This window comes from Diabrotica undecimpunctata, chromosome 7 (genome assembly GCF_040954645.1).
Source record: "Diabrotica undecimpunctata isolate CICGRU chromosome 7, icDiaUnde3, whole genome shotgun sequence".
NCBI classification, from domain to species: domain Eukaryota; kingdom Metazoa; phylum Arthropoda; class Insecta; order Coleoptera; family Chrysomelidae; genus Diabrotica; species Diabrotica undecimpunctata.
In genome coordinates, this window is record NC_092809.1 from 99,431,862 (window position 1) to 99,634,500 (window position 202,639).

Consider the following 202,639-nt stretch of genomic DNA (forward strand, 5'->3'; position numbering starts at 1 on the left):
CTTTTCTCTGTTATCTTTCAATTTATGAAAGTAGTCATCGACAATTGTTTTATTCATTTGTTAAGATTTTCGTTTGGTTACGTCTGGATGCCTGCACAAGAAAAACTTAAGCCATTTTCTATCAGATTTATTCGACTCTTTAGAAAACGGATTTGGTATGTGGCTTATTGTATCGTAAGAAAACATTTTTCATTAGAATCTTGCTTGTAATAGGCATTCCTACTTAGGCCAATCTGTGAATTATTTCGACAAGATCATTTTCTCAGGCTGCAGATAACACCGGTGATCTTCCAAGCTTTTTTACGGGATTTTGTGGTCTGTGATAAAGACGTAACGTTGAGCGAGAAATGTTGCAATGCTTGGCAGCACATGTGACGGACATTTCGTTCGCTATGGCTTGCAACACCGAGCGTAGACTCAACTCGTTTTCGTGGCATTCTGCAAAAGTGTTTAATATTTTAGTCCCTAATATTGCCACTGGCACTATTAGAAATTATTAGCGATGACAATATTAGGAACAATTGACGTACAGAAAAAAAAAATCCATTGTTTCCAACTTAAAATTTCATTTGAAATATTTCATGCAATTCATAAAATAAAAACCATTGGAGTGTACTTACCTTTTACTACTTGAAAAACAAATAGTGAGCTCCTACATCTGCCTTACTAAAACCGCCGAATAGAAAACAAGTTGCTGATAGACAGACACTTGCCACTGTTGCCAACTTAGTTGCAGCGTCGATACTATCTGTGATATAGGAAGGCAGTATTAGGAACATAGGAACAGTGGCAACATTTAGCGCACCTACCTTATATTTTGAAAGTCCCCTGTATAAAATTCTTTAACAACACAAGACATTTTAAACAGCGGCGACAATTTTTTATCTTTATCAGAAAATATTTTTATTTCATTAAAGGTAAATCATTTGAAACCCGTCTTCACACGCCTATGTTCACGTTAGGAAGCTTATTTCAAACACTTACAATATACAAAGGAAATAGCAAATTCTTTATTTAATTTTTTTTGTTTTCCTTTAAGATATTTTTAAATAATAAAGTAAATAACAATAATAAATTTAATTCATGAAATACACCTTTTTCCACTAAAATTTATTAAGTACAGACACAGAAAATACTTTAACCCTTTCACGACGGCAGTTTTTCAACGTGCCGTGCCTCAGATATGGGAGTTTTTGTGCTTTGCGCTTCCCGTTTAACACTTGCGCGCATATATGCGTTTTCCGACTTTTGTGGTAAACAAGTTCATAAGTGTAAAATTGAAAAAACAAGTACAGAAGATAAGTGTTTTATTAATTATTTATAAAAATGTATATAAATAAAAAGGAAATATTCAAAACACTAAAATATATAATTCTATATTAGAATAACAGAAGTTTAGACCCAGTATATTTTTTTATTATGGTAGTTTTCAAAACAAGGTAGCACACAAAGAGGAACTTCATACTGTTGGCAACAATAGATTGTTTATTTGCGTACTTTTTTTTTACTGCAAACGAGACGTCTTTTTCTGGTTTGCTTATTTAGATTAGTCGTTTCCAAACGTGATGGGAAGTGCCTCTCAATGAGTCGCAAGGTGAATTTTGTAAACAGCGTGCGCATTTAGAATAGACATATCAAGAAGTCGAAAATATACTTTTTTGTACCACTTGATGGTTTTTCGTGCAGACTCGATCGAACTTAGTAACATGTCTGTACGATCTACAGCACCCATGTTACTATTATAGTCAACTACTACCTGAGGTTTTGATATAATATTGTCAGCATGGTCCTTTTTTTCCGTAGCAACAATATTTGGTTTATGAAATGTACTCAACATACGAACTTCGCGTTTGTCTTGCCATTTGAGCGCAAGTAAATTTTTTTATGTAAAGGCTTCTATCTCGCCCCGAATTAGTTTTTGTGTCATAGAAGGCATATTTTTTCTATTACTCTTTACAGTGCCACATGCATTTGTCTTTTTGACCATAGTAAGTTATACAAATTTGGACTGGTATACCAGTTATCAGTATATAGAGTATGGCCAGCATTTAGGTAATCTTTCATGAGAGCAAGAACAACATTTCCGGATTTACCGACATTATTAGCCTCTTCTGGTATATTACTTCCAGCCCCACAATATATATAAAAATTTAATATGTATTCAGTCTCACAGTCACATAAAACAAAAAAATTTACTCCAAATCTGTCTTTTCGAAGGTATGTATTGTTTGAAGCTTAGTTTTCCTTTGAACATCAAACTTTCATCAATGCATAAATTTTCGAATGGGTAAAACACGTTTTTGTATGCTTTCAGAAGATGCGATACAACTAATCTTATTTTATGTAGTTTATCGTTTTTCTTAGTATCGTCGCTATTGTCGACAAAATGCAAATTTCGTTGAATCATAACGGTCTCGCGTAAAAATTTGTGAAAATATCGGTGTCGACAACAAAGAATCTTTAGACCAATAGTCTACCAGCCGTAGTTTTTTACTTGCGCCATCAAAATTGACAAAGCTATAGTACATTTCACTTACTGTTATTTCACTCCATTGTTTTGTATGGCTTCTCTGAATATTTTCGTTTTGGGAGCAGAACAGATTTGTTTGTTTCGTAATTAGTGTTACGATATTTACAGAGAAAAACAGTTGAAAACATTCCAAAATACTCAGGCTATCATTTTGAATTGAGCACCCTGAACGTTCAGTACCAAAGGGATGTGTTTTTGGTTAATATACATCACCGTCTTTCCGCCACTGGATCTCATCATCATCATCGACTAACCTCATTTTTTTCCGTTTTGATTCAGCTGAAAGTAAAAAAAAATAATATAAAAATAAGTCAAATTGTTCTACAGATAAAATTATAACTAAAACTAATTTTTACTATATATTTATTAGAACTTACCAAGTTCATCAGTATCAGTGGAACAAGCCGGTACTGGATTTTCTACTTCCAAGTCTAGTTCTGTATCTGATACATCAGTTATTATTTGTTCATCTACTTCATTCTCGTTTTCAGAGAAATCTCCCTCTGAGTCGCTTTCTGCTTCAAAACTAAACTCCTCATCATTATCTGACTCTTCCAAAAGCTTCTCTAACTCTTCTTCAGTCAGATATCTTTTTTTCGAACCCATTTGATAAAAAAAATTATTAATATAATTCAAAATACTTAAATGAAGGTAATGTGGTTGAAAAGCAAATTATGCACGTACCACCGTCGTCAACAAATAACTTAACATTTTTTCCAAATGTACTGACTTCACTCCAACTCCCACGTATTTCATCGCAGCTGTGTGAAATTTGTAACGGCTAGCTCATCCATTGCACATTAAAACCCCTCAGGGGTGTTGTTCGGCATAAACTAATTAATTTTGGAGAAATGGAGAAAAATAACAAATTGGAATTTAACAATAATTTAAAAATTGAGGTTTTGATAACAGAGAATTAAGCATCTATACACAAATTCAAAGAAAGAAAGAAACTTAGCTTAACTTCCATAGGAGATCCTGCTGTTGCTCTCTTCTCAACTCGATCCATAAATTGTTTGCATCAAAACCATGCCTCTATTTTCTTAAACCAAAACCACGTGTATTTTCTCAAATCTAAACCATGTGCTTTTCCTTAAATCGAAACCATGTGCTTTTTCTTAAATCTAAACCATGTGCATTTTTCTTAAATCTAAACCATGTGCTTTTTCTTACATCTAAACCATGTGCATTTTCTTACATCTAAACCAGGTGGCTGGAAAAACAAAAGCCGATATAAAATTTGTCGTGACACGAGTTTTGTCCAACAACAGAAGAATTCTGGCAAGCGGAAAGCTCTTCTCTCTAAGACTTGCATACCGATTCAGAATTCTCTGATATTGCCAAAACTACTCACGAATTAGCAATTGCAATTAATAGTTTAATTAATTATTAAATGGAAAACGAAAAAGCAATGTTCTTGATTAATGTATGAAAATATGTTGTCGTTGTAAAAAGAACAAAGTATTAAACTTACCCAGATTGTTGGAAGTTTCTGACCACGAAGATTTATTTTTATTGAGTACCTTATTGGTTGCTAGTTTATTTTAAAAAGGAAATAAATCGAATCGGATTCATACAAGTAAATTATTTAGTAGTGGGGTTTCTGTTTCTTGTATGACAAAGTAGGCGCAGTTACAACTACTAGGGGACTTAAGAAATTAATCGGTGAATTTATTTGTAGTAGGAAAATATTGAAATGAAATATAGGAATACAAACAAAGGAAAAGGAAGTTATTATCAACGAGAATCAAATAGTATGAGCAGAAAATAATGGAAAGTACTTTGAAATTAATAAGAACAAAAATGTAACGTTTTAATCGTTACAAATTCAATAAGCGATGACATGTTAGAAATAGTATACAATACGCAAATGCGATTACGAACGTTTCCCGATCTAAAGTACATTTTGATGTAAGTGAATATATGCATCTCCCGTATCTGTGACAAGAAAACTTTTGCGCGTATATGCGGTTCCCGACGTTAAAGGGTTAAACAACAACAAAATTGGACAAATTAAACTAAACTGACTTTAGTTTATGATGGTGGTATAAAATAAAAGTATAGGGTGATACATTTAAAAATATTGAGAAAATAGTGAATTTGTATTTTACTTGTCCTGTATTATATTTGAAGAGTATGTATTAGCAGAATCAATCATTTTTATAAATTTTAACAATTTATAGCAAATAGCAAATAAATTTGAAGAGTATGTATTAACAAAATCAATCATTTTTATAAATTTTGACAATCATTTAAAAACTATGGCTACAACAGGTCGTTGCTTTTGTGCCCCTTTTTAATTATACAGGGTGTTAAACTTATTAAAATTTTCATTGAAGCTCGGTTATAACTTTTTAAATATGCTCTATAATACAATTTTATATTCTTGTAACAAGGAAGTAAAACGGATTTTAAATAGAAAATAAAATAATGGGTGTTTGATTAAAAAAAAACATCTTTAATGCGGTACAGTGTTATGGAAGACCCCACATATTTATAACTAATTTTAAAATGTAATTCTTGCAGCTACCTCCTGTTTTTGTAAATATATATTTTTCGTATCTTTTATAATAACAGATGTAATGGACTTTGTCACAAAAGTTGATCAACCTGTACATAATTCTAAAAGTGTTAAATAGGAACTTACGAGATTTACAGAAAAAACGATATAAAAAGAAAGACAAAGATTGCTGTGTAAATAAATATTTACAGTTTGTTTATTCTCATCTGAAATTCAAGTATTTCTCTTTCGAATATATGTAAGATGCAAATTTAAAACCTCATATAAGGTGGAAAATGAAATGCTACAACTGTGTAATGGATTAAACACACCACTTAAATTCGTAATCATTTATTCTTCTATTTATAGTTTTACTATCTTATAAAAAAGATCATGAAAAAAAAACGACTTGCCATCTTTGGCTGAGTAATTTGACTAAAAAAGTAGATTTGTATAAAAATTTGAGTTTTTAACAATAAAATAAATTTATATAATACATAGTTGGAATGTTAACACATTATATAAGATTTTATCAAATTTGTTCATAATTAACATTAATATAACACATTATCTGTCATAAAAATCAACAGTATCTCCACTCTTATAATCTCCTTTTTCCAATACATCTAGCATCCTATTAACAGTTTTGTCTGTAGTTAAAACAGTTGAGCTCTTAATTTCCTTAAAAGACTGGCGAACTTCTTCGGATTGAGCAGTTTCAGCAATAGAATTAAACATATCTGTATCTACAGGACCTGGACTATAACTGAGAACAATTATATTGGGCTCCTCTAGAGCCAATACTTTAAAGAATATTTCTCGTGCAGCTTTTCCTGATCCATACATACCTAAAAAATATTTTATATCAACTGAAATATATAATGCTTGAAACCACAATATATTATCTTTATTTTTCAACGTTACTATCTCTATACTCGTTTTAAAAGATATGTTTTTTATTTGGATGATCCAAACCAAAATCCGAAAAAATTATATAAAAAATTAGAGAAGTGCAATGCCCTTTGGAATCTGTAGTAAAATGGGCAATAACTAGGACAACAAATATTAAGGTACAAAAAAATATCCACACATTTTGCTCTTATATGTACATCAATGTTCATAACCACAGAGTTTACAATCACTATACCATTTTATATTTAGCTCTCATAAGTATACTAGTTTTTGCAAATGTGGTGTAATGAAAATACAATAAATTTTTATAGTCCTAGTTCACAAGAATTTGACATTTCAATATTTATTGATTACATCATCTATAGTCCTCTCAGTAGAATCAAACTTATAAGGGTAAAATTGGTTTAAGTATTAGGAATAAAAATTAAATTTACAAAAACTAAATTCAATGTTACAAAACAAGTAAAATAATAAATGCAAAAATTAACCTGTTGTCAGCTCATGTATCAAGGTTATTTGATCTATAAATTAAGATACATATCTTAATTAAAAAACTTACTTAGATTCTTGAATGGGACACGCCCAACAAGAGAGGTAATATTGATAACAACTAATTGTGGTGCAACTGGTCTAAGATGTTTAATGAATACATTGTTTAATAAAACAGTTGAAAACAAATTCAGATCATAATACTCTCTCCAAACAGCCAATTCTGTTAAATCTGTTGTTTGTTTAACAGTTCCAACATGCCCAGCATTGTGAAAAACTATTCCAGTTTTTATATCCTTGGTATCTGTGTTGCTTAATACCTAAAAGCACAGTAAAAGTATAATCATACAATAATTTACAGATTCTTATTAGGAAATGTTATTAATATTAATTAAATATTACCTTTTTGAAAATATCGTTGTATTCATTAATGTCTGGTTTAGAGAGATCTAATGTAACTGTTTCCACATGAATTGATTTATCTATTTCAGCAATTTGAGCTTTAGTTTCATCCAGGCCTGTTTGACATCGAGCTATTAATACTAATATAGAACTTTGTTCCAATTTTCTGGATATTTCAATTGCTATTGTTCTACCGATACCTTTAGAGGCACCTGTGATGAAGACTATAGATTTTTTAGAAAAATCTATGATAGTATTAGAAGTCATGACTGAAACAAATACGTTACAGAAAGCTACTAAAATTATTTGTTAAAGTATGTAAATGTTACTTAAAAACCTTATAACCGCATATGTTACCTTTTAATCAATAATTAAATACAAAAGCCAATACCAGGATGTTACCAAACTTATCAAATGTTATTTTCCACTTTTCCACAGAAACAAAATATAAATTGACATTTGTGACCTTAGCAGATGAAAAAATGTCCACACTCTTCCGTTTTAATACGAACTTAGTTTATATGGGTATTTCAGCCACGTTTATAAATAAAGGTTTCCAAAAAAATTATGTTTTTCTCATTAAATATCTCAAGTACTGCAGCTTACGGCCCTTCACGATGTTGACCAAATAGCGGTTGTGTTCATCCTCCGCAGTACTTCTTCATTGGGGACTTTGTCTGTCTATGGTATCTTCAGGATCCTTCTGTATAACCATAGCTCAAAAGCTTGAAGTTTTGATAGAGTTTCCGCCTTCAATGTCCACATTTCTACTCCGTACAGAAGCACTGAGTACACGTAACCTTATTTTTGTTTCTAGGGTGAGGTCATATTGCTCTTGAACACAGAGCTCATAGTCAAGAATGCAATTTTTGCCTTTCCGATATGCGACATTTAATCTCTTGGGTATTGTCCCACGACCCATACTGATCCTAATTATTTAAAACCATTACTTTTCATGATAAAGTAGCATGTTATTTGTAGTAGTACTTTTATCTTACATGATTCTAAATATTATGATTTTGTCATAATATTTAGTATAATGTCAATATATTTAATATGTATATAATAATATGTGTATACGATAGCTTTAAATAATTTTCTTTAATAGCCTGCCTTCACTGTTTCTTGTCTCTTTTGTCAACTTTGAATTTTTGTGAGATAAAAGACTAATAAAAATAAAAAAACTAATTACTAAGTCCTAATGCAATCTTACTTTTATAGAAGTTTATCAATCTCTACACCTATTCCAGTTGTATATTTAGATAAAGGGTTGTTTATACCATTCGCAAATATCTTTTGCATACATCTATGTTTGTGGCATTTGGATAAGTTTTATTGCCTGCTGTCAAGTTTATTTTGGGTCGAAGTCTTACTTCAATACGTATTTAAACCTTTTCCAACTGGCGTCGAAGACTTTTTTGGCCCTTGATGAGCTTCATATCGGTTTGCCTGACTACTTGTCAGTAGTTCCTCTTCATTTTCGGAAGTAGCAGTTGTAACGTGATCTAGTTCCATAGTTTTCAAATAACTAAGTTAGCTTTAAACGTGTGATCCTGGTCAATTCTTGTAAATATATGGCCACATGGTAAGCTAGTGAATAGATGGTCACTCTGGGCAGAGCCCCGCATGCCATAAAAAGAGTAATGAAACCTGGATGCTGCCCATATCTCTCAAAATTTTTACATACATACTTCTAAACACTACTACCACTACATAATCACGAGATCATAATTCTCATAAAATATTAATGCATAAGACTTTTTAAAGATGTTTGCAGAACTCAGTCATCTGTAATTAAAAAAAAATCATATTCCTGAAGTGTAAAATTTAATAACAATGTAAGTTGCATATCTCTAGGATTAATTAAGAAATCAAAACAAAATTTTAACCTTAGAGGTTTAGAACTAAATCGTTTAAAAATATATAAAATGTATATTTATTTTTATTAATGATAATTAATTCTAAATATCTGAAATTAGATCATTAACGTTATGGTGTATTACAAAACAACAAAGTCGGAAAACTCCGAGACGAATCGACAAAAACACATGTAATAACTTTCATCCACACTTACAAAGCCTTCATTCGACCAGTTATAGAGTACAAATCGAACATATATTCCCTCTTAAATGCTTCTCAGAAAAGAAAACTTTTGAACAACACACTCCAGGTCCAGAACCCAAAAAGCTCTAAACACTTCCTGTTCATATTTTGGAAACGTACGAGACCACACTCTCAAAAACTTCATCCCCAGTCAATCCTAATGTAAACCTGTATAGACGAACTTCCGGACAAGTACGCAAATCGCCTTGAAACTACCCCCTAGCATACCGTTCCTTTATCATCGAATCTCCACATTATAACCCCGGACAGGACTATATTGGTTTTTGCAGTTTCCCAATCTCATTCGAAGTGTTACCTACTACCTACTGTTCGCCCCGAGGAAATAGTACGCAACTATTTCCTCAGCAACCCCTTCTAATAACAAAATCCACCTCTATTAACAAAAGTTTGTATTTGTAATGTATTTTTTCTTTTTTAATCTTAACTGGAAAGACAACGCACTCGCATCTACTGAACAATCAGCATATCTCTCCTCCGATTCTGAAAATTTTCGAAACACCTCGACTGACCCTCTACGTATGCTACACTCTCAACCCCCCAGGATGGACTATCTGGCCTCCCTTCATACGTAACAAAAATACACAATAACAAGCCACGAAGAGGATTACAAAATGCTAAACAGGGACAATAAGTAACTCATGTTCTAACCTTAAATTTTTAATAAAAATCCTACCCAAATTTCAACTAACAACTAAAATTACAGTTCAACAATGAAAAGCAGTAAGTATTATCTTACGCAATAATTTAATTTAGAATAGTTTCTCATAATTCAATATGGGCGCGCATATTTTGATAATGCTCTCATAGTAATTACGTGACCAATTTATTGTTAACATGTTTTAACTTGAAAATATACAAAACTATGATAAACTGGAAGGTTTCTTATATATATTTTATGCTTTAACAATATCGTCGACAAAGATTATAATGTCCAACTGCTTCTTGGGTAACATAACCTTCAATAATTAAATCACTTCTTACAATCTTTGTTATATTAACCGGATTTTCTCTATAATTTTACAATATATTTCATGTGTTTATATACTAAAACTAATTATAGTTGCTATAATATGGATGTTTATCTTTGAGAATATTATTTTTTAGTTGATTTCATACGTTTTATTTGTATTATGTTCACTTATACAATGACAATATGTTAGCGATGTTCTGTTAAATATTAAAATTTACAATTCTCTCAAAAAAATCATGAATTTATTCTTACATGTTTTATAAAATAGCATTAGATAAATATGTATTTCTTAATTCTTAAGTATGTAGAATAATATCCTCCTTATTATTCAATTTTTGCTTTATTGCTATTGAACATTTATTTATTGTAATATCCAAAATAGATTAATTAAAATAATTAAAATAGTAAGAATATTTTTTAAAATGTAGACTTTCATAAAACATTATTTTGATTTAAAAAATTTTAAATTATAAGTACTTCGTTGCTATTGGTTGCAGACAAGTTGATTAGTTCAACAGTTGTCTGGCAGGTGGAGTAGGACCCAATGAATTATTTCTCATTCTCATGGCGACCTTAGTTTAGTACGGGATTGGGTTACTGTTTTACGTTTTTGTTTATTGTTAAAAATATAGTGAAAATATATATTTATATGAGTGCTGTTATTAAATTAATCCTCGTTTCTTTTTTATCCTGTTACATATGCAAAATGATTTTGTGTTAAAATGTGTTGTGTTTATGTTTTGAGTACCAAAATAACATTCGGATTTTTAACAGAAAGGAGGAATAGGTGCTATAAAAAGGTGAGTTATTCATATTGTTTATGTTCTACTGTGCTTGAGGTTATATTCACTTCGATTGTTTCTTATTAAAACGATTGAGTTAATAAATTCATATAATAAAGTAGATAGAGAAAGTAAAAGGACCTATTTTAGGTTAAAGATCTGTTAAAAGATGCATCGTGGCCCATCAAAAAGAGTAGGAATAAGATTTTAAGACAGTACATAAATAGTATCTTATTATTTTTATCGTTTTGTATAACTGGCGAGAATTTTGTTATTGGTTATGCAGATACGTGCAGGTTTGATACCAACACGCGAGTATTATGTAAATTTTAGTGTTTAATGCTCTAGATAGTAAGTAATTTGTCTTATACTGCACTGGTTTAGAAAATTATGGGTATTGTAGTGCATCTGATTAAACTGCTAAAATTATATTGAGAAGAATAATGGGGGAGGAATAGAAGAAAGATAGGAACTATTTTTAACTTTCATAGATTCATTACACAGAACAAAAATATAAAATGACTGGAAGAACTTCGAGTTTCCTTCGCCATTTAAGAAAATATTTAGGCTCATAAAAGAAAAGTATCATACAAATAACACGAAAAACAAAATAATACAGAATAGACAAAGGAATAAAACAGGGTGGTTAGTTTGTACTTAGTACTACATGAGATAGTAATAGAATTTCTATAAAAGTATTGAAGCAAAAGTGGTAATAAAGGTAAGTGGTTGTAAAAATAGGAGGCTAATAATGTTACAAATTATATACATCAAGAATATTTAAAAAACAAACAAAATAAATGCAAATCACTAAATGCCTGGAATTAAAATACCAAAGAAGTGGTAAAATGCTGATAGGGAATGAAAAGCACAATTAAAATGATAAGGAAACTAAACGTACCTACATGAACAAATAATATAAGCAACATGCCACCACTATTAGAAGGTGGTGACACAGCAGGTGCTAATATAACTAAATAAACACAAAAGTTAAAATTAAAATGCATAATAACATATGTAAATATAAAACAAAGAGCCAAAGATATAAGGGAATATTAGAACTGACATCTAGATATACTTTCATTACTTCTATTTTTATTTTCTATTTTTTTTTGACAAGCATTAAAAACTTTAGGTGGATTAGGTATTTAAAATTAAATTCCAAATATCTGCTTAATATTTTGGTCAAGATTCATAGCAAATGAACAAACTAAATACTTGTAATATTGGTAAAGGTTTAACAAAACATTATTTGATTTAAGAGTACCAATGTGGTAAGGGGGTATGACCTCTATGAACCTGAAATTTATATCAATGGATTTTGCTTCAGTTAGAGATTAATCTACAGTGCATTTGATTGGGGATCAACTTTAATTTTTATGTATTTTCTATTTAAAATAGTGTTGTTTCAAAAGCTATAGCCACTTAATAGAAAACCTAATAGACTCACTTTTTACAAACTTGAAATCCATCACATTTTGTGAATTTGGAATAATAAGGAATATTATAGAATCATTTATATCTCATGCAGATAGTGAGGGATAAAAATTGAATGAATTAATAAATATTTGAGAAATTTAAGGAAATATATTTGTTGTTTGCAACTGTAAAAGAAATTTCAAAATTAGCGTTTTTTATTATATAAACTTAAAACCAAATGAATGCTCCTCTTCTATGATTATCTTTCTTGTAATAATTCATGATTCCAATACAATAAAGACATTTATCTGAATGACTGATATCTCCCATTTCTCAATCATCATGCCCTATTAAATTGTATATTGTTTTTTCAACAAATAAATTCTGAAACTGTTAAATATATTTTAATTTAATTTCTACAATTTAGATAAAGAACTGAGTAGAATATTGATTTAAATTTGAAGGATTTGTAAATATTTTTCTGGTTTCATGGTACATCATTTTATTTAATTAACATATTGTGAATAAATGATATGAAATTATTTTTGTTGAATTAAAATTTAATAAGGAAAATAGAAAACAACAAAGAGGATTTAAATTATAGTAAGTAATATATTTTATACATTTTTAAAATGGATCTAAAGACTAAGTAAAAAAAATATAAAGAATTCTTGTAGAATACATATAGATAAAAAACAGATAAACAAATTCTGAAGAATCGATATATTACATATAAATTTATTATATAAATTTACAAGGAGAAGGTAATATAAACAACGATAACCAAATAAACATTGAATATTTAGGGGAGGGAATGCTGGATCAATATTACAAGTTAGTAAAAGTAGTATAACTAAATATAAAGGAATCATTTACAGGATCATATTAAAATTATGAAAAAGGAAAATATTAATAGCTACAGGAGGAGAAATAAACTCAAACCAAGAATATGAAAATAAATATAAAATTACACACTGAACAAAAAAGATGCATGTATTAGGGAATGACAAATCCATTTAGTCCACATTGGTTCATCATCAATGAAATCCACCTTTTTTCCCTCCTTCAGTTTAAAGTTGACTTCCAAGTAGATATTACAAAGGGGCAAGTAGTTCTCTAGATTGTTGTATTGCTAAATACTTGATTTCCTAGATTGTCATAGACTTTACTATAACGGTTGTGTTTTATCAAATTTATTGCATCGCCAAACATAAACCATAGCTTCTTGGTTTACTTAAAGTTGCAAAAGAATTAATGCAAACATTTTATTGGTATTAAAAGAATTTTTGTTGAATTTGACTAAACCATCTATTTTATCAATGAGTGTCTATTACTTTGAGATATTTATTTTGCTGTACAGAAGTTATGATTGATGTTATCTTTAAGAGAATCTTCATGTTCTATTATCTTTTAAAGTAATGGATAATTTGAATCCTTAAGTAGGATCACCGAACTTGACTTAGTTCAAAATAATGTAACAACGTTATTGATATCTAGTGTAGATATATGATCTAACAAAAAAGGATGAAATATAGTTAATTTCAATGTTGTAGTTAATTTACTTATATCATCTCAGGATCTGGAGATAAGGAGTGTAAGAGAATATGTTGTTAGAAGTGAAAAATACAAGAAATTAAAGGAACTATCAAACTTAAATTATTTTTGAATTATAGTGAAGTTTCCCCAATACGTCATATAGGCTGGCACTTTGTAGAATCTCGCAAACCTTTAACATACTAATAGTTAAGATTTGAAGGTAGTGATAGGTTGTATTTGGGAAATTCGAAACTACATCCAGGTTCATAAAAAAGAACTACTTTAAAATGTTAATAAAGACTAACTTTCTTAATAACTTTTTTATTTATGATCCAATTTGGAAAAATTTTCAGACCAGTAAGGAAATTCATTATAGATTAATTATTCACATCACTCAGATTTTTGAAGAAAGCCAGATTTATTATCATATGACAAACATTTTTTTTTTATCTAGGCTTAAGACAGTGTGCAAAATTTTGAAGTAGAAAACAATGTGCTTTATTATGCATGTGTTTTAGTTTTCAACAAATAAAAATTTTGAATATGAAATAAAAATATAAACTCTGTTCGTGGAGAGAGTTCCTGACTAGTTTCAGACCAGTTAGGGATTATTCTGGTGCACTGACACAGTTAGTGATAGTGATTAGTTTCCAACTTTAAATGTCCTTTGAACAATTTTCGGATATTTCTTACTGTTTCTAACCTCAAAACAGACCAAAGTTTAAAACTTTAACCATTAACCATCTCAGATGATTGTATAAATATAATTCCTATCTATTTTTGTCATTTTAATGTAAGATATTAATATTTAACAAAAAATAACACTTATTCAGTGTTCTAAATGTGGTAAATAATTGTATTGGGGAAAAAAATTTGAAACATTTTAAAAGATTGTCAAAAATTGTATAAAAAAACTAAAAATAAACTAAGTTTTTGAGTGGTAGATAACTATTGAATTAAAAAGGGCAACTATATATAAAATATTAACAAAATTCAAAATTATGACCTGTAGTAATCACTGACTTTCCTCATGTTCATGTTTCCTAGTTTACTTAAGTACAGGAATTTTCATTATTGTTATGTTTTCTTGTACAAGACAAGTCAAACAAAAAACCTGAAAATTTACAGCTTCTATAGTGCACAAACCCAATGGACCTGTTTCTAACTGATTATAAACCAGTTAGAAAAACTCTGAACATCAAACTTTTTGTCAAAGTCCCAAATTTTTGACACTGTGAACACTCAAAATCTAACTGTGCATGTGAATCAGTCATAGATTGTCTCTGCCAACAAAGCTATTATAAACCAATTTGTTAATATTGAATGTTATCCCTCTAGCCATTGATTATAAACCACACATGGTGTGGTTTTTAATCAACGCTCTATTTTTAGAGCATGGCTTCCTCCTGGCTATACTCCTGGGGCATATTATTCCACTCTTCTTCAATCTCAACAACACAATGTTATTTTTAGGTCTTCTATGTCAATTTAATTATTCTATTCCAACTTGAATTAGAAACACACATTACTATATTTGACAAACATTAGCTCAGTACATCCTTCCATTGATATTCTGATCTATTGTATTAAGGATCCTCCTCTGTGATTAAGAGAACTAAAAGTACATTTCATAAATATTTCACCTGTTTCAGAAATACAACTTTTCACTACTGGGCATCATTCCAATTAAGATATTGTTTAGCTTAATCCACTTATTAATTCTGCCCTGCATTTCACAAAGTTGATTTTTGGTTTGAATTGATGTTAAGTGTCGATTTTTTTCTTGTCATAGCTATTTTGACAATGAGTAAAATGTTCTCAAACTGAAGTTATGATGATGAGACAACTGTCAAGCAATAAAGTGAAGAAATCTTTGTTATTTCAGTTGTGATTGTTGCTGCATAGGAGAAAATTAAAGAATATAAAAGAAAATACAATGCTCTATTTAATAAATCATAACTTTGAAATAAGCTGAGATAACAAATGAATGGACATACTTTATATAAAGGACATGAACCAAGCTTGCATACAAGATAGTTTTGAGTGGCATCCAAAAGCTGTATTTCATCAAATGGTGTATTAAATCTAGACAATAGAAATTAATTTTTTGCCCTCATAAAATTTATGTGTATAAATGTGGTCTTATTTGGAAATCTTAATGATGTGAATTAATTTGAGATGATTTTACTTCTACTTATAGAAATTTTTAACATCAGGCTGTAAATAAAAAAAAATAAGATCAGTGTTACCATTTTAAAGCAATGATTTTTAAAGCTTCTGAGTAGTAGCATTAGTTCAAATAAAACAATTGTGGGAAAACAAATTTTTCATTGAAGAACTTCATTCGCATCCATGTGGGCTTTATAAACTAAAAAAATAGGTATTTATATTAATGTATAAGTATGTGTTAATGTAAAATAATCTAAAAATATTTCTAGGGCAATAATCTTTGTTAGATTACAGGATCTGTCTGATAAAATTTTATTATCCCCTCATTTTTTTTGTCCTTTTATTAATTTTAGCAATTAATTTTTTATTCAAAGTTCAAAAATATGATATCAATGGAAAAAGATTATAAAATTAACAAGGGAAATTAATTTGCTATTCTATTCTATAAATATTGTATCTTCAAAGTGATTTATTTATTAGTTTTACTGAAGTAAACACTAGATTTTAATATGATTTCTTCAGAAGTACAAAGGGAAAAGTTCAAAACAGCCATAGTGGTAACATATGGCCCAGTGTTCAATATAGTCACAAATAAGACCTTTAAATTAATATTTTGGTGAATATGAGCAACATACTTGTAAGCAGGGCAGTGGACAGATGAATTTAGGGGGATATTTTCAAGTTATTATTTAAATTTGATTAAATGTAAATTTAAATAGAAGTTTTCCATTTGCCTATTGTACAGTCTACTCATTTTGTGAATTTAAACATAAATTTATGTTGTTTTTTTATAATTATTTAATAGAAAAAAATATATTCTAATGTTCCTAACCTAATATCTGCAAAATATGAGTTTTTTTTTAATTTTCTATCAATTATATTTTTGATAATACACTAAAATTGCATAAAAAAATGTTTATTGGATGTTTCAGTTTTGTTTTTTTGTTTCCAACATCATAGAGCATGATAGCTTGTTTTGATGAAAAAATATATTGATTAAATAGTTGTTATAATTGTTATATAAAAGAATTAAATTATAAGAATGCATAAAGGCTCAGTTAAAGTGTCTTATAGGTAATTTCACCAATTATGTAAGTATGTTATTTTCTTTCAAATTCTTAGAGGTTTTCTATATTTGTGAAGATCTTCATAAAATTCCTTTCATTATTTGTTGTGTTGGACAGCCTTATATTCTTTATATTGGTGATTCAATTTGAACCTTACAATATGGAGATCTTATATAAACCATATAAGAACTACTTTAATAAGGGGTGGGTGACTTCTCCCCTATTAGCAATTACATATTATACAAACACATGCAACAGCTGTAAAATTTTATGGTTAATAAGTTTGGGGTAATTAAAAGTTTTGGTCTTGTGAGCTCTCAGCATTAGGCTGTATAATTTTATTTCATCAGCCTGTTAAAGGATTACCTAATGGGCCCTTGTACCTATTGTAATTTGTATTGAAATATCAAATATCGCTTTCTCTGTTTGCTGGGCTTCTGAACCACAATAAATATAGCCCAAGAAGTATTAAATCGTAATATCAAAGGTGGCAGAAGACCCAGAAGGCATAAAGCTATAAAAACAAAAAAAAAACAGAAAAAAGATGAACATCGAAACGGGTACAAATGTCGTGCTGGCCTCATCAAAGCCAGTTTATAATTTTTAAGTCCACAGCTAGCACGGCCCAAGTTGATCTAAAAGACGCCGCGATTATCCGTCGGCGGCGGCAAGAATGTTTGATGACGGGTTGCTTTGATGTTCGCCGCCGCGCGCCATGGACACACATCTCATCGCTTTGTCTCACTTCATCCCGATATCTCTCTCGGTTCGGAGCACCCGAGGTAGTATAGACCAGTCAATGTTTTTCAATTTTGGTGTAAGTTTACATTTAAATTTATTTATTTTATTTTTTTAGACAAATGTGAAATGGTTTATGAAATCAATCGAAAAATGTGTTAATATTTTATATACTTTTAATTTTCAATAATAATAATGCCGTATAAGTACTTATTTATCAAAATGACTAGACAATTATACAATGGTTTTTAGCGGAATACCACAAAATAGACAATGCTGTGGAGAGGTACTTCTTATAAATAACAAATGAATGCTATTCTGGAACAACGTTGTAAACGCCAAATCACATTTTGTCGACAAATTGAAAAAAAAACCTTATAATTGATTATTTTGAAAATAATATGGTAGACTATAGGATGCATAACATTAATATAAACAAAAATAACCTTAGATTATACAAAACAAGCATTTATGTTAAATCCCCGTCGGTTAAAACTTTGTCTGGAAGTAAGGTGGTTAAAAATAAAAAATTAAGTACACGTGAAATTAAGAAACGTACATATTATTAACAAATTACTTATAAACATGTTTTATATGACGTACATATCAAAATAATATCATTAACTCTTAAGATTTTGATAGTAGCTTACATAGTGTAGTGGAATATATTCGCCAATATTTAATAAATTGGCATGTTTTTCTTTTTTTATTGGTAGTGACCCTTCATAGGCTTCTGTAAGTTCAGCAAGAGTGACTTCAGTTATAGGCGTTTTAGTTGACTTTAAAGAATAAGATAAGCATGGTTGAATAGTTTTGTGGGATTTTCTTAACTGTATAGTCTGTGGATCATATGAGCTAATTTGTATCCACACTGACTGAGATATTTTACATTTTGCATCTTTCCATACTACATTTTCTGCGTTGATGAAATTTAAAAAAAATGTTTGATGCATGTAGATAACTTTAAATGGGTTTCTAACTCTAGCTTTTGCAATTACATCTGTATACAGAAAGGGAATATAAACCGATGAAAGTTTCTTGTTGTGTTCTATAAGGGCAAAGTCTCTATCACAGGACAGAAAGCTGTGCCCACTATACTAAAACAATTTTTAATTGAAGGTGATTACTTGGCAACATCGCACTTAACGAAACCCTTTACGATTACTTTTCCACTTATCAGTTTTGCAGAGGCGTACAAAAAAAATTTTTAATTATTTATTTAAACACATAAGTAATTTCGTAAAAATTAAATCTAAGACCGACATAATTATTAAATTATCATGTGTCTTTTAACAGGTATGTTATAGTTGTTTAACAAAATAAAGTAAAATTTTATTGTTATTATAGAGTACCTACAGTACTTCAAAAAACATAAATCTTTGCAAAATACTTATTTTTTCATTAGACGAAACAATCTGAAAACACTTTGGAAAATACTTAATTTTTTCATTAGACTAAACAATCTAAAATTTTAACATACGATCTCGTCATTACACATCATGCTCTATTTATAGAATTGCTGTGTGCTGTAATCTTTATATTTGTTTCTCTTAATTTAAAAGTTTCCTTGTGTTTATTTGTTTATATAAATATAAAAATATAGTATGAAGAAAAATATAGTATCATTTAAATTAAAATGAAGTAAACTAAACTATTATCATGCGAATACGTGTATATAGGTAGTAGTGCATTTGTTTATTTCAGTAAATTCTCGAAATATGAAATAAAGATGGCACTAACTACTAAAGAGTTAATAGCTTTGTTAGAAGAAGACTCAGATTGTGAAAATGCTCTCACTTAATGTGGTTTATTTGCCGCCGAGATTAGATTAGAAAGTTTCTGATGTAGAAGACATTGATGATAATATTATTTGTGAAGAATCAAAAAAATCGGATATTGCAGGTACATATGAAATACTAGTGAATGGGAATTCTGACGATTCTGATTATGATATTCCTCTGAACCACAGATAAAACGTCCAAAGAAAAAACCAAGCAAAAATAGTAAATCCAAATTTGTCTCAAGTTGTAACAACAGATACTCCTTCGTGCTCAGTAGTAATTCAACATCAGTCTGATTGATATTTAGACAATATAAAAGCCAACCATGGAGGCAAGTCATATATTGAAGTTTTTTCACTCTTTTTTGATAAAAAAGTAATTGAGAGCATTCTATATTTTACAAATATTTATTTATCGCAGAATAACCGTCACGATTTTGAAATGAATAACATAGATTTAAAAAAAAAAATTAGAATATATATTATCTCGTTCACACTCTGCTTCAAGTTGATATGCATTGGTCAAAGGATGAGGATAAAGAAGTGCACATTATAAGAGAAAGCATGAGCCGACATAGATTTATATTTATAATTTATAATAGTGAAGAAACCGCTACATCAGTGTCAAACTTAGTACATGGACGTCAATCTAAATTTGCTTTGCCAGATGAAACCAGATTCGACAATATTGGCCACATTATAAAAAGAGACAATAGTGCAAGAATGTAGGATATGGAAAAGTAATACTATTTATTTATGTAAAAGGTGTAGAATGCAACTATACCACGAATGTTTCGAAAATTTTCACCTTAAAATTTAATTTACATTTAAGATACAATATGTTTCTTAATTAAAAATTGCACTGTTTTTCTTGAAAATGAGAAAAAAATATTTTTGGTTGTAAATTAGTCTTAATTTATGCGTTTTTATTCCAATCTAATAAATTAATTGTCAAATTTCTCTTTGTATATTGGCCGTTAATGGGTTAATACTGTATAAAGAATAAACTTGCCTCAAATTTACTTTACTTACCTCAAAACTATTTTAAAGTTAATAAAAAAGTATATTTAATAAATATATTTCCAAGAAATAGAGCACACTACGCCTATGCACATATTTAATATTAAACGAATAAACTAAAATATCAAATTTCTCTCATTCCCATTCTTTCTAAGAACGTAAATATATATAGACCAGCAAAATATTGATAAGTTTACCGATGTTTCAAACTATTCAATGAACTTGTCTCACTATACACTCGTGAATCGCACCAATTTATATTGTTACGGGGGCAAATGTTATGAGACTATCTTACTTTTTTACTTATTTACATGGGCGATAAAAATGACCCCGGTAAGAATTTACTGCTGACATTTTACATGGTTGCCGCTACCGTTTAGTTCAATTTGTAGATTAGTCACTTTTAATTGAAAATTCGACTATAGTTAGAAACTTTTGCTCAATTTGGGTGAAGTATTTTTCTAACAGTAGTAGTCGAAGTAATGTTACTGACTTTCCAATTGTTATTTTGGCCGACACATCTATCTGACCAAATAACAAGTTTTCTTTCTTGGCCTGGATCAAGACGATTGAAGTTTTCAGTTATATAAAGTAGCAATGCTGATGCTATCTCAGTGGAGCCTCGATGCGTCATTACTTCGTTCCACAGCATCATTGTAGCAGTATTACTCTCCATATTATGAGCAGCGTAGTTATACGAAGAAAGTTGTCGCTGGTAGAAGATTGATGAGTGAGTTAGATTAGGGCAAAAAACAACTTGTTGCAAATCAGTACATAAAACGACATAATTTGTATTTACTTTTGCAATTTCAGTATCTTGTCTTAATGTTTTGTAACCTGCTTTCGCTCGCATATGATGAATTTTACTCTCAATTTATATTTTCTTTCTTTTACATTCATTGCTAACAGAAGAAAGTTTGATAAAGAGCTTTTCGCAATATGAACAAGTATCTGATCTGGGAAGTCCAAAACGCAAGTTGAATTTACTTTTAAAAATGACGTGATAGGTTCGTAGAGAGATTTTTCTATCAGGGTACATTTTTAAAAATAATCTGTACATTTTTGAGATGCTTTAAATCAGCTGGAAGGCAACTTTTAGAAGAAGCATTTCTGCTATAATGATTTTATTGCTGCGGAAATGACCTAATATGTTCGCATATTTTCTCTGCATCTGTTAACATGAGTTTTTTGAGACGATGAGTATGTTTGTCACGTTGATCATTTAGATTTACTCCTGCTTACTCATTTTTTTATTCATCCTTCTCAAAATTTTCCACTTTTATTAAAGTTGTATACTCGAGTATGACTATTTTCTATTTTAAAATATATAAATCGTAATTTTAAAAATCAATTTAATATTTACATAAATTTTTTTTTATATTTAATGTAATAATATATATCAATACCATTATTACATTTATATTATTTATACCTATATAACACTAATCCCAAACAGTGAACACCCTAACACACGCTACCACTGAACTTTTTAATGCTCATTAGATTAAATTTCACTGAACAACACTGGTTCCGTTTGAAACATGGCTGATTCCGTCTGCGCGAACGAGATGCGCGTACTTATCTTGACAAGCGGAGTGGGCATTTTGATTGTTTTATTATTTTGTGCTCTAACCAAGAAGATTGCCTGTAGGTTGCATTATGTTGATTTTCCTATTTTTGGAGACTTTTCACAATGTTACCTTGTGGTACAACGCAAAATAGTTCTGGTCTGATAAAAGGAGTACTAACTTTAGCAATACTCTCAGAAATATTGTAACAGCAATTTCTTTGTAGCCTGGCACTCATCACATGGTTACTACTGTGTGTGCTTCACATTTCCAAGCTATTATGGAAACGTAGTTTTTAGTAAGTCATTATATATATAAAAATATATTGTAAGTCGTTGTGATTGAAATATTGTAGAATTATTTTATATTTCAGACCAATATTTTGCCAGAAAACCTACGAGATGTCCATAAATCAACGTGGAAATAACAATAATTATTTTCTTAAAATTGAATTAGATAAGGAAATTATTTTCTTAAAATTTAATTAGATGAGGAAACTAACGGGAGAAGCAAAACTCATTTTTAAGATTAGTATTTTTCAATATATTTAAAAATGTATAAAAAGTCTTATACCTATTTATTCTCATATGAAAATTCCACCTTTCGTATGAAAAATAATATTTTCTTTATAATGAGGATCATTCGTTGACTGTACTATAAGTATGTACCGCTTATCCACAAACAACCGGCCTGCCCCGACCGGCTATCTGAACTTCGATTGTTTGATAGAGATGGGCGAAACGAATTGCTCCTTCACATAAACATGCTAGGGTTTCTTTTTTAAAAGTAATACATAATAATAAGTGAGACGTTCACTGTGAAATTTGACATCTTCGGAAGTATATTTCTGCTTCATGCTAAATAATATAATTATATACGGTCTGTAGGAATTTTGCTACGTGCACATTTAGAAAGTTAAGTGTGTAATCAATTTTTTTCTAAGTTTGCACGTTCGGATGTTTTTAAAAGCTTTGTAAATGTTTCGTCAGCAACAGTTTGGTTTCGTGTAAGATTCATCAGTTCACTGTTTAAAAAATTAGAGAACTTCCAGTAAACACATACTTGTCAATTGCAGCGATGCAGATTTTAACATGAAATAAAAAGACATTTGATGTGTGGTACAAACTGCAATGCTACAGGCACATCTTGAGTTTCTTGTCTATCTAATAATCACTATCCAGATTGTACAGGAATGTAAAGACCTCTGGAATTTCTTAACACTGTAAACCAACGCAAATCTATTATGAATATAGAAAATAAGAGAGATCTGAAAGGAGTAGAATATTCGGCATTCAATTTTTAAAAAAATTTCTGAGCTATTGCAAGAGGCAGTTATAAATTCAGAATTATACTAACATCCGATAGCAATAGACACAACTCCATTCATTTTAAAAGAAATTTCGATCCTTTCAAGAAAGAGGGCTTAAAAATTGACCCACTTCTTTTTGGAAATTGTAAATACTTTATGCCTGTAGAGATTTCGTACTCATTTGTTGATTAAAATGACTACAAAAATTTCAGACAAAAATTGAAATAAATTGGTACTTATGAGCGTAGGCGCAAAATTTCGGGCCAATGCTTTTTAAATGCATTAATTTTTTTCGAATCCTGAGAAAACTCAAGTATTTTTGAAAAATTTAAACGCAGAATGAAAGATTACACTATTACTAAGGGCCGAAAGTCCCTGAAAACTTCTATAATGTTTATTTTAGTAAGTTACAGGGGAGAAAACGAAGAGAAAATTAAGTGTGATTTTAATTTCAAATATCTCAATCAAAAGAAATTTTTGTTTTTCATTGAAGATAGATTTATAAAATAAAATGTACCCGTCTTTTCACGTCAAAAATTTATTTCGCAACACACCAATATTTAATTAATTTTCAGAGAAATCATTATAATGTTTTAATATCTCTTTTGATTATATGTAGGTACAATTTGTGGTGGCAGGAATAAATTAAATTATGTAAAGAAAAATTTAATAACGAATTAAAAATAATACATGTTTAATGATTCTTCTGAGGTTTTTCCATGATACACTAAAATATTATATAAGGTTAGCTCAAACATCTTCAACTTCAAAAAGTTCAATAATGTCTTCATTTAGCAATTCATCTTCAAAATTGTCCTAATTTTGATTTCTCGGTAGGTTATACTCGTAGAATGTTGCTGTATATTAGAACGGTTGAATCTTTTCAAACTCACAGCTATTTCCACAGGATGAAATAGTACCTAAACCTTCTCTTCCGTACATAAAAAGTTATGTTGCATATCTGGCTCTAATATGAAATTCATTATAGAAATTGGATTGTTTTGCGGACTTCTTAAAAATGGCTTTACTTTATAATTAGAATCTCCTTGTAAGAACCCATTTCTATTATCTCCATTTAAACTTCTTATCAAGGATACAGAATTATTTATTCCTACCTGGTAGGTACCTATACTAAAATCATAATCAAGATGCACTAGAAATAAGCAAACCAATACACGTTAAATTGAATCCCTAAACTAAGTAAATGAAAATATGTATACACCTACTTTTATAATCATTTATTAACAACTATTTACAATATTTTCTCAGAATATAGTTCACTGTTGGTTTACTTAATCTTAACCTTTTAAAAAAGTCTTTATCATTACAAAAATTAAAATGTTCAATTCTGCATCAAATATTATATTCTCGCACAAGATTATAAACATTAACCATCATACTCTCAGATTTCATTAAATCTTTTAATATCCATGTCTCTAACTTACACTAAAGAACAATATTTAAGTTATATTTTTGATTTCGCGATAACCTACAACATAATAATGAACTACAATAATAAACACAATTTCTTTTCCAGAGAACTTTTTATTCAGTATTTTATTTGGCAAATAAATATTTCATATGTTAGATAATTTTAATTTACTTTATCTGTCAGTTTCTTTGTTCAGATTTCTTTCGTAGGTAAGGCTAGAATTTTAAATCTAAACTAACATAAAACTTTAAATTATTTTGTATTACGTCGCAATGTAATTAATATTTTTTGTATTATTAATTAAACGTATTGTTTAAAAACCAAAATATGATTGAATCATAGGTTGAAATGTCAGTAGTACAGATTTCTTTGTTCATATGTTAAATCTAAATAAATTAACATAAAGCTTTAAATTATTTTGTATTAAATTCTACCTTAAAAATATTATTAAAATTAATTATTAATTATATTATTATGTAATTAATACGGTATTATTAATGAAACGTATCGTTTTAAGAAAAAAATATGATTTAAATGTCAAATTGTGGTAGTTCTTCTTCTTTCCTACATGACGTCGTTAGTTTACTTTTCAAATTTGTAACCTTGACATAATAGCCTTTTATATGGATACGATATAGACCCTTGGGAGCTGTTTAAATTTAGTAAATTACTAAAGAGCGTTCCAAGTTAAGAAAATAACATTGCGGAGATAGGGCCATGTATTTCTTATGGACGATAGAAGCGCAGCGATGCCACGATGAACACAAGCATGATTCAGGGTTGTATAATTATTTGTATTTTCGTTTTCACAGACATGAATTAAATTAATGTTTTTTAACGTAATTGACCAAAAGTGCCCATTCGAAACAGGAGATGAAAAGTAGGGAAAATGATTTTAATTAAATAAATAGTATTTACAAAAGATAATTTTATTTTATCTTATTTTAATTATAGTAACGACAGTTTATTTGTTTTTCGGTAAGAATATCATATACCATGAATCATAGAAATCAGTAGAAAATATTGCTTAGTTAAATCATACACTTTGCCGGCTATTAAAAATTTAAAAGCAAATAAACGGACCGCTTGGAATGCATATATCTAATTACTAATTTCAACTTAAAATAATACGGTGTACGTATGTCAGCGATTTTATGTCGTTCTCTGAGACTACATAATGATAATAAGGCTTTGTGGTTCTTCAGTTGTTATTCTGACTTTACAGTTAAATGTTAATTGAAAATGGAAATTCGAAAAATATATCGACAATCTAGTAAACCGCATGCCTGAGAGTTTTGGCAACACTGATCTCCATAAGCTTAATGTTATTTTCTTAACGTGGAACGCTGTATAGCAACAGTAAAAGAGAAGAATCAGGTGTTGACACAACAATGAAATCTGATGGAGTTACCAGGTTTGCCAATTCAAATTAATACATAGGAGGTTTTCTATAATATTAGTTATAAAGTTAACATAATCGGCTGACACATGAGGGTTTCTTAGGCAGAAGGAGAATAATTTTTGTACAATTTGGTATAATAAAATCAAATTTGAAAAAAAAATGAGTTACGGGTATTATTGCTAATTCATTATTATTGCTAATTACGAGCTAATATTGCTAATACAATAATAATATTGCTAATGAAGATATTTAAAATAATCACCAACGGGCATAAAACATTTTTACATTTTTCGACAGACAAAAAACCTTATTCAATAGGAGGTGATCAACGGAAAGATTTACATGTATATTTATACATGATGTTCAAATTCCTTTTGTTATTCTTCGCTGTAAAAATGATATCTACGGCTAAATTATAAAACAATGAATCAATTTTTATTAATAAGATATATTAAAAATTTAATGAATGTTGGATGCTGCTGAGATAAATATATTCGAAGAATATTAGGTAAATGTCCAGTGTATAGGATGATAATCGGTAACAGCGATTCGTATTTTATATAAATAAAATAGCACTTTTGCTAATAACAGATTTCGACAATAGGCCCTTGGCTTATTGTTAAGTCTATTCAAGCCAATTAATTTTATTTTATTCATAAAAATACTGTTCCAAAATAACTTTTTCCTAATAACAAACCGATCTTCATAATTTTTCACAACTATAGCGGTCGCAGACAAGACAAGACACCGATTATTTATATTTGTACTCAAAGAAGTGTATTTGCTTTATAGTTATTGGTTTAATTACGTTTTGCTGTAAAGAATTCTTGAAAAGAAAGATGTTTGGATAATATGATTACTTTGTGCTAACGTCTTTTGTTATGTCGAAGCCGATTCTTCAAGGTTTAATCGGTTCTTTATCATTAATTTGTGAATTCCTAGGAGTAAGGTATTAACTACTTCGAAAATAGCAATAAAAAATCTCAGAATAATAGAATAATTGTCTTAATTATGGCAGTGATCTTTAGGTTCTCGAAGAGAAACTACTAATTTAAACGTTCACTATTTTTTTATGTATGGTTCAATTAAATTTTGAGGCATACCTTCATAAAATCCTTCATTTCTAAGGGTTGAATTTTCCTAACACCGATACCTAATAAACGCTTTAACTATTCTCATATCTCTTTTAGCCAACACTTTCGCTATCAAAGCATCTGATCTATTACATTTACCGATCTATTCCGTTATAGTTTATACCAAAAGAAGTAAAAATCTTGGGAACACCTTTGTCAAAATAGTAACATTAACAGTAAGTGGCGATATCTGTCAAACATAAAAGTATCCGATAACTTTCAAAAACACTATTTTCAGAAATTATATTAATTACGAAATATTCTTTTACAATTCACCTTATCGGTTACTATTTAATTATTTATGAATGAATGAAAGGATAAAAAAATACAATATAGATGGAAGATTGTTAGTCAAAAAATAAAAAACAGGTGTTGTATTATGAGATCTTAGAAACAGTCGGTGGTTTTGTAAAAGTTCGTTGTGTATAAGTAATACCTAGTTGTTTTTTTACTAGAGGTTGATGCCAAATTATCATTTTTCTTTTGTAAAAACCTTGAAATAAATAGTCCGATGGAAAGAAAATTGTGAATCTCGAATTAGAAAAAATTCAAAAATAAATTTTATACTCGATCCAAATCTTTGTGTGTACTTCAAAAATGGTATATACAACAATATCTAAAAATCATCCGCGGTATTTTTATATCAGATATCGCAGCTGATGTAGATAAAGACAGGTATAGATAGATAGAGAAGGTACGAGATATGCCTATTTTTGTTTATTATCCGTTCCGCGAAACGCTTTGAAAGTTCCTTTGAAATCGCCGCTGATTGACAGCTAATTCGCACCGATATTTACTCAATCAATCAGATAAAACGGAGTTATGTGACAGCTTACTACGCGAAATGTAAATAGGATTTTTTTGTTTCGTGTATTTTAATATATCGGGTAGATACCAAAACCGTGCATTTTTTTAAGTATACCGAAAATCATAGACCGTGGATTGAAACAAATATTTGTTTGGACGATCAAAGTTAAGTTATAGTTAGAAAAAATCCTAGGATCTGTAAAGGTAACACCATTAAAGAACAAGAGTCGATAAAAATAGTTCTACAAATTAGAAAAAATCCTAGGATCTGTAAAGGTAACACCATTAAAGAACAAGAGTCGATAAAAATAGTTCTACAAATGCCATAATAAGTTCATTATTTCTCATAAAGTAAATAGTCAAATTCAAATGGAATTTAGAAAAGGAGTGTTGATTTTTGCTTCAACTGCTCGTAAAGAAAGGCGCTTTGTAGAACACTCTATTATTCATGGATGTTCAGAAGAGCTTTCGAAATGCAAAGCCACCCAGTTAATTTATATCGTAAAAAAGAGAATTCTAAATACCAATTCTGGCCAACTGACAGATCCTGAATATCACAAAGCACAAAGAAGCTATCAATAGCACAGATATTCGAGGAGCATCATCAGTTGAGTAATTTATTATTTACACATCCATATAGGAAGCTACCATAATCAATAGAAAAAGTCAAGTCTGTTTGTCCTCATAATACATTTTAAGAAGTTTAATCCATACTACATTTTTATAAAATATCTTCGATGTGTGCTGTAAAGGTTAATTTTTCTAGAGTCGTAAGTCTCGTAGAAAGATTCCGTGATATTTTTTTGGTTGGTTAAAGAAAAATTAATCTCATTCAGTTTTATGGTGGTACAATTTGGAATATTGTGTTGGAATAAAATCACCGCTTTCGATTTATACGGATAAATCAAAATCAAGATTACTCATACTTTGGATGAAAGGTGAAACTGTTGTGTTCAAACTTTTTAAACTTTTAACTTCTTACATGTGTGTAAAAGACGAAACCATTAGCGTACTGAATAACATTTACATTAGGTGAAATATCATGTAAATCATAAGTATAGATATATTAAAAAGTAATGGCGATAGAACCGATCCTTGTGGTAAACCCTTTTTTACTACACGCTATTCTCGATATTCATTCTAGGTAAAGTATGAGAATTATTACACAAGCATACAACAAATTCTCTCTAGGATACCTTATACTGCTGACCTACCGTCAGATACAAATATCACCAGAGCCACATTTGCGGATGATACGGCAATACTATCACCTATATAGCTTTAAAAGCTATATAGGTTTTAAAGCTTTTTTTTATTAATAGCTTTAAAGATCCTGCAATTAACTTAAAAAAAATACAACAATGGATGACAAAATGGAGAGTCAAAATAAATGAAAACATCACTACACTTAACATTTACCATGCGTAGGGAAACATGTCCAACTGTATACTTAAACAGTAAAGGAATCTCACAAGGGGATGAAGTCTAATATCTAGGTATGTACTTGGACAGATTATTAAACTGGAGGAAGCATATACTTACTAAGCGAAAACAACTGGGTCATAAGTTGGGGAACATGTATTGGTTGTTAGGCAAAAAATCAAAACTATTAACTGCAAATAACCAGTTTTAACTGATGGATTAGAATTATGGGGAACCGCCGCCCATTCCAATGTTGAAATAATACCAAGATTTCAATCCAAAATATTAATAACAATACTTGGAGTTCCATGGTTCATAACCAATCCATCAAGAGGCCGGACTAACATACGTCAAAAATGATATTTATCAAAAAGTTCGTGAAAAAACATACAGAAAAAAATTCGCAAAAAATGTAGTGAACAAACCGCATACAGTTCGAAGGTTAAAACGAAAAGTTCCGTTAGAGTTAATTGATTAATACTAAATATGTAAACATATGTGTCAAATACGTTAAGATTGAAGACTAAGTTTAAAAAAGGGTTCAAAATGCAGGTATAATGCTTGAATTGTCAGTTCTATTGCTTATTCTCTATTATTTACCATAACATTTAGGTTAATATTGTATAACTAGATTGTAAAAAAAGTGGGGTTAATAAAAAAAAAAGAATGCGTCACTCATAATATTTTCGCATTTTTCTGTGTTCAAGTATCCTCGTAGCTACTGTATGTTTTGTTTATGTGGTTTTCAATAACTTTTCTATTTCTAGTTCGCCGTTTATTTTTATCTTAGATCGAACAAGCCGGTGGTCGCTCATGTACTTGATCGAGTACAGTGACGTTTCGTATACTATCCGTTTATTGATAATATCTTATTTGATACTGTTACTATATCGCCAAAGTACCACCAGCAATTTTGACAGTTGTCGTTTATGTTGATAGTTAGTCTAATGTGGTGTTTCAAAGAAATTGTTGAATTATTGGTTGAATGCCATTACTAATGCGGCAATTCCGTCGGGAATTGCCGCATCCTTTACTAAAGCTAAACGATATCCTGTATTTTTCTACGATTTTTGGCGTTGTTACTTCAAGGCTTGTACGACCACGTTTAAATTCAGCAACCTGTCCTTCTTTAGAGTCCTTATACACTTTCAACATTCGTTCATAAATTTCCTATGCTTTTAAATCTTCTAACAAATATTCAATCACTGTAAGATAGGGTGATGGGGGGCAACTGGACCCAGGGGGTGTGTGGGCCCCCTGGGTCCGAACGTAAATAACAAAAACTCAGAAAGGTGCTGGCTCCTCATATAACACGGAAGACCTTGATAAGGCAATTGAGGATATTAGAAATGGTATCAAGACGATACGGGGTGCATAATTATTTTACATGATTCCACGATTACACTGAAGCATCGAGTCAAAAAACGCGTCCGACTGGACTGACTTCAAAAGAAGGTAACGGTCGTGGAGGAGTTCCGTCATATTTGTCGTCTCTTGAGGAAATAGAAATTGCAGATTGCATAAAAATTATGGACAAAAATGGGTTAGGCCTATTTAGGAAGGAAGTATTAGACTTAGTACAATTGTATATAAGACAGAAGAATATCAAGAGTAGATTTAAAGACTAAAGACTAGGCCCTGACTGGTTTAGATCATTTAAAACTAGACACCATCTGTCAATAAAGAAACCTAGGAGTGTTGAACATGTTAGATGCGATCAGGTGAACCCTTGGGTCATCTATAATTTTTTTGAAGTAATTACAAAATCTGTGGAAGAACTAAACCTTAAGGGAAACCGGAACAGATATTTAATTGCGACGAGACGTAATTTTGCCATGCCCATGACCCTAGTAAAACAAAGGTCGTTGGTGCAATTGGTACAAAAAGCATACGGAAGACCAGTTCGTCTGGACAAGAAAACACATCTGTTTTGTTGTGTTGTTCTGCTGATGGTCAAATGATACCTCTCCTTTGTGTATGTAAACGTAAATACGTAATGGATGAGAATACAACATCCCAAACTACAGTTTCTACATCTCGAGGTTGGATGGAAACTACTTTGTTTTTTAATTGATTTAGAGATGTTTTTTACCTAATATTACAAAGGAGAGACTAGTTTTATTAATTTATGATGGCCATGCTACCCATGTGTCCACCGATAAGTTAGCACACAAACATGAAATTACCAATATGAAGTTACCTCCACACATGACACATTTATTACAACCATTAGATGTGTCAGTCTTTAAAGGTCTGAAAAATAGTTGGGACAAGACACTCAGTAAGTGACAGAGAGAAAATCCCCGCAAAAAAATTCCTAAAGAAATATTTGTACAAATGATAACCAAGCTAGCACATGAAATACCTAGTATTAATATTATTAACGGATTTAAAGCCACATGAATTTATGATGCCGATAAACAAGGTCCTAACAGAGATGCAATTCCTACATCAATATTCAAAAAAGATGATTTGCTTAGGTATAAAAATAATCTTCCCAATCCCACTACCGTACACTTGGAAGCCACTGCTTCTTTGAATGTCCAACACTCAGTAACTATCCCTTCCTCAGCAACAGGACAATCCGAAGACAGTAGGTCTACATCTTCAGCAGTACTATAACCAGATGCGAGTCCTGTTATAGCCACTGGAAATCAAGAAGACTACAATTATTCAAATTTAGGGCAACAAGCATCCCATACTTCTACAATCAGATGTCTCGAACGCTTTAATCCTAACAGAACAGCCAAAAACCTCTGTCTCTTCCTTTGCAATGGTTGAAAGAACAGAAGTTAGTTCTGCAAACGAAGTTCAAGTAGGAAAAGAAAGCCCTGTCTCGCCAATTGAACCTTCTTTACAAACACGTAAATCATTTGAAGAATGATGAAAAAAGATAAAGGACCACAGAATTCTGGGAAGAAACGAAAAAGACTGGTCACTAACTGTGAAATTATCACCTGCAAAGAAAACCTAATAAAAAAAGAACAAGAGGAGAAAGAAAAAATGAAAGAAATTGAAAAAAAAAACATGAAAAAAAAGGTCTTAAAAGGTTGAAAATAAACGAAGTAGGTCTACACTAAGTTTTTTAAAACACAAGAAAAAGAACAGTTTTGATTGTATATCAGAAAGTAGTGATGATGTTGATTTGCAAGATATTGTAGAAGAAAATGAAAGATATTTAGATAGCGAGAAGAAATTTGAAATGTTTTGTAATAATGTTGATGAGCAGACCTGTGGACATTTTCAGCAACTAGGCCTAACTAAATTGTCAAAAAAGTTGGGGAATATGTAATCTTTAAGTATGAAGAAGAGTATTTTCCAGGAAAAATTGTAAGCTTTACAGATGACCAGGTTGAAATTTCATCGATGCAGAAATCTTTGAAGTCTTGAAAGTGGCCAGATAAAGCAGATTTTGGAAAATACGATTGTGCTGACGTTATTGGTGCAATTGAAGAACCAAAAATTATTTCTAAAAGAGATTTTTTCATGTGAAAGAATTGCAGCATTTGTGGGACATTATATGGATTATAAACGCCTTATTAATCTCATTTTTCAATTTGAAGTTTCTGTTTCATGAAGAATTTTGTTTAGTTTTGATTTGTTCAGTTTTAATAAATTTTAAATGTAAGCTTATAAACTCTTAAATGTATTGGCATTAAATACAAGTTGTTAGCTGCAAACTGTGCATAATTTTGAGATTTCTTTGAAAAGTGTAAAGATATGCAATCAGGCTCAGATAACCCACAATGATTTCTACCAGCTCTTATGAAATTTAGACTGACTGCTCCAGTTACCCCTGTTAATTGAGGTAACTGGACCCACCGTACGTACAATTTTATTATTTATTTTATTATTACTGTAATACTTTCCATCAAATTAAAGTTCCATACATTTAAGTAGTATTAAATAAAGGTCATGTTTATATACAAATAGTTTAATAAAATTTACTTATACTTTGATCATTAAGTAACTAAAAATCTCAGCCGAACGCAGATTTTTTGTAAAATCATGGTCCAATTAGCCCACCTTACCCTACTTGATTTTTCCATTATAAAAAAATACTGTGACACGTCGATACTCAATGATTGAAAATTGAAATGAAACTTCACATACGTTCATATGAAGGGTGTACCAACATAACAAAAAAAATTAAGCTTATATATATATAAACTTGTTGAACAGGTATATTTGTGCTATTATCTTAATTTTAGGTGTAATTGTACTTGTTCAAATTATTTTTATTCTTTCCGTATTTCCTTATATTACTATTTTTATTGCCTGTGAAAAATAAATAGATCTGTCCAAAATGACTGCTTCAGTATTTAACACTTTGCTGCGAAAAATACCTATTAAATAAAACCCGACAACGTCGTGCCGTTTCAAATAATGCAAGAGACACGACTCGGTGTCTTTTCTTGTTTTCTCATAAAAATAAAAGTTTATTGTCTGCCGAACCGACGAGGCATCCATCGAGTACCAACCACATCGAATTAAAGAAGCAAGCCCTGTCTCTGGCACTTGATGGACTTCTTTCTACTTCATGTCACAGGAAACGACGAAACGACAGCCGAGAAACTAAAACTAAAAACTAAGCAAAGAATTAAAAGGAGAACAGAATTTAAAAATTCTTTGGTTCAGTGTTGTATTAAGGGGCTCAATGAAAAATTATAACAAATTCGTACTATTCTGAATGTTTGTATAACATTATTATACTCCAGCAAAGAAATGAAATAAGTCACACGCGTGATTGGAAAGTTATCGTATATTGACAAACATTAATAAAATTATTAATATTTTAAATTAATTTATTAATGTTTGTCATTATTAATAACGTCAATAAACTTATATTTTAACCTTCTTCTTCATCTTCAGGTGCCATCTCCGCTACGGAGGTTGGCAATCATCATAGCTATTTTAATTTTTGAGGCAGTAGCTCTAAATAGTTGTTTTGAGCTGCATCCAAACCATTCTCTCAGGTTCTTAAGCCATGAAATTCGTCTTCTTCCAATGCTTCTTCTGCCATCTATCTTTCCTTGCATTATGAGTCGCAGGATGCTATACTTCTCGCCCCGCATCACAACCTTCAGTTGTGGCTTATTCCCATTAAAATAAAATCTACTTTAAAATGCCACAAGAAAGTAGCTTCAAAAAAATATTTATTTTTTATTTAGTGTATGGCATATAAACACATAATATTATAAAAAAAACGTTAAATGGAGTACCTATTACAAATGAACATGTAATATATCAATATAATCTAAAACATTTTTGGTCTCATTCAGGAATTCCATCTTTTAAGTTTTTCTTGCTGTTCTGTCAATATATTACCCTCCTTATCTCTTTACTTCTTTTGTTTGAATTCCTTTTTGCTTTTGTTCAGTTTCGGTAAACATTTTTCGTCTCTATTGGCTACTTCGATGGCGATCTTGTAGTTTTTTGTTCATAGTTTCTAGCATTTCTATTTTCACTTTAAGCTATAACACTGATTTTTTTCGCATCGAAACTAGTTTTTAATTTTTTTAGTTGACATTATAAATTAGGAAGATAGCACAAGAGACGTGTTACTCAATCACAATTTTTGTAACGAATGGGAAAGTAAAACAATAAAACACGATATGCGGCTCTTACCAAATGGCGGAACGTCCAATTGTGGCAGAATTTAATACTTTAGTTTTGAGTAATAAGTTTATTCTACTTAAGCATTGTGTTTGTTTACATTTTTAAAATCACCGACCGCGGCGAAAGCAGCTTACCTCAAAGGAACCACCGAACCAAACAAACAACGCCGATAGCTTTTGGAAATTGGAAACACAACCCAGGGGTAGTTGTAATACGGCCAATTTTATTTCTTCATTAGTCCACCTGCTGATTCGTTGACAAAGGATAGTGAATGCTTTTTGTTTAGGTAGATGTATGTACCGATTTGATCCGCGAATATCGATCTTAGGCCGCGCATATAGGAATAGTGAAAACGCGAATGAAGGAAGTACGAATAAGGAGCTTTTACTGTATTTCCATAAAATGTTAAAAATCTGCTCATTGATAATATTATACATCAACAATATTGAATTAGTTTAATAAATAAATTGCTTTTATACAAGACTACGTTGATAAGACAAGTTAATCGTATTTAGTTGAAACATCTGTTGAATATATATAAAAAGTAACTTGATAGTAATACTCCAAGTTCGCAATTCCAAGTTAATGAATGACAAAACAAAACAGTAATCAATCAAATTCCCCAAAGTCGGTCCATAAAATGGATTCATTTGTTGTCTGCTTTAGAACACGTGCAAGTAGCTGAAATGAAATTAAATTTTTAGGGTTTTAAAAGTAACATTATTCGATAACAATTATTGTCATAAGTAACACCGGAAATGAAATATATACAACTTGATAAAATGTGATTCGTAAGTCGCAATTATTCGAATGTGATCAGTTATGTTTACGTATAAAATGGATTAGTTTACAAAAATGTAGTCCATTTTTCGGCAAATCTGTATTGCAGACTCAAAAAGTATCCAATGGTCAAACTGTTTGTTTACAACTCAGTAGCGCACCTAGAATTTGCCTCTGGGGGGGGTTTGGTTGGTCACCGAATTTTTTTTTATGATGTTACCTCCATTTTGAGTCCTTAAAATGTGTTAGTAACAGTGTCGGAATAGGGTCCTGGGAGGGGCTTAACCCCCAACCCCCCCCTGGGTGCGCCACTGGCACAACTGTGTATGTCCATATCTTAAGCCCGCCACTCTCGTTCCAACGGCACGGTACGATTTTGTCATTGCAGTACAATAATGTTGAAAATCGGATGGGAACACATACGTACCGATTTTGCACTTTGCTTGCAGTATGAGCTTTACTTTCAAATCAGAAACATGTCAGATAACGATATACTTTTAGCGGCTCTTGCTCTTTGTATAAACGAAAAAAAATACAAGAAACGTAGGTGGTGGTGCAAAGATTGGTTGCTGAAAAGACATACATACTGTCACGTACATTTATTAAAAGAATTGCGATTATATCCAAATAATTTTAATTCCCTTTTGTTCATGTTCGAAAAATTATTAATTTTCTTTTTTACCAACTTTTCGTTAGTATCCGCTTTCACTTCTTGAAATTTATCAACCAAAATATTCACAGCTTTTTTTCTAGCGGTTCTATCATGATACGATGTCGATTTTATTTTTCAAAGACAATCTGTTCTTTATTAATTTCAAAGAAATCTCTTAAAAACCTCTAGCTATAAGCCGTTATCGAAATTTACCAGCAAATGTTTTTTTTTTGCAGTCGTACGGTTTTGTCGTTATCACAATATACACGATCAAATTTGCGACCCAACCTACTCTGTCGTACTGCTGCAGACTGACTTGTTTGTCTACCGTCAAATCGCGCCGATTTGGTCGAATGGTGCAAATACACGATCAAATTACGTTCAATTTCGTAGCATTCGACAAAATCGTACTGCGGCGTTGGAACGTGAGTGGCGGCTTAATTCATTATTACATAAATAATAAAAGAGGTGTGCATATAGGTAATATACCCGAACATACTACAGTATATTTTTATAAAATATACCAAACTAAACGAAAAATAACAAACCAAACTCTAAGAGACAGAGTAAGAAGTGAGGAAATACGAGCGAGATGTGGTATAGAGGAAATAAACGCGTGGACCAAAAGAAGGAAAGTGGAATGGAATCAACACATCGAAAGAATGACAGAAAATAGAATAGTACGAATAGCAGAGACAAATCGCCAAATGGAAGATCATTGGTACGACCGAGGAAAAGATGGTCAGACAACGTCAATTGAGGCTAAAAACCGAAGTAAAACAGGCATTAAGCCAATTAATAAAGTAGGAAGAAAATACTACAATATAGCTTACTATTTTATAAGCGACAAATATGTAAATATTAAAGTAGTATCTTCGCCCAAAAAAGTACATAATGTCATAGATTGCTCAAATATGCAGCAATAATACCTAGATCAACATAATCATAGTAAGATCAACAAAAAACAGCTGAATAAATTTATTCAGCTTTTTTAAGGTTCTAAAAGGTATATGGGAATAGCTGATGACAAATCCTTGAAGACGTTTTGCATTGTTTTTTTAAACAATTTTAAAAAGTGAAAAAATTATTTTTTGACTATAAAACATTGTACATTTAAAAAGTTGTTTAATTCGCGAGTTTCTAGATTAGAGAATATAATAGAAATATGCTTGAGTGTCACTGAAAATTGTACAATTTTGTGGACAAAGCTTACAAAAAGACAGAAAAATAACAATTTAAAATTTACTGAAATTACATAAATCGTCAATACCACAAAATAAAAGATAATAAAATACACAATCCATTGCAAAATTTAAATAAATTGCAAATTGCATAAAAAACCTTACGAACTAATAAGTTTGCTGCATGTGATACCCAAATATATTATATAAAAATACTTTAGTTACTTGTACATAAAGGTACTGTAAGTTCTTAGTTATTCGTTAAGAAACTCTTCTACTGAATAATATGGTTTTTCAGATAGATATTCTTTTGTCATTTTACGGAACTTACGGAAAAAAGTTGCAGATTTTAGTTGCAAAGGGAGATGGTTGTATAATTTTTTTGACGAATATAAAATAGATTTCTTTACTAACTCAGTGGACGGGGTCGGTAAATATACATTAAAAGTTGAACTTCTGGTGGAGTAGTCATGATTAGGTCTTGCTGGAAAAACATGTAGGTGTTTACGAATTAAGCAAACAGTTTCTAAAATATATAAAGAGGGGAGTTAAAATCTCGTGATTTTTGAAGTAACTCCTGCAATGTAGGTCAAAAACATACCGTATTGTTCTTTTTGCAATTTAAAAATAACATCAGATTGGGCAGCTATACTAGAACCCCAAAAAAGAAGACTATATCGAAGATGAGACTTGAACAAAGAAAAATATGTTATTTTGGGAGATGCTAAGTTGATTTCCTTCGAAACAGATCTTATGGCATAACAAGCTGAGGCTAGTTTCTTACTTATATATATATAATAGTCTCCCGTTTTATACCGCTGTCGCGGCTTTGGGAGTATAGCAGGGTAGTCTGCTATATCTAGGGCCTACGGTATACAAGGAAGGTAACATGGCCAGTGCTACGCTTCAACCGTCTATTATTACCCCTGGTTTTACCCAAGGTACTCATTTTTATTCAGGCTGAGTCGACCTGGGGCCTATAGACATTTTTAAAATGTCTAGATGTTCTTGCCGGCGGTGGGATTCGAACCCCGGACCACCGGCTTGCGAGTCAAGCATCCTACCGCTTGCGCTACGCAGACCCTAACGTTTCTTACTTAACAATTCAATATGAATGGACCATTTAAGATTGCTGTCTATAAAAATACCAAGAAATTTTACAGAATTAACGATACTAATCTGACGTTAAAAGAGAGTAAGTTAGAGTCGGACCAGGTTTTTATTTTAAGTAGATCAGAAGTTATAGTTGCATGAAGAGTTGCAATATTAGAGTTCCTCCAGGCGGTACTGGTATCATCAGCAAAAAGAAAAAATTTTTTTTTCTTTTTTTGACTAACCTGTCAAAATCTATTTTGACAGGTTAGTAATGCCATTTATAAAGATAAGGAAAAGTAGAGAACCCAATACTGAACCTTGTGGTACTCCACATACAATGCTTTTGTGACTAGAGTCAGTATTATTTCCTCTAACTAGTTGTTTCCTATTCCTCAAGTAAGATTGAAACCAATTCAAAGAAATACCTCGAATTCCGTAGAAATTTAGTTTTTTTATTAAATTGTCGTGATTTACACAATCAAAAACTTTGGCAGTCACAAAAAACAGTAGCAGTGTAAAGATTGTTGTATAGTGCTTGATAGACTTCATGTAGTACAGGAAACATAGCATTACTGGTACATTTATCAGATAAAATGCCGGATTTTGTGATAAAGTGTTGTTTTCAACGAGAAAGGACATAAGTCGGGCTTTTATAAGTCTCAATAATTTTGGATAGGACCGGTAGTAACGCAATAGGTCTGTAGTTGCAGACATTCGATTTTTCACCACCCGTATGAAGAGGAATAATAATAGCTGTCTTCAGACACTCTGGAAATATATGTCTTTTAAAGGAATCATCAGCCTTTGACACAGTTGAGCTAAGCAAAATATTACAGGCGCTTAAAGAATGCACGCTAGACTATAGATATACTAAATTATTATACAAAATATACCTGCAGGCAACAACCACTGTCAGATTACATACTAACAGTAATCGCATAAAAATAGAACGGGGGGTTAGACAAGGAGACCCAATGTCACCTAAACTTTTTAATACGGTGCTAGAACATGCTTTTAAGAATTTGGATTGGATGACAAAGGGAATAAAAATAGATGGAGAATATCTAAACAACTTACGTTTCGCCGATGATATACTTATAATAGCTGAAGATCTAGGTATGGCAAGAGAGATGGTACAGGAACTCGTTGTGGCTACAGAAAGTGTAGGTTTAAATATAAATATCTCGAAAACAAAAATCATGACCAATTTGGTACCCAACCAGAACATCAGTATTGGTGGAAAAGAAATAGAACTCGTAGATAGATATAAATACCTGGGACATGAAATTATGATTGGCAGGGATAACCAGACTCATGAACTGAAGAGAAGAATCGGCCTTGGGTGGGCAGCATTTGGAAAACTGAGAGAAACTTTTAAAAGTGAGCTGCCCACATGCCTAAAGAGAAAGGTATTTGATCAGTGCGTCCTCCCAGTCTTGACGTACGGAGCAGAAACACTTACCTTAACAAAAGCAGCAGCTACCAAACTGAGAGTCACGCAGAGAAGAATGGAGCGGTCCATGTTAGGAATAACTCTGCGAGACAGAATAACCAACGAAGACATCAGGAGAAGAACCGGAGTGACTGACATCATCGAGAAGATAACCAGACTAAAATGGAGATGGGCAGGACACATAGCCAGAATGACAGATGGGCGATGGACAAAGAGGTTATTGGAATGGAGGCCAAGGGAAGACAAGAGAAGCGTCGGTCGACCACCTACAAGATGGACTGACGATTTAAGAAGACTCAATAAAAACTGGATGAGAGCGGCGCAAGATAGACGGGGTTGGAAACATGAGGAAGAGGCCTATGTTCAGCAGTGGACTCTTGAGGCTGGATGATGAAAGGAATCATTAATTAGTGAGACTAGGACTTCCTTGGGAGATTTAAGAAAATTTTTATGGATAGTCTATCAGTACTGCAGGAAGATTTGCTTTTGATACTACTGATTGTTTGGATCAGTTCAGATTTATTAACTAGTCTTATGAAGAATGAATTCGAGACCTTTTTTGAATTGGGGAGATAAAAAATAGGATCTTGTTGCGGTAAAAATAGTTGATGTTATATTTGTACTCACATTAACGAAGTATTCATTTAGATTTTTAAGGTTTGGAACAGAAAATGTTTGAGCTGTGTTAGTTTTATTTCGAAGATCGTTAACTATGGACCAAGTTTCTTTTTTTATATTAGAATATATTAACAATTGACCGAGATACTTGCAAAACACTTGTATTTTTCCAGTAATTTATAAATGTTAATAACTTTATTTTTTGCATAATGACATGTAATATAACCACTTGAAACTATGGCATTTAATGAGTTATTGAAGTATTCAATTTGTTTATCCCGTAAAGCGATTATTTAAACGACTGTATTTGGCCAAACAGTTAGAGGTATTTAGCAGATCGCAATCGTTTCTTTGAGGCTTCAATTTTAAGAAAAAATTTTAACATTTTATCAAAATTGTTCTTAAAAAAACCGTTTAACCGTAGGATTGACTTTTTAGCTTATAAACATTTATAATAACTTTGATATTTTTTATGTCACGCTTGTAAGTAGGCTCACTAGTGCTATGACCAATAGGAACGAAAATGGCAATTTTTCTTTAAATCATATTTCCATTAATAATTAACATTTAGAGCTGAAAATTGAACAGATTATAAACGAAGATCTAAATTTTATGATCCATTTTATAGATGGCATATACCGAAAAGCAGAAAGGTATAACCCGTTAAAGTGATAGTACTCGTAAAATACCGCCACGGTAAAGTGAAGGAAAGAACTTTCCGACCTCCAATTTTCTTTAATGGAACTTCAAATTGAAGCGAAGAGTTCCTTGGTCACTTCTAGAGGCACAAGTTATTGAGTTCCTACAACGTACAATGCAAGGGAAGATGAAGGAAGAAGCGTGGCACGTAGATAAATTTCTTGGCTACGAAACCTTCGCGAATGGTTCAGAATAACATCGGTCGAATTATTCCTTGCAGGAATTTGGAAAGTGCCAACAACCATGTTGATAAGCAACTTCCACAGGAGACGCTGAATTAAAGAATATCGTCTTAGTGAAAAATGTCAAGAAAGGAAAATTATTCATGCAAAGAAAGGCAGATAATATGTAGTGTTTAATAATTAATAGCTATAATCCTGCATTTATTGTCCTAAAAGAGTCCTATGCACTAAACAGTACTGCGCTGAACAATTTGTATATAAATGCAATCGATAAAAGTCCATTAGAAGTGGACTACATCTTATAAGAACTATATATAGCTAATGTATAACTATGCTTAAAGCATAATAATAAATAGTATATTCACTTTATTCGCGTAACAGTTCAACTGAAAATAGTACGTAAACAGATCATAAATAAGTCATTCATAAATAATTAATAGATGTAATAAAAAATTAGTTCTAAAAGAGATTAGTAATTTGTAATGTTTTATTCTGTTCTTAATGAATTATTCATGTAATGAAATGTGCCAAAGTTTCAAATTGGATTTGACTATTATTTTTTCACAAAATATACAGGGCAACCTAAAAATATTTATTGTACATTGTAGACAAAGAGTTGGTATATTTTTCCACACTGAAATATGTTTTGCTTATACTGTTTTGTTTTCTGCCCATAGTGAGTTTTATTGGTGTCCTCTTGACTATTTTTCATTAGTGTATTTTCATCTTTGAAAGTATGATCTATAACTAGATCCAGTTCCTATTTTCCGGATAGCTGAAGCCTATATTTCTCCACACTGTGAGCTGAACTATTATGTTTATACCGTTAGAGATATTTAAACCAATCAATTTAACAGATACTTAAACCTTTTTCATATTGCTCGCTGGTCTTTTTTCTGCCGTTAGTGATTTTCGTTGGGGTTTTTTTGACTATTTTTTTATTCTGTTCAGACCCCCTCTCCTGTATACTGTTCAATCTAGCTCTGGAAAAAGTAATACGTATGTTACAAAACACAACCACCGTTTCAATATGTAACAAATCATTGCAAATCCTTCCCCATACTGGTGATCAATATTGTTGGGAGTAATGCGGATGGAACAAACTGGATGATATTCATACTAGTTGTCAACAAGAAACCGTGATCGTTAAAAAATTGCAGAAGCTGTCTAATTAGACAAATATTATTTAAGGGACTTTTAAGATTCTTTTAAATTGGCCGTAATATTAAAGAATATAGACGCATTTGCGTCTATATTCTTTGGTAATAAGTAGGAAATTAAAAAAAAAGATGGTAAAGATTTTTTAAAATTTATCTATAATTTTTCAAAGTGAATAAAGTAGTTTTATTATTTATTTATTATTTATATTTTTAACAGATTATATTATGCATTCTGGTCGAGATTATCCCATTCTTGCAATAACAACTCTCGTAGCTCCTGGGAAGTTCTTGGAGCGGGTGTATGCCTTCCGATACTGCGGCTCAACTCATCCCAGACATGTTCGATATGATTCATGTCTGGTCTGAGTAAATCAAACCGCCTAATGTCCACTTCATCAAAATATTCTCTGACAACTTTGTATGTATGAAAATTCTGGGCAAAATTTAATCTTGCTATCCAATGCTGGCGCTGTAATGGTGGACCTGTAGTCTTCTTTCTGCTAATCCAGCTGCTCGAAACCTTCTAACCGTCCATTCACTATAAATAACTTTTCTCACCTCTTAAAGTTGATTTCGTAAGAAAACCGTACAGGCTCTTATATTCCGTAAACTTGCGGACACAATAATCCGATCGTCATTTTTGGGTGGTGATTCGATTCCGCCCAGATCCTGGCCTTCTGATTATTATATCAGTTTCCTCATAACGCTGGTACACATTTTAAACTGCACAGACTACTTCCAACAATTCATGCAGTTTCACGTTGTCCGCAGCCATTTTGTATCAATTCTACAATTCTTGCCACAGTAACAGGATCTAAAGGCATTATGATTCATTAGATATACACCATCAACAATACACTTTACCAACGAAATAACACTTAATTGAAAAATTGGCAATTAACTGTAAAGGTTAAGATATTTCATAAACATTGAGCGTGATGTGGAGTCCCACGGACACCTTTTTAAAAAATAAAAAAAAAAGATTTGATTATTTAAAAAAATTTTACTGAAATAAGTTACAACTGGATGAACTTTATTCGCTCATAGGTATACAGGGTTAGTCACCACTAACGAGACGGAAGATTACAGCGAAACGGTAAAAGATTTTGAAAAAATTTGAAATTTATAGTTTGAAGGTTGATAAGGGCTACATTTTAAAATTATTTTGAAATATACAGGGCGTCCCAATAAAGTGCTGCGTATCAAAGTTATATTTTTTCTTATAGGACACCCTATATTTTATTGAATTTTCTAATTGTCGGCAAAAAATAAGGTATAGTTTTGTAAGACTTCCCAATACCTATGTACAGAGTGTTCTGAGTTATGTGGAATATTCTTAAAATGTAAAGCTTTAAACGAAGACTCATTCCTAACTTATTTAAGAAATTCTAATAAAATTGGTTATACCTCTAAATAGTTGGATATACAACGAATTAGAAAGAATTTAATAAAACAAATAATACAAAATGAACATAAATAATACAAAATAAACCACAACTTACTACATTATAAGCGGAAAAAAATTGTTTTAAAGAATATTCATTCTTAACTTAGTTTCAATTTTGGATTATTAAATATCTAATATGAGGCTTATTTTAAATGAAACACCAAGGATATTAATTAATCGTAATACTTTCATATTTTGAATGGTATAAATATGATATCCTATATAATATGATATCCTATACTTAAGTCCCATAGTTTTTGCGTAATTTACAATTACATATTTAAACTCTTCATCGGTATATTGATTTTAAAACAAAAGGTATAGTTAGTTAACGTCATTGTACGACATTGTCATTTTCTGACATTACGGTCTGGCAATTGTCAAAATATTAACATTCGTGTGTAATATTTAACTTTCATTGTTCCTAAAAATGAAGAATTACGCTATCCATGAAAGAGTCGACATGGTACTTTGCATTGGAGAATGTTTGGAAAATTGTCTCTTAGCTTCTAATGCTCAAAAGTATCCTGATAGAAGACACCCACAAAAGGAAGTTTTTGAGAGATTGCTTAATAGATTCCGTGCTACTGGTAATGTTGCATACGAAAAGGTAAATAAAAATAAACCAGTTATTGGTGACAACGTTAACGAGCTTAATGTCCTGCTTTCTGTTACGGAAAACCCAAATATTAGTACAAGAAAAATTTCGGGTGAATTAGAGTATGTAGCTTTCCTCCGTATCACATTCAACTTCACCAGCATTTGACAGAATAAGATTATGGTAACCGTTTAAATTTTTGTTTATGGACTTTAGATAAAGTTGGAGAAGATCCTGATTTTTTTAAAAATGTATTATTTACAGACGAATCGACTTTTCATAATAATGGTCTAGTAAATAGACATACTTTTCATTATTATGACACAGAAAATAAACATTTATTTCGTACTGTTGATCGCCAACACCGATGGAATGTTAATGTTTGGGGCGGCATTATGGGCGAGTACGTTATCGGCCCGTATTTTATTGACTGACATCTCAATGGGACAAATTTCTTAAATTTTTAAAACACGATTTTTGGACACTTTGGATTTTTAGCCTACGAACAAAAATGTGGCTCCAGTTGGACGGAGCTCCGGCTTATTTCTCACGTGATGTTAGGAACTACCTTAACAGAAAATTTACAAACAGATGGATAGGTAGAGGTGGTTCATATAATTGGCCCCCTAGGTCACCAGGACTGACCAAGATGTTTTTTTTTAAATGGGGATATAATAAAAATATTGTATATGCTACGCCTCCTACTACTAGAGACGACTTGAAATTAAGAATTACAATTCAGTAGTATCCGTATCTTCCAAATCTGTTCGTGTCTCTACAGCAAACCTTGTTCGAATTTCTGCAATCATCTCTTTTATTAAAGATCGATATTCATGTTCTTCGATATCATATCCATCTTCTGTATCAGACAAGTCAGGTTCTTCCTCATTATACCATATTAAAACAGTACTTTCAAAATTATTGTCTAATGGATTAACTTATTTTGATGTACTGGGAACCAAATCCATCTAAAAATAACAGGTTTTACACAAAAATCTTTAATTTTATAACAATTACAAAACTTACCTAACAGTAAGGTGGAGTCACTATGACTGTTGATTTCTAATTTAAACGTGTTCACAGTACCTTAACTGAATACCCACTGAATACCAATAACTACCCATAGCGACTTGGAAGCACACAACAATAAGATTAATCAACAGTTGTTATTTTTAGACTTTATGGATTCTTCTTAATATATAGATAAGCTACATGGTATACCGCATATAAGTAACATAATCGACTAAAATTTTAATATTGCCTTTCGGGGCCAGTACTACACTGCGTATAAGCAAGAAAAAATCGTTCCTCTCTGTCTTGCACATTACGTTTTACCCACATCCATCTTTCCAACTATGGAAGGCATGGCCTCGAGGTATCTTTTGATGTTAATCTCTGAGTCCTGAGAGCGGTAAAAGGAGACATTCTCTGTTCGATCATCACTTCCTTCTTCTACTTCTTCGTTTTTCGTTTCATGGAGCCGTGCATTCCGATTTCAATTCTCTTTTTCTATCAACAATCGGTTATTACGAAGGTTGTGTATGTTTTGCAGAGAGAAAGGAAAAGCAGGTGACATTAGCAGTCAGGTATAAAAACGGTAATTGGGCGGTTGCAATCAATGCGTGTTTGAGAAATTGAAGCTGAGGTTGATGGCAACGCAAATTGAAAGTCACAATTAAACCTATATCAGGTTTAGATGGAAAAAAACGTCTCTTTCATTCGAAAAACATTATTTTTTTGTTTATATGTTCAATTTGTCAATTTTATTTCATTATCAATCTTATTTTATTAAGTTAATAAATATTCTGGTAAATTTAAATAAGATATAGTAATTATTGAACTTAATCTTTGATTACTGTAGTACATTTGAAAATGATTGATAGCACAAATTTTATAGCAAAGGTCTAAATACAGGGTTGGTCAATGCAGAAAAAACGTAATAATTGATACCTTATTATCTGAATTTTCATTCAACTTTAATATGAACACTCCGATAAATCTCAAAAACAATACATCATAAAATGAAATGAGCAAACCTTAGGGATTAAGCAATATCTGAACACCTCAGTGACGGAGAACATAAAATTATTTTAATATAAAAAAACTAAAATGTCAATATTGCGTACCCACATTAATTTTTATAAAAATACTAAATGTTGGTTTAGGACACTTCGTTACAATTTAATAATAGATATATCTCGGGTACTAGCATCATACTCGTATAAACTTACATATTACATATAAACTTACAATATAAATAAATAATTACATAAAAAACTTACAGAAGTAAAAAACTTCAAAATTTGTATATTGGTATAAAAACATTTAATTAAAACGTGTTAAAAGTGTCGTTAAAAATTTTATAGATGCATAACGTTTTCGATCTAGCTCAGATCATCATCTGTGCCTTCTTTTGGTACTTCTTTTGAACACGTGGTTCAAGTCAAGCAAGGAAGCATGTTGCTCTTTAAGTATTAACATTTACGACCATTGTTATCGACCTAGGGTCGCATAATAATTTAAATTTAAATATGTAAACCATATATTGATGTCTCCACTGCAATTTTAGTGTTAGCTACAAGTACCAAACGAAGGCACTGAGGATGATCTGAGCTAGATCGAAAACTTTATGCATCTATAAAAATTTTAACGACACTTTTAACAAGTTTTAATCAAATGTTTTTATACCAATATAATGAATCAACAAAGGAGAACGTCAAAAGAAAAATAAAAAAACGTGGGATCAGAATTACTACCAAATATAAAGGGATTCGAAATAGAAAGAGCTTTAAAAGAGCTGAAAAATAATAAAGCTCCAGGACACGACCGTATAATTGCCGAGCTCTTGAAAACAAGCAAGACATTAACAATCCCTGTACTAACAGAGCTATTTAATAGATGTCTTCATAATACCGAGATCCCTAAAGACTGGAACGAGAGTCTAGTAATACTCTTACACAAAAAAGGGGACAAATGTGATCTACAGAATTATAGACCTATATCGTTGCTCAGTCAAGTGTACAAACTATTTATGAGAATTATTAACAACCGGTTAACCTACAAAATGGACAATTACCAACCCGTTGAACAGGCTGGCTTCCGCAAAGGATATAGTACATCAGACCATCTGCTTACAATGAGAACATTGATAGAAATGGCAAATGCGTATTTCTTGCCTTCATCGACTATGAAAAGGCGTTTGATAGTATCGAGATGTGGGCCATAGAACAAGCTATTAATAATTGTAGAATAGATTCGAGATATAGGCAACTAATACATAATATATATGAAAATGCAACTATGATAGTACAACTAGACGAAAATACAAATCCCATCCCCATTAAGAGACGAGTGAGGCAAGGAGACGTCATATCGCCAAAACTTTTCAACCTAGCCCTAGAAGACGTCTTCAAAACTACAAATTGGTCAACCTATGGCATTAACGTTAATGGCAACAAGTTAAACCACCTCAGATTCGATTATAGCGAGCACATTCGAGGAACTGCAAATTATGATGGGAGAACTAGCACCCAGCTTCCAATACGCCGGCCTAAAAATGAATATAAAAAAAAAACAAAAATAATGACAAACACAGATGACCCCAGACGTATAACTATAAATGGCAGTGAGATAGAACAAATCCAGGAATATATCTACCTAGGCCAAATCCTGAGACTTGACAAAGAGAACCAAAGTGCGGAAATTACTAGAAGAGCAAGACTAGCATGGGCAGGATATGCAAAACTTAGTTGGATACTTAAGAACCCCAAAATACCCCAATACTTGAGGAGCAAAGTGTTCAACCAATGCATCCTTCCTATCATGACATATGGATGTCAAACCTGGACCCTAACCAAGGCAAACATGAATAAACTAGCCACAACAGAAAGAACAAAGGAAAGAGCAATGTTAGGTATACGACTGTCAGATAAAAAGAGGAACGACTGGGTAAGATCCAAAACAAAACTCGAAGACATAGCAACAAAAATTGCCAAACTTAAATGGAGCTTCGCGGGACACACTGCTAGACAAAAAGACCAACGTTGGAATAAAACAATACAACATTGGAGACCTTACGAAAGTAAACGACCAAGAGGAAGACCACAGATGAGATGGGTTGATGATATTAAAAGAATAGCCGGAACAAATTGGAAATATGTTGCTCAGGATAGATACCGATGGAAGGAGTTGGGAGAGGCCTATGGCCAAACATGGACTACAGAAGGCTAAGAAGAAGAAGAAGAAGATACCAATATAGAAATTTTGAAGTTTTTTACTTCTGTATAAGTTTTTTTCGTAAATTTTCTGTAAATTTCGAAATACGCTACAGAATGGTCAAGTGCTACATATGGTCCATCTTGCTTTATGGCATGGAAACGTGGACTTTGAAAAAAACATCTATCAAAAAACTTGAAGCATTTGAAATGTGGTCATTAAGAAGAATGATGCGCATACCTTGGGTGGATAGAGTTCGAAACGATGACGTCCTTAAGAGAGTCGGCGTGGAAAGAGAACTCTTTAAATTAATTAAAAAACGCAATATTGGTTACCTTGGGCACATATTGAGAAGAGCAAAATATGAAATACCACAGTTAATCCTACAAGGGAAGATCGACGGTAGGAGAGGAGCCGGCCGCAAACAATTATCCTGGTTAAGAAATATTAAAGAATGGACAGGAATACACAATACAGGCGAGCTGTGTCACGCCGCCAAGAACAGAATTCTAGTAATGAGATAGTCGCCTACACACTTTGGTGTATGGCATGTTAAGAAGAAGATAAGTTTTTTTAACTATGGTATACAGCCAACTACTGGAATTTTCCCATTAATAGGAGGCATTATCATCATCATCAGTTTATGCATTTTCCACAGAAATAATTGGTTCTATTGTTTTCTCTATTAACCTATCGAGTTTTCAGAATGTTTCTTCCTCTGCTATGACACACATTATAGCTTTTTGCCAATTGACAGATGAAATTTTTGATATGGAGTCGGATAATAGTTGACGAACATCTTGAAGTTTAAATGTTGTATTATTTCTCGCGACATATCCGTTCCTTTGAGCCCAGATTAGTTCTATGGGGTTAAGTTCACAGTGATGAGGTGGTAATCGCAACACTTTAACTCCATGTCCTTTTTCTATTTTATCTACACTATACTTCTTAAATTTTGGTGAATATTACAAGAGTTCTTGCTTTCTCTATTTCAGTGTTAGGTAACGGTTCCTTTAATCTTGAATGGTAACTGGCATTGTCCATGACTATTAAAGAATTGGTCGGTAATAAATCATTTGGCCGAAAAATTCCTCAAAAACATCAGCAGTCATTTCTTCATAGTAGCCGTTCGTAGAATTTGAAATAAAATCTAGCAAGCCTCTATCGACAAATCCTTTATCTCCTCCAATATGAATGATAATTAATAGGTTTAAAAATTTTAGGTAAAACCCAAACATTTTCAGAACAATGCTGAATATTTTATTTTATTTTATTTTAGAAAATCTTCGTCACTGTTGTATGATGTTATATTGGGTTTTATCTCTCGTGCAATAAATTTAAGCTATCAATCATTTTGAAATGTACTTTAGTGGGTGTAAGAAAAGTTAACTCGTTTTTTCTGGTTTTTACAATATTTAGGAGTTCTCTCTCAGTCCCCATTCTTCTCAGCACCTCGTTTTTGGTCACGTGCTCTCTCCAAGAAACCTTCAGCATCCTTCGAAAAACCCACATCTTAAAGGCTTCTACACGTCTCATACTTGTGATTCTGAGAGTCCATCTTTCCACTCCGTATAGCAATATGGAATAAATGAATGTTTTTACAAATTGGTATCGGATATTCAACGATAAGGTAGAGTTTATTAGGAATTTTTTCATTCTTTGAAAAGCGGACCTAGCATACTCTATACGAGCACGTACTTCAACTTCGTAGTCAATCATTTGTTATCCAGCAACCAAGATACTGGAATTTTTGTACGGGTTCTATCTGTTTGTTGTAGATACGAATATTAATGTCGGCTGTTGATTTTTATTCCTTCTTCAATATTTTCGAGGGCATTTTGGAAGATCTTTTTGGAATATATATTAAACAATAGTAGAGAAAGTACAGAGCCCTGTCGAACTCCTCTTTTTATTGACATACGATTGTGCTGTCATACGATTGTCTATTTTAATCAGACACCATTTGATCCCAATATAGGTTTTTAATAAGGGCCACCGTCTTATGGTCTATACCATGTTGTGTTAGGGTTTCTATTTTGTGTGTTTTACTCGATCAAATGCTTTTTCGTAGTCGATAAAACAGAGAAACACGTCTTTTCGTTGATCTTGGCATTTTTGTACTAATATTTAGAGGCCTAATAATGCCTCCCTCGTACCAAGAGTCGTATTGATTACGACATACGAAATCCAAATTGATTGTCGCTCAGATTTCTTTCGCATTCTCTGTATATACGTTGATGTACAATTTATTAAGCTAAATAATCTGAATTGTGAGCATCTATTTGCTTTATTTTTCTTGGGTATAGGTATTAATGTCGATCTAAGCCAGTCTTCTGGGAAGATTCTAGTGGTATATATTTTGTTAAATAGTAGTGTTAAGGACTGAAGATTTTCTTCATTGATAAGTTTTATCCACCAATACCAACTAAATGTCATTGAAACAAAAAAGATTCCATTCATGAAACTTTGCATGCAAGTACAATGACATAAAATGCATCTGACGCCATATTTTTTGTTACTACTCTACTTCCGCTTTATCCGGAAATCATCATCATGAACAGCTATTCCATCCATCGTCGGATGTAACCCTCCCGTAGATGTATCCATTCATTTCTTTTGTTGTTTTTTGCATCCATTCGTGACCAGCCATTCGCTTGATGTCATCAGTTCACAGGTTTGAGATCTGCCACCGGAAATACCCTCAACTTATTTAAATTAAACTCTATATATTTTTGTAGATTTTAAAATAACCTGTTATTCCTAATTCATACACACTAAGTTTGTATTAAGAGAAATCATTAGAATAATCAAAACGATCGAAAATATTTACCAAAACAATAAAAGTAAAAGTGGAAGAACTAATCGACCCTATTGAAGCTGGCAATGGGATAAGACAGGGAGAGTCCCCGAGTCCTCTATTGTTCAACCTGATTATGGATGAAATAATAAAAAAAAGTAAGAACTAAAAAAGGATACTAAATGGAAGAAAACCAACTTAAAATAATCTGTTATGCAGACGACGCAATACTACTCTCTCAAAGTGAAGATCTCCAGAAAATGTAACATGTTAATTTCCCCAAAGAAGACAAAATGCATGATTACAACAGCAAATTTACTAAGATGTAAATTGGAGCTGAAAGGTCAGATAATAGAACAAGTGATGGAGTTTAAATATCTAGGCATCACATTATCTAGCTACGGAAAGCTCGAAACTGAACTGGAAGATCAAGTGAATAGAGCAAATAGACCCGCAGGCTGCCTGAGTGAAACAATATGGAGAAATAAAAATATCGGGAAAGAAATGAAAGGCAGAATTTACAAAACAGTCATCAGACCAATAATGACATACGCGGCAGAAACACGACCTGACACAGAGAGGACAAAAAGGATGTTAGAAACAGCAGAGATGAAAACAAAAATTGATGATAAGACCCTATGAGACAGAGCTAGAAGTACAGATATACGACGTAGATGCAAGGTGGAGAACATCAAGAACTGGGTAAGAAATAGAAGAATGGAACGATGATATAAGCCGAATGACAACAAATAGAGTAGTAAAGACGGCAAGAGACGGTTTCCCAATAGGAAGACGATCAGTAGGAAGACCACGAAAACGATGGAACGACAACTTACTGGAGGCACATTGAAAAATAGTCATGATAACATAAAAAGAAGAAGTTTGTATCATTGTACTTGTATGCAAAGTTTCATGAATGGCGTGTTTTTGTTTTAAAGATATTTAGTTGGTTCCATACTTTATCCAACTCTGCATAGAAAGTTAACGTAAAAGCGAAAATATTCTATTGTACTGTTGTACTATTTCACTGTCGTACGCGGCCTTGAAGTCGACGAATTAGTGATGGATTTCAATGTTAAATTCTGATGTTTTTTCGAGGATCTGTCTTATTGAATGAATCTGGTGCTGGTACTAATTTCTTGAGTAGTGGAATTATATGCTGATGAAATTCTTTTTTAGATAGAACTTGCCTTATTTTCCAATTCTATAAATCACATTCTTTACTGTAATCAAACTGATGTAAATAATTAATTTATGTCCAAAAAGTTCAAATTGAATTCGATTTCTGCTTATATTATTTATATCCATAGCGTGTTTTACGGTCTAATTGATTAACTTGATTTGAGCGGAAAATAATTAAATTTTGTCAATTATTTTTCTTATACAACTTTTGAGAATTTCTTACAGTATTATCGAGAAATCGTACAAGTTAAAAGCATAATATACCGAAAACATAGTATCAATTATTTATTATCCTAATAAGGATGCCGAACAATTTCTGTCATCCGTACAGATACAATTTATCAATTTTCATTCAAGGATCAATTCGATGCACGTCCTTCTAGACCAGTGGTTCTTAACTTTTGTAGTGGTGCAAGAGATCTTTATAAATTAAAGCTGGTCAAACTCATAACTAGAGACCGGAATATATGCAAAATGCCGTTTTTACATATCTGGCATATTTTGCATACATTTCATACCTTTATAAGAAATTGCTTAAATCTGTATATTTTTATAAAAAAAAAATGTATAATGCCAATGTTTTCTGAATGTGTCGACCGTTCCTCGAAATTGTTTATTCAAATTCTCCGAGTAATATAACTTCTATTCCCTTGAGTCATTTTGGGTGTACCTGCTATTGTAATACAATTTTTTAGGTAAACTGCTAAACAATAACCACCCTAATATACAAACAAAACATAAAATTAACACTTTTAGTGGGACGGGTTTTTCCGAAACCCAAAAGGGGCTGAAGTATCTGTGAAGCTTTTATGAATAAGTAGCTGTACGAGTCTCCGAAATTTACGTTAGTTTCATTTAAGGGATTCGCGTCAAACAGTGTAAACGTGTGTATTGAAGCAAATTTTAAAAGTGCATTTTACAGTAATTTTATTACGTAACCCATTAAGCAAAATTATTTTGCCGAGCTTGCTCTAAGACTGTAAGTAACTATTTTCATTTTAAGACAAGTGCAAGCGATTGTCAATACATGTTTCAGTAAAAAAAAACGGTCGAATGGGCTTTAGCCTTTTGTTGCAGATTCTTCTGATAGAAAATTTTTAATCGATCACCATGCAAAGATACCTTTTCAGCTTAAAAAAAGTGAAAAAACTCTTCAAACCCTAATTCAAAAGACAATTGACAACGGCACAGTGCTTAGGGACTCAAAAAAAAATCGAGCAGCATCTTTTTAATCAGGACCAGGATCTTTGCGATGCCTTGTTATCTCCACGCTGGAGTTCCAATAACTTCTAGCGTTTGGTAATTGCACTATTGACATATAAATACAGGTTACTAAGAACTGTTCTAGCTCATTTTCAGAATGTTTCAGATTTTTGAGGTCTTTATATATATATATATATATATATATATATATATATATATATATATATATATATATATATATATATATATATATATATATTCAGGGATTCTACACTTCCCTCGCTCAACCGTTTCCATCTCTCTCTGTTGTCCAATTCTCCATCATTTAGGCCTCTCTTACTCATGGCGTCGTCTACATCGTTCCTCCAAAATTTTCGGGGTCGTCCTTTTTTCCTCCTTCCTATGGGGCTCCATTCGGTTATTCTCTTTATCCATCTGCTGTCGCTAGTTCTTCTTTTTTTCACAGAATATAATATAGTTTGATAGACTATATCTTTGATCATCTCATTTGTTAAAAAAAATTTTTAAAATGCGTAAGGGGAATCAGCTTCTTGCAATTCAGGTGGCAGTTCAGTAGAACCGAGAAATCTTATATCATCATCTGATGTTAACAAATTTCCTTCTTTCCAAGTTGGATAGTTTTTATTTCTATTCTTTATTAGATTACGTCGTAATTTGTCAAAAGAAATATCATCTTCGTTATCCGAACTGCTTTCTAAATCCGTTTCTGGGATAATAATATCTGATTCATTATTATCTATTATATCATCTTCATTGTCTGACTCTGGGGCTAATATAATAGGGGAAATATCATCATCTGATAGCCCTTCCTCTTCACTACCATCTGGTATGTCCACTACCACAAGAGTTTCACCATAAAACTTTACCGATTATACGAAATATCTGATCTATATGGATATGTCAGGCATAAATACCTTAAAATAAGATTCGATCTATAACGGTTAGGTATAACTAAGTATTGTGCCATATATGACCCACTATTCGGTAAGGGGTTAAGAAAAATATATAGAGATTTGCTACTATGAGACCATAAGAAAAATTCGAAAAATTGTTGCCGATAACTCGATTTAATGATAGGAGATATAAATGAATATTGTTACGATAAAGTATGAGTCATATTAAAAACCTGTAAACATTTTGTTTATTCTCACTTCTGTTCTAGTATTTTCTCCGACCCGCTAGAAATCTGTCTGGGAAAGGTCAACACAGCTGCGAGCCGCTATAAAACCAGTCTGGGTATTAGAGACAATTCGAGGGTCAACACAGGTCAACATCCATGGGCTTCGAGAGATTCCAGGCTAACGGCTGTTTGATATAAATAGCGGGATTCTCATGGTGTTGGGCAGTCTGAAAAATAATATCGCGGCGAGTTTTAAAATGTAACGCGCGTATTGTAATAAATGTAAATAAATTATATAATTATTAGTGTGAAATAAATTAGTTATATTGTACAAATAAAGACTTTAAATAAACTAAGAGTTAGAACATTTTTATAATAAATAAAGTTAATAAATTGTACTAATAAACTCAGTACAATATCTAAAAATAAATGTTACCTTATTGCGTCAAAGCAATTGAAGAAAACCAACAATTTGTCCACAAATATAAAACATAAACTTTTCATACAAATTGCAATAAACAAAATGTAATATTAAAAAAATACTTGCGCACAGATTCACATTCAACTGAATAATAAAATGCATATTTATAGATAAGTAAAATATTAAAAACTTATATTGATGATTCAAAAATTTATATTTTTGAGATTTATTCATGAATATAGTTTATAATAATCTACAAAAATAATCAAGTAAAAGATAAAAAGGGCCGATATCAAAATTTTATTATTAAATGTCTAAATCTAAACAAACTAAGCTTTGTCCGATGTTTATATTGTTTTTTATCGAAAGGTTATTGGAAATATAATACAACAAAAATTATTTTATTATTTAGTTTATTACTGCCTAAAATATCTATGGATATGGATGGATGGATGGAGAAATAGGACGCTGGCGTATAATGGGGTACGATAGAAATTATTTTGGTTTCTTAGGATGTAGTTACAATGTAGTTGTACATCTTGGTCGATTATTTATGACTTTCCCTGTACGTGTGCATATCTATTTCCCAATTGTTCGATAAATAAAGTTTTATTGATTTAATTTGAAAACCATTTTCCAAGGGGGGCGCTATTTATATTCCGATGTGAGGGGTTGTGGGCACTAAAAGTGTTCGGAACCGCTGATTTGAGAGCACAAAAAACCATTCATTCGAGAAAATATCTCTTGAATGGTTGGCTTCAGTAAGTAAGTACATGGTACATGGATCTCGCTTATTCGAGAAATGAATGAAACAGTTATATATGTCGTCAAGCATTTTTCGCGGCATATTAAATTCCAATCCGTTTGACCGTACTGGTGTACTTGAGGAGATAAAACAAAAAGTTGAAAAAATCTAGGACGTGCGTGGAATGTTTCTTTAAATGTTTAAGTTCACAGATATTTGATAACTGTTTGATACGAGAATATTCAGTTTTAAACCAATACCGTTCTTTGTATAGGTTTGAACACTTTTAAACTTCGTAGATACCTTATTCAGGCAATAATTTAAATGGTTAAAGCTTTAACTATTCAAAACAACGACAAATTTCGTTCGTTAATAAATATATCTTTCTCCTATAATAGTATTAATATTTTATGTAATATATATTTTCTCATTTTCAGTGCGGGTTTTACACAGCAAAACCTAGTGGACAATCAACTTTGGTAAGTATCCATTTTGTTTTACTATCAAAAGTCTTTACTAAAGTTGTAAGTAAATCCTTTTATCTCTACTACTTAGAATCCCTTTGATCAATTCAAACAAGTTAACAAGAATGTCACGTTTAAAAATAAATAAACGTCGATAAATAAATTCCGGAGTACGAACCGACCATTTACGAAATAATAAAAGCAAAAATTTCAATAAAGAAATAACAAGATGTGACACTTCAAAGAGACAACACAAGAAAAATTAAATATGAAATTAAAAGCAAAAACTAAGCCGTCATAAATTGTGACATGAAACGGGCCGCATCGGTGTGTATTTACCACCCGTATTTGAATCGATGTTAGGCCAGAATAAGTTTCCCGATACATCGAAAAATTTGTCTCGTTTATTTTTGTTGATTTTAAAAGATTCGCATATTTTAATTCTTTGTCGTATTATCTTTTTCTTTTTAGTGTATGTCTGTATGTTTTTGTACAAGCCCGAAATATTATTCAGCGTGACGCGTAAGATCGCGTAAGACGCGAGACACGTGCAACAACCTTGCGGTATACAGTAATATACATAATATAGATACAATTACGTTTTACAAACGTCATTTTATTTTTTTATATAACTTTTTTATGGCAATCCACCATATCATGTTACATAGATTAATAGAAATTCCCATGTCAAAAAACAACTTTGAGATAGAATTGAATATCATTAAGTAAATAGCAGTAAACAATGGGTACAACGAACAATCAATAAATAAAATTTTAAATCAAAAACTACATAAAAAAGCCCTGAACTTAGTATTTCCACCACCAAAGAAAAACCCCAGTACCTTCTGCTCGATTAGATACATTTACAGGAAAGATATCAACAAAAATAGCCAAACACATATAAAAAAAGAAAGGAATAACGCCAACTTTTAGATCAAACAACAACTTAGGCAAATATATTAAGAACAGCAAGAGCCAAAAGAAAAAGGACTTACACAGTGGTGTATACAAACTTAAATGTGGCGACTGTCCAAAAACTTATATCGGTCAAACTGGTAGAACTTTTAACAAACGAGTAGCAGAATATAATGTAGAAAAACAGATTCTACGTACTCACTTCACCTTCTAGACCATAATCATTCTTTTAATAACGAATTACAAATTCTTCAAATTTAAAATAAAGGCTTTAAGCTATCTTTATTAGAATGTATGGAAATGAAAAAATTAAAAAAATAAACATAATTGTGAATGATCAACTTAAGACAAACAGTTCTCCTCTCCTCAGCTTATTCAGTTACAGACTATATACGTACCAAAATAGCGTATGTATGCGTAAATGCGTACCAAAAATAGATCACATGGGAAATGCACTCTATCAACAGCTCTAGTGATATCTAATAAATTATAATAAATTTTGTGGAAGTGTTCAACAAAAGATTTCAGTGTCTTATTGTTAGATAATCTATTATAAGAATTCAAGGGAATCACAAGACAGTGCAGAAGTCAGAATGGCGACCTATTAACAAGGAAAGATGTACTGAATAGATGGGTGGAATACTTTAACCAGGTACTTATATAGAAGAAGAAGAAGAAAACCTGGAAGACGAAAGAGATGAGGTAAGGTGAACAGACGAGAGGGAAGGGAAACCACCAACGATTCTTGAAGTTAAAGATGCAGTTAAAAAACTTGCCAGAAACAAATCACCCGGAATAGATAATCTCCCAGCTGAACTATATAAAGAAGGTGGCCACGAAACACAATGGCATTACAGCAACTTAAAAAAAATATGGACACAGAAATCCCTCCCCAATGATTGGAATATTGGAATACTTTGCACCATACACAAAAAAGGAGATATCTTTGAATGCTCTAACCACAGAGGAATTACACTTATAAATGCAGTGGATAAAATATTTTCCACAGTACTATGTCACCGTATGGCACCATACGCAGAACGGATAGTAGGAAAATACCAGGGTGGTTTCAGAGGTGGTAAATCGACAATTCATTAGATTGCAACCCTGAAACAAATTTTGGAAAAACACTGGAATACGGCATTGATACTCATTAAATATTTATGAACTACAAAGCTGCCTACGACTCGGTGAATAGGTGATAAAATCAGTTGATAAATTTAACAAAACTAACTTTTGAAAAAGTTGTATGTGGAGTACGAATTCAGGGGGAACTGTCTGAACCTTGTAAAACAAATAACGGACTGAGCCAGAGAGACCCTCTCTCTTGTATACTGTTCAATCTGTCACTGGAAAAAGTAATACGTATGTCACAAATCACAACCACTGGTTCAATATATAATAAATCAGTGCAAATCCTGACCTTTGCTGATGATATCAATATTGTTGGGAGAACGGCAAACTCTGTACGAGAGGCTTATGTAGCATTAAAAGAATCAGCTGCAAAAATGGGTTTAATAATAAACTCCAACAAAACAAAGTATATGAAAATAAGCACGCAACCACAAATCCTACGACCACTTGTTATAGAAAACGACGTCATCGAAGCAGTGAACGAATTTATATACCTGGCAGCGCTCCTGAACTGAAAATAATACTACCGCAAAGGTAAACCGCATAATTTGCACGGCCAACCGATGCTATTTTGGGCTCAATCTCCTCCTTATATTCACAATTATATCGAGAAATATAAAAATAAAACTCTACAAAACAATAATACTCCTAGTCCTAACATATGGTTCAGAGACCTGGACTCGTAACAAAAAATAATGAAAACATGTTGCGATGTTTCGAAAGAAAGACGAATCGATAGAGCAGTGAATGACAGTGGAGTATGGAGAAGACGATTTAACTCCGAACTTTATCGAATATACCAGGAACCTTATATCGTAAAACATATTTAGATAGTACGTCTGAGGTGGACAGATCATGTAATGCGGATGGAACAAAATGACCCAGCTAGAAAAACGCTATAGACCCATTGGCCACAGAAGAAGAGGAAGACCCAGAACAAGGTTTTTTGATAAAATCGATGAAGACATGAGAAATATGGGAATAGCGGAAGGCGATGGATAGGGACGATTGGAGAGAAATTATTGAGGAGGCTAGGACCACGCAGGGTTGTAAAACCAGAATGATGATGAATCTATTACAATTATATAGGTAAAATTAGAAAGTTAAGATTAATGTGACATTACAAAATTTAGTTTGGCGAGGAAAACAAAAAATTTTTCCATATGATAGTTGGGGACATTCCTCTTTTATGTATTTAATAGTGTAGGTCATTCTACTGCTGCATGATGAGAGATGCTAATGTTCCACATTTTCTTAGTTGATCTCATCGACCGTGTTGAAATTATACTGTACTTCAGATTATCCGCGAATCCAAGTATCAGTGATTTTGATTTCAATTTTTGTATAAATAAATAATTGAACCTCGGTCTGTCGCTTTGCATTGGAAACCATTGAGATGGAGTGCAGCAAGAGCACTAACCTTTTCGACATGAGCAATATTATACTATGCTGGTGCACAAAACTTAGCTGCTGAAAAAACGAGAACTATAGCTGAATAACTAAAGTTACGATACGGATGCTCCCCATATAGGATTAAAGTCTTCAAAGTAATCTTTTGGGCTCTATAAGTTTTTTGTTTGGAGAGAGCGGGGTCTTCATTTTCGAAAAAAGCTTCACATAATTTTTACATATTCAGTTACAATTTCTGCGGTTTCTTCTACGGGTTTAATTGTTACTATTATTACTTCAGTCGTCGGTTTAGCCAGTGTTGAGTTGATTTTGGTATATCTGTGATTTATGGGTTGAACAACAATGTTTCAAGTATGAATCTCTGCGGCAGCTGATTCTCGATCTTTCTGGGACTGTTAAATGATGTTTTGGATATGTTACGAGAAATAAAAAGTATACATTATCGCAACAGCGTCCGTACTGATCTGAGACGTCATTTTACAAATGTGCATAAAGTACAACCAAATAAAGACCCGCGGGTCAATTGAGAACATGACATAGTGACTGTCGTTGACTGTAGATTTTTTGGTTAAATATGTGACACGCTTACACATACTTAATAGAATAGACAAATAACTAGACATGGCCCAAGATATATAAATAACGCCCAAGAGATGTATGGCACATGGAGAAGTCCCGAGGACATGTACAATAGTTAATGAAACATATATAGGTAGTAAGCCAATTGGCTGCCAATTCTGTTTTTTGACATGTCTAATTTAAATCAGATGGGAAAATCTCGAGGTATTTTTCAAAACCACAACAAATCGTTGTAAATACTCTACGTTGTAAAAATAACTAAAAATAAATTGAAGAGAACGTCTCACGTTCAGATCCATTAAATAATTTCAAACAGACGAAATGAAATGTTGTTGTGTTCGGATTTGGTACAGGCAATTCGTATTATTTTTAAATATTGTAAGATTATTGTTGTTATTTTTAATTAACTAAATGTTCTTTGTTTTAATTTGGTTTTGATATCTGCTGTTTATTCTTTGTGCAATATTATTCTGATGTATACTAAATATTAATACTATAAATTTTGATTGCTGGATTATAATTAAATTTTCATACGAAGTGGTGTACGTGCTGCAACAAATGGTTGATTTTATATGACAACGCGAGCTGTTTAACGTTGTGTTTGGTCTTCTACTAAAGAACAAAATCTAAAGAACAATTGCCTTTTTACTACATACCTACTTAGTCCATTCAGGTGCAAATACGTTTCTTTTGAAATAAAATTTTTGGCTATTCTACAAAATAGTGAAACGTGAACATAGCCTCGAATGAACCTCCGCGGAGCAAAATATTGGTTTTTGGCAGTGTTGCCATTTCCTTCTAATGTATATGTTGTATGCTTCAAATATAAAGAAAGGAAGCTTTTAAAAAGTACATTTTTATTATATTATTATTACGAAGGAAATCATGTGGACAAGCACATTGCAAAACTGCATGTAATTAACAGTCCAATTACAGGTACATTCCAAAATGATGAAGGTATTGTCATAAAATTTTCATCTGGTGAACATCTGCTGCCATCTGCAGCGCTAATCTATCAAAGGACAATTACCAAAAAAAATTTCTATTAATTAATTGCAATTAATACCGAAAGAAAGAAATAATTAGATCGTGTTTTATATGCATTAAAAAATTGCAGAATCAATATAAAAATGTACTTTTTAAAAGGTTTCTCGCTTTATATTTGAAGCATACAACACATACATTATCCGGACATGGCAACATTGTCAAACACCAATATTTGGAAATAAATTCGTTCATATTGCATTTTATAGGATTGTCAAATATATATATGTGAGGAAATAAAATGCAAACAAGCTTAAGTCACAAATAATTAATTTTTCAGGAAGGGCGATTAAAATACTCATTTCAGTTAGGGTAGCTAAAAAATAGTTTAAAAAATTGATTTTGTTTTGGCAATAAGACCTTTTGCACGAATTCAGTGGAAATAAGTCGTTTTGCATGTAATATGTGCACATAAGCTGATGTACATGGAAATAAAATAATAAAGCAATAAAGTAAAGGAACAATAGTTTCATGACTAAACTTTTATTTTTATATCAAATAATAATATAGGCCTTACTTTAGTAACAAACATTGTCCTCATAGGTAGTTAATGCGAATGCCACAAACAATTTCTTAAATATGCAAGTCACAGCGTTCATGGTCGAGGCAGCATTTCTTTCTGCTCCTCACCAGCAGCTGCTGTAGTGGGTTCATCAAAAGACTCTTCTCCTTTATACCTGTAGTTTTTCAAGCCTCTTACCAATACAATATTTTTGTAAGACTTTCTTTTCCCCTTTTTTCGGAGGTGTTTAATTTCTTCTTGTGTCCGGTAGCGTATTTCAATTATCTTCAGTTCACTTATTGATTGGATGTCCTTATAGTATTCACTTACTTTCTTGGTATCAAGTAGTGGCCAATCTTCTCCTATACCCTGGCCGCTGAAAACATGGAATCCAAGGTCGCATGATCACCTAATGCAGGCATCGACAGGCGCTCGAAACTAGACCTTATGGGAAACTGTTTACACCGTCATTATTTGTGTTATGATACTATAACTCAAATGTTTTATGTATCATGATTTGTGTTTCAGTTTCGCCGGCTGGTGAATTTTGTGAAAATGTTTAAAATTAATGTACATCAATAACCTCTAAAAAACGGTATAAATATATTATAGCAACATTGTTAGTTCGTTTTTATTGAGCGGTGTAAACGTGGGAAAAGTGATAACATAGGAAGAGGAATATTTAAGAGTGCGTGCCATTCACATGATCATTCCATCTTTTCAGCGGCTCAACTATAGTACTTTTACCTTGCCTATACCACTGTAAATATCATGGTATTCCTGTTTAATTAAAATTATGGGTGTTTTCGCTTAAAAACCATTACATAACCTCAAATTTGCAAGTCTCACCGGGTCAGCTGAGTGGCAGTTGCTGCGCTTCTATTGGTTGGTTGGAAATAAGCTGGTTTGCATGGACCAGTACAATGGAAATAAGTCATTTTGCGTGTAAAGGTCATTTTTAATATGCTGTTACCATAGGTAATAATATTTTTTGCATAAATCATATAGATTAAACCACTTTGGCTACAACAGAACAATGCATTGGCACATCTAACTCAACTTTTTGTTTTGTGTGCATGTTACCTCCTCATATACAAAATAAAATTGTATATCGAAAAGTCAAAATAAACGCATTTTCAACTAAATTGTGGTTGATTTTCCTTAACCATAGTAAATAATACTATGATTAAGGATAATAAATGAGTTAAAAAGATTTTAAATCAGTAACTGGACTATTTCAATTGAATAAACTTGTCATTCAATCAGAAATGGTGCAATTCAAAATGATTGATATTATTTATCAAGATTGGCATATCGCAATCTAAGTAAGAAATTGTTACCTACCTTAGTAAATCTAGTTTAGCTAAATCGTCCCTATCCCTAAATAAAAAAAAAGAAGCGTGAGGTATTATGGAACAGAAGATATAAAATCCAATTACCGTACAACTTATTTTAGATATTAGTATACTGGTCAAAAAAAAACCGGACACTTACATTTTGTATGTTTTTTTTTTTAATTCTGTTAAAAACACTAAAAAGTAGTAAGAGCAAAACTAAGTAACCCAAAAGAAAGTAGTAAGTAACGCAAAAAAATTAAAATTGTTCGATAATTCCGACAAAAAAAGAAATTAAAAATAAAATTTTAATGGCCTACAGTTCGCTGTTCTTTAGGATTAATATTGGGTATTGCCTCCCCTACACCTGCGGAGAATTTCAATACGCCTAGACATACTTGCAATAAGTTGCTGAATCTGTTCTTATCTGTTCGTATATGTTCTCATTCTTCATTCAACTCTATTTTCAGCTCTTGAATCGTTTCTGGTAATGGTTGCCTCTTTTTAATCGTTTTTTAGAATTTTCTAGATTTTTTAATCGAAAGATCGATTATCGGCGTAACAAAAAAAGACAAAATAAGGAACCAAGACCTAAGGAAAAGAACAGGTATCACTGATGTCGTCGACCGTGTATAGCCGAGCTGAAATGGAATTGGGCAGGTCACATAACGAGACTAAAAGACTCAAGACGGACCAGAAAACTAATTTACTGGTGCCCAAGAGAAGACAAATGCAACAGAGGACGACCACCAACACGCTGGATGGACGACATTAAACGAATATCCAAGAAATAGCAATAAGACGCACAGAACCGTGAAGAGTGGCGAAAAATAGGAGAGACCTATGTCCAGCAGTGGACAGAAGAGGTTGCATGATGATGAATCTGTCTTTTATCTTTGTTAATACACTTAGTTTTATGTTTAATATTTATATTTCTCTATATATATTGAATTGTTGACTTCTTTATTTATATTTGCTTATGTTTATATTTATATTTGACTTGTAAAGCACCCGTTCTTTTTGAAGATTTGTTCTTACGACTTTCTTCTTTTTAGCAAAGTCATTATTTCACCAGGGCACGTTCCTGGTGGTATTATTTACCGCCGCTAGACAGTTGTCTTTGTATGCTTTCATGTCTGACTCCTGAAATTGTTCAGCAGCCATGTTTAGCTCCCTTGTATCTTCTCTCTTGTTCTACGAAGACTGTACGTCAGGTCTTCCTGATAAGCTTTCCAGTCAGTTTTCCGTGGGTTCCGGGTTGGTCGGTAATTCTGTAAATTTGATTTATCTCCTGCTTTGTGTAGTAGAATCATTGAATATTGGCGTTGTGAACACAGATATTGAAAAGTAGTTTAATTTTTAATTACCACCACTCAAAAACTTACTAAACCAAATAATATCTTCATAGTATGGTTTGCTTATCTTGTAACTTTTTTTAAGGAATTTGTGGAAAAATATTTACCTACAATACATTGTAGAAGTCGCGACTAGGACTAGAATAGCTAAAATCTCGAAAGACGAGCTTTAAACATTTTATGATTACTATCAGTAATTTCTATATGTTTTTGTAAATGAAAAATCCCACATTATATATACAGATGCGGGAATGCACTTACGAAAAGTACAATTAAATTGAGCCAACCCATAAAAGCTCGATAACACATTAAAACTGAAAACCGGTAAAGATTAAAAATGTTAATTCCGAATCCGAAGCATTATTAGCAGCTGTTTTTCAGTCGGCATGTTCTTTTCTTCTCTTCTTCAGTCCGACTGTCCTAGAGATGGTATCGGCCCGTTCTTTGAGTGATACTTACGGGAACGGTTGTTATATTACCTGCAACAAGAATATTGCATTCAATAAGATTGCTTGAATAATATTTATAAGCTTATATTGTTTCTGATAGTCAGTATGAGTAAAAAATAGTTTATGTTATCACGACTATTATCAATTATATCAGATAGTTGGGTTATCACCTAAAAATACTTTCAGATGTATATGACACATTCTGAAATCACTAGATTCCAATTAAATGTTTTTTTTTTTTGTGATTTTCACATTAGTATTAATATAATTAATACTAATCTTTATTTATTGATTTCGGAAACTCCTATTTAATTATTTTCTAAAAAAATCTTTCGTTAAAAAATAAAATTATGATAATTCCGTTCAGCTGTCAAATATACAAAACCCTTATAAGACTAATCCTTGTATATGGATCGGAGATATAGACAGTAAAAAATCGATGAAAACCACCATCTTTGAAAGAAAAATCTTCGAGTACATATTATATAAAGGACACGATATATGACACAGACAATTTAATTTTGAATTATACAAAGCCTAAAAAGAACCTGACATAATAACATTTATAAAGATTGGAAGTTTACGCTTGATTGGTCAACTTGAACGTGGGTAGAAGAGTGAAATACCAAAGACCATAATTAGGCATACAGCAGTAGGAAGAACGTCAAAAGAAAGAACCAAATGTACATACATGGAACTAGTGGAGCAATATCTGAAAACTCTTAATATTACAAACTGGAAAAACCAAGCAAGGACCAGATCATAATCGCGAAAAGTCATAATACACAAAGATTTTTAGATTTTTCGAGCTAATGATGATAATTATGATTCCCGTTCGGCAGATATAGAATCTTTTTTTTTTTTTCATCATCTATGACTGTTCTACATAAAATTTGGAACGATTTCCATAATTAAGTATATTAACTGAAATTTTGTTCTAAAAATTAATGAAGATAAACAGATAAACAACATGTAAATCAGTAACTATAATTCTCGTTTTCCCTTGCCTTATTATATTTTGCACCTCAGGTTGCGCTCTGATGTCTTCGTTTTTTACATGATCACTTGTAGTTTGGTTATTTATGTATGTCATTACTTATGTTTTTCCTAGTGCCATACAACCCTCTTAAATCGAACGCCCAAGGCGCAACTGTTTTAAAACTACGCTCTGAAACCGATTACACGGTAATTCGCCCACGAGTCGACCCGTCTGAGACTGGTTTTTAACTAGTTTTCAACGTTATTTTAAAACAGTTGCGTTGTGGGCGCTCGACTTAAGAGTTTTAGCCTCCCCTGTATTTGCATCGCCACATTTTGCGGTCCATTATAACTCTTTCCAATGGAGCTCTTGGAGGTCCATTTTGATGTTGTCAACCAGTCCTTGTCGTTTTCCAACTGGCGTCGATACAGCTATATTTCTGGTAGCTATCTTAATACCAATTCTCAGGACATTCCCCATCCATGCAAGTCTCCGGGATCTGGCTATGCTTGTTATTAGGGGTTGTTTAGAAAGGTTTCCAATTTCTACGTTCGAACGAATCCTCTAATTACCTTTAGGATCTTATTTGGGTCCTAGAATTTTTCTTAATATTTTGTTTTCAAAGGTAAAGAGGCATTGTTGTTCTTTTAGTGTTAGGCACCATGCCTCGCAACTGTATAAATCTACTGGTCTTATAATAGTATTATAGATTCTTAATTTTAGATTTTTTGACAGTAATTTTGATTTCAGCATGTTATTAAAAGCTTCCGCGCAGTTTTCGCTATCATTCTCGCTGATATTTCCTCTTCAACTTCATTGCTGTTATTCAGTTTGTGTCCAAGTACTTGAAGTTTTTTACCCTCTCCAGATTATCCCCATCTATCGATATTGAATTGGTATCAGAGTTATCCCGGTTTCTGCATGACACCTTTATGAATTTGGTTTTGTCAACCGCTAAAGTTTTTGACGAGGTTATTTTAAAGATATGAGGGAGGATTTTTACTCTATTGAACTTCAAATTCTGATTATTCTAAGTGTTTTGCATTGTTAATATGTGCTATAAACGTTTGTGTGTGAGAAAGTGTTCTAGTATTGTGTTGTGTGTTGCATATGTATGTGTATGACTGAAGACGATGTGTCTAGAGTTTCTTAATCCACTCTCCGCAAAGCCTGCTACATTATGCTGATGGGTTTGCTACACATTTTTCTTCATTGAGTAGGATGGTTGCTGCGTCTTTGATTATTCTCTTTTTCATGTCTGTTTCTTTCATGATTATTGATGCATCTTTCCATCGTACTCTGTGGTCATTGTCCCAGGCATGTGTGCATATAAGCGTTGTGTCGAAGTCCTTGTTTTTTATGTATGTTTCATGTTCGTTTATTCTGACACTTAGTGGTCTTGCGGTTCTTCCACATAAAAATTGTTGCATTCACAGGGTATTTTATAGGAGATTTGTATATGTATTATTCAAATAATTATGTTTATGTATCTTTTAAATCTATTTTACTGTCAATAGTAACCGGTATTACCAGAAAAATATACAGTAGTCATATCATAACATACTGTTTTAACTAAATTAATAAATTCTTTAAATCGAAACATTTTAAATTTATTGTTGTGCCATCTCTATTCCTCACCCATGTCCATCACCGCAGGCAGTCCCTTGAGCCGGTGGACGGGGAAGGAGGGACAGTGAATGGTGGGCGGCGAGTTCTTTGAAGCCCAGAAAGTTCTTCTTCTTGGTCGGCGGCGTCCGTTGTACAAGTCGTACCGCTCTGGCTGGTTGGTACCGCGGTTGCTGACCTCCGTTAAAACTGCAGCTACGATGGATGGTGATGGTTGTTGGTTGCGAGGTTGCCAAATTTACTCTTTTTTTGTATATAAGCCTACAGTTTTTGTAATGTCCACATGGATAGATCTATTTTAAATAATTTATATGAAATAAATGTCAGTAATCAAGGATAGTTCTAAACTTAAATATTACTCTTGAAATGGCGTCGTCAAAAAGTAAATTTTTTGTTACTTTTAATATGAGTAATTATATTTAATATGATTTTACAAAATTAAATATGAGAATATTCACTCGAATAGTGAAACCGAAAGTGTCTTTTGTTTTAGGTCTGGTCTGCATTTATTCAGTGCCACTTCGATAAAGTATCACTTTAAATTTTGTGACCAGTTAGCGTAAAATCTTTGAATGTTCAATTTTTAAAACAATTATGGGTTATGGATCACTTTCGTTATTTCGAACATCTTCTAGTTCCAACATGTTTCCATTAACAAAGAACATGTTCCCAATACAACGAATTTTTTGTAATTAGAATACGTTTTTGTAATAAATTTCTTCTTCACCTTCACCGAATTTTTTAAATTTAGTAGCATAGTTTCTCGTAATTTAGATGAGGGGGTAATTCATTATCTTGTGCCAGACCTCAATGAAGACTGTTTAATTTCTAATATTTTTTTATTATTCAGATTTGTTTATTACACAGAGAATGCATTAATGGTTATGTGTGTATTTTTATATTCTTTAGCGTGGATATTTGACAGATTTAAAAAGTTTCATCATCATAAGTGGCTCGACAATCCGTTGTGGATCTTGGCCTGCTCATAAAGAAGACGCCACTCCTGTCAATTCCTGGCAACTTCCCTTCATCTTCTGACCCTTAGAATCTGTCGGTTTTCTTCCACATCATCAATCCATCTCCTTCGTGTTCGTCCACTAATTCTTGTGCCCTCTGGTTTTGAAAATGTTAATCTCTTCGTGTGTTTGCGATCTGATATCCTACAAATGTGTCCAGCCCATCTAAGTTTCTGCACTTTAACGAATTTCACAATATCTGGATCGGTGTATAACTGATATAGTTCAAAGTTGTATCTTCGACGCCATATCCCATTTTCATTTACGGCCCCAAAAATCTTTCTAAGAATTTTTAGTGGTAGTTTTTTTTTATGATTTTTCTAAGTAAGTAAAAAAGGAATTACTTTTAATGACAGTTGTCTTTGACTTTTGTGGTCACTGTCGTATGTACTATCATTCACTAAAGTATCTCAAAAATTGTTATTAGATTAAATTACTATTAAATTATTAAAAAGTATTAAACTTTAAAATAGTAAATTTGACAACAATGTGAATAGTTTTCTTGGATCTCCTTTCTTTTATCGCATTTCATGGTTGTTGGTTTGTAGAACCTTAGATTCTTCATTCTAATAATTTAGTTTGTACTTATTTCTTATCCCAAACACTAAATATAACTAATATAATGTAGTTTATTTAAGATTTATAATGCTAGTTATTTTAATTTCTCTAGAAAAGAGAATATTTTAAATTTTTTTTTTAGAAAATAAGTATATTCAAGTAAATTGCAAAATCCGATCTTGCTACAAAAAGCTACAAAGCTACTTACATCGGTTTCGATGAGAAGTCATTTGCCTTCATGTTTCTTTATATAGAGGTCGCTAGAAGCGTATACTGGTATTGTAATAATTGCCAAAGTAGGCAGTTGGTTTCTTTTCATTTCCAGTCTCACAAAGTCTTCCTGATGATTGGAAAACAATGAAATGTGAATAATCGTTGTGCCTTAAAAAAAGTAGCCTACTTATATCTATTTTTTAGTCCAGGCGGGGCTGAGATATGCCCCTCGAAAGAGTCAAAAGTAGTCCTTTTTACCCTATATTTGAAATGCTATATTTCTGAGCCCAGAGGACCGATTTTAACTCACAATCTCTGACTTTTTTTTGTTCTATTTTATAGGTCAAGAAGAACGAAAAAAAAACTTTATATGATTTTCCATTAATTGTTAAAATTTAACCAAACCAAACTAGTAAAAATTCTAGAAACAGTTAAATTAAAGGATTTTTAAAAACCTTTCAAACAAGCATTGGTAAATTACAATTCCTTTCCCTTCCAATCTTCCCTTCCATCTTCTGACCCTTAGAATCTGTAGGTCTTCTTCCACATCATCAATTTATCTCCTTCGTGGTCGTTCTCTGCTTCTTGTGCCCTCTGGTTTTGAAATTCTTAATTTCTTCGTGTATTCGTGATCTGACATCCTAACAATGTGTCCAGTCCATCTAAGTCTCTGCAGTTTAACGAATTTCACATTATCTGGATCTGGTGTATAACTGATATAGTTCAAAGTTGTATCTTCGACGGCATAGCCCATTTTCATTTACAGCCCCAAAAATCTTTCTAAGAATTTTTTTCTCAAAAATACCAAGAAGTCTTTCATTATTTTATGATAAGGTTCACGTTTCAGGCCCATATATTAAAACCGGTCTTATTAAGGTCTTATATATATTGAGCTTTACTGCACTTTTTTTTAATGTTTCTGGAAACCGTGAATAGTTCTGTTTGCTATTGCTATGCGTCTTTTTATTTCATCGCTTGTCGTGTTTGTTGCGTTTACTAGCGATCCAAGTTATGTGAATTCTTTGACTTGCTCAAGGGTATGGTTGTTAATTTGAATTCTCTGTTGGATATTTCCGGGGTTTTTAGAAACCAACATATATTTGGTTTTTTCCTCGTTTCCTCGTTTAAAATAGTTCCATTCATTCTAATATTTAGTTGTCTAAAAGAACGTAGAATTTTCTCCTTCAATTCTTACGTATGAGCTTACGTTTTGCATTGTTAGTTGGATCAACTTAACTAACTTAGGTGGGATCCCAAAGTGTATCATTGCATTATATAATGCATTTCTTTTCACACTGTAATAGGCTACTTGGAAGTAGACGAAGAGATGATGTGTATTTATTTTATATTTAAGTGACTTTTCTAGAATCTGCGTATGTGCTTACATTTGATGTGTAGTTGACTTTCCAGCAGTAAATCCACATTGATATTGACCAACAATATCCTTTGTAAAATGTTTAAGTCTTTCAAACAATACATTGCCGAAGATTTTATACGCAGATGCTAACAGAGTAATGCCTCTATAGTTCTTACACTCCAGTTGATCGCCATTTTTATGCAACGGACTTATTATTCTCTTTAGCCACTCTTCTGGTACCAATTCATTCTGCCATATCAGGACTATTAGTCTATGGATTACTGCAAAAAGTTGATCACCACCTTTTTTATACATTTCCGAACAGATTTCATCGACTCCTGGGGCTTTATTGTCTTTGAGTTTTAGGATGGCATTTGACACTTCTTCTCTTGTTAGGTTGGGTGTTCACTGTGTAGTTGACGCTGTGTAGATTTTGTTGATTTTCTATGTTGTAACCTCCTTCAATATCGTTTATATTTAGATGTTCGCTGAAATGTTGTGCCCATCTGTTAAGAACTAAGTTTTTATCATGTAGAATTTCACCGTTAGTGTCTTTACAAATTTTTAATTGTGGTTTAAATTCTCGACGGCTATTATTTAAGGATTTGTAGTATTTCCTCGTTTCATTTTTATTGAATAAACTTTGCATCTCATTGAGAGTGTTCTCTTCGTATTCCCTCTTCTTACGTCGATTGATACGTTTTCCCTCGCTTCTGAGACGTCTATATTCTTTTTTTTTTCTCCGTGTACATACTTTATAGCAATACACAAATCCAGCATCACTTCGAAACGATCGTAGAAACAAACTTTCTCTTGGTCGAAAATAAGTTACCTTAGCTTCCTTTTAAGCAAGTTTTCCACGAAAATATTAGAGTTTAGTAATTTCAGTACGAATAATCCACGAATCAATTGGCAACCTGGCCAATTTTTATATTGTGCAATCCCAATGAATACGGTCTCGCATGCATTTATTATAAATTTTCCAAGCGTTTATGATTAGTCGAGTCTTATAATATTTAATTTGCTATTGTTACCATATTAAACTTTAGAGAAATAATCATATATGCGGCTTTATAAATATAAGCCGATAAATTATAGTAATTTCATCGAGACTTTTTAAATAAATGCATTTATTTTTATTTGTATATATACAAGTTACAGGTATTATGAGGATAATAGAATCTTCTGTTTTATATAATTTTAAACGTTTTAGAGCTCATGTTAGATGATATAAGCGAGCCGCGAAACCCCAAACAGTGTCTTAGTTTCGATAAACCTATCTTTTCCACCAAACTGTGTAAATATTCTGTAGTTGAAAGTTATATCGACGCCTCAATCTTTCGTTTTCACAGAACGCTCCGAATATTTTGCTTAGTACCTTTCTTTCTTGTTGATAGGACACTGATCACAAGATATCGAATTTTTACAGTCGAGTTGATATAAATTTTATTTAAAATTGATTTCGCGCGCGTACCTGACATTGAAAATCACTGGTCGCTTCAAGCGTTGTTTTTAAGAGAACGGTTTATTCTACAGAAAAAATGCTAATATACATTTTTGTTCAAAATTATCTCAGCTACATTTTTTATTTGAAAAAATTTTTTCTACAGCGTATAGATTCTTGGTAAATCGCTTTTTTCCGTTTTTTTTCCTCCTACGGAGGGGGTTTTTAGGAGGAAGCCGGGGGGTAAAAGTAGTAAACTTTTTTGCATCTTTTTAGGGCCTCAAAATTGATATTCTCAGCAAAATTTAGCTTGTTCGTATGATTTTTAGAGCTTTAGTGGCATTTTTACCTCCGACGACTGGACTATATCAGAAGAAATAGAACTAAATTTTCAAGTGCTTTATTTTTTTCATAATTGTTTCTAACTTCTAGCACCAATTCAATATAATACAAAAATCGCTAGTAAATAAATAAGTTCCCATAAATAGAAAGTTTGATTCATAATGAAAGTGTCAATTTTACCTGCTTCAGGTGTTACATAATCATTATTAAGCGGTAATTCTCTTAACAAGACAGGTGATCTTATCACCTTAGCCATCTAATCAAAAAGGCCTTCGGCTTGTAAACTGATAATCAAAAATTTTTATTAGAAAAACGGCCATTCCACACCCACTACCACGATTCGAAAAATATCTATGTCCTGCTTAGCAGCTGTTCCGCCAGAAATGCTATTTTACCACAAAATTGCTGTACCTTCCGAGATTTTTCAGGTAAAAACAGTATCAGCCTTCACTATTCTTTTTTGTGTGCGTAAAATGAATAGAGGTGGACTAGGGACTGTAAGGAAACAATGTTTTTATGGTGATTTGCTATTTTAAAGCTTGATTTTATGTCTTTACTCTAGTTATATAACTCTATTCTTTGTAAGTGTCATAATAATAATTCAAAAAAGAAAACACAAAGCAGTCGTCGACCTAAAACTTCTTGGATGATCTAGGTTTAATTTGGTTAGGCCATATAGTTAAAAGGTAGAGTCAAATAAAATCAAGTACCGTACTTAAAATACTGATAAAAGTAACTAAGGGAAGGTGGGAGAATTCTGCAAAATACAAAACCGTCTTTATTGTTGTTTATTAAGTTATTAAAACTATTCAAGTTAATATAGTTAACTCACAAAAGTTAATCGTAGACTATAACACACATAGAGCCAAACTGCAAATACACATTCTGAAATTATCATTTAATTTTTTTGGTTGGTGCGCAAAATTATCCATCTATGTGAGAATTTTACGCAGTGTTTTGGAAAATTTTACGCAAATTATAAAAATTAGACAGTTTGATTGTTTTATTACAAAATATTTTATAATTTAAACTGAGTATTTATTCAACACGTATGTCACATATATAGTCCTTCGAACTCTCTTCGCAGTGCAAGAGGCCGCACCTAAACAAGATGCACATTGATACCACAAATCTCTGTCCTTCACGAATTCTCCACAAATCAGTCAGATATTTTCTGGGTTAGTTGGATCCACATCGTCTAGTTCATCATCGTAACAGATGTCTTTCTCTTCATATTCCGATTCCTTCTTTCTTGAAATTTAATCTTCTTAACATGGGTTGATTTTTAGCATCTACCTTCTTCTCGTTTCTCTCTTTCCTCTTTAAGTCAGCTTCTTCGAGGATATTCTTCATCGTTGTTTTTTTTAGATTGTGTGGACTTTTGATAGTGGTAATAAATCCGAAAAAGAAACATTGGTTTTTGATGCTCCAGGAATTGGATCTATTTCAGAATTTACTTGTGGGACTGTCTCTGGAATAATGTTGCCATTTTCATTAATAACCTGATCTTCCAGTTGCTCGGTATCAGATGCTTTATGTACTTCTACAGCAGATCTAAAGCCAACATTTCTTCAGTGTAGCAACTTTTAGATAGGCTTTGTTAAACTGAACGTTAGTTATTCTCTGATGTGGATGGGCTCTAAAATATAATTCAGGCTCCCTTAAGAGAGCTAAAAAATGAAAGGTCGAGGGGCTGTAGCATATGGCAAGTGTGCGGAGGTATGGATATGAGATGAATTGAATTAGCTTTACAAAATTAATACATCTCCAGTGAAATTTGACTGGTGTGATTGTCAAGTATTAATAAAACAGGGACTGTGGATTAGAATGGAATATTTAAAGTGCTTTAATCAGCCTCGTCAACAGCTCGTTATTTATCAAGCCATTGTCGGAGCAGTGATACTTCACCTATCGGGCCATTATTTTGAAGTTGAACTTTGATCCTCTTCCTGGGGAAGGTGAACATAGGTTGAATGTATCGTCCAGACGCACTCATCGCATAAACGATTGTACCATTCTTTCCTCTTTATAACGAGATTGCAGAAACTAGTTGTTTCTGCCCCTTTGGGTCCAAAATTTTTGAAGTTCTTTGTTGTCTTGTTACACAAACACGGTTATTTCTTATAGGAATCTATGTATTATCATTGAAGTCTCAATAACAACTGAAATTCGTAAGCACGTGTAGCAATATCTCTGTCTGCTAACTGATATGCTTTGTTAGACATTTGGACGTGCGCACATGAGACCAGCTAAGACCGGTATATTTGAATCGACTCTGCGTATAATATAAATATAATAAAATATTTAATATAATAAATAATAATATAATATAATTAATATAATATGTTGCCAAATATAATAAAATATACTACGGATATATAGCTACGAATGAAGTGTCATATTTTTTTAATTTAACAGTATTAAGCGATGCTTAGTGGTGTATATTATGTTTAATATACAGGGTTAACCACTCAGAAGAGTCCATTCTGATATTTGGCAATATTCAATGGAGTGTGCAACAATAATTATTAGATTCTAAGGTGGAAATAGATTACCTTACATTCTAAGGTGGTAATAGGGGAAAGTGTTATACCTTGGATCATTTTTTTAAAGTCGATATTTGGGTAAAGATAACGTTAAATAAAGAAATTATAGATAAACACGATTCCTTTATTTAATCAGTTTTGTAATAAAACAAAATTATTAAGTACTGTTAATTTGATAATTTTCTTCATTTTCTTTGTCTCCCGCTTCTGCTAGAATTTTCTCAAAAAACTCTTCATCATCTGATGACGAATCTTGCAGTGTAAGAGTTACTTCACTTTCATCTTCGCTACTTTCATTTTTCTTTTTGTTTGTTATTTTTCCTTTTAGGGATTTCTTCTTCATTAAATACTTTCCGCCCGCTTTATCTTTCTTTCACACTTTTTGAACTGCTCTTGGATTTTTGCCGATTTATATTGTTCTATTTCTTCTTTAACAGGTGTATCTGTTAAAATTGCATCTTTTTTCTCTTCTTTTTAGTTTCTTTGCTTGGTGCTGCCTTCGAAAAAGGCCTAATTTCGTGTGGAAAAACTATAGTTTGGTTGTCTCGACTTTTAGATGGTGTAGATATTATTTGCTGGCGGTTATTGTCACCGTTATTAGCATCTTTATTACTTGCAATACTATTAGAAAGTTCTGGTTCGAACTGTTAAAGTCGGTCGGTGACAGGCCGATAAAAATTCATCTTCACTAAAAAGAGTGTCATTAAATAAAAAATTCCTGTCACAAGAAAGCCTTTCACAATATTGTTAATCGAAAAAGTCTTCGAATTTACCGTTCCAATCATTTCGGAAATGTCGTAGATGCTTATAGGTTTTCCTAGAATATTTGTTAACCACTGATTTGAAGCTTGGTTAAAAAACGTTATATATGGATCAAAAATAGTTCTGTCAAGTGGCTGTAGCTTGTGAGATGTATTGGGAGGTATAATTAATAATACCACTCCATTATCTTTTGGCAAATTTATTGCAGGAACCGAGATATGTGATTCATGGTTGTCACATATAAAAAGCACTTTGTCATTTATGGTTGGCTTAACGTGAGCTATAAAGTGTTTCAAATATGTTACAAATAAATTTTCGTTTATCCATTCTGAAGGATTTGCAACCCCTATTGCTCCAGAAGGAGCACCCTTTAGCATGTGCTCCTTAAAGTGTACTCGATTGAATATAAGCATAGGGGACACCTGATTACCAACTGCATTTATGCTGATATCATAGTTATATTGACTCCCCGTTCTCCAGAAGTTACGCTTGCTATTTGTTTTTGACCTTTTTGTGCTAATATTTTTGGAGGAACATGAACGGTAGTATTATCAGTTTCATCAATATTATATATTTTGTTTGCCTCAAAATGATACCGATCGTAATAACTTCTTAAAGTTCACAAAGAAGTTTGAAACAGTATTTTTGTTGAAAGCAGTAGCTCTTGCAATACTTGTAGCTTCTGGTTGTAATTTTTTTATTATTTTCGTTAGCAAATTTGTATGCTAATTTTTGAAGTTCTTTCTTTGGTAGGCCATAATGTAATTTGGCCGCCATGTTTAGATAATCTACCAAAAGATGTTCTTCATCGTCTGTGAAAATTCCCTTATGTGCAATTTTACTTTTATAATTAAAAGTTTTCTTTTATGAAGTTTGATGAATATTTCCTAAGTAAAGTGGTTTTTGAAATATTATTTTCTTTCGCTGCTTCACATATGGAAAGATGCCGTATAAGAACATCTTCTACAGCGGCTTTAAGGTTTTCTAGATTAACTGCAGGCTTGCTTCGAGGCATTTTCTAAAAACAAAAAAATATTTTCTTTTTAGAGCAGTATTTTGTCTAAGAATGAAAGCATGTACTTCGGAACAATCCAAGGTACATTTATTTTATTGGACGAAGGTACATTAAAAGCATATACCATTTTCTAAGTTCATATTGTGTTTTAGGTTATGTTTAAAAATTGGGTCAGTACTGCATTTAAAAGAAGAATATACAACAAACTTACCTACACAGGAACTCTTACCCAATATTAACAGAAATTCCAATAACACTTAAAATTTAAAATCAAAATTTTTTACTTTCACACCGAATGAAAAAATATCAAGACCTACAGTGAAACAGAATGATATTATTGCAACAACAACAGGATGTGGCGACATTTCTTGGAACCACTACGAAACTGAAATAATGCGAGATCACACAGATTTCTACAAATACGCCAAATGTCAATTGGTTCAAAGTACAACACTTTTCCCTACTTAGGACATTATACTGGTTAATTATAGGTCGAAGAGCATTGTTCCTTTAATAAAAATTAAAAAAAAAAGTAAAAGAAACTAAACGTTAGTGATATTTTCTGTAACAAGAATAACAATAGAAGAAAATTAAAGGTTAACCGCACAGTCCGTACCTGTATGTTTTCATATTTTTAAATAGAACATCACAGCTTGTCCAGTAATTGAGATACAAAGATATTTCTGAATCTAATTTTTCATTCATGATTGGCGGTAAGTATGTGGGTTTGTGGTAATAAAAATTACGGTTATTTCGGCATTGACCCAGCACTTTTTAAATTATTAGAGAATAAATCATTAGAAACGAGATATGTAGTAAAGTGCACTTCCTATAATTACCAATTTTGTAATAAAGTAACCGCAGAGTGTGTTTATCGTTTTTTACAGGACACTGCAATATTGTAATAGCGCTTTCAGGTGCTTTAATGAGTCTATTCAAAAATAATAGCTTTGTTCAGCTAAAAGTTTTAAGAGTGACTTGAAATATAGTGTAATTAATCATACTTCTCCTTTATCTTCTTATGGTAATTTTTTCCCAGTTTATCTGTAAAAAAATCATCGATTTCACGTAGAACTGTTATGCAGGTTTTTTAAACTTCTAAAAGGTATTGTATGAGGGATAACTGATGACAAATCATTGAAGACGTACAACTGATTTTGCTTTGTTTTTTTTTTAAACAATCATAACAAGTGAAAAAAACATTTTTTATCTATAAAACGTTTCTTATACATTTTAGAGAAAAATGATTCAACTAAAAGTTGTAGATCTTAAAAATTCTTTAATTAGAGATTTTCTAAATTAAAATGCATAAATCATTGACCGAGATAATTACAAAAGACTCTTATTTTTGCAGTAATTAATGTTAATAACTTTAATGAATAATATTATATGAACAAGTAATACTTTTTTTGAATAATGACATGTAATAGAACTACTTGAAATTATGGCAATTAATGAGTTATCTAAGTGTGCTAAATCTCAGCTAGATAGACCAAATAGTTTGTAAGTTATTCAATTTCTTTATACCGGAGAGCAATCGATTCTTTGAGGTTTCAATTTTTAAATATATTAAAACAATGACATTTTATCCAAATTGTTATTAAAAAACCGTTTAAAAGGACTGACTTTTTAGGTTATAAATAGACTTAGGCAAATATGCAAAAAAAAATGCTCATAAATATACTAATTTACCCAAAAATATGCATTAAAATGCATTTCTTTTAGAAAATATGTATTAAATATACAATTTTTTAGGAAATATGCGTAATGTAAATGGAATCACATATTTAATAATGGTTAATATAATTAATGTTTATTTTAATAATTAGAAAACAATATAAATAATTGTAATGTATTAATTAATTGTAATGAAAGTAGTAAAAAAGTAAAATATCATTCTTTAGAATTATGGAAAGAATAAATGACCAAATGTTTTTCAAAATTTTCCAATAACAACTTATGGCTTCTATCTGTGTACATATATTTGTAAATTGAGAAACTTCTTTTCACATCAACGGATGTAATGGGAGCATATTTTAAATTCACAAAAATATTTGATTCTAAATATATTCCATCGCAAAAAGTACCAAGAAGAACATCAGCTACCTCAGTAAGTTTCTGAAAACCATTGTTTTTTTGGAATTTTTGTTTCAAATTTTTGAAAAATATCTTTTCCACCTTTAACATTTTGAAAATCTGATGTAATTTCTTTTATTAATGTTATGTTTTCTACCAAGGAAAACTTTGATGATTCTAATTGAGTAATAGTTTTTTGAAGCAAACTAAAATTTGATTTAGTGAATGAAAGTTGCTGCTGAAAAACGTTGTTTTTAACAATTTGTTTAGCATCTAGCATAGATTGGGAACTTTCATCCGTCAAAGCATCAATTATATTTTTTAAATCTACGAAATAGTCTGAATAGAAAAAAGCGGCTTCCAAACATGTTTCCCTTCGTGTTAGAACGGGTTCTAGCAAGCAAGCAAGCAAGTTAATTAAACCCAGCCTGTGAGACATCACCCCTAAGAATTACGTTCGGGTGTAACAATTCATTGGAGAGAGGTGTGTTAACTCGAGTAAAAACAGGAGTCACTTCACCGCCCTCTGCACCGCTATCGCTATAGCACTCTGATGCGCGATAGGGGCACAACTATCAGCCAAATACTCTTCATGTGGGAGTCCTGGGCAACAGAACTCCAACATGGTTCCCTAACCGAATCAAATTCAGGACAGCTATTGTCGCTATAATCCTATTATCCTGATGTGGCTTAGGCTTATCCGCGAACTAAAATTGCTTAGTTGGGCCTCAAGCCTCCGCTCTGAGCTAGGCTCAGTTTGGAGGCTTGGTGCTCAAGGGGTTGGGTCCTACGTGCCCGGGTTTCTGTGGTTTTTTGTTATTTTTTTTGCTTGCTCCGGTTTTTTGTTAGTATTTTTTTGAATTTTTCTGTTGGTCGAAGCCGTTTTTTGTGTATTTTGTGGATTTTTTTTGTAGGGTGCCTGTAACAAAAGTCATAATTAGTATATATGTACTTATAATATATATTATGTCTAATAATGATAAACAACTTAAAATTAACTGGGCCCAGGCTGTACGTTGCGATTGTCCACGAGTTTTTCGAGCTACGAACTATCTTCTTTGTGTGCTGTTATGTTATTTTTTGTAATATTTTCTCTCTGGTGTTTTGTTTTCTCTCTGGTGTTTTTTATTAATTTTCTCTCTAGTATACATTTGGTTTTATTCTACTATTTGTTGCTTGGGTCTTTTGTGCTTGCATCTGTGAAAAGCGTCGTACCTCATTATTTCTCGCATTATGTGACTTGGATGGTTCTCTATCTCTGCGAACTTTGTCCTTGCTTTATCTTTCATTATTTCAGTCACTCTAATTTGCTGCAATTCTCTAAAGAGGAATCTTTCTGCAACGTATCTTGGTACGTTGGCTGCTTCTCTTAGGTTGCTGTTGTGTGCCGCTTGTATTTTCTTTTTTGATGAATTGCATATGTGTCCCCATGCGAGAGATGCATATATTAGTATAAACCGTATTCATTTTACAAATTCCCAATTGTCAATAGAGGCACGTGAAAGCCAAACAGGGTCGTACTGATGTGTATCATATGATTTTTAAAAATATTTACTTTTGAAACTGTTAGTGTAAGAATTTCTTGAAATTTAATCATTATATCATAATTAAACTAAACTCTAAAAAATAACACGACCAGTAAATAACTTAACAATAACTATAAAATAAATATAACACAATATATTAACTTAAAAATCAACACAATACAATTTGAATTTAAAATGCTGGCAAGTTTGGATCTGTAACATGAGAATCTGTCTGGCTTAAGGTAATAAATTATATTTAATAGCCTCTTGGCGTTGAAATAATAATATAAATAAATAAACGTCAAATAAATTGACGTTTATGCATTTTATGCAATTTTTTTGTATAAATATGTAAAATCACCAGATATTTGCATAAAATATGCAATATGTGCATTTTGCATTAGTCTAGTAATCACTAATCACATATAAATAGAAAGCAGAAGAAGTGTGGTAAGAAGACGCATATATTGACTGAAAAACCTAAGAGAATGGTGTGATTGTAGCTCAGAACATCTTTTTAGAGCAGTTGCTTTAACGATTAGAGTGATTATGACGCTTGTCAACCCCCGGAACAGATAAGACAGTTGAAGAAGAAGAATCACTTAAAGTGAAAAATGAAGATCTAAGAGTATTAGAACGAAAAATAACGAGACCAATCTCTGGACCAAAAATAACTATCGACTGCGAAACAAGAGTGAGAATAAATACAGAATATAACAAAAAATTGGAGAAGCAACTATTGTAAAACATATAAAAGTAAGACATCTATTTAAAAATTTAATCTAAAATCTAAAAATTTATTCCAAATTGGATTCTGCGTCTAGTATTTCTGCAGTTCATTGGTTGAATGTTTTGTGGTATATTGGTCTCGTCACTGGGGATTCGATTTCACGGATTTTAAATGCATTTTCCTTGTTTTCCACGTTTCCTCAGGAGATTTCGTCCCTCGAATTTTCAGACGTCGCGTGTTACCAAAACTGACACGTTTTGCCAGTTAGTTCAGTGTTGTGCTGTTGGAGTGGGTCTGGACGGAAACTTCGGGAAGTAGTGATACTCTGTAACGTTTTGGTGACTAATGCATCATGTAAGATCTAAAAGTGTCTAAAATGTTTTTAATTAATAATTAATTGTTTAACTTATATTTAATCGATAAATCGACAAGGTTTCTCCTATTTTTTTGTTTTAAATTTAACTGATGTAAACTATTATTGCAATACTAATTTTAAAATAGGTCTTATTTGTTGACCTATTGGTTTTTATACGTTTTAATTTATTGAAAACCAAAATCAAAATATTTTTGAAATTGTCATTAATTTTTTGATACATTAACTGTTTTGTTTGATCAAGCGTTTTTTGAGCTCTAGCACTAATCCAAATCCGATAGTTTTGCGTACGAAAAAAAAAAAAAAATTAAAGCACATGTTTCGATACCACCACTATTTTCCAAGTGAAATATTTTAACAGGTAAAACTATTTAAAGATGTGATGAAAATATATTTTTTTGTGAGACCATTATAGAATTTGAAAATCACCGCCCGCGCCCGCTTGATGTAAATAGACAAGTCCCTACAACTTATTTTGCCATCTTCTGCAAATACCTTAACATTTCAAGTATTCCCGAGTAAATTTCTTAGTTTTTCTTTTATTGTGTATTTGCCCAAACACTCTGAGTTATTTAACAGATCGCATTTCATTCTTTGAGGCTTCAATTTAAGGATATATTAAAAACATTTCAACATTTTATAAAAATTGTTAATAAAAAACACATTTCAAAAGGGGCTGGTTTTTAGGTTATAAACATTTATAATTGCTATGATATATATAATGACTATGATATTTTTTATGTCATATGCTTGTAAGTAGGTTCACTAAAAAGATGGTGAAAAAACTATGGTTAAAAAAAAGAACCTTCTATAATCAATAGCAACCAGGATGGCAATTTTTTCTTAAAATCAAATTTCCATTAATTATTAACATTAAGAGCTGAAAGTTAAATAGACTATAAACGAAGATCTAAATTTTATGATCCATTTTATAGATCGCATATACAGAGAAGGAGTAAAACGGTATAACCCGTTAAAGCGATAGTACTCGTAAAATACCACCTATCCGAGCTCCTGTTTTTTTTTTTCTAGAGTGGAACTTCAAATTGTACGCTGAAAAAATTGCAATATCGCGGTTTCTATGGCGCGCAGAAGCTTGATTTTTTTTAATTGCCGTAGCTCTATAAAATAATACGAGCTGTGATATTTTCACCTCCTGGAAAATTCGAAAAATCCAGGAAAAATCAATTAGCATTTATTTTTTCATAAATAAAGTTGAAATTTACTATTATTTCATAAGAGATATTTAAATTTTATTGACTAATGTATATTATTTATATTAATACATAATAATAATTAATGATTCTGCTTGTAAATAACCAAAATATTTGTTTCAAAATTTATTTTAAAACCATTTATTCATAGAGTGTAAAAAATTCTTAAAAAATAATTCGTTTCATTAAATAAACACATTTGTAGTATTACATTAAAATTAATATTATATATTTATATAAATAATATACATTAATTATTAAAATTTAAATATTTTACGAAATAATAGTAAAGTTCCATAACTTTTTTATGGAAAAATGTATTTATTTATTTTTCAGTGGGCCTACTTACAAGCGTGTGACATAAAAAATATGAAAGTTATTATAAATGTTTATAAAGTAAAAAGTCAGCCCTATTTTAAACGGTTTTTTTTATAAAATGTTGGATTTTTTTTAATATATCTTAAAATTGAAGCCTCAAAACATCTATTGCTATCTACTAAATAGAGTCACCATTCGGGTAAGTACAGTTTTTTTAAATAATCGCTCTCCGGGATAAAGAAATTGAATACTTATAAACTATTTAGTCGATCTAGCTGAAATATTTAACAGACTTCAATAACTCATTAATTACCATAATTTCAATTAATTATATTACATGTCATTCAAAAAATAAGTTATTAATTAACATTTATAAATGACTTCAAAAATAAGGGTTTTTTCAATTATCTCGGTCAATTGTTTATGTATTGTAATTTCGAAAAAAAAAATACAAAATGCATGTAAATTGAAGCTGGACGGTCAGATAATAGAACAAATGATGAAGTTTAAATAGCTAGGCATCACGTTTTCTAGCTGATTAGATAGAAACAGAAGTGGAAGATCAAGTGAATAGAGCAAACAGAGCCGCAGGTTGCCTGAATGAAACAATATGGAGAAATAAAGAAATGAAAGGCAGAATTTACAAAACAGTCATCAGACTAATAATGACCAATAAATACGCGGCAGAAACATGCCCTGACAAGAGACGACAAAAAGGATGTTAGAGACAGAAGTGATGAAAACACTCGATGGTAAAACACTATATATAACAAATCGAGTAGTAAAAACGGCAAGAGACGGTTCCCCAATAGGAAGACGATCAGTATTAAGACCACGAAAACGATGGAACGGCAATTTACTAGATGCACATAAAAAACAGATAGAGTCATAGCAAAATAAAAAGAAGGAGAAGAATTTCAAAACTTGCAAATTAAAGAACTTTTAAAAATCTACAACTTTTATTTGAATTATTTTTGTCTAAAATGTATAAGAAACATTTTATAACTAAAAATGATTTTTTCACTTTTTATGATTATTTAAAAAAAAAACAAACCAAAATCACCTTCAAGAATTTGTCATCAGATATTCCTCATGTACTTTTGAGAACCTTCATTGGTCCTCATTTTTTAATGGATTTTTATTTGTAAAAATTGGTAAATATATATTTTACGTTTAGATTAAATTATTTAAACATTAAAAATAGGGGTTATTAAAATCGATCAGCGAACTTTTCAGTAAACTGCAAATAAAATGACTTAAAATTGTTTATTTAATACAATAATTATTGTAATTTATATCAATATTTGACTTCGAAAAATTTTGAATAGAATTTTAATTGTCAAAATAACTAGGTATATTTTTTACGTTTATATTTCATCCTTTGAACATTAAAGATAGAGATTATTAAAAGGTAAACATTTCGGAAGAGCGATTCCTCGAATTTCATAGATCAGCGTTTTTTTGAAGAAGTTTTTTAGCTTATAATTTTTGCTTATACTTTGGAAACGAATAGACCTTAAATTGACTATTTATTGTTGTATTTTTACAATTAATACAACATTTGCAAAATCCCATTTTCTTCAGTGATAGTAGTTATGAAATTTGCTAATAAAAATGCAAGGTTTCGCCGCTTCACGCGCACGATCGTTTCTCGTATCCCCTCCAAGTACTTGTACACAGCGAATAAAATTTTTACGTGAAATCGATGATTGTTTCACAGATAGACTGGAGTATATTGGATCTAAATAATAATAGGAAGATAAAATTTCGATCCTATAGATTGTTAGATAGAGAAAAACTGACGGATCCCGATTCAGCACTTAACGTTATTACAGTAAAAATTATCAAAACGGAAATACTCATTTCCGGTTTTGCGAAAATTAATAAAGAAGGTATAACTCGCAAACGACGATAGATATACTTATTTTGACAACGGAGTCGTGATCAGTGATCAGCGTTTAAAATTACGTCTAAAACATCTTGGTTAGCTTCCGGCCATAAAAGTTTTCATTTCCGGTTTATTTTTGATCTTTTTAGATATAGAAGAAGTTGGTAAAAATTAGAAATTTTCATTATTTAAAAAGATATAAGGAAAAACCTATAGGTATGACGCTCAAAGCGGGAGACGGGATGTACCAAACACCCCTGCTTTTCCTTTAAAGGTGGAGACTCATATTTTTCTTTAAAATGAAATTTCATCTGGACCCACAAACTGTGTGTGAAAAATGATTTTCATTCCTTTTTATTTATAATTTTAATTTAATTAAAAAAAGTAATTAAACCTTTGTAAATTATCCTTAGACTTTGTGGACGGAGATATAAATCTATTTAGGTTAAATCAAAACTTACTTTTTTAAAAACCTCTTAAGTCAACAAATTAATGTTTGTGTGATAAGGAGTTATTTTAAAAGAAGGAAATAACAATTCTCTTTGATGAAAGGTCTTTATCGATATGAGATCATAGTACTAAAATATAGATCAAAACTGTGCAATATTAAAATGATTAAATGAGCTTTTAATAAAATATAATAATATAAATATTACCACTATTTGTTATGTTTACAGCTGCAGTTTTGATAAAAACTATAAAGAGACCGAGATAAAAATATTGACTATATATTTACGAAAATTATCACGGATTTATAGTTAAAACATTTATCAGAAGAAAAGTATAAAAAGGTTACGTGATCTAATTTTTAGGTTCATTATAGGTTTTTATTTCATTTCAGTTTTTGGAAATGTGTTACATACTTAAAAATCCTAATGCTCGTAACAAAGGAACTTGTTATTTGAGTCAAATTTATCACACCTTAATTTTGCAGAATTGAATTGTACTTTTGATTCATTTTACAGATTTGAGCAACTAGCCTATGTATAATTTTTTTAAATTACATACTTTATTGATTCCTAAAATATCTATGTGTTATAACCATACGATAATGAACACTACAACATATTCGGCACTCCCTTAATAGATGCTTGTTTTGCGTGTCGCAGAACGAAGGAAATTTTGAAAAAAGAAAATTCAGAAGAAGAAAAGTTAAAGGTTATAACAGAGCAGAGAGTTCATACGTTAGGATCTACAGCCTTTTATTCTTTGTTAAAAAACGAATCAAATCATACAGACGGCTTATTTTTCGCAGCAAATAAATTTTAATAATTTCACCATCGTTGCTGTAAATTCTAAATTCCATCTTTCTTCTGCAAATGTGACGTCATATGTGTGATTGGAATATGAACATCCAAAAGATTTAAATGCTGTTGCCTCTGCTGTACATGATACCCTCATAAAATTCAACTTTAAAAATCAAATCGAAAAAGTTCACTTATTTGCAGATGGATGTAGTGGACAGAACAAAAATAGCATGATGATGTCTATGATAATCTACTGGTTGGTTTATGAAGCACCTGATCACATCAAGGAAGTGGAGTTTACGTTTCCTGTTGTTGGTCATTCTTTTTTGCCACCAGATAGGATTTTCGGTATGATAGAAAGGAAGATAAAGAAGAAGAACGTTGTAATAAACTGAAAAGAATGTGAAGACATAATTGGAAAACACTGAAAGGTGCTGAGACTTGGTAAAGACCGGCAGATATCAGACTGGAGAAAGACGAGTGACGTTGTTGTTAAAAAACCTTCCCAGTGGCATTTTAAATGTAATGCATCGAAAAGATTTATATTTTCCAAGGACAAATATTGTTTGGCTACGATAAGGGGGGAAATATTTTATCGTTCTGACATAGGGTTTAGCAAGTCTATAATACGAAAAGTGAAAAAGATTTCTTTATTGAAACCTAAGTTACAACAGATTAGATGTTCATTAAAAGGAGATATATCGTCCATGGAGACTCTCCTTAGAAAACATTTTGGTGAAAATTTGAGAGACCAGCCGGATCTCACATTTTATAAAATAATAGATAATGACGTACAGACAAATAATAACCAGACTGATGATGAGGACCCAGAGGAACTTAGAGTTTAGGAATTAATATAAATATATACACCTAATTTGTAAGACCTTTTGTACTTTGAATAAAAATGAACTGTTGACTAAAAGTTTACTTGCACATGCTTTCTTCCTTATTCGTAACACACTAGGTTTGGAAAACAGACTAATCCAAGATCCACTAATATCGTTAATGGTTGACTATTATCGTGTATTTGCAAATGTTAGTTGCATAAATCTATATTTACATAGTTTACTTGCAAAACTCGGTATTTAATTTTTTTTTTCATTTCCTAACAAACACAATAACTTTCTAAGAAAAAAAAAATCATATTTTACCTAATAAAGTATTTATCTATCATAAAAAGTGCCATTTATTAAATCTAAGGTTTTTTGCAAAATTTACCAGTTTTTTGCAAATAACTCAGTTTTACTTATACAGTAAATACAAAGTTTTGAATCTGGTGGACTCATATACTCGTACTAATAATATACATAACTTTGAAAATAATTTCTATGAAAAAGGAAACCGATATAGCATCAGACAGTTGTAGAAACCTCTTAAATGGGCCAAGATATTTCATTCGCTTGAAATTGAAAAATGTTGGGCTTCATGGTAGTGAAAATATTCTGAGAACTCTAAAATTACACAGTTCTTCACAACAGATGGATGAGTCATTAAAATTACAGAAGTGTGGAAACGCTACATAATATATTTATCAAATTAAAGAAATATAACATAGTGTATATCTGTACACTTTATTTATTAAAAGTAATATGAACATATATATATATATATATATATATATATATATATATATATATATATATATATATATTGCAAATTATAACCCTTATGATGTTTTTTAAACTTTAATTTGCCTTAGGCTTAATTTTGCAAAACAAATAAATTTCTCGTAATTACACCTCCTGGATAAACACCGATCCCACAGGAACACACTTTCTTACTAATCGAAAGGATTTTCACTTCACCGATTAGCACTACATATATACTACACCTGTTTTCCTTACTACAGGAATGTAGGAATGCTTTTCGCTTTGAACTGCTACCACTCCTTTGGCTTGTTCCACAAACACATCAAACACTATACAAAATTTTTATTTACAAGCAACTCTGCTCACTTTTACCGCAGGCTATGGAGCAATAAAACAACCAGCTTCTTCAAAACATCAGAACACAGTAAAATCTCCTCCGGCATCGCAAAATCGGCTTGGCGTCGTTTTCCTCTACTTTACGCTTCTACCAATCAGATTCCAGCATCATACACTCCACACCTTAAATTCCAACCAATCCCATTCAATACTTTCTCAGTAAACAAACTCGCTGTTGTCATGACCTTATATCATTTGGTATTTCCAATTTCATGAATAATTCCTTTCTTTTTGTTTACAAGTCTCGATATAACAATATATCTAAACATCAAGATTATTATCTACCCTCATCTTTTACCAAAAGCTTTCTCCTTACTTTCAAAATTCTGTGTACAAAAGATTTCTATTTTGTATTCAAAGAATTCCTATACCTGTGCCTTTGACATAATTGTTTATTAAAAACCGACTATTGCTATCATATCGATATCTCTCTAATGTTCATATTCAGAAAAACCATTACTCATTCTTATCTATTTGGTTTTTACAGAAATAATTTTCCTATTTATTTATTAAATCTAGTTTATTGGTCGATGAAATTAAATTTATATTAAGTATGATATTTTTCTTTAAATATTTTAGAAAAATTCAGATTAGTTCTGCGTCTTCTTGATGTTTCAGGAGAACTCAGGAGTCAAACCCGGAAAACAACTGAAACCACATATAGCTCCCGCGGAAATTTCAAATCTAATATATATATATATATATATATATATATATATATATATATATATATATATATATATATTGTGACAATTAGGGTTTATAGAAAATAATTTATAAGTTATATACTACATAATATTAGATATTTGGTTGTTTTAAATAAGTTATATACTAGAGAATTTAATAAAAATATATTTATGTGAGGGCATTTTTAATAAATTAGCATATAATAATTGTAAAAAGTTGTATTTTAATATTGTAAATATATATAAGTGAGCCATGTGCTTAGGCAACCAAAAATACTCTCGGAGATTGACAGATATTTATACTCTGAAGTGACGTTTAAGAATATTTACGAATATAAAGTGGGTTATAATAATATATTGTTTGAAATGTGTATTTTATTAAATTAGAGTGTTAGTTACTAATTTAATTATATATTCTGATCTGAAAAGCCTAAATGTAAACAAAATTATTAATAGAAAAGAATGGAATTCTCTGGATCTCCGGAGATGGCCATGTTTGCGAAATGGTTTGTTCCAGAAAATTCAGACAAGTATTAAATAGAACTGAATAGAACATGATATCTTACGAGATGGTTCTAGAAATCCAAAAACATATAAATACCCGTGATTTGGATTCAAGATGGAGTTTTTTGAAAGTTTTTAGTCAGAAAAGTTTTAGATAGTGCAGTCAGAAGAGTTTTTGGCAGTTTTTAAGTTTTTTAGTCAGAAGTCAAGCAGTTTATTATGAAAGTTAGTTAGAGTCAGTGAATCAAGTACAAATAGTCCAATAGTTTAATATAGTGAGTTAAATGAAGATTAAAAATTATGCATATAATTTAATGCACATTTATAATTATACACAAATAATTATTGAAGATAAAAAAAGGTATATTGGAAGAAATTAAATTATATTATGGTTGGAGATTAGTATAAATCAACTTATAATAATTGGATATTGGTATATTGAAAAGAAGAATAAATATAAATGCTGTTTGCTGGTTTGGTTGGTGGTGTATAGATGCTGGTGAAGAAAAATATATCTTAAATTGGTAGAAGCTGATAATTGAAAAAAGTAATTTCACAAAAAACAAGGATAACTGAAGTACGAAGACATTCAGTGGTGATTAGAATCTATATACTTAGTGGAAAATAGTTCATTTAGGCATTCAGTGAAAGAAAGGTACAAAATTTTGTTAATATAATTTAGTTAGTGTCATAACAATTTCAATTTTGAAGATAGTTTGTTTAAATTTTAGATTGTCTATAGAATTTAATTAGTTTTATAAGAATATCAGTTTAAAGATAGTTTATTTTAAATTTACATTGACTAGGTTAGATATATATGTGTGTTTCATAATAGTTATAATAAAAATAATTTAAAAAAGTACTTACAAGCTAATTCTTTGAGAACCGCGATAAAAACCCTATATTATTAAAAATACTCATTGCTCATCATTCAAACAAAAAACACATCATAACAATATATATATATATATATATATATATATATATATATATATATATATATATATATATATATATATATATATATATATGTTATATGAGAAAATATTAACCTTGAACTAGCTTAAGTTCGCCGACTTCAGATTTCATCATCCCATTCCCATAGAAACCGCTGAGCACGCATTAGAACTTTGTACGAACCGTTGGCCAATATTCATGGGAACAGCAATTCAGCACTTCATACCAAACCTATAAATTACCATTCTCAGATGCCGGACTCACTTTTAGCTGCAACTTCGACCAGTCCAGTTTTTAGTCATTTTAAATTAATTTAATTTTGTACTATTATTTAATATTTAATTTGTAACAAATAAAGTTCTTTTTTAAAAAGTCAAATAAGTGATTAGTGATCTAACAATTGGCGCAGTCAGTAGGATCCGGTTAACGTTGCTAGAACACGTGTATACTCACTGGCAGCGGCGGATTCTCATCCCTTAACGGAACAAAGAATCTACGGAAGTCCTCACTCCTGTGACCTACGGAAGGAACACCTAGTGAAGCCCCTGGTAGCCGAGCAGAGAGAACAAGACAACCCTTAAAGAAGAAAGCATCTCCGAACAACCTCACTCCTGTAATCTACGGAAGGAACACCTAGTGAAGCCCCTGGTAGCTGAGCAGAGAGAACAAGGCGTCCCGATGTTCTTCTTTATGTAAGTGGATTTTGAATCATCTCGTTAATAATTTTGTTATAATAATTTACGAAATTGACTATACTGCAAGTCAATTAATCAAGATACATAAAAAATACAAGTTGATTATCTAATATTTGAAATTATTGATATTGACATATTTTTTTCATACTATTTTATACTGATATTTTATTGACATATTTTTTTTACTTGCTATATTTTGGTATATTTTCTCTTGATATATTTTTATTTGGTATATTTGATACATTTTTGTTGATATATTATTTGATATTTTTATATTGATACATTTTTGCCCTTTATATACCACCACATTTTTTTTTTCTCTCCCTTAATATACTGATACATTTTATATTTCTCCATACTTCTATTTTTCATTTTCGTTTAAAAATATCTCGAAAAATGCCTGAGACACGTTCCCAGACTCAACAAGAAATCGAACCATACAAGCTTTCGGAAATATTTTCTATTATCCCAGAATTTGAAGGCGATCCGATTTCTCTTTCTACATTTTTAGATGCGTGCGACTGTGCTTTTAAAATGGCCACAGGCGATCAGCGCGTTCTATTAACGATTCACGTAAAAAATAAACTCAAAGGTAAAGCTGCACAGCTTATTAATTCTAGAAAACCAATTTCTTATACAGAAATAAAACAATTACTAAATCTACATTTCGGAGACAGTAGAGACCTGACCTCCTTAATACAAGACTTACAAAGACTAAGACAACTATCTAACGAATCTCCTCTAACTTTCTTTAACCGTTTACAAGTTCTGAATGCAAAAATGCACGCCTCGATCCAAGTAGCAAATTTATCCCCAGATCAAAAAACTGCCCAATGTGACTTAATCGATACCATGGCCCTAAACACACTTTTAACCGGTTTAGAACCTCGTCTAGGACAAATTATTAGGGCTAGTAATCCAAAAGATCTCATTGAAGCAAGCAATCGTATTAGACGCGAACTTCAATTGTCATATTTTGAAGAACAAAAATCTAATTCTAGATCAACTATTCCTAAACCCTCTCAACCAATGAGAAGACCCTCATCTCAGTTTACAAAATGTACAAATTGTGGCCGCATTGGTCATCTAAATAGTGAATGCCGCTCTTCACGTTTCGTACAGCCAAACCAAACTTTTTCTAGGCCACACGGTTACCAAAACCAATATATTAATGGACCTAACAACTATCAAAACAATCAGAACCCTAATAGGAATCAATATTCGTCCAACAATCCAAATTTCAACCAACAGAGACCTTCCTTTTCATCTCAAAATCAAAATCGTCCATCTGTTATTCAAAGAAACCCAAACTTCCAAAGAGCACATGTTTTAAACGAATACCCTGATGAAATGACGACTGACTTTTATACAGACGATTACTATACAGATAATTATTATAATACCGATAACTATGAAAACTATGAAACGGATTATTATACAGAAAATAATCCGCAAACTGATAACTTTTACGAAACCAATAACACACAAAATTATCAGGATTTTCTTTCACTTCAGAATCAAAATCATCCTCCCACTCATACGAACCCCTCAACGGATATTACGAATATCCAAGAACAAATTCAAGCACTCAACTTAGACAACTTTCATCCGAATCTCAATTTTCCCGAACAGACATTCATGTAACCCCATTTCATACAATGAGTTCCAAAAATTTATATTACATTAACGATGCTACCAACACTTTTAAACTTTTAATCGACACAGGTGCTGGAATCACTGTTTTCAAAGAAAACACAGCACGCAATTATCATAATAGATTTCCTGAAAACGTTACTATTCAAGGTATAACCGATCAAAAATTGTTAATAACAGAATCTGTCCTGATTCCCTTCACTGACAATAATCCTCACAAAGTCTTTATTTTCAATTTAGACATTGATTTCGATGGCATAATAGGCCTAGACTTTCTAGATCATTATGAATGCATAATAGATCTTAAATCCCGACAGTTGCATACAAATTTTAAAACTGTCACCCTTCACAAAGTAGGACACGAGACAAACACACCTCCTAAAGACAAAACACCGACACACCCCACAGAAATAAGACAAAACGAACCTAAAATTAAATCAGATTCTAAACAGGAATCAAATTTAAAACATCAAAACCCTATAAATGAAAAATATACTATCGTAAAAAACCGAGATCAAGACAAAAATCTTGAAAGACCGGAGAGAAAACGAATAAAAGGAAAAAACAGAATTACCATTGACAGCCGGACCGAACAAATATGCAGACTAAAATGCAACTTATCAAATACAGATGCCATATTATCAGCTCAAGAAATAGAAAAAGTTAGATTACCTCATGCATTAGTCCATGTAGATGAAAATGGAGAATTCTTAACTTCCGTACTAAATGCTAATGCTATGCCGAAGACAATCGAATTTTCAGACATTTCAATCGAACCTTTCGAAAATTCGGAGACAATCCTATCCTACAACGGAAATGATTTTGAAGAACCCGTAGTAGATAGAACACGAATAATTAAAGAACAACTAAGAATTGATCATCTAAATTGCGAAGAACAAGAACTCATTCTAGATATATGTACTGAATACGCAGATATATTTTATGTCGAAGGCGACAAACTGACCTTCACAAACGAAATCAAGCACAAAATCGAAACAAACAACGCTAAACCTATCTTCACTAAATCCTATAGATATCCTCAAATACATAAGGAAGAGGTAAAGACGCAAATTAATAAAATGTTAGAAGAAGGAATAATCCAGAAAAGTGTCTCGCCCTGGTCGAGTCCAGTCTGGGTCGTACCGAAGAAATTAGATGCGTCAGGAAAACAAAAATGGCGAGTTGTTATTGATTATCGAAAACTCAACGAACTCACAGTACAAGACCGTTATCCTCTACCACAAATATCAGAACTATTGGACCAACTAGGAAGATGCCAATACTTCACAACACTAGATTTAGCGTCTGGATTTCACCAGATTGAAATCGAGCCACAAGACATCCAGAAAACGGCCTTTTCCGTCGAAAATGGACATTACGAATTTGTCCGCATGCCATTCGGACTAATGAATGCTCCATCTACTTTCCAAAGAGTAATGGACAACATCCTCTTAGGAATACAAAACGAAAGATGCTTAGTGTATATGGATGACATAATTATCTACTCACCCACTATTCATGATCACATGTCACGACTAACAGAAGTTTTTAAAAGGTTACGAAAAGCAAATTTAAAAATACAGCCAGACAAGTGCGAATTTTTAAGAAAAGAAGTAGCATATTTGGGCCACCTTGTAACAGAAAATGGTGTAAAAACAAATCCAGCTAAAATATCTTGCATCAAAAACTTCCCAGAACCAAAGAACACCAAAGAAATAAAGTCATTCTTAGGCTTAGCCGGTTACTATAGAAGATTTATTCCAAATTTTGCCAAAATTTCTAAACCACTTACGAAACTACTTCAGAAAGACGTACCTTTTATTTTTAATTCCGATTGCAAAGAAGCCTTTAACGAACTCAAAAATATTTTAACTTCAGATCCAATACTTATATATCCCAATTTTGAGGAACCATTTTTACTAACAACTGACGCTAGTGCATTCGCGATTGGAGCCGTTCTATCGCAAGGCCCTATTGGAAAAGATTTACCCATAGGTTATGCCTCCAGAACATTATGCGGTGCCGAAACAAAATATTCGACTATAGAGAGAGAACTATTAGCTATCGTATGGGCAGTCAAACATTTTAGACCATATCTTTTTGGCCGAAAATTCACCCTGATTACCGATCATCGACCCCTTACATGGCTTTTCTCGATAAAAGATCCCGGAAGCCGATTAGCGCGTTGGCGCCTAAAACTCGAAGAATACAATTATAAAATAGAACATCGCGCAGGAAAAATAAACAGAAATGCAGATGCCCTCTCAAGGATAAAGATTAACCATTTCAAGGATTGTGCAAACTTTCAATCAAAAATCTCATTACATGCATCGAATGAAGATGACACGGAAACTCAAGAAAACGAAGACGACGATGAAGAAAATATAGAAAAAATGTCCGAAGAACTTGACAAGTTTATCGAACTGTATAGAACTAAGTCAATAATCGATTATTCTAAAATTGAAACATCGAATACGGACTTATTAGACAAATCCAACAAAAATATTGTTACATTTTTTTGGCAAAATAAACTTGAAGAACTCCACGAGAAAATAATGAATGACATATTCGAAGAAAACATGGAATATAGTAACCGAAGAATTAATATTGTACACAGCAAAACTGTAAAAGATCGAAAATATTTTATTATACCATTACCGTTTGATCCCGAACGAGTAATATCACACTTGTTTCTTGTACTTTTTGCAAATAAAGATCAATTCGATGAATCAAAAATATATTGCGTCGAAAATAATCTCGAACTACCTATCCTAGAAATATTTTCTTATATTTTTGCTGACAAAGAATTAAAATTAAGAATCTGTCAAAATATAATTAAAACAGCCAGCGAAGACGAAATCCCTCAAATTTTAGATCATTACCATTGTGGTAAAAACAATTTACATCGAGGAATAAACGAAACTGTCAGAAGAATAAAGCAGAAATACAATTGGAAGAATTTAACAAAAGATGTAGAGAAATTTGTAAAAGCATGTGAAATTTGCCAAAAAGTTAAGATTTGCAGGAAAAACTTAAGTGGACCACTAGTCATAACAGAAACTCCAAAAACACCATTCGAAAGAATAAATATGGACATATTCGAATACCCTACTAGGAACTACGCTTTAACTATTCGTGACGAATTGACAAAATTTACGCAAGCCTATCCTTTGGAAGACAAAAAGGCAGTAACAGTAGTCAAGACACTCCTACTCTTTTTTCAACACTATGGAACACCACTAAGAATTCATTGTGACTGCGGTCGAGAATTCGAGAATGCTATAATCAAAGATCTATGCGAATTATACGACATTAAACTAACATTTTCTAGCGTTAACCATCCACAATCTAATGGATCTATAGAAAGGTTTCATGCCACACTCTCAGAAATGATTAGAGCAAATCAAGCCGAGAACCCAAACGATTATCCCTTCACTATACTTCCTTATGCAATAATATGCTATAACAACACAAAGAATAAGACCCACGGTTTTACACCATATGAACTTATATTTGGGCACACTGCAGGCCGACCACCAGAAATTCTATACAATCAAAAAACACTAATGAGTAAATATATTCGAGACCTGAATAACCGCATGGAATATTTTTACAAAGTAGCCAGAGCAAAAACAGAAAGACAGAAAGAAAAGGCGAAAGTAAGATTTGACGAGAATATTTCAGAACGAAGACCTGATTTTAAAATTGGTGACAAAGTTTACGTAAAAGAATCACAAATTAAATCAAAATCGGATAATCTTTTTAATGGACCTTTCGAAATTCAAGAAGTTTTTACAAATTCCGCAATTATCCTTAACCCCAAAACTAACCAAACCTCTAAAGTAAATTTTGACAGACTCAAACCTTATTTTGAATAATTTTCCTTTACAGATTCTATGGACTCCTTCCTATCGTCCAATCCCAAATTCTCCTCACTCCAATTAATAACACAATTGGAATATTTTTTCATGAAAAAGGAACTATACGAATATCTAATGACAAATGGACTTTACTTGTTTACAAAGAATTATTACCTATCAAAACTACAATATCCAATAATGACAGAATTTTGGAAAACCTGTTAGAAAAATTTATTAACGTGGATACACCGAGAAAACTTGCCTTTCAAGCCGAAGTACAGACACATGTTAGTCTGCTAAAACAAATCTCAAACTCCGTTAATTTAAAATATAAAGAAATAACCTCTGACACAGTACCTTATAATAAACGCCTAAAACGCGGTTTAGTAAATGGTATTGGAACAATCTGGAAATCTATTACTGGAAATTTAGACGCCTCTGATGGCGAATACTTTAATAAATGTATAAATAAGATAAATTCCGATGAAACTCAAATTGAAAATCTCCTAAAAAATCAAATATCTGTTACCACTTCAGTTATAAGAACTTTCAACACTACAATTCAAAAATTGCAAATAGACGAAGAAACTTTTAACAAAGACTTAAAAACTATCGAGACTACACTTCTGGACATTAATAATGACATATCCTTTTACCAAGCACAATTACAAATACTAGATTTATGTGAGTCCTTAATGGAAAGCTATGTATTTTTAGAAAATTATTTAAATGATATACTAAATTCTATAACATTCTCTCGCCTGCAAATTCTACATAGTTCTATTATTTCGCCCATAGACTTAATGGACGCATTAAAAGAAATCTCACAGTCATTACAAAATAACGTATTGCCTCTACCCACTTATATGTCAAATATAGCTCAGTATATTGACATAATAAAACTGCAAGCTTATCAGCTTGATTCAAAAATTGTTTTCGTTCTCGAAATTCCGTTAGTTGATCCCGAAATATTCACCTTGTATCAATTATATTCAATACCAATATTAGATAATCAAACTGGTTTTCATCATATACTTTCAACTGTTCATAAATACATAGCGCGAGATGATGATTCAATTTCATATGTCTTACCCATGGACACCGAAAAATGCAAACAAATCAGTCAAAACCAAAGAATGTGTACAGACATTCTTCCGTATCCCATAGACACAGATGCTATATGTGAAGCCCAGCTTTTGAAACCTCTCAGCAACTTACCAAAAACTTGCCAGATGTCCATGCTCTTGGCACAAGGTTACAATGTACAAGAAATTGACCGAAATTTATGGTTACTAACCATTTCCGATCCATTACCAGTAACAATCAAATGTGCAAGAAAAGACGTCACTACACAAATAATCAAAACAAATTCAATCTTAAGATTAATTCCCGAATGTATTGCATTCATCGGCAGTACCAGAATTCATGCTAGAGACCAAATTGAGAAATATACAAATATCACGTATAGAAGTCACCCAGTTAACGTACCCTACAGATGCTGTGACCATTTTGAGACAAAGAGTCACCTATCAAAATTGAAACCACTAAAACTCAGTAAGATCAACGTAGATGACTTAAATATTGCACAACACAAATTGGACCAATATTCAGAAGAACTGGACCATATTATGAGCCAATCATTCATTGAGGAACATCTACCCTTATTCACTATATCAACCTTATCCCTGATTATTATCCTAGTTATCTTATACCTTTTCTGCAAATACCGAACCAAAATATTCCCAAAAATTGCAATCTCCTTGTCCCAGGATCAGCGTCCAACTTCATTACCACGCAGAAATTCCATTAGACAGAAACTTCAGGGCTTAGCCTCCTTCAGAAGAAGACCCAATGTCCAACAAGAAAGCGAAGCAGAAACACCAATTACTCTGTAAAAGTCAAAGCAATGGCATTGACTTTTCACTAATAAGGGGAGCTGTTATATGAGAAAATATTAACCTTGAACTAGCTTAAGTTCGCCGACTTCAGATTTCATCATCCCATTCCCATAGAAACCGCTGAGCACGCATTAGAACTTTGTACGAACCGTTGGCCAATATTCATGGGAACAGCAATTCAGCACTTCATACCAAACCTATAAATTACCATTCTCAGATGCCGGACTCACTTTTAGCTGCAACTTCGACCAGTCCAGTTTTTAGTCATTTTAAATTAATTTAATTTTGTACTATTATTTAATATTTAATTTGTAACAAATAAAGTTCTTTTTTAAAAAGTCAAATAAGTGATTAGTGATCTAACATATATATATATATATATATATATATATATATATATATATATATATATATATATATATATATATATATTATATACAGATTGAACGAATTTAAAACGGAACATACGAAATCAATGTATTTCGGCTCAACTCCGCTCTAGGTGGTTGGCCAACAAAAGGTTGTCAAATAATTATATTATAAAAATCCAATACTTCAGCGGGCTGCTGGATTCGGAACTCATTCAAGAACAAGTCAAAACTCTACCCAAATAGGTTGCCTAGAATCACTGAAAAAACTAGACTAAACAAGCAGTTATTATGCTGTCAAACCACTTATGGCTTCCTTATAGTCCAAGAGATAGAGCCGAAATTTTGAACTGATCAGTAATATGACATTTCTCTATTGTAATATATTCATTGTAACTGGGTTAAGACTTTGCCTTACAGGCGGACGCCCTTCGTGGTACAGGGGGTGGCTATACAGGGATGAAGTTGTCATTTTTTTCGGAAAAATTAACGATCGATAATATGGCTGAAAATTTGCCCAGAGTAAGATCTTGGTATAACTAGACGAAATCCCAAAGGGCGGACGCGAGAGTGGATACATAAGGGGTGGCGGACAGGGGTGAAATTGCAATTTTTTGGGGAAAAATTAACGATAAGTAATATGTCCGCCATTTTCATGGCTCATTATTTAGCCCCTAAAAACTTTAAATCCAAAAGGGCGGACAGCTGGGTTGGTAAAGAGAGCCACAAAACGGGGTCAAATGTACCACTTGCCTGCGCATTTTAGGTCTCGGTAACAATTTTCAAACTGATTTTATTATGATATTTTTATACCGATTGATTTGAAAATTTGTATGCTCACTTCTGTTACTATTCTGAGAAGCGTCAAGTAGAGTTTTCCTCAAAATTTTCCAAAAAAATTTCCGTAAATGAAAATTTTCGTAATTTTTTGAGGTAAAATCTAATTTGTAGAATCCTTTCGATTTTCTGTAAGTTATACCATGATTTTTTTCCAAAAATTTTCAAACGGTTTTTCCGATAAGGAAATATCATAATAAAATCAGTTTGAAAATTGTTACCGAGACCTAAAATGCGCAGGCAAGTGGTACATTTGACCCCGTTTTATGGCTCTCTGTACCAACCCAGCTGTCCGCCCTTTTGGATTTAGAGTTTTTAGGGCCTAAATAATGAGCCATGAAAATGGCGGACATATTACTTATCGTTAATTTTTCCCCAAAAAATTGCAACTTCACCCATGTCCGCCACCCCTTATGTATCCACTCTCGCGTCCGCCCTTTGGGATTTCGTCTAGTTATACCAAGATCTTACTCTGGGCAAATGTTCAGCCATATTATCGATCGTTAATTTTTCCGAAAAAAATGACAACTTCATCCCTGTATAGCCACCCCCTGTACTACGAGGGGCGTCCGCCTGTAAGGCAAAGTCTTAACCCAGTTACAATGAATATATTCCAATAGAGAAATGTCATATTACTGATCAGTTCAAAATTTCGGCTCTATCTCTCCGACTATTAGGCAATCTCCTCTTTCCTTTAAAGGAGACAGATAGTTAACCGATATTTTATACAATGTCTATCACCGGGTATGGATTTATTTTTGTCCAAGTTTTATATTGGTCCACTATTTCAAATGGAGTTCAAACAGACATATATTAAATTGTATGTTCCGTTTTAAATTGGTTCAATCTGTATGTATATATGAAGGGTCAGGGGGAAAAACGATGAGAGTCAAAGTTATATTAATTTTCAATTGTGGATGGCAACCTGTAGCTTAGTTCCAATAGTAAACGACTGTGGCATTGGTTTTGGGAATATGCCGAGAGTCAAGAGATATTAACAGTTAAATAAAACAAGCAAGAGGGAAAAATGATGAGCGTCAGTTGTCGCAGAGGACAGAACGATGGTAGTCAGTTTACAGCTGTTATTCAACAGTATTGTTGGCTCTTGCCGTTAGTCACGTTTCGTTGCGTTGTGCGTTTACTTGTGTGTTTTGAGGTTAAATTTGCTTTATTCATCATAATCATCAGTGGCATTACAGCTCGTTATGAGCCAAAGCCTTCTTCAGAACAATCTTCCATTCGCCCTTGTCTCTGGCATGCTTTAACTACGATGGATTTTAGATCATCGTCTATGTTATCTTGATACTTACGTTTTAGTCTTCCTCTGGCTCGTCTTCCCACTGGTACTCTTCGGTCGAAAATTTTTCTGATCGTTGCATCTTCATCTCGCCTAATTACATGTCCTATCCATCGAAGGCGTGCTAATTTAATACATTTTACAATGTCAGGTTCCCCAAAACTTCTAAATATGTAACTCAAACTTGTAGCGCCTACGCCACAAACCCTGTTCTTGGATTCCTCCATATATTTTCCTTAGAATTTTTCTCTCGAAACGTTTAAGCAATTCTTGATCGTTCTGTGTAAGTGACCACGTTTCAGACCCGTATGTTAACACTGGCCTTATTAGTGTTTTATATAATATGATAACTTTAATTTTTCTGAGTAGTTTTGGGGCCATTTGTTTCCTCAAGCCATAATAGCACTTATTGGCAAGCACTATTCTTCTTTTAATTTCTTCGCTGACATTGTTGTCTTTGGTCAGCAGCTAGCCCAGGTAGACGAAGGTGTCCACAAAGTCCATTTGCTTTATTATTTGTTAATATTTGAGGATTGTTTACTTGATATTAGTTTGTTTACTCCAAATTATGGAGTTGGTAGGGGAAACGGACCAATTACCGAAAAAGAAGCCAAAGTTAGGTAGACTTTTGGAAGTGAAGAAGAAACTATTGAAATAAAGTCATGAGGTAGGCCCGAACTGTCGTTGTTCTAGGTTAAAGTGCTTCGATGCCATAAAACCGTGTTATAGGCAGCTAGTTGTCACTAAACTCAATGAGATGGAGGATTATAACGAACAGAACTTATATTTAGGTGGTTTAATAATAACATCATTGGTGAAACAGCGCAGACCTCGAAATGAGGATCCAGATTCCCATACATATTCTTATTCCTACAAAATAAGGTATTTAGTAGATGGAAATCTTATAGAATTCCCTGTTTGCTACAAGGCATTCATATCGATACATGGTATCACACCTCGAAGAGTGCAAACATTACAGTCAATGCTGACAAATAAAGGTTGCATTGTGAAAGATGGACGAGGTAAACATAGTAATAGGCCACATGAACTTTCAGAGGAAACTGTTTCTAAGGTTTATATACATATAAAATCTCTAAAAGGTCTTCGTTCTCATTACAGTTGGCATGACTCAAAAAAGATTTATTTGCCAGAAACTCTGGATATAAAAAAACTTCATAGGATATACAATGAACTTTATCCAAATAATAGTTTCCTATGATTCATACCGCAATATATTTAACACTAAATACAATATAGGTTTCGGCTATCCACGTACTGATACGTGCAGTACATGTGATCAGTTCAAGGCTCGAGAACAAGATCTGCAAAAACAAATTGGTGATAGACCTAATGAGGAGATATTGAAAAAATTACAGGATGATTTAAAAAATGTGAACACTTTACAAAATCTACATTTAAGTAAAGCAGAATCTTTTTACTCAACAAAACGTTCAGTTAGGAAAGCTTCTCAAAAATCTGTAGAAATGTAAGGCATTTGCATGGATTTTCAGAAAAACCTTTGTATACCCAACATATCAACAAATGATGTGTACTATAGGCGGCAGTTATCGTATTACATTTTCAACATTCATGTTCTGGCCACACAGGAAAGTTTTTTTTATACATACGATCAAACTATTGGACATAAAGGTTCTGACGAAGTTTCTTCAATACTTTATCACTTCATTTTCAACTTCCTTAAGCCAGAGGTGCGTCAGTTGACAGTGTTTTGTGACTCTTATGCTGGCCAAAACAAAAACTTTACATTGTTCAGACTGGCTTATTTTCTTGTACACGTATGTGGTCGACTGGACAGTTTAAATATGATATTTCCTATACGTGGCCACTCGTACATGGAATGTGACCGCAATATGGGATTGATTAATCAAAAGTCTTACTGCGAGGTGTCTGATGACTGGGTGGCGGTTATTGCCAATGAAACGATAAAGCCATCTCCATTCACCGTGTTCAAGTGTGACTAATCCATTTTTTTAAGTTGGACTTCATTTTTCCAAACTTTGAACTTTAAGCAGAAGTGTCCATTTCCTTCACTTGACCAGTCAGGGAGCTTAAAGTAAATGTTAAAAATCCAAAAATGGTAAGTTTTCGAGATACTTTCAATGGATCTTTTGTAAGTGTTCCTCTCGTTAATCAAAATAAAAGTAATACTTTATCGCGAAGATCTAAGAAGAAGGATTCCCTGACTGTTGAAATGGAAAAACACCTGGACATTCGACCAAAACCTTTGTACAGTGGAATAATACCTGTACCCAAACCTAAATACGAGGATTTGCAAGTTTTGAAACAGTTTCTACCTAGGGAATCTCAAGTATCCTACGAGAATTTACCAACAACTGACCTTAACATTGAAAGCAATGATGATCCTGATGAAGTTTTTGGGTAAATTGAGTGACTATTTTTTGTAGGCTAAATAACTACCATAATTGATTTAACACGATCAACCAACTTATATTGAATAATTTTTGCAGAGAATCCGCGTCTACAAGTTTCCAAACAAACAAAACAACAAAAGAATACAAGAAAACACCCATTAAAACCACGTTTGGAGCAAATTACCAAGACTTTTTACATTCATATTTATTAAGCTGTTTACATACTTAACATTCTGTTATCTATAAGAGGTTTAATATATACTGACTCCCATCATTCTTGTATCTTATTTTGTGACTCTCATCGTTTTTCCCAATTATGGTATGTATTAAAGTTTTATTGTACTAAAAATATTACGTGAATACATCTTCTTTGAACTAAGTTACACTATTAAATGGTCAGGTGGAATAGTAGTATTAGTATTATAGTATTTTGTCTTTTCTTTTGCCCATTTTATAAATGGTTACGTTTCAAACTTTCAATTTGAGTTTTCTCTATTTCTACTCAGATTGACTCTCATCGTTTTTCCCTCTGACCCTTCATATGTATGTTACACTTGAAATTTCCGCGGGAGCTATATGTGCTTTCTGTGGTTTTCCGGGTTTGACTCCGCGTTGAATAATTTTGATATATAAACCATTAAATAAAACCATTATTTTGACGACGTTACGGCAAGGTCGCACTTGCCATAGTCAAGTCAGGTTGTAACGTTTCTTTCTGGTGCTTGAAGTAAACAGTTTACTTGCAGAAATGCCAGTGCTAGAACATGCTCAGAATATCGATTAATTAGCCTAATGAGTCACAATCACAGGATATGTTTGCTTCAGGGCATACCTTTACAGATTTGGAAAGGCAGAACATGACAAATGCCTATAACGTGAAATATAAACCTCCTGATAAGTAACGTGGTCGGTATAAGATATCTTCAGGATTCGACGATAAAGCCTCAATATTAATTAAACGGAAGAATTAAAAATTTCAGTAGAAAATACAAAGAGTGGTAGACCAAAAATAAGGTGTGCGAAGCAGCTATGCAAGATTTCAAAATCAGAAAAATAAAGGAGGCATAAGGGATGATTAAATAATAATTATGGCTATAGGCCTAGATGGTCCAGAAAGGGCATTATATCCTATCTATATGTATATTAAACCCACAACAAAGCTACTTCTCCAATAATCAAGTTAATGATAAAATTTACAATGAATGCAGCTGTAGTGGCAAGATGATGATAATAATAATGATAATGATACTTAGACACATTTAAATTTGATAATAATATCCTAATGGTTCTTGTTTATTGATTCGGATTAAAAATTTATCACTTGTAGAAGTAAATAACCAGATTTCCCAAATTGTTTTATCTGAACCAATTCTATCAGTCCAGTTAATTATATGTTTTTTAAACACATTGCTCAACTCATTTAGATTAATTTAAGTTAAACTGTAAAGTTCAGACGCCCAATATTCATAAATAAAAAAGTATCTAAATTATATACTATACAGCAGCTTTTGGATATATCATTATCATATATTTATGACAACTGGCGAGTTTTATTATACAATAAATTATTCTAAACACTGCGTATTATATATAAATCACAATTAATGATATTTATATAACTAACATCATTTTAGTTATTGCCTTAATCTAACTTTATTATGAAAGTAAAATATTTACATTTTGTTGTTTATAAATTTTATCTCGAACATTAAAAATATAATTACACCAAAGAAAAAAAATCTTTCGAACTTGATCTATATGTTGGTTACAGTTGGAAGAGTATAGAGGACATGTAACATGATGATAAGTTACAAAGTTGGCTTCAAAACTTATTTATTAATACACATAAATAGTCTATTCTTGATATGAAGATTTCACAATTTAACTTTTCTTTAATCTTAACATACAGAAAATTGGACTGATTTAAATACCGACAACTCGTGCAAAGAAAAGAACAATGGATGGGAACAAGAAAAACATCACCAACGCAACAACTAGTCCAGTCATCAGAAATTTTACCTCTAAAAATCATACGAACAAGCTGAATTTTGCCGAGAAAATCAATTTTGGGACCCTAAACAAGATGCAAAAAAGTTTGCCACTCCTACCACCGGGCTTCCTTCTAAAACCCCCTCTCCAAGGGGGATGGACGGAAAACATCGATTTACCAAGAATCTGCACGTCGCAGAAAAAACGTTTCAAACAAGAAATGTTGCTGACATAATTTTATACAAAAATGTTGATTAACACTTTTTGTGTATAACGAACCGTTCTCTCAGAAACAACGCTTTAAGGGACCGGAGATTTTTAAATGTCAATTAAGCTTGCGAAATCAGTTTGTTAAATTAAATTTATCAACTAGACTGTAAAAATTCGATATCTTTTGATCAGAGTGACCTATCAACTAAAATCAAAATGCGTTTTAAATGTGAAGAGTGCAGCTTTCGTATGCAATTTTTACATTTTGCCGCAAATAAAGTAGTTTCTATAAAGCTGTTAAATAAAAACATGTTGCGCGATTTTTTCAATTTTTAACAATTCTTACGAAATCTAATCTTCAAAACCTAAACATGAAATTTCACTTTGAGTTTTGACAAGATTTATAGTTGATACCACGTTCTGGTCAGAAAACACAAATTTTAATGTTCAAAATTCAAAATGAACCTGTAACTTTTGAGTTAGAATACGCCAGCGGATTGGGTCCGCCGATAGATGAATATTACAATGAGAGATTGAACTTACTGTTCGGTGTCACTCATTGATCCTTACCAGAAGGTCTGAGGCACTAGAAAACCGGAATATACAGTTGAGTCCATGGTTCTTTACCCGTGCGTCATCATTTAAAGCATACGAAATAAGTTGGAAATTTACTCCACGCAACAGCAAGTGACAGAAAGCGGCTACTGCTCCGATCACGGATTATATTATAAAATTTGACGTTATCATATATTTGACTGAATAAAACCAAAAATAAAAAGTTCCTAATTATAAATATTTTGTTATGTAATAAAGTTGGCAAATAAATAATATTAATAATATATATATGCTTGTCATCATTAAAGCAATGCACATTTGAACATTGTACTTTTTGTACCTCTTGAACATATGACAACGGTTCCAGCGGTCCTCCATTCCTTTTTCTAATTCAAAGTACTCGATTAAATTTAAAACAAGTTCTTGTACTTGTGAAGTAAGAGTTTTCTAGGCATAATCTAAAAAATTCAATAAAATATTTTCGTTTTGTCATTTCTTTCACTTTTGCGGAAACTTAAACAAAACCCTTCCTTAACTTTGTGAATGGCAAAATAAAAGACACTTACCATAAAATTTCAAATAGTTGTGAAAATATAAATATCTTCTAAATGCAAAAACATGACAAAAAAAAGCAAAAAATCCCACAAACTGACAGCCACAAGTAAACAAACCAGAAACGTTACAAATTGTATTTAAAATCTGAAAATCTCCCTAAGCGTCTTTTTTGTACCTATCTCTTTTCAATTACTGAGTCTTAGAGCGTTCAAGAAGTAAAATGTAAGTAAAAGAAGTAAAAAAAGAAGAATTATTCTAAATAGTGGAAGTGTATACCAAACCCATCAAATTTTGGGTAGTATATATTTAAAAAATATACTTTAGTTGTTATAATTTAACATAACTATTTATTATATGGTGCAGATAAATAAATATTGATTGTCGGTAATTCGCAAAGTTCTATTTTATTTACTATTTAGTTTGTTTACTATTAATATTGGCTATGAGTACCTTTGCTTGGTTGTATAGTAATTTCCAGCCACTTTTAGTCTGTCAAAAAGTAACTAACTTCGCAAAAAAATAATTACTAAATTCACTAGACAGTTCGGACTGGGAATAGTGAACCGAGTTTAGCTGGTAAAAAGTATGTGTTTTATCTCACCAGCTTTAATGACGCACGGGTAAAGAACCATGGACTTAACTGTAGATATACTCGGTTCGCTATTCCCAGTCCTAACTGTCTAGTGAATTTAGTAATTATTTTTTTGCGAAGTTAGTTACTTTTTGACAGACGTAAAATTGGCTGGAAATTACTATACAACCAAGCACACGTACTCATAGTCAATATTAATAGTAAACAAACTAAATAGTAAATAAAATAGAACTTTGCGAAATACCGACAAGAAATATTTATTTATCTGCACCATATAATAAATATTTATGTTAAATTATAATAACTAAAATATATTTTTTAAATATATACTACCCAAAATTTGATGTGTTTAGTATACACTTCCACTATTTAGAATAATTCTTCTTTTTTTAAACAAAGTAGTATGCAATAGTAGGATATTTTACCTATTAATACTGAGAAGTAGGAATTGTTGTGTTGTAGGTTTCCGACAATGAATCTGTCAAAATATGCCCGAGCTAAGCGAATGGAGTTTAGATCAAAAATTGTGTAAAATAGTTTAGGTTAAAAATTAAAAATAGACTTTTACATTGGTAATCTTAATATTATGATACATTTTATGTCAGTTAAAATCTTATTTCGCGTCTTTTCTAAATTAGGCTAGGCCATCCCTGTAAGACCGATCAAAAAAACATCTATAAATATTTTATAATATGACTAAAATTCCAATATTATTTACGTATTTACTAGTATACATATTGATATTAAATAGAAACTTAATTTTCTCTGAATCTGAAATATTAAGTCTTCATTTAATATATAGCCATCAATTGGGATTGTCGCGAACTACCACCGGTGGTTGTCACCAAATAAATGTCACAGCCATCACCGCCATTGTTAATTTATAGTGACACTACTATCTCATAGATGGCGCCGACAGCGACAAAGTCTAAATAATTATTCACAATTAAATTTTTTTTGCCGTTTTCTTTATTTACATAATGCATTCTTTAATTTATATTATAATGGATATTTGTCGCAGTACACAGTACCTATTTTTTGAAGATTTAGTCAGAGTATATTCTATATTTACTTTAGTTTAGAGCCTTTCTTATAGCAGTTAATATAATTTGATTTATTTTAATTTCTTGATCCACTTTTGTCGTTACCACAAAAACATACACAACGTATTTAAAATGCTATCAGTTGGAAAATTAAACCCCGCTGAATTTTTTCTTAAGTTAAATTTAAATCATTAAACAACATAAATATTTTGATAATTTACATAATTTTAATTTTGTGTTTAATGGGTGCATACCAAATTAAAATTTCTCTTTAAGTAAAGAGATTGCATCAAAATACTTAGTACTGCCTGAATATCACTAATTATATCAAAATCATTAGTACCTTTATCTCCAAGGTAGAACATTTTAGCCAACCACCTGGTTATTATATTTTTCAATTGCCAATGGTACATCAAATTTTTTTGTATATATATATATATATATATATATATATATATATATATATATATATATATATATATATATATATATATATATATATATATATATATATTATATCTTTTTCTTAATCCTCAAGTAACATTACATATGCACAATGTAACTAATTATTTGTATAAAGGTCAAAAATAGATAGAATGGGTGAAGTATAACTCTATTTCAAGTGCTGAATACATTATATGACTAAATAATTATTTCACATTGTTATAATAGCCTACATCTTTAAACTGACTAAAAACCTCAACGCGTGCTATTTTTTTCAATAGAAGCCACCCCACCACATATATATGAGATAAACTTGCATTGATGAAGTGTATTCATATACAAAAAGTACTTGATCCCCTCTTCAATAAATCACATCGATCGAAGAAATTTTAACTTCTGCGTTCTGTACCCTTACTGCTCATTCTGCTGTCTATCATAACGGTTGCAGACATCATACCCTACAGTAATATCATAATTCATAAAACTATCATAACATCCAGTTGTTTGTTCTATTTGTAAACCCTATTGAGTGTATAGATATAGTTTTTCCAACATGGGGTAGGTTACATACACTTTACCGTTCGAAGCTTTTTGTGTGAATTTAATAATAAGTCTAATGCTTGCTCTAGATACTAAATCTCTTTTACTTGGTAGATGTGCATGATTGGCATTAAAAAGATAATTTGTTTTTTATTGTAATACTGTTTACCTATGTGTTTTTTTTAAATAGCTGTATTAATATTTTCTGCTGTGATGAACATGTAAGGCTAGTATTGTATATGAAATTTGATATGGAGCATTTTTACCTGAGCCCAAGTGGGCTTTGTTGTGTTTTCTAGATATGATTTCATAATTCCAATTATATTTCATTAATATTTTCAAGATGGGGTTTGTATAAACCGGCTTTTCATTGTTATGTAGCTTGGCTCGGATCGATCATGTATACCACACCCTAGTTCCCACTGTTAGACTTCCATATGCTTTTGTTCTAATCATAAATTTCTTTTGTATTAAAGAGAAAGAGAAGAAGTAATTTCCATTTAAATGTCTTTTTTAATATAGCGATATTTTAAAATTTTAAATTTTTTTCCCAAAATTCATATTATATTTAATAATTACTTAATAATTACTATGTAAATTTTAGTTTGCACAACATATACAAAATTATACTTAAAATAATAAGCATTGTGTAATTTTTAGTTGAAAATAAACATAATATTGATATATAGCAATTGAGTTATAGTTGCTTTACTGATTTTTTAAAAATCCGTTATATATAAAAGTACTTAGTGCAGATGATATTAACCTCTTCTGAATGTGAAGGACCTATCCGTTAAAATATAATTTGCTGTATGCATTGTAGATTATAATTCATTTGCCCTTTTTGGTAATATTTTCTACTTGATTGAATTTTGTAGACTAATGGTTATTGAAACCTGATATGAAGCTTTTTTACCTGAGTTATATTCTGGTATTGTGTATATTTTCTATATATAAATCCATAATGCAATTAAGCATTTTGTATTGGTTTCATATTTATGCCAGTTTAAATTACTTGACTCTATTGATTTTTGGCAACCCAAGCCAAAATATCCACCATTTTGTCGAACTATTTTTGTTCGAGAAGGAAGCAAGTTTCAACAGAAATAAGGATCTTATTATCTGAATGCATTTATTTATCATTAATATTATAATATACAAACACGGTAGAGAAAACTTAGGCCCTTAATGAATTTTTTAATATCAAAACATTTTTATTTACAAATATAATTACAAGATTGTGTACCCATATTGGTATAGAGACTCAAATAAATCTATTAAACAATCCTAAGAATGACAATAATTGGATAAAGTATGTCCCAATATTTTGTTTTTTTGCAAAATGCAAATAAATTAATTAGATACACTGTAACTTTAATTTTCAATAACATATTTGTTCTATATTTACTACTTCATATACATACACACAATAATATGTATTTTTCTAATTATTGCATATTTATTTGGTAGATTTTCAAACAGCTGGTTGAACTGGTCTGATATACAATTTATAGTAATACCATAATATCAACATTTATATGTTGGTTAGAAACCTGTAATGAGTGTTTTTGATTGAAATATCTGCGATCTTTGTGTTTGGATGTTTTGCACAATCCTATAGCTTCTCTGTCATGTAAATGTTAACATTTGATCAATATATAGCTATAGATAGATTCTGGTGTGTTTATAATAAGAATAATTCCATTATATGTAGTTTATATTGAAATTTTTTATGGAAATATAAATGAAGTTAATATTTTCATTAGCTTTATCTGGCATTGTTCATTCATAATATTGTAAAGCAGATCCCATGTTTATGAAGAACTATTACAACTTAAAACAAATGTGATATTGACTTTATTGAAGTATATTCAAGTGATATAGGAAGCTTGAAGAATATGCAATCCCTATGTAATAACCATTATAGGTGTGTTTCTCTAGCATTTTTGTATTAAAAAAACTTTTCAAGTTGACTCATATTCAATTACAAATTTATATCAAATTTACAATGCAGACTCTTTCTATTTGGTCAAAAATTTACGGTTAGTTATCAAATGGTAAATTATGTAAATAATATTAAAACAAATTTTATTTAGGTTTAATTAGTTACAATTTTATTACAATATTTTAATTTATCATTTTTTTTTCAGGGCTAACAATGAGGCAACTATTTTCTAATAGTTTCAAAACTTGGACCGCCGTAGCCTATATGAACTGGGGCCTTATCACTGGCCTCTTGTCAACATGAGTGAACGAAGTGAAAGAAGTAAGTTCCTTGGTAAACAGAAACAACGTTTCCATGAAGCCAGCTTTGACCATAAGTCGCCCAGGCCGCCAGTGCCTGGAGAAGAAAGAAGCCATTTTATGTCTGACTGGGACCCCTCCCCCTCACAGATTGACTGGATTAAACACAAGTCTTCCTCACCACCGCCTAGGAAATTCTATAATACTAATGGTAAGCAAGTTATTATTATTTTTGTTATAATGGGAGTTCTCTGTCATTTTTAATTTGTAAAATGATTTAAAATATTATCATTTTAAACTGTAAGTTCTTTTCAATAACATCCACACAGTTAATCATAGCAATACTTGAATTATCCCATAGGAGCTAACTAAAAACCTTGTCTAACTTTGTTTTTAGAGTAAAGTAATATCAGATATTGATTTACAGTTATCACATATTTAATAGCATAATATTGTTCATTTTCTTATTCTGTCAAAGTTTTGAATGACATAATGGCACGTGGGGTTTCTTTATTGGAGGAATGTTCATTCTAATAAATGCAGAAGTAAATATCATGTTAACTTTTAAGATATATATTTTTTTGTAGAATCACCCCCAGCCCCATGCGGATATGAACCTGAAGGCAGTTGCCGCTCCAATTCTCGTTCCTCTTCCAAAAACGGCACTTCCTGCGACAATTCTCCACCACCCGCATGCCTCAAATGGGCCAATTCCTTGCACTCGTTGCTGCAGGATCCCGACGGAGTTAAACTCTTCCATCTGTACCTCGAATCGGAAGGCCAGCACCATGCCGACGCCTTGGACTTCTGGTTCGCCTGCGAAGGGCTTCGGAAACAGACTGCTAGAGAAAAAATACATCAGTTGGTTAAAGTTATTTATAAGTAAGTTTGTTTTTATTCACTCTATATCATTTTTTCACCATTAACAATAATCATAGGTATATGTTAGGTTTGTTCCAACACAAAGAAAAACCGTCACGTAACGGTCACGCTTCTGCGCAACACAGTACGTTCCAACAAAAAGATGATTGGTTGGCTCTTTTTGGACATAGAGATCGCTTGATGTCTCTTAGAGCATAAACGTTCTGTCTAAACGAAGATTTTCCTAGATGTTCTCCTAGATTTCCAAGCGGTCTGCAATTTCAACGAAAGACATTCATTTTTCTATGGTTCATTGTCCACAACAATGCACCAATCAACAGTCTATTGTTTGCAACATCGTCGCAACAGCGGTTTATTGTTCGAGAGTGGTTAGGTTTTTGTGAGCGAAATCTTGGCTAACTATATGAGGGGAAATAAAATTAGCAAAGAGTCTGTTGATATTTCAACAATATTTGTATAAAATTGCGAAACTGCAATATTTATTACAAGCCCTCTGGAGTTCGGCAAATCTGTTATATAAGCTCTCCGTCAACACCTGATGGATCTTTTATTTCGGCCAGATATATCCATATTTGAGACAGCTAGAGAGTCTGCGACCGTGGTTGCTTCTCTCTTCGTTCCCTCTAGATTTCAATTACGACTGGTAAGTGAAATTTGTTTGTAAACACATACTACTGACCCACGGTAACGTTTTGTATATAATAAAATATAAATCTTTATTTTTAATATATTAAATTATTGAAGTTTTAATTTTAAAACTTAAAAAGGTTAGAAATTTACAATATTCAAAGTATTTTTTTTATTAGATGTAAATAAAATTTTATAACTTTAAATTAAAAATAGGTTTGTTCCAACACTACGAAAAACCGCCACGTAACTTTTTATTATACTGTTTTCCTGCCCAAAAACATTTTAAAACATTTTAAAAAATTTTCAAAATATATTCAACCAAAAATTTAATTTTCTTAGGATTTTTTAATAAACTTCTTAGACTATTTTCGAAATTATTTCTTTGAACGATTGTCCTGTTCAAAAAAGTATTCAATGAAAATTTTTACTAAATTTTAAAATTTTCCATTTAGCCGAAACTTTCAAACTTTCATTTCATCCATAATCTTTTAATAACAACAAAAAGCATTCCTGAATTATTTTTGAAATATTTAACAGTAACTTTTAATAAATAGTCTATGAGAAAGTTTTTACGCTGTATAATTAATCTTGTTTTAAAATAACAACTATGTACTAGTAAAAATATTGGTGAAATTATTACAATATATGTAGTCTTAAATTGATTTATACTTAATTGAAAATAAACTGATGACATTAATTAAATTTAAAATAAATTTTATGTATAAATTTACGACATTTACTAAAATATAATCCTCATAACTGATTTTTATATTCATATATGAAAATGAATAAATTATTGGTTTCAAAAATGAAGCCAAATGTTAACTTAGTGTTTGATTACTGCATAGTATATTCAACTAAATACTATTCTTTTCATTATATATATTGAACTCCCTTGATGGTTGTTCGGGATCATCATATGGGAAGTATGCTGATCTGAGAACTATCTCCTTCATAACTCCTTCCTCTATGACCTTTACCTTTACTGTCGGTCAGTCTGTGGAACAGAGATCACAACCAGTCTTGTGTTAAGGTCTTGATTTTGCCTCTTTAGACGGATCCTGGTAATTTCTTCATCAAGGTCTTTCTCGGGGACGCGAGTAAGGACCATGGGGCGTCTGGGCATATTATTTGGATCAATTATATTTATGTTTGCTCCCACCCGCAGGCCCTCAATAGTCTTTACCACTTCAGTCGTCCATTTTTTTGTACACTCGTTAACACAGTTTACCCGCCGGGTCCCTTCGCTAAACGATGTTTTATGGAACTGTTAGAATTAAGAAAAAATTCAAAAATAATTTTATAGACAATCCAAATCTTTGTACTTCAAAAAATGGTTTACAACAAAATCTAAAAACCATACGCGGTATTTTTTGTCTAATATCGCAGCTGATCTAGATAAAGACAGGTATAGATAGATATGCCTATTTTTGTTAGATGGAGAATGTAAGAGATATGCCTATTTTTGTTTACTGTTCGTCTCGCGAAGCGCTTTAAAAGTTTCTTTGAAATTGCCGCTGATTGACAGCTAATTCGCATCAATATTTACTCAATCAATCAGATAAAACGTAGTTATGTGACAGCTACGCGAAATGTACATAGGATTTTTTTATTTCATGAATTTTAATATATCGGGTAGATACCAAAACCCTATATATCCATAGGTCGTCCTCTATTAGCCATCGTAGGACATGACGTGTAGGGGATCTGAACTTTCTTACCCAGTATGTCCTGTGTAGAGTGGAAGCAAAGTCTCTAGGTTGACACGGTACGGGTGGTGACTAGTGTTTTTATTTAAATAAAGCTCAGTGTGTGCTACAAAACATTTAAAATGTAATCTATTTACTGTTCTTTATTTCCATGGTGAACGGGATTTTAGGGTTAATGGGAATTTATCAAATTAACAAATAAATTGTAAGTTCACTTTTCCCGTAGTACCAGATCACAAAATGTCATACACATAACAGAACCAATACAATGACTGTTTATCTGCTAGTTATAAGGCTTTGAATTTAGCATAAAAAAGTTTGTAATAACCAGCCCAACGGACTAAAATCTGCTGTCCTATTGGAAATATATTGTAGTAAGGTAGTGATGGAAATGGGTTGTGATGTTTTCTGGAGATTTCTGAATAATGTCAACATTTACGTATTTGATTGCTCTCTTTTTCAAAGACGTGGTATTGCTTTTAAGTTCTTTGGCTCGTATATTTGTGAAGTTTCCATCCAGATTTAATCAATAAAATACACACACCGACAACACGAAGAACTTAATAAAATTGTTTGTTTTTTGTTTTGTTTTATTTTATAATGATACATTGCTTCTTAACAACTTTTATTCTTCTAGATATGTACAAATTAATCAATAATATCAAAATATTATTTTTCAGAAAATTTTTCGTTAAATCCGCTCTTCCAATTGACGACGAGTTGAGGAAAGAAGTAGGAAAAAATATTAAATCTTCCCAGTGCCTTGAGCCTCCCGTAATGTTGTTCGATAAAGCACAGGCCATTGTTGAAAAGCTTATCGATGAAACGACTTACCCCAACTTCCTTAAAAGTGATATGTACCTGCAATATTTAGAGGTAAGATAATATTTTCTTATTGTTGTTAGAATATACAGTATATTTCACGAATTTTCGGCTATTTTTGATAGCAAATAGCAAAATATTTGAAGCAAAAATACGGTTTTAACTGATAATCTATTTTACACTCGTTTATAGAAATATTCAATTATTAGTGTAAAATAAAAGAAAATTACAAATTCTATTGCTTCTAAATTGTAGTGGTCACATGGTTAGTATTTACTGATAAAATAATAACAATAACACTCAAAATTTTTGTTAATGAGAAAATGAAAATATATTACAGTAGGCGCTAGTTACGAAGATCCAGCGCAGATCCTTATTTTCGTACCGATTCGACCTGAGCACATTGCTTACATATTTATCTACGCTGTCAGTAGCGCAGGGGTAACTATTCGGTGCCGTTAATTATATAAAAAGCGTAATCACGCCACTGTCCACCTCTTCGGGTACAGTCGGCACACGCCACATGCGCGAAGTTGGATCTTCCTATGACCCTATGTGGCTTTTACTATACCTTATAGTACTGGGTTTCCCAATAGGGACGTCCTGTTTTTGAAATGTCATAGCGGCCATTTTGAAAATGGTAGAACTGTCACTTGTTGACGTTTGTATTTAGTATACTCTAACAAATTACCATGGCAAGATATACGCTTGAACAACGTTTGGAAATTATCCTAAAATTTTATGCTAATAATCGTTCTTTTGTGAATACCTATCGTGCATTACGTGAAAGTTATGGACCAAATCATCGTCCTGATATGCGTGTAATTCGTCGAATCTTGGAGAAGTTTGAACGTGAATTTACTCTGCACGATACGAAACCACCAACTAGACGCCGAAATGCAAGAACTCAGGACAATATTGCGGCTGGAAGAGCCAGTGTAGCGGAGAATGCAAATGTGTCCGTAAATCGTCGTTCTTAAGAACTTGGACTTACCAGAATGACAACTTGGCGAATTCTGAGAAAAGATTTATGCCTACACCCTTACAAGATTGTTCTGACTCAAGAACTGAAGCCACTTGAACATCATAAGCGTCGTTTGTTCGCTGACTGGTCTCTAGACAAACTCGAAAATGATGGCGATTTAAAAAAATAATAATAATGGTGGCATCATCGGACCTTATTTTTTCAAACATGGTGTAACAGTCAACGGTGAAAGGTATCGAACGATGATAACGGATCTTTTGTGGCCTCAGTTGGATGAAATGAATTTGGAGGCATGTTTTTTCCAACAGGACGGTGCCACATGTCACACTACTGTCCCAACCATTGATTTATTGAAGGAAAAGTTCCCGGAAACATTGATTTCTCTTGATGTCAGAGATCCCAGGAGAATTCAGCAACTTCAACCAGATACTTGGCCTCCAAGAAAGTGCGATTTAACACCGTTGGATTATTTTTTATGGCGCTATGTTAAGTCATTGGTCTATGTGAACAAACAACAATCTATTGAAGACTTGAAGAGGAACATAGAGCACACCATTCGTGAGATTAATGCGGATATTTTGCATAAAGTGACCGAAAATTGGGTTCATCGGATTCGCTCCTGCAAACGCAGTCGCGGAGGACATGTGAATGATGTGTTATTCGGATGTCATAATTGTTATCTATTATATTTTGCAATAATTTTTTTTTTTGATGTACAGCAATTTTTACTGTTTTCGTTTAAAAAAAAAACATCAGGACATTCTTATTGGGAGACCTCTTATAATGAAGAATTAGATCCATACTCATAATCACTGTCGTCGGTGTCTTAATTTGGATTGTAAATGATGACTGGGTTAATTGCTTCGACGCGATTTTCACACATCCAACATCCTTCTTTTAACTTTTCACATTTCCGCAAACTTTTTATTGGTTGCCTATTTAAAATTTCCTAATGGTATGGGACATTTTCCAAAACTATAACAGATGGTTCATGTAAACTTGGAAGCGGTTTTTCTTTCAACCATGTCACAAATATCTCCATATTCATGTTATTTTGATAATCAGCAGATTTATATTTTGACGAAAACGCAAGATCTGCTCCATCCATAAAACCATGTTTTCTACCCGCATGCAATATATTATGTCAATTTCAAACTTACAACTGTCAGGAAGATCTTTAAACTTGTTCTGTTTTTCAAAACTGACTGCACATTGTGTATTAGTGAGTTTTGTCTCACTAATACACAATGCCACCCACACGTTGATGTACGTTCTGAACTGGTCGCAAATGGCTGCCATTGGCTTTTCAGCAGTATTCATAACCTTGTTAATTAACATAGAACTGTATTTAATGTTGAGCAAAAAGGTAAAACTGCTAGGCAAACAAATATTTCCACGTAAAATGTGCAGTGCACATGAATTATATCAAAAGATTTACTGTAAATAATTTCTTATTAATACCTTTAAAAAAAGATTATAAAAGAATTTTTTTAATTCAATTTAGAAATTATTTGTTTCATATTTTTATTAGTAGAGCAATTTACTTTCGTACTTCTTATGCTGTACAGTAGAGTGCACCATTGGCTGTCAAGTGTCTAGCGATAATCCAAAACAGTCACAAATTCGTGAAATATACTTTTTTGGTTATAAGCATCTCTATTTTATTCTATTTAACATTGTCAAATACTTTAAAGTATTAATTTCCATTACAGAATATTCAAAATCTTAGTAGCAGTAGTAGCGATTTTGGTAACGAATTTTCCAATTTGGCAAATGGACCTGATCCACTACCGACATTACATGAAGATATGGAACTGATTATGAATCCTCCTGTACATTTAAGTCATGTATCGGGTAAGTACCACTGGAAAATAAAAAAATAATAATAAAAAACTCTTGTTAATCTATACCTCGATCAACATTATCCTCGGAACAGGAATAATCCAATAAAATGGATTATTGAATAACACGACAAAATTTTTAGATGGTTCAACACGAAATTTGAATGCCTTAAAGGAATTACATATCTAGAAGTTCATATATCCTCAGACTATCAAGGATTCACAAAAAAGGAAATTCAATCACACACTACACAGATGACCTGCAAAGAGTGGGAAAAAACTTGATACGAACTGCTCAGAACAGAAAAGTGGCTACTTTTGAGAGAAGTCTCAAAATAGTAACAGATTAATAAAGGAAAGAACTTGGTTATAAAGACACTCATATAAGTTATTATTAAATTTTACAAAGTCTTGGTGAAATCGCTTTCCCATCTCTTCGCTGAGTGCACCTACAATTTAAATGAGAAAACAGAAATTGTAATTTCAAGCTCATGCCTAATTTTTGAATTTTTTTTGCACTGTTATGTTGGACTGAAAACCACAATTGTTTGTCTTTTTCAAACCAAATTTGTTGATCAATTCTTCAGCCACGTCAAAAAAAAAGAAAAGCAAATAACATACATGTAATATGAACTTAGCTGTCTTCAATCTCTCCAGGACTGCCATAGAACACACTTTCACTCACAACTTTTTCATTGTAAACTATTAAGTTAACTTTGGTACAAATTCACTATTTCTGGACTTTGACAACCAGGTTTTTCAAAAATACAAAGATGATTCCTTTCCTAGTTCCCTTATTTTTTATCTTTTCGCTTCTCACCTAAAATAATTCCTAGCCAATCCGCTTCTTGAATTTTCTCCTTACTACTTTTTGTAGTAGGGAGATTTTAGGTAGGACAGCAAAAGTCCTAGGACTTTTTAGGTAGGACTTTGGCTGTCCTACCTAAATTGAAAACAGAACCCTCTCTTCATACCTTCTTTTCTTCACTGTATTTTCTCGTTCGGCGTGGTACCTAACTGCTTGTCGCATTTCCCCGACAGCGACTGAGAAGCTTAAGAGTGGTAACTTCATTATATATATATATATATATATATATATATATATATATATATATATATATATATATATATATATATATATTAATATCTCTATAATTCAATTTTAATAATGTTACCTAAAGTTAAAATCAAATTTAACTAATATTATACTGTTGAAAGTGCATCTTATGATCTTTTTGGTTCTCTATAAATTAATGTTTTTTACTTAAGTTTTTTCACATATTTTTTATATACATGTACCATTATCACATGTCTTTTGCTGTGCTAAGTTGAGTTAATTTGTAAACTGTATTCAGTTCCAATTAATTGTCTATACAACATAATATTATAATGTCTATTATCATAAGCTTCTTTACACATTTAATATCTTTGACTGCTACTTATCTTTTTAAGGTAACACACATAATAACTTTTCCATGGATGTTTGGATTTTCATATTGTTCTTTTTAGATGAACTGATGATGCTTTCTGATTAGGAAGCGAAACGTCTTCAATAAATAGATGAAGTAGCCACCTTCTTTGTCTTTTATTTCTCCACTTTGACTGAAAAAACCCACTACTCTTCAAGTGTTCCTTAATTTATATATATATATATATATATATATATATATATATATATATTTTATATTATTTTATTGATTTTAATAAAAATGTTTTTAATTGTTTTAGTTACAATTATTGCACATTCAAGATCACTTATTATGTTTTAGGTACCGCTAGTGTAAGTACGGGTTACCATACTCCAAATATTACTGTTGGTGCTCCACCTGTCCGCCTTACGAAAGATCTTTTACTAATCTCTCAGAAACACAGAGCAGTGGATTCTAGGACGAAGTCTGAAACGTTTGCTAGGTAAGTTTTTTGATGTTGCGCTGTCGCTTTTGAGGCTTGCTCCCTTAGCGATGATCACTAGTCATTTTCCTTTTATTTTTGTTAATATCATTTTCAAATGAAAGTTGTATGTTTATAGCGAGTTTAAGTGGTATGCAATCCTTACTCAACATATAGTTGATAATGTAACTCACGAGATATTAATTAAGAGCATAGGCGCAAAATTTCGGGACAATGCTTTTTAAATGCATTCATTTTTTTCGAATCCTGAGAAAACTTAAATATATTTAAAAATTTAAACGCAGAATGAAAGATTACATTACAGAGAGCCGAAAGTCCCTTAGATTAAACAAAAAGTTTTTCTTTAATGAGATATTTGAAATTAAAAATCACACTTAATTTTCTCTTCTTTTTCACCCCTGTAACTTACTAAAATAAATATTATAGAAGTCTTCAGGGACTTTCGGCCCTCAGTAATAATGTAATATTTTATCTATTTTATTTTATTTTTAGATTTATTTATCTGTTTCCCATTTCTTTATTTTAAAAGAGAAGATTGATTTGATAGTTCGGTCCCCTGTCTATTTTGTAACTATTTTTATGTTTTTCAACTTTACTTTTAGTCTTTGTACCTAAAACTTTGTAATTGCTATTATTTAGATAATACCATTAATACTATGACATTTTCCGACGTTTTCTAGAGTGTTATCTGTCTCTATATATGCAACTATCTTTGTCTATGATGTTCTTATCGACAATGTCTCTACTTATTCTTCCAAACCTTCCACTGTTTCCTTTATTGTTCTGTTTTTCAATCTAACTGTATGTTTAGCTTTGTTATACAAAAATAGAAACGTTATGAAAAATATACAGGACCTTCTTTAACACTGTACCGCATCAAAGATATGTTTTTTTTAACGAATTTTATTTTAATTTTAAAATCCCCTTCACTTCCTCGTTACAAGTATACAAAATGGTATTGGTCCATATATGACTATCATATCTGTTAGGAAATTTCTCATTCAATTCACCTTGGATAAGTACGTTATGATTAGAATACCTTGAGTGCGTCATGGTATTATCCTAGTATCCCAGTTCCTAGAGGAACTGATCTAAAACTTATCAAAACAGCTAAAAAAATATACTATCATAATCGTCTGTGAAGCTCTAAAAATGTTGACTTGGTCCATCATAAACGATGGACCAAGTTCGAAATAAAACTAACACAGCTCAAACATTTTCTCTTCCAATCCCTGAAAATCTAAATGAATAATTCGGTAATGTGAGTAAAAATATAACATCAACTATTTTGCCACAACAAGATCCTATTTCCTATCTCGCCAATTCAAAAAAAGGTCTCGAATTCATTCTTTATAAGACCTGTTGATAAATCTGAATTGATCCAATCATCAAAAGCAAATCTTCCTGTAGTACTGATGGACTATCCATAAAAAATTTCATTAATCTCCCAAAAAATATGTTGGAAATCCTGGTCTCACTAATTAACGATTCCTTTGAAAAAGGTATATTTTCAGAGTGCCTAAACACAGCCATTATTATTCCTCTTCATAAGGGTGGTGAAAAATCGAATGTCTGCAACTATAGAGCTATTGCCTTACTACCGGTCCTATCCAAAATGATTGAGAGACATGTCCTTTCTCGTTGAAAACAACATTTGATCACAAAGTTAGTTCGGCTTTTTATCTAATAAATGTACCAGTGATGCTATGTTTTCTGTACTACATGAGGTCTATCAAGCACTAAACAATAATCTTTACACTGCCACTGTTTTTTGTGACTATGCCATTGCTTTTGGCTGTATAAATCACATTTTGATAAAAAAACTAAATTTCTATGGAATTCGAGGTATTTCTTTGAATTGGTTCCAATCTTACTTGAGGAATAGGAAACAACTAGTTCAAATGATACTAACTGTAGACACAAAAGCATTGTATGTGGAGTACCACAAGGTTCAGTATTGGTTCCTCTGCTTTCGTTATCTTTATAAGTAACATCATTACTAAAACTCGATGGAAAAAATTTTCTTCTTGCTGATACCAGTATTACCTGGAGGAACTCTAATATTGCAACTCTTCATGCAACTATAACTTCTGATCTACTTAAAATAAAAACTTGGTCCGACTCTAATTTACTCTCTTTTAACGTGGATAAGACAGTAGCATTATCCTATAAAGGAGCTTCTTAATAACAGCCAGATCAGTATCGTTGATTCTGTAAAATTTCTTGGTATTTTTATAGACAGCAACCTTAAATGGTCCCTTCATATCGATTTGTTAAGTAAGAAATTAGCCTCACCCTGCTATGCAATAAAATCTGTTTCGAAGGAAATCAATTTAGCATCTTCCAAAATAACATATTTTTCTTTGTTCGAGTCTCATCTTCGATATGGCCTTCCTTTTTGGTATTTTAGTACAGCTACCCAAACTGATGTAAATTTTAAAGTACAAAAAAGAGCTATGCGATATCTTTTTGGCCTCAGTAGAATAACACATTGCAGAAGCTACTTCAAAAATCACGGGATTTTAATTCTACTCTCTTTGTATATATTAGAAACTGTTGGATTAATTCGTAAACACCCACATGTTTTTCCAGCAAGACCTAATCATGACTACTCCACCAGAAAAAATATACAACCATCTCCCTTTGCAACTCAAATCTACAACTTCTTTATAAAATACAGAGTGATGCATTTGAACATACTGAACAAATAATTAATTTGTGTTTTGGCTTACCCTGTATTAGATTTAAAAAGTATTAGCAAAATCAGTTATTATTATAAATTTTGACAATTACTTAAAAAGTATGGCTAAAACAGGTCGTTGCTTTTGTATTTTTCAATTATACAGTTCGTTGAAATTGATACGATTTTCATTAAAATTTGGTTATAACTTTTTAAATAAACGATTTGTATTCTTGTAAGGAGGACGTGACGAAGATTTTAAATTTAAAATAAAATATAGGGTGTTTAAAAAAAAACATCTTTGATGTGGTACAGTGTTATGGAAGACCCTGTATATTTTTAACTTATTTTAAAATGTGAAGCTTACAGCTACCTCTTATTTTTGTAAATAACATTTTTTTGGTATGTCCTATAATAACAATAGATAGACTTTGTCACAAAAGTTGATCACTCTGTATAATATAAAATATTTTGTAGCACTTTCTACTTTTATTTTGTTTCTAGTTTTTATTCGGACATGAATTACGACAAAATACGAAAAAGTTATTTTGATTTTTGTTTATTTAAATACGTTTTTCTCTCCTACTCGTGAATACGATTCAGCGTAATTTGTAGGATGACATGTTATATAAGCTCTAGCTAAGCTAAAAGCTGGAACTGAAATATTGTTGTAAAATATTTAGAATATTAAAAAAAATGCATTTTATAGACCAAGATACATCCTATTTACATACAACTTTCAGATCACCTCTATTGTATTTATTTTTGATTTTGTTTGGATTTGCGTGTGATTGTGTAGTATGATCATGAACCGTGGATTGAGTGGATCTGGAGCTCACGCAGCCTATAATTCCTATAACCCTGTCTCAAGGCAAGATAGCGAACTGCACTCTCTTAGTAGCCATTCTGACGCTCGGACGGAATCTGACAATATGTCAATGACTGATAGTTCAGTGTAAGTATTAAAACGAACGGAATTACAATGGTTTTTGGGAAAACTAAATTAATAAGGGCAAAAGCAAGTTTAAAATTATACGAATTTGTATTAAATGAAATTTATATTAGAAATGCAACAATGAATTATAATGGTTTTCGAAAACACTTTTAAGAAAATCCATCGCTACATAATAAACTGAATTATCTCTCATACTTTCTTCTTAAATAATTTTCTTGTGGTTTGTTTATCACTTAATATTTTTTTTGTTTTTAAATTTTTTTCTTACTGACAATCATGGTTTTGATTTTGTTTTTTGTGTTCAGTGCTATTCCATTCCTTGCAGCCCTTTTTTCTGTCCGCAAGGAGTATTGCATCGTCTGCATATCGGAGATTATTTACTAGTATTCCGTTAATTGATATGCCTTCATTTACTGCCCCTTTAAACATCTCTGCTGAGCACGTATTAAAAAGTAGAGGGGATAGTACACATCCTTGTCATACTCCTCTTCGCATAGATCTCTTAAGATTTTTGTTCTTCTTCAGGTACCATCTCCGCTACGGAGGTTGGCAATCATCATAGCTATTTTAATTTTTGAGACAGTAGCTCTAAAAAGTTGTTTTGAGCTGCATCCAAACCATTCTCTCAGGTTCTTGAGCTATGAAATTCGTCTTCTTCCGATGCTACTTCTCGCCCCGCATCACATGTCCGAGATACTGTAGCTTTCTTTCTTTAATTGTAAGTTCAACTTCCTTCTCTTTACCTATTCTTCTCAGTACTTCATTGTTCGTAACTCTATCTACCCAGGAAACCCTCATAATTCTTCTATAGGTCCACATTTCAAAGGCGTTAAGTCGTCTCATTGTGTCTAGATTTTTGTTGGTCTACTCGTATTATCGATTTTTGATATAAATATCGGTAATAATTTGTAATTGTTCTCACATCCTGATAACCTATTTATGTGTTCCGTAATATGTTTGCCAGCCTTTTGTGTTGTATAGTAAATAATGCCTCTAGTGCCAAAGCCTTTTCTAAATTACAGTTGGTTTCCTGTTATTCTATCGTTTAGTATTTTGTAGACACGTTTATTAATCACTAGCAAGAAGACGTTTACAACAGACATGGTTCATCAAGCTGATCGTTCTATATTCTTCACATTTAATTGCGTTGGGTTTTTTCGTTATTGGGAGTAACTGAGATGAATTGGGTATCGTAGTTTTCATTGAATAATTCTACCGGTATTATCAATGTGATTTTCTGTTAATAGTCTTAATATTTCTGTAGGTATATCAACCGCTTCCATGGATTTATCATTTCTTACAGGTTTTGTATACCGTCCATTGTTATTTCTGTTATCTCGCCTTTTGTGTCTCATTATTTGATGAGGATCTATTAGGTGGATATCAAGTTCTTTTAGGTTTATCCTGGTGTTTTTTGTATATTTATTTCGTTTGTTTATATATTGAAATTTTCCAATCGGCATCCTTTTGTTTACTCGATTTTAGTAAAATGGGCAGATTGATCTTTACATTGAAAAGGGAAGAAAAATATGTGAATTATAGTTCATAATTCAAGCTTATTATATTTTCTAATAACTTTAATTAATCAAAGTAATTATACTGAATGTGGAAACAGAAGACTATTATACTCAAAATTTAACATAATTTAAATATTTACAAATGTTTTAAAATTCCTATAATTCATCTCTATAACTTATTAAACTTGTTAGAATGTCTTAATTAACATCAATATCTGTATAATTTAAATAATTTAACGATTATTTCAATGGTTATTAATATTTGAAACTAATTTAGTAGATTAATAGTTTTATTCAACAATTTAAATCATGCGAAAACTTGATCCAGCTTTTTAGAATTTCTTGACAAATAGAACAAAATAACACATTTGTATTTGATAAATTTACCAAAGTCCATAGTTCTAAGGATCTATATGGGATTAAAAAAAGGGTGAGTTGTCTTGGAACATTTGACGTTGTTTCGATATGGTAATGAAATTCAATTATCTTCTTCTTTAAGTGGCGTCTTTGTTCGAAAGGTTGTTATTCACCAAAGCTATTCGTACCTTCAAGACCGTTGTTCTAATTAGATAGTTATTATTGGTTCTAAGCTATTTTTGCAATAATTAAAAAATAACTTTACAAACTCTCATTTTAAAGGATTTCCTATGCTTTTTTAGAAAAATTGTGTCACTTTTCTCTATAATTTACCTTTATTGTTTAATGAATGTTTGATCTTACGTTGTTTCTATATTGTTTATAAATAAAAATGACGTTTAATCTGCTGCATATTTTGTTATATGTACTACATATTGTTATCACCAAATTTATCAAAAGCAGTTATTAGATACCTGTTCAAAGAGTGTCTTGGGAAAATCTTTACTTCCCTGGTCTAATCAGTTCCTCCAGTACTTCCCGTGAAGTGCACACTGTATTGGCCCAAACCACTGAAAAGTTCTGCGCATATGTAGTCTCCCGCAAAATTAGCTAGACGTCTATGTAGGAAAGTGGGATATCTATGTAGCACTGTCCCAGTCATTAGTAGGACTTTCCCCATGGATCAGTGGAATATCGCTTATCTGAGATTCTCATATATCGTATATTGAGTGTGTGTGGGACAGGACGTGCAATTTAAAGCTGTTTTTAGAGATACTTAGGATAAAAGGTTTAAAAATAGCTGATGAACATCGAGATATTTATGTTCAATGAATTTTACGTAATATTTGTCAGAATATCAACAAACCACAGCAATAAAAAATGACAGACATTACAGGTACGTTCATTAATAGCGGATTCAGTGTACTAAAGTAGAAGGCACAGTTAGAAAGCTCAGTTCTATTTAATTTTCGCAAGCGGATGAAAGTACCTGCATCATGGAGCCGTTGCCAGTATCTGTCGTGAATTTTAAACAGTGTATGACTCTTAGTGTGCAAGTAAAACGTGTGGTGTTAACTGTATTGAACTATCATCTGAACTTAAAAAATGGTGACAGCTTGACTATTACTGTGGAAAAAGTTTCGAAAGTGTGCGGTGTGAGTGTTCGCAAAATTTGTGATATCCGCGAAGAGGCCCAGCAAGGCGAACTGAAACAGGTACAAAAAAGAAAAAAAAAAACAGTTTCCAGTCCAATTCACGTGAGAATACTTACGATGAGGGAGTGAAATCTCGAATAAGGAAAATTTTCCATGATTTTTTTTTTTTTTTGGAAAACATACCACAGTCGATAGCATAATGAACAGAGGGAATGAAGTTGAGGACCTAACAGCTTTTTCAAAAACCGCATTTCGTAGGCTTCTAAATGATATGGGTTTTGAATATGGTAAAAGACGTCGAGATTCGATAATGATGGAAAGAAAATATATCATATCCTGGAGACACAAGTACCTCAGACACATAAAAACATTGAGGAAGTAGGATTGTGTAAACCTTGTTTATACTGATGAGTTTGGACTAACGTCGGTGCTTTAATCAAAAATGAATTGAGGGACACAATGATCAAAAATCCACGAGATGCCTTCATAAAAGGGCTCTCTACTGGACTGAGAGCTCCAACCCAAAGAGGTTCTCGGTTTGTTTTTCTTCATGCTGGAAGCGAAACTGGTTTTGTGGCATGGGCCGAATTAACTTTCTTGGCCAAGAAGGGAACCGCAGATTACCACGACGAAATGGACGGCGATCTATATGAAGAATGTTTTGGGAAGACGTTAATTCCAAACTTGCTGAAAGACAAAGAGAACGTTGTCGTTTTGGATTACGCGTCATACCACTCCAATTTGATTTCCCGAAAAAATTGTGGAACAAAAGGCAAATCAAGGATTGTATAACCGAAAAGAACATTTTCTTCGAAGAAGATTACCTAAAAAGTGAATTACTGGATACTGCGGCCGCATTTAGAGACGAGTACGACAAGTACGAAATTGAAACAATTGCGGAAAAATATGGCGCTAAGATTTTGAGACTGCCGCTTTACCATTGCGAACTGAAACCGATTGAGATGGTGTGGAGTCAAGTGAAAAGGTAGGTGGCTTTAAACAACGTCGATTTTAAAGAAAAAATGGTAGAACTGTTGATAAAAGAAAGAAAAGCAGTGGAATAATTATGTGAATCTCGTCAAGAAAGTAGAAGAAAAAATTTTTGCGGTGGCCAATTTGCAGGAAGATATTGAACCGGTGATAATTAATATAGGCGATGATTCAGAGGATGAGGACGATTTAGATATGGAGATTATTATTAATTAACGAGAAATATTTCAGATTTAATGCTCATTTGTTTTTTTAGTCCTGTACGTACAGTACATTTCAGTTATGATCTTTTTGTATATATATATATATATATATATATATATATATATATATATAACTTAGAAAGATTAATTGTATGCGGAAACGTAGAAGGACGTAGAGGCAGAGGACGCTCACCTATCCGATGGTCAGATCAAGTACAGAAAGCCACTGGAGAGACGTTTTCCGAGTCCATGAGAGCAGCCCAAAATCGCAAGAGATGGAGAGAATTGACAGCCCGCATTGTAGGAAATCACGATCCTCAGCAATGAGGAAACGACAAGAGATATATATATATATATATATATATATATATATATATATATATATATATATATATATATATATATTTTGTCGTATAGAGTAAACTACTTGCATTTTTTTTGTATATATTAATTAACAATTTTATGTATACAGGCATTTTTTATAAAATTATTTTTTTTTGTTTATTCTCTTATTTAACTCAATAAAATTATTGAGTAAAGATTTTTGAAACGAGGCGCGTACGGTCCTGATTTCTAAGTCTATCGCCATACCACACACCTACCGCTGCATTTTGACTGTGGCTTCTACTATAGTATCTTCTGAAACTGTTCTAAGGTGTCCTATTTCTAGTACACTCTTAAACGTATAAAGAAAAATCATTTATAGCGCCATTTGATCTGCATACTCTAGCATTCTAGCCGTATATTTTAGTACTAGATTAGAAAGTTTTCATATGATTTAATTAATAATATTAATATTATATTATTATTATTATAAGATAATAATAATAATATAGAAATAAGATTTTACGTAAAAGTGGTCTAACTTAACAACCAATACTACTTTGGAAGGTATGTCGCATGTATGAATTATTGTATGAAATATGCTTCTAATTTGCCGTTTACAGTATTTAAGTTTATGAAGACCCTTTAATTTTTTCTTGCATGTTTTATTTTACATTTTATTTAGCATGATTTCTTATGAATGCATTGTTTTAATTTTTCATTAAAATGCATTGCTAGTTTCTACATAAAAAATTAGATATTTACAAAAAATAAGATTATATATATATATATATATATATATATATATATATATATATATATATATATATATATATATTCATATATGATTAAAAATTACCTTAAACAAAATTTGGTCTTACAAAATTTCATGAAACTGTAAGATCCAAAATTACTGAAAACATTTATTTGTCTGCAGTGCGTTTTCATAGCAAGAACTAGTGTCAAACTAGTTTTTGTTCATGTTTTAATGCAAAATATTTTTGCGAAATTACCGTCATTTTTAACTTGCAAACATTAAGAATTACTTTTAAACTAAAATGAAATATTTTTTCATGTTGAAAAAACTAACATTTTTACACGAACTAAAGAAAAATTATTTTTTTTTATTTTCATCATTTCTCATCATCATCATTTCTCTCTGTATATTTTTAAAAGATAAATATATGGCCTACAATTTTATGTAAAGAAGTTTATTTACCATAAACCAACACGTACATATAAATTAATAAAAGTTATAATGTATATTTTAATTCTGAAAAATTATTTAATTATTTTTTTTTCAAATCAGTGACGGTAGGTCATCTAGACGGAAAGAAGTATTAGAAGCTAGAAAAATAAGAGAATTGGCAGCCAGAAATAAAGAAACACACATGCAGCAAGTTTTCATACCACGAACACAAAGAGTAGATACAAGACAATGCCGTGCTATGGATATAAACACTTTTGCAGCTATCCTAATTGAAAAATTGGGACCAATTAAGCGAGATCAGGATCAACAGGAACTGCTAGAGAAGAAATTAAAAGAGGTGAGTAAAATTAAGTTTAAAAATAAAGACACAATATTGCCTATATGAAAATATCTATAATTCATCATAAATGACGCTTTCTTAAACTTTAGGTCACCCATGTCTGAGATGTTTTCTATAGATGTTTAAAATCTTTGTGTTTAAGTGTTTAACACTGAAGTCATTTAAATATATTAAATAATATTGGCCCAAATGTTTTTTTTTTCAATGGGATATGGAATAATAATAAGTATTGATTGAATACGAAATAATTACTTATTCACTATGTTTTAGAATGAATGTATGAGTTCAAAAAGTGATATTCAATCCGCCATTCGGGAATTGGAAATGGGAGATGATAATGATCCAGAAGATATTCTTGATCAACATCTTTCAAGAGTTCTTTCTGATCGTAATTCTTGCAAATCACCTGGTATGGCTAGTCCTAGGCAATTTTCACCACCGCGAACAAGGTAAGCTCGGCGTGTCAAAACTTATAACAAAATTATCAAATTATAGCATAAATCGACACTTGAAACAAAAAACATTGTAACTCACTTGCTTAAAAAAGAGCGATTTAAAAAATTTCCACATTTTATTTTTTTACTTCGTCTTAATATTTTTGTAGTTTTCTTAATCCATATTTTATAACTTTTCTTCGGCTTTTCACTTTCACGTATCGCATTATTGTTACAGGTACTGATTTAGGTCGAATTACAATATTAAGTTTTTCAAGAATTTTAGGTGAATATCATTGTAAGTGGTTTATACAATGATATTTCAACAAAGTATATTTTTTTGATAGGTGCATATACATGGTAACTAATGAGTATATATCAAAATAAAGAGATTATTATTAGTTTTTTTATTGATTTTACCTTAACGGTATTTTTATTACTCAAACTAAGAATTCACATCATACATATTAACAAGAAGTAAATAAACTAAAATCTGTTTTTAATGTAATTAATTTATTACAAAATGAGCATTTACAAATTAAAACAGTTTATGATATTTACATAATAATAACCTTCCGCAGATCCAATATCAAAGATAGTAAAATTATACACTTTAAACTTCCTTTTATAATAAAACAATGATATCTCTGATTGGGGTGAAGTTTATATTTTTTGCAAATCAAAGCAGGCAGTTACAACTGCTGCTGTTTTCTTAGAAACCTCTTTATCACGATTTTTGGCTTCACGTGCAACACATTTGTTTGCTATCTCTCTCTCTCTCTCTCTCTCTCTCTCTCTCTCTCTCTCTCATCAATCCTGGCACCCGGAGGGAGTGTAGTGGACATTTTGATTGTCTGGCTCCAAAGATCTCTGTCTCTGGTCATTTCTTTTAACTCATGCATAGGTCTTTTGCATATGCCTGTAATTTGATTGATCCATCTTGTTGGAGATCTTCCTCGTGGCCTTCTACCTTTTCTTGGGTAATAAGTCTTTCCATATTTTCTGTGTCTGCTCTTATAACATTCCAAAAGTATTTTAATTGTTGAAGATAAACTTTGCTGGATAGCCGTTTGCTGACTTTTAGCTCATTTAAAATTTAATATATATCCTGTGGTCGGTCCACGGAACTCGTAATATTCTTCTTCAACAGAACATTTCGGTGGCATCTATCTTTCTTCTTTCCGCTTGTCGTAGGGTCTTAGATTCACATTCTTATGTTTGCAATCTTCTTCTTCTTCAAGTGCCATCTTCGTTCCGAAGGTTGGCGATCATCAGGGCTATACGTATTTTCGAAACTGCTGACCGAAACAATTCGTTGCTGCTACAGCTATACCATTCCCGTAGATTCTTTAGCCAGGAGTTTCGTCTTCTTCCTATGGACCTTTTTTCTGCTATTTTCCCTTGCATAATTATTCGAAGCAGTTCATATCTTTCGCCTCTTGTAATGTGTCCCAAGTATTGCAGTTTTCGTTTTTTGATCGTAAATATGACTTCCTTTTCTTTATTCATTCTTCTCAAGACCTCGACATTTGTGACTCTCTCGGTCCATGATATTCTCAGGATTCTGCGATACATCCACAGTTCAAATGCCTCTAATTTTTTGGTATCAATCTTTTTCAACGTCCATGACTCCATTCCGTAGAACAGCACAGAAAGTACGTAACATCTCATCAGGCGAAGTTTCATTTCAAGGCTCAAATCTCTTCCGCAGAACACTCTCTTCATTTTAGTGAATATGGATCTGGCTTTTTCTATTCTTATTTTGATTTCTGCTGAGCTATCGTTGTCTTCATTTATAAAAGTGCCTAAATATTTGTATTTGCTAACTTGATCGATAATTTCATTGTGTAAATATAAATTTTGGACATTTTGTGTTGATTTCGATATTACCATAAATTTAGTTTTCTTTATGTTCAAAGATAGTCCATATTCTTCGCTGCAGTCTGCTATCTTATTCACCAATGTCTGTAGCTCTTCAAGTGTTTCTGCGATCAGAACGGTGTCGTCGGCAAATCTCAGATTGTTTAATCTAACACCATTTATTTTAATACCTACGGATTGCTCAGAGAGTGTTCTATTCATTACGTCTTCGGAATAGAGATTAAACAGGGTTGGTGACAGTATACACCCTTGTCTCACACCTCGCTTTATTTCGATTTCTTCAGTGGTATTATTCTCTACTCTCACTACTGCTTTCTGATTGTAGTACATATTTGCTATTAGTCGGATGTCTCGTTTATCTAAATTCTTTTCTGTCAGGAGTCTGATTAGGTGATCATGCCGCACTTTATCAAAGGCCTTGTTGTAATCTATGAAACACATGAATACATCTTGATTTATGTCAAGACATCTTTGAGACATAACGTTCAGTGCAAACAACGCCTCTCTTGTTCCAAGTCCATTTCGGAATCCAAACTGGGTATTATTGATGTCCATTTCCAGTGTTCTGTGTACTCTAGAGTGTATAATTTTCAGAAATATTTTCAGTACATGGCTGAATATGTAAAGCATATTCCTTTTCTATTTGGTCTTTCTCTGCTTTAGTGTCATGTAGACTACAAGTGAGACACTGAGTTTCTTTCTGTGCAAAAAGCCGATATTAAACAGTATTGAATATATGTGCTTTTGGTGGCTGGCTTATCACATGGGTGATTCTCTAACATCTATTCATTATACAGTGAATATAATTTGGGAAGTGTAAAAGACTTATCAAAATACATCTTCGTTGTTTTTTTTCTTGCGTAGTGGTATTCTTTTGCTGGAATAGAGTATGCGCACGAATGGAATCCAACATTTGCTCTGTTTGCTCTGTATAAATCCTTCACCTTCCTGACTATCAATTTTTTTTAATAGCGTAGTTAACCACATATCTGTTATGGTAAAAGTGTCCAAAAATGTTTTTGTACAAACTTGAGTCAGTGTTCTGTTAACTGCAAATTATATTCACATGTTCAGTTTCTTCTGGACTCTTTTAACTTTGCAACCGTTCTCTCCTGTCTGGGAACATATCTACATAAATATTTGCTCTGCTTGTCATGATCAGCCATTTCGTAAAAATTATTAAATAAATTGACTCTATCATTTTCAGATATTTTTGATTTACATTCTCTGTTACATTTTATCGTTACATCCAGGTCCCAATTCTCTCATTTTCGTTAATTTTTCAGTTTTACTAGTATATTCTTGGCCAGAGTTCCACAATTTCTTCATTTTACAAAAACGTTGGATCCCTTTGTCTCTTCTTTCCCAGATTTTTCTTCTTTGGGTATTATTTTTTCTTAACAGACGTATTTAATCGATGAACTTTTACCTTTGGTGTATGTAGAAGTTTCCGCTGTCGATGTATCTTGAGTATATAATACACTGTGAACATACCATACAATGTGATACCATATTTTTATCAGTAGAAGTTAGTTCGGTCGTAAATGTAGGTGTTATTATTTTTGTTTGAAATTCTAAACTAGTATTTTCACGCGAGTTTTTAAGACATGCTCACTATGCTCAGCAGTTAATAAACTACATTCGTTTTACATATTCCCATCCATCAACAAACGCACGTGAAAGCGAAAACAGGTATATTATATGATTTTTAAAAATATTTACTTTTGAAACTATTAGTGTAAGAATTTCTTGAAATTTAATCACTGTGAGCAAAATTTAATGTTCCATTGAAGGAAAATGTGCTAAAATAAAATATTCATTAACTGAGAGATACATAACAAAGTAAACATTTTGAATAAAAAAGCAACACGCTACAATTTGAATTTAAACAGACTGGCAAGTTTGGATCTGTAACATGAGAATCCGTCTGCCTTAAGGTAATAAATTATATTTAATAGCCTCTTGACGAATGAGAGGGCGAATATCAACACGTGCTCATGTTTACAGATGGGAATTTGCTAAATGAATAAACTTTTAAAAAAGAATTTACTTCTTGTTTGTCATCTTCCTGATTAGAAGATCCTGGTAAATTGATTTGAATGTTTTTTATAGTAATGTTCCACTACCTTGCTTTCTTGTATCACAACTTACTATGAAGTTTTGAAAAATTTTCGAGAAAAACATTGTATACAATTTTACAATGTTTTTATAAAAAATATTCATCAATAATAAAATTTTTCAAAATTGTAACATTGGTTATGTTTTTTTCCACCAAGTGATTCAAAATTTGCACTTAAAATAAGGTAATTTTGTTGAATAACTTTATATTTACGTAAGGTAGGAATAAAGTTATTAGACCAAAATAAAGGTTATCCTTTATAGATGTTATTTAATCCATAGTTAAAAACATTGTAAGTAGAGTTACAACGTTATTCTTATCAGGTGTCGAAATGTGATTTTCATTCAAATTTTTCATTTATATTTTTACGAAATTATTTTATAATAATTATGTAGGTATATATATATATATATATATATATATATATATATATATATATATATATATATATATATATACATATATAAGAGTAATTCTAATATTGTTTCGTAAACTATACATAAAATGATGCCCAATAAAAGTTGTTGACTAAAAATATCATTTTTAGACTTGTTCAAAATTCGTATCCTCGTTCAAGAAGGAAAGAGAAGGAAGGTTCCATATACAGTGTAGATTCAGGAAATGTCCACGATTTCACTGATAGTTCGGAACATAAAATGACGATGGTAAAATCGAAGAGTATGCCAGAATATGCCGATGATAGATTTGTAAGAGCACCGTCAGGAAGAAGGTGGGTACTTTTTATTTATACTTAATTTATATTGAATGCAAAATGTTTCTATTCAATGTCTTGGTATATTTATGTGAAGATTCTTTAAGATTATATCAAAAAGGTTGATGATTCGTCTGGGTTATCAATATACTCTGCGTTGACAATACTTCTAATAATCATATCTCTAATTTTTTTACAATAGGACACAAACACATATGTGTTTCTTCTCCCTGTGTATTTACATATTCGAAAAATTGTATATTTCTATTCTGAAGATAACATAAACTACATTTAAAACTGTTTTTCTACACTTCTTTGGACCGAAGGATAGAAAATCATATATTTCTAAAACTACCTCACAAAAAGAGGTTTCATTCTCTACATTCCAGGAAAAATTTATTATATTCATATACTTCTTATCATTCCTCGTATCTTAGAAACATTTCTAAAATCGTTTTTAAATTAATTTAAGTCTTTTTCCTAAAGAGCTAAATCTTTAAAGTTACTCTAGGAAGATGAAATTATTCCTAATTATAATACCTAATCTAAGGCGATCCTTTCCCCGGCTAATGATTTTATCTTATGAATACAATGTATATACTCCCAATAATACTCCCTTTTAAATTTGTATATAAGTGTGGGTGAACAGTACTCTTTAATGTATCACTTAAAAACCCACATAAACCAAACTCCAAATCCACTTTCTTAAATATGACATTGGTTGGATTAAAAAGTAATTAGGTCGTAGTTTTTCATATTTTTTGAAAAAAATCACATATAAAATCTTTGTTTAAAAGGGTTTTTTCTTTTGTAGGATGCCCAAGAAACCTCAATCAGAACTCGCCGATAGCGGTGTCTCGGTTGTGTCAGATGCGGCTCCAATGCCTATAAAAGAGAACCGCGTACTAAACTGGCTGCTTGAGTCTGATAAGAGTGGTCGAGGAACTAGTCACACTCACAGTGAAATGTCTATGAAACACCGTAGCCATAGGACTAGCAGCGCCACCTCCCCGAGTGCGGGACGAAGACGGAAAGGATTCGGTTCAAGATCCAGTTCGTTGGAGAGAAGTAGCGGAAGCGGAATTTTGCCTGCGCAGCCCTTTATTGCCGATCCCAACATGCCCCCTATGCCCGTTCCTAACACTGCTTTGCAACTGGAAGAAGCGAGGAGACGATTGTTGGAAGAGGATATTAGAAATAGACCCAAACAGAGGTAAATATAAAACAACTAAGAATTTTTGTACTTGTTGACTATATTTTTTTCAAATATTTTAAAATAAATTTTGTGAAAATAGATGTTTAGAATAATATTTCATTATAGATATATACTCTACTGAATATTAAAATAAAAGATGATATACCGTAAATGAAGTTTCTGATGGCTTTCTTTATATGCCTGTTTATAAAGTTGTCTGTATGTTTGGCGAAAGGTAAACTTTCTTGGCGTATAGTTAATAATCTTGGAGCTAAAGTTCCCCAAACTACTGATATAGTCTTAGACCCTAGTGAGTTGAATAAATATTTCTGCTCGGTAGGTCCAGAACTAGCTGGAAAAATGAATTCTTCTGATCCAATGCATTTTTTAAATGGGTTAAACATTGCAGATTCCTTTTATTTTCTTCCTACTAACTCGGCTGAAATAAAAAATATACAAAGAATTAAAAATCCTATGGTTGCAGGCTGGGATGATATCTCATCTAAACTTTTATCCTATCTTCCTGATAATGTTAAGAGAGTTTAAGCGGAAGCAATTAACACGTCTTTTGCAACATGTCACAGTGATTGTTTAAAATTTGCTAGTTATTCCTCTGTATAAAAGTGGTGACCACGATTTACCTGCTATCTCTATGTTACCGTAACTTTCGAAAGTTGTAGAAAAATTGGTAAAAATCCGAATGATGACTTTCTTACAAAAACACAATTACTTTCTTCCTTCCAGTTCGGTTTCCAGACATTAAAAAGTACATATGATGCTACCTTCGAACTCATTGAAAAACTATACTTGGATTTAAATAAACATTATGTTGCCGCTGTGGTTTTCTGTGATTTATCTAAAGCCTTTGACTGTGCCAATCACAAAATACTTCTTAATGAACTGGAAAGATATAATTTTAGAGGCACTGCTCTAAAGTGGTTCAGCTCTTACTTGGAAGACAGATGCCAGTCTGTACCATTTAATGAGCGCTACTCTAATAATATTTTTATTAGTTGTGGCGTACCTCAAGGCTCTGTCTTGTGTCCTATCTTTTTCTTGATATATTTTAATGACATAATTAACCTCGACATTAATGGCCGGTTTACTATATTTGCAGATGACACCACAATTTTATGGAAAAACAAGAACTCTGAGGTACTGAATAAGATTTATTAGTATTGATCCGCTAAAAATCTTTAGAGTGATGCAAAGCTAATCATGTGGCATTTATTTTTATAAAAACCCAATTACTTTCTTTAGATCATTCTTGGGTTTTATAAAAACTCAAGAATGATCTAAAAAACATTACTCTGGGCAATCAAAGCATTTGTTCTGACATCGGAAATAAATTTATAGGTCTCTATATTGATAATAAACTTAAATTTGAGCAACACACTGTATATTTAAGCAAGAAGATATCATCGGGTTGCTCTGCTGTCAAATCACTTGCACACCACATGGATTTCAAGATTGCTAAAAGTGTTTATGTGGCCTTGATTGAATCTAAGTTGAGATACGGTATTGCCTTTTGGGGTAACTATTCTCTTCATCATTTCAGCAGACTTTTTATGTTATACGAGTAAATTTCGAAAAGAAAATTTGTTAGGAATATTGAATTATGCTGGGAAAGAAAATATATGTAATATGTGAAGCAGTTAATACAGAAGAAGAAATGATAGGAAACCTGTGCATGGAGTTACAAGAATGATTATATAATTATAAATAGATTATTAGTAACATTATAGGTGAGAGTTACTATTAAATAAGAATTACCAAAGTAATAATGAATAGAAAAAAATAGAAAAAAGGAAAAAAATAATAAAGGCTAGGCATCTAATCAGCTGTTTAAGATATCTAAGAAAAAAACATTGTTGTAGAGACAGGAATAACTAAAGAAGAATCAACAAGAATCTGTGAAATAAATCATAGTCAACAATCAATGTTATACTATTATGTTTCAAAAACTGCCATAATTTAATTTTTTAAATCTTTTTCAGGTCGCCTTCAAGTAGATTTTTCTCAGAAATGTCCCATAGCAGTCAATCGACGCTGAGAAAGTCTATGCGAGGTTCTCGACAAGTCACTCTAGGTCAAGTTGGATCTGATGAAGTGACGACCGTTGTGTTCACTTTTTGCGATGAGCAATTTCCTTATAGAACTAAGATACCCGGCACTCAGATTACCTTAAGGCAGTTCAAAGAGTATCTTCCCAAAAAGGGAAATTATAGGTAAGGGAACATTTTTATTAATAAACAAATTTTATATAAAGATTCGGCATTTATTTTAACGTGTGTATGTCAATTAATACTAAAAAACAAAATTTTTAATTCTACTAACTCACAAAGAGACCTTTCTTTCTTTCTTCTTTACTATAACAAAGGTGTGCTCAAGCAAGCATCTGACGTGACCTATAATATATTTAAGCTGGCCCACCGTTAGCATCAGAATGCCTGGTCAAATTTCCTAAAACGACACGGGCTCCGCTTTCGCCGGTAAAAATTTAATTCAAACGCAATTTTTTTCGACATTGGATCTTAAGCAGGCTATATAAATAAACATTTAGATTATGGTTATTATCGATCGAAATTCTAAAACGCAATTTTTGAAGTCTTTATTAAATAAATATCTTATTGCAATTTTTATGATATACAGAGTGGACAAAAAAATGCTACAATATTTCCTGAAGAAAATATTTGACCCACGGAGTGTTGTGACGCGGTAGTGGAAAACACTAACCGTAACGACAATTTTCTCAACAATATTGTCTTTATGGATGAATTAACGTTTTCAATACTAAATTACCGTTTTATGACGTTATTGGCATCGAGAAAATTTACATTGTTTTTTTGAAGTGCGAATGCAGTATACCCATTTAGTTTGATATAAAGACACATGTGTGTCTTCATAGAATATACCAGGAACCTGATGTCGTAAAACATATTAAGATAGGACGTCTGAGGTGGATAGGGCATGTAATGCGGATGGAACAAAATGACCCAGCTACAAAAACGCTCCTTGATAGACCCATTGGCCAGAGAATAAGAGGAAGACCCAGAACAAGGTTCCTTGATAACATCGATGAAGACATGAGAAATATGGGAATACGTGCTTGGCGGAGAAAGGCGATGGTTAGGGACGACTGGAGACAAATTCTTGAGGAGGCTAGGACCCACGCAGGGTTGTAAAGCCAGAATGATGATGAGCTTCATCTCCAAACAGTACATTATCGAAGAAATCTCTCTGTTGACTAATTTTATCTAAGGCCTATTTACAAAATACGATTCTCTTTTATCTTCCTATTCTTGGTAAGTTAGTTCTTTTCCTATGGAAATACTCAGTATACTTGTATGTGGATTTTTTGTAACTGCCAGCAACACATTTATTTTCTCTGTCACAGGACTTTTTGTTCGTTCGTGTTTTTCATACATAACTGAACCAGTGCAGTTAAAACGATCCTTCAACCTTTCAAAGCTTGCTGTTGTAGGTTGTCGTCTCTCAGGAAACCGTTTATAATAAATTCTTACTGCTAATAACGCATTTTTATTGGATTACTGCAATATCCAGATCATATCTACTATTTCATCAATAGTAAAATTCATCTTAACTATTTAGTAAGTTTACACACCAACAATTATGGTGAACTGTCAGTTTTAGACAATTCAGTCATGGCTTACTTAAAATTTGTAAAAATTTAGACATCTAATTAATAATTTGCTTTGAAAAATGAAAATATCTCAAAAACTAATAAATTTCAACATAGGAAACATTAAATAAAAATTGTCGAAATGACATAAAATACAGGATGTTCTATTTAAAATTACTGACAAAATAATATACTTGCGTTTTAACTTTATTCGATGTAAAGAAAAATAACAATATAAATAATTTTTGAAAATTTTGACAACCAATAAAAAAATATGTCAGCAAGAGATCATTGTTATTGTGCTTCTTTTTAATTATACATGGAGCTGGATTTGTTATTATTTTCGTAGAAAATTGGTTATAACTTTGTAAATACCCTGTATAATATAACAAAACTTTATATTGTGATGGGAAAGTGAAGAAGATTTCGAATATAAATAAAATACAGGGTGTTCTATTAAAAAAAAACATAAGTTTGGTCTGCCACTATGTTCTCGAGCATGCTGTAAAATTCTGTAAAACTCTAAAGTTGCCTACAATTTTTATTATGGATCTACTGAGAGCTTTATCACACTAATCAATTACCATCACCATCAATGTAGTATATTGTGCTGTAACATAATTATTTGTTGGACTATACTGGAGATGTTTAAGCACCTTTTTAATCAGTCACAATCTAGAACCATGTATTTGTTCTGCCCCGTCTTTTCTACCTACTGTTTCTATTAAGTTTTGGTAGCATATGGAACAAAGTTGAAATAAAGAACTTTTGAAAATATTCATATACAAAAAATTCAGTAGAAGATATTATAAAAATGTCTGATCTGATCAAAAACTGATCTATATTCTTGTTTTAGGTATTTCTTCAAAACTATATGTGAAGAACTTGGCAACCAAGTTATCCAAGAGGAAGTCAGTAATGATGCAGAGGTACTTCCATTATGGGAAGGTAAAATAATGGCCCAAGTGAAGCCAATCGACTGAGTTTTTACGTTATTTTCTAACGGTTACTAAAAAAACTATTTACGAGTAATAAAACCTTTTTTTAACCCTCTATTTACTTATACGGATTTTTTAAAATCTTTTTGCAAATAATTTATTTTTCTTTGTTGTTGAATGTTTTGATTTTTTTATTTAAAAGACAAAATTTTGTATTATATATTCATGAATATGCCACGTTAGTGTAACATCACGTCATCTTTTAAACAAAATTGGTCTTTATATAAAATTGTACGCTTATATTTTAAACTATTTTTATACATTTATTTGACATACTATATTGCAATATTATTTTTTTAAAGAAAAATAAATATTCTGTTAGTAAAAAATGTTCGTTATTTTAAACTAACGAATTAAGTTTCGTCTTTTTGGCGAAATTCTGAATAGAGATATTTAACTTACCTTTCATTATTTTCTCATGAACTTGCAAAATCATTTTTATCAATTGTTATTTAATGCTGGAAAGTAATATTAACTTTTGAACATCTTCATTCTTTTTAGTAGGCATACGACCTGTTCAATCTTCAGTAACGTCTAAACAGTCATACCAGGTCAGGTGACAACACGCATCCTTGTCTAACACCTCTCTCGGTCTTGAATTGGTTTGAGAACTTCTGATCTAGTCGTACTGTTGCTATAATGGACTGGTACAGATTTTTAATAAGTGTCACCAGGTGCATTGGTGTGCCCATTTCTACTAAAATGGAACACAGATTTATCCAGCTTACACAATCAAATGCCTTTTGGTAGTCAACGAAGAAGCATATAATCAAAGGTACTTGAAATTCTCTAGACTTTTCAATGAGTTGTCTCAGGTTCAGGATTTCTTCCTGTGTTTCTTTACCATTTACAAACCCCGCTTGTTCCTGAGGTATTTGGTAATCTAGATAGGTTTTTAATCTGGTTTTGATGAGATGATGATATAGCTAATATCTGCTAAATGGATGCTAGACTATAAAAAGAAGATCTATATATATCGAGGAATTTGCAACGCAGCTTGTACTACTTAGTTTAATTATCGGGGTGTTTGGGAATCAGAAAGGTCTGAAAAATGCAGCTAAGGTCTGCAGTACTCCAAGAAGAACTACCTTCTTATTTTTATGTAGACATGACTATTTGCCTCCTTTCAATGTGCCTCCAGCAAGTTGTCGTTCCATCGTTTCTGTGGTCTTCCTACTGATCGTCTTCCTATTGGGGAACCTTCTCCTGCTATCTTTACTTCTCTATAAGTAGTAAATGTCTTTGATATTCTCCACCTTGCATCTACGTCGTATATCTGTACTTCTAGCTCTGTCCCATAGTCTTACCATCGATTTTTCAAGGGTTTTCATCTCTGCTATTTCTAGCATTCTTTTTGTTCTCTCTACAATTGCCTGTATTGCGGAATTTGTAACGTAAGGGTTATTTTAGATCTTTAGCTGATTGTAGACCTTCTTATATAATTTAGTTTTTTTAAAGATCGATTTGACGTCATCTTGCGCCAGGATTTTGCCAGAAACTTTGACCGATGCTGATCGATTCTGTGGTATACTTTTTGGAAGTATAGATCGTTTAATGTCACTTGTAGGATATGCGTTATGTCAAAACTAGCTTTATTGATTTTTCAACTTTTCTCTGTAATATTTTACTTAGCTTATCTATTTTTTTCCTTGTAAGAATGACGTTATTGCAATATACTGTCACAAATAAATTCACAAACACAATTTTAATAAATAAATCTTTACTGAAATTTGAATTTCATAGTGACGTTACTCAAAAACGGCGTATTACGTAATTCAAGCGTGTCGAAATAGCACTAAGCTACAATGGGAATATTTAAAATTAAATTGTGTAATTTTTATATAAAATTTTCCTTGCTGATAAATAATTTCTTAAGAGGTTTCATACGATATATCGCTTTGTTTAATATCGTATTTGAATACTGCTGGTGTATAGTGCAATTTACATTACATTACAGTGGAATTGCCATTTTTAAGTCAAAGGGGATTGTTAAAAGAAAACTTTTTTTAAACAATCACAAACATTATTTAATATTATACAATATGGACTTTATACCCGCAAAAATTGGACAAAAAAATGCACTTTTCTCTTTATCAATTAGCTTATATTTGTCAAAATCTTTGAAGTACAAGTTTGTTTTACATTAATTGAACTGCGTCTTACTATCACAGGTACCTATAATTTAATTATTGGATATTATTTGTTTCTTTGTTATTATTATTTAAAGCAGTTACTGTCATTTAGGTATGTGATATTATTTATATACGTATATGAAAAAAAATATCTTGTATACCAGTTTTTGTACAGAATTTTGATCTCACGTATTTGTAAAAAGCTTTAGGACCTCTGGAACTAACTCTGTTTTCATAGTTACTTCTCGACAATCTTAACTCTTTTGTCAGTAAATTGAAAAATTGTCTGTGAATACGTATGTTATCCTCAGACGGATTTTAGCTTACTCTTTTCCATAAAATGGTTTTTTCTCACTGCGATCAGTCGATTATCGATCCAAGGGCTTCTGGGATTAGCCCTAAGGGTGTACCTTGAAGAACATGTATCTATTCTTTTATATATAATTTCTTTATATTTATTCCAAGAATCGTTACATGCATAACCAGCTAAATCCGGCCAAATTACTGATCTAATTTAATATTTTACTAAATTCATTGACTATTTTTTCAATTATTGCACCAGCAATGATCAATTTGAGTTTGTGTATGAATAACTACCTGATCCAAAATACCTATTGGTAAAAGATAATGAATTTCACCAATAAGTTCTTTCTTATTGGTGATTATGGCAAATGATGAAGTAAAAATTTTATTTTCAAAGTAAACAATAATCTTCAAAGTGAACAATTTGAATGAACTATCTTTAAAGCCCTTGTTTGTTGTGTTATTTGAGTTGACATCGATTAATTGCTATAGTTTTTGTACTCACGTACAAAAACGAATCTATTCAGTTCATTCTAAAGTTTGGATATTAAAAAAATGTTTTCTTTTAACGTGAATCCTGTCAGTAATCCATACTCTGTATCAGTGAATATATTATACTGCCAATGATTCTTGAAGATAGTGCGAAAAAATGCGGTCTATTTAAAATTACTATATCTGCCTAACATTGAAACACCCAATAGTCATAAGTGTATATTATTTTCTAGAAGGAAAATAAATTATTGAACCAAGTATATCTGTAAATATGCGAGTCTCAACCATAAAAATATAATAAATTGTAAGAAATTATCGATTCGTTCTGAGAAAAGTACAACATAAAAACTTTATAAGAGGAGAAGTGTCTTCAAATATATTAAAGCAAAAAATAGTATTGACCAGATACATCTTATTTAATTAAATCGAGATTTTCTACATGGTATTGATGTTTTTATTTGTATTTATAAAGGAATGAAATTAGGTAACGTGAATATTGATCTGAAGCCATTTTTTTTGGCATCTTAATGCAATTACTCTTTTTATTGGGAATAAGTCACAATTTAAGTGTAACATAAATACAAAATACAAAACGAATGTATTTTGAGAACGATTTCTTGGTGGAAATTGAAATTTCAAAAAATAAACTTATTTTATACTTAAATTGTGGCTTATTCCCAATAAAAATAATAATTGCATTAGGTACCATGAAGGATTCATATTGTTTTTTTTTTTAATATTTGTGCTTTTTGAATAAATCATATCAATCAGGGATGCTACGGCATTGCTGGATCCAAAAACAGTTATATTAGATTTGTTCAGTTGTACTTTTTGTTGTTTATCTTTTGACAAGCTTGAAAATGAAGAGTTTAAAGGAAAAGTGAGCGACGTTTATTTGATTTTCAGTGTATTTTCATAGCAATATGAGCAGTGATAATTCTAACCCAGGACTATAGACATTAGAGCAGTTATGCCAACTCTACATTGATTTTCATGCTGTTAAAATGGTTAAAATTAAAAATTTTCTATGCATTGTATCCGATCAATGAAACATGAAAGAAGAGAGAAAAAGGATCTTTAAAAAAAAACAAAGCGGGTCTTCTTCATAAGGTGCCTTCTCCATTACTAAAGGTTGGCTATAATAACAGCAAATTGCTCTCTATCTTGAGCTGTTCTTAGTATCGAATGTGTGTTCATGCCTGTCCAGTCTCTTACATTCTTCAACCAGGAGCATTTTCTTCTTCCTGGACCTCTTCTTCCTTCCACTTTCCCTTCCATTATAAGTAAATAATAACGCGGATAGTTGCCTTCAAAGTAAGAACAAATGGAGAGGAATTCCGAAAGGTCTTAGCAAGTATCCTTCACATAATCAAGATTAAATTGACGACATTAACAAAAACATACTGGTCAAATAATCAGTGACCAACAGAAAGTCACAGAAACTGCAAGCATTATTTTCAGACCCTACTTGGTACACAAGTAGACATGGAAGATGAAATGGGTACGAATTACGTAGAAGAGAATGGAGTAGAAGCTCCAACTATAGAGGAAGTTTTCGAAGCTATTAAGGCCCAGAAAAACAATAAAGCCCCGGGAGTTGACGAGATACCAGCAGAATTGTATAAGGTAGGTGGCGACCACCTAGCAAGTCACATTCACGCGCTCATCAAAGACATATGGCAAGTAGAGAAAATACCCGAGGACTGGTTGAAAAATATAATATGCCCGATCGATAAAAAATGAAACTCCAGTGCAAAAACTACCGTAGAATTTCTCTACTATATACAGCATATAAAGTCCTCACGTATATTATAAACTAGCGGATCCAACCACTAGCAGAAAATATTATTGGAGAGTATCAGACGGGCTTCCGATGGGGAAGATCAACACTGGATCAAATATTTACAGTCAAACAGATTTTGAGTAAATCATGGAAACATGACATTGATGTTCACGTGTTTGTAGACTTCAAACAGGCATACGGCTCAGTCAAAGGGAAGAAACTCTACAATATATTGGCTGAATTGGCAATATCACACAAGGTAATTAGACTCATTAAAGCCACGATGGATGAAACTCAGGCATGTATACGAATACAAAAACCACCGGACAGACTTTTTCAAAATTTCGCAGGGAGTAAAGCAGAGATATGGGCTGGCCCAACTTTGTTTAACCTGGCACTGGAGTATACGGTTAGGCAAATGCAAACTGGACGAGGAAACCTACTGACCAACCGAACGGTTCAACTAGATGCTTATGCCGATGATATTAATATTATGAGTAGAACATCAACAGGAGCACAGGAAACATACGCAGAGTTAAAAACGCAAACAAAAAGGCTAGATCTGTAAATTAACACAAAAAAAAAACAAAAATAATGATACAGACAAGAAGAAATATAGTCCCACAAAACATTATACATGAAGGTTGCATTTCATACCTGGGAGTAGAAATATATGCCGACGGATCAGAAGATGGAGAAATACGGAAGAGAATAACGCAGGTAAACAGAGCTTATTTTGCCCTCTCCTATATATTTCGGTCTAAAAATGTCTACCGAAATACAAAGATGAGAATCTATAAAACCTTAATTCGATCGATCGCATGCTATGGCAGTAAAGCATAGGTCCTGAAAGAAACATCCAAACGCCAACTCGACACATTCGAAAGGAAAGTACTGAGGAGAATACTAGGACCTGTGAGGGAAAACGAAATGTGAAGAAGTCGATACAACAACGAGCTTTATCAACTTTATAAGGAAGCACCACTGTCAGACTTCATTAGAATACAATGATTGCAATGGGCCGTACATGTGATAAGGATGGGAGAGGATAGGCTACTAAAAAGAGCACTGAATGCTAGAATGTGGGGAAAGAGACCGGTTGGAAAGCCAAGAAAGCGCTGGGAAGACACAGTAAACAGCGACTCACAAGCTCTTTTAGGAGTCCGTGTATGAAGAAGATCAACCACAGACAAGCAAGGGTAGAGGCAAAAAATAAAGGAGGCCAAGGCTCAATTTGGGCTGTAATTCCGTAGAAGAAGAACAAAAACGTAAATAGAAACCTTCTCGAAACCGGTCTACAGGTAACAAAGAAAATAAAAACTAAAGAAGACAAAATAAGCAACGAAACTAAACAACTAATGAACATTTATCAGTGCAATTACTATCTTGTATAAGTATATAACAGCCGTAGAAAACTAGATTGGATTGAATATACACTGTTAAAACAAATAAAATATACAACTTCTTCGATATCTAAGGAAATATATTCGAAAACCCGAATAAGACAGGTCTTTCAAAAGATACTCGATAAATATGCAATTAAAATAAAGAAAACAAATTTTGAATCCAAAATATACTTTATAAGAAGTACAAATAAAAATATCTACTCATTTAAAGGTTCAATTGCATAAAAACATTTTCCTTCTAGAAAAGCGGTTTTCTTAAAATTAGTGTTTTATTTTCTGTAAAAAGGTAGCGTTAAAAGTTCTGAATATAATTTATTTATTGTTATTTTTAAGAAATAGTAATATTTTTTTAATTGTTACAATTTAAAAAGCAACAGATTTTTGTAAAATAGACTTTTGTAATTAGTACATAGATAGTAGAAAGTACTATAAAAAACGGCAATAAATGGCTATAAATGAATATTAGTAGGTGCATATATTAAGTGCCTTCAGATTTCTCTGTTCACTTTATCGGAAAAGTATCAGGAAAATAACATTTACGAATGCTTTCATGGGAAACATAAACGAAAATTTTTTGTAGAAAACGTCACTGTATAATACGACCAAACATTTTAACCCTACTTCCTAGGTATCAAGACATTTTTATATAAAATAAAATGGAACTAATAAAAACTGAGACTATTCGTATTGAAAAAACAAGATGTATATTTCACTACATGATGAACATCCTTCACAGTATTGTTCTGAAGCTATTTTCTCGTAGCATTTTAATATTATTTACTATCTTTAATCTGAATTTCAGTTTAAAATATGTAGGTTTATTTTTACATTTCGATTTCCACTGTAGAAATCGTTCTCAAAGTACAAATTAAATCTTTCACAATGTGTATAAAATATATTACTAAGATGCTGTTATCTCTTAAATGGTGGGAATCTTATTGGAAAAAAGTTGATTGAATAATATCTTCCGTGTTTTTTTTTTTGGTAGCTCCTCTGTCGGTCTGAGTTTTGCTATTTATTCTTCGGGGATTCACGTACATTAACTCATAAATATCAGTAAGTATCATAAACCTACTAAATAACTCATACAGCACTACGTGCCTCTTTCCATATCAGTTGGCCCAACGTTAAATTAATAAGAAAATTAAATTTCAAAGAATAAAAATAAAAGCGTAGCGTAAATTTTAGAAGTTTTAATGCATCGAACAACATTTTTGAATTTCCTAATTATAGAAAATATTTTATAACGTAATGAAAACTATTGATTAAACGGAGTAATAATAAATTTAAAAAAGACGCATAGAATATGTAATATTAACAAAAAGAATGTAAAAGTTTACCACTGAGTTACATCCCCTTTATTTTTAATAACATCCACAATTCTTCGAGGCATAGTTTTTACTAAGTTCTGACAAAATTCTAATGTAAATGAATCCCATATTTCTTGCAATTTTTCCTTCAATGCGTTAACGGACCTGACAGGATGTTTTCTCAAAGCTTTTTTCATTTCGCGCCACAATGTCTCTATCGGGGACAAGTCGGGACTGTTAGAAACCCATTCCAGAAGTGGTATGCCATGGTCTTCAATCCATCTTAAACTTTTTTTTTGAGGTATGACAACCTGCGCTGTCCTGTTGGAAGACAAAATCCTCTGCTGATGTTAAACGGAGTTTCATAATCAGTAAAGAGATGCCTCTAAAATATTCAATTATTTGTCCGTGTTTACAATTCCATCGATAAAATGTAACTTTCCCACACCTTTAGACGACATGCTGCCCAGATCATGACAGATGCAGGAAATTTGACTTTTCTCTTCATACAGTCGGGATGGAAAGCTTCATTTTTCCCGCGAATGACGCGAATCCTACTGTCTCCAACACACACTTCAAATCTGGACTCATCACTCCATTGTATTGAATTCCATTGCGACTGAGTCCAATCTTTATGCTCTTTTGACCATCTTAGTCTTTTTTTCTTTTGTTGTAATGGTAATAGTGGCTTTTTCTTACCCTAAAATAAAATGAAATTTATTAAAAACAAATCATGAATGTGTTGCTTGTGTGAGTCCATTTCAAATAGGTAAAAGGAATAAAATAAGACTTACTCACAATCAATTTAATTTTACTACCAAAACGACCGCTTTCGCTTTCTACACTTTGCAAAGCATCTTCAGGTCAAACGGTACAAAGTAAATTAAATGCCGAAATTATAAAAAGCGTATATTAGGGTGCTGTCTTATAAAGATAAAGATAAAAAAAATAAAATAATATTGGCGTAATTACTGTAATTTTTTATCTTTATCTTTATAAGACAACACCCTAATATGAAGATGCTTTGCAAAGTGTAGAAAGCGAAACCGGTCGTTTTGGTAGTACAATTAAATTGATTGTGAGTAAGTCTTATTTTATTTCTTTTATCTATTATTAAAAACAATTCGCCCCAACTTTTTCAACTATAAAACTTACTTTGTATGTAGATCTAGAAACATGTCTTTCAATAACGTCACTCCATAAAACTCTTAACTGCATATAATTTGCTCGTCGATTTTTCACTATAATGCGTCTTAATGCCCTTCTATCTGCTTCGGTTATTTTACTTTTTCGTACATTTCTAGATTTTGTGACGACCGAACCTGTAGTTTTGTATCTTCTGACTATATTTCTTACACAATAGCGTGACAATTGCAACATATTCGCAATTTCCGAATTGGATTTTGGAGAATTAAAAAATCTAATCATGATTGAACAAATTTTCTCATCGATAACTTTACCTCGACCCATTGTACAATCCACAAACGGCAAAAAGCTTTACAACACTACAAAACACATTTGGACATTAACTGACAATATTATTGTTTTGATATCATTTTTCCATAGCTAAAGGGTGTTTTTTTAGAGGTATAGAAATATAAGTTGGCAACACTTTTTTCACTGTCGGCCATTTTGACAGCTGCCAATTGATTTATGTTTAAATTGGTTTGGCATTTTATCATGAATAGACTGACGCCTGAATAACGCTTCCAAATTGTGCAAATTTATTTTGAAAATCATGGTTCTGTTCGAATTACGTATCGTGCACTACGTCTATTTTATGGTCAACATAATATAACATATCAGAGCAATTAATACGATTAACCATGGAACGTTTTCGCACCACGTTTACTCTAAATGATAATACTCATCCACAGAGATGTAGTACAGTGCGTACAAAAGAAGTTGTTGATGTATAGAGTAGCATAGAGGAAAATCCGAATTCCCTATCCGCCATCGTGCACAAGAGTTATGTGTCCATCCACTTTATGGAAGATTTTGCAGAAAGATCTTGGTTTACGTGCTTACAAAATCCAACTCATGCAAGAATTAAAGCTACACGATCACCTAGCAAGGCGTAGATTCTGTGAATGAGCTCAAAACAAAATTGCTGTTGATCCTGATTTTCATAAGCGATTTTTGTTTAGCGATGAAGCTCACTTTTGGTTAAATGGCCATGTCAACAAAAAAAACTGCCATATTGGGAGTGAAGATAATCCTCAAGTGTATGTTGAGACACCATTACATCCAGAAAAAATGATGTGCTTTGTGGGCTGGTGGAAACATTAGTCTGTACTTCAAAAACGATGCTGGTCAGAACGTTACAGTCAATGGTGACCGATATAGAGCCATGATTACTGAATTTTTTTATTCCTCATTTGAACAACCATGATGTGCAGAAGCTGTGGTTTTAACAAGACGGCTCAACATGTCATACAGCTCGTGCCACAATTGATTTATTGAAAGAAACCTTTGGTAACCGCATAGTTTCACGTTTCGGCCGATATTGCCGATATACGACCACAAATATTGCAAAAAGCCATCGAAAATTGGACCTCCAGACTACGTCAGAGCAAGCCGTGGTGGTCAAGTCAATTTAAGAAATCGTCATTGTTGTATTCCAATTCAAAGTTTTATACCTCTGGATTTAATGTAATTATGAAAAAATCAACGTATGTTGACATAAGTGAATGCATAGCCAGGATTTATTGAGATTTTTTTTATTGTTGAAAATAAATAAAAAACCATAAGGGTAATGTTTTTAATAAATATTAATAAAAATGCCCTATTAATTAATATGGGAACGTATAAAAACATGGAGAGTATAATTATTTTATGGTAATCGACTTAAACTGCAAATTCCATAGATGAGCCAACTTATATGGGAAGGGGCTCGTATATCCTCCAGCCCACTGAACCATCGCGTTGAGTGAATTAAATAAATGTCCGTAATTAATTAAATACATTAAAAAAAATTCCCAAAAATTTCCCACCTAGAAATATCACAATTGAAAGTTCTAGAACTAATCAAACCCCGCACCACTTTAACAATTCCCTATGATCTGCGTCTAAAAAAAGGGAATATCGTAACTAAAGACTAAGTATTTTTATATATCACCTTAATTAGAAAGAGAATATATCTTATCGTTTTGTTGAAATGAAAGCATTTGTTAAAAATCTTCCACAAATTATATCTCCACTAAATAAATTTAAATAAATAAAATATATAACATTCACAAAATTTACATTTTTCTTTGTTTCCAGTGATCACCTAGTGTAGATTTTAATATACCTCATTTCTTTTTCCTTTTAGTAAATATTTTTATAGCAAAGTAATAAGCATTTTGTGAGTACTTTTACTATTAACCTAATTTGTACATTTTATAATAGAACTGATTGAAGAAAGAATTTGTATTTATTTTTAATCCCTTTTCCTTAAGGTAATGATATGTTTTTTCCGCTTGTTATTAAGTGTAACTAAGCGTATGTTCAATATTTTTATTAGAGTTAACTCATAAAACCCATGCTCATCGTGTAGACAAATCATTAAGGCGGCTGAAAAATATGGAATGAAAAGCAAACGCTCGTATCGTTTTCATTGATCATTAGGGTGGTCGCTAAACAAGCGATTTCTGGTGAGTATCTGGTTATTGTGAGAAGTAGGTGTGATGGAGTAATATTAATGTTAATGGACATATGTAGGAGAGACACTATATTAATAAAAATGAATCGCCCAAAAGTTTGTACGGGCATAACTTCAGAACAACTGCATAACCCTTTTTTTTGTTGTGTTTGTTGTTATCAGAGGGTCATTTTAAATCGCAATATAACTAATAGATGGCGCCATACTATGACTAACAAATGAAGCTATAATTAACAAAATAAGCGTCTGTATTGATAGATTGACATGGATTGACATGTATTTGGTATTGCGGTTCCAAATAATAACGATGAAGTGGCAACATATCAGATGTGATGCCCAAACCGCCTCAACTATATATGAGGCGGTTTGGAGAATCTCTTCATTATTCATACAGAAACGGCATTCAACTATAGTTAATATAACTGTTCATTCTATTATTTAATTTTAATATAAAATTTCAAAAATAAACATTTAACACTTTGTTTTGTGTTTATAATTTTTACAAATTCGGTTACAAACACAATGCTATTGCTGGTTGCATAATGAACAGGTTCAATAATTTTAGTGATTCCAAAAAAAGAATATTATGGAGGAAGTAACTATTTCGTAAAAAAAATAATCACAATATTTTATTTAATAAAGTCCATAGTTTCATTTTAGCTAATTCGTTTATAATAAAAATATTTTAATTAGGTATGCTATATATATATATATATATATATATATATATATATATATATATATATATATATATATATATATATATATATGTATATATATATATATATATATATATATATATATATATTACATATACAGGGTTCTTAAATATAAAAAAATAATATTCTTGCAGTCAGTGGTTAAAAAATTATTCTAATTATTTATAAGCAAAAAAGCGACATGTTTTTGCAAAATTATTTTGCAATATTTAAAATTAATTTTCTTAATTTTTTTTTAATGTTAATAATAGAACAAGTCTTCTTCTCCCAGAAACTATAGTCCGACAAACCACAAGTATGTATGGTTTGTGCGACAAACTTTAGTTTGGGAATGTGACGTAGTGTTTCGCCAGTTTCGCGCAGACGGGCGGACCGTTTCTACCAGTGGCGGACGGAAACCGGTAGCTTTAAAATAAATTTTTATAAGTATATTCTATTAAAGTGAGAATGAATTTCTCAATATTTATTTTTATAGTTTTTAATATTTACTTAGTTTATAGTCAGCATTCGATAAAATAATGAGTAAACTATTATGAGGACCGGTAGCTTTAAAATAAATTTTTATAAGTATATTCAATTAAAGTTAGAATGAATTTGTCAATTTTTATTTTTATAGTTTTTATGAATTATTAAGTTTATAGTCAGGCATTCGATAAAATAATGAGTAAACTATTAGAAGTACTTTCATAAATAAAAAATTCGTCAATACTTACAATTTATTAACATTGCCAGGAAGGAAGGGTTTCAATAACACAAAAAAATAAGTAACTTATTTTAACTAATTAAATAATGTATTTATTTTCTAAACAGTAATGATTGTAAAGATTTATATGTTTTGTACCTCTACAATTACTAAAACTATATAATTTTCTGACTTATATTGTTGCAAAAAGAATTTATTTATTTTTACGCACAACAGGCCGTTAAGGCCTAGGGCATTTATATAAAACATAATCCTAATATTGACTAATTACAATTATTTTAAACAAAACTTTAACTTAAATATGTATATACAAAATTCTTAACTGCTCTGAAGGACCTGGTGGACAACAGTGGCGGCTGGTGTGGTAAAATTTTGGGTAGGCCAAGCCAGCAAATTACATATAGCTATGTGTAATCAGTGACGGATCCAGAGGGAGCGGTCACGGGCTCAGGACCCCCCCCCCTAACTAATTTTTTAATGATTTCTCTGTTCATTTTAACTTCTACGTTGTATCTAACGATTTTTGATTTTTCATCTAGCAAATCGCGAACAGAAAACGCCCTCTTCTGTACATCATTAAAGGACAGGAAATTACTTAAATGTTCCTTGTAACTGGAATATTTTTTTAAGGAGGCAGACATATTTTTTAAATCAAAGTATTCTTCACAATTCTATACACATTTCTTATTAGAAAATAACAAACACGGCCAACAATATAGTCTGTTTTTCGTAATACTTCCAGACAACCATTTGTAGACCTCATACCAACAGCAATTAAAAGTACGCACGTTTTTCCCATCTTTTTGGTCAATACACAATGTTGGAGTAGGGCTTTCATTCATAATAATTTTTTTTCTATCACTTTCAGTTTTTCTAGATAATGGCGATTCCAATAGTGAAACAACAATGTCCAAACACTCACTATCAACATTACTATTACTGCAACCTGGTAAAGCGTCATAAAAACTCATTTTTATGTATCAGTTATAAAACAATCTCACATATATAAGTTGCATACAATCAGGCGATATAGAAATCACGCAAATGTGATTTTTTCTTCTTCGAATTTTACGATTTTTTAAAATTTATTTGGGCATCCGTGCACTTGTTTGCAATTGTGTTGTTTGTTTAAAAATATGCTACAATTATAGATTATGTTACATATTTTTTTATCATAATTCAAAAGAAAATTTATATTATAATTCGATAATTACGTTACAAGTGACAACGATGGTCGTCGTAGGCCCGATCGTCTGGTGCCTAAACAGCAAGCATAAACACGACAATATAAATCGTTGGCCGGCAAGCTGCTTAACTTCAAACGCTTTTTGTACGGGGATCTTATGTGAGCTGGGTCGGCCAGTTCCGATCGGGCCTATTAATGATATTTAAAATGCCTGAATAAGATTCGATGCTTTCTGTGGTAATATAATAACATAGTTGTTTTAACAGTAGTACATTTAAAAGTTATTTACATGGATTAACATAATTTTTGAATATATGTTTTTCAATTTTAAAGCTCTTAAAATTATTGGGTAGGCCCGGCCTATCCTGCCTACCCCCAAAAGCCGCCACTGGTGGACAATATTTCTCCATTCGCTTCTATTTTGTGCTTTTCTTTTCCAGTCCCCCACCTTCATATGTTTAAGGTCTTCCTCCACTTTACTAATCCACCTCATTCTGGGTCTACCTCTTCTTTTGGGGCCGGTTAGTTTTCTGGTTATTACTAGTTTAGGCATTCTGTTTGCTGCCATTCTTTCCACATGTCCCAACCACCTGATTCTTTGTGACTTGACGAACTTAGTAATGGTAGGTTCTTTGTATAAAGCCTTTAATTCATTGTTGGTTCTTCTCTCCCGACCATCTTCTGTCTTTCGTCCCCCGAATATGCGTCTCAATATTTTCCTTTCCCATCTTTCCAATATTTAAAATTAATTTTCCTAATTTTTTTTAATGTAAATAATAGAACAAGTCTTCTTCTTCCAGAAACTACCCTTACAATCACTAAAACTACATATATAATTTTCTGACTTATATTGTTGCAAAAAAAAATAATTTGGGATAAACAAATAAAATAACTTTTAAAATTATTTGACCAATCACTTTGAAATTTTAACCATATTTTAATCACTACAAGGCACAGCATTCCATGAAATATAAATGTTATCAGTTTATTTTCAAAAAATGTTTACCATGATGAACGGCAGGTGAAAAGTATATTTTAGATTCTCTTGCCGAGTAATTCATCAAGCTGTTTGCTTTGCAAGTTGTAGAAAGCACAGTGACTACGACGGGATAGATTTTGTTTCGATTCAGAGCAGGGGTATATACCGCTCTGATGAGATCTAAAGAGGTCGAAATACGTATAAGCGGCTTGCCGCTGCCCTGTATCGAAACAAAAATCTAATACCGTCATTATGTTTTATTTCTTTACTCTTTTTGGAATACCAGAAACTGAATTCACTACGAATTTTGACCATAATGAACGGCAGGTGGAATGTATATTTTAGATGCCCTTGCCGAGTAATTCATCAAGCTATTTGCTTTGTAATTTGTACAAAGCATAGTGGTAAACATTTGAATTCGGTTTCGCGAAGTAGGAAATCGTATGATTTATCTTGTTGTTAAATATTAATTCATTCGTTTTTATAAATGATAAAATTACAGAATCCATAAAATAATATACTAAAAATGTACTTTTTAAAAGCTTTCTCTCTTTGTAGTTGAAGCATAACACGTACATACATTATAAGGACATGGAAACACTGCCAACGCAATATTTCGTTCTGTGAAACTTAGGTAATTGACATCTAATTTGAGATTGGCTATCTTCAACGGGACCAAATGTGAAAAATGTCCGAATTCTTATTATGTCTATGGTTTCGCCCTTAGACAAGGAAAGACAGGAGACGCGCAATCGTATGAAATTGACTGAATGGTGAAACCATCGAGTTTAGAAGCCATAGATTCTAACGTTGTTCGGTGTTCTAACTCGATGGGTGAAACCGAAACCATCATTCAGCCAGTTGCAATAGATTCTCCAATCAAACAAATGCACAACCCTATCCCTAATAGAAATATCTTTTAAGGTCGTGGCATATTATCGTGCACGTTGCGTTTCCAGCACATAGCGTTTAGTTTCCAAAAATATAATTTAAATGGTTTTAAATATGAACAACGCACACTGTCCGGAACATAGCGTTTCAGACACTTAACGTTTCCGTTCAGTATATTTGAAAACAATATTTTACTGATGCTGACGGCTACGTAACGAGTCGTAATCGGTTGGTAAGGATAATGTAAATTAGATGTCCGTCGTTTTCCCCCGTTGTTTATTTAGGTATTTGTTTGATTTTGATACAGAGTATTTAAAAAAATAATTTTCGAGGCTATTTTGTCTTTTATACATGTGATACCTCTTCTTTTTAAAAATACTTTTTGGTATGATATGTATGGCTTCGTTAAATGTAGTATTTTGTTTTTTAACTGAAGGTGAAATTAAATTTAAAACATATTTAAACTGAATCCTATTCATTCTAAAATATCCATAATATTTTTCATCGTTATCAATTAATTCTCTGTATAAAGTCCAGTATTCACATTCCTTCTTCCTTTCTTTTAGTATTGGATGTACTTCAAACCTTCTTTTTAACACAGTTTTTCATTCTTCATCGTTAAGTAGAAGAGCAGTTGCACATAATTTTTGTCGAGAAAAGCGAGATCATATCTTCACCGAACCAAACTGAAACGTTCTATTTATGAAAATGTGAATGCGCAGCCCAATTGCTGGAGTGGAAACGCTACGTGCCGGAAACTATACGTGTACGATAATATGCCGCGACCTTTAGTCTAGTCTTTTAGTAAATCAGTAAATTGAAGTGAAAATCAGTAGATTTACTGAAAAATCAGTAGAACTGGTAACCCGGTAAATCTCAGAACCAAAACATGGCGGTCACCACACTGACAGTGACAGTTGACAGTATACAGAGGTAGAAGTGGGAGGAAAAGTAAATATTTAGAAAAAAGTGAATGTAAATTTTAAAGAAATATGGCATTTTTAGAGGTAATTAGTTGTTATATTATATCGTGTTCTATGTACTTTATTTCTAAATAATATACATGATTTCAGTGGCGGAAATTCCACTTCTTTAACCTGAAAGGAAATGTTGATGAAGGGAAAATAAAGGAATTGTTTAAGGTAGGTTATTTGCTTATTTGAATAAGATAATTTATTGAGATGACCTATTATCAGTAGTCTCTATTAAGCCGAATTGAATAAGCTTTGGATTCCTTTTGCACACAAAGTCAAATAAAATTAATATACTATCAATTTAGTTTATGATCATATCTAAAAATCAAAATTTATGTTATAAAATCAAAAGTATACAATGCAGTAGAAGATATATTCCTTTTCGTCAGAAATCCCTACAATAATACATTGTGTGGACATTCTGTGTTAATACATTTCTTACGAAACGCTAAGTAAGCTCATTGCCATACTTTAGCCATAAACTTGAAGCTGCAATCAATTTTGGAGATTATTATCAGAACTTTCCTTTCCTATAATTTATGCCCCTTTTTTCCTATGGCTTTAGCCTTTCTTTTATTGCCATGGTCATTATATGATTTTTATATAATTACTTACTTCTCCTCTTGTTTTCTTTTCAAATTTGTATCTATTGAGACTTTACATTCCATTTTTATTATCACCTCTTCCACTTTAGTTTTTTTTTTACAAATTGTAAACTATTCCTATATTATTATAACAAATATAAAAAACATTTGCATACCATTTATATTGTTATATGTAAAGCTGGATTTATAGTTTGACGGACTGTAGACGTAGACGCACTGCAGACGTAACAAACGGACTGTAAATATTATTTCAATTTATAAATCGACGGAGTGGAATTTTTTCACATGAGTAGAAACAGTGGCTAGAGTTGGTGACCATGATACTGACCATGATTGATAAATAATATTCTTTTATTATTTATTATTATTATTTTATAAATTCTTAACGTTCATTGTAACAAATAATCAACAAAATCAAAATTCGATTATGTTGATAAACAACTTTACAAAATGGTGGGCAGGCCAGACAGTTCACTTTGGTTGACAGCACAAAATTCTTCCTTTTGATTGGCCAGACGCAAGTAACGCACTGTAAAAGATGAAAGTTGGCCAACTCTTCCGTTGCAGTGCGTTTCACTTACGTTCCGTCATGCGTTTACATTCATTTATAAATAACAGTACACAAAATTCTATGTTGATCTTTTTCCAGTGCTTCTACGTTTACAGTACATCAAACTATAAATCCAGCTTAACTCTAGCTCTTAATTATATTTCAATTTTGACTGTTCTCCTATTTATATATGACAAAACTTTGTATTTTAGGAATCTAAGATCACAACGACTTCAAGTGGAAACAACCACCTGGTGTTTAGTGATAATCTTGGTCAAATTTATTTGATATCACGATCGTGGCAGGTAATATACTTTAGAGGATATGAAATAAATGTTGAGTTAACTCAGCAAATGAGAAATTCACCTTTGTTAGTAACTATAGGGGTAAGTTTACAAATATAATGAATACATAATAATTATTATTAAAAATAATTGGTTTTTAGCAAGATGAACCAGGTGTGAATCCTTTAATAAAAGTTTGGGATACTAGCAGATTAGACAAAAATGGAGTTCCATACTGTTGCAGAATTACCAGAGCACTCCCTGGAAATAGACCTGTACAAAGTAGTGCATTATGTGTTCACGAAAACTTACAAATGATGGCAGTGGGATTTGTAGATGGTACTCTTCTTATTTACAGGTCAGTATTAGTATAGATAAATCCTACACAAATGGCAATAGAATCTTTCTAATCCATATTTTTTAGAGGTGATATCACAAGAGATAGGAGTTCTAAGCAAAATCTTCTAAGGGCTGCAAATGCGATCATTACAGGATTGGCTTTTAAAACAACAGCAGCTAGTATATTTCTTTTTGTTGCAACAGAAACATCTGTCCTTGTTTATAATGTTACACAAAAAGACAAAGAGCAAAAGGTAGGTCATTATTTTGAATTTAATTGTAATTAGTCAGATAACAGTGTGGATGGTTTTTGATGAAGTTAAAGAATAAGCTATGAAATTGCTTGCCATGAAATCTAGCATGTTAGGGGTTATACTAGGCATGTTTTGGTGATACTAGTGCTCCTTATATTTAGTATTCTCTAATTTTTCTTTCCTCTTTCCACCAAAAATTATAATCTTTTTGTATAGACATTTCTTTTCCAAGAGGAAAAGTTAAAATCAGTTAAATTAATTGATTTTTTTAAGTGGTTGTTAAAAACATTTTTTTTTACTTTTTAGTATCATTTGGATAATATTGGTTGTACCAAAAAATGTAGTGTACTGGCAGATTCCATGCAAGAGAATCATTTTATGATTGGTAGAGATGATGTAAGTATTTGTTTTACTTTTTGAAGCTAAGCTTCTATACTGGCATTGTATTACTTTTTCCTCTATAGTAAAATGCTGAGGCGAGTGTCACAAAACTATCGCCAGAAGATGGCATAGCTACAACTGGTAGCAGCACAAAATAGTTGTTCTTCACTACCTGCTCACACTAGTTTAAATAAAAATTGAATGAAAAATAACTAAGAAAACATTAAATGAGAAGTAAAAAATTATAAGAATATTTGTCAATAAAAGATTTCATTCGTAACAATTGTCAAAATTAAAAAGTCATAAATGTTATCTGATTCATAATAATATTGAATCATCAGTTTAAATTTTTAACACACTTCTTGTTTTAAAATCATTTCATACAAATACAATTATTATTTTTAAACATATTATTTAATGTATATAATAATTAAATTTACTATCAAATGATATTTATTTATATTTTATTATAATTTAATATTTCGTTTGAATTTGACAGGGTTGTCAGAACTAAACAATGTATGCTTTGTATAAATTTATGAAATTTACTAAAATATAATCTTCATAACTATTTTTTTTATTCATATATGAATGAACGAATAAATTATTGGTTTCAAAAATGAAGCCAAATTGTAAGATAGAAAATACAATATAGAAAGTGCATATATCAAAAAAAGAGAAAACAAAATTAATTAGAGTCACTTTTAAATATGTAGTGATATTAGGGAGATATAAATCTGCAAAACTAGTATTAACTTAGCAAAAATTCTTAAACTACCCATGGGGAAGTTGCTGGCTTTATCAAGAGCGCATAGCTTTTTGCTGTAGTTCAATGAAAGGACAGAGTTTGGTAAAAAAAGTCTTACGATCAAATGTCACAGGAGTAATAATATTTCATTGGGTTTACTACATTTATTTAAACATACTTTTTAACAAACTGTAGTGACAACTGACAAAGAGTCTCCATACATTGTGCCTAGAGCCCCGTGACCGTAATCATAACCTACTGATATGACATCTTTCCCCTTACATTTGATAGTCCTTAAAACGCACTGGAGCCCTTTTGAGTCTAGCGCTAGTTCTATTTTCAGCATTCATCTGGGAGGTTGAAGGTTCCTCTACTCCACAACTCTGATTCCCAGATGAGGAGTTTAATGATCTATCATTATGTGCGAAATCAGTATTCTTCTTAATTTCCGCTTTAACTAGGGAAGGCCTCAAGTGATAACTGTTTCGCCTGACCAATTCCCCATTTTCTTTCTGCACTAAAATAATACGTCAACAGGTGGCGTTAGAAGCAAACATAATAATTCAATGAATTATTAGGCTGTGTGGAGAAAGTATTTGTTATTACTAAATTTTCGCTATCACACGCTATAACAGAACTAATCGATCGAACCTACTGTTTGTTGTTCCAAGGCCGTAGTTTTCGGCATATAAAAATAGTATCTTTTCATTCCTTTGATACAAGAACTCCAGGTCCGTAGCAGTGAGTTGTCAAAGAACAGAGAGAGTCAAACATTTTCATGTATTTGTGAACACATCACAATGTTGTCCCTATATTCTGTGTATTTAGAAGAATTTTCGATTAGATAATAAACATATTTAAAAAATTGCATCAAAATTACGAATTATCCTATTTTTCTTTTATCACACATATATGTAAGTTACAGATACTTATATTATAAAAAATTTCACCAATATTTCTTGAGTGTATACTGATAATTACAACTATATATTTTAGGTCATTTATTGCTACACTTCCGATGGTAGAGGTCCATGTTATGCAGTAGATGGCGAAAAAGTAATGTTGGAATGGTTCAGAAATTACCTTATTATTATATCTAAAACAACTCGTTCTGCAAACTTAACAACCATGCCTACAGAAACCCCATCCAACAATTCAGAAAGCAACCTCATAACAGTTTTAGATATACATAACAAGTTTATTGTATTTTCAACTACAATGCCCAGAATTAAAGCTGTTGTGAATGAATGGGGTGCTTTTTATATATTGGATGAAAATAATAAACTTTATCATTTGGATGAAAAAGATTTGCAGTCGAAGCTGTCATTACTATTTAAGAAGAATTTATATGATATTGCAATAAGGATTGCGAAGAGCCAACAATATGATACTGATGGTTTGGTTAACATATTCAAGCAATATGGGGATCATTTGTGTGAAAAAAGTAAGTAAGCGTTTAGTTAACTTGTAACCATCAAATGGCCCATTAGAAACAGTAGTTGCCAATGGGTAACAGTATAACTACATCCGAAAGTTGGGAGCCAATTGTTCGGCCTCATCTAACTCAGTATCTCAGGTGTGAGAATGTCTTATCTTAGGACACGTAAACCTAAGATATTAACTAATCATATTTATTATACATAAAAAAAATATAAAATTGAAATTAAAATTACTATTAAATTAAAATCAAAGCTATTCTTGCCTACAGCTTTACAAAAAAGATTTTTAAATGATACTTATGGCTTCTGATGTTGTCTTTAAGTAGTTAGGTAGGATTGCAGAATGTAGTTGTTATTTGCTAGTTTGTTGTTGATATTGCTATTAAACTCCAGGGACATGTTGAGTTCCCATAGCAGCGGCCTACTGCAGTATTTTACTTCCAATGGTCGACCATGTGATTCTGGAAGTCTTCATCCATAAAGGTGGACAAAAATTAAATTTTAGGCAAAAAAACTAGAATAATGAACCTTGTGTTAGCAACTGCATAGACTTTAAAATATTTCCTTACCATATGAAAATTGAAAATAATTACAATATTAAATATCAAATTGGCAAGGATAAAATGAATATCATTATTATTAATTGAATGTGAATTAGTTAAATTATATTAAAGATACTAACTACATATGGGAATAATACATTGAAAAATAAAATGTGGTGTGTAGTTTTAGGTTAATTTAAATACGAAGTTATAAAAAGACAGATATATAAAAAACAAATTGATCAACTTGAAATCACTCCATAGAATGATTTAATATATAAATGAATTTTGAATAGAGGCATACCTTTTTATAGATGAACAACAACTTCTCTTTCAATTTTGAAGTACAACTGACATGTCAATTAAGAGTGGCCAACTGACAGATATACTTTGTCTATTGAAGTGAGACATATAAATTTAATAAGTTCTATCTCAAAGAACATGATAGAGTATGAATGAAGGAATTAGAATATTTAGTGAAAATATCAATTGGAATTTAGATGACAGAATATTTAGTAAATAGAAAGTTGATCGGAGAGTTGAGCGCCAACTATTTTTAGAATAAAAATAGTAAAATTAAAGATAAGCTAATAAATAAATAAAATCGACAAAAATTGAAATAAAATAATTATTAATATATATAATAACATGTGACGTTTATAACGTTACAAACTTTCATGGAAGCATGTAACTTTGTAAAGTTTGCGCTGTGAATTAACCAAGTAGCATTACTTGATTGGTCAATATTTCTGATATGTTGGGCTAACATTTTTGGGCATATTTGTTTTTAAAATTGGATGGAATTACTGAGTCTTTTGAAAATATCATAGCTTTTAATATATAACAATTATCACACTTAGCACATTAGTAAAATTAAATTTAATAGGAACACAATGCACAATCATTTTGAATGGATATTATATTGTATAATGTAGGAAAGAGTTTGCAAAACAATTTTGCATTTCAAGGTTAAACAATTTTTGAACTGGTTTTTCGATGTATAACTAATTGTGTCATCGAAATTTAGGTTGTGAATATAATTTTTGATCACATGTATTTATATAGTTTAACTTTTCAGGTGATTTTTCTGGCGCTATTGAGCAATACATAAAGACTATTGGAAAGCTAGAACCGAGCTACGTAATCCGAAAATTTTTGGATTCCCAACATATAGAAAAGCTTACGATGTATTTGAACGCTTTACATAAGCAAGGTCACGCAACAGAAGATCATACCACGCTGTTGCTAAATTGTTACACCAAACTAAATAACTCTGTCGGTCAGTCCGACAGTTTGAAAGAGTTTATTTTGTCAAAAGATGGAGATTTTAATTACGATGTGGATGTTGCCATTAAAGTATGCAGGTATGTCTTAATGCTATGTTTGCCTCTTAATATATATACGAAAACGATAACGGTTGTTGCTTAAGTTTTAATACGAACAAGAGAAAATTAATATTTACCATGGAGAATCGATTTAAAATAAAATTTGAACCATTTTTTTCACTCAGAGAATAAAGTAACTCATTAAAGTATATGATTTCAATACATCTCACTTATCTACAGTGGTTTATAACTAAGGTTGGGTAAAGTAAAATGTCATTGGTTCAGTGTATCTTAGGCGGTAAGGTCATAAAATTTGTTTACATAAAAACATTAAGGTATAAACCAGCCATATTGTATTTCAGTCCTTCCAACTGTTACTAAAACTAGCCAACCGTTTCTTTAACAGTTTTTTTGCAGTCAACATCCAGCAAGAATCACGTTGATAAGATAGATTTTATATATTGCTGTCTAAGAAGAAAGCTTTAGAAACAAATTACAATAGTATTGGGATGTTCTTCTTGTTTTTTTGATCATCTTGATCTATTTCCTCTTCTCTCCATTGGAAGAATGCCCCAGATATATTGTCTGTCTGGCCAAAAAGTCTAACTAATGTCTACAAAATCTTTTTGGTTTGAATCGGAATCAGCTCGAACGGCTGACGAAGTAGAGATACTGAAATAACTGTTATATCGTGTTTATTGATTCCGATTCAGGCGTGAAAAGTTTGATTAATTTTTGCTTTTATTTCATATATACATATATATATATATATATATATATATATATGCTGTCACTATTTTTCCGGGTTTGACTCCGCGTTGTAACGCGGAGTCAAACCCGGAAAAATAGTGACAGCACATATAGCTCCCGCGGAAACCTCAAAACAAACATATATATATATATATATATATATATATATATATATATATATATATATATATATATATATGTATATATATATATGTATATATATATATATATATATATATATATATATATATATATATATATATATATATATATATCTATATATTGTGGTGGAATTGGAATTGGTGGAATATACACGAACTGCGAATTACGTCGGGATCCACCTGAGCTAAAGTATATATTGGCCTCAGGCGATTTTTGGTTTTTTGGTTTCTCTTTCCTTAACTTTTTACTTACTTAACTTAGCTATAGAATCAGCAATAGTATTGCCAACAATATCTGAGTGTCCCTTAACCCATAGAAATTTAGTACCATATGGATCTGATAGTTTTAGTAACTGTTGAAAAATTTCTAATATGAATATATGGTATTTATTGTGAATTTAAAGTTTTTACACAAGGAGTGTAATACTAACAGTGAATCACTGCATATGACAATTTTGTTCCACTGGTTTTCACAGCACAATTCAAGGGCTTTGTATATAGCACATGCTTCAGCAGAAAAAATGCTGGATTGATTATTTAAAATAAATGATTTTTTAATCTTCATTTTTGGTACAAAGTAAGCACTGGTTGTACATTTTGGTGATTTTGACCCGTCTGTATAGATCACAATATGATCTGAATAGCCACTTAAGATTTCTTTAAGAGTAGTGTAGCAAAATTCGTTTTGGTATTTAGGGATAATAATATTTGTAGCTAGAACACTTGTTAGATGTGGTATATCCAACGATTCCCAGATAAGATTACAACGGGAATTTATTAACTTCAGTTCGTTGCAAGTTATAATTGCTCTTGCAAGTGGTGGAGAGTTTTTTTTAATGAAGTATGTAGATGTTAAATCAGCTGTATTTAATTCATTAATTATTTTTGCATTATAAGTGCCACGATAATGTTGGTAGGAAATATTTGCTTGCCAGATAATCTCTGCGCAATGAGAGTGGGTTTTCAGATGCTAGAGCTAGGGTGGCTTCATTTGGAGTGCTTTTCATCAATCCTAACACAATCCTTAGAGCTTTAAATTGGATTCTATCAAGTTTACGTAAATTGGTTATGCTAGCTGACCCATATACCACACAACAGTAATCTATTATAGATCTTATATAGGCTCGATAAAAATTCAATGCAATGTTTTGATCTGCACCCCACGATCTCTTACACACCATTTTAAGAAAATTAATACCTTTTTCGCAGCGACCAATTGTATAATTAATATGTTGAGTCCAAAGAAATTTTCTGTCAAGTACGACATCAAGATATCTAAATTCCGAAACAATTGGAATATCATTGCCATGTAAGGTTACAGCGTGATGTTTAATAGGGTGTTTTCTTGAAAAAAATACTACGGCACATTTTTGGTACGAAATATTGAATCCATCCTTAACTGTTCATGTGATTCCCTGTCGGTGACTAGAGTGGTGGTATTTCACGAACGACGAATTAGCGATTTAGCCCCCTGGGCTAAAATATATTAATACTTTGATATTCTTACCTCACAAATTCACGAACAACAAGTAATACCAATCGCACAGATTGAACGTTCATAACCAAAAGTCCTGATTTATTCATCAAACAATTAAACAAACCAATATTTCCAACTTCTTATATGACAAATACACACAAATTAGAAATGTTTGGAAAGGTTTTTAAAACCCCCGCTCATTCTGACGTCAGACTTAGGTAGTGCATTCTAGGATTCTAGGCTAAATATTGTTGTCAAGTTGTTAGGGAAATCTAGGGAAATTTTGGCAAAAATTCTACGGAATTAAAAAAAATCATCTGGCAAATACCTTGGAATCGCGCCTTAAGAAACTATTAATATTTGTTAAGTTGAACTTTAACACATATACATAAAATATAAAATAAAGTTATACTTTTCAATTTTAGGCAGGGCAGTCCAGCGGAAGCGCTAATGCTGGCCAAGAAACACGAAAAACATGATTGGTACATAAAACTTCAACTAGAAGACCATCAAAAATATACCGAAGTTATTGAATATATCTCCAGTTTAAAATTTTGGGAAGCTGAGGATTATATGCGAAAATATGGTCCAACATTGGTAGAACATGCACCGCATGAAAGCACACAACTTCTAAAGAGGCTTTGTACTAATTATAATAAACAAACAACGAACAACATGCAGGACGCACTAGGAGGTAAATTATTTACACGATTTTTCGCTTGTACAGAATAAACGATTTTAGTCTTAATAAAAAAGTTATGTACGATCATCAAAGCCACCTTACTTACAAAGCTGTAAATTTGGCAACGTTGGAGGTAGGTACGCCGATTTAATAGCTTATTTCTACACCTGACAATTAGACCGACGTTATTAGAAATGCAAGAAAGAAATTTTATTATTTATTTATTTATATTTTAAACAATTATGTTGTATTAAAAAATCCAATCAATTATTATGTTTGCTCCTGACGCCAGCTGATAACGTATCAATAAATAACACTGTATATTTCGTCTGCATTGTTGCCAAGCATGCGTTGTTTTCTTCTGACAGACCGACATTTATTGAACTTTGTTAACAAATTAATTCCAGGCAGAAGTTATTTATTAAAAAAAATATATGAATGGGCGAAAATACTCCATTATTATTTATTATACTAGATTTTTATGACTTCTGATTCTGATACAGTTTATAATACACGGTTTTGGATACAAACTACAAATATTGTCAACACTTTCAGACTAAACATTAAATTAATAATAAAATATAAATAAATATCATTTGATAGTAAATGTTTTAACGTTTTTTCTAATGTAGAAATGCCCTGGTGAAATCGTTTTTCATGGGGCTTTTACCACAAAACTGTTTCAAATTAACTTTTCTCTTGAGCTGCAACCTTGAAGCTCATGCTAACTTATTGCTAATATGAAAAATTTAACTACCCATGATGCAAATAAAACAGAATGAAGTTTATTGTTTTTAAGTTAAAATTGTATTTATTTCAGAGAGCAGAGCAGACCCAGAAGACTTTATTCATTTGTTTCTGAACCATTCCGAACGATTAGTCGAATTTTTAGAATATTTAATTAATGAAGACGTTCTCCTCAGCATGCCAGTGTATAATACATTACTCGAACATTATTTACATGTATGGGCAAGTTTGGAAAATATTGCGGATAAAAATAAATTATCTCAGAAGATTTTAAAACTGATGCAAAATCCCGATGTTAAATATGACAAATCTCAAGCGTTAGTTGTTTGTCATATGCATTCTTTTAGGGAAGGAATTTTGTATTTGTATGAAGAACAGAAACTGTATCAGCAAATTTTAAGGTTAGTTATTCATCAATGATAAAATATCCCAGTGCAGCCAACAAACAGTAGTATTTCTTTTAGTGGAACGTTATCTAATCTTATCATATTTGTGTCTATCTTACGATTTTTCCTTGTTTTATAACTTTTGTTTTAATATCTGGAGACTTCAATTTTGCCATAATTACTGATCTATTTTTAGTTTCCTGGTTGTAATAGTCTAACACACCCAATCTTCATTATTAATTTGGGTTCCATGAATTTTCATGTTACAGGAATATTCTTTAATTTATAATTCGCAGTTTCTTTTCTCCAGCTGTGTGATTTTGGTTTTTAATTGGATATTTTCTTTGTTCACATCTCGCAATTCTTGTAGTGCACTTTGGTTTTGCAACATGAGAGAATCAAATTTACCACTTAAGAAAGCCATAGATTCTTTAATCTTCTGAAAAGGTTTTTGAAACTCGATGATTTCATTTGGTTTCAATGATGAAATGTCAATTTCTGCTGACTTAACCTTACTTTTTGCACATTGACCACATTTGACTGTATTTCACCGGACTTTAATTGCACCGGATTTTCAAGAAGAACTATCGTGGTAGTAATTTCTCATGCAAATGCTACAAATCACAGCGTCTACAACTTTTTTTTTTACAATAAAAACAGCATTTTTCTGTAGAGCACATTTTGCAATTTTTACTTAAATTAACCTCCTATTTCACGCTTCAGTTGATAATATATACAGTTTGTTTCAGTTACATGTTGTTTCACACAATTATTTTAGGTACCACATTAGCCAAAACGATTCGAATTCAGTATTAGCCTGCTGCAGAAGATTTGGACATCAAGAACCCACATTATGGGTGCAAGCTCTCTGGTCCTGCGTTAGAGAAACTACAAAGCCTTCCTTGGACTTACTAACTGAGGTACGTAGATATATTTTATGGAACAGACCAAGAGATCTTTTTCATCGGCAACACTGTTATGTTCTCTAATTCTAATAATATCACGGCAGTGATCCTACTTACCAAATCAACCGGTGGAAATGGCTATACTCTGCAGCGTTGCGAAATATATCCAGTGTATTTTAATTGTTTCGACTTTAAACATGTATAAAGGATGTCGCGCGACAAGTTTTGACTAAAAGTAATGGGTTTTGAGTAAAACTTATGTTAAAAATCTGAAATTTTAGATAAAATTTGTGCACAATGTCCTATACCACTTTCCCAAAAGTTGAAAAATTCCTAGTCCACATTGAATAGCGATATCTCCACTAATAACGAGGCTAGTGACGTGAAATTGTAATCAATAAACAACAAGCTGTTTTTGATGATAACAGGTTTGATGATAGATGAATTGCCAATCAGGGTCCGTTTCGTTGGCCAGCTCGTTCTCCTGACTTGACTCCTTTAGATTTTGGCATTTGGTGTTATATTAAAAATCAGGTATTTTCCAAACCTGTTACGACAAAAGATGATATGATGCAGAGAGTCTTAATTGCTTTTAATCCTCTACTATCTGATCATATTTCCAGAATTGTAAGACATAATTTAAAGAAAAGGATTCATAAATGTTTAGAAGTAGATAGTGGTAATTTTGAACATTTATTGTAAAACTTTATTTTTTAATATTACATTTAGTTATTTTAGTTTATATGTTATCTAATTAAATTAATACAAACTACCTAGTCAACGTTTTTAATGATCTCTCTCTCTCTCTTCAATCCTGAGCTCCGAAAGGGAGTGTAGTGGTCATCATGATGTCGTGTATTGTCTTTTTCCAAAGATTTCTGTGTCTGTTTTTAATGATATTCACCATTAATAATCCTTTCATGCTATTGGTTACTTATCATAACTAATAACTTATGAAAAAATAATAAAATATCACCTTATAAATAATATAAATCATGGCCTACCCTTTACTAATGTTAAAATTGTAGCATAAATAATTTCCTTACAACTATCGAATATTTAATGTATACAAATTTATTTGATACGCCCCTGGCTGTTATGTATAAAAATTCCTTGAAGTTTGTTTACACAAGTGTTATGTGAAAACATCTAAGAGAAATTTTAACTGCGTAGATAACATTTACATTTTAATTAAATAATTCCTACAATTTTGAAAGCCCAGTACTCTTAAGGTCCATAATCGAATAAATAGCGTCATTAAAAAGAGTTCTGATTGGGTAGCAGCGAAAACTGGTCGGGGGGTTGTGAAAGGTCGAATGAACCGAGAAGAAGAAACACAGTTAGGAGAGGAGATTTGGAAGAGATAGCTTTCGGCGTATAGTCTTCAAAGCCGGCTATTTTTTAAGTTGAGGGGTGAATTTGGGCTCAAGATGCTATTTGGCAGTTTTTGTTGAGTTAATCGCCGATTGGTTGTGCTGTGCACTATGTGAAGGATTTGTAAGAAGGCGTTTCCAACTATTTGAGAAGTCCACATGGTTTTAAGAAGGAATTGAGTGGCCGAGTTTTCGAAGATTACAGTCATCCAGAATAATTAGAATCAGTGTTCTACCTCCCAGAACTTGTCCATTTTGTATTCCCACTTCAGACTATTTGCAGTTTGTGTGGGACACAGTCGTGTGTTGTTTGCAGTTTTTGATTCAATTGCAATCCTAAAAACTTTCTTAAAGGAAATACACCAGCCAGTGATTTCTTTCTTTGTAGTTATACCTTCTAGTACCTCCTTTATTCACTTAATTACGACCCAGCTCTCCAACCAAAACAAGAGTGACTGTTCGCAAACGTTTCGGTTTGTTTGCTTATTCTATCTCTAGCCCAGTAATTGCTCAGTCCCCACTTTCATCCCTCTAGAAGTGATACCCAATGTGGTAGGCAAATTATATCGTTACAAAATAATAAAACGTTATTATTTTAACTTAGATAATGAAATATCTCAAAAGTGGTTGGATTTCGGTATAGGGAATACCGATACCAAGCGAATTGGCTTAAAAAATACAGCGAAAAATGTAATCAAATACAGGGTGTTCTATTTGAAGTAAGTATCTTATAAATGATTTAAATTGTGCATGTTGGCGGCTAAGTTTAAAACACTCTGTATGAAATATCAATGAGATAGACATATGCAGTTCACGAGCAACCGCTTGTTTTTGAAAAATTTTGAAAAAATCCAAATATCTCGAAAAAACTTCATTTTTGCTATAGGATATTGTGCACAAATTTTATCTAAAATTTCATGTAGAATTTGAAAATAAAATAAAGAACATTAGGTTCTATTTAAAATAACAAAGTTGACGTATACTTCCGGTATAACTGGAAGTGACATTTATATTTCAACTCAGCGTCATCCAGCAGCTACATTGCTTTTAATCAAAACTTGTCGTGCCATACCCTGTAATAAAGAAGGTAATGTGCGTACCATAAGAGAATAATTGGCTTTGTATCGGTTTTTATTGAAAGAGACAAAACTAGGTGATAATGCAATAATTGTCTCAAAATATATGTAGTTCACCGATTATTTTAATTTTTACAAAAAGTTCCACTTACTTTCAAAAATTTAAATGTGCTTATAATAGTTTATTTATCAAATACGAATTTTTTAAATTAATGTTAATTTTGAACTTTTTGGTCTTCATAACTGTAGTACCTCTGTTTCAGATTTTAACTGTGATAGCTAAAGAAAAATTATTCTCTCCACAACTTGTAATTGACGCTATAGGAACCGGAAATGCAGAAATAACCTTAGGTCACATTCGATCTTATATTACCAATGAACTTCAACAAGAACAGAAAAAAACCAAAGAAATTGCTGATCTTACTTCGAATTATCGTAGGGATACTCATAAATTAAAAGAGCATTTAGAAAAACTTAAAACCGGTGTTATAGAGATACGAGGCTCAAGGTGAGTTATTCTTCAATAATTTTGTTATTATAATAAATTTACAATCTGTATAAGCAGTAATATAATCAGTAAATAATTTACCAACTAAAATGAAGCAGATACGATGGCCCTATAGTTCTTTTGTGCGTCCTCTCGCTTTTACCTCGAAGTGCTAATATGAAAGCTGTTGCCTTCTGTTCATTTGCCCATCCATTATTTTGTGCAGCAGCTTCGAATTGCCTTCTGTAGACTAGCTAGGAGATCTCGCCGTAAAATCTAGGAGGCTTAATTATTCCGGAACAAATCACTTCTGGTTTAGCTTCAATTCTTAGTTGTTTGGGGTCGTTTCTATCTCTATACGGATATTTTCAAGAGTTCTCGTTACCACATGATGTCTTTTCTGTACTAGACCTCTTGTTACCTCAATTTCTTTAATCATGTATTCTTTTGTCATATCTTGATTACTCATCTTAGCGTCCTCTATTTTTGCTGAGACTCATGAGCAACTCCTTGTCTTCTCTATCTCTTTTCAACTTACCGTCGACGTTTTGCTTTTTCTTCTTGACGTTGCTCCATTGCGGTAATCAATCTGGAAAATAACTTCTTTTCGCTTAATCTAATTTCTGACAACAGTTGTAACGTTGTTCTGTGGGTTCAGTTCTTAACTCAAAACTCAATTACTAATTAGATTGATAATTGTCGTTAAGAAAAATTTGCACTGATACGTACAATCTTCTTCTTTTTTACGTGCCATTTCCGCGACGAAGGTTGGCAATTATCACTGCTGTTCTAACTTTTGATACTACAGCCCGAAAGAGTTCAGTTGAGCTGCATCCAAAGCATTCTCTGAGGTTTCTCAGCTAGGACATTCTTCTTCTACCTATGCTGCGCTTTTCTTGAATCTTTCCCTGCATTATTAGTTTTAGGAATTCATATCTGTCACCACGTGTTATATGACCCAGATATTGTAGTTTTCTTATTTTGATGGAATCCAGTATATCCCTGCTGTTCTCTATTCTTCTTAGTACTTCTTCATTGGTTATTCTGTCTGTCCAGGAGATTCTCAACATTCTTCGATATGTCCACATTTCAAATGCTTCCAATTTATTGAGACATTGTTTATTTAAAGTCCATGACTCCACACCATACAAAAGAACAGAAAATACATAACACTTTAGTACTCGTTTTCTAAGATTTAGGCTGAGGTCTCTACAACATAATATTTGTTTCATTAATGTTTTCACCTAAATAGTTATGATTCTGAACTCGTTCTATCGTCTTATTATTTACGTGTAGATTGATGTATCTAATATTTTTCTTTGGTATAACCATGAATTTTGTTTTCTTTATGTTTAGTGACAGACTAAATTCTTCACTCGCTGCAACAACCTTATCCAAAATTCTTTGTAGATCTGTAATATTTTCTGCTATTAGTATTGTATCATCAGCATATCTAATTTCACGTATGGGTAGGCCATTTATTTTTATGCCTGCTACTTCATCTTCTAATGCTTTTTTGAATATATCCTCTGAGTATGCATTAAATAGTGATGGCGACAAGACACAACCGTCTAACACATCTTTTGATTTTTAGTTTATTAGTTTTTAGATTATTTATTCTTATGACAGCTTCTTGTTCATAATACAGATTATTTATTATTCTTATATCCCGTGTGTCGATGTTCTTTGTTCTCAGTAGTTTTATTAACGGATTATGTTTCACTGTATCGAATGCCTTGTTATAATCTAGGAAGCAGACATATATGTCCTAGTTTACATCTAAACATCTCTGTATTAGCACATTTATTGCATATAATGCTTCTCTGGTTCCTTAAGCATTTCTAAATTCGAACTGAGTTTGTCCAATGTCTTGTTCTAAGCGGACTTTCATAACGCACAGGGTCAGAATCAGGGGTATCTGACTCACAACAATATGTTTAAATCTTAATATCTAGTTATTGAAAACCTTTTAATATTCTTACTTATTATTCGTCACTAAAAATCCCTAAGATCGTTTCCTTAGTTTTCTGCTGTTGTCCATAATTAGTAATAAGTACACCCATTTTGTAATTGATTGTCACGTTGATTTTTCGAATAAACTAAGTGCTGCAATGTTCGATTTACTTTTACATTTATTATTCCATAATTTTTTACTATGTGAAATACTATTTTTGCTTAATTTCCCAAAAAAAGTGTTAAAAATCTACGTTTATTGCCAAAATTGACATTAACAAAGTCAGGTTAATAGAAAGTAATCAAGGCGATGGTTTGAACACCCTCAGCGAAAATTGGTGGTGGTGACTACAATACCAAAAAGCCTTATAAATAATTCTCAAATCCAACCACAATTACGATTTTTTTCGATGGTTCTATATTATAAGTAATGCTCTATTCAATTTGTAGGTGTGCGGCATGTCATCATACTTTAGAATTGCCAAAGATTCACTTCCTCTGTGAGCATAGCTTCCATCAACACTGCTTTCAGAGTTTTTCGGACGACGAAAACGAGTGTCCCACTTGTCAACCTGAAAATAAGAACCTCCTAGAATTACTTAGAGCTAGAGAATATAATAAAGATTTACACGAAACGTTCCACTCGCAATTAGAAAAAGCTCACGATGGCTTCTCTGTTGTCGCAGAATATTTAAGTAGAGGAGTATTCGACAGATTCAAAGTAAATATATCTTAATGTTTTTAATATGAAAGTAATATTCCGTGAATATACAGGGTTGGGATAAATTATGGAACCAAATAAATATCTTTGAAATCAAAAAGACAATATTCATGACTATTTTCATGCAAGTACAATGACACGGACCGCATTGAATGCCATATTTTTTGTTACTACTGTACTTATGCAATTTAATAGCGACGCCTTGTACATATTTGCATATTGCAAAATAATTCATACATATCAAATTTGGTAAAAAAAAATTGTTAAAATGAGAAATAAATCAGTTTACAGTTAAAAAAATCGGCACATTTATTTACCAAGACCAATGAGAATAATAATTGAAAAAATTCAATGTTATTGTGTCGGATTTCCACTTATTTTTTAATTTATTATATAACTTAACACATGTACAATTAACCCAGGTCGGGTCACTACTGTGACAGCAATGCCAACTAAATGAATTCTGTCTATCTACCCTTGTTTGCTTTAAATATACGACTTACGTTGTGTATACAAAAGTCGCGAAATAGTAAATATCAACTGTATTATGATAACAATTCCATTCTCGTTTTTAATAATATCTTAATGTTATCCTATTATCCTAATATCACGTTTTAGTATTGAACTAAATTCAAATCGAACACATGTAAAAACACTAGAATCTCTAAGATTTCTGTGTGTCCTTATGCCATAATGTAAGCCAATTTCTCAGTGAAAGCTCTTTCGTCTGTACCGTAAAAACTCTTAGGAATACAAGCCACAACTTCTCGGATGGTGAGAAGTTTTAGAGTAGTATTTAACAAGTTTATACCTCTGTAGTTTTCTGACTATTTTTTATCCATTTTTTGAATAGGAGAATTAGTTCGCTCGTTCTCCATTCTTCCGTTATTTTATTGTGTTTTATAATTTTATTAATTAATGTTGTTAATTGTTCCGTCATTGCTGCTCCACAATATTTCAGTAATTCGTTTGGTATCCCGTCTTTACCTGCTGCTTTTCTGTTCTTCAGGTTTTTAAGTATTTCCCGAACTTCCTGTACATTTATATTAAGTTCTTCATTTGTGGTAATTTCTGGTGTTTTCGGTTCTAGCGTCGTTTGTTCTTCCTCTGCATAGAGCATTTTTATGTAGTCAAACTCCTTCTGCAGTTATGTTGGGTGGATCGAGTAGCTCGACAAAACTGTTGCCGGTCCCAAGCCCGGATAAAGGAGGGGTCTACAGCCAGGTTACTGTACAGTAGGGTGCAGGTTAGCACCCTACTGATAGACTTTAAAACCATACAGCTCATAGAAACAGGATTATGTCTCAGAGCGGGAATGATTTCATTACGACGACTAACATGAGAAAGAGGACAACGAATTTATGGAAAACGAGTAATATTCTTATCGGTACTTGGAACGTAGTCTCTAAACACAAGAGAGCAGGAAATTACAAAAGAGCTTGTAGAAAAAATATAGACATATGTGCACTACAAGGGACGAAGAAAAAAGGAAAGCGTCAAATTATGCTAGATGACTATCTGATGATTTACAGTGGTGTTGCTAAAGAAACCAGAGCCAAAGAAGGAGTCGCCCTGTTAGTACACAGAAAATTTCTACACCAATTACAAGAATGTAAATATACCTCTGAAAGAATAGTAAGCGTAAAAGTTAAACTGAATGTCAAACCTCTGAATGTGATAGCAATCTATGCACGAGATACCACCACAAGGGAAAGATTTTACGAACACCTTCAGACTGTAATAAACGAGACCCCAAACGATGAATATTTAATCATTATGGGTGATTTTAACGCCCGTGTTGGCAATAATATAGTTCCAGGAATAAAACAGCGATATAATGAAAATATCAGAAATGAATATTGCACTTGCGAGGGATAAAAAATGGGAACCTCCATCTCGGATGACTGCTATGCTATGACGACATCGGCTTAGCTAAGCACAGCCGGGGAGTATCGAGAGTGGGGAACAGCCGCGCACAACGGTATTGTCGAATTTCGCTTCATACCTTCCCGTGCGACTGCACCTCTTTGGGTACCTTACTTCTGTCAACTATACATCGTTGCAAAATGTATCTCTTGGTTGTTAATTTCTTGGATTCTTAACCCTCTTTACTAACAGTTCCTTCTTGCAAATTTAATTATAAATATATTTAATCTTCAGATAATAACAGATCAGAATATCCCGAAAACCTTGGACATACCCGAAAAAAACAACAACATGAAACAGGAAGCCAAGAAAATTGAAAGAGAGCTACTAAATTACGGAACAGGTGCTGAAGCTCGTTTAAGACAAGCAGAAGTGAAGAGTAAACCAAGAGCTATGCCGATTTCTGAAGGAAGAATGCGATTACAAGAGCATAGGTATGTGTAAATATTTGGATATCTACTGTAGTTATTTTTATTATTGTAGTTATTAGAATGCTTATATTGTATATACAACCTGGGTAATAATCTATCGTCAGTATGGACCTTGCGTGAGGGGAACAGGAGAGGGGAAGTTCAACGTTGCCAAACTTATTGGTTTTATTTGACCTGTTGTCTTTTTAGCATTTAAACAATGTTCTAAGATAATCAAATTTGGGCGAATTGATTTAAATGGCAGCTTACTGTTTTTTATTGGGAATATGCCACAATTTTACTTTACAATAAGTTTAATTTAAAATTTTGATTTCCACTTCGAAAATCGTTTTGTATAAATAAAATTTATTAATGTTTCGTATTTTAAGTACGATTTCCGAATTGGAAATCTAAACATCGAAATAAGCTTATTTTAAAGTATTATTCAATAAAAATAATAAACTGCATTATGACGCCACAATAAAAAAGCTTCGTACAAAATTATTTGGCAACGTCGCGTCGTCAAAGTAACGACACTCTGATTTTAATACCAATTAATACTGTGGTAACGAGCAGAACAGAACTAGTTTTATATGCCATCCGTATTGCATGGGTTCGTGGGTTATTCTTTCATAAAGAATAATAAATAAAGACAGTACTAGTAAAGCATTAGGAAGGAATAGGTGTATTCTATTAAATTTAAACTAGATGAAAAATTACGTCTTTTAATTAAAAATAAGATATTATTTGGTATTTTCCAAATAATATCTTTGAAACCATATTTTCGTTTAGATTTTTTAGAGGTAGTAGGTGTGAAAATAAAAATTAGTTCTATAAAAATAAAATCAAATAAAAAATAATTCCAATACTACTGTTTAAATTAAAAATAATTCCAAACAATTAGAAATTCTAAACCAAATAAAATTCTTAGGTAATTAAATGTTCAAACAGACCACCAAATTGTAACGAACAGTAACCAAATCTATTATACAACGCATTTCTCATGGCGTTGGGTTCATCTGCCGATATGTTTTGGCTAAGTTGGATTATCTTTTCCTTCAGTTCCTCCAAGTTGGTGGCTCGCTCGAACTCATGCCTTTACAATTTCGTTTTTAGCATCCCCCAAAAATAAAAATCTAGAGGAGCTAAGTAGGGTGACCGAGGGGGCCATTTTATTTTACCGTCTGTACTAATGACACGTTCAGCAAAAATTAACTCTAAATAGTCTCTTAACAGCTTTTGCATTATGTGCAGGACAGCCGTCTTGTTGAAACCAAATTTCATTGAAGTTAATTTAAAGACGTTGAACTGCAGGAATAATTTGATTTTGCAGTAATTGGAGATATTTGACTGCGTTTAAATTGCCTTCAATGAAAAAAGGACCAATAATATGGTCTCCCAAAATTCCAGTCCAAACATTCAACTTTTGTGGATACTGCAGACGTACAGACACACTCAAGTGCTTATTCTCCTGAGACCAATAACGTACAACGGATTGGATTATGTTTCTTGTGAATTGTGAAGGAGGACTCATCTGTAAACAAAATATTTTTCAAAACATTTGCAAGGCATTTCTCCATCACAATTTCACAAAATTGCATCCGTTTAAATTGATCATCAGGAAATATTTCTTGAGTTGTCTGCACTTTATAACAATGGTAGTTGTTTCTTTTCAAAATATTCCTCACTGTTTTTGCATTCAAATCATCAACTTGATCGGCAATTTGTTACTTGAACACGGCGTCGCTTCAGCTAATGCACAAACTGGAATTTCTCTAATTTCTCGTTCTTGAGAAATTTTCTTTTCGCGAGGTTGATCTGATGGGCAGCATTTTTTACATCTGCCATTAGTACAGCAAAACTTTTCAAATTGATGAATAATGGCCAATACAGTTTTTTCTGTAGGAATTGGCCCATTTTCAAAAGTCATAATAAATAAATTAATAGTTTCTTGTACTGAATTGCCCCCAAAGTACCATTTTATTATTTGTACACGTTCTTCTGTTGTATAAACAGTCTGCATATCAAATTTTTATCTTCACACTTACGCGGTTACCTCCAACAAGAAATACATAACATAGCGTTTGGCATGTCTCGTATGCAGTTTACCATGGAAGAGAACGAACGAATGGCGATGTTGCCAAAATTATCTTGTTTTATTGGAAATTAGGTTACAATTTCGTCAAATAAAAATGCGAATCTGTAAATTTCTCATGGATTTAAGAAATTGTGTACCAGTATTTGTGCCAATTAGTATTTCATTTTTAATATCATCATCCAGTTTTGAATGGCAATATAACCGCGTCACTGATCGCCAATTTTTTGAATCAATTCAATGTTTTAATTCAAATATGTTATAAGGTAACCCTGCCGCTGTTTCTTACGTATAAGCTGGACCGGAAATAATCGTCTGGCGTTCACTAATGGGCGTGCATGAGGAGTGTGGAGAGGAGACCAAAGGGAAATATGATTGTTATCTTTGCCCATTCGCTGAAAATATTTTATATCTGTGTTAGATATCCCGTTAAATTCTACTATACTGACCATAAACTTTTACCTACACTGTATGTCGAAATTGACTGAAGGTCAAGAAGGTCAGTTGACAAGTTATCCTCAAAAACAATCATTCAAAATATAAATTTGTGGGGTGTTTTTTACTAAGATGAAACTTGATTGTAATGTTTCTATTTCTCAAGTTAAATGATAATTCCATAATTAAATTATACCGGTATATATAAGGGTACTTATAAGTGGATTAAAAATAGTACCTATAATAGTAGTGGAAAATATAAAAAAAAATTAATAAAAACTTTTAAATTTCTTGTTTAAAAGTTCTCAGCAAAATGTTCTAAGGTCGAATTAATATGTGCATACAAACCTCCAAAATACCTAAAATAAAATAATTTTCAATTACTTATTGGCATTTTTAGATACAGTTCATCTTTAGAAGCAAACATGACAAAGTTTGTTCCGAAAAAGGTAGAACCAAAAGCAATGCCGAAGAATCCATTTGATGATGAGGATGATGACTATGATGAAGATAAAAATCCATTTAGAGATGAAGATGAATCTGATAAAAATAATCCCTTTCGGGAATTTTAATCCAAATACAGTTTCGTATTTACATGTTTTCGTACATACTGCTGCTACTTTTATTGAAATTAATATATTTTATTTATAATGTAATATAAGCTTATTATTTAAAACTAATATATACTAGCATTATTTGTAGATTTATTTTATGAATTAGCCCTTAATACTCATTTACATAAATAATATAATAAAAGATATAGACAGCTGCAGCGCCTCACTCTATCTTAAAGCAAAACTATAAAAACCTACAAATCTGAGCCTTCTATTATATTTCTCATCGCAACTATATAAGATTATATAGGATATATACTATCAGCAATTATACCTGAACTTTTCCCTACCATACCACAATTTGTATCCGCCACCTAGTTCTTTCGCTGTTTGTCCTTTCCACCTCGTTTCTTGAATGTACGCGATTTGTAATCTCCTTCTTTTAAGCGCATATACCAACTCCATACTCTTACCTGTAAGATTTCCAAGATTCCAATACCTTATCCTGATTTTTCTAACCTGTAATGGTGTGCCCCCCCTGAAATAGTCCTTAACTAGATATGATTATAATAATATTGGATAATCATATAATGTTTATTAGATTGCTTCCATATAGTGGAACTCTAGGGGTAGTTTACCCCCTGCATGGGGTTGATTAACTCGAACTCACTGGATACTCGTAATTACTTTATTGGTTCTCTAAGTACAATAATAGAGAGAGTACCCAGTTGACGGATGACAACACTAGCTTCGACTGTTAACTCTTAATTCTTAATGATCTACTCCCGTTATTTTCCAGGTATTTAACTCATGCGCGTTTGTTTATGCATTCATGTTTTACTAATATAATTTGCAAATTTCACTAGGTCAGCGTCTCGGTAAGCGTGTTCTAGTTACACCGATATTTTCAATGTCATAAACAAACAATCGCATCGCTTACATTTTTCTATCTAGGCCAGAATTCCGACTGCCCTATAAGATCACTATTTGCAAAATTATTTTAAAGAAACAAACTAAGCGGCAAAAGTGTTTATTTAAGAAATAAAAATAAACAGTAAAAAAAATAAATACTAGAAATTACAAAAAAGACATTAACGAATAAATATGGCAAAATAAATTACAACAGATCTTGTTAGATTATACTAACAAAATGTCTGCCTATTGACCTTTAAAATGTCATTTAACAACCATTCATTGTCGCGAAAATGTAGTTCTTTAACAAAGTGTTCTTAAAGTTAGTGAAAAAAACGTTAGTCAAAAAGAATGTAAAGTGTTAAATTAATTGTAATATTTGAATGAATAGAGAAAATTATTTTTGTTTTACTATCCTTGTTATACAGTATTGTAATATTCAGAAGATATTTATCTGTGGCACCTGTTGCTTAATCTTGTGAGCTTATGACATTAACACGGCACGTATGGAAAAAATAAAATTCGAATTATTTTTACAATTATGTGGCATTATTCTCATAAAGAGGTTGAAAAAAATGATTAGGTGTTTAGTAAAGATGAATTTACTCAATCATTATTGATTTCATCAATTATCGATCATCTATTCTAGAATTTTACATATTTCATCTTCTTATGACAGATACCATATCTCAATGATTTATTAGCTGCAGTTTTGGAATATCGATGTAAACGTTAGAATGGCAAAAAGAGACAATATCGATGAATAGTATCTGAATTCCTTTTCGTCGCCGATATACAAGCACAATTACATAATTACAGATATAGATGGGGTACAATTACTAAAATAATTAGCAAACGTTGATTACATCTAGCGTTATGGTTATATCCTAATTTATAAATAACAATTTCATGATATATGTAGTTATGGTGCACTAACGACCACTTACTAGTGATAAAGAACCCAATAGAGAAGTCTGCAGAATACAACAAACCATTGGCACTGATATTTGTCGACTACGAGAAAGCATTCGATACCATAAGCCATCAGAAAATATTAAAAGCATCGACAGAATGCCGAATAGACCATCGCTACACTAACATAATCAAATATATCTACCAAAATGCCATAGCTAGCGTAAGACTATCTGAACAACAAACAAATAAATTCTGTATACAGCGAGGAGTACGGCAAGGAGACGCAGTCTCTCCAAAACTATTCACGACGCTTTTTGAACATACTTGTAAGAAGGCACATCTGAACGAACATGGTATCAACATGAATGGAGAGAAGCTGTCATTTGAGATTTGCAGATGACATCGTCCTTATAGCCGATCGTATGGATGATGCAATAATAATGTTTGAAAAATTATATCACGCTTCCTTGGAGGTCGGACTAAAGACTAATATGAACAAGACGTAAATAATGATTAATCTGGTGCTAAATCGAAATATTGCTGTAGCCTGGGCAGCGTTTGGTAAATTGAATCATGTATTTAAATCGGACCTACCCATATGCCTCAAAAGGAAAATCTTTGACCAATGTGTGTTACCTGTACTCACTTATGGAGCGGAAACATTACCACTCACAAAAAAGGTAGTTAATAAGATTCGCGTGACTCAGATGGCTATGGAGCGCCAGATGTTGGGTGTCTCTCTGAGAGACCGAATTCCAAATGAAGAAATATGTTGTAGAACAAAAACAACAGACGCTATCGAAAGAATCGCGTCGTTAAAATGGAATTGGGCACGACACGTCGCCAGATTATCAGATAATAGATGGACAAAACGTATTTTAGAGTGGAGACCAAGGCAAGAAGCAATACGGAGCAGAGTACGCCCACCAACTAGATGGACTAAGGACCCGAAGCTTGTTAGCAATAACTGGATGCAAGCTGCACAAGAGAGAGAGACAGATGGAAAGAGCTGAGGGAGACCTATGTCCAGCAGTGGACGCATACAGGTTGATGATGATGATGTAGTTATGGTATAGCCAGCGATCTAAGAGACATTATTATGTATATATATTTATTGGATTAGACCAAGCAATAGATGTCTTAATTGAAGATGACTTGATCGCTTTTGCGCTTGATGACTTGAAATTTTTGAAACAAAGTTTAATATTGCATTAGGTTTTCCTAGGAAAGACACCTGTAGCTGCTGTGACACTATAAAAGCGGAAATATCTGCCCTTTCGCAGAAATTAGTTGTCAGCAGTGATGAATATAAAACCCAAATCTTGGAGAAATTACAAGAAAAAAACAACGAGAGACAACTTTATCTTGCGAGAAGTGAAAAATTTTATTCTGTGAAAAGAAAATATCGAAAATTGTCGTCAAAAGCAATCGATACCGAAGCCATAACCATAGACTTCCATAAAAATTTACCAACCCCTAATGTGACCTTAAAACGATGTCTACTATAAACGGCAACTTAATTCTATACGCTTAAAGTACATGTATTGGCCGATTCTACCTGTTTTCTATACTTATAACGAATCGATAGCAAAAAAGGAAGCTTACGATGTGTGTTCGATGATTCATCACTTTGTGTATAACGTACTGTCATCTCAGGTTCAAAATTTGATATTTTGCGACTCTTGTGGAGGGCAAAATAAAAATTACATAGTTTTTCGATTCCTTCATTATCTAGTTCAGACAGAAAAACGGTTTAAGTTTGTGAAAGCAATTTTTCCCATTAGAGGACATTCCTATCTAGAGTGCGTTTAATTATTGACAAAGCTTTAACGGAAACTCCGGATGATTGGAGAGAAGCCATCCGCAACAGCAGAGTGAAACCGAAACCGTTCAAAGTGGTGGACTGTCGGAAAGATATCAAATTTATGAGTTAAACTAAGTATTTCTCCAACAAGTATCCCAAGAAATGCCCAATGCCTACGAGACATTCGAGTGTTGGAAATCAGGAAAAATAGCTCTCAATTTATCTTTCACAAGAATACCTAATCGCCGCGAAGGTGTTAAGATCGGTGGTGAAATTATTAACAACATCAGATACGCCGATGACACCGCAATAATGTCAGAGAGTCTAGAAGATCTTCAAACCCTGTTGAATGCTGTAAACAACGAATGCACTGAAAAGGGCATCACAATCAACGCAAAAAAAAAAAACAAAATGGATGGTGGTCGGAAAAATTAATATCAAAGACTCAGTGCTAAGATAGATAACAAAATCCTGGAAAGGGTGGAACACTTTAGATATCTGGGTAGCTGGATTGACTGCAGGGTTGAAAGTGACGAGGAAATTTCGACCAGAATAGAACTCGCACGGAAAAACTTTATTAACTGGCGTTCTGTATTATGCAGTAGAAGTCTGTCGTTGACCACACGTCTAAGAGTATTGAAGTGCTACGTCTGGTCCACTTTGTTCTATGGATGTGAAACCTTGACAACAAAAATAAAAAATCTCAACAAATTAGAAGCGTTTGAGTTATGGTGTTACCGTCGCATGCTCAGAATCCCGTGGACAGCACACATATCTAACGAATGCGTGCTAGAGACCGTGCACAAAGAGCGAGAATTGATCAACATCATCAAAATGAGAAAGGTCCAATACTTCGGTCATATAATGCCCTAATTATCGCTTACTCCGGTTAATCATTCAGGGCAAAATCGAAGGAAAACGTTGGGTCGGAAGAAAACAACTGTCCTGGCTGCGTAACATTAGACAATGGACAGGTCGAACGGTCGAGGAACTGTTTCATCTAGCTGTCGACCGAGAATCATTTCATCAGCTTGTCAATATGACGATAGCCAACGCTTGAATACAAGCACGGCACACAAAGACGAAGAAGAATACCTATTCTGGGTTATTTGCAAGCTCGCTGTTTGAATGCAAAATTAAACGAAAAAAGAAATTTAAGGAAAGCTCATAATATCACAACTCCGGAAGTTACTACCCACAATCATCCCGAAGCTTTGTACAACGGCCCACTTCCGGCCAAAGCTGGTAAGTTACAAAATCGTCTCCACTTGACCAAATATTTGGAAAACGTAAACTCTAGTTCTACACTGATTTACAAGGTACTGAACAGGAGGGAAGTTTGGAGGAAGAAACATTTTGTGACGCAGAAGCTTGAAGGTACTGGGGAAGAATGTTCATGGTCCATACCGTCACACTAAATTTTTTGTATGATGTTTCGCAAATAAAATATTTTTTTGTCTTCTCTTGATTTTTCCTCTGTAAACATGTCAACGTATCACTGAAAAAAATTTACCGATTTATACGGTTGAGTCAAAACAATTTGTTTTAATTTGAAACATTACATTTCGATTTCCATGAAAACTGTTTTTGTGGACTGAGATTGTTTTACCCCCGAACTCCTCAATTGTCTAATCTGTAATTTATAAGACTGTAATTATCAGGTTAAAATTTTTTCTTGAATCATCTTCCCCACATTTTTGATAGGCTTCAACTGAAAAAACAAAAACAATGGAATATTGCATATCCCAAGGCACCTTTATATTCAAACTTAAGGAATTCTCAGGCAACCAAGATGAAAATGTAAACATTGCTTATGGAATCAATTGCTGAACAACAAGAAAAACTGCAACATATCATTGAGATAGCTTTGAGATTATTTAGTCATTCGTAGATATTAATTTGTTGAAAATACAATGGAATACTGAATATCCCAAGGCACCTTTATATTCAAACTTAAGGAATTCTCATGCAACCAAGATGAAAATATAAACATTGCTTATGGAATCAATTGCTGAACAACCAGAAAAACTGCAACATATCATTGAGATAGCTTTGAGATGATTTAGTCATTCGTAGATATTAATTTGTTGAAAATACAATTATTTCTTTGTTTCTTAGAAAAATTGAGTATATTGAAATTTATATATTTGAGAAAACTTCAAAGTCTCTACTTAACTTTATTTTAATCAATAACTTTAGAACACGCCTGAAATTTTATTCTAAGATGACTGCATCATAACACTATTTACTCTTTTATAAAATATTTTACGTATTTTATTCAAGATATTAAAATCGATTGCATGATGCAGAAATCGCAGACAAAAATTGTCCGAGAAATAAAAAATATAGATCCAAAAAACCAAGGTAACGGAAAACAAATATAAGTACAATGCTGAAAATAAAAATTAATCTGAACTTTCTTTAAGTTGGACATAGTTTACCAAAAACTCCCATCGAAAAATTTATTTACATCCCACAAAAATTAACAAAACGAAAAACTCTAAATTTTTCTCTACGACTGATTTACCATGATATTGTTTTATTAGTGAAACAAAATATCAAAATTGGGAAAAAATAAAATAATTATAAAAATAGTCAGTTTTTAAAAATAAAACAATATTCAGGTACAGTATTTTTTATATAATGATCGAAAGAATGAAGATATCGGCCAATTCCATGAATGTTAATTTTATTTTAGAATATTTCAGTCGTATTGAAAACCAATACTTTTTTGTTGATAATAAAGTTAAATTTAACATGACGGAGAGATGAATAATTTTTCTGTCTATTTATAATATAATTAATACCTACAGTACATTCAATCAACACACCTCTAAACGATTAACGGGATTCGCAGAAAACCTTTCGTTGTAGTTAAAGGCACGGTAAACTGCAACGGTGTTCTCCATAATGTTTAACACTTTGCTAAATTTTAGGTATAAAATAAGTATATGTATCATTAACTCGTTGTTCATAGTTTTGCATATTTTGTTACATTTTTTTTAATAAATGGTATTCTTGCATAATGTTATTTAATGTAAATTTCTTTCATCTACCTACTTATTTAATAATTTTTTTCTGAAACAAATACTGCCGTGCTAAGGATAATTTATATTCAAAGTAGATATAGAAAGTACTAAAATATCACTTTTAATTTTTGTTAAAAAATACTTTGGAGTAAACTAGAACATTTTGTCAATTTAAATAGTGGTGGTTAGACTGAAAATATGTCGTTAGAGTGTACCGTTTTTGAGACGTCTGCGATTACGGGTTAAAGTTAGGGTTTTGGTAAATATATGTAACTTTTTATTTTCAAACGAAAATACTTGTACTAAAAATAAAATAATTGTGGGAAACATTTTAATTTGTTTATGTACGGTTTCCAACCATTTCTAAACTTTTTATCAAACACCATTAAATTACAATCGGCATTCCTAATGATAATTAGGCTAATGTGCTTAATGTGTTTAGGATCTTTGTAAGCGGTTAGCGGATATTTTACCTCTCAAGCACAACAGTTAGAAAGTTTCTGTCATATTGATCTAAACTCAATATATTGTAATTCAAACGTGTAGTTTCAAGTGACCATCAATGCCTAGACGTAAGTTGGATTGATGTATTAATTGCAAATGTGCATAAATGCATGCACATTGCATGGAAAGAGATAATGGTGGAACTTTAAAGTCATTACTATGTATAAATCAACGCGTTTGTGACGCACTCGGGATAAGTGAAAGTAAGTTAAAAACTGTATGAAGACTGTCAGAGATTCTTAAGAAGATCTTACTGTGACTGAGTATCACGAAGACAAGAAAACAACTCGTAAACATTCTAGGAGCGTTGACTTAACTGATGGAGAAAAATTTGAAATTCGCAATATTTTGTATCGAATGCGTGAAAACAATCAACATGTCAGTTTAGATACTTTACTGGCCAAAATACGAGAAAGACAAGTTTCTGAAATTAAGAGGACTAGCATTTGAAAAGTGTTAAGAGATTTAGGATTTACATTCAAAAAAGAAAATAATAGGTTACTTTTATGCGAAAGGACTAGTGTGGTTCAGAAAAGAATTAAATGTTTGAGAGAAGATACTAGATTTAAATCTGAAAATAAAATGCAACATTCATATACTTAGATGAGACATGGATATTAGCAAAGAGTGGAATTAAAAGAATTTGGCAAGACGAGAGCATAAAATCAATAAAACACACTGATAGCGAAGGCCAAAGACACATCATTCTTCATGCAATAAGAAAAGAAGGCTTTATAGAAAACGCAGATTTGATTTTTTCATCAAAATCTGCTGATTACCATGAAAACATGAATGCAGATATGTTTGTTAAATGGCTTGAGGAGAAACTGTTACCTAGTCTGAGTGAACCCTCAGTTATAGTTTTAGATAATGCACCTTACCATTCTGAGATTTTAGAGATACAACCAAAATAGTCGTGGAACGTACCCAGCATAAAAAATTGGTTAGTTAAAAATAATATAAATTTTCCGAAATACGCCTTCAAATCAGAGTTACTGGAAATTCGAAACGTAATGAAAAACCAACAGTTTATATAGTTGACCAAATTGTATCAAGTTATGGACATTAAGTACTACGGTTACCGCTGTATCACTGTCAGTTTAATCCCATCGAACACATCTGGGGTATATGTAAAACGTATTATGATAATCACGTTGGATGCAGTGGATACAGTGACGCTGCAGTTAGGGAAATGTTGCAAGAAGCTCTAAAACTGCAGCTCCAGAAATATGGGCCAAAACTGTAAATATATGTGAAAAATGAATAGAAGAGTAGTGGATTCGAGAAAATAAAATTAGTGAAATTAATCCAGTGATTATAGATTTACATAATGATAGCGGTAGTGAATTTAGTGACGATGATGATGATTTATAAATTTAAATCAGTAAGTACACTATTATAATGTTACTTACAAAATAATTGTACAGCAGGTTCACTATTATATTTATATATTCATTATTAGCCAAATAAACAATAATATTTAAAATTCCATTTGAATTTTTGCTCCTCATGTTATACTAATTAACTCTAACTGATAATACAGTCAAAAATATTCTAAACAAAGTAAGTAATTAAAAAGATTATCGAGAACTTCAGTGCAGTTTACCGTGCCTTTTACTACAACGAAAGGTTTTCTGCGAATTCCATTAATCGTTTAGAGGTGTAAGTTGGTTGAATGTACTATAGACTGCGTTCCCCCATTGCGACGGAGAAAAAAGATGCAAAGTGACCTCCCACTACCAAACACAAGTGAGGTAGCAGCTTAAATATAACTTACATGTTTGATGTAACAAGTCGAGTGGTAGCTACGCGGTATTGTACATTGTAATTTATAATTTGTGCTAGATAAAAAACTGGAATATGTCTATACTGATGTTATAAATAATAATTAATTTTTTCCATGATACATGTAGATAATTTAGGGTTAAACATAAAGTAAATTTACACAATAATTTCATTCTTTCGATCATAAATCCCCACAGAACATTCCCAAATAAACACATGACTTTTTATTTTGTTGAACAATCTTAAGTTTTACTTTTAGAGATCATATCGAGTCAGCCAATAGCAAGCTACTTTTTAGACGAAATCAGTACCATTGTGCTCAAATATATAAAAAAGAATCGGGGTATCACTGTCAACCCCACAGGAGTAGGTACCATAGTTATAAATAATTATCACATTATTTTAAGCTAATAAACGAGAATATTATGAAACATGACGCAAAAAAAATGTAGGCCTGTGTTATTCTCCTGTTCGAACAATTTAAAATCTTATTTCTGTATGCTCCACAATATTTAAATGTTTACAATTTCGAAACTGATAGTTGCAATATGAATAATAGTGTTTTCAACATTTTTTTTGTTTCTACTCATAAACAAAAATATTTTTTAAGGTAAATAATACTTAAAAAATTATAATTACCTATGTGAATCAAACCTATGTATATTATATTTACAATATGTCCTAGAAAAACCAAAGCTAATGTGGATAGATGGCGTAACACGGGATGCTGTAAACATCAGTGCTGCCAACTAGAAAACCCGGTACAGAGCAGAATGACGCAGAAAGCTTGAAAAGAGCTATAGCACAATCATGTAGACGATGAATGAAGAATATTTATTGGAAATACAAAACGCCCAATTCCAATAAAGATTAAGTCTAAGATACATAGAGAGAACACACAATAAGCAATGACACATAGAGACAAGGAAAACGATCTACTAATTAAGAAGATCGCCAGATGGAAGCCAGAAACTTAAAGACCAAGGGGAAGAACTAGAGAGATATGGGAGGACTACGTCATGAGAGATACAAAAATCCCGAAAGTGAGAAACTGGAGGGACCTAAGCACAGATCGAAATGAGCGAAAGAAAATTGTAGTATTACGATATAAAGTGGAGAAATTGGATAATAAATGAGACACCAATAGGTGCAACAGATACATGATGCATTCGAATATGCTGCCGAGTAACAAGAACGAAAAGCAAAATAAATGAGGAGGTAAGACAGAGAAATTGTTAGAAAAAGGAATATTAACGTATATAGGAGAGAAAAAAATAAACGCAATTCCTTAGGTAGAAAGAAGGCCTAGAAGGTCCAGAAGAAATGAGTAGATGAGGCCTAACCGAACGAACATGAGAGACGGGAAATGGCATATTAAATATAAATAGAATAGGTTTATCACTGTAATACCTCGAATATGTATATCGTTGAATAAGAGATATTATGAAGGGAGAATTAGATTTATTAAAGCGCAGAGACAATTGGCTGGGACACATAGAGAGAACACATAGGGAGAAGGAAAAATGGCCTAATAATTAAGAAGATCACCATATGGAAGCCAGAAACTAAAAGACCAAGGGGAAGACCTAGAGAGAGATGGAAGAACCAGGTCATGAGATATCAAATACCTGAAAGTGAGAAACTGGAGGGACCTATGCACAGATTAAAATGAGTGAAAAAAAATTGTAACGAACGCCAAGTCATTCACCAAACTTTGACAGTAGGTAAGAAGAATGCGGAGTGATTCACAGCAATGAGCGAATCAAAGAGATCTAAGTAAGAGTAGCAAACATTATATCAGGAATGAAAGGCCTTGGTGACGATGATGTATAATCGTTGACATATCCAACAAAACAACAAAAAAAAATTTAATATTTTGCAGAAAGGACTTGTCTATGCCATATCATTCACACTTTTCATGACAGCCCATGTGTTGAATATGGAAATTTTTTGCGTCTCTTAATAGTGATCGTTCATGTTCTCTACTAGTACTCGTACCTAATGAAGGTAATATTAACGACTCGAATGCTAAAAAATTTTTCAACAATTTTTCTTGTATCTTTCTACTATATATGGCAATTAAACTTTTCTGTAATATACAACTTTTGAATAACTTTTTTTCTTTTTTTTTCAATTGTCTCTTGTATTTGTTTTCAATTTGTCAATTGTATTTTAAAGATGGCGCTAAAAATTTTTCGTCCAAAACTTACTGCTCCATGGCGGAAAGTTATTAATCTCTGGAAAACAACAAATCTGAGATATAAAATTAGAGAAGCGTTTTAAAAAAGAAGTGCTCTTACGCGATAGTTTACCAGAAAAATTTAAAAATTCTTAAAAAAACATTAAAATGTGGCGGATATTTGAAAAAATTGTTCAAAAATTGACCTTTTTTCAGTCACAAAATTGTATTATTATTTTTATTGGTCAAATTGTGGTAAACCATCATAAAGAAGATGAGAACAAACAAAATACATCAAGATTTATTAAAATTGACCGACTAAATCCGGAGATTAACTGTTCGCCAAATTTTAAAAACGTAGTTTTTCTTAAAATATTTAATCTGCGGATATAGTCGGTCGATTTTAATAAACCTTAATGCATTTTATTTGTCTTGGTTTTCTCTAAGATAGTTTATCACAAATTGACCAAAAAAATATAATTAAATTTTTGTGACTGAAAAAAGTCGAAAAAACATCAATTTTTTGGTAAACTATCGCGTAATGATACTTCTTTTTTAAAACCCTTCTCGAATTTTATGTTTCAAATTTGCCGTTCCAGCGATTAACTGTCCATCATGGAGCAGTAATTTTTGGACGAAACATTTTTGGAAAACACGAACAATGGAAAAACAGAAAAAAAATTTTTTGTAATCTTCAAAGGTTGTATAATAATATAAAGGAAGTTTATTTGCCATATATAATAAATAGGATACAAAAAAAAATTGTTGAAAATGTGCCATTTTTTAGCAATCATGATAGTAACACCAACTAAAACCCATGTCATATCCATACAAATATAGACAATCAGTATTAGAATCAGAGTATTAAAATCGTTCTAGATAAATCCGTATTAAAATTAAGGAAACCAGAAATGTTTTATAGAATGAAATATGTTTGTTAAAATCTATATCTTAAATCGCAGGTTAGAATGGGACTAAATGTTTTCTAAAATGGAGTAATATAATTTCTGCTATGTGGAGTGAAGGAATGGATCTTCAAGTAGTAATAAAATCGCAGTCTTTGAAATTTGGGGTTAAGATAGGACGATGCTTATCTTAATAGATGCATAAAAACTCATAAATATTACACAATTAAATGAAGAAAAGTGGTATACTTTGGTATACCACTGGATGAGAAACGAAAGTACTACGTTCTTCAGATTATAAAGAAAGATGAATTTTCTGCAGAGAGGCAGGCAGACAACGAATATCTTGACTGAAGAATGTAAAATAGCACACTGGGAGAACACCATTAAAACTGTTCAGAATTTCAATAATCTTTCCCAGACAGCTGGTCTCTACCGGAAGTAACTATCTCTTCCTTAGCTTCTCGTGGTTCAAAAATACACCAGGAATAAAGAAAACAGCCTCAGTAAACCGGAAACTATGGAACTGTAACCTTTTATAGGCCGTAATTCCGAAGATGAAGACAAACTCCTGAATTTTAGAAACGTCGCAAACTAGAATACCTGGGCCATATAATGCGCAATGAACAACGATATGACCTACTTCGGACCATACTTCAGGGTAAAGTGCATGGGAAAAGAGGTCCAGGACGAAGAATATCCTGGCTGCATAACCTGCGAAAATGGTTTAACTTAACCACTACCGGACTTTTCAGGGCACCAGTCAAAGTCAGAATAGCCACGTTAGTGTCCAACATCCGTAACGGATAGGCACCATAAGAAGAAACCGCGATGGCGATCGACAAGGACAGAAAAAGGTCCACCAAGCGAGAATCAGCGGTACATCGATGAAACAGTATAAGTACCTGTTGAAGCAAGGTCTCGATTGAAAAGAGACTCATCAATAGGGGGCGAAAACTTAACCGAAATGCAAAGACGTAGATTTAGGGTATACATAAAAGATACTTCAGGTCGCAGAGACTAAATCATCCATTTATCGATAAGTGTTACATCTGCAAGGATTCTTGAAGAGCAAAAAAAAAGCTATCAAAAATTGTATAATAAAGTTGTAGCCAAAATAATAGAAAAAGGAGTGCATAAGCCCATGATATAAAGTCCGATCAATTTACCCAATATGTCACATAATACATTATAAATTTGTAACGTTATAAATTTCATTTTCAGTATTAATTTAATTTTTTAACAATACAAGCGCATCTAGTTCAAATAATAACTTTTAAAACCATAAAATATATTGAGATGATACTACCTTAATGAAATTGCCCATTGTCTATATAATTTAAGAACAAATAAATATTCTTTCGCTAATCAAGAATTTGTATTCACTACAATAGTTGTGTGAGAGTCAAAATGTCATTTTACAACGCTTGGGACTAAAACAGATCAAAATGCGATTCGAAAATAACGAATGGATTAATTTTTGGCCACCTCTGGATACGTTGAGTGTATGAGCTACTATGCATACAAGCCTCTTCCAGCTGTTGCGTTGGTTTTTGTCTCTAGGTACGTGGACACTTGAGTTTCTGTGCACAACAGCTTATCATCTCCGAAGCTACCTACAAGTGTACTAAAATGTTGACGGATTCACACGCAGTTTGTCCACGGTCTAAACCAACAGACCGTTAGTTAAAATGTTGAACTTAATGTTTATAAAATTGTATGTACCCCCTACAAATTCTTTTGCTTAGATTTATTCAACGAAAGAGTTTCATTTTAATCCAATTTATATTTTTTTTAAATGAAAATTCAGTAAAAGGTTAACTTCTACACACAAAACTTGAATAAAAGACCAAATTTCGACGGTAAAAATTTATTCAATAAATTTTTTACGAGTTATTCGATACACACATTAACTATATGGTTGGTTAATAATGTGACACAGAGCTACCACGTATTCCATGCATAAAAATATCTTTCCTGTTAACTTACCTTATTATTATTATTATTGATGTAATGAAATGAAGAATGGTTAAAATAAATTATTATGAAGAAATTATTGCTATCTCTCTATAGCATTGTAGGTCACTCCCCTTTCAAGATGATGTTTGGCGGCAAATGTTGAAGTAATATGTCAATTTTACGCTATGAACTTATGTGCTGTACGCTCTGTCTGTCACGGCATCAGTCACCTTGGTTCTAACTACAACAGTTCTCAATATGCTCTTATACTCATTGGTACATCGAGTTTTTTGCAATTAGGTATATAATCAATCAAATAGCCTTATTTTTAATATAGTAAGATTCGAAACATTAAATTTTTTTCAACTATTCATTAAAAAAATGATATTGATTGCTATATGATTTCATAAAAGCTCCCGTTTTAGCGAAAACCCTATATATTCTTTAGACTATTTTAGAAGGTAAAATATCTAATAATTAATACGAGAAAATCTTCCTGTAAACCTAATAAAAATGTACATAAGCTAATATGTCTTTGTTAAATTAGTATTGAAAAACATATATCGAAGGAATATTCTGATAATGGATGTGTTTCATGGAATCATGGAATGAGTAATTTCACTTTTACTATTAGATTAGAACTTTTTGTGAAAATTACATTATATTTATAGGTAAAAAATCGCCATTCAAGATCAAGGGATGTGTCAAATGAAAGGCCTTAATTAGCGGACCAATTTAGTACAATTTTTCTAGTGAGTTGTCCATAAGATATTCGAAAAAAAAAGCACTCGGGTTATTAATCATAAATATTTATATAATTTAACATTAAATTTCATCATGAAAGAATGGCTTAACTTCGAAAGAGTTAGCAGAGACATGAATGCAAGTATATGTATGTTTTATTGATTATCGAAAAGCATTTGACTGCACTAACCATCAAAAATCATCAAAATTCTGAGAACAACTGGAATTGGTGAACAAGACTTGCGAATTATCTCAGAACTATATTGGCACTCAACGGCAACAATTGAAATAGAGCACACAACATCCAAAGATATACGACTCCGACGAGGAGTGCGACAAGGTTGCGTCATCACCACTATTATTTAATCTGTATTCGAAATCTATATTCAGAAAAGCATTAGACGAGGTTTAAAGTGGAATCAAGATTAACGAAACCAGCATACACAACATCCGGTACGCTGATGATACCGTTCTAATAGAAAGCAACGCACAAGAACTACAAAATATAATAAATGCGGTAGTTCGTCATAGCAAAATGTCCGGTTTACATCTAAATGTTTCCAAAAATAAAATTCTAGTATTTTCAAAGATACCAACAAACGTACATTTGTTCGCCAAGGGACAAATAATGGAACAGATAATTTCCATAAATATTTGGGAGCAAATATCAACAGCCAGTGTAACCCAATCCAATCAAAAAAGAAATCCTGTCAAGACTCGAACAAGGGAGGAAAACACTCATAAACATGAAAACATCTTTTACAAGATCAAACCTTAGTTTAGAGTTCAGAATTCGAATGATCAGATATTACGTTTTCTCTGTTTTGCTCTATGGCTGTGAAAGTTGGACAATGGACTCTTAAAACAGAAAAAAGAATAGATGCCTTTGAAATGTATATATACAGACGGATGCTGAGAATTTAATGGTTACAAAAAATTACCAATGGTGAGGTACTTCGGCGCATGAGTAAACAAAAAGAATTACTCAGCATAATCAAAGAGAGAAAAATACAATACTTGGGTCATGTGTTAAGATGTGAAAGATATGAATTACTCCAAATCATATTGGAAGGTAAAGTGCAGGGCAAAATATCAGTTGGAAGACGCCAGAACTCGTGGCTGAAAGACCTGAGGAGATGGTTTAACCGCTCATCCACAGAAATCTTTCGTGCAGCAATTTCCAAAGCTACATACTACTTATAAATTGCCATTTGGATCGCCAACTTTCGAAAGGAGACGGCGCAATAAGAAGAAGAACTTCGAAAGCTTAGAAGGACTCTTAGTACAGGCGAGACACTTTAATCTATGACACTTCGTCATAAAACCTTTGTACCAAACAGCAAGCTAGGCCAGCAAGGTGATAATTTTAAATAATACAAACTAAAACATTCGGATAACTTCAAAAACGATATTTTATCTATTTCTATATTTGTCCTAAGTGTCTTTTTATATTATCTTAGGAACCCCTCACTAACAAATTTGGAGGACACATGAAATCAATGTGCTAATTGAGGCTTTGAATTGATAATATTTGATGATCTTAAGTTAACAACTATGTTTATTTTACTATAAGTATAATTAATAATAATTTTGTAAATTTAGCTTTATTCTTATATAGTTTTTGCATAATTAATACTTAATTGTAAGTGTCTTAAAATTGTTATTTTGTTAACAGTTATAGTCCAGTCAATAAGGGTATTTGGCTCCGAAGTCCGTCTTAATGCATTAATTTACTTGATATTTTCACAGAAAGTAGGGAATAACTCAAGAAACAAATCTACAATATGCCAAAATATGCTTTTATCTTGGGGGTGGTTACCACTCCTCGACGGTAGAAATTTTTTTGGTCAAAATAACCGGGAGCCGTTAGAGGTCCTAATTCTAAGCAAAAAATGTTCTATAAATTTTTTTTGAAAACTCATTTTTGAGTTATTGGTGATTGAAAATTTGCCAATTTCATTGAAAAATGACACCTTTTCGGACGGCATTTGCAAATAACTTTTTAATAAAAAAAGTGTAGCTTCTGAAAATACAAAGAAATTGGTTTTTTTCAGAAATCTTCTAGTTGCAATACAAAGCGAGATTTAGTAGGTGAAAGAGACTTTTTTTGTGAATCCTCGAATCGGTGCATTCAACTTGAAATAACAGAAAAATGATCGATTTTACGGGTATAATACTGCCAACACTTTTTGTAGTGCTTGAATTGACCTTTAAAATGAGCTCTGTTAAATGTCGATTGTAAATTTCACAGCTGCTGGTGGAAGGTGGAATTAATTGGAGATGAAATAATGCTAATGGATATTTGCAGATAGTTGCAAATAACTTTTTGCAACTGCAAAAAAGGATGCAGAAGAAAGACGGGCTTTTTCGCTACATGTGGGGGATGTACAGATGTTTAGTGCCAAAACACTGTTCCAATCTCTGTCAAAGATGGGGAAGAACGAATGACAACGGCGACAGTGATGTAGATTAAAATAAGTTAGTGACATGACTATTTTTCTTTAAACGTCTAGAATTTTTTTACATATTTTTCTAAGATCTTTTGTATAAATTGTATTATTTTGTTGAAGGGTAGTTTTAAGGGATGTATAATTACAAAAGGATATGATTATTTCAAATGAGAAAAAATTATCAATGGCACATAAATAAAGAGATAAATAAATGATGAGTTCAAATGTAATTTTTATATTTTATAAAGACAGGGGTTGTTGTTAAGGGTTGAAAAATGAAAAAAAAAGAAAAATAACATTGACCCTAAATACCAACACAAAATTGATTTAAATTGATTAAAAATATCAATAAATCACTTTTTTACACATTTGATTATTAAAGGGGGTGGTTTATAAGGGTTAAATTATTCAGCAAACAAACAATAATGTCGTAAGGTATAAAAAGACTTTTATTTAACTTCATCAAACGCCATTAAAGCCTAAAAAGTACTTTGATTTACGTTACATCTAGTTTTATTCAATTTTGGCTATTGTAACGATATGCATCGCCTCCCCAGCACAAGTTCCTCCTCCATCAATGTGCGCTAGAGGAGATGGAAGGCCTTCGACCGTATAAAGGAGCAGCCGCCGCAAGGGAAAAGGAGTTCGTAGTATTGATCTGACAACAACTGCATTGGCCCTATGGCATTGACTGAAGGTCAATCGGGCCAATCATCACTCGGCCTCGCCGGGCCGAGTGATGATTGGCCCGTTCCATCTCTATTCCTTCAACCCGTTCCCTACGGTCTGTATGTATTAACGTACCGTAATTTTTATTTAGGTTTTTGTCATTAATTGTATTTTATTTTTCGCATATATTAAACAGCGGGTCGTATCGCCGTCGATCGCCATGATTGAGGTTTTAATTTTTATTGTATATATTAGCTAGGATCTAATTTTATTTTGTTAGTTATTTCGAATATATGTTTATTTAATTTAAACCTTAGTTTTACTGAGTCTGCTGTCTAAAAGAGCTACCCGTTACACTATAAGGGGTAGTTTCTACCCCTAAAAAATAATAAGCATATATCGGCATAGGGTCGACTTTGAATTAGGAGGTTCTATTGAAAAAATTTCATCAAAATCGATGCATTAGGATAGAAATCGGAGGTAATATTCTATTTTTGTTCTCATTGATTGAATAAATCTTCACAAAAACTACAATTAAAAAAATTATAAAAAGATCTTAAATACGACTAACTACAAAAAAAATAACAAAACGTATTTAATATACCTATTGTAGAAGCTTAATTGCTTTTCTTTAAAATAAAAAGATTTTAGTATAATAATTATTAATCAAGCAATTTTATATATTGAGAATTGATAATTTTTTCATTAAAAAATATGATCCAAAAAAAGAATTTAATGCAGAAATTATTCAGTTTTTCTAAACGCTATTCTGCATACTTGTTCGGAATCTAAATATTTATTTAAATATCATTTAAAGACCTATTTGTTTCACATCTACTATTACCAAAATTACATAACCTGTCATAGTTTACAATTAAATGTGTTTTGTGGTTTTCTCAAGAAACTTCCAATTTCATAATTTTCCTGCTAATCAATTACTTTTAATGCTGAATCCGAATCTATCATCAGTTTATCTGAATCTACAAGGAAACTAAATTCCTGTAGTTGGTATACATCTCTATACCATATATCACAAAAAATTTTCATCAGCACTGATGATGGAATAGTTATTCCGAAAAAGTTCTGTGATGTAGCCTGATAGGGTTTTTTACTAATATACCTTTTACAAAAGAATTTTTTAAATAAATTTTTTTATCTGAATCTGTTGTAGTTCGACTGCAATAATTCTCGGACTGACGGACATAAACAATTGAAGGTAGGTGCAGAAATTTACCCAAAATAAAAAAAAATCTGTATAGAATATGTGGTTGCCCTTTATGCAATTATTAACGGACCACGGTGTCTATATGCGTATATATCTTAATATTAAATCCTTTCAACAGGAGAATAACACAGGAACAAACGTAACAAATAAACAGCATCAGCAGCTGATACTGAGACTCAGTACGAGAAAAGGGAGGGTAGATATCGTCGAAAACCCACAGCAGAAAATGTGTATCTTATATTGTTCTTTATAGAATGATAATTTGACACTTATAAGGTATAATTTCTCGAATAACTAGATTATTTTTTAATTACAAATACATTTTCGTTATAAAAACAAAAAGTTTAATAAAATACATGTGCGTTGATACCTATGCGAGTCTAAATCAACCAAACCTGTCTCTATTTGAGGTGAAGCTTAGGAGTTATAGCAAGGTACTATGTTTAAGCTAATGTTATAATGTCCATTGCTATGCATCAAATGACTTCATCATTACCTCTGTATTACAACTCAATTAAAATTTTTATTTAGGCTGAAACGAGCCCAGTCTTTTAGGTATTCGTCAAAACGTACATGATTTTGCTGGCACGTTTATTTAATCGAATATATGTTTACCTTGCTAACAAACCATAGTCCCTACGGTGACGCCTATAAAGTGCGCACTGATGTAATCGCCAAACCGCGAGTTTCGACAATGTTAGTGTTTATGTTAGAACTGTTTATGTTACATTATAGTTAGCTTTAAGAAACTGTCGTTTAACCATTAAAAAATGCACATCTTTTTATTCATCGTTAAAATTTTTTTGGACAACCCCAAAATCTATGAGAATATCCAAGTACATGCTATAATGTGTATATCGGTCTACTTCGGAAAATCATTCGCGTTTCTAGGGTAGTCTGATAAATTTTCAGTCTTGCTCAGAGATTGTAACGTATTCGTATGATTTTTTGCCACTATTTAGTAGACGCCATGTAAAAGTGCAAGTCAGTCCAGACAGCAGTTATCTATGGACAGTAATTTAAAGCAGTTCGGGTGCACGTCATCTTGAAAATGAAAATTGAGTATTGTGCAATGATAAAATTCTTCGTATAATAACACCGATCAAAAAGATATTAGAGGCTTAAATGTATATGACGACTCTTCACTTTCAACTTCCATCGCCAAAGAATTGGTGACCTAGTTTAAAGGTGGGCGTGAAAATTTGATGATTCACTTGATAAACGTTCAAAAATTGCAACCACACTATACCTTTGGTTTTGAAAGATTAGCCTACAGTGCGTGAAAATTTTTTTTGTTATACGTTACGATGAATGAAACATAAATTCATTACTACAAACTTGAAACCAGACGAGCAGTCTAAGCAGTGGATAGAAACCGGTTCTTCAGCTTTAAAGGAGGCGAGTACAATGTCATCGCCAGGAAAGGTCACGGCATCGGTTTTTAGGATGCTAAAGGACCATCTTGAAAACGTAAAAAAATAACTTCTAATGAAACTGCACACAAGCATTCGTGAAAAAAACCCTGTTTAAACAAAAGGGGAACGCATTTGTCCAAAAATCAAAAAGTTACTGTGGCTATAGATGAGTATTTTGCAGCACTACCAGAGCAATACATACAAAGAGTGAATAACGGTATTGGAAAACCGCTGGATGAAATATATTGACAGATTGAGGAGATTATATTGAAAAATAAAACTTTTTTGGCAACATAAATGGTCGTCTTCACTATCAGATTAAGAACTTTTCAGACTTCCCACGTAAACTAGAAGAGATGAAAATTTGAAAATAATTTTAAAAGCTTCTTCGCCAATTTAATTTTTCTATTATTTTGTTACTTTCCGTACAATTTCACTTTTGTTGAATTATCTTAAAAAATAGTGTAGTTTATACCTACAACAAATTTCTTCTTTCCATTTCCATCACAAAAGTTTTAAGTAATACTGGAAGACATTTAAGGAAAATATAGCCATGAGATGGAAGAAGTTCTTATGGTTGGGTATTATTATTCGAAATTAAACAAGAAGGAAAACTATGTGCAGTATTACAAAAACTAAAAATAATTTCAATAAACAATATGTGGATCCGGATCTGTGGTTCTAGGATAAACCAGCACGTTCAATGAGTACTTCAGTTTGGGACAACACCCGACAGTGTTACCACACACCTTAATTATTTGCATTGATGCCTAATTTTTTTTCACAAGAGCAATTTATATTTATTTCCTATAGCTTTCACACTTAAACGTCAAAGCCAAAATTAATAAACTGTAAAAACTTTTGGTATTCAACTATGTAGTACCAAATAGATGCAATCATGTATATCTCAAGCAAAAACACATTAAGTGTTCGGATGATCAAACGGATCAATTACAGAAGATATCGAATAACGAGTACGAGTATGGTATGGACATATAAGACATATGCCACAAGAAAGATGAAGAAAAACGAAAAAGTAAGTGTTAGATTGGATATCTCCCGAGAAAAAAAAACGAAGAAGACTCCTAACAACATGGATGCAAGGA

General features: G+C 31.9%; 3 protein-coding genes and 1 long non-coding RNA gene across 6 annotated transcripts; 2 read left to right on the forward strand and 2 right to left on the reverse strand.

Annotated features, from left to right (window-relative positions):
- Positions 1-5,365: 5,365 nt before the first annotated feature.
- On the reverse strand, positions 5,366-7,342 carry LOC140445644 (sepiapterin reductase-like). 2 transcript variants are annotated; one of them, XM_072537864.1, is made up of 4 exons: positions 7,191-7,342; positions 6,834-7,102; positions 6,502-6,751; positions 5,366-5,878 (listed from the first exon to the last, which is right to left on the reverse strand). In XM_072537864.1, exons 2-4 carry the CDS (start codon positions 7,098-7,100, stop codon positions 5,598-5,600), a joined length of 798 nt encoding a protein of 265 aa, XP_072393965.1. In that variant the 5' UTR covers positions 7,101-7,102; positions 7,191-7,342; the 3' UTR covers positions 5,366-5,597. The 2 variants fall into 2 exon arrangements, with proteins under 2 accessions (XP_072393965.1, XP_072393966.1); XM_072537865.1 differs by having other exon boundaries at positions 6,834-7,126; positions 7,191-7,313.
- A 3,132-nt stretch (positions 7,343-10,474) lies between these two features.
- Positions 10,475-143,806, forward strand: Axn (protein axin). Of its 2 annotated transcripts, XM_072537861.1 has the most exons (14): positions 10,476-10,727; positions 57,137-57,178; positions 112,327-112,631; positions 113,008-113,302; positions 116,322-116,517; positions 119,161-119,302; positions 121,059-121,200; positions 124,680-124,835; positions 130,690-130,927; positions 131,201-131,379; positions 135,912-136,094; positions 136,891-137,289; positions 139,269-139,499; positions 141,771-143,806. In XM_072537861.1, exons 3-14 carry the CDS (start codon positions 112,421-112,423, stop codon positions 141,895-141,897), a joined length of 2,499 nt encoding a protein of 832 aa, XP_072393962.1. In that variant the 5' UTR covers positions 10,476-10,727; positions 57,137-57,178; positions 112,327-112,420; the 3' UTR covers positions 141,898-143,806. The 2 variants fall into 2 exon arrangements, with proteins under 2 accessions (XP_072393963.1, XP_072393962.1); XM_072537862.1 differs by lacking the exon at positions 124,680-124,835 and having other exon boundaries at positions 10,475-10,727.
- On the reverse strand, positions 65,064-107,659 carry LOC140446897 (uncharacterized). The gene is made up of 3 exons (XR_011951531.1): positions 107,569-107,659; positions 107,343-107,460; positions 65,064-65,915 (listed from the first exon to the last, which is right to left on the reverse strand). It is a non-coding gene; the product is annotated as an uncharacterized lncRNA (long non-coding RNA).
- Positions 143,807-158,369: 14,563 nt separating the features above from the next.
- Vps11 (vacuolar protein sorting 11) lies at positions 158,370-181,181 on the forward strand. Its single transcript, XM_072537866.1, has 15 exons — positions 158,370-158,466; positions 158,533-158,601; positions 159,801-159,974; positions 160,034-160,230; positions 160,297-160,465; positions 160,772-160,861; positions 162,591-163,038; positions 164,654-164,939; positions 167,714-167,982; positions 168,791-169,118; positions 169,882-170,023; positions 172,721-172,965; positions 175,348-175,618; positions 177,779-177,978; positions 180,885-181,181. The coding sequence occupies exons 1-15, from the start codon at positions 158,452-158,454 to the stop codon at positions 181,054-181,056; spliced, it is 3,075 nt and encodes a 1,024-aa protein (XP_072393967.1). The 5' UTR covers positions 158,370-158,451; the 3' UTR covers positions 181,057-181,181.
- The last annotated feature ends 21,458 nt before the right edge of the window (positions 181,182-202,639 follow it).

Bases quoted from the DNA above. Each gene is read 5' to 3' on its own strand.
- Axn (XM_072537861.1), top strand. From the start codon at position 112,421: ATGAGTGAACGAAGTGAAAGAAGTAAGTTCCTTGGTAAACAGAAACAA. The intron at 112,632-113,007 runs GTAAGCAAGTTA...ATTTTTTTGTAG, and splicing joins GAAATTCTATAATACTAATG to AATCACCCCCAGCCCCATGC. The intron at 119,303-121,058 runs GTAAGTACCACT...ATTATGTTTTAG, and splicing joins ACATTTAAGTCATGTATCGG to GTACCGCTAGTGTAAGTACG.
- Vps11 (XM_072537866.1), top strand. The intron at 159,975-160,033 runs GTAAGTTTACAA...ATTGGTTTTTAG, and splicing joins CTTTGTTAGTAACTATAGGG to CAAGATGAACCAGGTGTGAA. The intron at 172,966-175,347 runs GTGAGTTATTCT...TTCAATTTGTAG, and splicing joins ATAGAGATACGAGGCTCAAG to GTGTGCGGCATGTCATCATA.
- LOC140445644 (XM_072537864.1), bottom strand. From the start codon at position 7,100: ATGACTTCTAATACTATCATAGATTTTTCTAAAAAATCTATAGTCTTC. The intron at 6,752-6,833 runs GTAATATTTAAT...CTGTGCTTTTAG, and splicing joins ACAACGATATTTTCAAAAAG to GTATTAAGCAACACAGATAC. The intron at 5,879-6,501 runs GTAAGTTTTTTA...AATATTTTTTAG, and splicing joins TGTCCCATTCAAGAATCTAA to GTATGTATGGATCAGGAAAA.